This window comes from Perca flavescens, chromosome 9, assembly GCF_004354835.1.
Source record: "Perca flavescens isolate YP-PL-M2 chromosome 9, PFLA_1.0, whole genome shotgun sequence".
Taxonomy (NCBI): domain Eukaryota; kingdom Metazoa; phylum Chordata; class Actinopteri; order Perciformes; family Percidae; genus Perca; species Perca flavescens.
The window spans coordinates 34,622,470-34,910,827 of NC_041339.1; the positions used below are offsets into that span (position 1 = coordinate 34,622,470).

At 41.7% G+C, this 288,358-nt stretch overlaps 2 protein-coding genes across 5 annotated transcripts in view; one reads left to right on the plus strand and one right to left on the minus strand.

Annotated features, from left to right (window-relative positions):
- The first annotated feature begins 35,428 nt into the window (after positions 1-35,428).
- Positions 35,429-169,262, plus strand: pik3r3b (phosphoinositide-3-kinase, regulatory subunit 3b (gamma)). Of its 3 annotated transcripts, XM_028586891.1 has the most exons (11): positions 35,429-35,486; positions 46,929-47,121; positions 51,963-52,048; positions 163,515-163,650; positions 165,100-165,198; positions 165,600-165,780; positions 167,006-167,131; positions 167,252-167,571; positions 168,098-168,172; positions 168,327-168,497; positions 168,963-169,262. In XM_028586891.1, the coding sequence occupies exons 3-11, from the start codon at positions 52,027-52,029 to the stop codon at positions 169,159-169,161; spliced, it is 1,329 nt and encodes a 442-aa protein (XP_028442692.1). In that variant the 5' UTR covers positions 35,429-35,486; positions 46,929-47,121; positions 51,963-52,026; the 3' UTR covers positions 169,162-169,262. The 3 variants fall into 3 exon arrangements, with proteins under 3 accessions (XP_028442692.1, XP_028442690.1, XP_028442691.1); XM_028586889.1 differs by lacking the exons at positions 35,429-35,486; positions 46,929-47,121; positions 51,963-52,048 and adding an exon at positions 153,981-154,436; XM_028586890.1 differs by lacking the exons at positions 35,429-35,486; positions 46,929-47,121; positions 51,963-52,048 and adding an exon at positions 158,817-158,902.
- Positions 169,263-280,497: 111,235 nt separating this feature from the next.
- mast2 (microtubule associated serine/threonine kinase 2) overlaps positions 280,498-288,358 on the minus strand; it is a 252,925-nt gene continuing 245,064 nt past the window's right edge. For both annotated transcript variants that reach the window (XM_028588485.1, XM_028588484.1), the window contains 2 exons: positions 286,795-287,327; positions 280,498-285,307 (listed from right to left, as the gene is read on the minus strand). In XM_028588485.1, the coding sequence (XP_028444286.1) occupies positions 283,598-285,307; positions 286,795-287,327 (2,243 nt within the window). In that variant the 3' untranslated portion in view covers positions 280,498-283,597. The remainder of the gene's footprint in view (positions 285,308-286,794; positions 287,328-288,358) is intronic.

Consider the following 288,358-nt stretch of genomic DNA (forward strand, 5'->3'; position numbering starts at 1 on the left):
GACTTGATAAACAGTGAGGATGCCTGATCTTAAAAACCGAAGTTGATAAGAATGATTTTTATGCACACATTAGATGATTGGTAAGGCCCTTTTCTGAAGACGAAAACAAGGGACAAGTTTAGTGGGATGAATACCTCCCCATGCAGATTTACAATAGTATATGTAAGGTTAACCATAGAATAATGTAAAAGCATGGCAACCTCAGCATGGAACAGACTTTTCCCAAGATCCCAAAACTTTTTGCACAATTTTAGTTATGACTGTACTAATTTGCTTTTTCAAAGAAAGAGACTCATCAAGTTGCACACCAGGAAATCTTGAAGACAGAGCTCTATCTATAATAGTAGTGTTTATATGTATAAATGAAAACTGATCAGCATTTCTTGGTTAAACACTAATGAAAAGAACATGATTTCTTAATATTAAGAGATAATTTGTTACAGTTAAACCAAACATTATCTTGATGAATTCTTAATTTAATACTTTCACTATTTCATCAGGTTCTTTATGGGAATAAAAAACAGTTATCATCAGCAAATAATACCTTATACAGTTTGTTCGATACGTTACATAGATCATTAATATATATTCAAAATAATGATGGCCCAAGACCTGATCCTTGTGGTACACCACAAGTGACATTGCAAAGAGAAGAATTGATATCATTGATAGAGATAAACTGTTTCCTGTCTTCCAGATAACTTGTGGATTGTTTAACTCCCAGATGGGAAAGTTTAAGGAGAAGATTAGAATGACTTACTGTATAAAAAGCTTTAGATATATCTAAGAAAATTCCACCAGTGCTTTCTTTTCTATCTCAAGCTCTATAGATCTCATTAACAAGATAAGAGACAGCCATGAAAGTAGAGGGATTTTATCTAAACCCATATTGGTGAGTTAATAGAATAGTATGCCTATCTAGATGATTCAACAAGTTTTTCCAACACTTTTGCCATTACTGATGAATAATACCGGCATATCACACAGGTCTCAATTGGAAAATGCTACATTTGGAAATAGTCTTTCTTCTGAATATCCAAACGGAATATACTGTTTACATGACCTGTATCAAATTCTGAATATTGTCATATTTGTGATAATAGTGGAATATTGGTGTGCATGTAAACGTACTCAGTGTCTGCCCAGCTTAATTCTGATCCGTGCCAGCTGCTGACTGAATGAATATCAAACAGTTAACGTCTTATTTAACTGTGCTTAGATGCTGTCAGACTTCATAAATTAGGCAGAATAATTCTATATTCTATCTAATAATGATGACAAAATGAATGAGAGGATCCACCAGTGAAATGTGGGACAAGTGTCACTCACTCACACTTATTCTTAAAGTCGTTTAGCATCAAAACAAGTTTTAAAATCCATCACTAATGCACACTCCTCTCCCTTCATATCATGTCAATATTATGACTCAATGCCATTGCTTCTTCGTATGTACCGGGTGCTAGAGATATCATGCAGTTATTGTGAGTTCATGTGAATTGTCCTGTCATGTTTGAATAGAGCCGTTTTGTTTTTGTGATATTTCAACCGTTTGGTCAAATATTCAGATTTTTCCCCTGTAATATTTCTTATTTTTTTCTCAAATAGTTCAACTTTTTTCCTGTAATATTTCAACGGACATTTGCGTATGTGTCTGAATGACAAAAAGCCTTTATTGTAACCAATATATAAAGCAAGCGATCTAACAGATTCCATGTCTAAAAAAGTGTCAAAAACTGAAAGTAAAATAGACCTTAAAGATGTGTAGTGGTGTGTTTAGATTCTCTTCTGTAGTAAAGGGCACCGACACTTGGTTCTATTATTCTCTGCACAGTAACCCACTGTATAAGCAACATGTGGATCAACACCAACAGCGAAAGCTCCCAAATTTAATCTCTGCCACTTTTCTTTGTATTCAAACCAATTAAAACTCCTGCAGGGACCATACCGGGTCGTATTAGGCTGAATGGAGACAAAGTAACTCAAACACAAAAAAAAGTTGGCCAAGTTTGAGTCACTGAAGTTCAGTTTTGGCACCACCAGGGAGTGCTCTGACTCCGCACTTTATTTTGGGAGCAAGCGGGGAACTCACAAAATCAAACTCTAGACTCCACTCAGAGGAGGAGAGAGGAGAGAAAGCAGGGAGGGAGGACAAAAACATGTATTATCACCTAGAGTATGATGTGACACGTATGAAATACAGACCTTTGCTCTCATTCATGCTGACTCACCATCATTAGCCTTACAGTTATTCCTGTGATTTTCCTGCCGTGACAAATCCATTGTCTCCATTTTCACTCAGAATTTGGGAGTCCATAACCACTTTTATATTACTGTTCAATAAGACCTTAAAGTAACTTTTCTGTCATTCAAGTAATTTTTCAACGTCATTTTCACACCTGTAGTTCGTCCCAGGAAAAAAGAAATCTCTAATTACAGTCTATTCTTACACTCTTAGTACAACCAAACCAACAGGAGTACACATGCAGTCATACGGACTATAAGGTAACTTGTTTTGGACAGTTTTGGCGGTGGAGTGGTCTACTGCATTATCAGTTCTACAGGGACCCTAACGCCAGAATCACACCGCACGCTGAAGCGCCGTAGTAGCCGCGAAGCGTAGATTTGTGCCTGGTCGCGCGCCTGTTCATACCAGACGCTCAGTTCTCCGCGCCGGCCACAAAGTGATCCTTCTCGTTTCCACTCTATAAAACGGCTGAGTGAGTGACTGAGTGAGCGTGTCTGCATGTGTGTATACACAGCTGAGAAATCAAGACAGACAAAATCACCATAAACCTGGGTGTTTTATTTTGAAATGTGGTTTATTTTGTAAAGATATAGGAGACGCAGAAACAATCGCTGCGGGACGTGGGCTGGCGCAGCCACCGGTGTGCCCGGACAGATTGAAAAACATGGACGCTGTGTGTTTCTGGTGTAAGAGGGAATCAAGCAAACTGGGAGCGCTATTTTCCGGTGTTCTCTAACTGGTTGTTTGGTTCGCACCAGAGTTTAATTGACAGCTTTCACACCAGCCTAACTGAACCAAGCTAAACGGGTTAGATGTGGTCTCGGTCTGCATGAAATTGAACCATGGTCTGGTAAATTTCTATTGTGAAAGCATTTTTTTTTTTTTTTTTTTGGGATGGTTTGGGTCTCAGTGAGTGGCAAGTGTGTCCCATGTTTGCAACTTTCCAAAAACAGTTTAAAGATAATCCTGAACAGCATACCATTAACACACATTAGCTGCATCAAGTCATGCAGGCAGAAACAAAGCAGTTTGTCCTTGGTGAGGGCGTAACATAAGTAATAGCGCAGCTGTTCAGACACCGATTTCGCTGTTAAAAAAGGTATTACAATACCGGAAATAATGAGCAAATCTGCAGATGTTGCCTGTTGGCAGCTGTGAGAGATTTCAACACTGTTGGGATAGCACAACACATCAGTAAAATGCACAAAGCACCAACCCTGTCAATCAGTCGTCTCTTTAAGAGATCCAAAGAGATGAGTGCAGGGAGGGGTATCCAAACTTTTGTTGAAGCTTTATCTGCGCAAATATACCTTGAACTTCTGGGATGTCTACTGCTTTTTACTGAACCTTCACATCATCGTTAGAGAGGAGACGGCTGGCTTTCTACTAAAAGTATTTCCTTAAGCAGCTTTAAACTCCTGACTCAATCTTTACGTTATTTATTTAGGTTTAACAAAAATCAGACTCGGGTCGTATTAAAATCTCCCTCTAAATGATTTAATCAGAAGATCAGGATCATAAGACTTGTTGTGAGGGATATTTTTCTCAGTGCACACAATTTTCTCCAGAAAACATCAACAGCGGTGCAAATCCAATACAGTATATTGAGCGTAAAGAAAATATATAGTGTTGAAGAAGACACGCACAGACATAAATGCACGCACCTGGCCTCCTTGGGCAGTGGTGGGAGGTCAGCATGGGGCCGAATATATGCACATACTCAAAGTAATTGACTGAAAGGAGCTGACATGTAGGCACTCAGAGGAATTTAGCATGCGGGCTTGACACGCACATCCACATATATGTTGAGACAGAAAGGGGGCTGCATGAGAGAAATCCTACGCATGTTATGATGGAAAATGCAGGGAAATGCAGCCGCAGTCACACCAGCTTTATGTGCAGTACAGTGGTCTAATAGACACGGAAAGATCCTATGGAATATACATGAAAAACTGTAGCTTTTGTGTAGATTTGTGCTGACATGTTTCTGTGATGTTGCCACAATGCACATAAAGGAAAAGTTTGGCTTGAGTGTTGGAGGGCGGAGAGGGATGGTCTGTTGGCAACGAGTTGGGAAAAGACATGTCTCTTTATCTTTGCCTTGTTGTTGCATGTAGAAATAGATCTGTCCAATTTCTTAGAGTTTAAGTTGCACGGACAGATGAGATGAAAGGTATAGATAGGTATGATCTCTACTGACTCCTAATACTCAGTTGTTGCAACCTCCTTCCTTGAAACCCGTGCTGTTTTTGGTGAAAGTGCTTTTAAAGTTTTTGCACCCTCATCTTTGGGTGAGCTACAGAGTCACCTTGAACTAGAATATTTTCATTAGTCTGAACGATTATCAAAACAGGACTATATTACCACTCAATGTACATGTTCTTTTACGTGAAATTTTTAAAGGTCCCATGGCATGAACATTTCACTTTATGAGGTTTTTTAACATTAATATGAGTTCCTCCAGCCTGCCTATGGTCCCCCAGTGGCTAGAAATGGTGATAGGTGTAAACCGAGCCCTGGGTATCCTGCTCTGCCTTTGAGAAAATGAAAGCTCAGATGGGCCAATCAGGAATCTTCTCCTTATGAGGTCATAAGGAGCAAGGTTATCTCCCCTTTCTCTAATTTGCCCGCCCAGAGAATTTGGCCCACCCATGAGAGAGACATCATGGCTTTCAAACGAGCAAAGTGGCAGTTGGTCAAGGCTACACCCCCACCCTCCACCTTGCCCCCCCTCTCTCCTCCTCAATAGCTACAGACACAGAAATGGTACATCCTAAGGAAAGCTCATTGTGGGACTGGCTCTAGTGGCTGTAATTCTGCACCAAGGCTGAATTTCGGGAAAGAGACTTCAGATACAGTATTAGGGGACCACTAAGGTCTATATAAAAGACTTCAGATACAGTATTAGGGGACCACTAAGGTCCATATAAAAGAGACTTCAGATACAGTATTAGGGGACCACTAAGGCCTATATAAAAGAGACTTCAGATACAGTATTAGGGGACCACTAAGGTCTACATAAAAGAGACTTCAGATACAGTATTAGGGGACCACTAAGGTCTACATAAAAGAGACTTCAGATACAGTATTAGGGGACCACTAAGGCCTACATGAAAGAGACTTCAGATACAGTATTAGGGGACCACTAAGGCCTATATAAAAGAGACTTCAGATACAGTATTAGGGGACCACTAAGGCCTATATAAAAGAGACTTCAGATACAGTATTAGGGGACCACTAAGGCCTATATAAAAGAGACTTCAGATACAGTATTAGGGGACCACTAAGGTCTACATAAAAGAGACTTCAGATACAGTATTAGGGGACCACTAAGGTCTACATAAAAGAGACTTCAGATACAGTATTAGGGGACCACTAAGGCCTACATGAAAGAGACTTCAGATACAGTATTAGGGGACCACTAAGGCCTATATAAAAGAGACTTCAGATACAGTATTAGGGGACCATTAAGGTCTATATAAAAGAGACTTCAGATACAGTATTAGGGGACCACTAAGGTCTATATAAAAGCATCCAAAGAGCACCATGTCTTGGGACCTTTAATGCTGCTGTCTTGGCCAGCACAGACTTGTAAAAGAGATTCTGAATCTCAGTGGGAATATTCCTGGTCAAATAATGGTTAAATAGAAAAATTGAAAACAAAACAAAATAGAGAAAAAAATGTCTGGCTGTGTGTACAGCCTCCCTTTATCCTGTTTTTTAACGCAGTCAAACCTACAGTAATGGCTGCTTCAGCAGAAACACCCCACTCTGGACGCTTGGGGATCGGATCGTGCTCGCATTGGGATCCCATCAGCCAGACCACATGCCGAGGTGGCCTGGCTCACATTGAGTTGAGTTTGAATCCCAGTGAAGTGTGGCCAGCATGCGGGCACAATCCTGGCAATTTATCAAACGTAGGTGGGAGGCGTCATCTCCCCGCCACATGGGAGTACCTCTCCCGAACGAGAGCAAAGGGAAAAGTCAAAGAGTCAAAGATGAAGGAAAACCGGGGTTGCAGCACAGCTGAGACCCGCTCTGTCTTATAGCACTGTGGTAGCTGCGTTCTCCTCAACAAAGCGCGTCTCGTAAGGGCCCTGCCACCATTACAAAAATACAAAGAATACAGAGAAAAGAAGAAGGCTTTTTCTTGCACAAAGTGCCATTTTGGATGCAGCTATTGTGTAGAAATATATCCGATTAGCCAGGTTGCATTGAAGCGCCAAGTGTGAACACATGCAGACATTTTTTTTTATTTAATAATTTTCCATGTGACATAAATCACATACATACATATTAAATACATAATATTAAATCAAACAAACACTACACCAAATTACAATTCAAAACCAAACCGCTATTACCTGTGCACCCCTCCATACAAAATCAGTTGCAGTCTCCCAATTTTCATAATTTTTCCAATTTCTTTTATCTTTTCCTCTTAATATTGACTTTAAGAATGCTTTCACAGGTGCCGAGGTTTCAGCTTATTCCATCCCATTCTCCTGCAGTTCAACTTAAACCTTTTCAATTCAGTGATCCATGCCTTCTGTGTGGGTGTATTAAAGGCAGTCCAGTTGTTCATAATTACCTTCTTTGTGACCATGCATAGTGAGAGAAATATACATTTACTCGTAGATGATATTCTACTGAAGTTATGCATATGCGGACACAGCTGAGCTCCGATCTGTCACATGGTTAGTGATGGTGTTGTACTGGACTGTATTGTATTGAGAGGTGTTTCTAATAGTCTGCAAGCGACAGGGAAAGAGAACAACATTTACAACCGCCTCATTATAATGTAGTACCACACCACCTTTAACTATGACCTCAGTAATAAACATATCATTGAGTTTACACATCTCCGACAATAGCCCTATTCATTTAGAAATTACCCCCCACTTCTGTATTTCACAAGGTGCGTTCGCTCCAGATAAGCAAATTCTGTATTTTTACTCACATTTACTGACATTATCCCTCACATATGATGTCAAGGCTCTGTGAAGACTTTCATTTATAATTGCCAACCCAGGCAATACGCAGGGCTGTAGTCCACCTTTGTTGAGTCCAAGACAAGTCCAAGACCAGGACTAGTCGAGAACAAGTCCAAAAAGGTTCAAGTCCAAGTCAAGACCAAGTCCAAAGAAGTTCAGGTCCAAGTCAAGACCGAGTCTAAAAAAGTTTGGTGAGGTGCCTTTGGTGTGGGAGACTTGTGTTCAAATCCCACTGTGATACATCAACCAGTGTGTCCCTGACCTAGACACTTAACCCCTAGTTGCTCCAGAGGCGTGCGACCTCAGACATATATATGGCAATTGTAAGTCGCTTTGGATAAGAGCGTCAGCTAAATGACATGTAATGTAATGTAATAATGTAAAAGACCGAGTCCCAATGAGAGACAGTCAAGACCGAGTCAGAAAAAAAAGAATCCTCTTCAAGGCCACTCACTTACCTGTTCATAATTTATAATAAGGTAGAATAAGGTTACAAAATGAACATCATCAACCTCATAAAGGCAGAATTCATGGCAGAGCTGTTGTATTGATTGCACACGTGTACCTAATAAGGTGGCCACTGAGCGTAAACCATCCTGAGCCTTAGTTCTGTCTAAACATGTACAGCTAGTTTCCATTTTTCTTTTGAAATCCATTGATTGCCAAGTGCAGTGTTGCCATGGAGCCAGCCTCTTAGCTACATTGTGGTGAATATGCACCCTGAACAATCATGCTGCCATAGCTATAAGCAGCAGGGATGTGCAGACAATAAGCACTGGACTACTTAGAAGAAAACCTTTTTAAATTTGATGATTTTCAGGCATGATCTTTGATCAGAAAAAAAGCATTGCTGTACAAACATACATACATGCCATCTGAGTGTGTTATGACTCTGAGACGAAGGGGGTTAATAGATAACCATGAAGCATTTCTCTTAAAGGAACACGCCGACGTATTGGGAATTTAGCTTAGTCGATACATACCCTTCTCATCTCCGTGCGTGCTGTAATGCTGTCTGACGGCTCCAGCGGCATCAGGCCAGCACAGAACATGCAGGTGAATGGTTCCAGTAATCCTACTGCTCCCAATAAGTGACAAAATAACGCCAACATGTTAGAGTCACAGCGGGTACAAAAAACAACGAGACACAGCCGTCTTCTAACTGTAAACAAACTGGGAACTATATTCTCAGGCGGAAGAATATAGTACTTGGGCGGAGTGATATGCTCGCAGCAAGCCTGTCTGAGAATATAGTTCCCGGTTTGTTTACAGTTAGAAGATGGCTGTGTCTCATGTTATGTTGTTTTTTGTACACGCTGTTACTCTACAAATCACAACATGTAAATAGGAACATGTTGGTGTTATTTTGTCACTTTTGTCACAATTCGGAGCAGTAGGCTAGTTGGAACCAGTTACCTGCAGGATCTGTGCTAGGCTAAGCTAATGCTGGAGCCGTCAGACAGCATTACAGCACGCACGGAGATGAGAAGGGTATGTATGGACTTGTCTAACTCTGGGGGTTACGGTGAATAAGCTAAATTCCCAATAAGTCGGCGTGTTCCTTTAAAGAGAAGAGGTACTACATTTAGCTAGTTTCCATCTGCAGTCCCTTAAATCAGGTAAACAGGTGGATCAGATTTGAGCAAATGCAAGTGTAAAAAAAAAGTCATTTGAGTCAAAGTTATTTTCATAGTTTTCCCCGTCATACTTATCGGTTACGACGGACAAAGTTTAACCCACAGGATCTGCACATCTGGACGTGTATTGAGCAGTTTTGGATCCTCTCAGCATCATTGTCAAATGGCCAAAACAAAACAGAAGAAATGGTATTTTGTTAACATGTAGCTATGAAGTGAGATGGTTAATGACCTATATGTGTGTTTAGCAGAACTGGTCTGGGAGGTTTCCACGGATCATTATTAGAGCATGATGCACCATCAATCACTCTGCAGGAAGAGTGCCGGGCTGCTGCAGTGCTCCACCTCTCTTTGTTGTGTGTTCTTGCTGCATGAGTTATGGAACAGTGTTATGTAACAGCGAGTTGTTGCGTTGTACAGGAACTCTCAGGCTCTTCCACCCATCATTGATCTGTGTGTGTTTGTTAGTTGGTTAGCTGCATAATGTATGTACAGTATTTTCCTACTAAAGTGTGTGTGTGTGTGCGTGTGTGCGTGTGCGTGCGCGCGGGCAAGCTCACAAAGCTTTCGAGAACATTACCTCATCTTGTTGACCTCCGATTGGTACACGGCCCGGACGTTGCCATAGTAATAGCTAGCCTTTTTTTAGCTGGTTGGTTCTGCCGTGCCCACACATCCCTCAGTGTGTTGGCTCAGTAACTCTGTGTGTGTGTGTGTGTGTGTGTGTGTGTGTGTGTGTGTGTGTGTGTGTGTGTGTGTGTGTGTGTGTGTGTGTGTGTGTGTGTTTGTGTCTGTGTTGTTCTTCTATCTTTGTGAGGACCAGATTGAGTTTCAGATCTTGAGGATGACGACATTTGTGGAAAGTGACATTTTGGGCAGGGGGGGATATTTTTCACACATTTCTTTTAAAACAACAGAGTGAAAACATTGTTATATTGTAATAAAGTATAAATTATTATTATTATTATTATTATTATTATTATTATTATTATTATTACTGTCACAGAGGAATGAAGGAACAAGAAAATATTCACATTTAACAACCTGCAATCTGAGACTTTTTACCTTTTTTTCATAAGAAAATGACAAACCGATTTAATAATTTATCAAAAGAGTTGACGATTAATTCCATAGTCAACAACTTATCGATTTATCTTGGCGGCTCTAGGTGGAGACATTTTTCCCTCCCCATCCTCCCATCAAATCTGTTAACCGCTCACCGCTAACAACCAATCAACCCATCCGCAGCCCTGGAACCATTTAACAATCTTTTATTTTCACTGCACCTCCTTTATGTACTCTTCAATCTCTCCCTCTCTCTTCCTTTCTCATCTTCTATCTCTTTCTCTCCCCTTTTTTTATTCACTCAGTCATCACCATTCCTTGCCCCCCCCCACCCTCCCTGCTGCTGTGACAGGAGCTGCTGAGTTCAACACAAATTAAAAGAGCTCCTTTTGCTCCATCTCTCCATCATTTCCTTCCATCCCCAATCTCTCCATCATCTGCGTCCGTCCTTCCCTACCGTCTGTCAGTCCCGGAGCCCTGCTATTGGTCTGAGGTGATGTCATCATCTTCCTCTGGCGCCCGTCAATAACCTATTAGAAGCCGGCGTTTTTACAGTCAGCTGGGGAGCGAAGAAGTGCCACCACACACACACACACACACACACACACACACACACACACACTCACTCGCACACTAACACACTCATGCACAATGGTTGTGAGTTGGAAACATAAAAGCTTCTGGCTGTCTTGGCGGTATTTGGCAAAATTGATGAGTGGTTCTTAGTCACCGAATGCAGCCAGTTCCATGTTGTGCAGTTTGAAGGCAGTGTGAAACCAGGGGGCTTTTCTGCTGTGAGCAGCCCGTTATGCTTCTTCCGTGCACTTTCATTTTTGCATTTCTCTTCACATCTCTTTTTCTGTAGAGTTGAACTGCAGATGCAAATATGCAGCTCTATCCCCAAAGAATTACATTCATATTTGATGATTTGGAACCTCACGATTTACGCCCAGTGCCACTGTTTGGTGCAAATGCAGGAATTAGTGTGTTCTTTATGTAGGCGAGACATAAAGTAAGGGTGTGGAGGCTGTTACTGTTTTGCAGAGTTGTACAATTTTGACGTTTGTGTTTTAGACTGTGGATGAAGGTTCTACATCTGTCTTTTCATGACATATACGTAACCTCTGTAGTGAAGCTTGTCTTTCTCACTGAGTAAGAAAACCTATCAGACACCACAACAGCAGTAGAACTAAGAATTCACGTTCCATTTCCTTTTCCCAGTGTTGTGACCAAGTCATCTTTGCTCAAATCCCAAGTAAGTCTCAAGAAAGTCTCGAGGTATTTATTTACATATTCTTTTGGGCAAACCAAGTCGAGTCCTTACTTAAGGCAAGTCAAGTCCCAAATCAAGTCACTTTTTTCTGGCGTGACATTTTTAAATCCAAAAGTGATGACTCATCATGGCACATTGTAGTTTTGGTCCGACTAATGAGGCTTCATCAGGGGTCGTTGATGTTATCTGTTGCCATAGCGAGGAGTTTGACTGACATCCAGTCATGACAATCACATACCGGGGAGCTTTTTGAGTCCTCCAATCATGATTCACGGTTTGCGCTGCTGCCGCTGCATAGCATACTTGATAGTTAGACAGAAACGTGACGTTACATTATATTATTTTGTAGTTAACAGCTTAGATTCAAACTTATGAATACACACAAGTCATCCGAGTCATCATGCCTCAAGTCAAGTCTTGAGTCATTAACTTACAAGTCCAAGTTGAGTCTCAAACCATTTATTTTTTTGTCAAGTCGCAAGTCATCAAAACGGCGACTCGAGTCGACTCGAGTCCAAGTGACAGAGACTCAAGTCCACATCTCTTTGCCTTTTCCTTTCAGGAATATGAGCTGGTACAATGTTGCCTGACCACAGCTGCACCTTGCTGGATGATGTTGCCTAGTGTTGCAGCAAACGTTAAGCCAGGTTCAACAATTTTTGTTTTTCGTCAGATTCGTCGTGTCTATTGTCACATCTGCTCATTGTAATGGGGGTCTGTGTTTTCTTCCACACAGTGCTAATGAACATGTGAAATTAATTGCAATAACATCCAACTTCAGATCTGTGAGTGTTAAGATTAAAGTCAGAATGTCAGATATTTGATCAACCTAATGACGTCTGCACAAACCAGAGCTGAGTCATTGTTACTCTGTGAAAAACAAATCACAACCTCATCTTTTCACAACCTCATCTTAAACATTGACAGTTTTGACAAATCCGATTTTTAATGAACGAATGGGTGCAGCAGTCCAAGTCGACAACATTCGGAAATGTTCACTGCAGTCACGGAAAAATTCTCTCGAGCTCTGTCCTCCTCCTCCTCCTCCTCCTCCTCCTCACTGAACAAGCTCTCAGCATCCCATTCAATGATGTCATCTTTCAAACAGTGCTGGTGAACACACAACCTGACACACTGTCTGCAAAGATGGTGTTTGGATTTATTTCCTGTACTGTATGTAAATGCCTCGATAACCTGCATATATACCTTCCCCCTGTCTTTTCTCCTTCTCGCCGTCTCTGTGTGCTCCCTTTCTGTCTCAGATTCTTATCTCTGCCATATGCCGCCCTGTAACATGAACGACTAAAGCGATACCTGTGGCTTCACCGTCTGTTAGAAACACACACACACTGTTCAGCGTCTTTTGTTCTCTTTTCCTTCTCACGCTGCAACTGGAAGCTAACATTTTATTTTGTCACGTCTGTCACAGTGAGAGGATGCAATTTGCTAAATGTTTAACCTGAGTACTCTAAGCCATATAAATCGGACTCCTCAGCTAGGATTGGTGGTCTGATGCTGCATAAACACTGAAATATGCTCCCCCATAGAAATAAAATGGATAGAAAGGCCATTGGACTGTTTGCACAACAAAATGGCAGTTGTGGTTAGTTGTCACGGTGACAGTACGCGTCGACGGTCCGTAAACTGTAAACGAGAGCCGCCCGACGCTAGCCTGGTCCTACCAGACTCTGGTCCATTAGCCTAGTCCTACCAGACTCTGGTCCATTTCATGTGTCCAGAGAGTCTGGCCACTCTCCATTGACAAGTGTTAACTTCCTTGGAGGCGGGTACTCTGTTGAAGTTTAAAACTATTGGATCTGCCCAGAGCCACTCTGGATCTGCCGTAACCAATCGCTAACGTTTGGTCGTGACGTATGTCATGCGCATGTGCAAAAAGAGGGGAGAGGACAACAACTATCGGCTTAGCATCGCTAGTGTTCGCCTTTAGCCAACTCCTTCACCACTAGCGGAGCGAGCTGGAAAATCAAACTGTTACTGAACCCCGTGGGGAGGAAGGCCATGGCATCATGGCCGCCAACACAACTCAGCGAAGATTGTTCTTGCTCGGGCTTTAACTTCTGGATATTCGGCAGCGTTGCCACAACGGACCGAATGGCTTCGCTCGCTTCTTTCTCCGCCGCCATCACGGAACTACAACTCAAACTAGCGTTCTCGTTCATCGTTCTCAGCCACTGTCTCTGTTCGCTGATTGGACCGGTAAGATTGAAGGAGGGCGGAGCCAGGCTAGCCCGATGCAGCTCGAGAGATGTTCTCGGAGTTGCAGGGAGTGAGGAGGGACAGTTGGACCCAGCAGCAGTGGGTCAGCAGACCACTAACATTAGACCCAGCAGCAGTGGGTCAGCAGACCACTAACGTTAGACCCAGCAGCAGTGGGTCAGCAGACCACTAACATTAGACCCAGCAGCAGTGGGTCAGCAGACCACTAACATTAGACCCAGCAGCAGTGGGTCAGCAGACCACTAACATTAGACCCAGCAGCAGTGGGTCAGCAGACCACTAACATTAGACAGCAGCAGTGGGTCAGCAGACCACTAACATTAGACCCAGCAGCAGTGGGTCAGCAGACCACTAACGTTAGACCCAGCAGCAGTGGGTCAGCAGACCACTAACGTTAGACCCAGCAGCAGTGGGTCAGAGGACCACTAACATTAGACCCAGCCGCAGTGGGTCAGCAGACCACTAACGTTAGACCCAGCAGCAGTGGGTCAGCAGACCACTAACATTAGACCCAGCAGCAGTGGGTCAGCAGACCACTAACGTTAGACCCAGCAGCAGTGGGTCAGAGGACCACTAACATTAGACCCAGCCGCAGTGGGTCAGCAGACCACTAACGTTAGACCCAGCAGCAGTGGGTCAGCAGACCACTAACATTAGACCCAGCAGCAGTGGGTCAGCAGACCACTAACATTAGACCCAGCAGCAGTGGGTCAGCAGACCACTAACATTAGACAGCAGCAGTGGGTCAGCAGACCACTAACATTAGACCCAGCAGCAGTGGGTCAGCAGACCACTAACGTTAGACCCAGCAGCAGTGGGTCAGCAGACCACTAACATTAGACCCAGCAGCAGTGGGTCAGAGGACCACTAACATTAGACCCAGCCGCAGTGGGTCAGCAGACCACTAACGTTAGACCCAGCAGCAGTGGGTCAGCAGACCACTAACATTAGACCCAGCAGCAGTGGGTCAGCAGACCACTAACATTAGACCCAGCAGCAGTGGGTCAGCAGACCACTAACATTAGACAGCAGCAGTGGGTCAGCAGACCACTAACATTAGACCCAGCAGCAGTGGGTCAGCAGACCACTAACGTTAGACCCAGCAGCAGTGGGTCAGCAGACCACTAACGTTAGACCCAGCAGCAGTGGGTCAGAGGACCACTAACATTAGACCCAGCCGCAGTGGGTCAGCAGACCACTAACGTTAGACCCAGCAGCAGTGGGTCAGCAGACCACTAACATTAGACCCAGCAGCAGTGGGTCAGCAGACCACTAACATTAGACAGCAGCAGTGGGTCAGCAGACCACTAACATTAGACCCAGCCGCAGTGGGTCAGCAGACCACTAACGTTAGACCCAGCAGCAGTGGGTCAGCAGACCACTAACATTAGACCCAGCAGCAGTGGGTCAGCAGACCACTAACATTAGACCCAGCAGCAGTGGGTCAGCAGACCACTAACATTAGACCCAGCAGCAGTGGGTCAGCAGACCACTAACGTTAGACCCAGCAGCAGTGGGTCAGAGGACCACTAACATTAGACCCAGCCGCAGTGGGTCAGCAGACCACTAACGTTAGACCCAGCAGCAGTGGGTCAGCAGACCACTAACATTAGACCCAGCAGCAGTGGGTCAGCAGACCACTAACATTAGACAGCAGCAGTGGGTCAGCAGACTTCTAACGTTAGACCCAGCAGCAGTGGGTCAGCAGACCACTAACGTTAGACCCAGCCCGCTGTTCATCTCATTCTCTGTAACCGATGCAGCATGACAGAACCAGAAAGCCGGTGAACAACTTGTTAGTTGGCTAATGTTAGCTTGCTAACTCCGTTGTACCCCCCACATTGTACACAGAAAACAAGCCGAATAAAGCTGTTGCCATCGCATGGCGAAAGCAATGTCCTTTTGTGGATGTAGCATTAAAGCAACACCAAAGCACTTTTCCGCTTCGATCCCCCTACAGGTTGGAGTTAGCTGTTAAGTTAACTCATCTCGGGGAGGCTTTCACGTACCAAAACTAATCTCAATACTTGGACTCATGACCCAATTAGGAGGAGGCTCAAGAAATTTGGTGACTTTTGACCACTATGGGGGTGCTATAATCAGAGGAAGTAGGCTCATATTTCAGAAATGCTTTCACGTATCAACACCAAATTTGGTACATGGACTTGAGACCCCATCCTGAAGACGCACAATCAATTTGGAGTCTTTTGACCACTAGGGGGAGCGCTATAATCACAGGACGAAGGCTCATATCTCAGCAATGCTTTCACGTATCAACACCAAATTTGGTACATGGACTTGGGACCCTATCCTGAGGAAGCACAATCAATTTGGTGACCTTCGACCACTAGGGGGCGCTAGAGTTACAGGAAATAAGCTCATATCTCAGCAATGCTTTCACGTATCGAAACCAAACTTGGTACATGGACTTGGGACCACATCCGGAGGATGCACAATCAATTTGGAGTCTTTTGACCACTAGGTGAGTGCTGTAATCACAGGAAATAGGCTCATATCTCACCAACGCTTTCATTTATTGAAACCGAACTTTGTACATGGACTCAAGACCCAATCCCAAGACCCAATCCCAAGGTCACCAAATGCCTCGGGATTGGGTCATTTCTTCCTGCTTTACCACTATGGGGGCGCTATTATCACAGGAAGTGAGCTCATGTCTGAACACCGTTTTGATGTATGAAGTCCAAACTTGGTACAGGGACATGGTAGCTGATTGTGAGCAAAGCCCGATCCGGCAGGGGAGAGTTCAAAGCCCGAACAGGCTACCTCTCCCTGTTATAGTTTTAGACTGCCGGGGGACTTCCTTCCTTCCTTTGACACACTGAGCTGCTCTCTCCTCTCCCTTTCTATTACCATTTGTGTGCATCCCATCCCAGAAATGCTTGTTATTAATCCTAGCTTCTGGGAAGTTTACTCCCCGGAGTCCTTATGTTTTTTCCCCCAGGGTATTTCCTTGGAGAACGTTGGCACCAAGATCCTGGTTGCAGCTGTCGCCGTGGTCCTGCTGCACTCCCTGCTGAGCTCAGCGGTGCCCTGCAATGTCATGCTGCGTCCTGCTGAACCCTGCTGCTTTGAAGTCACTGTTCCATTATTAATTTGACTATTATCGCCACTGTTCATCATATCCCCAACCGGCCCGTCAGACACCGCCTACCAAGAGCCTGGCTCGGTCCGAGGTTTCTTCCCAAGAGGGAGTTTTTCCTCGCCACTGTCGCACTGCTTGCTCTTGAGGGAATTACTGGAATTGTTGGAATTGTTGGGGCTTTGTAAATTATAAAGTGTGGTCTAGACCTACTCTATCTGTAAAGTGTCTCGAGATAACTCTTGTTATGATTTGATACTATGAATAAAATTGAATTGAAATTGAATTGAATTGTGAGGATGTGCAAGGAAAGTGGTGTCATTTGGCCTCTACGGGCCATTTTTTTTTAAATATTCTTTGATCAGCCATTATAAATTCAATGTTAACAGTATGATAATTCAATTCAATTAAATTTTATTTATAGTATCAAATCATAACAAGAGTTATCTTGAGACACTTTACAGCTGGAGTAGGTCTCGACCACACTCTATAATTTACAAAGACTCCAACAATTCCAGTAATTCCCCCAAGAGCAAGCATTAGCAGTGGCTATTGCGACAGTGGCGAGGAGAAACTCCCTTTTAGGAAGAAACCTCAGCAGACCCAGACACTAACCGTCATACTGCAACATCAAATAATGTTAAATATAATTTCCTTTCAAGGCATCGGTTCAGACTGCAGTTTTTCACGAGTACAAAAGCGCTTAATGTGATTTGTTTTTGTAAATCTGAAATCCTGACTCAGCAACTTGAGGTTTTTGCACTTTGACCAAACTCTCACACTCTGCGTCAAATCAAATCTGACGAGGCTTCTGGCACATCAGATTGATGGCTTTTCAAATGTCATATAACCGTATTTCAAATGAAAAATGAAACCCAAGGTTTTTTGGCTGGATGCTGTGTATTGAGTCTGTGAGACTGACAAATGAAAACCAGATCTGTGAGAGAAATGTGCTTTTTTTCAGAGGAACTAATTTATCTTTTAAAGCCGATTCTCTTTCAACTATTATTAAATGTTGGCCTTTGGATGAACTTCCTCTCTCTGCAATCTTAAGGGTTTCACTTTTTTCTCTTCTCTTTGTTCCGTCTGCCAGTCTGCGTTTCTTTCTTTATTTCTTTCTTTCTTCCTTTTTTTTCTGTCCTTTCCTTCTGTCTCTTTCTCTCTTTTTTTCTTCTCTCTTTTTCTTTTTTTCTCTTTGTCCCTGTCTCTCTCACTCTTTCTCTGTCTTTCTCTGTCTGTCTGTCTATCTCTCTGTCTCTCTTTCTCTCTTTCTCTCTGTCTCACTTTCTCTATGTCTCTCTGTCTATCTCTCTCTCTCTCTGTCTGTCTGTCTCTTTCTCTCTCTCTCTTTCTCTCTGTCTCTATCTCTATTTCTCTCTCTTTCTCTCTCTCTCTCTCTCTCTCTGTATGTCATTGTTTTCTTTCTGTCTGCTGCATTTCTCTGAGTCCATGTTGTGTTATCTGTGTGTGTGTGTGTGTGTGTGTGTGTGTGTGAGAAGAGAATGCCAAGGATAGATAGGTAGAGGAGAGGTGAGTGGGTTCACACACACACACACACACACACACACCAGACCTTAGAAATATCCCTAAATGACCCCAAAAAGACATAACACATAGACCAGTTCATGCAGATACAAACGACAAGGCCACATTACTGTAGAGGGTAAATTCTGGTAGAAGCATTTCAAAGCACCTCTCAAAGTCTTTAATACCCCCTGAGCATCGTACTGCACACCTGTATTATCAGTATGTGTGAACGCAGCAGTATTCCTGATATCGGCCTTTAATTTACTGAAACTGCCATTAAACTGGTCACAAAAATAAAGATTGAACTTACAGAAAGTGATAGTCCCTAATCGGCCGCTCAAACATGCACGCTGTCTGAAACAAGACCTACAGACTGACAACATTATGGTGTTTTAAAAAGAACGCTTATAGGCAAAGTCACCCGAATACTAGCATTGTAAGCTAATCAGCGATCCGTGCTAGCTTGTTTCAAGCTACAAACACATTCGATTAGCATGAAAACATCGAGAACGATCGAGTGGTTACACATCTGTTATTAACCCCTAGGTTCATTTTGCGGCGGAATTGTCCTTTAAGTGCGTGTGGATAGAGACTTTAACGTAGTAAGACACTTTATTTTAAGTGTTAAATGTGTACATTTTGAACAGATAAAAAACCACGAGTTAACAATGGACAATCGAGCGATTGTTTTAATCGATTGGCAGCCCTGCTTTTTATAGATTGTATTTAATGCTCTTATTATGGTATTTTAATTATGCATATCTTTTTTGCAATGTTTTTCTTGCAGTGTGATTTAGTATTTTTGTGTATCTGAATCAAAGAACAACTTTTGCAATTCCCCAACTTATCTCTTCATGCAGATTTATTCATGAAATTCAAAACATATTCTTGATCTTGGAGACAGCAGATGAGAAATAGTCTCACCACACGGTCCATGTAGTAGTTGCCATGGAATTGGAGATACTCAAGTTTTTTTCTAAGCACTTTCACTTTTAACCCAGAAGATGGCTTTTATTTTTTTTTATCAGTGAGAGATTAAAGATAAAGATTAATAAATGCAATAAGAGACACAGTCTCCACTTTGAGAGTTTAGGCATTGTGGGCATGATCATCTCTAAAAGGTCAGATTAGAACATCAGGCCACACAAAGCGGTCGAGAGATGTGAAAACTCCTGCCGACCATACTGTACGTTTCTTTTCTTTTTTCACCTGTTGGTCCTGATATTCAGCTTCTCACTGTGGTCAACACTTTCCACAACAGGAACATTTAGACTTTTCATTTAGAGGTTGTCTCGAAGGTTGCTTTCACACCTGAGCAGTTTGGTCCGGTTTTCTTCCAAGTGAACTAAAGTTCAGTTCGCTTTAGGTGAGAACGGGATCCGACCCAAATACAGGAAGGGAACCACATAACAGGAACAACAAATCCTAATCTCTCTCTCTCTCTCTATCTCATCAGGGCTCGCCTTCTCCTTCGGTACCGTCTCGCTCTTCTCATTCAAAGAATGAAATACTCGTCAGCTCAGCGTCTTGTTAGCTGTTCATATTGTTCGCCTTTTTCTAAAATATGTAATTGATAGAAACACGAGGGAAAACCCAAGCCCGCACAAATTTGGTGTTGATCCATCTGAGACCAGGAAGGGTTACTCACATGGCTTTCAATTTGACACCCGCCAACCTGCCAAATGCGGGCAAAAATGGCCCATTTGGCAGGTAACATTTTAAAGCTACTAGCCAATTTGGCTGGTGATGAATGAAGCGAAGCGTCTGTTTGAATCGGCAGGCTGCAGAAACGGTGCGACAAGATTGGTCTGTTCTCTGCCTGGAAATTTGAGAAGTTTTGCGTGTCTTTGGCTTGGAAACGTATCTTTATCTGGGACCACTGCTTGTAGTACTAATCCTACATTTCCCATGAACACGAAGTCGAGACGGGTCAGACAACCGTTAGTTACGTGCCAAGCAATTTCAAGCTACGCTGAAATGGACAGAAGCCGAAGACGAACGGAACGAAGCCAAACAAACCAGAGGAGCTGAAATTACAGTAGAGTTAGGAAATAAACAAACGTGGCTAGTGGAAAATCTGATTGGCTAGTAACCTTAAAAATCTACTAGCCATGTTGGCGGGTTAAAGCCCATGTTCTGTCCAATAGACGAGCCACTGTTTAGACGCTGTGACATTTCTTTACATTACTTTATGTTTGGTGTGCTCCACAAAGTGCAGCGTAAATGCTAACCAAACCCACTTTTACTGCCAAATTGCACTGAGTCTACCAAACTAGGTGTGAAAATGCCCTAGGAGACAAAAAATAAGGGAGTCATAGTTCAACATCAAGCGGTAGTTCAAGTCTTTGAATGATATGTTCTCAGTGTTGCTTATCGGTGGCTCATTTCTGCCTATACTGTTTGATTTTTACACCATTTTGTCTGTCCGATCTTGTCAAGGTTTGACATGTAAAATAACCTGTCAAAAAAATCTGATGGCAATTGACTTTATAGTCACCAGGACATTCAATTGAATTAATTACAAAACCGTCTCCCTTGATGATCTTTTCTCGTTTTTTAATTAATAAAATTGCGGGACCAGTGATCCGTTTCCCCCCCCCTGGAGCTTCACATGTCATACCACAGTAGATATAACAAAGATATCATATTCAGATTAATATTTCTCTGCTGTTGTACATCCGAAAGTACTTCTGCTTCATGCAAACAGAACATTAATATTAGTTGACAGATGGAACAGAGGGAACAGAGAAAATGTATAATTTCAGCTGCATTTTGTCAGATTAATGTCATTCTGTAAAACCCACGTTTCACTTTCAGTAAATACTGTAATCCACTGCAGTGATTCTGAGTTATGCAGATCATTATTTCTGGTGTGAGCAAAACTGCTGGCTGCTGCCATGGCAATGCTGAGTCTATCAATACTTCAATACACCGCCATTCTCAAAAAGCTTAATGTCTTTTTAGAGCTGCTATTTATTTTTATATTTTGTTAAGTGACAGCTCTCCTCTCAAACAGCAGCGATTTAAATGATACGTTTAATTCTTTCACAGCCAATTGTGCCTCTATCAATCCCTAAGTCTCTCTGCTTTAGTTTAATCGCCGCTTATTGGATTATCCGGGAGCAACTTTTCCACGAATCCGCTGGATTGTGATCCATTATTTTTCGCCCGAGGATTGCTTGTTCCAACTGAATTGGAGCGCTGTAATGCCGGCGAGAGCAGATGATCGCACAGCTTCTGTAGTGTAATGAGATTCTTATTGGAATGCTGTCACCGCGAGACGCACGTACGCACACACGCACACACACACACATCACTAACAGGCAAACACACAATGCACAGGGATGAACACAGGGGTTTTGTGTATTACATTAAAGTTCAGCTTTATCTGATTAAACCATACTGCCGTCATTGTGTATGAACAGGGGATGGATTTTCTCCTTCAAATTTCCTGTGGCTCAAGTTCAAGTTCAGTCAGAGTGCGTCTTTGTTCTGCGTCGGTTCTGCACGTGATGGCCTTGGACGCCGCGCAGAGCGAGCCAGCGTTTAGGTCAAAAGAGACAGGGTCCTTCCCTCGGCCTCTTTCACGTCTACGATAAGACCTCTATTACATCTGCTCTCCCTGTACATTCTGAATCCAGATAACAGACGCACTCAGTGCGGCAACCTCGACAATAATGTGAAGAAGATCAAACGGGCCAGTCTCAGTTGCTGGAGAGCTCTCAGTAGCACTGAGCCTGTCTCTGATTTGATATCCTTCACCAACTTCAATATAAACGTTTGTCACAACCATCAATGTTGCCTCCTGCCTACTTCTGTGAGCAGGAAATTGTTCAGGTGCTAGTGATTAGCGAAAATAAACCAACAGATCTTTTTGAAAGATTTCTTTTAAGTGTCTGGTATGCACAGGGTCAGCCCATATCGAACCATTCGAGGGCTCTTTCACTAGCCTGGGCGCCAGCCGAACTTAGCCCCGCCCACAACATTTGAGGTCGGGAAGTTTGGTCTGGACTTTATCCGTTGTGGAGCAACTATGCTCCAACCAGAGCTGTTCGGACCAATCAAATTGTCAGGGCGGGCTTTATACGACAATGGACAGATGATCAACAGTAACCACGTCACCAAAGAGCGTTTGGGTTAAATTCTTTTACGACAAAGATGGCCGCCATGGCGTCTGTTGTAGAAGACATCAACAGCGCATTCATTTTAAAAGAGGAACAGAGAACCGATCAAGGCATTTGTCGATCGGAAAGATGTTTTTGCTGTCCTTCATACAGGATTTGGCAAAAGTTTAATTTATCAGCTGGCCCCAACATACGTCACATACTCCGTTGCTCTAAATGGCTGTAGGTCGATCCGTTGCTCTGATTGGTTGTAGGTCTATCCAACTGAGTGCAGAGGCATTTTCTTTCCTGGTTCGGTTGAAACACGCCCCATAATCACAGCCCAACGGAGCAGCATCAGACTCATATTCTGACTAGAATCTGGGTATGACCACGCCAGGCTACTCTTTCACACTTAGTTCGGTAGACTCGGTGCCATTCGGGGGTGAAGTTGGAACATTGTTGCATTTTTCATTTGGTCTGTCTGTTTGTTTTTTTTTAAAAGATAATTTTTTGGGGGGATTTTAGGCCTTTATTTCTATAGGACAGCTGTAGACATGAAAGGGGAGAGAGAGGGGGAATGACATGCAGCAAAGGGCCGCAGGTTGGAGTCGAACCTGCGGCCGCTGCGTTGAGGAGTAAACCTCTATATACGGGCGCCTGTTCTACCAGGTGAGCTACCCAGGTGCCCCATTTTGTCTGGTTTGCGTTCACACTGCTCTTTCTCAAAAGCACACGGTCGCTCGTCTATTGGACAGAATATCCGAGTAAAACTTGCCGACACTTCTGGTCTCAGAAATAATGGAGCAACACCAAGTTTATGACGTCTTGGGTTTTCTGGTTTTGCTTCAGTGCAGGGTTTCTTTTGGGTCTTAAAAAGTCTAAAATTACAAAATCTAAATTTTAGGCCTTGAAAAATATAATATTGTGTTCTAGGTCTTAAATCATTTTAAACACGACTAATTTTCTTACATCCATGCTACGCTACCTCTGATGCTCTTATTTTTTTTTTCAGTGTTTTTTTCGCTAGACCAAGTATAATTTCCCTGTATTACAACTACAAATGAGACCAACATGTAACTTAAATTAGAGCCAATCAGCTTTCATGTTATTGGAGTCTCGTTGGGATTGTACCACAGACAAAAAAAATGAATTTAGGGCTTAGTTGATGTTGTGATAAAGGTCTTAAATTTCATTCAAAATGGTATTTAAAAGGTCGTTAAAAGTCTCAAATTTGACTTGGTGAAAGCTGCAGAAACCCTTTAGTGTTTCTGATATTTTAAAAAAAGACAAACAATGTGAGCTGCTGACAGACGGCGAATAACGGAGAGAGTGGCCCTGATGAGAGAGAGAGGATGATGTGTTGTCACACAAATGACCAGCGATGTTTGGTCGTAATAGGTTATGGATTTGAATGTAATCATCCCTTGTAATTCTGTAAAGTGTGTGCAAGGTTGCAGTTGCAGGCTCGTAAATGATCTTCTTTCGGTCCACTTTCCTCTCTTAATTGAAGACGTACTGAGTAACCTCGGGTCTGACTGTGTACACCAAATGAAAATGACTTCACTTAACCTTCAAACAGGAAATGCAGATTAATTATTATCCACGTACATCTAACCCAATCTCTTCGAAGCCAATTAACCATTCCTGCCAAATGCATCCTGTGTAAAATGCGGCAATCCAATAACTAATCCTGCTCTTGACTATTGACTGCATTCATTTATCTGCCCATCTGTCGACTGATCCATAGCCGGTGTCAGACAAAGACTTGATGAGCGGACTGACGGATCAAGTATACATGGAGACGGCCTCATGGAAATGTGTGTGTGTGTGTGTGTGTGTGTGTGTGTGTGTGTGTGTGTGTGTGTGTGTGTGTGTGTGAGCTTACAGTCCGCGATATGATGCAAGAAGAAAGAGGCAGAGGAAAGAGTTTAAAAGAAAAAGAAGACAAGTAAGAAGGCAGTTACAGATCACAGGCGAAGTGGCTGGTCGAAGTTGTTCCTTTGGGAGGAAGATCAGAAAAATCTGTCTGAGCCCGTCGATGCACAGACATGTACAGGAAGTGATAATCAATGATGACCTACTGTATGTGGGTACGAGCGCACGCGTAGCCTCGTCTGTAGGTCGGTGTGTTTTTACACGTCTGTGTTGAAGTCACGTTGGTTAAATGCAAAGATGAGCACACAAATGTGATCTGAAAGGTCCAAAGCTTATAACTTATTAAAAGACTTAAAAGAACCAATTAAAAAAAAAAAACAAGTGACAGGCAAAGGGATGTTTTCTAGGAAGATTGCAGAGGGACCAAAAGGTCAGAGCGAGGCAGATAATTAAGACTTTTGGATAGGGCGGACAAGAGAGAGGAAGATAGAGGACTGAATTGATCTGGGGATTTCTCATTCCCATTCCCCGAGTGAGCAGTGTAATGAGGCTGCGTTGGCTGCGGCCCCAGAGTACGATTCTGTTTCATCAGATGTCATTAAAGCTGCCCTGCTGACTTAGGCTGTTCTGCCCGCCATCCCTCACCATACCTCTCAACCCAGCAGAGCCACTGTCCAACAGGAAGCTATTCAATAAGGTGGTTACGACAGGCACGCTAGTTACTAGTTATCAAACACACGCAAAGGGAATTGAATTTTCTTGACTCCGTCGCAGTAATCTTCTGTTTTTTTGTCTTATTTTGATGTCTCATTCAGTCTTCAACACTTAAAGTGCTCATATTATGCTCATTTTCAGGTTCATAATTGTATTTAGAGGTTGTACCAGAATAGGTTTATATGGTTTGTTGCACTGCACATTGCTGCAGCTCATCTTTTCACCCTGTGTGTTGAGCTCTCTGTTTTAGCTACAGAGTGAGACATCTCACTTCTGTTCCATCTTTGTTTGGAGTCGCACATGTGCAGTACCTAGGTAAGGACTACTAGCCAGTCAGAAGCAGAGTATGAGGGCGTGCCCTGACAGTACCTAGGTAAGGACTACTAGCCAGTCAGAAGCAGAGTATGAGGGCGTGCCCTGACAGTACCTAGGTAAGGACTACTAGCCAGTCAGAAGCAGAGTATGAGGGCGTGTCCTGACAGTACCTAGGTAAGGACTACTAGCCAGTCAGAAGCAGAGTATGAGGGCGTGCCATTCGAGCAGCTAGGCGAGCATTATAACATGTGTTACAAAGTGACCACGTTTGTCTCTGAAGTAAAGGCTGGACTACAACAGAGCTGTTTGGAGCAGTTGGTGAACAGTGTTTTCTGTTGGAGATGGTAAGTCCCATCGGGGGGGACTTTGGGCTTTTTCACTTTGTAAACCTATAACATGCACAAAAAAAATATATAACACAAAGTTTTTGTTTTGTTTACGTGTTGATACCGACAAACGATGTGTTCTGCCGTCAAGACTTTTCCTTCAAAATTAAAATACCAGATAAAAACATCTTAGTACCTGCTCCGAAATATTGACGCTCATTTCTAGAAAACCACCTGAAACTTGGAACATAATTATTATTTAATTCAACTTTTAAAGTTAAATCTCTAACCAAAATTGCCACTGTTGTGTTTCTTGCGGCCTTTTTGGCTTTGTTGTGTGTTTGGCTGAGTCGCGTTGTTTGCACATTGCATTATGGGTGATTTATGACGTACGTGTGTTTTCGTCAGCGTGTCGGCCGGACTAACGAGGTTGGCACTGATGTGTTTTAATTGAAATCTGCCCATTGTCTGCTGGTATTACATGTACACGCACATACACACCGGCCCTCATTTATCAACACATGTTCATGCACACGCAGAGCGTAAGAATGGTCGTACATTGATAAATGCAGCGGCTGGAAACGATCGTAATTTAAACGTCACGCCCCAATATATTCTGGGTTTTGAGGCCTCGCCCCTACAATTTACGACATGGCAAGATGTAATCCGGCTGAGAAGCGTCTCTTTTCAGAGGTAGAGATTGAAACCCTGATGTCTCCGGTTCATTTGCACTAACGTGTGTACTATTTGGCAGCCTGAAAACTGTTATTAAAGGCTGTAGAAAGAATGCGGAACGGAAAGAGATCACTGATGCGGTCAACAGTGTTGCCGTAGTAAATCGGACTCCAGCTGAAGTTTATTTAATTTATACATCCTTGACACATGCATGCTATAGTCCTAATAGTAATATACAGGCTTCTATTGCAATCTCTTAGGCCTACATGTAGGTGTACTTATATTTAAATAAACACTACACAAGGTAGCAGAGTGTATGCAGTGTCTTTTATTTTACTTGTGTTTTTTTCATGAGTCAGCCAGGCAACAGCTGAGGGAGAGTGCGTGTCCTCCGCCCCCCGTGCTGGACCACCACCCTGACCCTGTCTCCTGACAACAGGGGGGCTGGAAAAACAAGCCGAAATAACTTGGTCAATGGCAAAAATAAATCTTTCACTTGTGGCCATTAACAACACTTTAAAAGAGAAACGAAAACCTGAAGAATAAATAAAAATGTTGTACATCATCATGTTTCCTGAGTATCATTGCCAAACATAACACTATACCTTTTAAAAGCGAGGAATAATATCCTGTCTCCTTGGTATAGCTCCCAGTTGGGGCTGTGCTGAACAATGCTATCTGGGCATCGGGTGATCTGGCTCCATCACTACATTTATGGCACCCTGGCTAAAACAATGTTGCTGACTTTTTCTGCCGTGTAGCCTATAGTAGGGTCCCCCCCGCTTAATCAATCCAATGGAGCGATCCACCGTGGCCTGTGCACGTACGTGTGCACTGTTGTACCGGTGCATAGAGGTCTTCTAAAAGAGCCAGATCTGCCATTGCTGATAAGTGATCACTGATTATATGCTGCACCGCAAGTCCACACTGACTCGAAAACCAGGAACAGGGGTTGCAAATTAGTCATGGCTATAAACCTGTATGCATGGCATCTACTTTGTATTCTTTATAAAGCAATGTTCTATGCATTTGTCCCTGTCAAATAAACATTAAATAAATAAATAAAAGAGAAAGCTATCAGAACCACTGGTAGCACTCTCACGGTCGACGTACTGAAACGTGAAAACAAGCACAGTTTTTTTTTCTAGTTTATATAAAATAAGCATATAATTTTGTTATAAATTACGCTGACTCTTTTACACAAACAAAAGTAAAACTATGATAAAGATGGGTTTGCTTTTTGAGGGCATATGTACTAAATGCCACAAGTTCTTCTTTAAACTAAACAACAAGCTTTAACATTACTTGTCACATACATACATACATACATACAATGTAGAGAAATTCTATATCTGCATTTTAACCCATCCTGAGTATTAGGAGCAGTGGACACATGTCTGTGGTTATGAGCCCCCCTCATTGTGGGAGGGCCTGTGCTCTCTCTACGGGCCCCAACAAGACTAGTTCTGTTAGGGTCTTGTTTGTGCCCACCTGATGAATATAAGACCAATGTTCCCTCTTCCTTTAGCTCTGGTTTGGTCCCCACCAACTCCTGGGAAACACAGCTGGCTCTTTGGCTGCCAGATGTTACACTTTCCTTACCAGCTAGCCTCTAACGTGCTAGGCAGTACAGGTAGTGTACAGTGATATTTTTTGCCTAAAACAGCTGCTGCTACGGCTGAAAACAAGGTTGACAAAAGCGTTGAGATTTTATTAAACAGTACATGTGCCGTAAGACCAAAAGAATGAGCTCATAAGAGGCTTAAAAAAGATCCATAGAGTTGAGAGTAATTGTCGAGTTGAGTGATGATTCTCTGTGACTTCGTAACCACAAGCTATACGCTTTAAAAAACACACAGTTATTTGGTCCACTCTTAGTATTACAAGGTGGATTAGTGCAGCTTTAAGATCACCAGCAGAAAAAGGACAGCAAATTTGTTTTTCCTCGACATCTGAAACCATTTCTGGGAACCTCTGGTTGTAATGCTGGCTACATCTGGCTACAACAGTTGTCTGGTCCTAATCTGCATTAACCAATCAGCAGACACTTGTCTTTCTTTACAAAGGGATTTACTGTCCTTCTTAGCAGAAAAGCACATAACACTGGCCTCTAGATTCCTCATCTCCTCTGGGCTAAGGCACTTTTCAGGCTGATATGTTAAAGCCGAAACTGATTCTTTGTTTTTGTGATTATAGAAATATGTGAATATCATTTGATTATATTGTATGCAGGCAAATACATTACAGTGGTTGAATTATTGAAGTATCGTTTATTTCGTTTTTTAACTGAATGGTATAGCGCTATGGATAGGGAAAGTCTTAGAAATGCATACATGTGTGTGCCAGTTGTCTGACTTATAAGAAAATATCTTTTTTGAAAGGTTAAACGCTGAGAAATGTAATTTCAAACATCTTTAAAGATTTAGCTGGAAACATGCTAGCTAGCTGGCCATGATAGCCCATCAGGCTAGTTGGTCCAGTGGATAGGAGAAGAAAACACCCTGGGTTGTTTGCATTTCTTTAAACTAGGGGTGTCAAACTCAATTTCACTAAGGGCCACATTGAAAAATTAGAATCACATGGTGGAACATTTGCACCCCACAAAAGAAAACACCACATACAATATTAAATGACATGGTGTGATTCACACAACACAGTAACGTGAGCCCAATGGTCCCACAGCCCTATGTTCCCACATGTCTAAGATTATTTCTATATTAGGGTTAGGGTTACATTCCATCTGTAGTCCATTGCTACTGGATAATAAATTGGGTTTAATTGGCTACCAAATTGGGAGAAAGAGGTATAAAATCTGATAAAAATGTATGAAAAAGGAAATGTGGGAGCATAGGGCCTAATTTTGGAAAAGAAATGTGGGAACAGTGGGAACATAGGGCCTAATTTTGAAAAAAGTCTTAGAAATGTGGGAACATAGGCACACTCCCATTTAAATGAGCTGATACATGGTTAAACCTCATTTGCTCTTACCAGTTACTTTACAATCATTCTCCTGAACAACCAAGTAGGCCTGTCTTGTTGCACAATTCAAGTTTCATGAAAACTTGCCATTTTCAGCTTTTTGCTTGCTGGCTCAAAGGTTGTTTTCTGTATCGAAGGGATTTTGAGAACGGCAACAGACAGAGAGTGGAAGGTGAGGGGCACAGTGTCAATGTTCTTATGCTAAACAGCTATTTTGTATATATTTGTTTCTGTTTCTGTATATATTGTTTATTTCTTATTTATGTTTAATATGTTTGTTTGTGTTCACCAAGGCAAATTCCATGTAGGTGTAACTACTGTGGCAATAAACAACACATTCTCACTCCCATTTTGTCAAAAAGCAAGTCTTGGTCAGGTGCCTTTGGCATTTGTTATAAGACGCAAAAAGTCTCCTTCAGCGTCATATTTTGACGCGCTTGGTCAGAACGCTTGGCGTCACTATTTGACGCTCTGGGTCGGACGTACGTTTAACTGACATGAAGCATCAAGAACGGGACAGTTAGGGTTAGGAAAAGGTCGTGGGGTGGGGTTACAAAATGTACGTTTTAGTGACACGCAGGACAAGAACGGGACATGAACTCCGGTCTCCTGGGTGAAAGTCCTGTGTTGTTTGACCCATCCACCCCCCCACCCCCCCCCAACCAACCTCCTTACGCAGATTTTTGGTCTTTCATACTACTCTCTACAGTTGTCTCTCTTAATACTACATCATCTTAAAGCACCGCGGAGCTGCTACCGTCCCCGGTGCGTTCCATACAGAAGCTAAAGGTTGATTATTGCGTCGGTGTCAGAGCCACTGACCAAGCGTCCGTATTTGATGAGTCGGGAGTGAGAACGGCTTGGAATGAACCCCTTTTCTGATTCTGATTTCTGATTGCATTCTACAATAACGTTTCTGCTCTTCCTGTTTGGCTGTTGCCCTGAAGACCAACCAGACAGTAAACTGGGTCAGTTACATACAGAGAGCTCTAAAGAGTCGGGGCAAAAAGAAAGCATGACTTATTCCCACTAGGGCACAGACAGATCTTGGACAACCAATTTATCTGGTGGTTTCCGATATCAGACACCAATTTTCATGGTGTCTGATACAAACAAATAGCTGCTTTCTGCATTTCCCATCATGGAATAAAAATAGGAATTCTGAATTTAAGACAGTTCAGTCTGTGAAAGGCCTACTGTAAATTATTGTAAAGTCTTATTCATTTGTGTCCAGATTATGTCTGTCTAATTGTTCAAAGCACTAAATAATGAACCTAGTGACTTCAATGAAATCATGTGCGTCTCTTCGAAACAATCGTGCCATTTTGCTGGTAGCGTGGGAAAGTCAGACTGTCATGTCTCAGCAAAATGTGTCCCAAACAAGCAGTTTTTTGTCAAAGCTGCCTCCTTCCACTCTTTGAAGTCATAACTAACTCATGACCAGCCAACACATTGTCTGGATTCATACACACACTATCTGCAAGGTAGTTACACAGAGCCCTCTTGTACGGAATGACTAAGGTTTAAATCTAAAAACCAAATCAAACAAGGGAACCGGTTTGATTTCACGCTAAAGTCTGGGGTTGTTCAACCTGGAAAAGATTATAATCAAAATGAAACAAACTGATGAATAAATGAATTTGTTTTACACTATTCTTTTCTTTTCTTAGTCTCAAAATATCATATCAACATGTTCTTATACCTCGCAACATGGACTGTTTCCCATACCTATTCATATACTGTCATATCTGGGAGGTGATGGCGCAGTGGATTTGACACGTGCCTTTGGTGCGCGAGATGAGGGTTTGAATCCCACTGAGATACAACAACCAATGTGTCCCTGAGCAAGACACTTAACCCCTAGTTGCTCCAGAGGCGTGCGACCTCTGAAATATATAGCAATTGTAAGTCGCTTTGGATAAAAGCGTCAGCTAAATGACATGTAATGTAATGTAATATCTAACTGATCCAGTGGAACAAACACTGGCTGTTGGCATGCAAGTTGAGACCCATAGGACACACATTTGATGTGTCAAACAAACAGAAGAAGGAAGCAGTTTTCTTCCATGAAGTCTGGACAATACTCTGAAGTTTCCTGTAGCACCCAACAGATTGTCTGCGTCAGACACATTCTCACCTACTGGAAATTCTCAGTTTGGTTTAGGCGAGGGGTGGCGCCTAGGTGACTGAGATTACACCACAGTCACGTAGCCTGTTCGTACTTTGGCAATAAACAACTGAGTCTCTTGTTGTTCCTTGAATTTGTCTGCCGATTTCTGTCGGCCCGTACCGACAAAAGTTCCCGAATCTCGTCGTCTCTCCAGTTGGACATTTTCGTTGGCATAGTCGCGTTAATCCACCTTCTTCTTCACCCTCGGATGTTTGTTTTCTTCCTGTTAGGCGCCAGCCGCATGATAGAAGCGCTATCAACACGCCCGTTGGTTCGCTGTGAATTCTCCGGTCAATGAGCTCGGACATTACACAGACTTTAAGATGGTCAAACAGACAGTTTAATGCCCGGTCCAACTATTTCAAACATTTGCGTTCTCGCAAACAGCTCCTCAGGGGACTTTCTAGATAAGTTCAGGGTTGCAGTGCATGTGTGAAAGGGACAGTGGTCAAAGTGACCTAGAGGAGTGCATTAATATCAACTCAGTATTTCCCCTCTTGAAATTTAAACAGCTGTTTAAGAGAGATTTTAAGGAGTCAACATAAAAGATTAATAATAATAGTTAATTAAAATGAATAATTTTGTTATGTGACGCACAAAAAAAAGTATGCCCAGCCCAAACGGGCTGACGAGACACTATTATTTATAGCAAGGGACCAGATACCAGAATAGCAACATAAATTAAACAAAAAAAACTTTTTCTATTCTGCCATTCTTTAGAGACAACAACAAAAAAATTGAAATTAAATCTAGCCGCTCCATTTGGCCATCATCAGTACACCAGAACACTTTAGGAGTTTGAACAGACATTTCATGTAAGATGGGCGTTCTTATATAAATACAAAAGTAAGTGTATGTAAGTGGTCGTATGTAAGTTCCAACATATTATAACACCATCACCATTGTCGTTATCACAGGCACAAATCCCAAGCTAATAACAAAAACAGCATTCTCAAATAAACCAATTACAGTCTGCTCTTGAGGAATCAAATTGTTTTATGCTCTAATACCCCTACACCCACACACACACACACACAAGAAAAGTGTATTAATATCTTTTCATGGGTCCCATGGCAACACCAATTTTGCTCCGTCTGGGTGTTGGGATGATCAAATCCCCCAGACAAATCACTGCACGATAACACAGGCCTCAGCACTGCGATGTGAAGAGGTCATCCGTTGATATTAATGGCCTGGTGGGTTACTGGCCTGTGGTGATTGCTTAAGTTTATTCAGGCATTAGTTAGAGGGGCAAATCAATGAGAGTTAACCGCCGCTTTGACTCCAGAGGGTCAGGTGCATATGGGGCGGGGGCGGGAGATGGAGGATGGGATGAGGAAGACGAAAGATTAAGTTTTGGTTTAGTTTTTTTTTTATTTACCTCGAACAATCAACATACTTTAAAAGAGAACATTTAAAAAAAAAAACACCATCGCATACAAATCGATCCCATTCCATCAAAGAACCAAAAGGATGAGTTCGAGAAGGAGCATGCAGAAGCACTTGTAACATCCTGCCCCTACTTTACAGTATCATATTATTACAGAAAAAAACAAATAGCAATGCAAATACAGCATACAAAAATTGGAAGTTATACAATAACTTGCAATAATACAACAACATACAACCACACACTGTGTGTACATTCCCATTAAAGCTATAGTGCTAGTGTAGTAGTTTCTGTCACCCCCATGAGGTATTCTAAGTACTGACAACAACACTGTTGGCGCGTCCACATGATACAAGTCTTCTGTGACAGCGCACCGCGACCCCCACCCCTCCTCCACGCAGTTGCTAGTAGCCATGGATAACACGGAGGATTAAAAAAAACGTGATGGACTCTTCAGAAGAGGTCATTATCTTCACTTGAGTTTCTGCGCTCGAAAGTCGCCGGACACCACAATCTTCTGAACATAGTCCTACTGAGAAATCCAGAGAGAGTTGTGTGGAGCTGAGAGTCTTAATTAGCTTTGTAGTAATTCATTTGACAACGGCTTGAATGTAACGGACGTTCATTAATATCAAAAAGTTACGCACTAAAGCTTAAATATATTAGTATTGTTTCCTTTGGCAGGTTTGAATCCGACATGCTGCCCTTTGCTGCGTGTCATCCCCCATCACTCTCCCCATTTCATATCTATCAACCAAAAAAATAATTTAATAAGTATTGTTTCCTTGAATAATTTTTTTAACTGTATAATATTATGGCTCTGTTTGATTTCAGTGTTTAGACCATTCCACAAGGTGAAGAGAAAAGAAAGAGAAAGAAGGAAAAGAAAGCAAAAATAGGAGCAAGTGGAGCTGGTGTAGAACGATGAAAGATAAAATGCAAAACAGGCAAAATGTCAAGGAGGGGGTGGAAGGTTACGAGCAGATATGGGGAAGGACAAGTGGAGGTAGAGTAGAGAGGAAGGTTGAGGTGAAAGATGGAGAAAGGAAAAAACGTGTGGCACCATTTGGTTTGTCCTTTGCTAATCTGCTTGAGCATGCTCACGCTGACACACGCAGGATTCTTTTCAGTTGTTTTGTCTACCGGTGGATAGATTTGTAAATTATCTTTGTGTTGGACATCTCAGCATTTTTTTTTTTTTTTATCTATGGCTAAGTGACGGTATTACTTTTTCCCAGAGACAACTGTCCGTGAGACTTGACACACTCTGAGCAGTTAGATTAGCACTGACCCAATGCAACAATTATTATTGTAATATAGAGTTTCTGGCCAAAGCTAGAACCCCATTAGTTAACTTAACAGTACATTTACTTTCTGAGCTAGCAAATTGTGTACAGTCACACTTTGGTTGATTTAAGTCTTTGTTATGGTTATTTACCCGTTTCCAGAGAAATTCAGATAATTCTGTACACTCCAAAAAAATCTGTAAAAAAACTACAATACAATATTAACTTGTACTCCACTCCCACAAAACTACAAGGGTTCATCCTCTGAAGAGCAGGAAAGAAGCTCAATAAAGGTCACGACAATCTGTCTGAATCATTTGTGTTGGAAGCGAAATTAAAATGATTAATATTCATTCAATTGGGATTATAAATATCCACAGCACTATTTTAAGGGAGGTATAGTACGTATATTTCAGGATAACATAACTATGATCCAATAGTCAGTAGACATTTTCTTAGCAGGGTTCCAGATCTCTTAACTAATGACTATGTTTATTTTTACTTTAGTGAAACATGAACACACTGGCCCTCATTTATGAAACGTGCGTACGACCTTAAACAGGCGTACGACGGGCGTACGCCGATTCCTACGCAAAGCTCGGCATTTATCAATTTGGACGTGAGCGTAGGCTGCGATCAAATCTCACGTCTGGTCTGAACTCGTGTACGCAAGTTTCTGAGTCAGCGTGGCCTTGCGGTGCAGCATATACTCAGTTTATCAGGAGAAGGAGAAGTCATCAGTTGATCACTTATCAGCAATGGCAGATCTGGCTCTTTTAGAAGACCTCTATGAGTCCTTGATAGTCTCCAACATTCTGTTCTACATCATCGACGTTCCACTTCTGGGATAGCTCCGGTGCCGCTGGAAAGTCAGCCGGATGTACATTTTGCATGCCAGATTTCCATTACCTTTTCCAAACTCCGGTGGATTTGTGAGGACTATGGTTAACTGCTCCTCAGATCTCTGCAGGGTAAATCCAGACAGCTAGCTAGACTATCTGTCCAATCTGAGTTTTCTGTTGCACGACTAAAACTACTTTTGAATGTTTCACCAAAACAGTGAAAAGTTCCTTCCCCGATACTATTTTGCAGAGGCACCGTGGCTCTGTCTTTGCACTTAGCACTGCCTGAGACAATTGTGATTGGTTTAAAGAAATGCCAATAAACCAGAGCACGTTTTTCTGCCATCCCAGAATGCTGTGCGGACTCGCCAGACCCTTCTCCGCAGCGCTGTGGAGGAAGGTCTTGCAATGCCAGACAACCAACATTACATTTTTTTCACAGGCTCTGTTTAAGGGCCAGCTCAACATCTGGGTCCCTGTGCTTGTCCCCTTAGTAGGCCTGTGTTCTCAATAACTCATTAATGCTTAGGCCTCCGATCATATACATCATTGCTAACACTTCCCCTTTGTCCCCCTCTCTTTCTTTTGTCCTTTTAGATCCAGTCTCAGTGGACCTGGACCAGTATGATGTGGTTTCTCTGACTGATGCTCTTAGAGGTTTCCTTCAGGACCTGACCGCCCCCATCATCCCCGCCACAGTCTACAGCGAGCTGGTCTACACCGCTCAAGGTACACTGGTACACCGCAACACACACACACACACACACACACACACACACAGTTGTGATCTGCTGTTAGCCCTGGCAACATTAAAGAGTCACTCAAACCACAAAAATCACAACATTTTACTTACTGTACCTCTCGTGGTATATATGCATATGGAGGCAAACCTAGAAAAATAAAAGCAGAACTAATATATCTGCATGGAAGTCTTTCTTAACATGTATTTATTTATTTTATTTGAGTAAATCGACCCTTGCTTTTGCAATGAAAAGTGATTATAAATAAAATTCAGTCAAACCAGGAAAGGCTCAAAGTTAGAATGATTTCTAAAAGGCTTTGGAAGCAAAACTAACAACACAATTATGACAGTCTTCCATGTAGCTAAAGGTAGCATTTTAATAGCTGGTGCATGATGCAAGTTTAGACCTTCAGCTGCATCCTCAGTCACACGCTCTCCATTCTCATGCACTGCATTTTTTTATCCCGCCCATCATGAGCGCCAACACTCTTCACACCTGACAGATTTCTGCCACATCTGGATGTAAAGACGACAAGGCCGTTCCCTCTCGTCAGCATCAAATTTCTGCTAACCCCCCCGACAGCTTCAGGGTTCAATAAAATGAACTCCGAGCAGAAACGTGGCCGGTTGCCAAGTTCTTTCTCTCTCTCTCTCTCTCTGTTCTGACTTTCTGTACAGCTGACCTGCCTGTTCACCCTTTCACCTGCAGTGCACCTTGCCCAGCCGGCCCTCCTCTCTCAGGCTTTTAGGGACTCTCGACTCTTATGTATTTTTAATTAATTCTACCTTGACTTTTGGACTTTCCGTGCCTTGCATGGGTGGTGTGCGTGCCAGTGTGTGGAAATATAAAAGTAAGTCAAAGACCAGTGTGTATTAGCGTCGTGCGTGTTAGCGTGTGTTCGTCGGCACAGAGGCATCGTTCGCACCAGCTTCCCTGCAACCTCTCCCCAAAATATTACTCGACTAAGCTCCTCGACATGATCTCTGGCTGAAAACCCCCTCAATAATGAAAGTGATTTTCTCTTCCTCGTGGTCCTCGCCCCGTTAAGTGAAGTAGCAACCCTTTTTTTTATTTTACTTATTCATGGAAACATTTTAAGTCAAGATAAACCACTTTGGAAGGATGCAGCAAGTGTTTCACCGCAGGTCGGCCAAGGTTAAGCCCATTGAAATTCAACTTCTTATTTAGGAAGGGGTCACCTGAGGAGCACACAGGGATTTCTTCTGTGAAATCTGAGGGTATTATACAGTAAGGATAAGTCACGCACTAATATTAAGAGGACATTAAAAAATAAACTATTTGCTCGAGGGGCGTGTGGTGAGAATTCTTTGTGTCCGTTCCTGCTTCTTCTTGTTTCAGAGCTGCCATTTAAGTCAACAGTTCACTCAGCCTTCAGGTCTACATACCAGATGGTCTACTGCATATATTCATCCGTCAACATATAGCTGCACATATTCAGCGGCAACATACAAGCCTGCTTTTTCACTTGCCATCACCTGATGATGGTCACCTGTAGCCTGATAATAAGGCTAAATTACCAATTCATTTTCTCTCTATTATTCATTGTGTTCATTGTAGCAGGTTATTTTTGCCTAAGCAGTCAGCCTTTAAAAAGCAATTTATTGATTTCTATTAATCTGACTTAAAACAACCAACACAGCTTTGTAGATCTCATCCATACTTGTCTCCATTTTTCTTGGCTCGAGCACAGAAAGATGGCATCCACATTCTAAATCCTTCCTACAAAGCTTGGATTGGCTCAGATGTTTTTTTCAGCTGCCATTGAGCAAAAAAAAAAGACCTCTGAATTGCTGAACAAATCAGAGATTGGGGCATTAAGTCAGAGGTTTGGAGGTGCCTTGATCATTATAATATCCCCAAACATACAGTTACAAAAATGAATAAACTTTGTCTTAACTTGGGCTGCAACACATTATCTGTATTATTTATTAATAATTAGTTATTTCTTCCATTATTTGAATAATCTTTTACTATTGGAATGAAATGATAATGATTTTTTTTCTACCTACAGTCCAAAACCCAAAGAAATGTAAGCATGCAGCATTGGCATGAGTGCATCAACAGAGTAATGATGAGAAGTCAGGTTATAATGGCTTGTGAAATATCCATATGGATGGAATCAAGTTTACCGCGTATGAAGACAGTTACTGCCTCTCCCATCTTGGTCTAATCATTGAGAAATCCCCGTCTCATTCCTTTTTAATTGTTACCTCTCCTGCGGCTGTCCTGTTCTCTGGGAGACGAGTCGTTTCCCAACACATTGTTAGAAAGAAAGATATAAAATGTCCAGAGTTGGAAGGAATAATCAGATACCTTTTCAACCCCACTGACCCACCAGTGGGACATTCATTACACACGTTTGTTCAACTGCCCCCAAAAAATACGAGATCTTGAGATCAGATACCATGGGTGATATGTGTGTAAAAAGATTCAAAATCAATTTGAACATGGCTTCACAATGTGTTGGTTGAAGCTAAATTCAATCTAGAAATACAAGTTAATGTGCGTCACCACAGATTCAAACTCCATTAAATCCTCAATTTGGTCCAATCATGTTCTATTTCAGAGTAATATTTATGCCTTTTTGGGGTTTTTTAGCGACAGAATAATTACATTATGTTATCATCCTCCCATAATCTTCCTCCCATGTGTTCCTGCAACATCATGACCACAATCGGCCTTTTGTTATCATTCAATTAAGTTTTATGTAAAGTGTCAAATCCTAACAGAAGTTATCTCAGGACACTTTACAGATAAAGTATGTCTAGACCACACTCTGTAAAGAACAATGAACCAACCATTCCCCCCCAAGAGCAAGAATTTGGTGCGACAGTGGCGAGTAAAAACTTCCTTTAAATAGGAAGAATCCTCGGATGCAACCAGGCTCTTGGTTGGCAGCCATCTGACGCTGCCGGTTGGGACACAGAGACGCTGATACAGCTCTATGGAAATATGATTCATAATAATTAAATCAGTTGGTATGATGAACAGTGGCAATTATAGTAACAATCAAGATATAGAACTATGACTAGTACTAATAGTAGCAGTACAGGGCGAAACAAGGCGTCGGGCAGGACCACGGCAGCGGCTGCAACCACAATCCAGGTGCCACCACAATCCGAGGAAATCTGCCAGGCAAGAAAACATTCAGACTCCATGGGAAGAAGCTCAGTTATAGTTAGCAAAATGCATGAATGGGATAATAATAATAATAATAATAATAATAATAATAATAATAATAATAATAATAATAATAATGGCATTATATTTGCTCTAATATTTACAAAGAAAGACATGAGGATCGTGTTGCCTAAGTGTCTAAACCTAATTGAAAGAGAGGAGAATATATGGGATGTTTTGGGATTACAGGTCAGCAGGACGTTTCAGTCTGAAACATGTTGCTTTTTAGGTTTCAGGTGGAAGATATACAGTATATATTTTTTTTTCAACGTTTTAATTTCCTAAATCTTGAAGTCTCAGTTTACGCCTCCCTAACACAGATTTTCTTCTGGGGTTGCGTTCATGCTGCGTTCATGCTGCGCAGCGTTTTTTTTCCATCCTCCGTCACGCGCCATACCACACCTTCTTGGTGTCTTGCCTGCCAGACTAGCAGATCAATATTGTCTCTACAAGTGCTTTATAGAACAATCACATGTTTATTAAACTACTATCTACCTTCCACTTCAAGCACTTCTGTAGTTAAACTCCATGCCTTCTCTTTTCTGGTGCCGGACTTATGAAAAGGATCTGTGATGTCTATTATGTTTTTCCATCTGCATGATGAATCTCTCGTTGTCCGTGGTGTTGTAGAGGAGACGTATACGATATTGGGGGGTGGGGGGGTGTCTTTTGGTAAACTGATTGGATGCTTTTCTTTTTCAAAATCCGTCTGTCTTTCGTCTCTGAATCACTTATCTTAATCATTTCATCTCAAACCTTCTACACTTCCTCCCCTCTGTCATTTTTCTTTTTTATTCATTATTTTCGTCACTCCCTGCCTCCCCCATGCCTATTTTAATGCTCTTCTCTCATTCATTGGATTTGCGAGTGTTCGTTAACCTTAATGGCCTGACCGGGGTCATGGCCTGTGAGGATAGAGGCCAGCTGGCTAAGTCTGACTGACCACTGTCCATCTGGACGTCCAGAGACAGACTGTTGACTCCTTTAAAAATGAGATTGAAGACGGTTGTGTTTAATAGGACTACAAGGATCCCATCAACTCACAATCTTATTATTCTGCCGTTTTTTTATATTATTATATATTTCTATTTGGATATTTGGTTATAGTATTCAGACAAAACACATGGTTGCACTGGTTGCCCCTCAAATCCTGTAACAGAATTTGGCTTACAAGATACCAAGACACTAGCAGACCTGTAATGATGATTAGCAGTTATAATGTTTACCTCAGTGTTAGCTTGCTAACATTTGCTAATGAAACTGTGATCCGATGCGTTCTGGGTTTAGTTCCATCCTCCGCCACGCGCCATACCACACCGGGAGCGTCTGCCCCGACTCGCAGATTATGTCGTCTCTACAAGTACTTTACAGAACAATCCTGTGTTTATTAAGCTAGTGTCTACCTTCCACTCCAAGCACACCTGCAATAAAACTCCATGTCTTCTCTTTTCTGGTGTTGTCCTTAAAAAAAAAGATCCGTGATGTCTGTTATGATTTTCAACCTCCAAGATCGTCGTCGTCGTGGTGTTGTCGATGGAAATCCATTTTTGATTGAATTATCTGGATTGCTATCCTGTTTCCCCGAGCTGTTTCAGGCAGCAACTGACCTCATTCCTGGAACTATCTGATTGGATAATCTGTTTAGCATCTAAATGGAATTTGTGTAATGCAATTAAATGTATTTTATTAGGGGGACACCTTTATCCAGAGCAACTTGGAATAAGTACCTTTAACGTCTGCACGTACACGAGCGAGATGGAATAGGGAGAAAAAAACTTTTTTTATTTAAGGAAATGGGATCAGGGTGCTTGTTCATATATCACCCCAAAATTCTTCAGGCCATCGTATGAAATGTCATATGAAATAACTGTAGAATAAACCAAGGTTAAGCGTTGAGGTGGGGGTGTTTTTTACTTTTATTCTTACAGTTTGCAAAAATATTTTTCAAAATAGTCCACTTTTGGACGCCCGGATAACTCAGTTGGTAGAGCGGGCGCCCATATATTGAGGTTTACTCCTCGACGCAGCGGGCCCAGGATTGACTCCGACCTGTGGCCCTTTGCTGCATGTTGATCCCCCACCCTCCCTTTCCCCTTTCATGTCTTCAGCTGTCCTGTAAAAATAAAAGGCCAAAATACCCCAAAAAATAAGCTTAAAAAATTGTCCAGTCTCCCAGAGTCCCGCGGGGCCAGATGGACATGCCAAGTTCTCTCTCCAGCCTTGACCTGTATTGACCAGCAGGGTCAACCGCAATCCATTATTGTGTGTCTGTGTGTGTGTGTGTGAGTGTGTGTGTGTGTTTTGATTTTTTTTTATTAGGATCCCCATTAGCTGATGCAAAACATCAGCTACTCTTCCTGTGGTCCACACAGAACATAAAACTCCATTTTCAGACAAAACAAACAAACTACAAATAAAAAGATAAACAAAACAAAACATGATATTTTCAATCTAAAACAGTCACAAACAGTCATAAAAATATAAAAGCAAGATAACTAATATTTGTCTCCTTGCAGATATACACATTTCTTTCCATGTATACAAATAGTAATATAAGATCTCATAATGAATACACAAATACAGAACATAAAAATTTCAATTTTATAACATCTTTGTTTACATTTCAATCTTCCTATACATAAACTAAATACAAAAATATGGTTACAGTCTTCTGGCCCTTAAATGATCCTTTACTTGTTTTTTAAAACTTGATATATTAGACACTTTGGCAATCTCTACTGGAAGGGAGTTCCAAGCAACCATTCCTCAATACAATACTGTATGTTGCATTGATTTTGTTCGGGCTGTTGGAACTTTAAAAAGACCTCGAGTGGCATGTCTAGTGGAGTAATTATGTGTGTTAGAGCTAAATGAAAGTTTTCTATAAAAACAATCAGGTATTTTTAATTCATTCATATTTCTAACAAAAACCAGGAGTGAAGCTAAAAGTCTCTCCTCAACTTTCAACCAAGAGAATTTAACATGCATGTTGTTTACATTAGACTTAATTGGACATTGAAGGGCAAGACGAGCTGCTCTGTTCTGAACCAGCTGCAACTTTCCTAGATCTTTCTTTGCAGCAGTTGACCATATCATTGGGCAGTAGTCAAGATGTGATAACACTAGAGTGTGCAGGACTTGTTTGGTTAGGCGTGGTGTTAAGAAAGCAGAGCATCTTTTTATAACAGAAATATTCCTCCCCATCTTTGCAACAAGAGAATCTATATGTCTTGTCCACAATAGTTTACAATCTAAGAGAACACCAAGAAGTTTTGTTTCCTCTACTTGTTCAACAACTACATTATTTAACATCAAATTCAACTGAGGCCTAGAGCTCAAGGAATGATTTGTACCAAATACAATGCTTTTAGTCTTTGACATATTTAGGAATAGTCTATTGTTAATTACCCATTCTAGTGCTATCTGTGTGTGTGTTTGTGTGTGTGTGTGTGTGTGTGTGTTTGTGTGTGTGTGTGTGATCAGTAATGGTCAGACAGAGAGAGGTGACTTCCATGACCCCATCAGTCTGCAGCAGATTGTCATCCCTCCATCACCGCCCACCTCCCCACCCAAAACACACATACACACACACACACACATACAAACACTCACACACACTTCAAGTGTCCCTGTACTTCCTTCGGTCTTGTATGCTCCTTATATTTTATAATCATTATGATATTCATTACATCAAACCCCATTTCTTACACTATGTATGGCTGCAATTTTTCATCAGTAGCCATTAAATGTCTTTCCATTCTGTAATTATGTCTCGATAAAGTAGTTTCAGTCTGCAGACGTGCTTACAATGGACTCACAGGAAATTATGCATGGATGTACCGGACAAAAGCAGGTGCATAAAGAATTCACATGATGTGTTATTGTTGACTGACTTTGAATCCTCTCAGTCTACAGTTTGTTTGGCTGCACTGTAAACAGATACAGCCATTGCTCCTCTTCTTTTGCATGTCTGATTGAGAAGCTCAAGGCATATTTTTACATAGTCTATATTGAAAGACCAGAATATATAGTAAAGATGCAGAGAAATATCACGCTATTCAGACATTTGGTTTAGTAAATATTAACGAGAGAGCAAAAAACAACCAAACAGGCTCGAGAGTTGAACTCGTTTTAGAGGCGGTTTTTCATGATGTATTTTTTCTTTTAAAGCCCCCATCCCTATCTAGACAAATGGAGTAAAATGGACGTCATAATGTCATGTAGGGTTATGTTTTAGGGCTGGATCTTTAGACGTTTGTGTTATTATGAATGTGATTCTGAATGAGGCTGTCTTTCTCCTGAAACAGAACCCGTCTGTGGGAATATATGGAGCCCTTATTCTCTCTTTCCCTCTCCAGCTATTTAATCACTCAGCTGTCAAGTATACAAAATATATTGTTAATCTGTCAGTTCTCTCAGCTCTCTGTGTTATTGGGATCGATTTGAACTCAGTTCCTGCACAAAGGGCCAAATACAGCAATACCTGACATGGTCAGTCAATACATATCAGCATTCTAACATCAGCATACATACAGCTTGTACACATGCAGAACACTGCATCACATAAATCACTGTACAATATATATATATATATATATATATATTTATATATTTTGTCTATATAGTATATTTATGTCAAGCAGCGGTCCAGTTAAGCTCTTTCTGCCAACACTGCTCCTGCTTGTCGAGACAGCACGACCACTTTTGAGCAGTTTATGTTCGCTACAGGTCAAGGTCCATTTCTTTATCCACAAAAAAATACACTTCCAGTTTCAACCTTGTATGACATTTGCATAGTACAAGTAGCTGTGTGCATTTTCTTTTGACTTTTTATTTTTTGTTCACTTTAGCTTATATGTGATTCACACATTTAGTTGTTCGGTTCAGTTTTGAACATTTGATTCAGTCATTCTTCTATTGAAACCTTCATTATGGTTCATCATACGGCCTATGTCATGCATCTTTGCAATGATTAAATAAAGTACATGATTCTGTAGTTGTTGTACAATTGTTTAGAAATAAGAGGTTATTATTTGGGGCCATTCATGTTTCGTCTCGATCAGGCTAAAGTCTGATTTATGGTCGTGCCGAGGCCCCACGCAGAGCTTTCGCCGTAGCCTACGCAAGTGGCCTGAAGTTTATACTTGTGCGTTGGTGTGTGCGTCGATCTCTTTAAGAGAATAGCAGGGCCAGCGTGTGTGTGTGTGTGTGTGTGTGTGTGTGTGTGTGTGTGTGTGTGTGGTAGAGCGAGTGAGAGAGTGACGGTGATTAGCTTCGGAGTGAGTAGCGACTCTAGAGGTACAGTGAGAGAAACAAAGTGTCTCCCCTGTGCTTTCTGACCATGGTGGGAAATGTGTAGCAGGAAAAGTTAACTCTCTCCTTGATTTCATGTTGTTTATGGAGAAGGAGAACCAGGAAATGAGTCGAGGGAAATTCAACGCTACCAGGCCGCGTCGCCGCGTCAGGCTACGGCGTAGGGTCCGGCATAGGTTTGTGTCTCCATGTATCTACGTATGTAGCCACAGCTGAGACCTGTTTCTGTCTCAGGACCAAACTCTCGTGAAATCTGGCAACGCAGAGAGGCTAACGTAAGCTAACGTTCGTGAGGCTACGCCCCTTTGGGAGACAGGAAGTGTGTACCCTTTCATACCATTGGAGCTGCTTGAAATGCGCTATCTTTAGTAGAGAGGATATTTGATGTTTTCAAATAAATTAGACTTTTACTATAAAAAAAAAACTGGACCTAGAGAGTTGTAGTCTGTGAGCTGACAGCAGTTTCAGAAAAAAATGGCTGATAATTTTGGTGTTCAGTGGAAGATCTGAGCTCTCCCACTGAGTCTCACCCGTCATAAACCCAGCACCCAGCAGGCTCAGGCACAGATGTTCACTACTTGTTCGCAGCTTGTTTGGCGTGGTAAAGTGCCTGTGGTGAGAGCGCCGCTCAATAAGTCTGGTCCTCTTCAAACACGGCCCATTGTCTGCACCCCCGGCTAATACAAGAAAAGGACTCGTATTATCCCAGGCCTCGCCGCCTCCCGCTGGCTCAATTTTTACAAGCATCCCTATACGAAGCCCCTGAGATTTTCCCCATGGTGTGTCAGGCTTGCTGGCTTATCAGCTGGCTGTTGGACTGGGTCTCAAATTCAAATCAGTGATATCTTGCCAAGGCCATACATCTCCTCAAAGTCAGCAAGCAGTTGGCTGTATGCTTGGATGGATATTGATGGAGCACAGCAGGGGACGTCTGCTCTGTGTTCAACATGTATAAGTGAAGTGGTATAGTGTTTCCTAAACTGATAGATGATTATGCATGCAGGCGGCATCCAGGGTGTTCACTAAGCACTATGAGACACAGATGCATGTACTTTGATCTTATCTTGTTTGATCGCATAATAGATACACCAAGGTTTTTTTTTAACTTCTGTAAAACGTTAAACAATTGATCCGAACATAATTTAATGTTTGAGCCAGTAGAGAAAACCTAAAAATACACCTTCCATCAGCTTCCAAGCTTATGCCAAGCTGCAAAGATTAATCGATTAGTTGTCAACTATTGAATTAATCAGCAACTATTTTGACAATCGATTAATTGGATTTGAGTCAACTTCTCAGATTGCTGCTAGTTAAATGTTAATATTTTCTAGGGAAACTGATACACCTTTCAACAGCTCCCAAGCTGATGCCGACTACTGTAGACTGCAATGATTAATGTTTAGTTGTCAGCTATGGAATTAATCGGCAACTGTTTTGATAATTTATTAATCGGTTTGAAATTCCCAGATTGCAGCTTATTAATGTGAATATAATATGTTTATTCTCTTCTCTGTGACAGTAAACTGAATATCTTTGAGTTTTGGGCAAAACAAGACATTTGAGGATGTCATCTTGGTCAACACTGATCCACATTTTTTCACCATTTTCTGACATTTTATAGAACAAACAACTAATTGATTAATGGAGGAAATAATCAACAGATTAATGTACTGTGAAAATAATCGTTACTGTAGATGCATCTCTGATGCTAACCATATTTGAAGGTATCAGAAAAACAAGTGTGACACATCACATTGATAACCATCCACTTGTCATTTGTGTCTTTTAATTTTTTGATACCTTATCTTAAAAATCTTGTGGTTTATAGGTTAGATTCAGATTTCTTTTTAAATCTATTCTCTCATATGTACATTAAGAGAATTATTGGTCACTGGCCATGAAGCAATCAGTTCCTAGCTTTAGCTGAACTTCAGAATGCATTTTTTGCATTTAATTTTGCATGCAATAAATACTAAAGGATGTAAACGCAATGCTGATGGACAAAAATTACAGATTACTTAGAGGTGAATTAGCGCTGTCCTGTTAAACATGAAATTTAGTTTTTTTTATCTCGTAAGAATATTTGTATAGGCTAGTTCTCACAAAGAGAATTAATATTTTCTTTGGTCGGTTAGAAAAATAAAATCTCAGCATGTGGAAAAACATACACTATACAGCCAAAAGAAAATGGTGATCAAATACTTTTGTATACTTTTATTCTGCACCCACAGTATGTTGTGTCAGTTTTATTGGCAGACATGATTGGGCATTCAAAGGCTTTAAAAAGAACATTTGATGAAACATGAATTAACCTGGTTTAATGCTTTAAAGCAGGGATCTTCAACAGGGGGTCCGGGACCCCTAGGGGGTCCTCAGAGTCAATGCAAGGGGGCCACCAAATTATTGTACATTTTTGAAAAAAAAATGTCAAACTTAAAAAGTCTTAAAATGAATCCAACATATTATTAGCCAATATAAATCCCCACTGCTTAATTTGAATATAATTAAAGTAGTCATGAAAGACATCTACAGATTACAGTTTTTTAAAGATTATTTTTGGGGCATTTTAGGCATTTATTTTTATAGGTCAGCTGCGTCGAGGAGTAATCCTCTATATATGGGTGCCTGCTCTACCAGGTGAGCTACCCAGGCACCCCCACTTAACATTAAAACATCATGCCAACAATTATTAGGCTAGTTTAATAGTTTAGAATTCTATACTTAAAAGGTATGTATAAAGGCTTTAGGCCGCCCTACATGTTATTATACACCCAGTTTAATATGCAACTTCTTTTTATACAATACATGTAGTAGGGGGTCCCTGCTCACTTTTACTTAAGGAGTCCTTGGCTTACCAAAACGTTGAAGACCCCTGCTCTAAAGAAACCACTCTGGTGTTGCTTTTGTCTTGCAGAGAGTCAGAGTGTGGAGGAGTGCGGAGAGAGGCTGAAGAGGATCCTGGAGTCTCCCAGCATCCCTCAGGCCAACCACCAGCTCCTGGTCCATCTGAGCAGACACCTGGCCCAGGTCAGCCTGCAGAGCCAGACCAGCCCCCGGCCGCTGGGACAGGCCTTCGCTGAGTCCGTCTTCAAGCACTCTCCTCTCAGGTACACAGGCTTCACCCGTCATTCACTCCCGCAGTCATACACACAGTCTGGATTCCAAGGGTGTAACTTTGGGTTCAACGTAGAGGGGAGGCGGGGGAGGGGGGGTTGATATCTCCACTTTTGAACAAAGTTGAAACACTTCAAACACTTCATTTTTGTGCATTCTGGTGAACAATTTGTGCCTTTTCTCCATCAACTTATGGTGAAAATGTCTTTCTTTTATCCATGTACAGGAGATTATAATGTTTGATTTGATTATAATGATTATAATATGTTTTTTGAACTTTGGGATGACACAAAACAACAACATATTGTCCTTATTACGATGAGTTAAGGTCACCCATCTTAAATTAAATGTCTGTTCAAAATTCTGAAATGTCCTGGTGTACTGATGATGACCAATGGAGTGGTTGTTTAGATTTAATGTACATACAAGTTGGCGACTTTTGTCTCTAAAGCATGGCAAAAAATACTATGAGGTTTATTTGTTTAATCTATGTTGCTATTCTGCTATCTGGTCCCTTGCTATAACAAATTGTGTCTTGTAAGCCCATTTGGGCTGGGCATACCCGTTTGTAAGGATGAGACATTAATAAAATTATTCATTGATTCATTTTCAGATGTTCATATAAAGAAAACAGTGCAACCCAGGAGGAAATAATACTTCACCTTGCAGCATTTTTTGCCTCCACTCCATACATAATTTTCTTTTATGAGGACTTTATGTTGTGTGTCATTGCTCACTAAATGGCTTTTTCATTTGCTTTTTTATCTATTTAAATTCAAGTCAGGTGTATATGCATGGTTGTTAATCACAGTATCAGTCTCTGAGGGACAGAAGAAGTAATCCCCCTTTCTTTTAACTGCTGGTGGTGGAAGTAATACTACTAATAATACCTGTATTTGTATAGCACCTTTAAAAACAATAGTTTACGAAGTGCTTTGACAGATGAAACCAAAGCACATACAAATCAATACACATAGGGCTTTAGATCATTGTAATAGTGAAAACGGAAGATGGGACAGGTTTAAAGGACAGAAAAAAAAATGTATACTATTTAATTGATTTAAAAGAAGTCACTGATTCAGCAAGCCTTATATCCTCGGTCAGGTCGTTCCAAAACGGAGTTGTCCCTAATGGAGAAGGCACAGTTTCTAGCCTCGACTTTGGAACGGTTGGAAGGGTCCCCGCAGTAGCGGAGTTAGCGTGGGTGCTTGGGTGCGGCCGCCCCAGGGCCCCGTGCCAATTAGGGGCCCCTCAAACACCGCCGATCTTGCGTCACTTGACGAGAACAGGGGCCCTCGCCAAGTGACACATTGCAGATTATTATCTGAAAGGAGCTAATTACTGAATATGATCTCACATTGTGATAATCCAGCTCTTCTTATCAAACGTAACAGTCACTTAACTCATGGTTACAATGGTAAACCAGCACAACAATGACAATTACCAGGCGACAAAAAACTACATTCTAAGCAGACACATTAAAAAAACGAAATTCATGGAGTTAAATTTGTATTTCGAACAAACGGCAAACTTATCAGCAAATTTTAAAACATGTTCGGCACCATTGCTGTCAATCAGCTGTCGCTGTCCGTGGTGCTGAAACATTTTTACTTGACTGGCAAACAGTTTCCTTTTTCGTCAATACAAACGTATTTGACATATAGGCTTACTTAGCTCTACAAGTGACACATTATAATGCATTCATCAGATATTTTACCGTTTATAATTTTAAAATTAATTGGTAGCAGAGGGCCCCATGATGAAGCTCCGCCCCCACTGTACTGAGAGTCTAGCTCCGCCCTGTCCCGCCAAGGATCTAAAGCTCAAACAGGCTTGTATGGGGTTAGCATTTCTAGGATCTTGTGGCACTGTATCTTCCTGTTTTAATTCTAAATGTTCCTCATCATTGAAACACAAAAGTCTCTCAGATAATGTACCGACAAAATGGGTTTGTTATGTCATGGCTGCCAGTTTAAACTAACTCAACCTTGTTTTTGAGAATTGTAATTGTAATTTATTTATTTGTACAGGCACAGTGCACAAAAAACATTAATAGATGTCTTTAATAGATGTCTTGAGCCAAGCTGTAGCAAATTGCTAGTTTCCGCCCGTAGTCCCTGGGCAGGTAGATGGCGTAATAAAATACTATAAAAAGTATTTACAGTATACAATACAGATACATAAAGTCATAAAAATCTACAGACATTCTTGTCCTCCTATCCCACCCCCATAAACACACAGTAATTTAGCACATCAATTCACTGGTGGGAGCAAGTCTGCTTTGTTTACAGCCAATGCTTTACTAAGCGTGAGAATGAGTGTCAATTTATGTTTGGTATGGCAGTTGGCTCTAAACACTGCGACTTTGTGACTTTATTTCCAGAACCCATATTATATAATATATATGTATACATAGCTACAGGGTCGCGAGTTCCGAGTTACGGAATACAAGTAACAGGATTAGGTTGTTAAAATACAAAATGAGCTACTGTATTCCGTTACAGTTGCAGATTAAATTGTTGGTATTCTGAATACAGTTACTTCTTCTGAATTCAGTCTTTAAATATAGATTACTTGAAGTGATTCCTTTTTTACCTCCACAAAAGACAGGTATATTTTCAGTTTTGGTTTGTTTGTCTGTCAGCAGGATTACTGAAAAGCTACCGTCCAAATTTTCATGAAACTTGGGGGAAGGCTGTAGCATGGGCCAAGGAAGATCCCATAACCTTTTTTGAGCAGATATACTAATGTTTTTTTGCTTTGTCTTGTGTTTTATGGTGTTTTAAGAATGATCTAAAATCTGAGTTAAAATCAAAACAGGTCAACTTCTCTTGCGAAAGTCCCACAGTGTTTGGGTGGAGAGAGTACTCCCGTTTAATACTCCATTTGTGAATCAGCCACCCAAAGAACTAAACAAACTTTTTGGCAGAACGTGACAGTCCACAAATAAACCACTGTGGATTTCCACGACAACATTTGTATCAGTTGAGCGAGTTTGTGTTGATCCGGACCAAAGACCTGATATTTTTCTAGTGAAAGATCTGCGCTTGCTAACAGGAAAACCCAAACATGATATTTGGCTCAGCTGTAACATCAACATCCTGCAGTTTCGAGAGCTGGATGTTTGAACGCTGAGAGAACGGCATTAACGAGGCCGATGCTATTGTTTTGTTTGCCTGCACAAGCTCGCCTGCGTATGTTTTTCCAGAAATTACTGAGGAATTTCTCCTCACGGCGCTGTGGGCGGTGGAGATGTAGTGGATTTGGGAAGCCAGTCAGTGAGTCAGAAGCACTGATTGTTTGCATAGCCTGGTCAAGTAATTCACCTCTGACGTGCACAATGGGTGGATAAAGAGCGCAGCAGCGTCTCATAGCATGCCATGCTATTTCGACCTGATCCCATGTTAGCTTATTTCGTGTGTGTGGAAATGTTAATTACTGCTAAATGGTTCTGGAGCATACATTGCAGTCTGCAAGTATTTAGACAGTCACACATATTCTACCGTTTGGGCTTTACTGCAGCATGCTGTGGGGAAATTAAATCACACACTGTAGTTTAATTTGAGTTAATCCCACGTCCTGCTACCATCCTGCTGTTTACAACTAAACACAAAGGAAAAGTACTTGCTTAAATGGAATATTAAAAAAGGTCAATGCTTGTTTTTCTGTCTATCTGGCTTTTAATTTGGAGTAATGTTATAGCATTAGTTTATAAGTGTTAAAGGAACATGCCGACTTATTGAGAATTTAGCTTATTCACCGTAACCCCCAGAGTTAGACAAGTCCATACATACCCTTCTCATCTCCGTGCGTGCTGTAACACTGTCTGACGGCTCCAGCATTAGCTTAGCCCAGCACAGATCCTGCAGGTAACTGGTTCCAACTAGCCTACTGCTCCCAATTGTGACAAAAGTGACAAAATAACACCAACATGTTCCTATTTACATGTTGTGATTTGTAGAGTCACAGCGTGTACAAAAAACAACGTAACATGAGACACAGCCATCTTCTAACCGTAAACAAACCGGGAACTATATTCTCAGACAGGCTTGCTGCGAGCATATCACTCCGCCCAAGTACTATATTCTTCCGCTTGAGAATATAGTTCCCGGTTTGTTTACAGTTAGAAGACGGCTGTGTCTCATGTTACGTTGTTTTTTGTACACGCTGTGACTCTATAAATCACAACATGTAAATGGGAACATGTTGGCGTTATTTTGTCACTTATTCGGAGCAGTAGGATTACTGGAACCATTCACCTGCATGTTCTGTGCTGGCCTGATGCCGCTGGAGCCGTCAGACAGCGTTACAGCACGCACGGAGATGAGAAGGGTATGTATCGACTTGTCTAACTCTGGGGGTTACTGTGAATAAGCAAAATTCCCCATAAGTCGGCGTGTTCCTTTAATCATTGGTTTTTATATCGTTTCGTATTCTGTTTGATTTACTTTAGGGATATCAAAATGAAAGCCAAAATAACGAGTTAACGCAAATTCCTTTTCATGGCACGAATTTCTTTTTAACGGGATTGACGCACGCGTGTTGTGAGATTTGGTCCGTGGGCCGCTCCTCAGTTTGGGAAATCAGGAAGTGGTGCAGCAGAAACGTTAGTAGAAACCGTAAAGTTCTCCGTGAGAACATCCAGGGGATCACCAAACCCGCCATTCACCGTCTGGCTCGCCGCGTTGGAATGAAGCCAATCTGATCTACGAAGAGACATGAATAACTTGAAAAGTATGCCTTTTAAAGTATATTTAGAACAGATATTCAATGCAACTTTATTTCAGACACACAGGTACATATCATTGTATTTGCTTGTGTATTTGTTCAACAGTTGCGACGTAAACCCGGAGCATCACGTCAGAATCTTGGAGGCTCTAATCGCAACCGGAGGTCTCATGGAGATGCAGGCTGCACCAGGTAGGATACAGACGTTCTCCATCTATACACACCGTATGCATTCACTCTTTCATTCTGAATATGTGGTTGTAGGTGTGTAACAGTATGTTGTTGGTATGATTTTGCTTGGTCTGGACTTGTTTGGGACACTGTAAAATCACAGCAAAGCTGCTCTGTCTCTCAACACACACACGTGCAGGTCATTTTCAAATGTTTCTGTTCTGTGACAAAGTGCCTGAAGTTTGTTTCTCAAGCGTATCACCGTACATTTCTGGCACTTTAAACATGACATTCCCTTTCCATTTTTACCGCTAAACCACAAAACTGCAGCGGAAAACACACATGGTTTATGAAATATGTGGAAAACACAAACTTTTTTGCCCAAGCTGCTGTGATAAATTGGGCATGAAATTACAGCTTTAACTTTGCCCTCCATCAGTTCAATTTACAGTCCGGATGTACAGAGTTTATGGTAACAAAACACAGCGGCTTCATGCTGTTTTTCTTGTTGCATTCCTGCTTTGCTTGATTACCGTTACAGTTGAGTGCAAAGGGGGTGTAAGCGTGGCAGCTTTGGTTTAGTGTATATGGAGTGCTCAGTTTGCACGTATTCTTAGACCTCAGCAGTATTTCCCCAAAAGCATAGAAAAACAACATGCTTTCTTGGAATAAAAAGTTTCTGATGGAGGAGAAACATTGTCATCTGCTCTGATTAAAGTTAGAATGGCTGTATTTAGCCAAAAAAGTAGCCTGACCTGACCCTTGTTATGCCCGTCACAGTGGCATAAGAGTAAACAAGATATATTCGGTCTTTCTGGTTAAAGCTTCCCCCAAAACAAAAGGTAAGAACTTGATGATCAGCTGTTTTTATTATAGACCAGGCCACAAATGTGTAGAGACTGTTTTAGCCAGTTTTTTAAGCAAGATATTTAAAAAAAGAATACGCAGGGGGGAGCTTTAACGTGCTTGTGAGTCTTTGGTGTATGTCTTCAGAGATAAAGTGCTGTGGAGAGATCAGTCAGACTCTATCTATGGACGAAAGAAAAGGTCAGACAGCAGGTGTGTGGCTGATTGTAGGGGCCGAGTCAGTCTGCTGAGGTCGTTTTCTTTGGGTCAGTGCGTGTTTGTGTGTGTATAAATGTCAGTAGGTCTGTGTGTGTGTGTGTGTGTGTGTGTGTGTGTGTGTGTGTGTGTGTGTGTGTGTGTGTGTGTGTGTGTGTGTGTGTGTGTGTGTGTGTGTGTGTGTGTGTGTGTGTAAGGGTGTACTGGTCTGTTGAAGGCCAGGGTCAACATATTTGTTGTAGCAGGGATCATAGTGGCTGCTCAGGGGTTATGTTTCCTTTGTATGGACCATTGGCTCATTCAGAGGTGATGTTAGAAAGGTTGATGGACTAGTGAGCAGATAAGAATCTGATTTATGGTTAAAACCGGACCAGGCTTGACCTGGACAAAATCAGCTCCATCCAACACCGGATAGATCGGCGGGCCGGAACATTACCTCAGACTTTTCTTTGACCTCACACTGTGGATTATGACATTTTAAATAAACGCCTTTGTTACATGACTATTATTAATGCCACATTCCTGGGCTGGTTATTTTTTCTTAACCCTTGTGTTGTCCTTTGGGTCACCGGGGCCCAAAGGACAAGACACGGGTTACTTCATCTTACAGCCAGGACCTTTTCACAGTTCAATTGCTTAATTTTCCATCTGGCTTAGCTACCATATTCTGTGGCGTCCCACAAGGTACGATCTTAGGTCTTTTCTTTTTTTTCCATTCATGCTACTTCTTGGTCAGAAAAGTGTTCAAAATAAAAAGCAATATTTACCTTTGTTGTTATGCTGATTATACTTGGATTAATCTCCCTCCCAAATTCTTTATATAAATTAACCTACTGACCGTTGTTTTGTCTTGTGTTTTCGGTTCGGCTTGTTTGTTTTTTTGTCTATCAGCAGGATAACAGAAAAACCTTATTTAAGGAAAATATCTAAAATCATACTCAAATCTTATTTATAATCACGCTAAGACATCTTAATGGAATAATCATTCACAAAATTGCCACTTGACAGAGCAATAGAGCAGACAAACACAGACCACACATACACACACTCACACACACACACACACACACACACACACACACACACACACACACACACACACACACACACACACAACTACCGCATAGAGCCACAAATCAGATTCATCCATAGGTGGGACTCCAGTGTCATTTGTTCGATTTTCATTTTTTGTGGGTGACACACAAAAGACCAGGATGATGTCTGAAGGACAATCAATAATTCATGGAATAAACCTCCACCGCCCTGAAGCCACTGGAGATTTCTGATTTTTTTCCCCCCTTTTGATTCACAGTGTCTTTAAAATGCAAGTGTTGAAATGTAGCCTGATGAGAAGCACACACACACACACACACACACACACACACACACACACACACACACACACACACACAAGGACATTCAACATGCTCAGGTGGATTGTCTTTCACAGTCATCATTTCACAGGGCTTCTCAGCAGGGTGTCCTGGAGTGTTTCCTCATTTGGCTTTTTTGAGTGTTTCATCATATTTCTCTTGAATGTGGAGCATTTATGTATTGAACATACATAAATGCACACTTTTTGCGCGTTCAGAGTTCAACGTCAAGGGCAACCCTTATTGTTGAACCCCGACATTTATAAAATGTCAAATCAAGTGAGTATGCTGCATTCAAAATATGCAGAATTTGTGTTTCTTGTGTGTGTGTGTGTGTGTGTGTGTGTGTGAGTGTGTGAGTGAGGCTTATACATCACAGCAACAAAAGGAGCAGAGGGAGCTGTTTTGTGCTGTCTTTGAAGCGTGTCTTTTGTAAATTATCTTACACAACCCTCTCTCTCCCTCTCTCTCTCGCTCTCTCTCTATCTATCTCTCTGTGTGGGGTGTCTGAATAAAGCCTCAGAACCCTCTCTGTGCTTTGTAATCAGGGGAATGATGTGGGAAATTGTACTGATGTAACACCCTCACCTTGTTCTCTATCTCACATTAGTTCTGCATTTTAGCAGGCCTGGGTAACTCAATAACTAACCCTGAAGTCATTTAATATGACTGACATATTTGAATATAAAAACAGCAAAAGGTAAGAAGAGTTCTATGTTAATGAAATCTAGGATGTATAATTTTGCCCACAGTCCTCACTGGCCTGTAGTTGTAGCCTTTTCAGTCAGCTTGATGCACCGCAGCAAAGACCATGGTTCAGATTCATGCACACTGAACTCTAGAGCTGCAAAGATTAAATGAATTGCCAACTATTTTGACAATCGATTCATCAGTTTGAGTAATTTGTTTATGAAAAAATTTAAAATATTTCTAATTCCAGCTTGTTAAATGTGAATATGTTGTAGTTTCTCCTCTCCTCTGTGACAGTAAACTGAGTATCTTTGAGTTGTGGACAAAACAAGACATTTGAGGAGGTCATCTTGGGCTTTTGGGAAACACTGATCCACATTTTCTGACATTTTATAGACCAAACAACTAATCAATTCATCCAGAAAATAATCAATAGATGAATCAACAATGAAGATAATCGTTATGCACTCTGAGTAGTGCAATAGTTTTCCCTAAACTACAATAATTCTGGAGTTGCTGTAGTATTATTCAATTTTCAGGACCTGCTGGTCAGCATAAACATCGAGATGTCATTTAATGGCATTAGTTTGTGTGTGTGTGTGTGTGTGTGTGTGTGTGTGTGTGTCTGTCACTGAGCTTTCCTTTGTTTGATCAGCGGATTTAGAGTTAGAGACAGAGAGAGGCTAAAACAGGGAGGTCAGGTTCATGTGTGAGCATTTTTCTCACCCATTACCTCCCCTGCCACCCCTCCAGACAGCATTAGTGGAGGTCAAGGGTTAGCACAGTGCCTGTTGGCGGTATGTTAACCCCTTAACAGAGCTGTGTGTGTGTGTGTGTCTGTGTGTGTGTGTGTTTCTGTGTGTGTGGATGCCCATTGACCTCTTAGGAGAGCTTCCCTCCAAGCCATGTTCTCCAGATGGAGTCGGAATATACTACCAGTCCTGCTCCACCTGAGTGCCCTGGCTAAGCATCTCTGCGCTCTGTGTGTGTGTGTGTGTGTGTGTGTGTGTGTGCGCAGTGTTTTCCCCAGCTTTGTGAAAGACTTAGGTGCGCGTATTGCGTAGGGGGTTTAGGCGTCCTTACATTTTGAGTCTCTTTTTGGTCATTTTTTGTTTTCTTTGGGGTTGTTTTGGGTCTCTGTGGTCATTTGGCATCTCTTTGTAGTTGTGTTTTTTTCCCTTTGTGCTAGTTTTGAGTTTCTTTTTCACATCATTTTGGACCATTATCATCTCCAAATCTGTGTCTAAAATGTTAAAAAAAAGCTAGAGCAGATAGTAAGTTACACTCAAAAAGTTTAAAGACAAAACTTTCTGAAGAAATCCACTGAGGACCAACTTTAATCATTAGATCTGAGAAAAGTCTTTTAGGTACATTCATTCGGCTTAGGTGCTGCCCCAAAATGGCTCGGATGCTGCACCTAAACCTTAGAATGGCAGGGAAACCCCCAGTGTGTGTGTGTGTGTGTGTGTGTGTGTGTGTGTGTGTGTGTGTGTGTGTGTGTGTGTGTGTGTGTGTGTGTGTGTGTGTGTGTGTTTACATCACTTGGATGTGAAGTCCTGAGTCTCGTCCTGCTCATCTGTCAGCCAGCACGTTAGAATCAGGAAAAAAAGAAGGGAGAATTGTAAACTCCCAAACATTCACTTTCTGGCCCTCTCGCTCTGCTTTTGTTATGAGCTGTTTTCCTTCCCAGGCACGCAAGCCGTGCCCGCAGCTTGGCAAGAATATGACCTACACTAACACACACACACACACACACACACACACACACTGGTTGTCTCTCAGGCCATTTCTTTGGCTGGTAACGAAGCCGAGGAGGGTTCGGTGGTGAAATCTACTGCTCAGAGACTTCATCAGAAAACTGGCTGCTGTTACTGCTGACAGTGGCTCCCTATGTTCAATTTCTTCCTTCGCTGTCTCTCTGTCTCTGTCCAAAGTTGCAAAATACACCCTAAAGCACCTCTAGAGCTCACCATGTATTTTGTTTGTTAAACTTACATATAAATGAGAAAACTTTGTCTCTGCACAAACACAGTGCAACCTTATCAGCAAGAGATACTGCAAACATAAAATGTTGTTCCCCAAATAATACACTTAGTTCCAGCATATAAATCCCCCTAACACCACAAAATATTTTTTTCTGTTTGTGTCCAGGTTAAACAAATGAGTCAAGTCAACTTTATATAATATTCATATTCAGATAATATTTGTGCATCAATTAATCATTTCAACAGTTTTTTTTGTTGCAAGAATTTACTATTTCCAGATTCTCAAAAATTTCATGTTTTTTTTGGTTGTCCTGTTTTTATTTTATGATAGTAACCTGAATATTTTTGGGGTTTGGTTGGACCAAACAAGACGTTTGCAAATGTCAGACATTGCATTCATATCCATCTTTTCATCATTTTTCAATTTGTAGGCCAATTTCATATAATAACAAATGGAGGGGAATCGGAAATCTACAGCCTATCAGATGCTAATGTTTGAACCTGCACCTTGTCCAGAACTAATGATACACACGCACACACACACACACACACACACACACACACACACACACACTACTTTGCCAAGATCAAAGCTAAGAGCACCGATACGTGTGTGAGGGCATGTTTGTATGTGTCAGATTAGAATGAGAGTGTGTATGCATGTCAGCCAGATACATACATATATTACCAGTGTGTATGGGTGTATATATATAAACTGTATGTGTGAGTGTGAAAAGTTCACAGTTAAGTCATGTCCTGCCTCGATCCCATTGGAAGGAAAAGTGCCAGCTTAACATTCAGTGTAATCCTACTGTACGGGGTCAGCAACAGGGCACACACACACACACACACACACACACACATACGCACACACACACACCAGAGTGTGTAGGGCATCATGGTTGTATAATGTGATTAAGGTCAAGCGAGTGCTGAGCTTTTAGCGTGTGTATTTATTAGTATTTGCCATTTTTGTGGGTCACCATCCAGTCCTGTGCTCTTTCAGCTGCACACAATTACATGGCTCAGTGTACCAGCTAATAACACACACACACACACACACACACACACACACACACACACACACACACACATACACAGCCAACTATCCATTCTCCCAGTTTTTGATTTTTCATAAAATTCCCATGAGTGAGTCGTCATTTTGAGAGGCTGTGATGGCAGTGAACCATGTAAATACTTGTTTTCCTGTGGACCTACTCTATGTAGGTTCAGGCTGTTCTCATGAACTATTGATACATATTGCTACGAAAAGTAATACACTGTAATTCTTATGTATTCAACGTAATGGCTGGGTTGGCTTTCAAGCCGGGGAGCGGAGTTTGATTAGCATGAAAACATGTTATTAACCCCTAGGTTCATTTTGCACCGGATTTGTCCTTTGAGACCCTCTTGAGCAACGTGCGCTCTTGTGCGTCAGCTAGCTGCAACTGTAATAAGAACGCAACTCATGCAGATCTACTTGCCACTTCAGTTCAAAACAGTGTCCTGTTAAAGGCGAGAAATCAAATAATCACAAAAGATTTAGACACAGACAGATCACGACAAGTTCAAGCTCCCCAGCACAACATGTAGCTGTTCTGTGGCTCGTTAGCTGGAAAACCACTGTGTTTTGATATTATAATAGATTATGAACTTATGTTAAAATCCAAACCTTCTGCGTTACAATTGAAAGCTCTCTTTCTCTGTTCTCAGAAAAAAATAATATGTGCCTGGTTTTTATATATAATGGTTTATTAACATCAACTTTGGATCTTTGAACAATCTCCAAGCAGATGTTTTCTTTCTTTTTTTCTTTTTTTCGTTCTTTCTTTCTCTCGTTCTTTCTTTCACCATATCATGAGGTCAGGGGTCACAGTACAGCGTGAGATGCAGGTAATGGCCTTTGAAATGAATTTGTTGGCTGGATGCAGAGAGACGTGTGGCCCATTCGGTCCCAATAGGAGGTCAGGAGGTGAGCGTCATAACACACACACACACACTCACACACATACACACAGAGTCAAGGCCACGTCTGTCAATCTAAGGAGGCCATAAATTCGTGAAAGCCCTGAAATGAACAAGTACCTCCTAAAAAAATTTCCTGATGAGGTTAATCATGTCAGCAATTTTTTCCCAATTTGTTCATCAATGTCATATTTTCTGTTGGTTTCACCAACTACACTATATTTAGTATGGGGACCCTCTGTCCAGATACTGTAAAGTCGGTTTGTTATCGGCCCCTTATAGTCCCAATGAAGGAAAATCTTAAACGCACAGTATGTCATTTTCTGACATCGAGATGTCTCTCAACCAAAACTTTAACCAAAGTGGTGATGTTGTGATTTAGTGTGGGATGATGAAAGTTGTTCTTCACCATCATTACCATCATTGCAGATTTGTCTTGGTTTTTTTGCTTGCTGTCTTTATTTTATATTTATTACTCGTTGTTGTGCATTGTGCCTGTCTGAATGTTGGTCTGTGTATGTTGCTTGTACGTGCTGACTGTATCAAGTCACTTTATTGTATTTTATTTTATTAGGTTGCCATTTTAGAACTGGCCATACTAATGACAAATGTACGTTCGTTTGTGTGGAAAGCCCGCTTTTATTAAGCAACTGTAGGGAGGCATTCGTAAATGTCAACAGATGAGTGCATCAGCGCCAACGCGGCAACAAGCGCACGTTAACACAGGCGCGCACAAGAGGCCCAATCATATAGCTAATTGAAATTAAATTAATATAGGCCTACCAAAAAATGGTCCAAGCTAACAGAACAAAATTCACACAAGAGGTTCTGTCTATGCACGTGTTTCGTTGTCAAAGCTACATAAACAGATTTCCACACATAGGTAGACTGATGTTAGGGTCATATTTTAAATGTATTTTAATCACAGAAAAGAAGCTTTGCATCAAAAGTCGGGCTCGGGTATCCATCCTCTAGTTGGTTGGGGTGGTGGATGGGTCAAACAACAAAGGACTTTCACCCAGGAGACCAGGGTTCCTGTCCCGTTCTTGTCCCGCGTGTCACTGAAACGTACATTTTGTAACCACCACCAACCATCTTTTCCTAAATCTAACTTTCCCGTTCTTGTGCCGCATGTCAGTTAAACGTACATCCCGACCCAGAGCGTCAAAAAGTGAAGCCAAGAGTCCTGACCAAGCGTGTCTAAATATGACTCGAAAGGGCTAGACGGGAGTCCCAAGAGCGTCAAATAGTAACGCCAATAGTCCCGACCAAGAGTGTCTAAATGTGATGCTAAAGGAAACTTTTTTCAATAACAAACTCCAAAAGCACCTGACCAAGCGTCACTTTTTGACGCGATGGGAGTGAGAATGTGTTGGTGGTACAGAAGTGCCACATTTAAAAGGTTCAACATGTCCTCATTCCCACAATGAGCAGCATCCCTTAGCCCTCCACAGCCTTATCCATCAGCTCAGTCTCTATCAGAAGATTATCTTATAATGCCCATCATCCCGCACACTGCTCTCTGGTTGAGTCGTTTTATGATGTATTCTGGGAAGAAACTCTCCCCTGGTTAATGTCCAAATTCTGTTGTAATGTGCTCATGTAAAGCTTGAATTAACATCAAACAGCCCCTGGCTCCCATGTTTATCCCTTTGTATGTAATTATAAGGATCATAAGGTCACAGAAGCTACACTTCCTTCCCTGTCTCGCTCCATCCTTTCCTCACTCCATCTCTCTTTTTCCACTTTGTCCAAGTGCGTGTTTTCTTACCATTCTCCAAAAAAAAGTCAGTTTAGCGGAGCGGAGATCTCTCGTTGCTACACACCCTACGGAGGAAACAAATTTTGGCCGCATGTACCCGTGATCTTATTCTTTCGGACACTACCCAAAGGTCATGACCAAAGGTGAGGGTCAGAACCTAGATGGACTGATAGTCTCGCATTGCCAAACATATCTCCATAGCGCTACGGAGGAAGGTCTGGCTAGTCCACACAACATTCCTGGATCGGAGAAAAAAGGTCTCTGGTTCAGTGGCATTTCTTTAAATCAATCACAATCATCTTGTGCGGCGCTAAGCGTCAGGCGCAGGTGCGGCGCTAAGCGTCGGGCGCAGGTACGGCGCCTCTGCAAAATAGCCCTGGGGAAGGAACTTGTTTCAGTGGAACATGTACACGTAAGGGGGCGAGCGCTGGAATTAAAATAGCTGTCGAGCGTGTGATGAGAATTTTACTAAAAAATAAAAGTCAATATGAAGTCAGTTCTAGCTCGGAAGATTTCGGGGTTACACTTTACTTGAAGGTATCTACATAAGAGTGACATGACACTGTCGTGAACGTGTCATAACATTATAAACAAGTCATAAACGTTTATGACATAATGCTTCTGTCAGACAGTGTCATCCGGTTTTTGTCATGACAAGTTTGGATTAGGGTTAGAGTTAGAGTTAGAGTTAGGGTTAGGGTTCATGTGTCATGACAGTGACATGTCACTCTTATGTAGATACCTTCAAGTAAAGTGTTACCGATTTTGGTTTCCCAAATTGATCGTCTGTCCATCTCACTCTTTTTCACCCTCGCTCAATTACATAGGCTCGGAGACACTCTTTCGCTTGGAGCAGTAACTCACTCCCAACCCAGAGGGAACAAAGTTGGACTCACACTTCACGTTCAATTTTCTGTTCAATACCAAAATTCCAAAGCTTATCTTGGGATGCAGCCTCATTAAAACAGAGCACTGCTCACATTGCAGACTTTTTAGCATCTGTACGCTCAGAAGTCGCAGCAATGTACCACTGAGAGGAGAATCAATTAGAGAATCGTAAACATATGGAAATGCTGCTAGAACTTCCAAGAAGCGAGCAGCAATTATTTCACTGGGAGTTTATGGTTCGATGATTTATTTTTCTCCATGCAAGCCATCAATAATGCATTGAACTTACCACCCAAAGTTATCATGATGCACATAACTGTGTGATAAAATGAAATTGGACCATCTGATCAACCCATGTAGCAATTAAAAAAAAGCTTGTTTTTGCGTCAGCTTGGTGCGTGAGCGTACACGCGCGCCATTCTTGGGAGTGTGAGCGTGATCGACTGTTCGGCCTCTCTTGGGAACGGACGTGTCGTTTCCACCAGCTGTGCGCGAGACATTTGCTGCACTGAAGGGCAAAAGTGATGTAAAGAATATGAGGCAGGGACGGATGGGTGAGCTGAAACCAGCCGTGAATACCAATGCGCTGCTTCCTGTCTGTCTGTCTCTGTCCGCCACCACCTCTCTCTCTCTCTCTCTCTCTCTCTCTCTCTCTCTCTTCCTGTCTCACTCTTTCTCTTACTCGTTCTCTTTCTCTGACACCTGAAGGGGCCAGAGGCAGACACAGCAGCGGTGTTCCCAAAACATGTACAGTATGTGTTCTATCCGCTCCAGAGTAAGACAGGACTCACAAATTGACACAACACATTCTCATGAATGGTTTTTATGATATTGTACGAAAACGCATGCACAACAATGGCCTGTCACGTGACGGCCCATATCATGCTCAATTTCAGATTTATAGTTGTTTTTGGGTTTCTGCTAGAACAGTGGTTCCCAACCTTTTTTCCTTGGCGCCCCCCCTACTCATGTCTAAGAAAAGCTGAGCCCCCGCGCCCGAAACCAAAGTTGAGGTAACTCTCGAGATAGAGCCTTACTTTCTTTTTTGATACAGAGCAGTTATCAGCACTGTTATGTTTCTCCTCCATGTTTCATTCATAAAATAGTGATGCCGTGGCGGCAGGAAAAATGAAGATACAACAAAATATATAGTTTTCATACAGACTTTTGTATACATTAGATATTCTAGTGTATTATCATTTGTTTAACATGTGCAAAACAATTTTTTTTACCTCAACCTCAAACCAGATAAAGACTCGCGCCCCCCTGTGATCTTTGCCGCCCCCCCTGGGGGTGCCCGGACCCCAGGTTGGGAACCACTGTGCTAGAACATGTTTATATGCTTTAAAGCTAGATTGTGTAATTTTTTTAGTTGATACTTAACAAAATAAACCTTTGTTCTTTCACAAATATGTGCTCATTCATGTGTAATTACTTCCACCAACTAATCAAAGTATTCTCCTAAGCGTAGAATCTGACATTCAGAATCATTCGGAATACATAGGAGCGAGTCGCTCGAATGACGGCAGCCATGTAGTGCCTCCATCTTTAAAATACATTAGCCAAAGAGGGACATACCTCCGCATTTCGCCCTCTTACACCTATTGGCACCGTGATGAATGCCACGGGGAGATTACTCGCCAGGGAAGCGAAAAAGAGAATTAAAAACGACAACAACGCGACAGGCAAAGCAAAAAGACCGAAGTTAATATTGGAGTGGCTAGAACAGCTTCGTGTAAACGATGGAGAGAGCTAATTTTGGGTTCGGCCACCGTAGGAGGAAGGGCTAGAAAGTAATATTCAGTTGGTTGTCATATACAATTTCAACGCTAGATGGGAGAAATTCTTACACAATGTAGCTTTAATGTTCATAAAATATCATTTTTCTTATAATGTCTGTTTGAATATACCTGTATTCACCCTTAGTTTGAAACACTCTGCTCTGATTGGTCAGCATTGCAGCCTGAGAATGACTGTAACGGAACTGTAGCGGCATTGTTTACCTATATATAGTATAGTTGTGACATCACAACTGTACGGAAGTCCTGATGGCTTGTTTAAAGGTACTGGTTTTCAATACGGGCTGTTTGCATTTTCTCTTCTTTCACAGTATTACTATAGCACCTCGACCTGCTTTATAATGAAAAAGACATGGAAATCTCACGATTCTCAGCGATTATTTTGCAGATAACATTTTGCCAGTAAGCTCTTGTTTTTGCCGCGTGTTCGCTATTCAAAAAGTTCAACGGGAAAATTATGAAGGAAAATTTCACAGTTCAAGTTGTTTTCACTGTCGATTTGTTTAACTGTTTCAAAGATCCTCTCTACTAAAGATAGCGCCTTTCAAGTAGCGTCAGTGGTATGAAACGGTACACACTTCCTGTCTCCTAAAGGGGCGTGGCCTCGTTTGAACGTGTAGTGTACGTTGTGTGGATGGATAAAACGTTATATTTAAATAATTTATTATGTTCTTTTGCTAACGTTAGATATATACACAGCTAATAGACATATTTAGCATCACGGAGATTAGTTTTGTTGGGGCGTTCCCAAACATTTGCTGACGTTAGCCTCTCTCGCGAGAGTTTCTTCCTGAGACAGAAACATGTCTCAAACTAAGTTAATTTTTCCCCTGATGTGTCCGTCTGAAAAATGCAATTTTAGTTTCAAAATGTTCTGGAGATATGTGGCTTGTGAAAAATGGGTCCAATTTATACTTTGGTGACTACGGGGTGAAAGAAGTGTGTTCACGTTCACTTCTCCCGTTGGAATCAATACACTCAGGACAGACTGATCTCATGAAGTGCCGTATGTGTGACACGCCAATTCGTATGCCGTTATTGGCGTGTTATCAAGACGCATACTCGCTTTTTAGCATGTTTATCAACGCCGTTGCCTTGTGATTGCGTGTGAATTGATGCGCGATTGGGGTGGTGGATGGGTAAAACAGGACTTTCACCCAGGAGAGCAGAGTTTGTGTCCCGTGTGGCATTTAATAAAGCCAACCCTGTTCTTCTTTTCCTAAAGCCAACCTGGTTTTCTTTTCCAAATCCAAACCGTTTGTCCATTTCTTGTTTTCTTAAAACCCGCGTGTGACGTAGTCTCGCGATAACAAACACGCCACGTGGCACTTTCTAAAGCCACGTAGCAGTATGTTTACGCTGTGACGTTGCAGACTGCCGTCCGCTGTATACAGCTTAGACATAGATAGGTCAAAATGCGTACAGATAACACCCCACATGTTGCTCAGGACCTGCAGCTAGTCTCCTAAAGAGGCGTGGCCATGGCGGAGCCCACGTACACAGATACAGGAAACTACTCTGAGTTGGGGCGTCTCGATTCTAAACCGTCTGACTGACTCTTTCTCTTTTTTAAGTTCAATAACTGCAACATTTTTCCAACAGTCGACAAGTGATTTCAATATTGTCCAAAATAACTGTGATTATGATTTTTTTTTTCTTCATATTTCAGCAGCCCTACCATCCTGCAGTGATGAGAGTTAAGTTTAGACACCAAAACAAATAGTTAAGATTAGAAAAAGACATTGTTGTTTGGGTTAAAACACCGATCCCGAGGGAAAGTCTTGTGTTTTCTCCCTAACTTCTTCCGGACACAAACTCCCCTCCGCGTTGTATTTTGGGACCCAAACATGTTCTCTCTCTTCACATCCGTTCATCTGTTTTTTGCCTCACAAAAGCTTATCTTCTCTCCCTCCACCTTTCACTGGGGATCTATCATTTTCCAGCAGATAATAATTCTGTCTTTAAATCCGAGCTACTGTGTTCTCCTCCTGACTCAGCCCAATTTGAATTTCTAATGAGTTTTCTTTTACCTCTGGGCAGCTCTGGGAACAGCTGAACACAGAGTGGGCTGATCAGTATGCACAAAGCCCTTTATTTTGTTGGGTTTTACTGCTAAATTGGAGCAGCGATTTCAGCCTTTGGGGTTTCACGACTCCAGATAATGTGAATTAGGCCTCTTGTTAGCTAACCTAGGTGATGAATTGTTTTTGCTAAGTTTAGGAAAACACTGATGGAGGAGCATCTAGGGACACGTAGGTGTTTGTAAGGTCTTCTTTTTTTCCCCTCCCTCTATATCCGTCCTCCGTTTTTCTTTCTCTCACATCATCCTTTACAGCCAGCTACACTGAAAATAAAAAAGCAATGATAACCACCAACGATAAAATAAATCTGTCCAAATCAGTCCACCCACCCGCTCTGGACTGGGCATCTCGGGATGTATGATTCCAAACCGTAGGGAGCGAACATGCTCAGTTCAAAGGGAACAGTGAACTGTGTAAGGAAGAACTGAACATTGGTTCATCACTTTGCCGGAAATTGACAAGCAAGATTACCCATCAGTCATTGTGCCTCACTGGAGTGACATTTTACATCTGGTACTTTCCTCAAATCACATGTATTCACACGTTAGATACATTTTAATGTATTACGTTTCGTAAGGTAATGTAAGTAAGTAAAATGTATTCATAGAGCGCTCATCGCAGATACAAAAGTGCTTTACATAAAACATACAAGACGATACATGTTACAAACGCAGTACACTTTTAAAATCACAAAGTAGTACATCAAGAATAAAGTGCACACAGGTCAACAAAAAGTCTGTTAGAAACGGTCAGTCTTTAACTGATTTTTAAAAGAGTCCGCAGAATCAGCAGACCGTAAGGGTGGAGGCAGAGTGTTCCAAAGTCTCGGTGCTACGGACTTAAAAGATCGATCGGCACGGGTCTTAAGCAGGGTTTGTGGAACAGAAAAGAATTACAAAAATGTTGAAAAAAGGGCCAAGAAATTTGAAGAAAAAAAAAAAGGCAAACATTTCGATCATTGGCATCAATTTAAGTTTTTAATTTTAGTTGAGTAGTGTAAAGTTTCCACAGTAGAACCAGCTTATCAAAGGTGTTTATGTAACCTGGTTAATTCATGGAGGAAGTGATGTATTCTCCACCCGTTGCTGGTAGTTGCCATGGTAACGTTAGTAGCTTAGTCTCAGAGAACGAGACGTCATGGGCCCAGTCAGGCGGCGAGACGTTGGGGTCAGTGTGAACCCCGCAGATTCCAAACCAAAACGGGTCAGAAGTGTTTTCAAATGTCTCCGGTTTATAGGCTCAGAAACGCCAGAGCAGGGGGAATGAGAGGGGGAAACACCAGAGCAGGGGGAATGAGAGGGTGAAACATAGCAAAAGATATTTGTTTTTAAACCAAAGAGTAGCCATGAGCCTGAGCCAAGAGCTCAATTGTTGTCCAAAAGCTATTCATCAGTGAGCCACACTCTTGCTCTGGCTGACATGTTCCTTCATCACCATGAACCACGGTGATGAACTGTAATTTATTTTAATTCAATCCCACACACACCGTCCCACTGCCACAAGTACTCGCTGGAGCACCAAATGTGGATTAATCGTGCTGAAAATAGTCCCCAACAAATGCACTATTTCCTGACCTTTGAGGATGTGTTTTCTTAAAACTACTAGAGCTGCAAAGATGAATCGATTAATTGGTTGGTTGTCAACTTTTAAAGTATTAAGTGCATACTTTCATACTCTTCTCTGATGTCAGCTTGTTAAAGGTGAATATTGTTCTAGTTTCTTCTCTCCTCTGGGACAGTAAACTGAATATCTTTGAGTTGTGGACAAAACGAGACATTTGAGGACGTCATCTTGGGCTTTTGGGAAACACTGATCCACATTTGTCACCATTTTCTGACATCTTTTCTACCAAAACAACTAATCCATTAATCACAACAATAATCGACAAATCAATCAAACAACGAAAAGATGTGTTAGTTGCGGCCCTAAACCACGTTGATGGTTTGGGTCTTTACATGTGATTTCTAGACAATAACATCAACATTATCCTTTAAAATCTTTTATATTCAAGAAGACAAGACCCCCCCCCCCACCCCAGCATCCTGACTTCACAGCCTTCAGCCAGCCAGCACCTGACCTGCTGTGTTTTTATGTTTTACGGGCTCGACGAGTTATGGCAACACACTTTAACACCTAATCCGTAGCAAGCTGTCCTGCTAGCCCGCAGTGCTCGGCTTGCTCAACCACATGGAAAGTATAGAGCCCCATTATGATTCTCTATTAAGCCCCTCTCATATAGCTGGAAGGTCAAGGGCACTTTATATGAAAGATGGTGAATCTGCCTGATAGTATAAGGACTGAGATGGATAAGAGAGAGAGAGAGAGAGAGAGAGAGAGGGGAGCCATTTCGCTCCATAGGTTTCTATAAAGAGACCTACCTCTCATGCTTGGAGCTTTACGGGCGGCCGGGGAGCTGTAATTGGTGGCTGAGAGGCTGAGCTTCGAGGCAGCAGAACCAGCTGACGGTGACTGCTGGATCTCATGGTACACGTACTGTACATGTAGCCATAGGCCTAGATTTTGGGGGGATGGTAAAAAAGGTAAAAAAATATGTGTGTAGATAGGTGGGGTCTCCTCTAGCTGTAGATAGGTGGGGTCTCCTCTAGCTGTCGATAGGTGGGGTCTCCTCTAGCTGTAGATAGGTGGGGTCTCCTCTAGCTGTAGATAGGTGGGGTCTCCTCTAGCTGTAGATAGGTGGGGTCTCCTCTAGCTGTAGATAGGTGGGGTCTCCTCTAGCTGTCGATAGGTGGGGTCTCCTCTAGCTGTAGATAGGTGGGGTCTCCTCTAGCTGTAGATAGGTGGGCCAACGCATTTTTTGTGCATGCATCGTTTTAGTCTGGTGCAACACCGGCAGCGCCGCAGCTAGTTAGCTTAGCGTAGTGAATGGAATCCTATGTTGCCGGTTAGCATGTTGTGAGTAAAAGTGAGCCAACAAAAGACAAAAAAACAACCTAATTACTTGCACTGAGACAAAAAATGCGTTGGCCCACTTATCTACAGCCAGGGTAGACCGTGATAAGAACCATTTCAACATTCGTATTCCTTTAAACTTTGCAGCTTCTGGCTTTAACAAGGTCTCATTCCCCAACAGAGAGAGAGATATACATGATTCCTAAAATATAAAAAAAAAAAAAAACACGTGATGATTTGAATATGCCGAATAATAATTTCCTTTACATAATTCAACACATTTGCACCATACATTGTTGCATAAAAATTCACTAGACAGCAGGAAATAGTAAAGTATTTTGAGGTCCACAATTTTCTGGGAGAGGACCACCGAACATGTCTGCCCCAATGTTGAAACAAAACCTGGCGCCCTGGCATGTGTCTGCATATGAACTGTAGCTACACACACACACACACACACACACACACACACACACACAAACACACACAAACACATGACACAAAACCAGGCCATCCGATGTGTTTGTGGTTCCTTTGAGGGATCAAGAGTAATGAGTTTTGTATTCTCAGTAGAATAATGTAAATCTCTCTCCTTGTCTTTGTCTCAGACAAAGAGACATATTTATTATAATTTAAGTATGTGGAGAGTTTTATTCGCTCAATTAACATTTGCAGGCAGACAGTAGTTCATGTTTGGTGAAAAATATCCACCATACGCCACAGGCTCTCCCACATTTTGTCAGATACTGAATGAAACCCTTGCCTCTTTTTAATGAACTACAGTGTGGGGATTTCACGGAGAAACAGGGCTTTATGAGTGCGCCCAGTTATATAATAATCATAATCACAATTATTTTGGTCAATATCCCGATTATTAACACAATTACGCATTGACTTTTGGAAAAATGTTGCATTTATTGAACAGATTGTAATCAGAATATGTAAGTTGTGGGCAAAACAAGACATTTGAGGACGTCATCTTGGCCTTTCGGGAAACACTGATTGACCTTTTGTTACCATTTTATGGAAGAATAAGAACTTTTGGAAGAGATGAAAACAACAAACAAATTAACACTGAACACACCTTCAACTGTGAAATTCCCCTTCATACTTTTGAATTCCCCTTCAGAACACGAGACAACATAAGAGTTTACTTGCGAAATGGGACGTGCAAAATAATCAATTTTCTTGATTACGTTGTTTTTGTGATCGTTAGGAGCCAAAATTGGGATTCAAATTTGATTAATAGCACAGCCCTAATATATAGATATAGATATACATGATTCGTTGTTTAATCCCAAAGAGTTTTATTCACTAAATTAACATTTGCATGCAGACAGTGGCTCATTTTTAAAGCTATAGTGTCCCCCATGAGGTATTCTGAGTAATGACTGTCGGCGCGTCCACATGATACAAGCCTTCCGTGATCACAACAAAAAGCTACGCACTAAATATAGACCGCACCACAGACTCTCCCATATTTTGTTAGAGAAAAACTTTGCTATTCATAGATTTCAACCACTTTAACAGCTGTAATCATGGTCATTAGAGGCAGTTCTGATTTATTACAACAGTTCTGATTTATTTGCGGTTATGCAAATATTGTGCTCATCAAGTTAACCCTTGTGTTGTCCTCGGGTCACACAAATATGCGTTTCTTTGAAGCAAATGTTCCCAAAATAACATGGATGTACATTGTATGGAACACATACAACATTTAAACAAAAATAATGATTATTTCTGGGTGTTTTATTCAATTTTATACCATTTAAAACATTTTTTAAATGGTTTCAAAACCGTATCCTGACTAAACTGTGACAGTGTGTGATCCACCTCAACATCCTCTGATCTTAACTAATAGTAAAAATAATTGATGTCTGCTTTTTTTTCACCATAGGAGCGTTTATTGACCATACATTTATGAGGACTATAGTTAACTTAGATTTTCTCTTCTCTGCTTCCACTAACAGACTCACACATCAGAACATATCACTGCATCTCCTATCTCTCTCCAGATCTACAGCCAAACCTTTAGAAGGACAAGACTATGTGAACAGTCCCATGTTTCATACTGCATCATTTTATAGTGAGGAAGGTTAATATATGTCACGGCATCATATGATGTGTTTTCATTCAAGCTGTGGGACATTTCAAACAGGTTTAACATGTCCGTGCATCTGGACGGCTTAAAAGAGAACAATTGACAAAGCGGGAAGAAAAGATGATGTGCTCCTTGCGTGGCTCAAAGGGTTGATGGACAGCTGAGGCGGAGGTAATGCTCGCTGAAATGGGGCGAGATGTATAATGCGTCATTAACACAGGTCATAACGCCAGGGAGGGAGGGAGGGAGGGAGAGAGATGAGGGATGCAGTGCTACGTTCTGATGTGTGAGTCTGTTAGTGGAAGCAGAGAAGAGAAAATCTCAGTTAATCATAGTCCTCATAACTCCACTGGAGTTTAAAATTACAACACAAAGAAAGAGGAAGGGTACGGACATTTCCAGACATTTCCGGCGGCACCTGAACCATCCCGGAAGTGGAACGTCGTGGATATAGACTACTCTAAAATGAGTCTTGTGTGCGTTTGGGCATGGTGGTCAGTGTCTGTGGTCAGCAGCAGGCTGCTCTGACCTCATCTCTGGCGTGGACTCAGAGCCTGCAGCTAGCAGCAGATGTCCTTTCCTTCTCCTTTCTCCTCATTTCATCTTTTCTATTTTCTCTCCACCCATCCATCCTTCCTTCCCTGCCCTTTTTTCCCCCCCTCTTCTTCTCTGTCCTCCTCCTTTGTCTTCCTTGCTGATTTCCTCCTGCTGCACCTTCCATCCTCCTCTCTGTGCTCACCCCCCCGGCCTCATCTCTCCTTTCTTTTCTCTCCTTTTTCACTGTCTCAGTTGGAGCGTTGGCTGATCTGCCACCTCTCTGTTTGAGGTTTGACTGAGTCTAGGCGGCAGCCTTATAGCACCAACGTCTGGCTTCTGTGCACTCGTAGTCTCAGTAGCAGCGTTGGAATGTGACTGAGTGCATTTACTCAAGTACTGTACACATTTGAGGTATTTGTACTTTACTTCTTTTCTTTTCATGCCACTTTCTACTTCTACTCCGCTACATTTCAGAGAGAAATTAAGACAGCTTTAGTTACTTTACAAACTAAGATTTTTGCACACTAAACACATGTAGTTTATAAAATACAATGTTTTATCATAAATTCAACTAGCCAACAATATAACGGCCTACAAGTCCAGCTGAAATGATCAGCCGATTTTTCTCTACATTGAGTACTTTTAAATACTTTAAGTACACTGCCTGATGATACTTACATACTTTTACTCAACTAAAGTAAAGGATCTGAATACTTCTGCCACTGTCGTCTCCTTGTTCTCTTAAGGCGAGACACTACAGGTGAATAGGGTAACATTTTAAAATAATAGATATCACCATGAAACCATGAATTTAGGAAATGTTTTTGCCTGCCATGTCTCGCCTTAAAGGAGTGATGGCACGCGTTTTTTAGGCTACAATATTTTTTGTCACATACAGCAAACTTCTCCTCACTATCTGCTAGCTGCCTGTCCCCTAAACACACTGTAAAAAACATCTCCTCACTATCTGCTAGTTGCCTGTCCCCTAAACACACTGTAAAAAACATCTCCTCACTATCTGCTAGTTGCCTGTCCCCTAAACACACTGTAAAAAACATCTCCTCACTATCTGCTAGCTGCCTGTCCCCCTGTCACAAATGTACAGACAACTGAATCGACCCTAAAAAGATCTTCGATCAAATCTGAAATCTACGAATATGTCAGCCCTTGTTTCTTCAACCGTAACTCTTGCCAAAATGCAACCTAGAGTCTTTTTGTGAATGTACCCGAGTCAAACTTTCATTTAAAAGCATAATTAGGACGGAAATGCCACTTTTAAGATTGACCGTATTTTTGTTTTTTGGTCAAATGACCTTTTGAATGGGAGTGCTAGGGCCACTACCATGACAGCATCAAAATCACTATTTTTAAACACATGGACTCCAGCATTGAGAACATTGTTTGTGTACCCAGAGTTTACTAAAAAGAAAGGTTTTGAGCATCTCACGTTAGCAGTTGTTGTTTACGCTATGCGCCATTTTCTCAGTCAAAATAGTCGATCTCCGAATGCGAATGAACGGACTCCATAGGAGGAAATGTCATTCTTATAAGTGGCTCCTTTTTCAACTACAAGGTCAATATTGTTTTTCACTAACGACAAAACAACAAATTATCCGTGCATTTATACGGAACTAAGCTTTAGGAGCTTTCCGTCTTTACTTTCCTCCCTGTTACGTTGCATAACACAAGACTTTCACACTGATCAGGAAACGGGTGTTCATGTCCCAAGAGTACTATAAGGAGACTTTTTGTTTTCATTTCGTTGCATAAAATGAACTCACTTTTTTGTCGGCTAAACTTAACGGCTGCCTCACAGTGCTCTCTGTACCCGGCTCACAATCATCTTTTCTCTTTTAAATTTAACTGTAAAGACTGCTCAACTTAACTGTCATGGGATGTGACCGGTAGTCACGTGACTGGCCAGCAGTCGCCGTCATTTGGTAGGATATCCTACGAATTGCTGTGCGTAGGTTTTCGTCCGATATCATACAAACCCGTTCATATGAATCAATCATCAGTGACCATATGAAGGCGTTGCTCTATGACAATGTTATAATACTTCCTGCTTTGCTACTGAGGGACAAGAGTCACTACAAACATTATTTCTTGTCAGGAAAGCGTGACCGGAGATAAGGAATAGGAAAGGGATCACGGTGGCATTTCCACATTAAGCGACCGAAACCGTAGATACACGTCAATCAGTGACGAACTCCGTCAACAGCTCTGTGACGTGTGAACCAATCAGAGCACGTCCCTCGCCTGGCCCTGAGTCAATGATCTAATCGGGCTACGACTTGTAATCAGGCGGCTCGGAGCGGCTGATCTGTCCCGGGCCCATCGCTGCGTTCAAGGACCTCTGATTAAATTAGCTTCCCAATGAGCTCAGTGTGCACACTTTAAATCCCGACTTTCTGACTAATCTCATTAGCTTCTGGCTCGACCTACTCGCTCGACCTAAAGGGATTCCCCCCCGACATACACACACATATCGACAAACGGTGGACTAAAGTAGTTTTTTATTCAATTAGTAAAAAATTGGAAGAGGTTCCTGCTGCTGTGGATCGAATCAAACGAGTGGAGGTTTTTTTTGTGTGTGTGTGTGTGTGTGTGTGAGATAATGCCTCCGATCTGTAACCTTGGGGTTACTCAACTCTGTGACTCAGCGTCACTTAAGGCTTTAGTTTACAACAGTGCTGAGCCGACTCTTAAACTGAAGAATTAAAGTCTCAGTGGGAATCTGGTAGATTATTTCACAAGACACTGTGGAGCATCTCTGTGCACCGAACATTAAGGCTGTAAACCAAATCTTTGCCAGACAAGAACAATGAAAATGGATTTTTCGTTTTGCAAAACCTCATGATTCATCAGATATCAGATTTGGGTTTCCGTCTTAAAGACAAACGTGGCAACAGTGTTTTTTTCAGAGCTAACTTTTACTTAAATAGATAATTCATAAACTGCAGTAACGCCGTGATTCAGATTAAGTAATCTTATTTGATGTGATCGTTTTTTACTGTGCAGGCTGTCAAGGTGATGAAATGATGATGAGCATTAGCTTCAGATGTGCTAAAGTATTCTGTAAGCGTGTGTGTGTGCGTTCTGTAGATGCCCTAGTGCCAGTTTGTACAGGTATACACAAAGAAAAAGAATAACTGTTAACTTTATTTGAACATTTCCATTCATTAGAGAAATGCAGCTCAAAGTGCTTAAGAATTAAAATGTATACACGTACATGCTTGAGAAAATGAAAAAGAGTTAAAGTTCAGTTTTAAAGTTCAATACATATTGCAATTTAGCACAACTGAAACAAGAGATTCCGGTTAAAAATGATTGTAAAATGTTTTAAAGAGCTTTCAGTCTGAGCTTTAAAGCCCCAGTTAAAGGTGCAGTAGGTAAGACTTATAAAACTACCTTTCTGTCATATTTGCTGAAACTGACCCTATGTTCCAGTAGAACTACATGAAGCAGGTCATTGAAAAAGAAATGTGGCACCACCTACAGCCTGTAGTGCGATTTGCAGAAATCCACAGCTCCCTGTTCAGATGCACCAATCAGGGCTGGGGGGGGGACTGCATGTCAATCACTGCTCATGCACATGCATTCATTCTCCCTTGTGGGGGGAGGGGCTTAGGAGACCGGTTTGGGCTTTAGCGGAAAGGGGGGAGGGACTGAGAAGTTGTCGATGTTCAAATTTTTGGGCTAAGTCCTGAATCTTTGCAATCCTACCTACAGCACCTTCAATGTTTTTGTCATCAGATCTATAGGAAGAATGTTTCACTTTCAGTTCTGCTCCAAAGCTTCAGAAATGATCCGCCGGTGCCTACATTGGTATTTTTGCTTATTGTAATGTCATTTCTTAGAGTATCTTCACATGGGTCATTTCACTAAAATCAGTACAACCTAGGCTAAAAGTTTATTTAAGTCAATAAACCATAATAATTAATAAACGTATTGAAATTGTGTCATAAACACAACACAAAGCAAAAAGGGGACGTGTTTTCATCGCATTTTATTAAACAAACTCATAAAAACATGATGAGCCAAATATTTTCTAAAGGTAGAAACATAAACAAAACATTTCTTAACGCTCCAGAAGTTATTTGAACTATATACGATTTTTTAGTTTTTCAGATATGCTCGAGTGTAAAGGCGTTTTGGTAGTGGTGTCAAGCAGTTTTGCACCAGACGTCACGTCAGGTAAAGGCCGGGACACACAGGGCCGATAATCGGCCGTTGGACAGTCTGGCGAAGTCAGTGACTCACCTGGAAATGACGAGCGGGATGAGCGGGACTAGAGTCTCTCAAAATCGGACGAAAATCTTTTAAACTGACCTCTGAAATGAAGACAGATTCAGCAACTGCACGGCCTATTTCTTGCTTAAAATGTTTTCAGAAACACGTTTCGGTGAACTATTTTAGTACAATGTGAGATCGTAGTCTGAACGGCCACCATGACTGTCTGGCTGGCTTTGAATTTCCGGAGAAACCAAACCCATGTGACGCGTTCGTCCAATCAGCTGCCGGTTTTCATTTTTTGGGCAACAATACAGATTAGCGCCGTCTGCTGTTATGGAGACGTATTACGTCTCGTCTCTTCGGTGTGTTCTGTGGCACTTTTTGGACCAACACAGGGAGACTGATCATTTCGACTGGCTTTTCTGTTGACGGTCGGCCGTCTGGCTGGTGTGTCCTGGCTGTAATAATAATCACGAGTGTACAACGTAATGTCGTGAGAGACAGAAGCCTTAGTTATCTGCTGCAAAAAGAATGAACGCTCTAGCTGTCATGGTTTATATTTTAGATCAATTTAAACAGAATCATGTATACAACAATCATTTACACTTGAAGGTATCCACACAAGAGTGACATGGCACTGTCATGAACGTGTCATAATCATTATCAACAAGTCATAAGCGTTCATGACATAACGGTTCTTTTAGTAAGTGTCATTCGGTTTTTGTCATGACAAGTTATGGTTAGGGTTAGGGTTAGTGTCATGACAGTGTCATGTGTTCATGACGGTGTTATGTCACTGTTATGTAGATACCTTCAAGTGAAGTGTTACCCAACTATCTCCTCCGGCTACAGGCAGCACATCCGTTTTCTAAGGAATAAGCCAAATTTGTGATATCGGTCCATACAAATAGTTATTCATTAACTTGACTTGACTAACTCTCTCAAGTCATGGTTGGTCGGCAGCAGTGGTGGAACAAGTATTCAGATCCTTTACTTAAGTAAAAATACTAATACCACACTGTAAAAAAAAAATATATATATATATATATATACACTCTGGTACAAGTAAAAGTATGTAAGTTTCATCAGAAAAATTAATTAAAGTATTTAAAGTAAATAACTTCGATCCAAACAGTTGTGTGTTTAGGGTCTTATCATTTCAGTTGGACTTGTAGGTCTATATATTGTTGGGTATTTCAATTTATGATAAAACATCAGATTTTATGAACTACAGTTGTTGTTGTTGTACAGTGTTTCGTGCGCAAAAATCTTAATTTGTAAAGTAACTAAAGCTGTCAGATTAATGTTGTGTAGTAAAATGTACAATATATCCCTCTGAAATGTAGCGGAGTAGAAGTAGAAAGTGGCATGAAAAGAAAAGACAGAGATTAAAACATTTAAACAGACTTAGTTATATTCCACCGCTGCTTGGCAGTCATTTCTTCAGCGCCATCACAAGATGCTGTTTCTGGCAATGGAAGCTGCATCATGTCAGCCAGTAAAACCAGTTTGTCCAAATCTCTGCGGGTGTCACAGTGTCCCGGCCCTGCCACTAATACATTTAAAGGTGTCCCTGTTGGTCCAGATCCCAGCGGGACGATCACCACGGGTCAAAGCAACGAGATCAATTTAAAGAGGAGAAGTTGGCAGGGAGCTAAGGCTTTTGGATGTCAGCGAAAGTTCGTAGGTGTTGGTGCTTTTTAGCCAAGAGGCATCTTTCTGGAGTCAATAAAAATGCGGAGGTGACGGGGTCACTGTTCAAAGGAAGCTCTGTTCATCCCGTTTTCAGACAAGCCGTGTCCTTTGGGCGCCAGTAACGATTCAAAGAGGGACTGTTTTAGTTTCAATCTGCAGACAGCATCAATGTTTTATGTAAAGAAGGAGCTGGCAGCCCACACTATTTCTGTATCTATTCATTATTCAAGAAGAGCAGTGAAGGAAGGAGTAAGGAGTGAGGAGTGTGAAAGGGAAGCACGGGCCAGTTTTCACCCCAGGACACGAACAACGGGGGCTCCTCCTTGGAGCAAAAATGTTCTGTTGTCTTATCGTGCATTTTTTTTACCTTTGGTGTCAATAGTTTGTATTGAATTATGCTTGAGTCAAAAGTTGAAGAACTTTTCCATTGATTGAGTCTGAAAATTGACTGAGCCGGCTGCCACGGAGTCCCTGAGGTAGTCGGCTTTCATCTCAGAGATCCATAGCGAGGCTTTTTAATAAGTGATAAGGCAGCTGACGACTGTGGCCAGGCCTCCTTATAGAGATGATCAATATCTGATATCATATTCACACGCGCACGCACATACTTTGACACACTACTCAGAACAGCATACTGAATGAAGAGGTTCCTGCTGCTGTAGATCAAATCAAACGAGTGGAGGTTTTATTTGTGTGTGTGTGTGTGTGTGTGAGATAATGCCTCCGATCTGTAACCTTGGGGTTACTCAACTCTGTGACTCAGCGTCACTTAAGGCTTTAAGTTGGCCAATGTGCTTACTTTGTTGCACTCTGTTATTCAAACTCAGACACCATCATTTATTTTTGATAGCATAACTTACAGTTCAGATATCCATACTTATTTAACAACAGGAGCCAGAAGGGGGCAGATGACTTTACCTTTGCCAAAATCCAATAACTTGAAAAAAACTTTAATTTATAGAGCAAGTTCTTTGTAGAATAAAATCCCAAGTAACATTCGTTTTATTACAGGAAAGGTATATTTTTAAAAGAAAGTCAAATCTTACCTTCATTTAAATTATATAGCATGAGCTTTCTCATTGTGTGGGGAAAAAATATCAGATTTCCGTCTATTTCAATGTGAGCTACATTAATGTTAGCCATGTAACATACTGTAATATATAACTTCGTTTTCAAGATATTTCTCTATTTGCTTGGTTTGTTAACCTCCGTTTGTCTCAGTTTACGTGCAAACAAAGTTTTCCAAAATCTCCACTTCGGAGTTTTTAGAAATAATCGTTTTCTGTGATAAAAACAGGGTTTTCGTGTAAATGAGAGGCCAAACCGAAGGAAAATATCTGCGTCTTCCCTTCGTGTAAACGGGGCTTAAGGCTGAAATGTCCGGACTGATGCATATCCAACCGTAATATGCTGTTTACATGACCTGTATCAAATTCGAAATATTGTCATATTCGGAATAATAGCGGAATATTGGTGTTGATGTTGTGGATGATGATGATGATGATGATGATGATGATGATGATGATGATGATGATGATGAGATGAAGAGAGAAAGGATGGAAGAGAATAATGTTGATGACGAAGACCTAAGTTTAAATGATGGTCTCTGTTTTATGAATGCATAATGAGCTCTGATTATGTGTCATAATTGGCAGCGGCTCTGTGTTCACATATGATTAATTACTTTAAATTAGGATTAGAAGTCTGCAATTACTCAGTGATAACGCAAGGACCGGCTTCTGATTATAAGGGTTAATTATTGTGACCCCGCTGTGCTTTGTTGGGACTTTTCTCATTAGGGGTCTACTTCCCCTTCCCCCCATGTCAATTAGGTGCCTTCACATTCTTTTTAAATGCCATTTGTAAATGTCATATCTTAAAATAATCAAATGAACACACGGAGGTCTTCGCCAGTGGTATGAAACGGTACACACTTCCTGTCTCCTAAAGGGGCGTGGCCTCGTTTGAACGTGTAGTGAACGTCATGTGGATGGATGAAAAGTTATATTTAAATAATGTATTAATATGTTCTTTTGCTAACATTAGATATTTACACAGCTAAAAGATATATGTAGCACCACTGAGATTAGTTTTGTTGGGGCGTTCACGAACGTTAGCTGACGTTAGCGTCTCTGTGTCGCCAGATCTTGCGAGAGTTTGGTCCTGAGACAGAAACAGGTTAATTCTGTGTCCATTTGAGGTAGTTTTGCATCTCATTTTGGACCGTTATTGCCATATCTGTGTCTAAAACGTTGAAAAATGCAATTTTAGTTTCAGAATGTTCTGGAGATATGTAGCTTGTGAAAAATGGGTCCAATATTGACTTTGGTGACTACAGGGCGAAAGAATCGCTCATAATCTGTGTTCACGTTCACTTCTCCCGTTAGAATCAATACACACGGACCTGCCACTAGTCTCCTAAAGAGGCGTGGCCGTGGCCGAGCCCACTGGACACAGAGACAGGAAACTACTCCTGAGTCGGGGCGTATCAGTTCTAAACCGTCTTTGCCTAAACATAAGCAAACTGCAACCATTTTCACAACTTTAACGATGGATTCAAAAACGTGATCCGATGTTTAGATATGAGGAAATATTTCTACCACCGTTAGTGGCACTATTTTATGAAACGCTCCTGTGGGTCATATCAGAGGCCAAGGAAGAAATGAATCATATCGTCGCATGGTTTGTAGGACTTGTTGAAATCTGTAGCTATTAACATTTTACTGGGCAAGGTCCGTGTTTTGGAGATAAAATACTTAAATAATATCTTGGCTGAAGTCCTGCACTCTCCCACGTCAGCTTTTGTTGTATTAGCTTTCTGCTTTGAGTTCAGTTTCAGTCTCTTTTTTGTGATTATGACAGAAAATGACAGAAAAAATCATTCAAGACAATTCAACAAAATAGCAACAAAATAGACAATAAACCATAAACCAAATAAAATTTAAAAATAAAAAAATAAAATCTCTCCCCAGCACAACGCTTCTAAGGAACCTTCCAGAAAGCTCAGGTACTTTCCCCATTTTCTATTATATACATCCAATCTGGCACACGTTTATATGACTTTTATTTTTCTAATGCTGCCACAGTTTCAGTCTCTTTGAAAAATGTTTTGTTCTTTTTCAAAAGTAGAAGAAGTTAACAAGATTCAACAGCAATGTATACACTTCTGGACAGTGACATTTGAGTCTTTAACAAAGAGAAAAGACCATATAGTTTTGTTAGAATTCAACAACTACAGCTCCCAAGATGCACTTCGGTGTTATACTACTTGGCCATCCCCGCAGCAGGTTCAACATCTGTTGGACAGACTACCAGAAAACAGGCTTTTAGAGCGGCAAATTAATGCCCATGGTTTGGAATAAGATGTGTAATTATCACATAGTCTCCACATACTTTTGTCCTTAATATCTTCCCACATCTGTTGAATATTTAGCCTTCTTGTACGAGAAAGAAAAATAACATGTACCTTCTGCAAATTAGTCTTGTTTGCATTAGTTAAATTGAAGCGATACTGTTACATGTTTTCTTTTCGTGCAGTGAGCTGCATTGTGTTTTCATGTGTTGTACAGCGCTATAAATCTGGCACCTAATCTATTATACTTAATATATACTGTATACTGTATACTTCTGCTCATTAAGGTTTGCATATTGTGTGTGTGTGTGTGTGTGTGTGTGTGTGTGTGTGCGTGGATGGATGTGCGTGCGTGCGTGCATGTGCTGCCCAGCCTGTCCCTCCCTCAACCTAGCTGCAAATGATGTTGTCAAAGAGGAATGTGGAGCAAAAGGATCTTTCTGCTTCTTTGCACGCATATGGACACACACACACACACACACACACACACACACACACACACACACAAACACTAGTTTATTCCTAACAGGACAAAGACTCAGAACAGAGCTTGAACTACACAAAATCTGAAGTAAACATCATTGTACAAACTGCACAGATGCTGTTTTTGAAGCAGTTTCTGCAGCTTTCTTTGAGTTTCTGTTTGTTCCCATCAGCTGACTGAAGGTCACATTTTCTTTTTATGTAACCTAGCTTAGCGTTGGACAAATTACTTGGAACGTGTAATCCATTACTCATTGTGGGATTTACTGGAAGGTGTATTTCGCCTGCCCGGCAGAACCAGAAAGCAAACAAGCCCACCTCCCTGAGAGTTATGCCAAGGACACATTTATAACGGCAAAATCTCTGGAATCAATTCCTTTTAGTGGATTTGCTGGAATAAGTGGATGGCAAAGTAAATCTGCACAGAGTTGTCACTTGACTGATGCACTCTGTCCTAAAAAAATGCCGACAATTGAGGGAACAAAGACTCAGGAAGTACAAACTGGACTGAACTATTACATATGGTTTACATCCGAAATCTCATACTATGCACTACATTCTCAATATGTATACTATCGTTCAACTTACTTTTGTGTAAATGAACAGTTCTTTGTATCTTTTCGGACGCACTAAGCTGTAATTTTCAATGTCTCTTCCTGAGAGCCTCCTTGCCGTTGGAGACGCGTAACCATGGTGACCCCTGCCGACCTCCGCTCTAGCGGCACTGCCAGATAACGCTTAAAGGTCCAATGTGTGGGAATTTCTCCCATCCAGCGCTGAGATCATATATCGCAATCAACTCTCTCGCGCCACGCAATTCAGAGTGCAATTCACATACTATTGGTTTCATACTAAGATTTTGGACGTACGAAAAAAAAAATCTCTCGTACTGTTTTGGCCTGCAAAATAGCATCTTAGTACGGAATTTCAGACGCAACCAGTTCACTACGGATGACCCTGCTCTGCTATAAAGAGATGCAGCATGGTCAGCAGTCATCAGACAGGTATCGATGCTGCAAATATATGTTTCTTGAATAATTAGTGTTTGTTTATTGTCGGGTTAGCTGTCTTGTTGACTGGCACTTGCTTGGCTCAGCGAGCTATTGTTGCTGGCCAGCGTGAAAATATGCTCAAACCCTGCAAGCATACACCAGGGTTTTCCCTCGGTTTGTGGAAGACTTCCCCATACATGTTTTGTATTAGAGAACGTCCGATACTGATACCAGTATTGGTATCGGCTCCGATACTGCCTAAAACGCTAAAGTACTGGAGATTATGCACCAATCCGATACCACGTAATAAAGCCCTAAACGTTAAAGTAGTTTACTTACGTTCTTTTTCCGTTAAAACTCACGTTCAAACTGGAGAATAAAAGAAAGTTCTGTGGCATTCATTGTTTGTGTTTGTTCATGTTTTACAAAGAGTTTAACGTGAGCCAGACCGACAACAAAGATAGAAATCATATCACATCCATACAGCTGTTATACATCATATCACATCCATACAGGGATAGTAGTATACAGCTGTTATACACCATATCACATCCATACAGGGATAGTAGTATACAGCTGTTATACATCATATCACATCCATACAGGGATAGTAGTATACAGCTGTTATACACCATATCACATCCATACAGGGATAGTAGTATACAGCTGTTATACATCATATCACATCCATACAGAGATAGTAGTATACAGCTGTTATAAATCATATCACATCCATACAGGGATAGTAGTATACAGCTGTTATACACCATATCACATCCATACAGAGATAGTAGTATACAGCTGTTATACATCATATCACATCCATACAGGGATAGTAGTATACAGCTGTTATACATCATATCACATCCATACAGGGATAGTAGTATACAGCTGTTATAAATCATATCACATCCATACAGGGATAGTAGTATACAGCTGTTATACATCATATCACATCCATACAGGGATAGTAGTATACAGCTGTTATACATCATATCACATCCATACAGGGATAGTAGTATACAGCTGTTATACATCATATCACATCCATACAGGGATAGTAGTATACAGCTGTTATACATCATATCACATCCATACAGGGATAGTAGTATACAGCATATCATATCACATCCATACAGAGATAGTAGTAGACAGCTGTTATAAATCATATCACATCCATACAGGGATAGTTGTATACAGCTGTTATACATCATATCACATCCATACAGGGATAGTAGTATACAGCTATTATACATCATATCACATCCATACAGGGATAGTAGTATACAGCTGTTATACATCATATCACATCCATACAGAGATAGTAGTATACAGCTGTTATACATCATATCACATCCATACAGGGATAGTAGTATACAGCATATCATATCACATCCATACAGAGATAGTAGTAGACAGCTGTTATAAATCATATCACATCCATACAGGGATAGTTGTATACAGCTGTTATACATCATATCACATCCATACAGGGATAGTAGTATACAGCTGTTAAAACATAATAAAATATATGACACACTGGTATCGGCCGATACGCAAGATCAGGTATCGGAATCGGTATCGGGAAGCAAAAAATGGTATCGGACCATCTCTATTATGTATCTTAGTGGGATTTTGCCACTTGTGGGTTTTTGTGTCTCTCTTTTTGGTCATTTTTCTTTTCTTTTGAATTGTTTAGGGTCTCTGTGGTCATTTGGCATCTCTTTGTAGTCGGTTTGTCCATTTGTGGTAGTTTTGCGTCTCATTTTGGACCGTTATTACCATATCTGTGTCTAAAACGTTGAAAAGCTAGAGCAGATCTTAAATAAATAACACTCAAAAAACTTAAAGACAAAACTTGCTAAAGAAGTTCGACTACAATCATTAGATCTGAGAAAAGTCTTTTAGTTGCATTCAATCGGCTTAGGTGGTGCCCAAAATGGCTCGGAGCCTAAACAGAGGCAGCTCGTAGTTGATGTTCTGCGAGGTAAAACAACAGTTTTTTTTAAAGGAGCTTGGTGGCTTTGAAGGGAGCAGAGATAACGGCTTGAGCTCCCCCATCGTAAAGGGCCGTCTGACAGCACGGTAAAGCGCTGGAAACTAGAGCTGTAACGATGAATGTGTAGTGGGACTGTGTAGTGCTGCAAAGTTTAATCGATTAGTTGTTAGCTGTTATTTTAATCGCACACTATTTTAATAATCAGTAGTTTGAGTCATTTTTTAAAGTGCCCATGTTATTAAAAAAAAAAAACACTTTTTCTGGGATTTGGGGTGTTATTTTGTGTCTCTGGTGCTTCCACACGCATACAAACTTGAAAAAAATCCATCCATGCTGTTTTGAGCAAGATACGGTTTCTGTATGTGTTCAGTCTCCATGTGAGCTGGTCAAAATCTGCACGGCTTTCTTCGTCACTAGCCGAAATGAGGTGGCTAACCGTAGCATGCTAGCGCTAGCATGCTAGCTTGTTCTGAATGGCAAAACACTGCTACAAAAGAACTACTTCCGTGTCCCTGTTCTGCAGGTATTCCTTCTCATTTAGAAGAAGTCTCCCGGCTAATCCTGCCTTGTACTGACTGAAGCTGTAGAAACAAACAGCTATCTGGTGTGATCCTTACCTAGCTGCTGAGCATGTGCGCCTCCCAACAAAGATGGGATAGGAGCGCGATGCCTCACTCTGTAGCTAAAACAGAGAGCTCAACACATAGGGTGAAAAGAGGAGCTGCAGCAATGTGCAGTACAACACAAATCTGGTGTTTTTTGAAAATTGAACCATGTAAACCTATTCTGGTACAACCTCAAAATACAATTATGAACCTGAAAATGAGCATAATATGGGCACTTTAAAGAAAAAGGTCAAACTTCTTTGATTGCAGCCTGTTAAATGTGAATATTGTTCTTGTGTCTTCTCTCCTCTGGGACAGTAAACTGAATATCTTTGAGTTGGGGACAAAACGAGACATTTGAGGACGTCATCTGGGGCTTTTGGGAAACACTGATACACATTTTTCACCATTTTTTGACATTTTACAGACCAAATTATCGATTAATCGAAAAAATGATCGACAGATTAATCAACAATGGCAATAATCGTTAGTGGCAGCCCGAGTTAAAATATTCTAAATGTAGCCTCCACTTAAACTTGATATAGATGTTTTTAGGTGTCTAAAATGTGTTTAGCTGCTGCCCCCATCCACAGCAAGACGTTGCTTAGCATCCGTGTCTGTACTCCGGCCTGCTTCTCCTAACTGGGGTGCGAGCAAACCGGCGTCTACTATAATACTAGGGATGCACAATATGAGGATACTATATCTGATTGCGATTATTTTGACCGATATTGCGATTGTGATAGAATAATGATCATTTTTGTATCATTATTCTCATTTTCATGGAAAAAATATAAAATATATCAAAATTCAAACGGTTATAGCGTGATTTTGTAAGGATCTGTGGCAAACAAAGATCATTTTTTTGTTTTGTCTGTAAGATACGATTCGTAGGCCGGGACGTTTCTGCAGCAACACAGTTAACTCAGAATGGTTTAACGCAAACACTTAAATTTGCACCCAAACGCGAACCCTCCCCCCACCCCATTCACCACCATCGCACAAGTCCATATCGCGATTTCGATAAAAAATGGAATTAATTGTGCAGCCCTAGCTAACACGCTGACTATGGAGAAGTACGTCATACAGCCGCACCACAAAAAATCCTAACTATCCCTTTAAAGGACGACCTGGTCTACCTTCTGAGACCTAGCCGCTGTAATGCGTCACTCTTACAGCCTGAGGATGCTTGTTTTTACTGGCTGGTTGTCTGATTGCCTGTGTTCTTTTGTCTGTTTCAAAACTCCGGTTGGGCTCCAGATTTGTGAATAACAAGTGCCAACACTGTGAAAGTAACACCTACTAAATCTAAAACTCAACAAGAAATGGGAGAGAAGAAACTGAACATTTGCAGCTCCCTGGCTACACAGCCAAACAAACAAACAGATATTCTCATGCACACTCACACACACACACACACACACACACACACACACAGAGACACGCTGTTTGTCTCGCTCTACCCACATGTTCATGTTTTCACAGGAGCTGCTGACAAACTGACACGATCCTGGGAATTTTCCCCACATGGAAACCTACATTTTTTGTCTTATTTCGGAGCCCTCAGCAGGGCGAGGTCACACCAGGAAAAAGAGAGCGCACGCTGTCCCTGTCAGCCGCGCTCATTCTTTGTGGTAGCAGCTTTTTCCCAGGCATGGCCTTACTGACGTATTGGCAACATTTAACACACACACAGAAGAAATAACACATGAGGAAAAACTGCGTGTGTGCGAGATGGAGTTCAGGCACATGAATGCAGTGACGTTACCCCAAACGGTCCCAACAGTTTGCAGATGTTCTCTTCCTCACTGGAGAATTTACTGATCTTTTTTCTAATTGCCTGAGCCGCCTTGTCTCACTTTCTCTCTTGCTCAAATCCTGCTCTTCCAATCTCTCTGTGTAAGTGCGTAGGCCTTATTCAGCCCTCCATCCTCATCCAAATTCCTCTCAGTTACAGTATTAACATGTTCATGCTCTTCCATCTCTGCTTTAAACAGCTTTAAAGGGGAATTATGCTGTTTTTTTAAGCTTAATTTACCTTAACTGAACAGCTCGGAGTAATTGGAATGGTTATACGACTTTTTTTCGGGTTGAATGGTGGTGGTCTCGCTTCCCCCTAGCGCCTGTGAACGTAAAAACCACCCTTGCAACTTTGCGTCAGGAAGTATGGCGTGATATCAGGTCCCGCGATGTAACGAATTGCTTCGCGGCACTGCACACATACGCACCATTCAGGAACCGGCTAACAAGGTAGCGATGGAGTTTTTCACACAGAAAGCTAGGAAAGCGTTGTTGGAGGAACAGAGAAAGAGAAAACGGCAGACTGACCGAGAGAGGAGTCAGACACAACTAAACATAGGAACTGCTAAATATCTATTCCGAAGCTGTAGAAGGAGCTCTATGGCGAAACCTGCCAGCAAAAAGTGAGAAAACAGCGAAGAAATGTCCAAAACTGCAGGGCCCCTTTAAGAGCAGCAGATGTGACCCAGGGACTCTGGGTCTTGTGCTGGGTCATCACTGCCCTACATGACACAGCATGCTTTGCTAATACACCGGCGAACACATATCACTGCCAGTAATCTCATACCTGTATCCTCAACACACTGGCCATAAAGGAGAGCATAGGTCAGAAGCATCAAAGACATTGAATAAAGCGATAAAAAACTATTTTTCTTAAAGCAAAAAAACCCGCCAGCGTTAAAAAAAGCCACAAAAATGTCGACGTCAACCCTCAATGAACTTCACATTGAAAAATATGAGTTGTTGAGCAGTGGTCAATCCTGTAAATGGGATGGGACTATGCCAAAATGTCATCTTTTGCCATTTTTTTCGAAATTTTTGCCGCTTTTTTGGCATTTGTTGCTTTTTTTGTCGCTTTTGTCACTTTTTCCAATGTTTTTGGGGCGTTTTTTGACGTTTTTGTCACTTTTTTCAATGCATGTCACCCCTGAGCTCTGAGCTGCCTGGTATGTCAGTGTGTAAGCGAGCGAGAGCTGCAGCCGCTTGATATGCAGCAGGTAACCGCGTGCTCTGTGTAGCAGCTAAGACTGCCAGATCAGATCAGAATGTGTGACGGTCTGGATTCTGGCTGCGCTGCTTTGTTGTGTGGATCCGAAGCAGAAGACATTCAGAGTTTGGTGACTAAACAGCCTCGTTACACGATAAGACAACAACATTGTTATCTTTGGGTTAAAGGTCAGCTCTTTTACCCGCCTATTTTCCCCGGTTAAAACAGAGTTGATGAATGTATAGTGGGACTCGTGTAGCGATGCAAAGATAAATCAATTAGTTGTTAGCTATTAAATTAATTAACGTTTAATATGTTTAAGTTAATTTGTTTATGTATGCACCAAGGCAAATTCCTTGTAAGTGTATCTTACTGTAGCAATAAACCTGATTCTGGCTCGGATATTCACTTTCATTAGCCATTAAAACATCTTAGTCAGAATATTGTCTTTTTCAGAATAAGGGCTAAAACCGGAATATTATGGGCATGTCAGTCTATATCCTCAATGTTCCACTTCGGGGATTGCTCCGTTACGGACGGAAATTCCACGGATTTCACTCATTAAGACCAGCTATCCGTTGCCTTGGGCTCTTACCATTTAAGTGAGCCTAATTAATTTCATTTTTCATTATTGCTCCAACTGTGTGTGAACGTGGTCTCTGTGAGAGCTGTTTGGGTCGGGACCAATGGAAACCCTCATGACTCAGGCACACGGGTAGAAAAGATCCTTTCAGAGACGCCGTATTGTTGATGGCAAACTCTTTCAGGCTGCCCTCTGGCTGACACCCACGCACCAGCATGTCCTCTTTCACTCTGCAGCCATGAATATGCAACATTTGTATTATTGGGTGCAATGATTGGTTTCTCTTAGTCATTCAGTTCCTTCTCTGACAGTTTTTTTCTCTCTTAGCCCTGGTGTTGTCCTGTTTTCAAAAGTTTTTTATATCAGAAATATGGGTTTCTTTCAACCAAATTGCCCCAAAAAAACAGCGATGCATGATTGTACGTTGTATGGGTTCCATACGAGGTTCATCGCAGGTAAAATAAATTATTACTTTAATTGTAGGTTGGGGGTTTTATTCAAATCCGTAGCAATTTAAGAAAAATGTTTAAATGGTTGTTAAAACACTATACTTGCTAAACATTGACATGAACCATGTGATCCACTCAACATCCTCTGATCTTAACTATTAGTCAAAATCATTTCTAATGTCTTTTTTATAACTCAAAAATTAGGTTTAATGTCATGTAAATTAGGTTTATTGATCATGACTTTAAAAAAAGAGTTGAAAAAAGTGACAAGTGTCAATAGCATCGGAAAAAAACGATGTTGGAAAAGGCACCTAAAACAGTTTATTTTCAATTTGCTCAAAAGCACCTTGGCAGTGCCCAGGAGGTGAACTGGCAACTCTCCAGCTACCAGTCCAAACTTTGTCCTTCGGTCCGTACGGGGACTTGAACCAGCAATTCCCTTCGGTTCCCAACCCAACTCCCTACAGACTGAGCTACTGCCAACACGCACTCCCAAGAAAGTGAATGTGAGAGACAGGAGAAGCTCTGGCTGTCTGGCACTGGTCTGGTCTTGGTCTTGACTTGGTCTCAACCCCTCAAAGTCTTGGTCTTGACTTGGTCTCAACCCCTCAATGTCTTGGTCTTGACTCGGTCTCAACCCCTCAAAGTCTTGGTCTTGACTTCATCTCAACCCCTCAAAGTCTTGATACACTCTGGTCTTGGTGATGTCTCGGTTTAGGTGGTCTTGACTACAACACTGGTCCCCACTCTCTCTCTCACACACACACACACACACACACACACACACACAGTGTGCCCTGTCCTGTTGATGGGTTTGTTGTGAGGGCTTATGCCGGTGTGTGATTATCCCCAAACATTGTCCTCCTCTTCTCTTAAATCCACTTTACTTGCGTCACCTGGGGATTTCCTGGAAAAACAGCCCACCTGTCAGTAAGCACACACTATGCACGCACACATAGACACACACATACACACACATCAAATAATCTCACTCTCGTAGTCACATATTCTAACCTCATCATCGCACACAAACATTTTGACAGGTCATGTCTGAGTCTGTTATGTCACCACACAATGTTTGACTCCGGCACGCAGAGGAGCTTTTCTGTTTCACAGCTGCTGTTCCGGCTGGTTCACAATCGCAGAGTCTGCACTCTCTAACACTGATTTTTCCTTTCAAATGTTCCCCTTCAGTGTTACATCAGGTTATTGTATCGGTATGGTTTTGGATCGCGTACATTCTGCTGATTATTCTCTCGTCGTCTTTTGGTCCAGGAAACATAAGAAAATAGATTTTTTTTAAATGCCATCACAATTTTCCATAGCTCAAGTTCAAATAATCTAATAGAAAGAAAGAATAGGATAGAAAATACCTTTATTTTCTACTTTTTGTGTGCAAAACAAGACAGAAATGTGTCGTTGTCTTGTCTGGTTTGCATGTGCAAAATCTGCTTTTAAAAATGGTACATTGAAACACATTATATTACATCCAGACATAACACATTTCCATAGAAACGTAATACACATAGAATCTCCTTTAGAAAGGGCACCAGGTATTTGATGGTGAGGACTGAATCAAGGTTAAATTAAAATTATTAGAAATAAAGAGCTTGTTTTGTCCAATCAGCAGTCTAATACACGGCAAGTATTTACATTTAGGAAGCTGAAATCAGGGAATTTTGGCATTTTGTTTATAACAAATTACATACTGGAACAACATTATAGATGCTCAATGTTTTTTTTATTTTTTATTGATCGACTAATTTGTTAATTGACTAAAATAAGCGTTACTCGGCAACGGTAAATCAACATGTTTCCCAAAATCAGCCAGCTGGTCTCACACAACTACCTGCACATAAGCACACATTAAACACACACACACACACACACAGGTTTGTTGCACTATCTTTGTGGGGACCCGTCATTGACATAATGCATTCCCTAGCCCCTTACCCTAACCTTAACCATCACAACTAAATGCCTAACCTTAACCCTTACCCTAACCTTAACCATCACCACTAAATGCCTAACCTTAACCCTTACCCTCACCCTAACCATAACCTAATTCTAACCCTAATCCTAAAACCAAGGCTTAACCCTCAAACAGCACTTTAAACTTGTGGAGTCCAGCATTTTGGCCCCACAAAGCTGTCGGGACCCCACAAGTATACTGGACCCCACGAATATAGTTAAACAAGCCCACACACACACACACACACACACACACTGTCTGTCTACAGTCGTAGACCCATGTGGAAGTTTATTTAAACACCGTGTGAAATCCTTTTCCTCACTCGTCAGAATTTTCACGCTGTTCACATTTTCTGACCTAAATACATAAACCAGTTATGAGGCGGTAATCTCTCCTCGGTGTCGTCAGCTCATAAAATAACTCTCACAAAATAACTCTGCACATTCATAAAGGGCTCCGAGGCCTCGTCACAGCTGAGTGAAACAGACACCTGAAACCAGATTATTAACTAGAATATTGGACTAAATGTAAGATCCAAGAAGCTGTACAAGGGAGGTTACAAGGATGTTCCAGACCTAAATTAGAATGATTATTTGAGCATTTTCTCTATGGTTAAGGTCTGGCCAAATTTAGGCCAAAAATACTTGGTTAAGTCCAAATGTTTAACTTTAAGTACATTTTCCTGTTGATACTTACAGACTTTTACTTAAGTAACGTTTTCAATGCAGGATTTTTACTGTAACAGAGTATTTTTACAGTGTGATATTAGTACTGTTACTGAAGGAAAGGATCTGTGGGTACCCGATCTGTGCTGCCTGCACGATCCGACACGCACAGATGATAATCCTGAAATGGTCACTGCACGATCTGTAAGTTAAGTAGGCTTCGTAACATATAGCAATGAATCGCAAAGGGGAGTGTGGAGGAAACTGAAGGTTTGCAGTGACAGAAAGACTCAGACTTCATTCCACCACGTAACCAAAATGGTGTATGTTCATGTAACATGTAACAACTCCTTTATTATTTTGGATTGGCAACCACGTAAACACCACAAAGATGACAATGTCGCCAAGGCGTAGTACACGGATGTTGATATGCGGTTTTGGATCAGTGACAATAAGTACTTAATTTAAATATCTTTATAAAACAGACCTGCCGCGAACTGCATAATGAATAACATAAAATGTAGCCCACAAAAATATGCCGCCAGTTGTGCCGCCTGGTGGTCAAGTGCTTCAACACACGCGTGATACGAATAGTGTAAAAACCGTCATGTTTTCTGCTACGAATGCGCATATCGGATCATGCGGGCAGCACAGATCGCATCCCGACAGGATCTGTACTTCGTCCACCACTGTTTGCCACTAGGCTGCGCTGTGTTTTGTGCTTAGGCTTGCAGTCTCAGTCCCGGATTGGCTGAATTTTCATCACCTGGCCATGCCTAACAGGAAACAAAGCTTTGTATCTTTTTTGTAGGGTACAACACGTAAAATGTTCTGCATTTTACAGCTTCTTGATCATGCAAATGTTTTTTGATGGGGAGCTCTTTTTTTTGTTGTTCTATGTGAGTTTTTTAATCCTCTTAGTAGTTTTTTGACCTAACTTTGGAGCTCTTTTTATATAATGTCGGCTAATTTTGCCGAGACGCATTCATTCGTGACAGTCGGAATTTTGACAATCCGACAGACAATTCAGCTTCTTTCCAGGGTAAGTGGTTTTTCTTTGGAAACCTTATAAACACAACGTGTTTTTTCAAACCCAGCGGCGAGTTTTGGGAATAGGAGGGTTAAAGTTCCAAAGAAACCAAAATACGGCTCTGAGTCACAGTCCCGAGACTATGAGTCACAGTCTCTGGTGTGAAACTCTTTCCTGAGAGGGTTTTTCTAGCGTAACGTCCCACTACTCCTAACTTTTGCTGCTGGCTCTATGTCTAGACTGCAAGTGTGTCAGATGTGTCTTTTTTTACAGGCACGTCTCACGCAACAGATACACTCTCATTTGAATCTATGCAGCTGTCTGCAGCGGCTCCGTGCATGTCGAGTCCCAGCTGCGTCTCACGAGTGTAACCCCGACCTCAAGCGTCTATTTTCTGACAATACGCACGTAAACACCAATGTAATGCTTGGTAAAAACCCTACTACATAACTACATGTATTAAGGTTTTATTTTTATTTTATCGTTTCATTTTCATAATAAACTACATGCGAAAAGTAAGGACATTTGTGTTTGGTAGATCATTTCTTTGTTCTTTGACAAATTTGTCATAGCCGCAACCCACATACTCCGCTCTGCTCATCCCCACAAATGCATGTTCCTTACAAATGTGGGACAATTTAGAAAGGAAATAATCAGGCTTTCCAATGGTATAAGATGTATTGCCAAGACGCATTGTTACAACAAAGAAATAATCTACCATACGCAAATTTCCTTAGCTTTTGTGCGTAGTTTATTTTTAAATGCTGACTTTGTTCTTTGATTTTATTGTTTCTGATGGTATCTTTTCCCCTTTTATTGCTTCCTATTTATCGATTCTGCATTGTGTTATCCTTATCTTAATGTGTAAAGCATTTTGAAAAGAGGTAGTCTATACCAGTGATTCCCAGCTAGGGGTATGTGTACCCCAGGGGGTACTTCTGCAGTTGCCAGGGGGTAGATGGAAAGATTGTATCCAACTACTGCAATTTGAACATTTTGAAATTATGATTTGATAAAAATCACTATATCAACATATTAACATTAAGTCAACTGTAACATCTCAACTTTAAATGTTGCAGTTATGTAAGAGAAAACTAGATAGCAAGCGAGCACAGAAGTTTTAAAGGTAACTAAAAGTAATTAGCCTGGTCCTACCAGACTCTGGTCCATTTCATTTGTCCAGAGAGTCTGGCCACTCTCCATTGACAAGTGTTAACTTCCTAGGAGGCGGGTACTCTGTTGAAGTTTAAAACTATTGGATCTTCCCAGAGCCGCTCTGGATCTGCCATAACCAATCACTGACGTTTGGTCGTGACGTATTGTAGCATCGCTAGCGTTAGCCTTAGCGAACTCCTTCACCACTAACGGAGCGAGATGGAAAATCTAACTTTTCCCGAACCCCGTGGGGAGGAGGGCCACAACGTCATGGCCACCAACACAACTCAGCAAATACTGATAGTTCAGTTATATGAGAAACAATATTCACTTTTATATGAATAGTGTTATACATTTGAAAAACACATTGGGAATCGATGAAGGGGCACGTGAGTTCATCTGGCGGGGCTGTGGGGGGACCTCAGATCCAAAAGGTTGGGAACCACTGGTCCATACACATAACATTTTCTTTAACACTGTTTTCATCCTCTCTCCTTTTGGCTCGTCTCTGCTCTTTGATTCTTTGAGATGCTTGGACCAGACAGAAAAACCCCGTCCTGGAACATATATAGTGCGATGCACTGACATGTCAACTAATAAACATAAACATAAACATATCCTGAAAAAAAGCCAATGCACTTCTAGACATGTAGTGACAAAGGGCAGAGGTACAGGTACAGTGGATGTTCTTCAGCTTCAGGAGGAGAAATGTTGTACCGCGAGGTAAAGGTGATGCAGTTTCATTGAGTGTGTAAAAACCATGTCCAGGAGCGACTGACTGCAAACACTGACCCCGAGTGATGACATACACACACACACACAAACATGCACACACCACAGGGAACATGCTCTGCAGAGTGATGAACTGAAGCACGCAAACAGTCACTGATGTGCCAGCTTCTATCTCTGAAAAATGTTTGGTCTGTCACATAGTCCCTCTGAGCACACGGACGCACACATGCGCACACACACACACACACACACACACACACACACACACACACACACACACACACACTGTTGGCTCTCGTAGTGTTGTTGCGTGACAGAGCCTGACATGTGTCAGCTCTCTCACAACTGCAGTTCACTCAGTCCAGGAAAAGCGTGTGTGTGTGTGTGTGTGTGTGTGTGTGTGTGTGTGTGTGTGTGTGTGTGTGTGTGTGTGTGTGTGTGTGCGTGTGTGTGTGTGAGAGAGAGAGAAGCTGGAAGCTTGTTGGAGAAAATAAGTCGCAAGAGCACTTCATCACATGTGTTTTTCCTTCTCTGGAGTTTTATCCCCAGCAGAGAGAGAGTGGGCTTGACATAACGTGTGTGTGTGTGTGTGTGTGTGTGTGTGTGTGTGTGTGTGTGTGTGTGTGTGTGTGTGTGTGTGTGTGTGTGCGTGACACACACACACACACACACACACACACAGGGTGGGATTGCGTGTCCTCTCCATCTCCCTCTCACGCTACCTCTCCCTCTCGTCCTGCTCTCACTGGGTCAGGTGGAGGGAGCGCCGGGCGGAGGGATAGCTCTTGACATTGCTCTTCGCGTGACACAGGATGTAGATTGATCGGGGTCCGCCTGCGTGCACAGCGGCGTAAACAGCAAGTAGCTAAACAACGGGACCAGAGGACGGGTCGATGAATCTGGGCTGAGCTTTTTTCCTGGAAGCTCTTTCTTTCGTCTTCTATACTTCTTCTCTTGAAACTGCAGCAGGCATGATGTTTTTGTGCGTTTCACAGAACAGACACAAAGTGTAACACCTAATCACATGAGCTTTTTCAACATCAAGTGGGCCGCGGCCGGCAGGTTAATTCTTTTTTTTTTCTTTTCACATTGCTGTTGGTGGTCTTGCAGCCCAACCTGTCATTTGCTAGAATTGCCAGATTGCCAGTCCGAGCCTGCCAGCAACAATAACTGTCCGTAGTGTAATAATGGACCTCTGTTTGTGCAATATTTAGTAGTGCATCATTTCTTATCACGTTTACTTCAGATATTTCTTTGCTCAGAAATGATGCTCTGTATTTACTTGATGATAAAGTTTTGTAGTCATCCCTTGCCTTTACTCGGTTTTTCACAGTAGAATAAAACTGGATTTCTTAAGCACTGGCTGGCAGAAATGCTTCAGCCCACGGGCCTACTTTTCTATATGAACCCATCCACGTCAGTGACTACGTTTACAAGCTGTCAATTTCTGGGTTATCCTCGGGTTAAGGTCACTATTTGGGTTTCTGAAACATTCAGAATAACCCGTTTACATGCGTGAGCAGAGAGAGTTACTCCTGTATACATGGAATTTGTAATCAATTGGCAATATCCCGATGTAAACGGCGCCGCACGATTAGCATCTGGACGTATGGACAAAGACTGCTTTCCATAACTTTTCGGTCACCTCCTTTATAAATCTCACTATCTCGGTACTTTCTGCCGTCAACAAAAGACATTATATTCATGGTTTTCACCACACTAATAAAGAAATTGGTTTCCTCCTCGCTCCAAAAGTGTGGTGCTGTGCTGCGTCTCGCCATGTTTACCTCTACTTCTTGTTTACTTCCGGTATACTGCGCGCAGGTTTTCTGGCGCATACAAGAAGTTCCAGAACACAAATCAATGTTCCTTTTGATGGGGATATGCCGATACGCGTTTAAATTTTTTTTTTGGGTTAGAAAAGGGGTAACCCAGGGACCATTTTTGGGTTTCTAAAAATTTTTGCCGGTGTTTACATGGCCGTGCGCGACCGGGTTATTGCTAATATTCCGGTTTTGAACGGGTTATTGGCTGCTTGTAAACGTTGTGAGTATTTCAGTTTGGTCAATTGTCAATTTCCTAAAACATTTATGAAATACAACCATAGACTGTATAATATTAATGGACAAAGCATCCATTTCGGTGAAGTGCCTTAAACCTGCATTATATCTGAATTCCTGCAGGGGGCGACACGTGCGGTTGCAAAAGGAGGTCGGTTAAAATTGGCGATAAAGCAGACATAAATACACACACATAAATCTTACCTCGAATTATGTCGGCTAGCTTTCAGCAGCAGTTGCATCCAGATTGCCGGTGAAAGGGTGTAACGTAACGTAGAGTGTAAGCAGCGTTGGCAACTCTCAGCTAACCTCACAGTCAGATAGTGCCCAAAAGTCTACGGCTCCTCCCTCGCTCCTCCCTCTCGTCTAAAATCGTCACATCCGGAACCAGGATGGCTGCGCCCGTAACGGCAAACTGGACGACTCATAGCAGATCTCCACCAACCAATTGGTGACGTCACACATGCTCTATCTGTTCATATCATCGTAGTAATATTCCCATTGTTGATGTTTTCACAGTCCACCAAAGGAGACAGGCATTCTGTGTCTGACCTAAAATCCTGGAAAATTAGTTAAAAGCAGGCTATCATTGTTTTATTTCTACGGAGAAATGAAGGTAGAAGGTATCATTGACGCACAATAGTTCACATATTAATACATCAGTTGGCCGACTTTGTCGGAGGTTCGAACGTCACTGGATTAAAGGGCAAACCAGAAACCAAAGCAATAAGCTGCTGAGCTGTCTATACTGTACAACCTGCTAGAAATATCCTCTGTTCTGTCAACGTGACATCATGACTTAGCGTGAACATACACGCCCCCTTTCTTAAGCCAAGTGGCGTGTTATATGTACGCATTTTGAGCGCCATATATAGCGGACCAGTTGGGTTTAGGAGAAGAAGAACTGGGTTGGGTTTAGGAGAAGAAGAACGGGGTTGGGTTTAGGAGAAGAACGGGGTTGGGTTTAGGGTTAGGGTTAGGGGGGGGGGTTAGGGGGTTAGGGTTAGGATTAGGAGAAGAACGGGGTTGGGTTTAGGAGAAGAAGAACTGGGTTTGGGTTTAGGAGAAGAAGAACGGGGTTGGGTTTAGGAGAAGAAGAACGGGGTTGGGTTTAGGAGAAGAACGGGGTTGGGTTTAGGAGAAGAACGGGGCTGGGTTTAGGAGAAGAAGAAAGCGACGGTTGAGTTTAGGAAATGTGACACATGGGACACAAAGGAAACGTGACATGTCAGCCCGTTCTCATTCCAAACTTGTAAAATAAGGACGTTTGGACAGTGGCTGTCAGCGTCTGATGCAACGAAAAAAAGGCGCCCTTCAGCGTTTTTGGGTAACACACCGGGGAAAGCCACAGTTAAATAAGATGTGGCGAGTAGTATGTAAGGGAAAATTGCCGCATAAGGAGGTTGGTTGGGGTGGTGGATGGGTCAAACACAGGACTTTTACGCAGGAGACCCGGGTTTGCGTCCCGCTTGTAACGCTTGCTAGAGTCGCTTTTTAGAGTCGCCTTTTTCTTTCCTCCCGCGTGTCACGGAACCGTACGCCCACCCACGACCCTTTCCTAAACCCAACCGTCCCGTTGTTCCCGCGTGTCACAAACCAAGCGCGTCAAAAGGGACGGCAATAGTGCCGACCAAGCGCGTGCCGACCAAGCACGTTTAATTGTAGAGCTAAAGGAGACTTTTAGCGTCAATAAGAATGAGAAAGGCTCCTGACCAAACGTCTTTATTTTACGAGTTTGATGTGAGAATCTGTTGGACATGTGGGACGCGATCCCCGGTCTCCTGGGTGAATGTCCTGTGTTTGACCCATCCTCCACCCCAACCAACCTCCCTACGCAATTTATCGCCCTTTCATACTACTCGCTACGGCGTAAATTCACACGCAATCCCACAGTTCCCTCTCCGGGGAATTTTTTCACTTTTACCGCACCTTCTCTCCCTCTCTTTACCTCTCTTGTACACACACACAGATACATCCTACATGTAAAGGTTAGCAAACACGCACGCACACATGCAACACACACACACAATTACTTGAAATGATAAACCTTCCTCTCTTGTTGTGAACTTGTGTTCTCTCTGCCTCGCTCCCCTCTGATGCACTTTAGCTTGGTTTCATAACGTCGACCGGAGCTAGTGCTGCGCTACACATACCCCTGCTTTTACGTGCACTCTCATGCACTTTACATTACTAAAAGCATGGGCTAAATAGGATTCGGCATGTCTGCTGTGTTTTCTGCCCCTGTAAGCTCTGCGGGCTTTCAGCTGTGTCAGCTGTCTGTGTGTGTGTGTGTGTGTGTGGTTGTGCATAGATACATTATATGCAGTATGTTATGAGTGCATCGTTGTGTGTGTGAGTGTAAACGGAGGGCGAGTGGGAGGCAGAGATCAGTGGGGGGGGGCAGAGGGTATGGTTTTAGATGCAGCAAAGGGCTGCAGGGATGTTATGCTAAGCTGATTAAATGTTCACACTTGGGGTCAAGTCAAGCAGCCACTCAGCGTCCCCAACTGACCCGCTGCCAGCACTTAGAGCTTTTTTGTGGTGCGAGGAAAGAGCATGACAGCTGCCAGTTAACATAAAGTGTCTCCGTAAGATGTTGGGCCAACAAAAAAAACCTTGAGAACAGCTTCAGTGCTCCTATTTTCAAGACTGCCGGCCCCCGAAAAAATGCTCCTAGGAAGTAAGGTGACAAAATATAAGAGCGCCAAATTGGACTTTTACCCGGGAGAGCGGGTTTTGAGTCCTGTTTGAAATAAAAGTAAACGTCAGTTGTTTTTGAACTTAACGCGCACATTCAGCGTCACATGCGCAACCTGCAGGAAGTGAAGTAACCCAAAATGACTATCTTTTTCTTAACTTAACTTAGTAGTTTTTGTACCTAAACATAACCAAACTGTGACCAGTTGTCCTCGGGTCTAATTTGACCCATTTAAAAAAAAAAAAAAGTTTTTGTATCAGAAATATGGGTTTGTTTCAACCAAATTGTCAACGAAAATAACGTGGATGGTTCCATACAGCGCTCTTTAGAAGTAAAATAAATGATCAGTTCACTACTATTATTGAATTTGGGTGAAATTGCTGAAAAAATTGCCAAAAACGTCAAATAGTGACAGTAATAGTGGTTAAGATTCTGCCGAATCCGGAACCGAATAGCGAATCCTCGTCCCATCCTCAGTCCATTAACACAGTCAACACATTAAAGAAGTAAACAATGTCCACAGCAGTGTATTTTTCATTTTATTTTATTTTAACTGTAAAAAAAAAAAAAAAAAGAATAGGCAGCATTATGCGTCTGGTTAACACAAGTTTTTAGCTGTGACTGTCCTTCCTTTGCCGTACCTGAAGTTGCTGCATTTTTGGCTGCTGTCTGGAGATTCCTTCGTGCACAACTCGTATTCTTTCGGATGTTTCATACCAGATGTTGTAACAGCGGCCATGTTGTGTATAGTTTAGGGTCCTCGCCACCACCAGACAAATCGGCATTGCAGATTGACCATGTAGCTGGACTTGAATGGCCTTCTTTTGACTGAAAGTACTGCCAAACAACAAGTTTTTCTGCTCACCAGTTCCATGTCCACTTTCTCACAGCCTACTGCATTGAACGCTCCACCTACGTAAACACCTTCTTGTAATCAACGGCGCCGTCATTACATCGACAAGCGTAGCGCGCCTAGTGTAAGCGTAGGGTTCGGGGTAGGGGAAAAAACTTCGAACATTCGACAGAAACCGAACCCCGTAAAAAAGTCCAATATTCGGCCGAATCCTGGATTCGGTGCATCCCAATCTTTAACATGAGAGTCCGTTCTATAAATAGACGATTATGAAGAAAAGTGTTTTTGTTTTTCCATTTTAAAGTACATTTTGAACAGATGAAAAATGTGTGATTAATTTGTTGTCATGCGATAAATCACGGTCAAATATTTATTTTATCTTAGTATTTCTAAGTTGTTGCTGAAGGTCATGAAAACAAAAGCCAGTTTTCAGAATTGTTCATTCTGCTGTGGATCAGCTAATCGATCGACTCCAGCAAGGGTCTCACTCCACACATCATCCCTGTCTTTAGACCCCTTGAACCACTCAAGCGTGAAATAAAACCTCACTCCCATGACAGAGATCCCGGGCTTTAATGGCAGCCATCTGTAGCAAAGCAGATTACCGTGATGAAGCAGGAAGTGTGTTCTCTATACGTCTTAATTCTGCGGGTCAGTGGAGCTCGCCGCCGCAGATCAGCCCGTGATGAAAGTGCTGCTGGGTTTATTTCTAAGAAGGTAATGTCGGGACACGACACACGGCTGTGAGAGAGCGAGTCTGAGTGTTTACTCCAAGAAAAGGCATCCGCACGTATGTCTGCAGATAAAATAGAGTGGATGTGACCTCAAAAGGGGAAATGTCTGGATGCTATTTAGAAGTATTTGTGACTAATTTAGACTCAATGTTTTAGGTGTAGTTTAACCAGTGTTTGCACTTTGATTTCCATCAAAAAAAATTCAAATGAACCTTTATGGAAAAAAATACCTTGTGTTAAAGGTGCTCTAAGTGATGTCACGCGTTTTTCAGGCTACAACATTTTTTGTCACATACAGCAAACATCTCCTCACTATCTGCTAGTTGCCTGTCCCCTGAACACACTGTAAAAAACATCTCCTCACTATCTGCTAGCTGCCTGTCCCCTGAACACACTGTAAAAAACATCTCCTCACTATCTGCTAGCTGTCTGTCCCCTGAACACACTGTAAAAAAACATCTCCTCACTATCTGCTAGCTGCCTGTCCCCTGAACACAGTGTAAAAAACATCTCCTCACTATCTGCTAGCTGCCTGTCCCCTAAACACACTGTAAAAAACATCTCCTCACTATCTGCTAGCTGCCTGTCCCCTGAACACACTGTAAAAAAACATCTCCTCACTATCTGCTAGCTGCCTGTCCCCTGAACACACTGTAAAAAAACACTTCTCCTCACTATCTGCTAGCTGCCTGTCCCCTCAGGGTAGAGAATCTTATTATTATGATGTTATTTTTCCACGATTTTGAAACCAAACTTTTAAGAGACCTACTTGGCCCCTTTTTTTTAATCATTAAGATTCAGCTTGGTGGTTAATAACACAACTTTCTGTGGTGTGACAGACTCAGAAAACACCTTTGGGAATAAAAAGAGGCCAAAATGGCTACTTCAGAACGGGTTTGTGACCTTAATTATCATTGTTAATTTCTAGAAAGCGATTATTTTAATACTTATATGCAGACCTTTTTCATCTTCTGTATCTGCATCGAAGAACGTTTTCAATTGCCATCAGCCAAAAATAATAAGGGAAAAGTTAAAAGGTCTGAATTTGACGAGATCAGCTGCGCTCCGAGGCGTCTGAAGAAGTCTGGAAAATATCCACTGAGCGCTCTGTTTGGTTTGCAGCTCTGCTCAAACGCTGACCCATTCTCCTGTAACGTAACCTGGCAACACCCTCTAACAAAAAGGAAACACATGTTGGGCCTCGTCAAAACCACAATGAGATCCAATCGTACCTTTGGCTGTGCTTTGCCAGGGCGGAGACCTAACAGCTGACGGAGGAACCAGACGGACCGGTTTTACGTTAGCGCGATGAAGGCAGAAGAATGCAGTAATTGCCGTGATGCATAAAGGCAGAATGTGTGAGTGACGGGGGGGCAGCAGCCTCTTACAGGATTAAAGTTTATTGATGGTCTTTCATCACAACTCATCGACCCATTCTCTCATCTTCCGCATCATAACCAGCAGGTTGTGACTGTGTGTGTGTGTGTGTGTGTGTGTGTGTGTGTGTGTGTGTGTGTGTGTGTGTGTGTGTGTGTGTGCGCGTGCGTGCGTGCGTGCATTTCATAGGTGTAATCTGCAGGGGGGATGGGAGTGTGTGTGTGTGTGTGTTTGTTGCTTCATCGCGTTTTCAATATTTGCCACGTTTGTCGCCTTTAAAAAAAAATAATAATAATTGACAAATCATGACCGAAAGAACGAGATCCAGGGTACAAGCGGCTGAAATGGGTTTCCTCAGGAGGGTGGCTGGCGTCTCCCTTAGAGATAGGGTGAGAAGCTCACTCATCCGTGAGGAGCTCGGAGTAGAGCCGCTGCTCCTTTGCGTCGAAAGGAGCCAGTTGAGGTGGTTCGGGCATCTGGTAAGGATGCCCCCTGGGCGCCTCCCTAGGGAGGTGTTCCAGGCACGTCCAGCTGGGAGGAGGCCTCGGGGAAGACCCAGGACTAGGTGGAGGGATTATATCTCCAACCTGGCCTGGGAACGCCTCGATCCCCAGTCGGAGCTGGTTAATGTTGCTCGGGAAAGGGAAGTTTGGGGTCCCCTGCTGGAGCTGCTCCCCCCGCGACCCGACACCGGATAAGCGGACGAAGATGGATGGATGGATGGAATAATTGACAAATGTTTTCACCTTTTTCAGTTTTTTTTTTTTGACAATTAATTTCAACGTTGTGGTTGCCTGTTTCAGTTTGGGGGGGTTTTGTCGCCTTTCTGGAGTTTTTTTTTTTTTTTTTTTTTTTTTTTTTTTTTCTTTTTTGCTTCTTCCAGTCCAACCCGTTCTCACTCCCAACTCGTAAAATACTGAGGCTTGGTCCGTGTCTCTGAGCGGTGGATGCCTGAAATCGCCCTCCAGCATCTGTACGGGACGCACCGGGCAGAGCAGCAGCTCAACCGCGCTGCTGTGAGATGACGTAGTATTAAGATTGAAGGTAGCGAGTAGTATTAAAGACCAGTGGTGTAGTCTAATGTATCGTATACTTAACTGTATATTCATATTTACCAGAATCTGCCTTTAGGGGAGAGGGGGGGCATATCATAGTGGGGGGTCTGGGTGTTCTCCCCAAGGGAAGTTTTGAGCATCAGCGACTTCTTTTTCTGTTTTCGGATACACTTTCAAACACCAATTTACGGTGGAAATCCCTTTATTTAGCCTATGTGAAGAAGAAAAACCCAGATGACAATTCAAAATATATTAAAAATATAATGGAAAGTATGTTGTTGCGTGTCATTGGGTATTTTTAAGTGGGTATATGGAAATCCTGGAGCTTTCTTAGTGGGTATACTGGGTATATACCTCCGTATCACTAGCCTCGTGAGACCGTCCTGATCTGGCGAGCTCCAGTTCTCCACTCCCAGATCAGTCTGGCATCTTGAGATAGAGAAAATTTGGAGCCGTTCGCCAAACGACCGGGCCAATCAGCGTTGGTTTTGAGGTGGGTTAGGTGGTGATAGACAGATGGTTTATCCAATCTGCTAACCAGGATTTTCAGACAGCGGTAGCCCTAATTCTGTTAGCCACTCGCTAATGCTTTTTTTTCTCTTGGATCCTTCTTTTGGAATATGGTCCGGGAACCTGAAATGGTGTCTTTTATTCCTAAATTCTCGTTACACAAAGTGAAAATATCCTTTACATGGATGCTTGCTTGCAGGAGCTAACGAGCTATGCTTTGCCTGCAGCAGCAGGGGCGGGCTTGTGGTTGTATTTTCATACAACCACATAAATTAGCCTTTGGGCTATAATCTGGCACTTTTACGTGTACTGCTGTACATGTTCATTAAATGTGCATTGTCCTTAAATAAATAAATAAATACGCTTTGTGGATCTGATTGGTTGATTTGGCCCGTCTATCACCAACATAGGTGATAGACAGATGGTTCATCCAATCAGCTAACCAGTATTTTCGCACCTTCCCAAAAGTTCTCCAACGGAAAGTTCCCAGATGGATATGCCGAGCAAATGCGAAGCAATCCATCTGGCGGAGTCAGGTTAGCATATCACGTTGACTACACCACTGCTAAAGACTGAAAATCCGCGTAAGGAGGTTGGTTGGGGTGGTGGATGGGTCAGACAGCACAGGACTTTCCCCCAGGAGACCGGGGTTCGTGTACCAGTTGTGTCACTGAAACGCACATTTTGTAACCCCACCCATAGTTTCGCTTTGCCAGACCTTCCTCCACAGCGCTGCGGAGGAAGGTCTGGCAAGTCCACACAGCATTCCGCGATGGGAGAAAAACGTGCTTTTGTTTATTGGCATTTCTTTGAACCAATCACAATGGTCTTACTATGCGCCGAGCGGAGCAACAGTGCCTCTGCAAAATAGCCTCAGGAAGGAACTTGTTTTGGTGGAACATGTGTACGTTCAAAAGTAGTTTTAGTCGTGCAGCAGAAAACTCAGACTGGACAGATAGTCTAGCTAGCTGTCTGGATTTACCCTGCAGAGATCTGAGGAGCAGTTAACCATAGTCCTCACATAAGAAAGCGGAAGGTAACGGAAATTTCGTCCTAAATGAGGGACATTACCAGCAGCACTGGAGCGATCCCAGAAGTGGATCGTTGTGTATATAGACTACCTCACCCCCGATCTTTTCCGAACCCTAACTGTCCCGTTCTTGTGCCCAATGTCAGTTAAACGTACATCCCGACCCAAAGCGTCAAATAGTGACTCCAAGGGTCCCGACCAAGCGCGTCTAAATAAGACGCTGAAGTAGACTTTTTGCGTCAGTCGTAAACGCCAAGGGCACCTGACCAAGTGTCGCTTTTTGACGCGTTGGGTGCGAGAATGTGTTGTTCAGTCAGGCTGTCATCCTTCCTTTCCGTCCTTCTCTCCTTTCCTCCTTCCACTTTTCCTTCCTCCCTTCCATCAAACCTTCCTTTCGACCTTGCTTCCTTCCTCGCTTATTCCTTCCTTTCTCGTCTTGTTGAAATTTACTTTTTAAAAGTGTAAATATATCTCCTTTCTCTGTGTCTGCACGAAGAAATTGTCGGAGTCAAGTTTGGACTCATTGAGCTTTTTTTTTTCTTCTTCTTTTTTATTTTACAGATAATGTGGTCTGTGTCTGTGCGTGCAGGCCAAGACAGACGGGGTAATGACTCTCTCTAATAGGGCTTAGTTCAGCTGGCCGCGTAATGCCGTCTGGCCTTTGTTTAATCTGAGCTCTGTTGTCTGACTCAACACACTCGGCCCCCGGTCAGCAAGGGGTTAACCCACAAAGAGAAAAACTGGGAGGAAACGAGATGGGGGGGAGGACAAGAAGGAAAGGAGATGTCCTGAAAATAGAGAGGCAAGTAAAGAGTCGTGGCAGTCATCCAGACAGACGGATAGATAGCATCACGGCGCAGATGAGTGATCTGGATGAAGAGGCTGCAGTTAATGATCGTTCAGCATTGACCCTGAGCAGAAGTAATGATCCTCGGATACAGGCGCAGCAAATTAGCTGTAGAGGGAGGGAAGGAAGGAAGGAAAGAAGCACAGCAGCAGAGGAGGAAGAGGTTTAAAAAAGATATGAGAGAAGAGGAAACTAATAGACTAAAGACAAATGCACAGCGTGTACAGAAGAGTGTGACAATGATGTTGAACTTTAACCCCGCGGAGGGAATGATGCTGCTAGTTGGGCCTCAGCTACAAATGCGGAGAAAGTAAAGGACAGTAAATAGAGGAGGGAGGAGGGGAGGGGAGGGGAGGAGAGGAAAGGAAACAACAGGAAAGGAAAGGTAATAAGGAGAAAAGGCAGGAAAGGAAGCAAGTGTAAGAAAAGATATGAGAAGGAAATAAAATATGGAGAGAAATCGGAGGAAATAGAAGGAAAGGAATGTAAAGGACTGGGTAGCAGAGAACAAAGGAAAGAAAAATAAAGAGGGAGGAGGGGAAGAGAGGAGAGGAGGAAAGGAAACAAAGAGATAAGAAAAGAAATGAAAAGAAACGGAAAAAAAGGAAACTAAAGAAAATGAGAAAAGAAATTGGAGGAAATGGAAGGAAAGGAAACTAGAGGATAAGAAAGGAAGTAAAAAGGAAAAGGAAGCTAAAGAAAAGGAAATAAGAAAGTAGGTGAAGTGGAAGGAAAGGAATAAAAAGAATAAGGAGAAAGGAAATAAGACAAGTAGGGAAGGAAACAAAAAAGGCAGTAAAGGGAAAAATGAACAAGAAAGAAAAGGATGTGAAAGGTAAGGCAAGGAAATAGAAAAGTAGAAGGGAAGGAAATAAGGAGAAAATACTGAACTGAGGGAGGGAAAGGAAAGGAAACGCAGAGGGAGGAAAGGAAGCAAAAATATAGGAAAGGAGATGGGATTAAAGGACAAAGAATAGAAAGAAATATAGGAGGGGAAAGATAAACAAAGGAAACCAAAAATTGCAAGAATAGGGAGAGACAAGAGGATAAAAGGAGAAAAGAAGAATAAAGATGAGAGGGAAGGATACAAAACATAAGGAAATAAAAAATGTTGAGCTTATCTTCCAAATGTGGGGCAGCATCCTTAGTTGGTGTTGTTGACCTTTAACCCCTGCTGCGATGCTAACTTAAGCCTAGCTCAGACACGGACAGACAGACAGACAGAAAGAGACGAGTGGATGAAATGAAAGAAAAAAAGACACATGATGATACAGATGATGAGCGAGTGTGCGTTTGCCGCGAAGATGAGGCTGAACCGTAACCTCTGCGAAGGCAGCGACACCGCACGGCCCTCGGCTAAGGGATTAGCCACAGTGCTAACTAGCGCAGTGTTAGCCACGGGGGAGCCATCTGCTCTGGAAGACGTAAATCTCCTGTGTGTGTGTGGAGAGAGAGAGAGATGTTAGATGTATGGACCCTTATCTCAGACGTGGTAGACCTCTAGTCCCAAACTAAACGGTCAAGGCCTCATCCTAATGATAATGCCCATGGAAGTGTGTGTGTGTGTGAATTGTTTCCTTAAAAATTCTGAGCATCACAGGAGAGAAATCAAAGAGGCCCGTGAGTCCCGAACCGTCCAATGTTGGGTCTGTGTGCATAAAGCCCAGTTGAGATCAAAAACGTGCGCCGAGGCCAGCTGAAACTTCCGACTACTTGCATCACGCCGGTCTCACACCAACGCGACGAGACGATGTATCAATCAATCAATCAATCAAAATTTATTTAAATAGCACTTTACAAAACCAGCATGTATCCAAAGTGCTTAACATCAGAAACACATGTCATACAATAGAAAGAATGAACATGTCTTTTTCTTTCTCGCAGCCTATTCTTCTCCTCTCCTCTTGACCATTTAAGCGAACCTCATGCTGTGCTCGGATGTTGTTGCGTGCCGGGTCGCCCTGTGTGTGTGTGTGTGTGTGTGTGTGTTTTTGTGTGTGTGTGTTCCTTGTTGGAAATGATGCAGTCTTTCTGTCACTTACAGCCATTCAGATGGGTATATTGAAGAAGGTATATTGCTGTGTCATCCTCCATTATTCCTCAGGACTGAAGAATAAACTCTGCTGCTCTTTCTTTTGACCGCACCTGCACTCATTTAGAGAATCCGTTCCTGTGTTAGTGGCCAATCACGGTTCAGTTTCACAACGTCGACGGCGAGCCGGGCAGCAGAATGATGGGATTTTAGGTTGAGGGTTGAGGGTTGCGGTTGCGTTCAGCTGACAAAAGGTGACTATCACACGACGATCTGTGTCTGTCACCTTGAGAAAATGAAAACGAGCAGGACTTTAATATCCCTGGACATATGAAATAATTAGATTAGATTCAATGTTATTGTCACTGCACATGTCACAAGTACAGAGCAACAATAATCCCTTCACTTTTTAAAATTTGATTTAAATGCAGAACATTTTCATTCCTCTTAAAGACAATGGATTTAATACCGGCTCTGCTGCACATTGCTTTCCTTCACTTAACCCACTTCCGCGGCTTATTTTAGACCTGTGATCTTTTGGATCGGGCTAGCTTCCTCTAAACTGGGCATTATTTATGCTAAAATGGTGCTTTTGACCCTTTCTATTTGTATAGAGCAGCTTGACTGCAAACAATAGAAAGACAACCCAGATCCTCCTCCAACTCGGGCTCAGTCTGTGCCTCCCTCCATCCCTTTTCTTCCTCTAATAGGATTTCCATCCATTAGATCTTTTATCATGACCTCCATGCATGTTAAGGAGGGAGAGATGAGCTGAGGTGTATTGATGCAGGGAGCTGATAGGGAATCAATAGGCCTATAAAATGGACAATCAGGCAGTGAGGCAGTCAGCTTTAAGCCCCCCAAACTGCCTGCTAGGGGTCCTGAGGGGGAACATTAACTCTGTCAGTGTGTCTGTCTGTAGCTGTGTTTGAAACCGCTCCCTCATTCACTCACTACTCCATATATAGTGTTTATTAACCCTCCTGTTGTCTTCGGGTCCAATTTGACCCATATTCAAATTGTTTCTATATCAGAAATTTGGGTTTCTTTCAACCAAATTGTCAAAAAAATAACGTGGATGGTTCCATACAACCATTACATAACCATCAGCTCAGTACTTTCATTGAATTTGAGTGTTTTCTTCAATTTTATAGCATGTGGAGAAAAAAAAATGATAAAAGAAGGTTGAAAAGAGTCGGAAATAGCTTCAAAAACGTGGGGAAAAAACAAGTTTAGTTTGTAGTGCGTTCCATTTGTACTCGGAAGTCAGATTTTTGGAGGTCAAGGTCGGAAACACGCTCATGACCTCGAGCTCAGAATTTGGAATTGGAAATCCAACATGACTGCCCCGTGCATCAACAGCTCTGAAAGATGTATTAACATGCAGTTTATTAGCACTTGTGTCTCACTAAATCAGTCGTACACACAGTCCTGTCCAACTTCTATCTGTGGACATGTTGTTACTCTGTTTGTATCCCCAAAAAAACAGCGTAATGCGTTGTTATTGTCGACTGGTATTGCTAACAATGGCTAACCGGGCTAGAGCTAACCCCACAATGAAAAATACGACTTGTAAATGGAACGCATTCAACTCGAGTGTGACGTCATTCCCAGCTCCAGCTTCCGAGCATCCGAGGATCCGAGGTAAATGGAACGCACTATGAGAGAGCAAAATAATTTAAACATATGGGATACTCGGGACATAAGACTTTTCATATTGAAATGGTAAATTACGATAGTGTGAAGTCATGGGCAAGAAGAAAACGCATAGTGAGAAGTCAACGTTGACTCATTTGAACTTACATTGTGGACGTAACCTACATTAGTTGAGTTGAGTGGGTGTGTGTGTGTGTGTGTGTGTGTGTGTGTGTATACATGTGCTGTCTCAGCTGCTTTTTTCCCTCCAATGTAAGAAATCCTACCTCAGGTGCCATTCATTTTCCTGTCTGTGCTGCTCTTCCTCTCGTTCTATTTATTTACTCGCTACCACACGTGTGCAAAAGAAACACACACACACACTTGAATAATTGAGTCCACATAATACTGTACATTAGAGGTAGACCGATTAATCGGTTTTGCCGATTAATCGGCACCAATAGTTGATTGGTGGAACTATCGTTATCGGCAAAACTCCATACCGATAGTTTTTGATGGTGCCTTTGTTTATGTTTTCAACCAATGGGAAGGCAGGTCCGTAACACATTACGCCTTATATCCAAGCGAGAACAACGAGTATAGTGGGAAAGATAGATCCCTCCAGGTCAGAGATCGTCTGTTACCGTTCTAAACCGACAGTTTAACTGTTTTTATTTGTTATTTATTACTTTTTGTTTCAGTTTGAATGAATGTCTTTTATTGACTTCAATATTTATATTTATTTCATTTAGCATGTTTTCATGGTTCACTACAGTTTTTTTATTTTTATAATAAAGTTCAGCACTGTTTTACTTGGAGTGTCATGTTTGTTTTTATCCAGCATCAATTCTGAATACTATCGGTCGATTAATCGGTTATCGGCAAATCGGTCGACCTCTACTGTACATTTGCATTTTAGTCGAGTTCAGCAGTGAGACATTTTAACAGGCTCTTTGGCGTGGCTGTGTCACACAGATTAGAAAACTTAGAATTTTTTCTCATTAAATACTGGATCCTTTTACTTTTGTGGCCCCTAAAGATCCTTGAAATTAAACAATCTGAAAAGTAAACCTGAAACATCTTCTTTTTTTTTGGTTGAACTAGTCCAAAATCCTTACATTGCACGGCAGCTAGATCTTTGCTATGCATTCCACAAACATACAGCTCGTCAGGCTTCAAGATGTATCTTTGCACATTCTACCTCGATAACGATAAATGAACGATAAAGTTCTAATTTGTCTTTTCTGAAGCCAAAATGTTTCCAGACGACGGTCCCTGCGTTTTTTGGGGTGCACAAGTTGCTCAGTTGACTCGGTCTCAGTGTTTGAGTCATCCTCCATTATGCTTTCCATGTGGCTGACTGGTCCAGGCGAAGTCACGTGACTACACACGCGGTAGAATGTTTTTAAGGTGAAAGTAGGCCTATCAAGAGGAATAAATTATTATCGATCGATAACAGCTTCAGAATTTCAATTCAGTTTTATTTATAGTATCAAATCATAACAAGAATTATCTCAATACACTTTACTGATAGAGTAGGTCTAGACCACACTCTGTAATTTACAAAGACCCAACAATTTCCAGTAATTTCGATGTCGAAACATTTTCGATTAATCGTCCAGCCCCAGTGTGACGGCCGCGACTGTTCGTTGATGGACAGACGGTTTATCCAATCACCTGCCAGCTATTTGAAGTGCCTGCCCTTTCCCAAACAGTTTCCAATGACAGCTTCTCGGATGGTGTTAACAAACCATCTGGCGTCAGGCATCACGAGCCAAATATGTTGGTAATCACTGGAGCAAAAAAAAACTAATCAACATCAGACCAAGCTGTTAACATATGAAGCCTTACATTTCAGGACTCTTTTTTTAGTGTATCTACCTTCATTCCTCCATCCCTTCATCCTCTCATTCACGGATAAATATAAATGATTCCAGACTGAGTTTGTCTCCTTCCTCCAGGCTCTCCTCTGCAGAGCATTTTCTTTCACATTCCTCCTCTTCTTTCCATTTCCCCTCCGTGCTCCCAAATCAAAATTGCATTTGTTATTGAGGGCAGGGATTGTGTAACCCTAATCTGTGTAATCGAATTGCAACGCTCAACACAACAAGCAACTGCAGCCCACAGATCTCTCTAAACGTGTTTGCTCGCATGCAGAGTAAAGTGTTCAGAATAACATTATTGACCTCGGGTCTCGGGGTGGGAGAGAGAGAAACGGAGAAAGAGAAAATGAGAGAGGGAGAGAGATAGACAGACATGGGGGAAATAACAGAGGCTGTTACGGTCAGAATGGGGTTGTCCATCAGAGCAGCCATGGCCACTGCTCACAGGGAGGCAGACAGACACGTAAACATTCAGCAGACAAGGAGGACTGTACAGACTTGGATTTGGCTTCTTAAGACTCTTAGAACTAGAATTGTCTTGGGCGGCGCTAAGCGCCAGACGGAGCCACAGCGCCTCTGCAAAATAGCCTCTGGAAGGAATTTGTTTTGGTGGAACATGTGTACATTCAAAGGTTGTTTTAGTCGTGCAACAGAAAAGTCAGATTGGACAGATAGTCTAGCTAGCTGTCTGGATTTACCCTGCAGAGATCTGAGGAGCAGTTAACCCTAGTCCTCACAAATCCACCGGAAAAAATAAGAAGAGTCTAACACATATCTTGCAAAGATGCTGCAAACCCATACCCTAGAAATCTAGACGCCCCCTAGCGGCAGCAAATGTCATTTGCAGCCAGGGTCAGTCTAGCAACTCTCCGTTGGCTTGCGAGCTGGAAAAACCAAACTCTAGTCAGGCCAGTCGGTGTGTATAGAGTCGGTGGGCGGAGCTCAACATAAGGACAGCAGAGTTGCGATGGTTCCGCGTGAATTCCCCGCTACTTGAAAACAAAGAAGATGGCTGCTGCTGCTGCTGGCGAACAGTGGTCTTTGGAATCGGCTTTGGCTGCGACTCTGGAAGACTTGGAGTTCAGCTTTTCTTTGAGAAAAGAACAAAGAATGGAACTGAAGTGACCGGATACAGCAAAAGTTTAGTCTATCAACTAGCGTTGCTCTGCCTGGTTGTAGCGCTATCCTATTGCGTGCAGAGGGAATTTGAAAGACAACCGTTTATCCCGCCCCTCGGATTGAGCCCTGCCAATGGCGAGTTCCCAGACCCACCATCTTGATGTGGATCTGGCTTGTCAGGCTCACAGTCGTCTATTCGGTAACGAGAGAAAGAAAACCTTCCCATCGTCGCTCTTTACTACAAAGTGAATCTAAGACTGTAAACAGTTTAGGTCTGCAACGATTATTGGCATTGGTGATTTTGTTTCGATTAATCAATTTGTTTGGTCTATAAAATGACATAAAATGGTGACCCTCAAATGTGGATCAGTGTTTCCCAAAAAGCCCAAGACGACGTCCTCAAAAGGTCTTGTTTTGTCCACAACTCAAAAATATTCAGTTTACTGTCCCAGAGGAGAGAAAACACTAGAACAATATTCACATTTAACAAGCTGACATCAGAGAAGTTTTAGCTTTTTTTTACTTAAAATCAGAATAGTTGGCGATTGATTTAATAGTTGACAACTCATTTTTCAAACTCATCTTTTCATTCAAAAGTTTCTGTTGGAAATTAAGCTTTTTAAACATGATCAAATCATGATATCATAGGGATCAAATAGGGTGGATTTAGGCATTTCAGTGTGCACGGAAATCTGCCCCAGAAAACGCCACTGTGAGCACATGGCATTTTCACATATAATGAATAACTTAAGCCAAAGTAAAGACAAACTGATGAAATCTCTGAAGTTTGGATTTTAAACCCCAGTAGGACAGATAGTGTGTTCCGTGATGTGTGTGTGTTTTTTGCATGTGTGTGTATCAGTCTCTGTACATATGTGAGAGGACTTGATACAGCAAGCTGCCATCAGGAGACAGTTGTGGGATTTTCCCAGAGTCCTCAGCTCGTCTCAGATCTGCCTGATAACCCCTTCACTCTCTCTCCAACATTTATTTTGCACATGTGGACTTGGTTTGTGCATGGGCAGATAAGGGACTCCCACATTTGATTGGCAGGGTCCTCTAGGGGCCTTTGTTATCCATAAATCATTGAGCCATTCGAAGCATAAGAGCATAGCTGCAGGGCGAGATTTGAATGCAGCGACTTTTTCTTCTCCTTCAGTCACACTGAAGATATTTGATTGATGCGTTTCTACTTGAATCTATTGGACATTTTAATATCCCCTGTGTGGGAAATCATATACATATATCTCAGGGTTTTTTGATGTCTCATGATGTCCTCCATGCTGATAAATATACTATACGTAGGATGAAAATGAATATACTTGGGTTTTTCTGTAAAATCTTTTTATTAGACGAAAGAAGCTCAGATGTTAAATTACAAAAACTTTGCATATTTGATCGCATGGAAATTCGCAACATTTTTAACCGAAACAAGTATTGTATGAATCTGAGAAATCATTTTATGAAGCATTAGGTATTCTTAGGTAAGCACCAAAATATGTTAAAGGTCCCATGGCATGAAAATGTCAATTTGTGAGTTTTTTTTAACATTAATATGTGTTCCCCCAGCCTGCCTATCGTCCCTCAGTGGCTAGAAATGGTGATGGGTGTAAACCGAGCCCTGGGTATCCTGTTCTGCCTTTGAGAAAATGAAAGCTCAGATGGACCGATCTGGAATCTTCTCCTTATGAGGTCATAAGGAGGAGACTTCAGATACAGTATTAGGGGACCACTTAGGCCTATATAAAAGCATCCAAAGATCACCATGTCATGGGAACTTCAGTACAGTACTCCTATATCTCCATATCTATTATATAGTATATATAGTATATTCATACTCGTATTTTGTGTTTGTACTACAACATGTTTACATGCTTTAGGGCCCTGTTTTAACGCTTGAAGCGCCTGGCGCAGGTGTGTTTAGAGTGTACTACACTTTTGCTAGTTTAATGGTGAAATGAAAGGGTCCGTGCACCGGGCACATGGTTCAAAAGAGTTGTTCTTAGTGTCTTTATTAATTCATAGGTGTGTTTTGGGCGTAACATGCAATCAACCAATCAGAGATCATCTCCCATTCCCTTTAAAAGCCAGGCGCGTTTGGACCTTGGTTCATTGCTGTTATGATGGAGGATTTTTAATCTTCTGCATGGGTGTGTGCTGCTGCGCTTCCCTGTGTGTGTAACAAGCATAGTGTGTGCGCGCGCTGTGCACGAACCCAGGCACATGTTACTAATTTGCTGTTAAAATAACAATGAAATGCTGCGTTATTGACTTTAGACCAGGTTTTGTTGGTCAATGGCGCCATCACTTCCCGCTGCCTCAACATAGAAATACGCCCAGAATGCACCTGAACACACCTCCCTGTAAGACCAGCATGCCCAGAATGCCCCTGTACACACCTCCCTGTAAGACATTGACAACTGTGTCGGTCTTAAACTAGCGGGCTTTGCTAAAACAGTTAGAAACGTGAACGTTTGAGCTCACAGGGATTTCTCTGAAATACATTTACCTCGTTATTGTACCCCCCCTCCTCACTACGTGGATCTCCACACTTTTATACAGCAGCTGTCAATGTGATTCATACGGTAATAATTACATGAATGCATATGAATTACAGTGCATTACTTTTCATAGCTATATGTATTAATGGGCCATGAGAAGAGCCTGGTGGGATGACTCACACCTGCCTCCGACTGGCCCTAATGGCAACCAGGCTTTACTATCAGACGGTTCTTCTGTCTAAGAACCCGGGGAGCAGACTGTAGCGCTGAGGTCAGAACGCTAATTGAAAACGCCAAACGCTGATCCTTCAATTACTTTGAACAGGGACTCTCTCTGCCCGCCTGCCCTGCACCCCAACCTTAAACCCCACCTCACACCCCCGCCCCGAGCCTCCATGTGTGATCCCCAGACCCCTCTCTCTCTCTCTCTCTCTCTCTCTCTCACTGTCCGGCCCCATTGTTAGCGGTGGCGCCCGCCATGCAGACACCCCCCTCAGAGACCTGAGGAGGCTTCCCATGGACGCCGGTGGGGGGGGCACGAGGTCAAGACATGGGTGCACATAAATCTGTGGCCTCGCCATACATCCCTGAACCCTCCCACCATCCGCTCACCCCCCCTATCTACAAAACACACACACACACATATGGGTCCACTAACAATAGGCCCTCTCCATCTGGGTGTAAATAATGATGATATTGTGGTGGTGAATGGTGCCCTGTGTCCAGGCGATAAGCCCAATATAGTTATAGCAATATGAGGAGGAAGGGAAAGGGGGTGCATTATCCTTTATCTGTGTCATGGCTTACCCACTCTGTGTGTGTGTGTGTGTGTGTGTGTGTGTGTGTGTGTGTGTGTGTGTGTGTGTGTGTGTGTGTGTGTGTGTGTGTGTGTGCGTGTGTGCGTGTGTGTGCGTGTCACAGTCACACTCTTAATTATTAATGCACGAGCCCTCACCATTTTTCTTCATTCGCATCTTCTTAGCCAATTTGCCTGTCCCCCTCCCTAACACACACACTCTCACACTCCAGCCCCCCCCCCCCCAATCCCACCAGGCCATTGCCTCACCTCGTTCTCTATATATTATTGCTTTTGTTCTCTCTCCTCTCTCGCCCGGTGTTGTGTACTGTTTGGGAACATTTCCATTGTTCTCTAATATCGTCATTAATTATCCCCGCGGCACCACAATGGGCCGTTTAGTTTCATTTTCATTGCTTTTGTACGCTGGTGACAATTAATTAGCCAGTGATGATGATGATGATGATAAAATCGGAGACGGAACGGGCAGGAAGAGGCTGTGACTGGACACAGTTGGAGCGGGAGGACTCAGCAGCTGGACGGGGCAGCATCGGCCTTCATCAAATCTGTGTCACGTCTCAGGAATTGAGTCCGAGCAAACTTATCTGATATAGTTTCGTCACGTTTTTTGGAGTCGCCTTCGGAATTTAAGCTTCTAAAAAGAGAACTTTGGTGGATTGTGGTGAAGGAAGTATTCAGATCCTTCACTTAAATAAAAATACTAATAACAAAACAAACAAACTCTATTCCTTAATTGTCACATACAATGTAGTGAAATTCTATTTCTGCATTTTAACCCATCCTGAGTATTAGGAGCAGTGGACAGCTATATATACAGCAACACTTTACTTGAAGGAATCTACATAAGTGTGACATGACACTGTCATGAACACATGACACAGTCATGACACATGAACCCTAACCCTAACTTGTCATGACAAAACAGAATGGCACTTACTAAAAGAAGCGTTATGTCATAAACGTTTATGACTTGTTTATAATGTTTATGACACGTTCATGACAGTGTCATGTCACTCTTATGTAGACACCTTCAAGTTAAGTGTAACCACATGTTCTTTAAGTAGAACTATGTCAGTAACCTCAGGAAAATGTACTAAAAGTTTTAAAACTAAAAGTAGTCAATGCGGAAAAATCGTCATATTTTTATATTTTAGAAAGTGGAAACCATAGGCCTAATTTACAGGGGGAGGGGGGGGGTCATAATCAAAACTGGCCAGTGCAACCCACCCCAAAATCTTATTATAATTTCCTAATAACACGGAACATAAATAAAGACATTTGCACCATAACTTGATGCAGAAAATGCACAAATTGCTGCAGGAAAATTCACCAGAATGGAGACAATGAAGTGCTTGACATTCAAAATTCCCCCACCCCAAATGTTGAACCCAATGTTATGCCCTTGCTAATAACGATCCAAACTGTTCTGTCAATCAACTAAGTGTATAGTCAGCTCATCATTTCAGCTGTACTTGTAGATCTATATATTGTTAGATAGTTTAATTTGTAATAAAACATCATATTTTGTAACCTACGTTTGTTTTGTGCCCAAAAATCTTGTAGAGATAACTAAAGTAACTAAAGCTGTAACAGATGAATGTAGTGGAGTAACTAAAGTAACTAGTAACTAAAGCTGTAACAGATGAATGTAGTGGAGTAACTAAAGTAACTAGTAACTAAAGCTGTAACAGATGAATGTAGCGGAGTAACTAAAGTAACTAGTAACTAAAGCTGGAACAGATGAATGTAGCGGAGTAACTAAAGTAACTAAAGCTGTAACAGATGAATGTAGTGGAACTAACTAAAGCTAACTGAATGTAGTGGAGTAACTAATTAAAGCTGCAACAGATGAATGTAACAGATGAATGTAGTGGAGTAACTTAACTAGTAACTAAAGCTGCAACAGATGAATGTAGTGGAGTAACTAAAGTAACTAGTAACTAAAGCTGTAACATGAATGTAGCGGAGTAACTAAAGTAACTAGTAACTAAAGCTGTAACAGATGAATGTAGTGGAGTAACTAAAGTAACTAGTAACTAAAGCTGTAACAGATGAATATAACTAAAGTAACTAAAAGGATGAATGTAGTGGAGTAACTAAAGTAACTAGTAACTAAAGCTGTAACAGATGAATGTAGCGGAGTAACTAAAGTAACTAGTAACTAAAGCTGTAACATGAATGTAGCGGAGTAACTAAAGTAACTAGTAACTAAAGCTGTAACAGATGAATGTAGTGGAGTAACTAAAGTAACTAAAGCTGTAACAGATGAATATAGTGGAGTAACTAAAGTAACTAGTAACTAAAGCTGTAACAGATGAATGTAGCGGAGTAACTAAAGTAACTAGTAACTAAAGCTGGAACAGATGAATGTAGCAGAACTGAACTAGTAACTAAAGCTGGAACAGATGAATGTAGCGGAGTAACTAAAGTAACTAGTAACTAAAGCTGGAACAGATGAATGTAGTGGAGTTAAAAGTCCAATATTTCTCTCTGAAATGTAGCGGAGTAGAAGTAGAAAGTGGCATGAAAAGAAAAGACTCAAGTAAAGTACAAGTGCCTCAACATTTGTACTTAAGTACAGTACTTGAGTAAATGTACTTAGTTACATTCCACCCCTGGGGGTTCAGTCACTTAAGGCCTTATTATGCTTCAAACTAACTAGGTTGTACAACGTGTCATCCAACCATTCGTCTAAAGGCGAAATACTTTCTACTTAGTTTGATGTCAACCCTTGAGAACGGGTTGAAAAGCCGGCTGTCATCACCTCCTCCTGGCTGCTTTCTCCATCACCAGCTCTGTCTTTTCCGTTGTCTTTGTAGTCGCGACACAATGAATTGTACAAATGGCGATAACGGCTTTCTGTCTCTCTCCTCGAAGACATTCATAGTGCAGCACTCCGTAGTTCACATTAAAAGAGAGTTGAGTAGTTGTGTGAAGAATGAAAGAACTACTTTCATGCTCATGAAAGTCGGAAAGGGTGTTTCAACGGCCGTAATACGTCCCGACAAGCGGTTCCTTTGAAGCGTACCAAGGCCTTAACTCCCCCGTGTTACAAGACGCTCTCAACATTTACACACTAATAGAAGCCCACAACAGAAAGACCAACTTGTTTTTTTCTTGTGTTTTTCAAAGAAGAAACAAAGTTAGTAGTTAGTAGTTAATAGCCATGGTGTGATTTTTTTTGATGTCTTTTGATCAGGCACAACAACAAAAAACATGCAAGAATTAAATCCCCCTTTTTTTTTTTTTTTTTTTTTTCACATTATTCTTCTTACCATAAACATAGAAAAACAAAAGAGCAGGAAAAAAAGAAAAAAAAAAATCCCCTTTTAATACCGTGGATATAGAGCCACTTGTCCAGCCATGCCAAAACACTTATTTATGAACTTTAATATCCAATGGAAAATAATGTGTGGTGTCAACATAAAAATCACAGCGCTTTCAAGAATCTTAGAAATGTGGGAACATAGGTCTGTGGGAACATCTATTCACCATGCTCCCAGTATATTCACGACGTTCCACGAATGCTCCGGTGCTGCAAGAAATTCCGCCGGATGCATGTCTTTTCAGCCGATGTCTGTTACCTTCCGCTTTCTTTGTGTTGGCGATCTAACCTCCGGTGGATTTGTGAGGACTATGGTTAACTGCTCCTCAGATCTCTGCAGGGTAAATCCAGACAGCTAGCTAGACTATCTGTCCAATCTGAGGTTTCTGTTGCACGACTAAAACTACTTTTGAACGTACACATGTTCCACCAAAACAAGTTCCTTCCAGAGGCTATTTTGCAGAGACACCGTGGCTCTGTCTGTCACTTTGTGCCACCCAAGACGATTGTGATTGGTTTACAAAAATGCCAATAAACCAGAGCACATTTTTCTCCCATCCCAGAATGCTGTGTGGACTAGCCAGACCCTCCTCCGCAGCGCTGCAAAGCGAGACTACCTCAAACTTGAATAAGGAAGAGGACTATATAATATATAATAAGAACAAAATCAACAAGAATTCTCTGAAACAAAGTTACAAAGGAACCAGAACTACTTATGAGACAAACAGTCATTAGAATAATGTTTGATAAAGAGTCCAGAGCTTGGGATTCTGGGAGTGGATTTTGGTTGAGCAGCGCTGACAGTGTTTGTTTAACATGCGCGGAGCACTTGGGCGCCACTGAGGAGAATCCTATTAGTTTAATAAATTCAGGCAGCCGGGCAGACCTTCTCCCTCATGTGTCACATCGGTTTGAAGGGAGCCGGAGCAGATGCTGCTCTCTTTTTCTTTTTCTCTTCCCTTTTTTTTCCCCTCTGTTGTCAATGGCCAATCTCCATATCATCATTTTCTTTTTGTTAACCCTCACCCCTCCTCCTCTTCCTATCGGTATCTCTTGTGTTTCTCCGTCACCCCTCTCATTAGGAGATCGGAGACTCACACACACACACACACACACACACACACACACACACACACACACAGTTGTCATTCATTTATTTGTGCATCTGGCTGGTGTCAGAGTAAGAAATGTCACCGGCGCGTCATTGTCATTAATGTTCCCAAAGTGAAGCTTGTGACTTGCTGACAGAGAGATGAGCTGACATAGAACACACACACAGACACACACACAGACACACACACACACACACAAACACACACAAACACACAAAAACATACAAACACAGACACACACACACACACACAAACAAAACACACACACACACACACACACACACATACAAACACAAACACAGAAACACATAAACAGATGTATATAGAGAGACAATAAATGGGTGAATTCATCCTAAACTGTTTTTTTTTTTTAACATGTCCAAAATGTGAACCGCATGACTCAACCAGTCCATTTTTTTAACATCACAATCAAAGTCCAATTTGGTCAGGAGCATCACTGAGTTTAACCCCAAAAACATAACAAACCCAACAAATATTCACATTCCCATTTACTTAAAATCAGCAGATTTTGGGGCATATTTTTACCAATCACTTTTCCGCCAACAAACTTTCTATTCGATTCAATGGGGAATTACGGGAATTGTTGGGTCTCTGTAAATTATAGACCAAATCTCTCTGTAAAGTGTCTTGAGATAAGTTCAGTTATGATTTGATACTATGAATAAAATTGAATTTAAATTGAATTGAATGTAGTTGACGCTAATTGACGCTGGGAAAATGAGACGCTCACTGAGGAAACAAAGGCAGAGGTGTTTTTTAACAAGCGTCATGTGAAGATGATGTGTGTTGCTAATGCACTTAGATGAAGTGGTTTAATTATTAATGTGAAGATAAACTGAGAAGCATAATCATTTCAGATGGGGGGGAGGCGGGTGAGCGGGGAGGGGCTTAGTTGCTTTGGAGAGGCTTAAATAACAATCAGCATTTCTAATGAAGCAATTAATGATACATGAAATACATAACATGTAGATATAACACATAATGTGAAGCTGACTGGTTCGTGCCGTGTTGGATACCGGAGCAAAGCCTTCAGCTCGGCAGCGTCTCGCTCATCATCTCCCCCATCTGTCTGTCAGCACACAGTAAAGACTTTACCGCACTACACATTCACACACCTTTTGTAAAGCAGGTCTCTCATAATGCGTCTCAATGACAATACAGTTGAATCTAAAATAATCTAATCTAATACGTCTGATGCGGGCCACATTTAAAAAATAATAATAATAATAATGTACAGTCAGTCAAAAAAATCTGATCTTGCAATAATTCGGAATTGAGCATTAAAGTCCCAGTGTGTAACGTGTTTAGTTGGTCATTATCAAAATCTGTGTTGCCCGTTCACTAACTTGTCCTTTTTCATGATTATTTACCTCCACCATTAATTCCAAGTATTTCTGTTGGCTTGAGATTTTACATTTGCGTTTGCATGAACTGGGGTAGACGCTTCATATTCATGCTCCATCTTGAAATACATTAGCCGGTAAGGGACATACAGGACATACTGCTCCGCCTTTCGCGTTTTCTCTGTCACATGATAAACTCACAGCTGCTGCTAATGCTGCTAATGTGTTTCTTAGCTTCCCGGCCCCGGCAAGTTTGAAGAAGGAAACATGGAGGACCACATGTATCAAAATCCAAATTTCAGGAACGGGAGTCTTCTTCTTCTTTGCCCAGAAAAAGGAAAAGGAGATTGAAAAGACCAAGGGACCGGCGTCATCATAAAAAGAGATGGAAAGATGGAAAGACCTGATGAAGGAAAAGGGGATTGAAAGAGACGCTTAACGGCTACCGTAGCTGTAATACGTACTTTGAACTGCGTGGCACGAGAGAGAGTTGATTGCCATATATGATCTCAAAGCTAGATGGGAGAGATTCCCACACACTGGACCTTTAAGCACTGCAGTCTGAATGTGGCCTTGGAGGTGTCAAAAACCTCTTCAAAGTCTAAGTAAAAATGACATGGACAATACACAGACACATGTTTTGGTTGAGCGTGTCATGTCAAAAGCATGAGAGAAGTCCACAATACACGCTTACGTAATGATGGACGGATTCCACAATTACACATCATTACACATAATCATTTTCAGTTTTCAAAGAGACATTTTAGCTCTGAAGCTCTGTAACATCTGCACTCTGCATTCCCCAGTGCTAATCTAATTAGACTGAGTTTTGACTGCGTTTGGAGTTTTGACTCTTTTTTTTTTTTTTTTTTTTTTTTCGCGGCTCATGTCTGATCTCTTCACGGCTGTCTGGACGGAGAAAGATCAGATTCCGTGTGGTTGCTTCCAGTTAAGACAGCCATGAAAAGATCAGATATGTGCCACGATGAGACCTGCCACACTGGGCCGAAACCCATGAAGCATGCAAAGACCTGAAACCATCATAATTTCAATTTCAAAAAAGTTAGACCGGATGGTATGCCCAATCATCATACGCGAACTCCTCCCTGCTGCGTCTTTAGGCAGATCTAAATGGAACCGTCTACAGCCCCAGGGTTAGTAGAATAAATCATGACCAACTACAGTTTCCCCTCATAAATCCTTTTTGAAAGATTTACACAAAGATGCATTTTGCGACTGAGACAACTTAAAGAGAGTAACAAGAGGACGCAAGGCAGCTTATTCCGAGTGTGTGTGTATTGCAGCCTTTTTGTGACTCAGCTCTTCAGATTAGTGTGTTGACTATTTTGTGTGTAGAGGGCTTGAAGAGAAGGTGCACGTTCGATTGCGAGCACAATCAAAACAAGTTCCTTACTTCCTTCTGCCTTTCTGTTTTATCAAATGTTCCACAGAATTGTTTCTCAAGAAGAGTTATCAATAACGTAAGTAGAACTGGTTCTAAGTCTGTGAATAAGAACTGACGACATGCACAGCAAAAGTTGGGTAACACTTTACTTGAAGGTATCTGCATAAGAGTGACATGACACTGTCATGAACACATGACACAGCCATGACACATGAACCCTAACCATAAACATAACTTGTCATGACAAAAACTGAATGACACTTAGGTAAAAGAAGCGTTATGTCATAAATGTTTACGACACGTTCATGACAGTGTCATGTCACTCTTATGTAGATACCTTCAAGTAACCAAAAGTTGTCATTTGTCTAACATGCGTGGGATCACTTGTTCACAACGACTAATGATCAATACCACCAATTCTACATTCATCTGCTAATGCAAAAATAAGCTTATTTCCCAAAAGAAAATGTCTTTGATGATCACACATACAGCATTTATATTCTAAATTTGTCTGTCAACAAATCTCATGCGCACAACCAAACCAACAGTGAATGCAACGAGTATTGTGTGGATCGCAGCCTAATGTATCACTGTAGTTCATTCAATTCAATTTTATTCATAGTATCAAATTATAACAAGAGTTATGTCAAGACACTTTACAGATAGAGTAGGTCTAGACCAGTGGTTCCCAACCTGGGGTCCGGGCACCCCCAGGGGGGGCGGCAAAGATCACAAGGGGGGCGCGAGTCTTTATCTGGTTTGAGGTTGAGGTAAAAAAAAATGTTTTGCACATGTTAAACAAATTATAATACACTAGAATATATAATGTATACAAAAGTCTGTATGAAAACTATATATTTTGTTGTATCCTCAATTTTCCTGCCCCACGGCATCAGTATTTTATGAATGAAACATGCCGGAGAAACAGTGCTGATAACTCCTCTGTATCAAAAAAGAAAGAGAGGCTCTATCTCGAGAGTTACCTCAACTTCGGTTTTGGGTGGGGGGGGGCTCAGCTTTTCTTAGACATGAGTAGGGGGGGCGCCAAGGAAAAAAGGTTGGGAACCACTGGTCTAGACCACGCTCTGTAATTTACAAAGACCCAACAATTCCAGTAAGCATTTAATGCGACAGTGGCGAGGAAAAACTCCCTTTTAGGGAGAAACCTCGGGTGTTGAGAAAAAAAAAAACTTCATTCTGGCTCAATCCCACACACAGCGTCCTGCTGCCACAAATACTCCCTAGAGCGCCGAAATGTGGATTAATCCGCCGCTGAAAATAGTCGCCATCAAATGCACGTTTTCCCTCTTTTTTTGTTTGATAAAAACTACAGTGAGCAGCTGTTTGAGGAAATTACTGGTGAAACTCTGTGTTGTACAGTACGTCATCAGTAGGAACCAATGGGCTTGAAGTCCTAAAGTATGGACAGACGGACTAACGCGTTGTTGCTTTGAGTCTCTTCATGGGATTTGCGGACAGAAACAAACATAGAATGATGCCAGCTTTATCTTTTAAGTGTGTGTGAGAGTGTGTCCAGGTTTTTCAAGGCCATTTGTAGCTGATCGTCTGGATGCACAGATGATGCCTCAGTGAGCACACGCACACACACACACACACACACACACACACACACACACACACACACACAGACATAGACATAGACACACACCATTGGTCACCAGTTGTCAGTAGCGTCTCTGCCCCAGGGCAGAGCTTTCATGCTACATTTCCACCAATCCTCCAAACCTCATCCACTAATCCATCATTTTGGACACACACACACACACACACACACACACACACACACACACACACACACACACACACCTATACAGTCACTTTAGGACATTTGCATTCAAAGCTACAAACCTTCCCAATGTCCTACACACACACAAACGGACATATGATCTATTTTTTACTTCACACACACACACAAACACATGATGTATCTGCCCTGTGGCCAGTCAGCAGTGTTGCGTTGCTGCCCACTGGGCTTGAGCAGGAAACAGCTGCTTGACCTGATAAGATTCCCTGGACACACAATCACACAGTCCATTTCAAAGCATGTGTCTAGATTAACACATCTCCTCGTCCTGAGCTGCGAGTCAGTTCTCTGGCAGGCGTCACAATGTGAAACAGAGCTTCAGGCGAGAAGAAAAGAAAAGGAAAAGAAAAGCACCTGATAGCTCACTTAGCCTGTGGTGTTCACACTGTACGTTATAGGAACACTAACATTTAAGGACATCATCAGGTTAGCCGTATAATCCAGAGTCAAATTAGAAGGATATATGGATATATATGGATATTAGTCTCTGTGTGTTTAGTAGGGCTGCACAATATATTGTTTTCTGTTTTTTATCATACAGCGTTCAACATTAAGGTTTTTTTTACTTGTCCAGTCAGGAAAATGATTTTAAAATCAAATGTATTCTTTTTCAAAAAAAAAAAAAAAAAAACTTTTAGAAAATGGAAAAAGCGTGGAAAACACAAATGTCTTCAAAATAAAACTGAGATATCCAGAAAAAAGCACCAAATGTCATGCGTGATAAACACATCGCAAAAGACTGTGATGTTTCACTTTGAATATAGTAACAACGTATTAAAGTGCTCATATTATGCTCATTCTCAGGCTCATAATTATGTTTAGAGGTTGTACCAGAATAGGTTTACATGGTTTAATTTTCAAAAAACACCATATTTTTGTTGTACTGCACATTGCTGCAGCTCCTCTTTTCACCCTGTGTGTTGATCTCTCTGTTTTAGCTACAGAGTGAGACATCACACTTCTGTTTCATCTTCGTTGGGAGTCACACATGTACAGTAGCTAGGCAAGGACTACTAACCAGTCAGAAGCAGAGTATTAGAGCGTGCCCTGACAATACCTAGGTAAGGACTACTAGCCAGTCAGAAGCAGAGTATGAGGGTGTGCCACGCTAGCAACTAGGCGAGCATTATAACGTGTGTTACAAAGTGACCACGTTTGTCTCTGAAGTAAAGGCTGGACTACTATAGAGCTGTTTGGAGCAGTTGGTGAACAGTGTTTTCTGTTGGAGATGGTAAGTCTGGACTTTGGGCTTTTTCACTTTGTAAACCTATAACATGCACAAAAAAGATATCTTACACAATAAAGGAAAGGGAAAACGCCAAAAAGCATAATATGAGCCCTTTAAATTACAATCTGTCTTTAGGCATTATTTAGTCTGATTCACGCCATGCTGGTAACTCTCTGGCCAATCACACAACGTTAATATCTAGATGAAAGAGAGCATCAGCAAAACACAGCACTTTAAAATGTCATTATTTCTTCTATTGGTGCCTTTTGTGTTCAGTTCAATGTTTAATTTGTTCGATAAAAGAATGTTTGGAAATAATTTACTCTCATTTTGTTTAATTCAACAAGCAATTTGTTGTATTTTAGCAATATGCTGAAAGCAGCAGAAAGGCAAAACTGAGTACATTTTGTTATCTGTTTATTTACAGTATCACAAGTAATATCCTTATCACGATATTCAACAACCTTATATCGCATATTTTCCTCATGCCATGCAATGTCAGTACAGAGACGTTAGTATGTGTTGAAATCAAAATAAATAGCATTAAACAAGAAAAAGGCAGAACAAACTGATCATCAACGTCAGAAAAAGGTGAACTATTTTACCAAATGAAAGGCTAAAGAATAGAAACCATACAAGGACAACGAAAGCAAATGAAAAACTTCCCATGAAGCAAATTAAAAGCTGTGTGAGCTTGTGTTTGTGTATTTGATTATGCACATGACAGTATGGCGGTGTACAAAAGGACACAGAGACACACACTGTGCATGGCGTCGCTCTCTCTCTCTCTCTCTCTCTCTCTCCCTCTCTCTCTCTCTCTCTCTCTTTGTAAAGCCTGATTAATACATGTTACAGCTGACCTCGCTAATCTTATTACACAATCTGCTCATAGAGGAGAAGCTAAACCAGCACATTCAGCATCAACACACACACACACACACACACACACACACACACACACACAACCATGATGTGAAAAGTTTAGATGTGAACCCTTGAACACACACATGTTTAATTAATGAATTAAATAACTGTAGCAGGTTTAAGTTCATAATGACCAACATTTATTTCTGCATGCAGCAAAAACTGCAACTCAATGTCTCAATTAGGGTCACTTATGACTTTATACAACACGACAATGGTAATGTTGCTCCCTTTTCTTTTTCTATTTGCAGTTGGGAATCCTGCAAACACATTAAAATACAGGATGCTTTCAAAAAAAATGGCTGCTAGTAAATTATAAAAATAAGTTAAAACATGTCAGAAACGGTCGAATGGTCCTTTAAGGTTGTTGCAGTCATGAAAGATTAATGGATAGAAGTGAGCAGATGAAGCAGTCCTACCCCTGTGTCCCTGCCTGGTCCGTGCTCTGGTTTACATTTATCTTTTTTAATTTGTGCTCAGGATTTGTGGATGTCACTGTCAGCTCACGTCCCGGCCATAATTATTTAGCAGCAGACAACATGTGGGTGACAGCGTGGCCTAGATTGGAGTGAAGTATGCCGCCTGCCTGGTTCCCGTGTACTGTAGACAACGAGCGAGAAGAGACACATGAAAAGAGAGACATAATGTATGTCAGGGAGAGGGGGAGGAAGAGAAAGAGAAAAAACAAAAATGAAACAAAGACTGAGGGGAGTTTCCAAGCAGACAGGTCTGTATTTTCTGATATTTACTGTATCCGCTCCGTCTCCTTAGTGACATGTAGCCTCTTGTAGTCTGATTGGCTTCGGGGCACAGTAAATGACCGGGGCTAAAGTAACAGCTGGGCAACGGTTAAAGAAGGATGAGATGCTGACCCCATGTCACCTCTGTGGCTTTGTGAGATGCACACATAGAAACTGTTTTTTTGTCTTCTAATTTGAAGCCAGAGCAGCCAGCGGGAGAATCAGGTCACTGAAACAAATTCACAAAAAAGAGGCACAGACTTTATCTACATTTTGTTACCAGAAAATTGTTTTTAAGCCCATGAAAAAAACTAACATTATGTGAAGAGATTCAGTTACAACATTTTGTTAAATGATCTGCCTTCCATGGATTTTAATCATTGTTCTTCAGACTGTGGAGATGGTGTCAAACCAAATCCCCAAATTGTTGATAAAGGTGTCCCACAAGGATATATATTTGGTCACCTGTTGTTTAATCCATACCTATGGATTTTGTTTTCAACTGAGCACTGCAATATGCTTTTATGCTGATGATATCATTGTCTATGCCAATCAGCTCCAGTAAACAAGGGTTTCCCAGGTTCCACTCTGCTTTTGACAACCTCCAGATCTTTTTGTTTAGACCCAATATATTTAAAGCTTGTTCTAAACATCAAGAGGAAAAATATGTTAATTTCACAAGAGTACAAACCTTTGATTTTCCCACACCTATCCATTCCTTTAATGGGTTTATTAAACCGTACAGCATTATAAATGCTTAGGAATCTGGTTAGAAAGGTCAACTGGAATGTGAAACAAGTTGAACAACTCTGAAAAACTACAGTTGGGTTAGCTGCTCTGTGAGGAGTACTTAGGCTTCGACTTAGTGTTGCTCTAAGTTTAATAAGTTCAGAGTCATGACATGCTAATGTTAAGCAGATATAACTTTCACCATGTTCACTGTTCACTGTTCAACACACAAAGGAAAGCTGAGAGAAATAGTCAGATGACACCAAGGTTTTGAGAATTCATCCTGGTAATCCACCCATTAGCTGTTTGACAACATATTCTCAACACAGTGTACCTTTGCTTGCTTTTCCCCCTGAGCTTTCACTCACATAGCACAGTATCCATGAGTGGACAGATAATACAACAGATTTAGAGATTTCAAAAGTGATGGCCATCCAATTGACCAACACTGACGTACCTAAAGCCTCTCCGCTAGCATGGCTAATGATTCAAATTGGATTCATGGCTTTAACAGAGCTGGTTTCTCCTTTTGAATGCATTATACAATCTACTATATGTACCTTAGATTTTGGAGATATCTGTTGCCACTACCGTACCCTTTTTGTAAATGCTTTTCTGAGAGGTTTTTACATCAAAATATCATGCTAATGAAATTTCACCAAATTTAAAATTGAGTTCAGGGAGGGATAGAATAGGTAGACCCTGCCGACAGACCAACAGCTCTCCACCAAAAGGTCTTAATCAGACTAAGTGGGGAGACACTTAAAATCCCATTAGAATTAAATGCCTACTGAAGCAGCTCGCAGTATCAGTGTGTTTGTGAATAGCTTGTGGAGTGTATCTGTGCCTCTGTGTCACATTCATTACTTATAGACAAGATGCACTATTACATTTCCATTAAACTGAACCAATCTCACCTGGATTACCTGTGCTGTCGTCCTATGAGTAAACTGTCCTCCATCTCAGCTGTCCCGATCTGAACCAGGGTGGAAATCCAGGCCACATCGGGTGCAAAGGGCTTTCTTTTTCATACACCACTTGGTGGAATAAAACATTGGTACTGTAGTCTTTTCATAGACGGCTCTGACGTTGCTCTGTTAACTTTTATGCAGAGTTTATGTAACCGGGCTCCCTGGTTGAGTGAACGGTGCATTTGGCCGTTAGCTAAACCATCCATTTACTGCTCCACAGCTCTCACCTCTTTTCTTACAGTCATTTGAGTTTTTGCCCATATACTCTGAACTAACAAGGGAAAATATTCGCAAGAAATTAAAAAGGATTAATCCAGTATGTACTAGCATTATCTTGTCATCTTGTTGAATTGCGTACATTTCAACAGGGTAGTGTTGTCTCAAATCGCACATGGCATGCGCTTACCGGAAATGACGGAATGATGACTTAGCCATTTCTTCTTTTTAATGGTGAATTGCAACCTGGCGGAGCATTACCTCCACCCATTGTCGCCCACCAAAATTGTCTGCCGGCTTGATTTCTCACTATTCCACTCCAGTATAGTGAGAAAAATGCATAACTGACATTTTATATACAGTACAGGCCAAAAGTTTGGACACACCTTCTCATTCAATGCGTTTCCTTTTTATTTTCATGACTATTTACATTGTAGATTCTCACTGAAGACATCAAAACTATGAATGAATACATGTGGAATTATGTACTTAACAAAAAAGTGTGAAATAACTGAAAACATGTCTTATATTTTAGATTGTTCAAAGTAGCCACCCTTTGCTTTTTTATTAATAACGGAAAAAATTCCACTAATTAACCCTGACAAGGCACACCTGTGAAGGTAAAACCATTTCAGGTGACTACCTCATGAAGCTCATTGAGAAAACACCAAGGGTTTGCAGAGTTATCAAAAAAGCAAAGGGTGGCTACTTTGAAGAATCTAAAATATAAGACATGTTTTCAGTTATTTCACACTTTTTTGTTGAAGTAAAGTCGGTGTTAAAAAGAACAAAAAAGAGAGGTATTGTGCTGTTTAGCTATTTCCACATTACTAAGCATTTCTTTTTGAACATGTTCCTTCCCATGCTCCCACCCTGCTTCACCTCTAATCTAATATGTAGTGGATCACAAGCTGGTCACACTCCTGACTCCAACAAGCAGCCTCAGTTTTGCGGCCAACACCAAAGGCCCTTTTTATGTCAGGCTGAAAGTCATTTCAGGTCATTTACTGTCAGCGTCTCGCAGTGCAACTGTTCTGCTTTAACCAAGGGGCCCTTGTGACATTTGATGAGTAACGAGGTAACAAAGTTTAAAGTCTAAAACCAACATCAAGGGCTTTCATTAAAAAGCAGCACCTCCGATCAGCGCAGCAGGAGACAGGAGATTTTTGTTTCGAGGTGATGGTAGGAGGGGGGCAGCAGGCTTGCTGCTGTTTTATCTCGGCCTTTGGCTGTCACAATGATATTCAGCTGCTCAGTTAGACATTCTCTTCACCCTCTGTTTGGCATGCCAGAGTTAACTCCTCGCAGGTTTGGAGACTACAGAGAAGACTGAGGCTACATTTACATCGCTACGTTTTGGTTTTTAAGCGAGAGTTTTGAGCCAAAAGCAAACTCCGTGCACACAAGTGTTTTTAGCTCCAGTAGAAGAACTAATGTCCGTTTAAACTAACACGCCCAAACCAAAATATCTCATCAACATTCTCGTATATTGGGCATGCTCGTGCCGGGCTAACTCACGGAGGAAGCATTTATTCTCCGCACATTGCTGGTAGTTGCCACGGTAACATTAGTAACTTAGTCCCAGAAAACGAGACGTCATGACCCAATCAGGCGGCCAAAGGTCTCCGTTTGCGGCTGTTGAGACTGCAACACAACCCCGCAGATTCCAAACCAAAACGGGGTCAGAAGTGTTTTCACATTTCTCCGGTTTAGAGGCTCGGAAACGCCAGAGCAGTGTAAAAGCGAGGTGTAAACGTAGAATAAGATATTTGTTTTTAAACCAAAACGTAGCAATGTAAATGTAGCCTGAGTCACTGATTATTAACATAAAGGAGCTTCTAATAGCCAGGACACACCAGCCAGACGACAGAAAAGCCAGTCGAAATGATCAGTCTCCCTGTGTTGGTCCAAAAAGTGCCACAGAACACACCAAAGAGACGAAACCTAATACGCCTCCGGCGCTAATCTGTATTGTTGCCCAAAAAATGAAAACCGGCAGCCAATTGGACGAACGCGTCACATGGGTTTGTTTTCTCCAAAATTCAAAGCCAGACTGTCATGGCGGCCGTTCAGAATACGATCTCATATTGTACTAAAATAGTTCACCGAAACATGTTTCAGAAAACATTTTAAGCGAGAAATAGGCTGTGCAGTTGCTGAATCTGTCTTCATTTCAGATCAACAAAGGTCAGTTTAAAAGATTTTCGTCAGATTTTGAGAGACTCTAGTCACCTCATTCCGCTCGCATTTTCTGGGTGAGTCCAGACTGCCCTGCTGCCGACTGAACACGTCAGGTCGGCCAAAATGAACGCCGACAGCCCCTCGGCTGCCCTCAGACTGACAACTGCACGGGACACACCGAACAGACTCGAGTCACTGACCTCGCCAGACTGTCCAACGGCCGATTATCGGCCTGGTGTGTCCAGGCCTTTAGGGGACAGTGCAGAAGGCCAGTCTCCACCTTTGATGGTCAAAAGTCATAACTGGGAGTCATTCGTTCAGTTATTTATGGTTGCATGTCAGATTCCACGGTTTACGTTTACAGATCTACATATAAATTAGGGCTGCCCCCTCTTAGTTGGTTAGTCAACTATTCGGTCATTTTGGTCTTAGACAACTAAGATTTCTTTAGTCAGTTAGTCATTTTTTTATGCTTCTTTATACTGAATGATTTATTTCCAAGAACCGTATGAGCACATATCTAGTAAACACAAGATTTAAAGTTGTGCTTTTGCACAATTTTTTGTGGAGAAACTCATTGTTACAGATTGAGTGAGTATTAGTTGACTAAGGATTTCTCCAGTCGAGAACAGCCCTAATTTAAACCCACCCACTCTCTATGCCTATTTAAAGAAAAACTCTAGCAAAATGGAAAAAAGGCAAGGACAGAGCTAACTAGAGGAAGACTATTTCTATCTTTCTGTCCTTCTTTCTTTACGTCTGTCTGTCAACCTTTGCCAGGTTGTCTCAAGGACTGACACACAGGTCAGCACAGCCAATTCTGACCTCATACCTTAAAACCTTCAATGTTGCGTTTCTTATCACTGGAGTTTTGATGAATTCAACTGGTTTATGTTTACATGTGTCAAAATGTTTCCTTTACCACTGCCACAGTAATAAGAGGAATTATAATACATTTTATTTGTATATCACCTTTCAAAAAAATGACCATAACATTAAAGCAAACAAATACATAAACATACTAATACATACAAAGTAAGAACAAACTGATATAGAAGTGTAAGATGTTAAAATAATCCAAGAATATAATTGATTATTAGAACTACACAGGAAGGAATTCATTAAGTAAAAGCACATTTTAAAAAGTGTGTTCAAAAAGATTTACAAGAAGGCAAAGATGAGGCTAGCCTGATTTTCCTTTGGTTTTCAATCTAGGTCTTGGAATCTCTGAAAGGGACCCACTGGAGGATTTCGGGCTACACTTAGGCTCATATGGGATTAAACATTCATTGGTATACTCAGGGGCCAGTCCCATGAATGTATTCATGAGGTAAATATCTATTGGAAAACAGGCAGGGACATTTTGAATTTTTAATATCGGACTTGTGATGGGATGGAGAGGGTGCTGCCATGGCACTGACTGAACCGCAGTGTTCGGCGCTCCCATGTTAAAAAAAATTACAAAAAAACTTAGATGTGTCACTTGGGCTCCGCAACAGCCACGCCTCTTTAGGAGACTAGCAGCAGGTCTAGCAGAGTGTGTTTATTCCAACGGGAGAAGTAAACGGGAACACAGGTTATGAGCGATTATTTTGCCCCGTGGTCGCCAAAGTATAAATTGGACCCATTTTTCACAAGCCACATATCTCCAGAACATTCTGACACTAAAATGGCATTTTTCAGACGGACACATCAGGGGATAATTTACTTAGTTTAAGACTTGTTTCTGTCTCAGGACCGAACTCTCGCGAGATCTGGCGACACAGAGACGCTAACGTCAGCTAACGTTCGTGAACGCCCCAACAAAACTAATCTCTGTGATGCTAATTATTTCTTTTAGCTGTTTAAATATCTAACGTTAGCCAAAGAAAATATTAACAAATTATAAAAATATAACTTTTCATCCATCCACACAACGTTCATTACACGTTCAAACGAGGCCACGCCCCTTTAGGAAATAGGAAGTGTGTACCGTTTCATACCATTTGGCGCTGCTTGAAATGCGCTATCTTTAGTAGAGAGGCTCTTTGGCTGCGCGTTTAAATGAACTTAAACATGTGGGCGGGTCTCTCCCACAATGCACTGTTTCTTAATGCTGGAAAAAAAGTTAAATCAGTCTCAGAAAGCAAAGAAATAAGTTCAAAATCTTTACAAAAAGTATGTTTTTTGTACCTTTTTTTAAAAAGACACGTACGACATGACTTCCCTCAGTGTATTGGGTATCAGCTCAGTTGATGACTACACTCAAGAGGAGTCTGCTCTTGATCTCAAACGCCCACACTTCAGTAGCCCCCGCTTCGGACCTGTTGGCAGCATTGCCGCATTCTTTTATCCAGCGCAAGACCCTCTTGTTTACCCCACAAGCTCCTGTCCTCCTCTTCTCCTCTTAACTTTAACTTTCTGTCGGCTGCAAATCCTCCATTTCCGCCCGGGGGGGAGGGGAGGGGGTTGGATTCCCTCTCATGTCAGGCGGCGTCGGTGTCTGCTTGGCTCGCTCGAACGTGTTTCATTTAGTTTAGTGTAAACTGTACTGTGTGTGTGTGTGTGTGTGTGTGCGTGTGGGGTTGCCATGGTCCTGCATGCTTGGCGACCCTCCACCTTTGTCCCCACAGCAGGGGGTGTGTGAGTGTGACAAACACAAGCTCTGTCCTCCCTTTTGGCTCTCAGGGTGAATCTGTTTGTACACCTGCCACAGATTTACCTCAACACCCCAACACACACACACACACACACACACACACACACGCACACATCCTGTAAATGCTGCTGGGGGGGGGTTGGGGGAGGGGGGGTTGTTGCTGCTGCTGCCCTCACTGTCCATTCAAATGACCTGCTGTTTTGCTTTTGCATCCTCTTCTCTGGAGCCGTTCCTACCAAGCTGGGAGCCGATGCCTGAGCAATGACACAGCTTTGACACATCATGTGCAATTTCTTTTCTTGTCACGCCCTAAGAGTTTTTATGTCTTAAAATATTCTTCTTTTTTTCAGCTATTCATTGTCTACCTCATAGGTCTTCAATGTTTTTTTAAGTCAAGGAGCCCTTAACTGAAAGAGCGACCCCATATATATGTTGTATTTAAAATTAAGTTGCATATTAAACTTGACCTGTCTACATTTTTCCAAGGGCCAGAATTTTTCTAAGCAGACACTCTGGGGGCCGGACTTTCAAATAAAGAAAATAAAATGAATTTATATCTAATACGCCTATTGTTGTTCAAAATGTTCACTTTCTTGCTGAATTAATGCTATATATAGGCTATATATATATATATATATATATATATATAATTTTTTTTACATGTATTAGTGTGAGCAAACTCCTAAAAAACATGGAAACTCCCTAATGATAACTGGCTCTTTAACTAGAAAAAGATCTCAGACTAGGAGGCAGTTCACTGAGGAGTGATGGTTCAAGTCTGTGATTATGGAAACATTATTGTAGTATGCAGCATCCTGATTGGTGGAAAATGCTCGCAGAATGAAAGGCCGTTGTCAGGTAAACATGTCACTGTCAAAGAGGCTGAAGGGAAAAGTTGATGTGGAAAAGCCAAAAGCCCAGCTTTAATGATGAAGGACTGATAAGCAGGCTACGCACTCGTCATGTATGCCTCATTTGCAATGAAACGATGATGTTGCAAAATAATACAACCAGAATCATCATCATCAAGAATGAAGAACGCAAACATAACGATCGCGTCATTCACGTGCATATTAAGTTGCCACAAGCATCTGTTTTGGTCTTAATACATCCATAGATTTACCGCTCCAGCGGAGAGGATGGTTCACTCAGCCAACAGTTAAGTTCATAAGAATTTGTCAAAATTTCCATATTCCCAGCAAACTAAGAAACAGTTAGACTACAAACCGACAGCTTTTGTTTTAGCTTGTTTGTAGAAATTCACTATTTGCAGAGTAGAGCTGTGTTTGCATAAAACAGCACGGTGGACTGAGCAGATTGAAATATCGTTTTCTACATGTTTATGCCGGTCTACAGGTGAGTGCATTGATAAGTATTGACTTCTTACTCATTGTAGGTTTCATTGTAGCCTATTTACAGTAGCGTGAGTTCATCTGCCCCAGCGGCCGTTGGTAACCCTCTCTGTATCGTTCCCAGTCAGGTGTTGCGTGTTTTAACGCACACACATCTCGGCTCAGCTGTGTGTGTGGAGCGCAGGCAATCGCTGTACAGAATCCCGGCATGTGAATAGAGATGCAATTACAGGGGGCTGGGTTTGTGCTCTACCTGTGTAATGTTACCTGCTGTAAAATGCTTGAAATGCTAAATAACAGAACACATTTTTTCCTCTTTACATTTTCTGAATTCGTGATTATTCTGCGGGCCAGACTAAAAGCTTTGGTGGGCCGGATCTGGCCCGCGGGCCGCCAGTTGACGATCCATGGCCTACAATAACGTTGGCGGCCTAAAGCCTTTATACACACCTTTTTTTTTTTTCGAATTTACTACAATGTTGTCAAATTGCTTACCAAGATCATGTACCACTTTTTTTAGTCCAAACACACACACACACACACACACGCACGCGTCAAACATTTTGCTATGAGTTCATGAAGTTAGTTGCGTGGATATAGAATAGGGCTTAGGTTTGGTTGAGGAAAACTAATCCAACATTATTCATTATGCATCAACATTAATTATTATTAGTTCATTATTAATTATTAGATAGCCCTGTTTGTTGTGTGTGTGCCAGGGGTTGCATGCATAGAAATATATTAAATTCCCCTCCATCCAAGACAGCCCTACTTCTCTGGGCTTAATAATAATGGGGGTACAGGGTAAACAAAGTAGCACCCACAACCTTTCAGATATCTTTGAATCAATTTGACAGCAGCCAATCACGTTCCGCGTGCGGTGCAGGAGACGGACGGCAGCTGATGCCTCGGATTATCACATATGGGTATAAAGATAACAAAACGGAGACGGTAACGTGCCAAACCTTCGTCTCAGAAACTACAAGTGATTGTAATTGTGTCACAATTGTGTTTCAGTGAATTTGCTACATTCATTTGAAATGGAATCTAATTTTGAAGGAGAAATTAGCTGTGTTGGAAACCGTTCCCCATCATGGAAATAGTGCACTATATAGTGTGTTTTTTGTGGTGGTGTTCGAATTCTCCGCGATTCCCCCCCACACTTATTTCCTGGTTCTCCTTCTCCGTAAACAACATGAAATCAAGGAGAGGGTTAACCTTTCCTTCTACACATTTCCTACCGTGGTCAGAAAGAACAGGGGAGACATTATTTTTTCTCTCACTATGACTCGAGTTGCTAATTGCCGTCGCTCTCTTGCTTCTCCTTCGCTCTACCACACACTCCCCACACACACACACACACACACACACACACACACACACACACACACACACACACACATGCCGGCTCGACGCACACACCAGCGCACAAGTATAAACACAAGGCCACTTATGTAGGCTACGGCGAAAGCTCGTGGAGCCTCTGCACAACCATAAATCAGCCTTTAGGGTTAGAGTTAGGGTTAGTGTTCATATGTCATGACAGTGTCATGTGTTCATGACTGTGTCATGTCACTCTTTTGTAGATACCTTCAAGTAAAGGGTTACCCAAACTTTTACTCTCCTGAGTGCTCGCTTTGTTACAGGGACGTATTGGAAGTATTTTTTTTTTATAAATGTTTTATTTATTTTTTTACAAGATGCTGGGCTCCGAGCGCCTCCATCACACTAATAACCGGCGCGTCTACTGACGCAACAATGTTTTCAGTGTAGTGTCCCACATCTGGTCCAGTCGTTCCCTATTATAGTTCACTTTTTAATAAACACTACTGTGTATAGGGAATAGTGAGGGAGTGAATGAGGAAACCGTTTCGAACACGGCTCTAGTCAGAGAAACAAAACAGATAGAATGAGAGAGTCAGAGGAGAGGTCTGGGTGGAGCGGGGGGGAAGATGGGAGGTCATCCTCCTGACTGATGTGGATAAGGAGTGTTTGTTCTCTGCTGTAATCTCATTCAGGGCTGCTGGGCCTCAGTGCCGCTGTCTCTCTGAGAGCTTGATCATTGTTCGCTAGCTGTTGACAAAACAAGGCCTCAAAGGACTGAATGGGAAGTAGACCCACGCACGCACACACACACACACACACACACACACACACACACACACACACACACACACACAGTTCTTTTGAAGCTCAAATGGACTTGTGTGCATGTTTTGCATTCTGTAGGCTTTTATTCCTGTACGCTGTCAAAAAAGGTTTTTCATTTTTTTTTGTCAGTGGTAGATGTTATTTCATGTTGTGTCAACCAAATATTTCCGTCCAAGGGACTTGATACATTGCATTGTTCTGACTATTATAATTGCAAGGTGCCAGTTGATATTAGTTATAAAAACTTGGGAATTAGTTGAAAAGACTCAGCATAGTTGTTAGGAAAACATGATGTTAGTTGTAATAAAATCTTGTGAATTAGTTGGAATTATTTTATCGTTAAGTTGGCAGCACAATCCAGAAAGAGTTGTTAAAACTCAAAATAATTCATTCAACTAGTTCAACTCATTATTTTAACGCTACAGTGCGTACTTGAGGAATTCTAAGTAATGACAACAACACTGTCGGCGCGTCCACGTGATACAAGCCTTCCGTGATGAGAAATAAAATGGATAGAATGAGAAATGACGCCCCCCCCCACATTCATTAATATCCAAAAGTTACGCACTAAAGTTGATACAACTCTTTTTCGCCCCATATCGTATTCTGTTCCGTATTCTTTACATTACTGTGTAAAAGCGTTGAGTAGTGTCGAGGGTTTTTCAAATGTGCTTTTCCTTCCCTCCGTTCAGCCGTTGGTTTCAGTGTATGTCTGTACACTATACTATACTACAAGTCAACTTGTATAGACTTAGAACTATAATTCTGTAAAAGCTAAAATAGGAAACCATTGCAGCCTGGTTTTATTTCAGTCAGACGTACATTTCTGTAGAGCGGTAATCCGATGCAGACTTTTCAAATCTATCTGCGCTTAAAACCGCATTACCGTGCAAGATAACATAACTGCTGCAACAACAGAAGGAGACTGTTGGCTGTTGCATGGTCTATCAGACATCTTCTTAGTGATTTCACCATGCTCCAAGATATTAGCGATTACCGGTAACTCAGTGAGCACACTGTTATTGTTGCCATTATCGGAATAATGACCTATGAAACTATGAAAGTAAGATACAAGTTGTAATAAACTGGAATTATCATTTTCAGACCGAGAGAGGAAAGAGTTAAATGTTTCTCCGAAGCAGCTCTGCCTGACTCTGCTGGACCGGTTGAAGGCCTTGCAGCCTGTCTACTTGGCTCTCTGCCCATTCGGCTGCCTGTCTGTCTGACTGTCTGTCTGTCTGTCTAAGCGGCAGGCTGACTTTGCTACTGCATGAATAATGCTGAGCCATGGTGCCCTGCTGCCTTGACAACCAGTGGAAAGGGAGGGGGGGGTCTGTGTGGTTAGAGAGCAAATATAGAAAAGAGAAAAGGAGGAGAGGAGGAGCAGGACAGGAAGGATGGTGCTGGGGGGGTCTGATCAAGTGAAAACACTGAAACAATGGAAATGTAGGGCAGAGAAAAAGAGAGAGGGAGTAATAAGGGGATACTTTATTTAGGGCAGAGAAATGGAGACGAGATGCAACGCATCGGGAGGCATCCGAGGAAAAAAGAAAACGAGAAAACGATCAAGAAACAGAAACGAGAGAGAGGGAAAAAAGAAGGAGGAGATGCAGCTCAGCAGTTTTGGATGCAGCAGCAGCAGCAACCTGTTTCACAGTGTCACCAGAGTGTTGCATCATGGGATCACGACCATGGGGACGCTCACATTGCAGGATGACATCACCCGTTACCGAGTCAGCTCTTGTCTGCTTGGCTCTGTCTGCCTGCCTAGGAAAGGAGAAAGAGATGGTTATACTCTGTCTGCCTGTCTGTCTGTCTGTATCTCTCTCTCTCTGCTCTTTCTGTCTGTCTGTCTGTCTCTCTGCTAAGTGTCTGTCTGTCTGTCTGTCCGGCTCTTTTTGTCTGTCTGCTTAGTCTGTCTGTCATCATGTCTCTCTGTCTGTCGGTCTCTCTCTCTGTCTGTCTGTCTGTCTGTCTGTCTGTATCTCTCTCTCTCTCTGCTCTTTCTGTCTGTCTGTCTTTCTGCTTTCTCTCTCTGTCTGTCTACCTCTCTGCTTTGTCTGTCTATCTGCTTTGTCTCTGCTTAGTCTCTCTGTCAGCATGTCTCTCTGTCTGTCTGTGTGTCTGGCTGTCTGGCTCATTTTGTCTGTCTATCTGTCTGTCTCTGTCTGTCTGCCCGTCTGCTCGTCTCGAAGCGTGCGAAACAAAGAGCCAGATCAACAGACGCACCGACCGACATAAACAGAGAGAGGAAAAAAGACGCCAATGCTCGTGGAGACTTTCAGCCTTGTGTGCCAGCGTGATATTGCAATCTGAAAAAAAGAAAGGAGGGAGGAGGAAGTGGAGGGGAATGGAGATTTGGGTTTGGTTCAGTTGGAAAGTGCGTATTAGTGTGTGTGTCATCTATCTCCTGCCCTCCAGCTGTATCCCTGTTTAGCTCTTTGACTGTCCACTGCACCCAAAAACAGAGAGAGAGAGAGAGCAGGTTGAGAGGCATCCGTCGTTTTGACTGCAACAGCAAAAACCCATTTCACTGCAACAGCACGAATCGTATTTTTAGTCCTTTTAACGCCAGAAAAAAAAAATGCACACAAGAGGTTAAAATGGGAATTACATTTTCTTCCTTTCTCTCGCTCGGTTTACTTCTTCCCGTCCGGCTAAATTCGGCATTTGTCATTTTCAATCTTGCCTTCACCCAATCCTGTTAATATAGCCTATATCATTATTTCCCATGTGGATATTCCAGAGCTTCTGTCCAAAGTCCCTTACAGTATATATAACGTACAGTATAAATATGATTTTCTGAATTTAAATTGAGCAAATAATTGCACATCATGGCTCCGTGCTCAAATGGCTTTTGTCATTTACATTCTTGCTTTACCCGATCCCGTAACTCTTAGTCCCAATGCTGTAATTATGTCCCACATGACTATTCCAGAGCCTGTCTCTGGATATGTGTGAATACCATTTTCTTAATTTAAGCTGAGCAAATAAGTCTTGGCCCGGTACTTAAATGGCATTTTCAATTTTGCCTTCACCCAATAACTATTTTCCATGTGAATATTTCTATCTGTAGGTATTAGGTCATTCACGACTGCTGCATTTTAGTAGTCATCAACCACTCCCATAAAGTAGTCAAGTAGACCAGTGGTTCCCAACCTTTTTGGTCCGAGGTCCCCCCACAGGCCTGACAGATGAACTTACGTACCCCTTCATCGATTCCCAATGTGTGTTCCAAATGAATAACGCTATTCATTATATAAAACAAGTTTTCATAAAATCTAACTGTCAATAATAAGGTTGGTTTGGTCAGCAACACTACTAACAGCCTACTAGGCTACTACTACTTAGAGTAAAGCTGAATATTTCAACCAATTATCCACTAACGTTTCTTTTAGCTAACTATTTCAAACATGTATCCAGTACATTACTTATAACTAATCATTTGAACTATTTAGCCATTACTTTTAGCTATCTGTTTTAACTTCTGTGCTTGCCTGCTAGCTAGTTTTCTCTTACCTAATTGCAACATGTTCCAATTACAGCAGTAGAGCTCCACAATCTTTCCACATACCCCCTGGCAACAGCAGAAGTACCCCCTGGGGTACACATACCCCTAGTTGGGAATCACTGCAGTAGTGTATAAATAGCGGGAGATATACCATTTAATTTTTTCACCCAACAACTGATTAATTCTCGTCAAACACAACAAGTAAGTTTTAAGTAGGTCTGCGGTGAGCGAAACACTCTTAATCTTATGATCTTTAACATCGGATGCTAACTGCGCTCGCAGTTCCTCGTACTGGTGTGTGATGGTGTTCCACAGGGTAGTATGTCGGGATAAAAGCAGCTTCCAAAAATATTATGTCCCTAAAGCCGTCTTCAGACACTGCAGCAAGCGGTTGAATATCTTTCACAATGAAATTTACTAACAGACCTGTTATTTACTTTTTTCTGGGGTCAGTGATTGGACGTTTGGAGAATTCTCCGATTTTTGTCTGCCTACTTTGTTCACTCTGTTGGAACTTCTTGCTAACATTGCCACAGCTAGCACTAGCCCAAATTTCAAAATGTCTCTATTCCAGAGCTTATTTCTAAAAAAAAACATTGGTATATCCTAAATATTGGTGCATCTCATAGCCCTTAAATTGCTATCAGATAAGCGACGTGAGATGCAGCCTATGATTTTCTGAATGTAGGCTAAGCAAATAATAACTCATTATGACCCCATGTTAAAATTGCCTTTTTTTTATTTCGAACCTTGCCTTCACAAAACCGTGTTGCTTTTACTCCTGATCTTGTAATTATTGCCCACGTGACTATTCCAGCTGAGCAAATAATCACACATCATAATCATAGCTATAGCATGTGAATTCCTTAGCTTTCCCATCGAAGCCCAATGACTTGATGTACTAGCACTTCCATATTACAAAAATATTGTAGGTCTGAAGGATCCTGCATGGTTCCTGATCTGAAGTCAGCCTTTATTGAAGAAAACTGCACTTTTAAAAGCATTATGGTTATATATTCATGCGTAGTAACACTTAAATCAGCTGCTTTACAGTAGACAGCAACAGTAGACTGCAAAGACACAAACACAAGTTTCTCAGCAGGGTGTTTTCAATAATTAATACAAATCCTTTTAGTTACTGTGAGACTTTACTTCTGCCTGTCTGCCTGCACTGTGACTGAGACAGCCTGAGTTTGCACAGGTGGACGGGATCAGTCAGGGCCAGGAGAGGAATGAATCCACTCAATGCATTCTCATGAACGGGTTTGTATGATATTGGACAAAAATGTACGATATCCTACAAAATTAGGCGCCTGCCGGCTGGTCACGTGACACCGGCTACAGAGCTCTGTGTGTTGGGAGTCGCACATGCGCAGTACCTAGGTAAGGACTACTAGTCACTCCAAAGCAGAGTATGAGGCGTGTCCTGACAGTACCTAGGTAAGGACTACTAGCCAGTCAGAAGCAGAGTATGAGGCGTGTCCTGACAGTAGCTAGGTAAGGACTACTAGCCAGTCAGAAGCAGAGTATGAAGGCGTGCCCTGACAGTACCTAGGTAAGGACTACTAGCCAGTCAGAAGCAGAGTATGAGGGCGTGTCCTGACAGTACCTAGGTAAGGACTACTAGCCAGTCAGAAGCAGAGTATGAGGGCGTGCCCTGACAGTACCTAGGTAAGGACTACTAGTCAGTCAGAAGCAGAGTATGAGGGCGTGTCCTGACAGTACCTAGGTAAGGACTACTAGCCAGTCAGAAGCAGAGTATGAGGGCGTGCCCTGACAGTACCTAGGTAAGGACTACTAGTCAGTCAGAAGCAGAGTATGAGGGCGTGCCCTGACAGTACCTAGGTAAGGACTACTAGCCAGTCAGAAGCAGAGTATGAGGGCGTGCCCTGACAGTACCTAGGTAAGGACTACTAGCCAGTAGAGTATGAGAGCGTGCCACGCTAGCAGCTAGGCGAGCATTATAACATGTGTTACAAAGTGACCACGTTTGTCTCTGAAGTAAAGGCTGGACTACTATAGAGCTGTTTGGAGCAGTTGGTGAACAGTGTTTTCTGGTGGAGATGGTAAGTCCCTTTCAATTTGTAAACCTATTACATGCACAAAAAAGGTTACTTTGTTGTCAACATAATTGCCTACCTAATCTTAAAGGTCCAATATGTAATATTTGTACTGTAATAAATCCAAAAATGACACCAATGCCTCATCAGATATTAAGGAAACATGTTAAACTGAAATACTATCTTTTCTGACAACAATGCTAATGTCAGTATTTTTTCTTTTTGAAATTTACATTCCGTGATGGAATTTCTGTTTATGTTTTGATCTGTGTGTTGTTATCAATGGCCCAGTTTGACAGCCAGGCCGGGTTGCCAGATATACCTGTAAAAACGTAAACCCAGCGCGCTACAGCTGTAACGGTAGTACAGCCATGAAAGCAGCAAACAAACGATCAACGGAGATAGATTCTACATGACATAAAAAAAGAAAACAGCATGTTTCTAACAGTTGCATGACCAGAGACGTAACAACCCCCTGGTAAATATTGGAGATGTATTTGAAAGATGGAGACCTTAGAGCCCAAAAGGACGCAGAGTTGGCTTATTTTCTCCTGAACAGGTAAGCATTAGCTTCAGGCTAATTTATCACAGCTACTAAGGATGGGCATTTTTTGTCATTTCAACATTTGTGTACTCACATTGAATTATATAGCTAGAGTACCCGAGTTGGTTACTCGCAAAAACAATTGAGGCAGCCAGTAAAGTGATCCCGACTGGTCCTGGCTAACGCCGCCATGCTAACCCTGCTAACGTTACCGGGAGGACCAGGCAAGCAGCCCATGGCTGTTTACAACGTGTAGTTCAGCAGCTGGAGCCGACAACGGTGAGTTATTTTAAGCCACGAGAGGGGGGCTGTAAATCGGAAAGAGAGGACTGTGAGTTTGCAGTGTGTTTAGCGATTGTTGCCGTAATTCTAAGCCAATGAAGTGTGTTCCGTCGGCAAGGTAGTGGTATTTTTAGCGTTTCGTATTGTAATTCTAAGCCGAGGAAGTGTGCCTGACTGGCGTGTGGAGAGGACAGTGAGGTTGTTGTGTTTTTAGCGGTTCATACTGTAATTTTAAGCCGAAAAAGTGTGTCTGTCTGTTGGTTACAGAGCTCCACGTGAGCACAGGCTTTTATGACTGTCAATATAGCCAGCATCTACCGTTAGCTACTCCGCTGTGCTGTGGAGTAATGTCTGGCTATGTTAGACTAGCATCTAACGTTAGCTACTCCGCTGTGCTGTGGAGTAATGTCTGGCTATGTGAGACTAGCATCTAACGTTAGCTACTCCGCTGTGCTGTGGAGTAATGTCTGGCTATGTGAGACTAGCATCTACCGTTAGCTACTCCGCTGTGCTGTGGAGTAATGTCTGGCTATGTGAGACTAGCATCTACCGTTAGCTACTCTGCTGTGCTGTGGAGTAATGTCTGGCTATGTGAGAAAAGTGTCTAACAACATTGTTGTGAATGCTGCGGTCTCAGCCTGGCAACACCCGTGAACTTCGAGTCTGGGCAGGAGGGGGCGGGGGAGACGACTCTCCAGTATTTTGGATTGGTAGTGCAGTAACTATTTTAACCGCTAGCTGCCAGTATTACATAAAATATTACATATTGCACCTTTAACAAGTAATTATTTTTGCCATCATGAGGAAGGGTTCTTTATTACAGTGCAATGTGAACATCACAAGACGTGCAATGCCAGACGTTCAAGAAAGGATCACCACACACAAGAAAACAACATTATTATTATATATTATTATTAACAACCAAGCGCATGTCCCTATTTCACTGATGCTGCAAGTCCAAAAAGGCCCAACTTTTAGTTTGGATTCAAATCAAATTAAATTTGTATGGTCCAATTTCTGTTCAATTCCTGGTTTATTCCATTTATTAAGCAATGACCATCAGTAAGTACACCGGACTGGACATTTGTATCCTTCACATATCAGCAGCAGCAGTTCTGGTTGTTTGTGTCATCCACAGTGTTTCAGTGGCCATATGTGCAGTAACAGAAAATATGGCCTCTCTGCATGGCTCACTGCAGTGGCTCGATCCCACTGACACCATGACTGCATGTCCCCCCCACACACACACACACACACACACACACACACATACAATTCTATACCTGCGAGGACCCTCTGTGACAGAAGATATTTCGTTATCTCATCCTAATTCTTAACCCTGGTACAGCCCTTTGCAGAACAATGCACCTTGAAACTTAAAGTCCTACGAAGGTAGAGATACAAGAGCACACACAACTGTCATTAACTGCTCATGCATGCACCGTCGGATCAAATATAAATATTCCATATATTATGTGCATCACTTTCTACAAATTTCCCCCAAACTTGAGTCGGATGTGTTTGGTTTTTTGGGAACTGTGCGATCTTGATCCGTGATCGCGCACTCGTCCCTCCCTCCTTCAGGCAGTTGCTAGTAGCCAAGGAGGACACAGAGGATTAAAAAAATATGGTGGACTCTTCAGAAGAGGTCATTATCTTCACTCTGGTTTCTGCGCAGGAAAGTCATCGGACGCCACAATCTTCTGAACATAGTCCTACTGAGAAATCCAGAGAGAGTTGTGTGGAGCTGATAGTCTTAATTAGCTTTGTAGCAACTCATTTGGCAATGGCTTGAATGTAACGGACGTTCATTAATATCAAAAAGTTTAAGTAGTGTTGGTACTTTAACATAACTAAGTAGTTTTTGTGACTAAACCTAACCAAACTGTGACAGTTTCACAACATTAAGGGCCATGACCATGACGTTCTCTGGTTTAGATATATGGTTGATTTCCTGCCACCGATAAAGGGGCTAATTAGCGCTTCTGTGGATTGTATTAGAGGGTAGGAATTAAATACCAACATCGTTGTAATGGTTTGGAGGACTAGTTGAAAATTTCTAGATATTTTTTGCATCATTTTTCACACATTTCCAGCAAAATTGAGTCCGATATGTTTGGTATCTTTGAGAACTTTGGGATCTTGACCAAATACAGACTGTCTGCAGAACAAGAGTCGGTAGAGATGGTGTCTCTTGCGTTGTGAATGTCACCATATTAACAGCAACAGAAAAATTGAATGTTGCAAACAACAAGAGAACACAAAGGTGACCGTTCAGTCACATCGTGCATTTCGACTATAATTGTAGCAGGGATGTGGGCGGGTGCCACACTGTGTTCGCCACTGCACCTTCCAAAAAACGCTTATTCATAATATATGTGAATGTGTTCCATATTATGCAACCGTGTGTGTGTGCTCTCCCCGACCCCACTCCATCGATGTCTATGTTTAGCAGCTTATTTGTGTCTCCAGTTAAATTGTACTTTCCACTCTAGTTATTACAGCAGCAGACGAAATATGAAAAGCGCTGAGGGCCATGGATAATAAGCCCAGAAATGGAGCAGGCAGTGAGCAAAGCGCAGCCTCATCATCACTTTACAGTCAAACATCCTCCCACACACACTCATGTATTTATGGACTGTTATTTCCACGAGACAAACATGTCCCGACGAAAACTTCGGGACAAATGGAACTCCGTCTCCCTTCCTCTCTTCCTCTGGCGTCCTCTTTCTGTCTCTCCGGGACCGTTTGCTTCGGTCTAGCACTGTAGCCAAGCAGACGAGGATCTCTCCTCCTCCCCCCTCCTTCCATCCATTTTTCTCTCAGTCTACTGTTTCGGTTTCTCCCATGACAGCACATGCTCAATCTGTGGGTTGTTTCCTTTTGAAAGAAAAAGAAAAAAAGCAGGTTTAACCACATGCTCAGTGGCTGATAGATTGTACTGTAGTGACTCCCTGACACCGGGGAACGCGTCAGGGAGATATACAACACTATTGTGTCGCTTTCTGAATCATCGCTTTATTACAACACACACACATACAGTCACACAGACAGATGCCCCCTCAGGGCACCAAATAAACGTATAGAACCCAGGAGTGAAAAGTGCACATGGGCCCATTTGTTGATACAATGCAGTGGAAGAAAAACTCAATTTCAAATGGAAATTCACAAGTAAAATGTTAGTGCTCCATTTCCGAATGCCACTTCAAACGCTGTTCTTTTAACCCTCCTGTTGTCCTCTGGTGAAATTTGATCCGTTTTCAAAGTTTCAAAAAATTGAGTTTTCTTTCAACCACATTTTCCAAAAATAACTGAATGAAGTTGGCTTGAAGCCTAGATGTGACACATAATTAGGTAATCATTTATACTTTATGTATGTACTTTACAAACCGGCAAACCAGAGGAGGACAGCAGGTGAGTACGTATAGGAAAGTGCATCGAAAGTGTCAAAGAATGCCTCCAAAGCGTTAAAAAGAAGAAGAAAGTTGCAACAAAATAACGTCAACAAAGTGTAGAAATTGGCAAAAGATAGTCGACGGAGCAGACTGATTTCATACAATTCGTATGCCATTTTTGTGTGTTATCAAGACGCATAATCGCTTTTTAGGCATAGCGAGTAGTATGAAAGGACTTAAGTCCGCAGAAGTTGGTTGGTTTGGGTGGTGGATGGGTAAAACACAGGACTTTCACCCAGGAGAACCGGGATCGCCATCTTTTTAATAAACTGTCTGTACACTTACAAAGTTTTCAATGCTTCAGTTTACATGTAGGGACCCTCATTATGTTACCGCAGAAGTGTGGTGCTATTTTGAGCCTTGTTAGTGGTGTAGAAGATTTGTTTTTACTTTCCCAGTCCCCCGAATTCTAGCGTTGTAAGCTAATCAGCGGTTCGCGCTAGCTCGTTTCAAGCTACAAACACATTTGATTACCATCAAAACATGTCCCACAGAACGGTCGACTCGGTACACATTTGTTATTAAACCCTAGGTTTTTGAGCCGGAATTGTCCTTTAAATGGAGATTCATTCTTCTACTGGAACTAAAAAAACTTGCACGGAGATTGCTTTTGGCTGAAAACTCTGCTTGAAAACCAAAACGTAGCGATATAAATGTAGCCTTAGACTCAAACGGACAGAGCCCCACCAATACTGGCAAACTCAAGACCCATACCCGGCCTGAGACCCATGTGCGTACATTTAGTCTTTATTTCTGATTGTTAGCCCGCCAGGCTAATGGAATACATCAGTTACATTCTTTCTTTTCCCCTCTCCCCACTTGGCATTGTGTAAACATGCAACACATGGGACACATGGACGCAGATGACAAAAAAAAAAAAAATTCTAAATTTCCAACATTGGTAAATAACCAAGCTGGAACTGTCTGCAACGGTCGGAGTGGCTGCTCTTCATATCTCCGGACTTGGGACAGCTTCTGTGTTGCTGCTGGCTTTGTGCCCTAGCCTAGAGCATCCATCATGTTGAAACAGAAAAGAGATGAACAGAATCTGCTGGGAGAACACTTTTGTCTCAAATCATCATTGTTTACTGTAGCATTTGGTTTTCCCCTTCATTCACACAAACATTAATGTAGATAAGCTGGTGTTCCACAGGTGTTGGAGGGTCACGATAGCTCCATTCTGCCCTCACGGCATCTGGCTTTCTATCTCATTTCTCAAAGTACAATGGCTGCTAAAAAAGAAAAAAAAGTGTTTGAGTCAAATGATTTCATTCTGTGGTTGTGGAAAATGATATGATGTGGGTTTTGGAAGCGGTTGCTTGGGGCGCAGGTGGCCTGAATGTCCTTCACACATGCACAAATAGACAATGCCCAACCTAACAGGCACAAACCTCTTTGTACACACACACACACACATACACAGACATTGAAACACAGATTACATCTAGTTTACTGAACTGCTTGTTCTTATGGACCAACAGCAGCAGTGGAAGTTTTTGGACTCAGACGAACTCCAGGGACACATTTAGACATCGGTTATCTCTGAAACTGTGTCTGTTTTTTTACAATCTAAATATAATCTGCCAGGCTGAGGCACGGTAGACAAAACCCTGATAGACAAACAGGTGGGTCCATGAATTCAAATATGAGCTTCATGGCCAAAAAGTTGTTCAGCCTCAAACAATTTTATGTTCAATTCTGGGAAAGATGCTTGAATTTGCAAAGATATCTACAATTTTAAGATGGATTTGGGGGACTTGTGTATGAAATGGATCACAGAGGCAGGATACGTGTGTTATCACAGAATGCGTAAAAAACATATTTATTTAGATTAAGGTGACATTTGTGTAATAAATCAAAGTTTTAGAAGTTAAAGAGTGCGTAACTTTCGGTTTGACGTGCCTCCATGATTAAAAATGTGCGTGCGCGTGGATTTGTGTTTCCTGGTGCATTAAATCGGTAGGTGGTATATGATATGAGCTTCCAGGCAGCGCCTTTGTCTGTGCTTAGAGTCCCTTTAAAAGGCCGTTTTGGTCTCTATGGCGACAGAAATGGCAAACTCAACACCTGATTCCCAGAAGATCACCTGAGCTTCTCTCTCTCATGCAGTACTCACACGCAAATCCTCTTCCCGAATTCTCGCCTGCAAACACAAACAGGAAGATGTATTTAGAAGTGAAAACCACAGTGTAAAAATATGCAAAAACTACATTCAATGTTTTTTCCAGTAAAAGTACAGCCGTTTTATCAGTAAAATGTATTAAGGTAGAAGTACTGAACAATTGTGCCTTCCTGAGTGCTAAATTATTGATGTGTGACCCTTTTGTGCTGGGTAGTTCCCAAGGTATTGTTAAACATTTTGTAAAAAAAATATGCTTATTTGCTTTGAAAGTGAGATGAGAAGATGGAAATCAATCTCATGGCTGTGTTAAGTACAGAGCTAGAGTCAGGCCCTGCCCAAGGGTGCTCTTTCACTTTCCCCACCCAGATTTTATCCTGTCAGTCTGGGGGGGGAGGGGTCACACTCTTGCTTCTCTAACCTTTAGGCCACCACTGCCCCATTGGATTGGACAGATAGTCTAGCTAGCTGTCTGGAGTTTAAAATGCCAACACAAAGAAAGCCCAAGGTAATGGATATCCGGCCTAAATTAGGGACATCCGGCAATCCCGGAAGTGGAACTTTGTGTGTATAGACTACTCGGGACCCCAGTGTGAAGTTGTTTGGATGAACGCTTCTCCAGAAAGCTGCAAGCAGCAATACCAGAGGCCAAAGCAAGTTCCCAACAGGCAAGTTTTAAACGGCCACTGCACTAGTGTTATTTCAATTAGTAAACATGTGGTACCGCCTGGCACACCTTCCCTTTGTAATTTTAGTCTTTTTGGAAGGGTGGAGGCACATAAAAGTGACAGCAGTAGGAAAATGAAGAGAAGCAGGTTCCACAACATCATCATTTATTCCAATTCTTTTCTGCCGGCCACTTTGTCAAGATTTCCAAACTTGTTGAAATGTTGGCGTTTTCTGTGTATTTCTTCATTCTGTTTTTTTTTTTTTACACTGATATTCAAAAAGCACCAAAAACCAATGGATGGAAACATACATACGTCATTTGATTTTGAAGTTTTATCTGGAGTCATGGGAGGAGTTGATTCATATTTGACAATGCATCATATGTGATTATACGTACGCTATGCAAATAGGCCACTTGATGCCAATCGGCTCTATTGTTAAGAAGGTTAAATGGTAAGCAGTGTGCTGATTGCCGGGGACAGCGCAGATTAATACTGCTGTTCCCATCGCCCTCCTCCTCCCTCCGTCTGCCCCTCCTTCTTCCTCTCTCTTTCTCTATTGTATGACGACAGGCAGTCAGTTCCTGTGTCATTGTTAGGGATCCATCTGCCTGGCCACACACACACACACACACACACACACACACACAAACACGCACAAACGCACAGAGCGACAGCAGCAATTAAACCTGATTGACACACTTGCAGAGAGGAGCTTTGGGCTGTGTGTCCGGCACGAGCCATCTGTGAAACAACCACACACTCTCGCGCACACACACACACACACACACACACACACATTGACATTCCTGCCAGCCCCCCCTATATTTTATTTTATTTTAATATTTAGGCAAAAGGAACCTCCATCCTGCTCCTCGTCTTCTCTTGTAATGGATAGAAGAAACTGACAAGTTTAGGGAGTGGTTGGTTGGATGGATGGATAGATGGGTGGGTGGATGAGTGGGTTGTCTGCATGGATGGATGGCAGATTGGGGGGCAGACCTTTTATTTATTGTCGCTCCCTGAAGTAGGACACCAGGCAGACAAATAGATAGACAGAGCAGCTGTAATTACTGGTGGCAGCAGCCCCCATCTAAAGATATTGTATTGATATTAGGCTGTTAACAGGAGATTACCATGTGGATGATCGGGAGTCTGGGCCAGTCTGGGTCTCCACTGTATGCTTTGGGGGCAGCTGATTATGATGATGCCATTGTTCTTTTTTATGTAAATCTCAAAAGTGCTCCACTTTTTTTTTTATTAAAAAAATGCCCATATTTTTTGGAAAATAGTTAATCATTTTAAGCAGACTGTAATCCCAATTTTGTTTGCGCACACAGAACACCCCAGAATACGCTTCAGCAGATAGAAAATCACGTTTTGAACTCAACCAAAACAAGAAAAGGGAAAAAAAGTAATTTTAAAATCCCAAAAGACCCATCCAAAAAGTCAGGATCTAAAATGCATACAACCCAAGTAGACCCAAACAGAGAGAGAACACCAACACTGGCAGCAGCATAATCCGCCATCAACTAACAAGCAGGTGCACTGTCGAAAAAAAGCCACACTACTTCCTAATGTCCTAAGAATCAATGAAAAAACACACATACTGTATTATCATAATTTAACTTGAATACGCAAACAGACATTTTGGCAATCATGGCACACACATCTGGCTCTTTAGTTGCTACTGTATATGTTTCACCTTCTTTAACAGCTAGTCGCTAACTGTGTCCCTCTGCCTTTTGGTGCTGAGCAGGTGTAGACTCAGGTTTTACAGCTTTTTTGCTGCCTGCTGTGGCCGAAAACAACGTGATGAGAGCGGTGAGAGTCAACCTCAACAGTAAAGCTGTGGGCTGTAAAAACCAAAACAATGAGCTGAAAGACGCTAAAAAACTCTGTAGAGATGTGGGGAACTGGGGAGTCGGGTGATAGTTCTCTGTGCGTGATAGTTCTCTGTGCGTTTCTCACTAAGAGGGACCCCTTTCCCATAAAACATCATTTGATCCATTGTTAATATAAAAATATTGATTATACCAGCTTTAAAAATATATAATATAATAATACAATATATGTATATATATATATATATATATCTTAAAATAACCAGCCATACACACAAGTCCTGAAACACCTAAACCCACAATCCTGTAAATCCATAATATCCATTTTAGTGTGTGTGCGTGTGCGTGTGTGTGCAGTAATCCCTGTGTTATAGGCTTCCTAAATACATGTTTGCACCTCTCTTGCATCCCTAAGCTTATGTTTAAGCTTTCATATCATTTCCTGTAACTGTACTTACCTCACTGTAGGCGGTTTGGTTTACGAGGTAAATGGCACCTTTTCCTCCATTGGAGTTATGTATACGAGCCCACTGAACAAACAGACTTTAGCTCTGAAAACGCATCGCTGTAGCGGAAAAGGGGTTATGTTCAAACAGGGTATGTTTAATCCCCACTGTTTTTGGGAACCAAAGGTCTTGTACATTTATGATGAGATAGTTTACTAAGTGTGTCATGGTGTAGGATCAGCTCGGAAGCAGGCAAGGGTTCAGAGACACTACAGCTCACACAAAACTCAAGGTACACCTAATCTGTAATCTCAGAGACATTTGTAGGCCAGTCTCTGTCTCATTGCGTGGGTTTTTTCTTTACATTGCTGAGGACCATTTCCCAAACCACATTGTAGCGATTTGGGTTTTTGAATGTTTGTCCTACCTCTCAGTCGGCCATGGTTTGAGTTCATTTCACTGTGGTACGAAAATCAACTTGAAACTTGCTTGATTTGTGTGTTCCACCTTTGTTGTCACATTGTCACATTTGGGGAGTCCCTCTGCTGTGTTACCATGCAATGGTAGGTTTAAAATAAATGAGGTTAGCATCATTTTATCTGTTCCTATTGTCAAAAAAATCCCATTGATTCCTATTGAACAATACAATACAAATGTATAGTTTCATTTTCTTTTTAAAGGCTGTGTTATTTCCTAAAACTGCCGGGCACTGTCATTTTAGAATATGCTACTCAAACAGAAGGAAATAGTGCATTTTGTTTGAGACTATTTTCAGCTGCAGATTAATACACATTTGGTCTAGTGAGTATTTGTGGCAGCTGGACGGTGCGTGGGGGATTGAGTCAAAAGTGTGTGTCTGTTCATGATAATGAAGGAACATGTCCCCCAGTGCAACAACGAGCTTTAATGGCACATAGGAATAAGATATAGGCTATCACAAGCTTTGATACACACAGTAGGATACATGTAATGTTGGTTTGTTTGCATGGTAGAAAATGCCACGTTCATAAATGTAAAATCATTCAGGTCTGCTTTGGGAAAACGTGAAGCATGTGTGATTTGTAATAAACGGTGATCCTTTAAGAATGTTTGGTAGCTACTTATTCATGGATGCCTGTTATGTCATATCCCAAAGTGGCTGCAGCAGCAGTAGCGAGAGCCAGTAGTTTGTAGCGACATAGTCAGTCAGTAGGAAGGTAAGGATTTGACTGGAAAACCACCGAATTTGTAAGTTGTTCTTCAGAGGCTGAAGTTATTTCCCTATTGGCTTTCAAATTCAGCTTCTGAGCTTGCGCACAGAGGCTCGATCAGAGGCGGGACTGGGGAAGAAAGGGGCTAAACAGAGGGGGGGGGACGTAGCATTAAAATAACACAGGCAGAATGGGTGAGTGTAATAATTTTCTTCCTTATGTTAGATAAGTTGTAACTGATTGTAGGTTAATATGTTTTACGCCAAGGATATATTTGTATTTACTTTAAGTGTGTCACCAGGGAAGTTAAATTGCCACACCCCTGTAATGCTCGGCGCAGTGGTTTGTCCCAGCCGTTGTCAGCCCTTGCCAGCCTCCTCTTGTCAGAGTTCTTCTTAAAATGAAGCAAGAAAGCCGGCGGCATCAGCGGAGGAGAAGGAAGGGGACTGAAATGTAGAGCTGGCATCTACTTTCCCATCGTTTAAGGACGCTTTTATGTACATATAGAGGGCATCCAATGAAGAGCCCTAAGTTATTAACTTTATTATTATGTCGGAGGGAGCAGTCGCAGCCCGGTGCTTGCTGTACACAGTTCGTCTATTTATTCCAGTCTGAAGCAGGAATTCAGATAGAAGTCTCAAGTAGATAGATTAGCATTAACGTCGGTTAGTTTTTTGACACCCGTTCGCTTTTTATAAGCTTTTTCCCCCCCCTTTTTGTGGAGAAAGATTGTCAGGTTAAGCCACACGGAAGCAATGTATAATACAGTCTGGACAACGGAAAAAGCCGGCGAGGAAGAGGACTGGAGGGACGTGATGATGCCCTACTCCACAGAGCTGATATTTTATCTGGAAATGGACCAACCGCCAGGTAGGGAGGCCTGGGACGCTAATATTCGAACATGTTAGTTGGGCTCGAGCTAGCTGGAGAGGAGGTGTAGTGTTTGGTTTGGTTTCTGTTCGAATTGGTGGAAAGTTTTTTAAAAGCGTAATGTTACATCCTGCTGCTCCTCATACCCGCCCCCTCCCCGGCTGGCTTAGCGACATTTGGGTCGTTTTTTTTCTCTAGGGATTTCACAGTGTCTGCTCATTTTTAAGGTGACATTTTTTTATTAGTTTTTGGCAGTGCATCATTAACATTACTGCCATAGCTAGTTTCGACATCAACCTATCGCTATTCTGCTTTTGCTATAACGTAACTGTGGAGCTTGTAACTTGAGCTTTTAATAAGAAAGACGTTTTATCTTTACATTCGGCTGTAATGACAGTTATCGGCACCAATGACAGTGCTTTAAACGTAATGTACAGTTGTGCATCCGGTTTTAGCAGAAATGCTATGATCCTTTGTACATTTCCGTGCTTATTTGTGCTGGGACACAGTAACGTTAGCTGCAGCTCTCCAAACCTGCACTCACAGACCCATTTGGAGACAATAGTCCCATGTAGTATGTGTTTAGAGGCAGCCGAAATCCTCCTCCTGCATATAATGTGATATGATAAATAAATAGCAAAGGTGACCGAAATCGCAGCCCAAATCGTTTTGGACTAAAATGCAATAAACACCAACGCAGTTCTTTTTTGTAGCCGAATTTGCTCCTTTAACCAAAACCACATTGGTGCAACTACCTGCGCACTTCCACTGTTTTTACTCCACATTCAAAGTCTAAAAATCAACCAGCTCCATCCGGATCATCCCGAAATTTTGCTCTGCCCGGTGCCGACAACGGGAAAGGGGGGGATGGGACACGGAGAACAGAGAGGGGGGTGGGGGGTGTCCCGAACATTGAACGAAACCGGGAATAAAAGGTCCCGAAAATTTCATAAGCATAAAACCGTTCGCTGACGCGCATTTATACGACTTTGTGCCTCTATTTAGCAAACTGTCATCCAGATTTGAATACGTTTCATTCAGTCTTTCATTCATTCATTCCTTCCTCGGCAATTGTGCCAGTGTCATTTGACTCCCAGCCCCCCCTCTCTTTTCTCCCCTCGGTGCGTTGAATGGATCATGGCGCAGATGTGGGACGTTGTGTTGTTTCCAGGAGGCGCTGTTGAATGCAGTTTGCCCGGTAGCTCTGTCCCCTTTTTCCCTCCTTTCTCTAGCCCGCATTTATCTATTGACATGTAATGCATATTCTGCAGCCGCCACAAAGTGCAGCATTATGTCATATCTTCGGCATGTTGGAGAGATAATGCAACATCAACAACAAAAAAACCCTCAGGTTAAGATGCTTTATCAAAGAAAGTATTTCAACCATTAGATCAGTCACTCAAACTGTATTCAGGGTGAATACTCTGAAGTCTGTACCAGCAAGTAGGATGAAAAATATGCTTCATGCACAGTTACATTTTCTAGTCAGTTCAGTTCTAATTTGAGGTACTGATGCAATATCTCCAGCCTGCTTTTGCTCATTTAAATTGAACTCCTCCGTTTTTGTTCCTTTTTGGCTGAACAAGAGAGGAATTGATTCTTTCTCTGTGTCCATTTGACAGCCATTGTGTTGGAGCTACAGTAGAGTGAATGGGCAGTGCTCCTCAACTCAACGCGTTGGGGATGTGAATGCAGCACACTGGCTCTTTACTGGTGATTCACATATTTAAGTGCCGCTGGACCTGGTTTTATATAGCACCTGGAGCCATTCATTTATTCATTCATGCTTATATTTATATATATATATACACATTGTCATGGCTGAGAAGCGTGTGCGTGTGTGATTTTATAGCCGACTCAGGCTTTCTGTGCCTTATATGCTGAGTGTCTTTGTCTTGACATAGCCTAACTGTCATGGAATTGGAAGAGGCAAAGAGGGTGACTGAGAGGCAGAAAAGTGGAAGGAGGGATGATTGAAGGGTTGAGGAGAGAAGTGAAGAAAACGTCGGGAGAAGACAAGTGTCTTACGGTCATTCATTATAGTATTTATTATTACACTGGAATTGAAACTCGAGTGACATTTAGGGGGGTGTGTGGGGTCTTTAGCACAGGTGGAGTGCCACTGCCACCCCTGGGGGAGGGCAAAGCCTACCTTTCCACTTGCACGTGTGTGTGTATGAACGTGAATGTGGGGAGCACACTGAGTCTCGTCTTAACTTTCTTTGCATTTCTTCCCTCATTTACAGCAAATCCCATAATACTGCACATTACTTCCCCAGTTCTCCTACCATCCAGGTAGTGTCTATTCACACCTACCCAGCATGAAAATCAACTTGCACAGGCTTTAAGTAAGATACAGTTCTATAACCGTTTAAACATCATGTTTGCATTTGATTTTGTGAAATTGTGCTAATGTAGGGCAGATTTAACAAAGCTATCTGCACTTTAGACCACCTTGTTATGCAACAGTTATGTCACTTTGACAACAATGAAAGCAGCAGAGCTGCCTTTTCTTAAGTGAGTAATCAACTAATTGCTCATTAAGGTCCGTAGTCAATCATGTTCAACAATGACGTGATCATATTGTTTTTTTTCAAAATTCTGTTTTCCAAATTAATAATTTAGTGCAAAAAGAAATGAGTTGCAAGTAATTTTGTCACTGCACTGAACATCAATGTAAATATCTGTAAATGCAATTTGCCCAAATGTGCGACATTGGGATATATATTGGAAAAATGTTATTGTTAATATTGTGTGTGTGTGTGTGTGTGTGTGTGTGTGTGTGTGTGTGTGTGTGTGTGTGTGTGTGTGTGTGTGTGTGTGTGTGTGTGTGTGTGTGTGTGTGTGTGTGTGTGTGTGTGTGTGTGTGTGTGTGTGTGTGTGTGTGTGTGTGTGTGTGTGTGTGTCCTATTGAAATCACCATTATTTAACTTGAACAGTTTACACAATAAATACATTTTTTACTCTCCTTTTTTCCTGATTAATCTGTTTTTGTGACGGTTAGGGGCCGAAAACGTAATTGCAATTTAAAATTTTGATTAATTGCACAGCCCAACTATTACTTTGTTATTTTTTACACGGGCTAATTTATGCGACCGCAGCAGTGTAGAGCTGCTGCTGTTGATATCAGTGACATGCACAGTGGAGATGTCAAAGCCTGTTTACATCCAGACATAATCATCATCTGCAAGGTCGGTCTGACATGAGGAGAGCCTTTCTATCAGCATCATAATCGGGAACAAAACTAAACAATCATATCCAAAAGTATAACGGAATCCGAATTCAGTCTTAGGTCCACTTACTTGAGCTTCTTCTGGAGCTTTCAAACGTATCGGCACAAGCTTTTTATCCGAGGATACCGTTTGCTCAGTGAGTTGTCATGATGGAGATGGATTTAGTTGACATGATGCATCCACTCATAGCTCCTTCACATTTAGTTTTTATAAAGCCAAAAAGAGGTTATTGCCTCAAATATTTAATATTTCAGATCGGATTGCGAGGATCATAAAAGAAACCTGATGGTCTGTATGAAGGTACAACGTAAAAGCAGACTTTTATTACAGTATGTTGAGTCAAATTGTGACATTCTTATGGGAAAACGTTGGAAGTATTTTGCAATTTTAGATAAACGTAAACCTAATAAGTGATATTTATATTAGCGGACTGGCAGTTGGTTGAATTTGTTTGGCTGTGTATTCATATTTAAAGGGTTTTTGAAGGCAAAAATACCAAATATTGTTTGTTTTGCAGCTCGTCAGCTGGGAGGATTGTCTGTTTTTTTCTCGGTTTTATATCATTTTAAATGAATTATCCTTTTAGTTTGATTGGACAAAACAATAGAAGGTATCATCTTGGACTTCGATGAGCATTTTTCTAACAATAACACATAATTATTGAATATATTAGCAGACCTAACTATGTGTGGGATTACATTGTATGTTTATTGCCTGAAATAAGCTATGAATAAGTGAATAAGTGAGTCTCTTAAACACCCATTCAGCTGCCAGTCTCGCTGTGTTCAATAGGAGACGACCTGTTGATTTAGCGCTCGCTGCTGCGCGGTTGTCTCGGAGTGTGTGTGGTGTCCCAGAAGGAATTGATATACCACTGGATAACTCCACCTCCCTTCCTTCCTTCCTTTCTTTCTCTCTTGTGAGGCACGCCCCCATTGCTGCCTTCCGATTGGCCAAAGGGGCGGGCCTCTGTGCAGGGATTAGTTCGCGCGTCGCCTGTCTTTTAGGTTCAGCCTCGCTCGCTCTTTTCTTCAGTCGGACTGAGCAAGAGGCAGAGGTGGAGGAGGAGGTAGAGGAGGAGAGACCCAGATCAACAGAGAGAGAGGGAGGGAGAGAGAGAGAGAGAGAGAGAGAGAGAGAGGGAGTGAGTGAGAGTGAGTAGGCGGGAGGAGGGAAACAGCTGAGAGACGAGTGACAGCATGCAGCTAACGGGGAGTACGATGGTAGAGGACGGTAAGAGAAGGATTTTGTCTTTTGTGTATTTGCTTTTTGGTCTCTTTTGTTGCTGCCTTGGTTTGTCGTTGGTTGCTTTCTCAGACTTGACTTTTCCTGTTCCAATCTGTGCATTTATTTACTAGTTTCACACCTTTTTTTTTCCCTTTCTATTTTGCTTTAATGTTGTTGCAACCCCCTCTTCTTTGATTCTTCTTTCAGCACACGACCTAAAGCTTTCAGAGTGTGTGTCTGTGTGTGTGCACATTTGTCTTTATTCTTTCCCCTGTTGGTAGTTTGCTTTTGAACCCTACAATTTGGGGAACTAGTGCAGTTGATCCCCAGAAAGTTACTTACCAAGCAAAAAAATGCCAAACACTCTCTGGTTCCAGCCTCTCAAATGAGAGGATTTTCTGCTTTTCTCTGTTTTTATGTTGTCATTTTAATATATTTTTTTTTAATTTTTAGTCCGACAAAGATGTTGCATTAGACCTAGACGTACATTTTATCGACAAAATGTACGTCTACAGTTGCAGCAATCTGGACTCGGACTGGAAAACTAAAGTCGTACGCTGTTAAGCATCACCATGTGTGAGAGTTGAGTGTGTGTGCTTCCACAGCCGTGATGCTGAAACACACCCCCTTACTGTAGATGCACACACACACACACACACACATACAACACCTGCAACTCCTTACTTTGTCCAGATGTAAAGTTGTGGAAATAGAACAGATTGAGGAGCAGATTAATTGTGTGTGTGTGTGTGTGTGTGTGTGTGTGTGTGTGTGTGTGTGTGTGTGTGTGTGTGTGTGTGTGTGTGTGTGTGTGTGTGTGTGTGTGTGTGTGTGTGTGTGTGTGTGTGTGTGTGTGTGTGTGTGTGTGTGTGTGTGTGTGTGGTGGTGTGTGTGTGTGTGAGGTGGTGTGTGTGTGTGTTTCGAGGTGTGTGTGTGTGGCTGAGCGCTGCTCCTTTGTCTGTTGAGGGGGAGGGAGGCTGCGCTGACGGTTGCCTTTGTTCACCGTCCCCCTTGCGCTCTCTCAGAATATGATGCAGTGGTTGTGACCGATTTTTGTGTTTTTTATTTTTTTACTGATTTTAAAACGATGCATTTGTGTAAAACAAATGGCTTTAATATTTTACGACATTTTTCCATTCTGTCCTCTTTGGTAGGACGGTTGTCATGAGTCAGTTTGACTTGTTTTATGCAGGACAGATGTTGAAAAGTATGGAGCAGTGTGCAGGAGGTGTGTCCAGTGGACTTTTGCAACAAAGGATGGGACTGTTGCTCCTGTTTACTGTCCTGTTGTTGTCTTTCATAGTAGTGCTGAAACGAGACGGAATGATTTATTTTTATGATGATGACAATTTAAACTTCAGATCAATTCATCTTTTAGTCATTCGTTAGTAAGTCCAGTTCTTAGTTTTGTGGATTTGCTGCTTTTTATACATATCAATTGAAATTAAATATTTTGTTTTTTAAAAATAGAAGGTTGAAATGTTGCTCAAACAACTTGTGTGTGTGTGTGTGTGTGTGTGTGTGTGTGTGTGTGTGTGTGTGTGTGTGTGTGTGTGTGTGTGTGTGTGTGTGTGTGTGTGTGTGTGTGTGTGTGTGTGTGTGTGTGTGTGTGTGTGTGTGTGTGTGTGTGTGTGTGTGTGTGTGTGTGTGTGTGTGTGTGTGTGTGTGTGTCGTGGGAGGAGTCAAAGAGAGGGGAAAAAAGTGAGAAGGATGGGGAGAAGGAGAACAAAGGGAACAGGAGAGAGAGTTTGTGTGTTTTTTTATTATTATTTGACATGTCATACAAAAGAAATATACATTGCTTTACATTAATGTCCAAACCAGAGTTTAAAGTAGATTGAATATAATCTGTGTTAAGGTTGGTTAAGAAGATAACATTTTGGCCATAACTACAACTTGTCATGACTTTAGAGCTGCAAAGATTAATCGATTAGTTGACACCTAATAAATCACCCGGGAAATATTTTGATAATTGGTTTAAGTTTTTTTTTTTTTATGACCAAAAGTCAAACTTCTCTGATGTTAGCTTGTTAAATGTGAATATTGTTCTAGTGTCTTCTCTCCTCTGTGACAGTAAACTGAATATCTTTGCGTTGGAGACAAAACAAAGACAGTTGGGGACAAAACAAAGACAGTTGGGGACAAAACAAAGACAGTTGGGGACGTCATCTTGGACGAAAGCTAAGATCGTAATTTTTCACTTTTTTTTTTTTGGGACATTTTATAGAGAAAATATTCTACAGCTGCAGCCATAAACTACTAATGACTCAATCCTATCAAGTTTGTATTACATGTCAGTGTTTTTAGCTAGCTCTGCTGCCCCAAGTGGCCAAACAGTTAAAACAGCTTTAATTACTACTTTAGTTACTAATTAGATTGACAGCAGTAGAATGCAAACAAAGGAACCACAAATCCAACCGTATGTAACGGTGAACGGTAGAGTCGTGAGTGATCACAGAGATCATGTTGGGTGTCATTTCCCCAGCCTTATATTCTCTCCCTGTGCATTGTGGGAATTCCCCTGTCGGTTTTTCTGTCATCCATGTGTGCGTGTCCTCCGGTAATTGGTGAGGCCTGAATGTTTCAGGACACTCCAGCTGAAGGAAAACGCTCCTCCGGTGGCATTTCAGGGTACATTCATCAGCGGACTTTCCCTCTTTTTAAAGGGCGCTGTCCACATCAGGCCTGCGTGTGTGTGAGAACTGATTTATGATGTCGAAGCGCTCCAGTAATTGCATTGCTGTTCCTTAAACTGTATCCAGGTGTGTGTGTGTGTGTGTGTGTGTGTGTGTGTGTGTGTGTGTGTGTGTGTGTGTGTGTGTGTGTGTGTGTGTGTGTGTGTGTGTGTGTGTGTGTGTGTGTGTGTGTGTGTGTGTGTGTGTGTGTGTGTGTGTGTGTGTGTGTGTGTGTGTGTGTGTGTGTGTGTGTGTGTGTGTGTGTGTGTGTGTGTGTGTGTGTGTGTGTGTGTGATGCTAGCTCTGTTTGGCACACATCATGGCAACAAACACAAGAGCTTCTGTTTGTTAGGCTGTTGGCATGCTCAGGCTGGATTGAACTTTAGCTCAGGTTTTGTTATTATTTTCCAAACTTAAAGGCAGAGGCTGTTAGTTAAGGGTCTCCCCACATTCCTAAAACCAAAAGGTTTAAAGCTGCCGTCAGTCCAAAGTTGACGGACTATGTATGGTTTGAGATTTTGTTATAGTGCCTGTAGTTTTGGTTCTGATTTTTTTTTTTTAAACACAAGAACCTTAACTTTTCAAATGTTTAACGAGGTCTAAACACAAGCAACTGTACAAGAACTTTGCCTAAATCAAATAAAGTTAAAAACTGGCACAATTAGAATTTTTCATTTCTGTTCCACGAATACATAAACAAGATTACAAATAGGCCTATAATCGTTATAAAAAAATTTTTTTGTGGGGAGGGCATTTTGATAGGACAGCTGAAGACCTTGAAGGCAAGCAGTTAAAGAGTTTTTGATACTGTACTTTAAATTGGCAATTGACAAACTCCCATTTCTCTAGAGACTGTAGCTGCAGCTGCAGCATGTTGATTGACATGTTTTAATTATGTAAAGATATGTTCAGGGAGTTCAGATAGAGCCTATCAGGGCCATACTTAATTCAGTGTGTTATGTCACTATTTTTGATAGCCTACTGTACTTAAATGGCCAGTATGTATTTTCTTTATTCATTGAAGCCTCTATGTTTACAGGCTTGTGGTGATGCGCAATGTGCTATAGGTGGCAAAAAATATCTGTTTGGTGCTGCCAATTTGTTTTGTCAGTTATTTTGTGCAATAAACATTACACTCGTGAGTAAAGAAATCATGGCAGAGAATCGTGATATCAATTCTAAGCTAAAAAAACAATATTTGAAATAACGCAACTCTTTAAGTGTGCCGTTTTTTTTAAATGTCATGGCATCACTCCTAGATATATGATGCAGAGTGCAAACCAAAAGGTAACCAGTCAAGTTTCTGTTGGACTTCCAACATTGTCTGCTGTGATGAGAACTACAGAAGATTCCCTACGTCCTCCCCTGCAGCAGCTCAGTGGGAGGATGAGTTCAAAGGCAGGAGAAACCGTATGAAAACAAGAGCGTTGGCAGTTGTAACAAACTTCCCTCTCCCTCCTCAGGACCTGAAATGTCTTTTAAAGGCAGCAGCTAACTTTTACCCTGCATTAAGGCTCTTAAGTATGTGTGTGTTGCATGACAGAGAGAATAATTACTAGGAATGATGTATGGGCTGTATTTGCCATGCTACTGTTTGCCTGTGTAATTAATAACACGGTCACCAACTGCACCGCTGCTGCATTTGTGTGGAGCTATAAGGAGGCTATAGGAGTCTCTAGCCTTTATGGTGTCATTTGTGTGCGTATATATGGTCGAACGAAGCAAAAAAAATAATAATCCTAAGTGATGAAATTTGCGGAGAGTTTTAACTTTGTGTAACAATGCTTTGCTTGCTCTCCATCTGCAGTCATGGGTGGATGGCTGAACTTTTGCCGCAGAGCTGTAGAGAAAACACACACACGCACTCTCACACACAAAAAAAAAAAAAAAAAAAAAACAGGTCAGGCTACAATGATAACGTGTTGTCTCGTTCTCTCCTCCAGCTCTTCCTCCGAAGCCAGCGAAGCCACAGCCGCCCTCGTCGGTCGGGGTGGGAGGGGGCAGCAGCAATGGCACCAAGGATGGAGGAGCAGGGGGCTCACTGCAAGAGGCCGAGTGGTACTGGGGGGACATATCCAGGTAACAACGCACTCCACGCACATGCTGGGTCTTAAGATGAGAGGGATCTTTCACTCTCAAATTGCAGCGATGCTGATGGCATTTTCCTCAAACGTCATTTGTATCGTTTGTGCTCTACATAAGATACTCGTTGTGTGAAAAAGTATGTAAAGTTGGTGTATGATGTGGATGAGTACAAATTGAATGGAAATCTAGTCCCTTAAAGGTCCAGTGTGTAACGTGTTTAGTTGTTCATTATCAAAATCTGTGTTGCCCGTTCACTAACTTGTCCTTTTTCATGAATATTTACCTCCACCATCAATTCAAAGTATTCCTTTTGGCTTGAAATTTTACATTTGCGTTCACATGAACTGGGGTAGACGCTCCATATTCATGCTCCATCTTGAAATACGTTAGCCGGTAAGGGACATACAGGACATACTGCTCCGCCTTTGGCATTTTCGCTGTCACATGATAAACTCACAGGTGCTGCTAATGCTGCTAATGGGTATCGTAGCTTCCTGGCCCCAGCAAGTTTGAAGAAGGACACATGGAGGACCATACATATTCAAAATCTTCTTCTTCGCCCACAAAATTAAAAAGGAGATTGAAAAGAGCAAGAGATCGTCTTTTTGAAGCGTAAAGGCTACCGTAGCTGTAATATGTACTTTGAACTGCGTGGCGCAAGAGAGTTGATTGCGATGTATGATCTCAACGCTAGATGGGAGAAATTCCTACACATTGGACCTTTTTTTTATTTTTATTTATTTTTTAAAGCACCAAAACTATTTTTAGGATATTAATCTTTGTTTTAAAGTAGCGATTGACGAGACATGGGCGTGAAAATACCCTTTGACATGGTTTGTGTCTGTAGTAAGGACACTTCAAAGGACAAAACTGCCCAAAAATTCTTTTTATGTTTTGATTTTATAGCAGTAACCTGGTCAGAAACTGAAGGGGAAAAAAATATATCAATTTAAAACTAAATGTTGTGAGTTGATGAGTTTAAATTCAATGCTTTTCTGCTGTTAGGGTCACAAAGGGTCATCTCTGCACTTTTTTATGTGTAAATCTGTTAAAAATAAAAAAAACTGTTTAGGCTGTTGTGACTCCCTTACCTTACTAAGTGCAGGTTAGCTCTCAGACACAATTCACACATACTCAGAGGGTAACCACACCTACCTACGATGCAGACAGCCAGTCTGCCACCTTTAACACACACACACACACACACACACACACACACATCTCAAGCAGAGACGCTGTTGGCTGGGATCAGTCTGTCCAGCTAGTCACTCCCTACATCATTTAATTGATGGACTGTTTACTTTGAGGTGTGTGGTTGCGGGGAAAGTCCTCATCGCCTGCCACTGATAATTGAAGGCAGACTTTTCAAATAAAAACCATCTGTACACAAATTACTCAACCGACTCAAACTCTTATTTACAATTATTTTTTTTTTGTCTTCAGGGAGGAGGTGAACGACAAGCTCAGAGACATGCCTGATGGGACCTTCCTGGTTCGGGATGCTTCCACCAAGATGCAGGGCGACTACACGCTCACACTGAGGTAAAGTCCTAGTTTAGTTGATATCCGAGTCACGAATGGAGTGTTTAAAATCACCGGGCGGGGGGTGGTTAATGGAGGCTGGAAGGAGTGGGTGATTACTACTTTTCCACTTTTTATGAAGCCATCCCTCTAGTTAAGTACAGATTGAGGGAAATCATGTGTTGAGAAGCATTCTTGCCTACACAGCATCCTGGTAAATTGGAGCAAATCGCCCACTTCCCTGGAAGTAAAATGCTTGAGGGGGAACTAAGCCCGAATGAGAAGCTTCTGAAGTGTGAATATTAAGGAGAATAATCTGTTGGGGGATGCATTTTCAGCATTTTTTCCCCCCCTAAAAAAAGGGTTTGACTATGGTGATATGTACTAATCCCGTCTCCTCTTTTTCTTGTTTTCGTGTTCAGGAAGGGAGGCAACAACAAGCTGATAAAGATCTACCATCGGGACGGGAAGTACGGCTTCTCCGACCCCTTGACGTTCAGCTCGGTGGTGGAGCTCATCAGTCACTACAGACACGAGTCCCTGGCTCAGTACAACACCAAGCTCGACGTCAAGCTCATGTACCCCATCTCCCGCTTCCAGCAGGTCTGCATACACATTATTCACACACACACACACACATCCATCCATCCAACAAGATACACGTTTTGCTGTTAGGACTTTATTTAAAAGGAAAGTCTTTACAACCTAGGTCTTATTTTGATCTCAGTTGAGGTGTAGCATTTTAGCACTTGGCTTTGTTGTAGAAAAACATTTGATGTGGACTCATTGACGTGAGCAAATCCCTGCAGCAGGTCCACTGTCTCGTGGAAAGCTTGAAACCAGAGTGGAGGCTGTTAGAGGAGCAGATTAATGCCCTTGGGTTTTAAATGACACGTTCACCCTTCACATGTGGTGTAACGTGTAGGTGTTTACATACTTTTTGACCGTCAACTGTAGTTATGTGCACAGGCAGTTTGACAACGCAGTGGACGATTTTAAAAGACAGTTCCGGTTGTTTTCTGTGGTTGGGAATATTTGATTAAACCATATTTGTTTGAAACCTGTCTGGTAACTCATATTGGACTCCTTTGTAAGGCCGTGTCCTCTAGTGTCGGCATATATTTTCAGGTCTCCGGTCATACCAATGTGATCATAACCGATGGTACGAAAATAAGACTTTGCAAAGAATACAAATTCATCTTTTAATAGTTTTGTCTTTTCTTGATCTTGGGGACAGAACTCCCTCTCACTAACAGTTTCTACTACATTTGAAACCCATTTCCAACCAGTGTCCTGTGTAGACCCCCACCTACACCTCCTCCCAACCCGGCGGCCTGTGCTGGGTGTTTCCACTCCAAACTGCAGCGGCAGCAAGATCTCTGCTCGCTGAAATATTCCCCCATTTGCCGGCCTCCCACCCCCCCCCACACCTCCAACCCATGCCACGCTCCTTAAATAATTGCACACATCCGCGGTGTCAAAGGGCCGTTGTTGCATTTATTCCCTTCCTCCCCCGCTGCACTCGTTTTGCCAGGCGAGTCATTACTCAGAGCGGTGCAGTGTCTCCAAGCGTGCACACCTTTGCCGTGCACCCGGGGCATTGTGGGTGGTTAATTAACGAGCCTGTTCAGGAGTCACTCTCGCTAAGCAGAATCGGGAGGTGAAGGGAGCAAACGCGCACATGCACTTTTTTCCCTCTGTCCCTAATTACAAAAAGCTCTTCATTCTTTCACGTCCAACACTTATGCATGCCGCCTTTTCCCTTTTGGCTGTCTGTGCGCCGCCCGCTCTCTAATGCTTTTTCCTTTTCTTGTCCTCAATCCCTCAGGACCAGCTGGTAAAGGAGGATAATATTGACGCCGTGGGGAAGAAGCTGCAGGAATACCACAATCAGTACCAGGAGAAGAGCAAAGAGTACGACCGACTGTACGAAGAATACACCAAGACCTCGCAGGTACACCTATACTTCTGTGTAGTGACTGGAGTTTTTACGGTTTTAACAGAAAACCAAAAAAAAGTGGATTGCGTTTTCTGTCCTGTCCACTCACTCGCCACCTCTTCTCTCCTCCCCCAGGAGATCCAGATGAAGCGGACGGCCATCGAAGCTTTCAACGAGACCATCAAGATCTTCGAGGAGCAGTGCCACACGCAGGAGCGCTACAGCAAGGACTACATCGAGCGCTTCCGCCGCGAGGGCAACGACAAGGAGATCGAGAGGATCATGATGAACTACGAGAAGCTCAAGTCCCGGCTCGGAGAGATCCACGACAGCAAGGTGCGGCTGGAGCAGGACCTGAAGACACAAGCCATGGACAACCGGGAGACGGACAAAAAGATGAACAGCCTGAAGCCCGACCTCATACAGCTCCGCAAGATCAGGGACCAATATCTAGTGTAAGTGCAGAAGACCTCATTAAATATTAGTCCAGCGGGCCATGGAGCTCAAGTGTGAAATATATTGATGAACCTCGTAGGGCTGCTCCCTCTCAGTCGATTAGTCGTCTTAGTCAACTTAGATTTTTTTAGTCCATTAGTCATGTTTGATGCTTTTTTTTTGAATGACTTATTTCCAAGAAACGTACGAGCACATCTCTGGTAAACACAAGAATTAAAGTGGTGCTTTTGCGTGACTTTTTGCAGAGAAACTCAGATTTACAGATCTGTCGATTAAATCAACAAATCAATTAGTCGATTCAATTGAATGAGTGTTAGTCGACTAAGAATTTCTTTAATCGAGCACATCCCTAGAACCGCAGTCCTGGAAATGCAGCATCTCACATGAGCTTGGTTTCGATGCTGTCAGACGTGCCGTTTGTCACTTCATTCAATTTCTGTTCACTGCATCGTAAACCACGTTGTCGCCTTTTAAACGGATTTCTAGTACTGTAGTAGTTACGGTTCTTTCTTTCTTTCTCTTTAGCTGGCTCAATCACAAAGGAGTTCGTCAGAAACGAATCAACGACTGGCTGGGAATCAAGAACGAAAACACGGACGAGTGAGTCTCTACTTTTTTTTTTGTTTGTTTTTTTTAAGAGTTTTTCCACCCTGTCCTCTGCCAATAACCTGCCACTGTGCATCTGTGTTGTTACTTCATCCCGTCCTCCGTGTTCACCATGTGTCTCTCTCGTTGTGCAACTGTGCGGGTGCAGAGGCTACTTTGTGACCGAGGAGGACGAGAACTTGCCCCACTACGACGAGAAGAGCTGGTTCGTCGGGGACCTGAACCGGACGCAGGCCGAGGAGCTGCTCATCGGGAAGCCCGACGGAGCGTTTCTCATCCGAGAGAGCAGCAAAAAGGGCTGCTACGCCTGCTCCGTGATGTGAGTACACACCGGACGAGACTTTGGTGATCTTTCAGGCGAAAACCAGTTGCACATTGTGAGCGCGCAAAGCGCCGTTAGCATTGCCATTAGCCTTGGTTAGCAGGTAGCATTTATCCCCTCGAATCAAATGACTATTTTACAGATAACAGCTGCTTTACTGTTCAATTAAAGACCCAATACTAGACGTGTACCAATTAACAGTCTCCATATTCCATGTGATTATTACTAAATGACAATCTTTTCCAGGAACCCTCCTAAGGCCATAGCAGTTTCTTTGTAAGAATTACAGAACAAAAAGTTTGAGGAAATAATCTAAAAATGTGGACAGAAAACATTTAAACAGAAATTATTTTTTTTTTTTTTAAATGTGGTCTGACCGGAGGCCAAAAGGTCAGCTTTTAACATCCACGTTCCTGACGAGCCGGCCTAACCAAACCTGTCTTCTTGTGTCCCCCCCCCCAGTGTCGAAGGCGAGGTGAAGCACTGCGTCATCTACAGCACGCCGCGCGGCTTCGGCTTCGCCGAGCCCTACAACCTGTACAGCAGCCTGAAGGACCTGGTGCTCCACTACCACCAGACCTCCCTGGTGCAGCACAACGACTCGCTCAACGTGCGCCTGGCGTACCCCGTCTACACACCGATGCCCTCCGGACGCAGATGAACCGCACCCCAAAACCACCCAGCCACGACCCCACAGAGACAACGTACCCAACCCCCCTATCGGGGAAGGAAGAACGGGGAGAGGGAAGGAAGCAAGCAAGCAAGGAGGGAGGAGGAGGAGGAGGAGGAGGAGGAGGAGGAGGAGGAGGGGGGGGGGGATCAGTTGACCTACAAAGCAACCCCAACACCAGACCCCGATACCGATAGAAATGAAAACACTTGCTGCCACACACACGTCAGCCACCTTGGAGTTATATATATTTTTACAAGAACAATTTCGGAGGGCATTCTTTCTAAAGACTGCTTGATTTGCACAAGGAAGTTTTAAATGTTTGTGAATGTGAAGAAGAAGAAAAAAAACAAACAATAAGTGACTGAAGGAAAGGAAGGAAGGAAACGGAGTTAGGAGACTTCAGAGTTTCAGGTTGACCCCGCTGCTACCTAAACTCCAGCTCAGACTTTTTAACCAGAAGCTCAAACAACACACGAACGACGAAGACGACAAAACATTCCCAAATCTCCTTCTTTCTTTCTTTTTGGGCCGTTCTTTTCCTTTTGCACCTCAGATGATTATATTGCGACCTTTTTTTTTTTTTTTTTTTGATTTGTTTTCGTGTTTCAGATGTTATTGTTTTTTATTTTCTTTTTTGCTTCTTGTAGCTTAGTTTGTGGTAACTGCGAGAGGCGATGATGTCACGTGTCTGTCCCTCTCCGTACGAGAAGCGAAAATTAATGTAGCATAACGAGACAACGGGCACTTGTTTCATGAAGTGTTCCTCCATGTAGACTGCTGCTGAAGGGTTTGGGGGGGGTGGATAGGGGCACAGCGACACAAAACAGTTGTGTAGTATTAAAAGAAGGACAAAAGGCTTGCTTTTATACTAACTGTAGAGGGGGGGGGGGTATTTGTATTTTTGCTTTGCTGGAACATAGTTTTTTTTTTTGCCAATGTGTATAAGGCAATGTCCCGGATCAGAACCAGAGACCAAAGTTGGTGTGGCGAGGGAGGGCAAAGAGTCAGCGTGGGTGTGTGTTTGTGTGTGTGTGTGTGTGTGTGGTTGTGTGTGTCTTTTTGTGAATGGGAGAAAGCGTGACGAAAAGAAAAAAAAAAAGGCGAAAGAATGGTGTGTTTTGAAACCACACATAAAACCGAGTGCTTGTCCACCAAAATAGCCTTTTTTGTGGAAAAACCCAAATGGTACGTAAACGGAACTGCCAGGACCTTCTGGTAAACCCAGCTGGTCGAGTAAGAAGCACTTAAACTTAAACCAGTCCCGTGTGTCCCCCCGGCCCTCTGTACTTTCCGCCCAGCGTTCGAAGGCGAAAAAGTCCAAACTAAATTCCGACCAAAACGATTAGTCGAGCAATACAAATCAGTCGACAAAAGTGTACAAAAAAAACAAAAAGACTAATTATAGTGTAAAGTAATTTTTTCTGTTGTAATGGATTAGAAAAATCAAGCAATTTTCTGACATCACATTGGGCTTTTCTGCATTTTTAATCATTTTTCTGACATTTCATGGACCAAATGGATAACTTGATCATTGAGAAAATAATAATAATTTTTTTTTTTTTTTCTTATCGCTCACGCTGTCTGCTTTTCTGTTCGAGAACGACCAAAACGTTTTGAAGCCGCTGCTTCCGCAGACTCGGCCGCTCCGCTACCGCTGGATGTGCGTGAAGTCTGCCGGCAGGCTGACGCAACTGGGAGCGGCCTGACGTATAGTACAGGGCGCTGAGGTCACACGGGTTGCGCCACTCGAACCAGACGAGGGGGGAAAAAAAGGTTACAAGTGGTCAGTTTTTCACCAAAATGATCCTTTTTTTTTTTTAAAAAGCATAAAAAGATGTCTGACCAGGGAACCAGAAACCCATTTCAGCACCACTTTACTTGAAGGTATCTTGGCAAGATACCTTCAAGTAAAGTGTAACCCTCATTTTATGTGTGGTTTAAAAAAATAATAATAAAAATAGTGAGATGATGTGAATATATGCTAATGACTGTGGGTTGAATAACTGGGACTGTTTGTGTGTTTGGTTTTTTTTAACAAAACCTTCAGAAATAATAAGCTTTGATTTAAAAAACAAAACAAAAGAGAGAGCAGGTAGACGAAAGACGACGTACCCGAGCTGAAGACCACGAGCTTTAGAAGAGAAATACTGAAAACTTGAAAGAACGTGCAATCTAGCGTTGTGTTAACGTAGTTCAGCAGCCGAGCAGAGAGACGCACTAACAAGGTCCGAGAGATAATCAAAGTGCACGGTGAAGCTTTTGGAGTGAAATTCACTTTGTTTTGTATGAATGCTTTGTTTCCTCTTTTTTTTTTTTTTTTTTTTTTTTTTTTATGTTCCAATTTAAAAAACTCCGAACTTCTTGCCGGTGCTTGACTTTATAACCAGTGGAAGCATTTTTCTCTCTCTTTCAGACTTAAAAACAAAAAAGCATTACACAATAAAAAATATCTTCACAAACCTGAAGAGAAAAACACAATAAAGTTGCATTTTCTTTTTTTTTTTTCTAGAAATTCTGTATTATTGATTGGCACCGAAATAAAGCTCACCCATTGGCTGTTCCTTTGGAGAGAGCCGTGTCTGCGAGGATTAACGGGGTCAGCGCTGTCTGTCTGATAATCTGCAGCTATTTTAAGAATGAAAAGCAAAAAGTGCAAGGATGGGGGGGGTGGGTGGGTGGGTATCTTGGCCCTGGTTTATGGCAAACAAGGCAGCTGTTCTTTATTCATTCCACCCCCGCCCTTCGCTAAAACTGCGATACACACTTTTTTTACGCAGGTTAACATTTGTGAGGGCGTCTACCAAAAGGCTTTTTTTTTTTTTTTTTTTTTTTTTTATTATTAAGACGCTGGTTACAAAGTCAGACAAAGCACCCTCCCCTCTCTGTCGTCTACAGTGTTTTTTACAGTACGATAAGCCAGCATCCGAGCATATGGGACACACACACACACACACACACACGTACGTCTGAAGGAGTGTATCAGGTTGTAGGAAGAGGGCCATTGTTTGAGAAGCTGCAGAGGAGTCATTGTTAGTGAATGAAACAACTTTGGTTGTACCCACCACGTGTTTATCTAAACCCCCGTCTCAATGTCCTCCTCACCGCCCGACAGTGTAGTAACCCCCGACGGTATCCCCGTTATTTACCCCCCCCCACCACACACACCCTCCAGGCGAGGTTTGTGGACCCAAAAGCCATTTTTTTTTTTATATATTTTTAAACTGGAGACTGAATCGGTTTGGGTGTCCTAAAGCCGGCAGTACCTAATCCAATTTGGCCTGTTTTCACACTGCTGTCCAGTCGCCCCAAAATCATGTAAAACTACTTCAGTAAATTGATGTAAATGTGACGGAAAGATTACACAAATATTCACGAGAAGGCGTAACCGGATCATGTAATTAAAAGAGCACCAGTAGGACAGGTGACATTTCATTATCCTACATTTTTGTGCATGTAGAGACACAAAATTGGCAACATCAGTCTTTTGAAAAAACAAATAATCTGTTGGCATATTGCGAGGACGGGCCAAATTCATTTAGCTTGAAGCGTACTGCTGGCCCCCTGGTAGTCCCTCTCGAACGTCCCAGTTCAGCTGAAGCTAAAAGCAGGTGTGGAGGACAAAAGACTGTGCCGGCACAGCTGGACTCAACAGCTGCAGCACATAAGATGCGGTGAGATGTCGGCCGTGTCCTATTTCAGGGGCCACTTTCAAATTCAGGGTAAAGAAGCTTTTAGCTTATCCACACACACACACACACACACACACACATATATTCAATCCAGTGTTGTTTTTTTGCTGAAGTATCAGCCCCATACGGATACAGATACCAGAGTCCACTGCGGTTACAGGCATTAATATTGTTTGATTAGCGATGACACTGGTTAATAGTCTTTGCGGAGGAGGTCCACCTTTAGGCTTTTTCTCACCTAACGGCGTTCTTTAAAGCCCTCTGCCTCTGAATTGGGACACAGCCATTTTACGTTTTGTATCTGTCGCGGTCCACCTGTGACAACTGTCTTTTGCTCTCTCTTTTGGACTAACACGGGACAGCAAGGCGGGGTTTGTTGATATAATCTTGAATGTACAAAAAGGATCAGTCCGGGTCCAAAGCGGTTATTTTATTTTTTATTTTTTTTTTTTAATTCTTTTTTAAGCACCGCTAGTCATGTTCGTCCGTAAAGGAAACAAAGATAATCCTAACTCTCAAGGTGCTATCGGAAATGCAGGCCCGTACGATTTTGGCCAACTTCTAACGTCTCCTTCACAACGTTTCCGGTCATTAACCCTCAGGAGTTTTTAGTTCACCATAGAAACGACCACACAACAAAGCCAGCAGAAAAAAATAAATAAAATAAAAATAAATCAGGGTTTTTTCTGCATTGATACCTAAATCACAATCAGTCAGTTAAGCTAGATCCCCACGACTTTGACTTTTGTAGGGTCCTCCCTTCAAGAGGCTTGTCTCTCATGGCTTCCCGTAGCTTAGACACAGCATCATCACCAAAAGGATGTCCTAGTCTTTCCCTCCATCACCACCACCACCACTGTCGGAAGGTTTTATTTCTGTTTTGTTTTTTTATTAGCTGACTTGCTTTTCGAAACGGGGAACTCAAAAAAAAACAACTTTATTACTTGAACTATATTGCATTGCTCACTGTTGAATGTCTTTATATGAAAATATACATTTATTAAAGAAAACGTACAAAAAAAAAACACCCCGAAGAGTTTCCTTTTGTTTAATGGTGAGCAGGGCCAAGGTTTTTAGAGTTTTATGACAGATGTACAGTATTCGTTACATGCAAACGTAGAGCTACTTTAGGAGGGACGGAGGCGCTTTTTGAAACTTCTCAGAGATATGTTCAGATCTTTTCCTTCACAGAGGGTTTGTCTGAAATTGCACACATTATCATCTACAAGAGACTTGTGTTAATATTAACCTGTGATGTCTGCATCATGAGTCACATTACACATTACACGGAGAGATGTCATATCTATCATAAAGCTAAAAGATATTGCCGTTTGAAGGGTTGTTTTGAGTCGCTGTTCTTTGACTTTTTCATTTTCCCCTAAAACATTAAGACCAAAGATTTCAGTTCTTGTTAATCCTTCTGTTGATTATTATTGGAAATGGATGTTTCACAGTTATTTTTTTTCTGTTTTTTTATCTCCATTGCCTTGATATGATCACAACTCAGAAGATAAAACCATGTTGTTTGAATGAGTGTCCCGTACAGCTAGCTAGGATTGTTGGTCGTTCATTTGTGTTAAGAGTTTAAACAGGTACTTTTGTGACCGGTCAGGAAGGATCCATCTTTAAAATCTTTGTTCAATGATGTCCCAATGTAAAAATCAATCAGAACTTGATCTGCACTCTCTAGTGTGTGTGCGGTTGGTATAAACTGACTTCTGTTGAGGATTTAAAAGACAACTACCAAAAGTCACAGCTTTCTCACTCATGCTACTTACATATATTTGCACATGATGACCGTAGCTGGAGTTAAGTTTGGTTTGCAATTTTAAACTTTTCTATTTCTGTGTTGAAAATGTCCTGCAGAAATCTCAAAAAACAACTTATAATAAAAAACTTATAATTTATAATAATTATACGCAAGATTTGGATCTTGTTTTTTTTGGAACTTTTGGGGCTCCGTACATTTTTACAGTTTAATTTGAAACCTGATTGGATTAGATTTAGCTTCTTTCTGTATTTGGTGTGTTTAAAAAGAAACTCGCCCTGTCTATGATTTAAATCGAGTCAGTATGTTTGATTTTGATACTTATAAAAGAAGTTCCATAATCAAATTCAAAAGATTGATATGTAACGTAAAGGGAAACCAACCCAATCAGACAACAGCAGCTTGCTGCAAGATATACGGAAGGTCAACAGGGCCAAAAGTGTTTGAAGGTAATATTTTGTGGTTGTCTTTTTTTTTTTTTTTTTTTTTTTTTTTTTTTACACCCTTGATAGAATGTCAGCATTTACAGTCCTGAGGTTTCTGCAGGATGATTTCCCTTTGTGTCTCTCCACGACAACATGCAATATTCCCTTTTCTGTCAGCCAGGGGTTCGTGATGGAGGGGCGCATGTTTTCCCTCAGGTGCATCGGCCCCCACAGGAAAGGGGTTTCCGAATGGGCAGGGTTTCGCTCGTAATAGTACTTAGAACAGGCAGAAAGAAAAGAAGTTTAGGAGAGTTATAGGGACAAACCAAAATATCTGTTTTGACAAGTTTACTTTTACAGACTGTTTAGTTGAGTTTTCACTTTTGAAAACTCAGCTCTAACTCAAATAACTCCAGGAAACAGGCTTAGGTTCACCTCTCAGAAAATAAAAGGTACATTTTGATTCAAACAAAGGTGCAGTCTCTGTAACAATAAAGGTACTACTGTTACCTTTTGTTTTTATACTCACTACTACCCCAGGACTGTTAAAATAGAAACTGTCTGTTCTACTACCATTATTACTACAAATACTGCTACTCGCCCTCAAGCATTTCTGCAAAGTTTTATTTGCAGCCAGGTTTGAATATCTTTGTGATTCTCAGCGAGGAGTTGTGTTCTTATCACTGCTTATCTGATCACAGTACCCAGCACAGCTTTGAGGAGTAACAGCTTCTTATATATATATATATATATATATATATATATATATAAAAGAACTTTTGAAAAACTTAACTAAAAAATGTGTATATGACATCCACCCTTCCCCTGCCCCCTTTTACCCCTTTTTGACATACGTACAGATCCAGCATGCATTTGGTACTCTTGACTGTTGTTTTTTGTGTATAAAAGAAAAATGGTAAAAAAGATGTCTTTAAAAAAACAACTGTTATTTGTCTGTTTATGGTGTATTCCGATCTGAATTTGATATAGCAAATGTAACATCACTGCTTACAGCTGAAACAAGTTCCAGTTCTTTTTGTGTAATTTGCCTAATGCTATTACAACGTAATACTGAGAGAGAGGACCTTTACCTTATGGAAATGTATGTCTACTGTTGGCACATCAGATTAATACGTAAATGTTTAAGAACAATGGGCGAATGTCTTATTGCAACAATGTGGTAAACATTGCAGAAGACCTCGACGACACTGATCAGCAAAAAATAATACTTTTGGACTTTTAGGTATGATCACCACCTCAAAGGTCAAGTGTCAAGATAGTTTGCTATTGGCAAACAGCACAAATTTGTGTCAAGTTCACCAAATTTGAGCTTGATGTGAAACCTACATTCAAAATTACTGGCCTCATTCAAATGATTTGAACTTTACTTTAACGTTGGTGTGAACAAACACCCAAACTGTTCAAAATTCAAAAGACCTAATTCAGAGAGAGAGTGGTGATCATTTCCTCTCGTACAAATGTCATCGGCCCCTTTCTCAGTATTACCCTCTGCCATACCTGCTGCCGCCTTCTCTTGGTATTCTATCTTTGAAATGGTTTTGGCCAATCACAGTTCACTTTACTTTCTTGTATCGGTTTGCAATAGTTTGTTGGTTGTAGATTCTCCATTTGTTTATGAGCTGAACTCATGTACGTTTATCAGTGGAGCTCCACCATATTCAGTTCTCTTGCAGAATAAAGAAAATATTTTGTCCAAATACAAACATTCGAGTGTCTGTATTATTTTTGTAAGTTTGATTAAGAGTTTATAGTAGCTATGATTATACTCACACTTCTGAAAATTGTGCATAATAAATAAAAAAACTAAAAATGTCACAATATAAAGTCACAGTATAGTATCTCATAAAAAGTCATAGTATAGTATGTCAAAAAAGTGATAAAAAAGTATAGTAAGTAGAAAAAGGTGATGAAAAACACATACTATAGTATGTTGAAAAAAGTTATAGTATGTCCAGTAAAGTAATAGTATAGTATGTCAAAAAAGTGATAAAAAGTCATAGTATAGTATGTCGTAAAAAGAGATAAAAAAAAGTTACAGTATATAATGTCGAAAAAAGTCATAAGAGTATATCAAAAAAAGTATAGTATGTCGAAAAAAGTGATAAAAAAATCATAGTATAGTATGTCAAAAAAGTCATAGTATAGTATGTCGAAAAAAGTGATTAAAAAAAGTCAGTTTATTATGTTGAAAATAGGTATTGTTTAGTCAGAGATGTAATAACGAAGTAGAACTACTTCACTACTGTACGTAAGTATTAAAAGGCTGTATCTGTACTCTACTGGAGTATTATTATTATAGTTATTTTTCTCCTACTTCCACTTTTACTTCAGTAGATATTTTTGATGAGTTCAATACTTTTACTCAGATACATTTTTTATGTGCTGCATCGTTACAATTCTAAAAATGTTCTAAATCATTATAAACCCACATTATCACTGCCAGAGCGGTCCCCAGGTTTGATGAAGCTGGCTCATCATTGAGTGAATCGAGCGATCAAGCTGTCTTATAAGAACACCGCGCATGCTCCCGTTCTGCCTTTGGCTCTGCTGCCTGCCTGCACTGAGAACACTTGAGCTTTGTTAGTTTGTTTCGAGATGGAAGAACCAGAAACAACCACCTTCAACTTTGAGTGATGGCGGTGAGGGTGAGGAAGGAGACCACCCCTGGCCCTACTTAGAGTCCATGTTTTCATTTGTCAGAGTGAAAGACAATTCATAGAGAATGAAGTGCCTACTCTGCCTCCCGAAAGATTGCAAAGTAAAGATCTTCAAAAATTCACTATCGAGTTTGAAGAAACATATCATATATATATATATATATATATATATATATATATATATATATATATATATATATATATTAGAGCCAGGACGTTAACACGTTAATTATTTAATTTAATTAATTAATTACGTTAGGGTTAATTACGCGGGACGTTTCTCACTGGATGAGTTTTGGCGGACCGATTATACTGGAGCACCAACTAGCGTTCATGACTTCAGACCTTTTATATATGTCAATGCTTCAGACAACAACAAACCAAAGTGAACATGAACGAAGAAGCTGACGAGACCGCTTTGGTTGGCTCCGTGGATGGGAAATTTTGTTATAAAAAACGAACGGATGGAAGCGTCGATTAGAGCATGGTTGTGTGCAAGCTATGCAACAAGGAATTCGCATATCACCGCAGCACATCGAGCCTCAAGTATCACCTCAACGCAAAACATTTAGCAGCTAGCGTGGACGATAGCCCGACTCCGATTACAAGGACCCACACCCAACCTACACTCCACCAGATGACTGGTTTAAGGACCAGGGTAACTAAGTCTGAATGTACTTGAAAGTATTGTGTTTTACTTAAAAAAACATAGTTTACAGAAGGTCTACCTACTTATAGGCTACCTGAATTTCTGAAATGTACTATATTTCTAAATATGCTATTGCTACACTTAATGGCAAAAATTGCACTGGTCTGCTGGACTTGGTTGAACAAAAATAAACAATATTGTGTTGCTTAAGCTTATGTATTCAGTCATTATTCAATGGTATACTAAAAATCCATGTGAAAAAAATTACTTCTCACTGTTCTCAGGTCAAATATTTATGGAATTAAAATGCGATTAATTTCGATTAATTAATTACAAAGCCTGTAATTAATTAGATTAATTTTTTTAATCGATATATATATATATATATATATATATATATATATATATATATATATATATATATATAGCATTTCAAAAAAGTAATAAAAGTCATAGTATAGTATGTTGAAAAATTTAGAATAAAGTCATAGTATAGTGTGACGTAAAAAGTGATAAAAAGTCATAGTATAGTATGTCAAAAAAAGTAAATAGTCATAGTATAGTACGTTGAAAAATGTAGAATAAAGTCATAATATAGTATGTTGAAAGAGTGATAAAACGTCACAGGAGAGTATGTCGAAAAAGTCATAGTATAGCATGTCGAAAAAAGTGATAAAAAGTCATAGTACAGTATGTCAAAAAATGTAGAATAAAGTCATAGTACAGTATGTCAAATTTTTTTGAATAAAGTCATAGTATAGTATGTTGAATAAACTCATAGTATTGTGTGTCAAAAAAGTGATAAAAAGTCATAGTATAGTATGTTGCAAAAAAGTCATAGAAAAAGTCTTATTATAAAAAAAGCGATGAAAAAGTCCTATTATAGTATGCCCGAAAAAAGTGATGGAAAATTCAGAGTATAGCATTTCGAAAAAAGTGATAAAAAGTCATAGTATAGGGGTGGCCTCTGGCTCACCCAGTGGGAGTGTTCGCCCCATGTTGTCTGAGTCCTGCAGCGGCCCGGTTTGAATCAGACCTGCTGCCCTTTGCTGCATGTCATCCCCCCATCTCTCTCCCCCTTTCATGTCTATCCACTGTCACTATATTAAAGGGAAAATCCCCAAAAAATAATAATAAAAAAAAGTCATAGTATAGTATGTCGAAAAAAGGGTCATATTATAGTATGCCGATAAAAGTCTAAGTATATTATGTCGAAAGATTTAGAGTTTTAGAGAGTTTAGAAAAAAAAGTAAAAAAGTAATACAAAAGTCATAGTATTGTATGTCAAAAAAGTCAATAGTCATAGTATAGTATGTTGAAAAATTTAGAATAAAGTTATAGTATAGTATGTCGAAAAAAAGTAATTAAAAGTCATAGAATAGTATGTTGAAAAAGTGATAAAACGTCACAGGAGAGTGTCGAAAAAGTCATAGTATAGTATGACGTAAAAAGTGATAAAAAGTCAGAGTATAGCATGTTGAAAAAAGTTATAGTATATGTCGAAAAAAGTAATAAAAAGACATAGTAGTATGTCGAAAAATTTAGAATAAAGTCATAGTATTGTATGTTGAAAAAAGTAATAAAAAGTCATAGTATAGTATGTCGAAAAATTTAGAATAAAGTCATAGTATAGCATGTGGAAAAAAGTGATAAAAAGTCATAGTATAGTGTGTTGAAAAAAGTTATAGTATAACATGTCCACAAAAGTTATAAAAAGTCATATTATAGTATGTCGAAAAAAGTGATAAAAAAGTCATAGTATAGTACAGTACAGTATATCGAAAAATTTAGAATAAAGTCATAGTATTGTATGTTGAATAAAGTCATAGAAAAAGTCATATTATAAAAACAAGTGATGAAAAAGTCATATTATAGTATACCGAAAAAAGTCCAAGTATATAATGTCGAAAAATTTAGAAAAAAGTCATAGTATAGTATGTTGAAAAAAGTGATAAAAAGTCATAGTATAGTATGTTGAAAAAAGTGATAAAAAGTCATAGTATAGGGGTGGCCTCTGGCTCACCCAGTGGGAGTGTTCGCCCCATGTTGTCTGAGTCCTGCAGCGGCCCGGGTTCGAATCAGACCTGCTGCCCTTTGCTGCATGTCATCCCCCCATCTCTCTTCCCCTTTCATGTCTATCCAGTGTCACTATATTAAAGGGAAAATCTCCAAAAAATAATAATAAAAAAAAGTCATAGTATAGTATGTCGAAAAAAGGGTCATATTATAGTATGCCGATAAAAGTCTAAGTATATTATGTCGAAAGATTTAGAGTTTTAGAGTTTAGAGTATAGAGTATAAATTCAGAGTATAGCATGTAGAAAAAAGTAATAAATAGTCAAAGTATAGTATGTCGAAAAAGTGATAAAAAGCCATAGTATAGTATGTTGAAAAAAGTAAATAGTCATAGTATAGTATGTTGAAAAATTTAGAATAAAGTCATAGTATAGTATGTTGACAAAAGTGATACAAAAGTCATAGTATTGTATGTCGAAAAAAGTCATAGTATAGTATGTTAAAAAAGTAATACAAAAGTCATAGTATTGTATGTCAAAAAAGTCAATAGTCATAGTATAGTATGTTGAAAAATTTAGAATAAAGTTATAGTATAGTATGTCGAAAAAAAGTAATTAAAAGTCATAGAATAGTATGTTGAAAAAGTGATAAAACGTCACAGGAGAGTGTCGAAAAAGTCATAGTATAGTATGACGTAAAAAGTGATAAAAAGTCAGAGTATAGCATGTTGAAAAAAGTTATAGTATAACATGTCCACAAAAGTGATAAAAAAAATCATAGTATGTCGAAAGAAGTGATAAAAAAGTCATAGCATAATATGTCGAAAAAAGTTATAAAAAGTCATATTATAGTATGTCGAAAAAAGTGATAAAAAAGTCATAGTATAGTACAGTACAGTATGTCGAAAAATTTAGAATAAAGTTATAGTATTGTATGTCGAATAAAGTCATAGAAAAAGTCATATTATAAAAAAAAGTGATGAAAAAGTCATATTATAGTATGCCGAAAAAAGTCTAAATATATAAGGTCGAAAAATTTAGAAAAAAGTCATAGTATAGTATGTTGAAAAAAGTGATAAAAAGTCATAGTATAGTATGTTGAAAAAAGTGATAAAAAGTCATAGTATAGGGGTGGCCTCTGGCTCACCCAGTGGGAGTGTTCGCCCCATGTTGTCTGAGTCCTGCAGCGGCCCGGGTTCGAATCAGACCTGCTGCCCTTTGCTGCATGTCATCCCCCCATCTCTCTTCCCCTTTCATGTCTATCCAGTGTCACTATATTAAAGGGAAAATCCCCAAAAAATAATAATAAAAAAAAGTCATAGTATAGTATGTCGAAAAAAGGGTCATATTATAGTATGCCGATAAAAGTCTAAGTATATTATGTCGAAAAATTTAGAGTTTTAGAGAGTTTAGAGTATAAATTCAGAGTATAGCATGTAGAAAAAAGTAATAAATAGTCAAAGTATAGTATGTCGAAAAAGTGATAAAAAGCCATAGTATAGTATGTTGAAAAAAGTGATACAAAAGTCATAGTATTGTATGTCGAAAAAATGAAAAGAACAAACATACGGTCGCTTCGGTGGTTTCTTCAAATTTAAAGCTCAGGCGAAGGGATTCCTCAGGCGAAGGGATTCCTCATTCTTCGGCGGCAGGTAAAGGTCGAAGGGCGCATCGCATCCACATTAGAAAAAAGTCTTAGTATTGTATGTTGAAAAAAGTGATGAAAAAATAAAAGTATAGTATGTCGAAAAATTTAGAAAAAAATCATAGTATAGTATGTCGAAATAAGTGATAAAAAAATCATAGTATAGTATGTCCAAAACAGTGATGGAAAAGTCAGAGTATAGCATGTCGAAAACAGTGATAAAAAGTCATAGTATAGTATGTTAAAAAAAGTGATAAAAAGTCATAGTATAGTATGTCAAAAAAAGTTATAAAAAGTCATAGTATAGTATGTTGAAAAATTGAGAAGACCGTCAGACGCCGCCTACCAAGAGTCTGGGTCTGCCAAGGTTTCTTCCTAAAAGGGAGTTTTTCCTCGCCGCTGTCGCAGTAGCCACTGCTAATACTTGCTCTTGGGGGAATTACTGGAATTATTGGGGCTTTGTAAATTATAGAGTGTGGTCTAGACCTACTCTATCTGTAAAGTGTCTCAAGATAACTCTTGTTATGATTTGATACTATAAATAAAATGTAATTGAATTGAATAAAGTCATAGTATAGTATGTTGAAAAAAGTGATAAAAAGTCATAGTACAGTATGTCAAAAAATTGAGAATAAAGTCATAGTATAGTATGTCGAAAAAAGTGATGAAAAAGTCATATTATAGTATGCCAAAAAAAGTCTAAGTATATTATGTTGAAAAATTTAGAAGAAAGTTATAGTATAGTGTGTCGAAAAAAGTGATACAGTATGTCGAAAAATTTAGAATAAAGTCATGGTATTGTATGTTGAAAAAAGTGATGAAAAAGTCAAATTATAGTATGTTGAAAAAAGAGATAAAAAAAGTAAAAGTATAGTAATATTAAAGGTACTTTATTGTCACATACATATACATGTAGTGAAATTCATTCTCTACATTTAAGCCATCCCTCTAGGGAGCAGTGGGCAGCCAATCACAGCGCCCGGGGACCAACTCCAGATCTGAGCCAGTGCCTTGATCAAGAGCCCTGACTAGAGAACCTAGTACATGTTTTTGATGGTGGGGGAAACCGGAGCACCCGGAGGAAACCCACGCAAAGAGAACATACACACTCCACACAGAAAGGCCCGGAACGACCTGGATTCAAACCCAGAACTTTCTTGCTGTGAGTCATCATGCTGCTAATGCTTGCTCTTGGGGGAATTACTGGAATCGTTGGGGCTTTGTAAATTATAGAGTGTGGTCTAGACCTACTCTATCTGTAAAGTGTCTCGAGATAACTCTTGTTATGATTTGATCTATAAATAAAATTGAATTGAATAGAATAAAGTCCTAGTATAGTTTGTTGAAAAAGTGATAAAAAGTCAAATTATAGTATGTTGAAAAAAAAGAGATAAAAAAGTGTTAAAGTATTAATAAGTAACTGTATTCTGTCTTTCTCCCTATTGAAAAACAAACTTTCTTTGTAAACACAAGTAGAATGGAGTATAGTATGTTGAAAAAAGTGATACAAAAGTCATAGTATTGTATGTCGAAAAAAGTGATGGAAAAGTCAGAGTATAATATGTTGAAAAAAGTAATAAAAAGTCATAGTATAGTATGTCGAAAGTGATAAAAAGTCATACTATAGTATGTTGAAAAAAGTAATAAATAGTCATAGTATAGTATGTTGAAAAATTGAGAAAAAAGTCATAGTATAGTATGTTGAAAAAGTGATAAAAAGTCATAGTACAGTATGTCGAAAAATTTTGAATAAAGTCATAGTATAGTATGTTGAAAAAAGTCATAGTATGACGTAAAAAGTGATAAAAAGTCATAGTATAGTGTGTCGAAAAATTTAGAAAAAAAGACATAGTATAGTATGTCAAATAAAGTGATAAAAAGTCATAGTATAGTGTGTCGAAAAAAGTTATAGTATAATATGTCGAAAAAAGTAAAAAAAGACATAGTACATTATGTCGAAAAATTTAGAATAAAGTTATCGTATAGTATGTTGAAAAAAGTGATACAAAAGTCATAGTATAGTATGTTGAAAAAAGGGATAAAAAGTCATAGTATAATGTCGAAAAAAGGAATAAAAAGTCATAGTATAGTATGTCGAAAAATTTAGAATAAAGTCATAGTATTGTATGTCGAAAAAGTAATTGTATAATATGTCGAATAAAGTGATAAAAAGTCATAGTATAGTGTGTCGAAAAATGTAGAATAAAGTCATAGTATTGTATGTTGAAAAAAGTAATAAAAAGTCATAGTATAGTTTTTCCTCGCCACTGTCGCAGTAGCCACTGCTAATGCTTGCTCTTGGGGGAATTACTGGAATTATTGGGGCTTTGTAAATTATAGTGTGGTCTAGACCTACTCTATCTGTAAAGTGTCTCGAAATAACTCTTGTTATGATTAGATCTATAAATAAAATTGAATTGAATTGAATAAAGTCCTAGTATAGTATGTTGAAAAAGTGATAAAAAGTCAAATTATAGTATGTTGAAAAAAAAGAGATAAAAAAGTGTTAAAGTATTAATAAGTAACTGTATTCTGTCTTTCTCCCTATTGAAAAACAAACTCTTTGTAAACACAAGTAGAATGGAACTTGTGCGTGCGTGTGTTACTGAACCCATCGGGTGAAATCAATAGAGTGAGAGCTTGAGTAATTCCTCTATAAATGATTCCTGCCTGCTGCATTAATCCCCGGCTCTGCAGCCTTGAGAGGGGCCCTCTCTGCCAGCCCTCACTTATTAAAGGCTATTTCTCCCAGCAAGAATCCACATCATTATTCTGCTCTACATACAGCTTAATTCTGATGCCTCTTTTTGAAAATGGAGGCCGTGGCCCCTCTGTGGACTCACAACACACAAACCTTGAAACACAGGGTGGGAAACCCCAGGGGAGCCCACTCTTAAAAGCACAGACTCGTATTTGATCTCCTCTCCCTCTTTCACTTTCGCACTTTGAATTACAAATTCCATTCAATTAATTTTACATTTTTGCTCCATTTCCCTTTTTTTGGGGCGTGTTAATTAAAAGCGGGGAGCGAGATTCAGAGCGGCTGTAATTAGATCTGGGCGAGACATTAAACAGAGCAGCAGGGCATGAATCACTGCACTTTAAAGCTTCCTTTTTCCCTTTTCCTCGCTGACGGACGTGCGTGACATGTGCCAATCAAATCGCAGGAGCACACATACAGACACACGCACATAATACCGTGGCTGTCGTATTATAGATCTACTTTAATATAATCACGAACACACTGACACACAATACATAACGAAATACTGAACAAGAATTCATCAAACCCACCCTCCCTAATGGCTGTCAATTATCTTTGCAGACTCACACACACACACGGTATAGTACATGCTGTAACCTTCACTGGCTCAATGACACACACACACACACACACACACACAAACACACACACACACACACACACACAAAACTTATCTACTTATCATGGTGAATGGCCTCCCCTCAGTGTGTGTTTTGGATTATTATTACGGTTTAACATGAAGACATTTTAATGTTATCTGTTGGAGTTGCAGGTAACTAACTACTTTATATAATTGTATAGTTTAATTAATATTAATATGGCTTCATAAGTTAGTATCAACAGATGTAGTGTTATAAAGGTAGTAAGGAATATTAAATGTAAATCAATCACCCAGTCAAATTTTATTTGAAGTGTATCGGAAGTCTCCGGAATACAGTGAGTCTACGTTACTCTTTATCATTTTAATATGCATAGCCCTACTTCTGAACCATTGGGGCAACTGAGTCATTACTTCCACAGCAGCGCTGAGAAAAGGTGTTTACACACTATATACACAGTGTGACTATAGTTTTCAAATACATTTGTTCTGTTGACATGAATACTAATAAACTGAGAAGTAGTTGTACGGTGAGCAGCAGGAAATAACCAAGCTGCCGTGTGAATGCAAACAGGGACAAAGTCAACTCAGATGCTGCATCGCATCCCGTCAGTGATTCTGAATTCATAAGCTCATAAATGCGTCAACACATAGCTCGGGAAAAGTTTGTATCTTATTTATGACTTCAACTTTTATAGATCTGTCTCATAGTGCAAAACAAAGTCAAATATATTACGTCTACCAGTCAGCTAGTTGTGTGCTTTAGGGTAAATATAAAGAATCAATAATTTTAGGTGGAACACTTAAAGGAAAATTCCGGCGCAAAATGAACCTAGGGGTTAATAACACATGTGTACTGAGTCGACCGTTCTCTGGGATATGTTTTCTAATTAGCTTGTAACACTAGTCGTCTGGGCAGAGGGTAAAGTAAAAACAAATCGCTATTTTTACAACACTAACAAGGCTCAAAATAGCACCACACTTCCATGGTAGCATTATAACTGGTCGTGACTGTTTTCCCAAGGTGGCGCCTGCCTGTATATATGAACACTACTGTCTTTATAAACTATCTTTTTAATAAACTGTCTCTACACTTACAAAGTTCTCAATGCTTCAGTTTACATGTAGGGACCCTCATTATGCTACCGTGGAAGTGTGGTGCTATTTTGAGCCTTGTTAGTGGTGTAGAAATAGTAATTTATTTTTACTTTACCAGTGCCCCGATGACCAGCTAATTAGCGGTTTGCGCTAAAACTGGTTACATTCGATTAGCATGAACACATATCCCAGAGAACGGTTGACTCGGTACCCATATGTTATTAACCCCTAGGTTCATTTTGCGTCAGAATTGTCCTTTAAAGATAACTTTAAACCCTTGGTTATACCTGTGAGGCCCTGTGGAAAAACTGAACCATTATAAAGAGTCAAAAGTGAGACAGAGGATTAAGAACCCTGACAAGTATTCTCACCACGACTGACTGCTCTGAACCACAGGACTTAAAGTTTGGAAGAGACCTGTCATGGTCTGCAGCTCTGGGCCCCATTAACCATCCCCATCGTTCCTTTGCACTCTGCTGTGATACTGCCAACACATTTTGAACACTTAATCCTAGAAATCTTCCAGGAAAGTGTTGCTTATAAACAGTTTGTGGTACACAGAACAACGGAAGTATTCGCGGTGGCTGACATTTCAGCGGAAGCACGTCACAACAGCCGTTGGCATTGAGCCTATTTGCATTCAAATTCATTCAGAATATGAACTCTACTCCAGCATAGTTGAACAAAAATAGGTTCCAATACCTACCTACCTATATATATATATATATATATATATATATATATATATATATATATATATATATATACACACACACACACACACACACACACACACACGCACACCATACCTAGAGATTGGCATGGGGTACTTTCCATAAAATCATCTCTCAATGCAAATCAAACCAGCTATTAGGCTAACTGAAATAAAACCATGCCGGTCTCTAGGTATGGTGAAGGGTATGTGATGATGTGGGGGTATGGTGAAGGGTATGTGATGATGTGGGGGTATGGTGAAGGGTATTTGATAATGTGGAGGTATGGTGAAGGGTATGTGATGATGTGGGGGTATGGTGAAGGGTATTTGATGATGTGGAGGTATCGTGAAGGGTATGTGATGATGTGGGGGGTATGGTGAAGGGTATGTGATGATGTGGGGGTATGGTGAAGGGTATGTGATGATGTGGGGGCTATTTTAATTCCAAAGGCCAAGGGAACTTTATCAGGATGCATATTATCCTGGATCCATGAAATAACTGGCCTTTAATAATAATAATCTGCCTGCCTCTATGGGAATTTAACATAGGGGTGGACTGACTTACGCCCCTGTAGTTTAAGGAAGAACATTTATTTATTCACGATAAATTATTCATTCACAAAGAAAATTGGTGTCCTTAAAGGTTGGATTTTTCCCATTTTTTTTAATTAAGGCATTAAGATCAATTTCCAAAACATGATTTTTTTATTCCTCTTCATAGTCAACTTTAGCATCGGTTCATAAACTTATGAGTGCCACTGTGTGTATGTGTGTGTATATATATATATATATATATATATATATATATATATATATATATATGAGCCTATTTTTGGCTTAGTTACAATTACATTTCTTTGTTACTAATGCTCCATTTTTCTTCTTGTGAAGGAATCGTTTTCAGTCTAGTGCTCTTCCTGTAACCCGTGATCTCTAAAGGCCGTGGCCAGAAGTCGAACAAAGAGCCAGATACTTTTCCCTTTGTCTGTATGACCGCTTCCGCCACAACCACACAGTGCACACATGTGACTCCATACACACAAAGGCCCAACACAGTCTTTTGTTCTCTGCACCATCACAGAAGTTAATTGCCTCGTACGTGCCCATCCTGCATTGATCATACAGAAACCATGATACACATGCAATTAGCATGTCAATTAACAGAGCTTTATCAGGGCTTAGGAGGGAGCCAGATCCCGTTGCAGGCACTTCATCTGCAACATCAGGAGAATGAGATATATCTGCAGGTATGATGTTTGACAAGATTAATGACTTTGATCTACAGATCTGGACCGGGACAGCTGGCGGAGAACAAAAGAGCTTCATAAAGGAGACTCCAGCTCAACGTATGGATGAGCAGACCGAGATATACAGGCTTTGGTTCCACTCCCCGTCTGTTTGCTCATGATCTCTGTCATATGTGTCAAAATGAAAACACAGACACACTGCAGCATTGAATCATTTGAAATCAACATTATATTTATAGCTATGTTCAAGCACTTCATAATGTCTTTTCCATTATTTCCCAAATTCAAGGGAGGCAACAGCAGCAGCTTAGAACTGCAGACCAACCCCATAGGAACAGCTGATTTTGGCCACACTGTATTTCAGGATCATGCGATCACCCATTGACCCAAAAATACTTTTTCCCATACACAACAGTTACCGATATCGCAAAGCCACGTAAGATACGTACGGAGGCAGAGAACAGCCATGCTTGCAATTCTTTTTTGAAGCCATTATCCGGATATCACAAGTTCATTATTTTGTATATCTCGAAACGTGTTGCTTGCGTCCCATATAAATTCAAGCTTTGCTGAAGTGGATGTTGACTCTCAGAAGGCTGAGCGCAGCAGGAGGAGAGGAGAGGCTGAACATTACTTACAGAAAACCCTTTATGAACTGTTTTGATTCTGCTGTTGATCTCAGGCTATTTTTTTTTTTTTTTTTTTAATCAGACTTTTGAGATGCTTTGATAGCGTCAGCCGCAGCGCTCACAGACAGTTTTGTGTCATTCATTCCTCACAGCTATGACAGCTCGCCTTTGTCTCATGACTGCTTAGTGTCTGAGAGTGTTGAATGTTTGTGTTTAGGAGCTTCTAATTAGCACACTCTCACATCCTAATGGGACTTTTAAGTGGTGCTTTTCATTTTCCACATGAAAGTCAGTTAATATATAATGTATAGACAAACCATTAAAAGCACTGGCTTGGTTTCAGAAGTGGGGGAACATAAAAGAATTGTCATTGGTCAATTTTAAATGCTCTACATTACTGTATTATTAATGGCCAAACTGCACATGAAAACTAGTGCTGGCGAGATTAAGTCTCATGAAGCGTTGAAGCGTTCTTGAGGCTTCATGTCAGCGTAAATCAGGCAGATGCAAGGGCGCAGCGGACACGGGGTACGAGGGGGACATGACACCCACACTTTCCAAGACAGTGCCCTCCGTCACCCACACTAACACACTGACTTGCTGAGTTAAAGGGGAACTATGCAGTTTTGCTTTTTTAGCTTAATTTACCTTAACCGAACCGCTTCGGAGTCATTGGAATGGTTATATGACTTTTTTCGGATTGAATGGTGGTCGTCTCTACAAAATGTATAATTCCCTCCAATATCGTGAATCATTTCGCAATCGCAATATCGGTCAAAATAATCATGGCAGCGTAATAAAACCGGTGTAGATCTGAACTACTTCTGTGGTACGGATGGACAGGGAGGCATCGGAAGTCATCGATGACATCATTGGTCTATAACGATACAAGCCTCGACGCCTGATATTTTATGTTAGATTTGCATCTTTAAAAAATAAGCACAGTTCTTTCCTGCCTTATGTTTTGAACAATGCTCAGGTCAAGCATTTGTAGGAGAATATTAACTAAAAATAATTTGGCTTCAGGCATGCATTTAGCTCCAAAAACCTCCACCAATCAGAGGGTAGGGCAGTCGTAGCTTGAGGGGGTGAAACGTGCAGTTAAAAAGTTAATAAAGAACTGTAATAATTGAAGATAAGGGTATCAACATTGTATCAACTCAGAGCTTCTGTGTTCTGGATTTGGCCAGCTAGAGTTAGAGGACACCGTTAAGAGAGATTTTAATAAGTAAATAAAACTGAGACTCTGAGCCGATGCCAGGATTTTAGAAATGCTAAAGCCAAGAGTTGAAATCCCCAAACAAGTACATAATAATGAGTTTTATTTGAGCGCAGCAGTAACATCAACTAATGCTCATAAACTAAAACAACAAAACTTTATTCCCTTGGATCAGAAAATAACGAGTCCAGATTTACTCTTATTTCCCCACATGAGGTCTAAATCTTGTTCCACAGCCCCTCCACACTGCCAGGAATGATATTCTACTGCGTCCTGGTAAAAAGATACCATGACTAAATATATTGGAAGCCTTAAAATGTGTTTTATTGTCAAATCTTAAATCCCACATGGTGGCTTAAACCGCCAAAATTCCCAGAACAAAACACTGAAGGCATGACCTCAGTGTCCTCACTGTAACTGCGCAAACTGCAGTTTCCTTTCATCCCCCGGGGGGCAAATTACATCCTTGAATACCGCTTAGTTTTCCATCACACTTAAGGTGTTTTCACACCTAGAGTTTGGCAGACCTGGGAGGTAAAAAACTGAACTTTGTGAAGTTTGCCTGATGATACGGTTATTGTCAGCTTACTGAAAAACGAGGAAACTTCACACGGTCCGGTCATTGACCACTTTGTAACATGGCGTCAGGATGCCTTTCTTGAACTGAATGCCTCAAAGACTAAGGACATGTGTCTTGACTTTAGGCATGATGTCACTAACACTGTAAAAACTAGTATAAATGGTCAGGAAATAGAGGTTATTAAAGAGTACTAGTATTTAGGATCCATTATTGTATAAGTTGTGTTTTGAGCCAAATACTAGTTTGCTTTGCAAAAAGGGCCAGCAGCACCTGTATTGCCTTGGGAAGCTGGCCAAGTTTAATGTGGACAAGACCCTGATGACCCTTTTCTATAAGTCCTTTGTTGAGTCAGTTGTCACCTTCTCCTTAATCTGCTGGTATGGGTCCATTACTGTAAAACAAAAAAAAACTCCCTTTCCAGGTTAGTTAAGGTGAGCAGCTGCATCACAGGTTCTAAGCAGAAAGGTCCGGAGGAACTTTATCAGAAGCGGATGCTAAGAAGGGTTGAATCTATCCTGTCAGATAGTTCTCATTAGCCTAGAAATCTAGACGCACCCTAGCGGCAGCAAATGTAATTTGCAGCCAGGGGGGTCTAGCAACTCTCTGTTGGCTTGCGAGCTGGAAAAAGCAAACTCCAGTCAGGCCAATCACATTGTGTATAGAGTCGGTGGGCGGGCTTATGGCTGCTGCTGCTGGCGAACAGTGGTCTTTCGAATCTGCTTTGGCCGCGACTCTGGAAGACTTGAAGTTAAGCTTTTCTTTGAGAAAAAAACAAAGAACGGCACTGAAGTCATTCTTAAAAAAGGAAGATGTGTTCAGAGTTTTGCCGACCGGATACGGCAAAAGTTGAATCTATCAACTAGCATTGATAGCATCTGCTACCTTCTATGTTGCTCTGGTTGATTGTAGCGCTATCAGAGAGAGAATTTGAAAGACAACTTTTTATCCCGCCCCTTGGATTGAGCCCTGCCAATGGTAAGTTCCCAGACCCAACATCGCGAATTCAGGTAGAATAGAACCACAAAACCAACAACAGTTAGTTTCCATCCAGAGGAATAGAGGGGAAACCACTCTGTGCTGTATAGTGCAGGGAAATATGATCCGCCGTGAGCACGGTGTATTTTATTTTTGAAAATTAACCGGATGTCTTATTTTGCTTCTGTGCTCGACTTCCTGTCCCGCACTATCTGAATTGTGCTGAATTGCTGCGGAGCTCTCCGGCGTCCGGCAAAAATAGAAGCTCTGCGTATCTGCTGCGGAGGACTGCGGACCGCCAGAGGCGGGACGAAGTCGGAACGCAGCCGTTCCGCAGTCAGTGGAAATACACACAATAGCTAAGTTTCCATCCACTTGTCAATCGAATTATCTGAAGTTCGACTTTAAAGCGAATTAAAACCTATGCGTAATGACGTCACATGCTGTTTTGCGGTCAAATTGGTATATTGAATTGATTTGAGAAATTTGTAGGTGTTTCCTTTCATTTTCGCACTGAATCGCACAACATTTTGCAAACAAAGTTTTGCTAGACAAAATGGATCGTGCCATCTATAACTTATTGACTTACTATTTATCAGTGTTGCCACAGTTACTTTGAATAAGTAACTTAGTTACTTTACAGATTACTTGATTTTAAAAGTAGTTTAGTTACTTTACAGATTACCTGATTTTAAAAGTAACGACGTTAGATTACAAGTTACTTTATTAGTTACATTCAGCAACTGCCAACAACAAAATGACAACCGGTTTACTGTGAGGCAGCTCAGCGTTGCCAGTAGTAAGGATCTGGTTTATTATGGCACGAAAGAGAGCGAGTCAACCGTGTTTAAGGGCAGCATCTCCACATAGGCCTACTGCCTGACCAACTTCTTCAACTCTCCCCCACTTACTGATTTTGCACCAAAGTCCAGCTTTTGTTGTTTGGGTGGTGGGGGGGCCTCCTCTCTGCTTCTCACCACCTGCTGGGACTTGCTCTGTAAGTTTGACTGCAGCGCTGCGACTCCAAATGGTTCTTCAGATTTGACGTAGTGTTTTTGTAGCTAGATAGCACTTTGTCGCCACCAGCACAGAGTGTACAACCAACCTTAATATTGCCGTCTTTAGCTGACATAAACTCAAAATAGTGACTGTATTTCCAGCTAGAAGCGCGCATCTCTCTCTCGTCCCTCCATTGTTGTTTACGTTTGTGTCGCTGCGTGGTAAACGTCAACTGTCCACATGCTGAAAACGTGACTTGTTGCATACGTGACTTCACTCCCCGAGACGCAAGAAGAAAGCAAAAATATACATTTTTACTAAGGAAAATGACAAATAGTAACGCACAGTGACTTGGATAAGTAACTTTAATCTGATTACTGGTTTGGAAATAGTAACTCGTTAGATTACTCGTTACTGAACAAAGTGGTCAGATTAGAGTAACGCGTTACTAGTAACCCGTTACGTGGCATCACTGCTATTTATTGATTTGTTTTTAATTATTTTTAACTATGCCTGCAAGGTAGGCAATCTCTGTATTGTGTGTATGATTGTGTGTGATTTGTACTATAATAAAAATAAAAATTGCCCCATTGGGCGACAAATAAAGCAACTTTAGATTTTCAGGAGAAGAAACTGATCTGATTGTGCGTGAAGTGAAGCGCGCAAGCAGATGATATATGGCACGAGCAGTGCGCCACCAAAACAACATTTTACTAATGCTCTGTTAAACTAACAATGAAATGTTAGACCAGGTTTTTGTTGGTCAACGGCGCGATCACTTCCCGCTGCCTCAAGATAGCAATACGCCCAGAATGCACCTGAACACACCTCCCTGTAAGACCAGCACACCCATGGGCTCACAGATGGGAAGTGCATTTGCTATTTAAACAATGTGGGTGCTGGACGGGAAATTGACAACTGCGTCGGTCTTAAACTAGCAAAGAGACTTGCTTCTGGCTTTGCACTGCACTGTGCCGGGTGCAGGATAGGGTCCTAGGACACGTAAGGACTGAACACACACAAAAAAACATTTTCTTTTGTGTGAAACCGGTGGTAGGAATGTGAACCAGCAGACACAATGTGTTGTCTCACCGGTAGCTATCAGAGAGCCACACACTGATAGTCTTATTATTTATTTTTTCAAAACTGAACCTCTGTGGTTTGGAGTTTAGTTTCAGTTATAGTGTTCATTAATACCTTTCCCTGGTGTTTATTTTATTCTGTTCATTTTCTGTAACTTTTTGTCTAATTTTTTTGTCTTCCGTTTGCTTTTATCTATTTTTAATGTTGTTCCAAGAAGCACTTTGGGCTGCATGCTTGCACTTTATAAATAAAGTTGAGTTGAAGTCATGCATTATTTAAATGGATACAATTACCCTCTCTGTTACTGTATCTCTGGTAGTGCGCCTCTATTCCTGCAGTACAACTTGTAGCCATTATACTAGAACGTATCATCATCCCTGGAGGAGGACGTGGAAACAGATGTACCTGTTGATTGACAGCTGTACTGTATAAGGGAGTCATAGAAACTATATTTCAGTGTGCATTCTCCAGCAGAGGCCCTACAGTCCAAAAACAGCTAGACTGCTGACTTTTCAGCTTTCAGGGTCACTGCCTGCAGCAGGTTGACTCCCTTCTCCCAAATCAGCATCACTGTAATGAGCTTCTGCTCTGGATACCACCTCTCCATCCATCTTTCCCCAATAACAACTGCTTTCTCTTCATCCCCACCTCAATCTTTCCCACCCACCCCATCTCATCTTCCCACAGCCTTTAAGCACAGGGGGGAATTAGGGGGGGGGGAGAGCATGCTCTCGAGGCACAGCGGGCCGCAGCAGAGCACGGCGGTGGCAACAGGGGAATAAATTAGAGGCAGACTCCGAGAATAATAAAGTGATAATGAGTTGTAGCTGGCCACCGTGCAAACCCCGGGCACAGCCCAGCAAATATTTACCACCCTGCTAATAAGTCGTGATGAGGAGCGAGGCAGCGGGCACGCCAGGGAGGGCACGGGGGCCGTCTCTACGAGACAGAAGAAAGATGGAGCAGATGAATGAGAAAATGAGAAGGAGGAGGAGGAGGTGGTTGCAGAATTGCACACTAAGCAGAATAGACACACAGGTATTCAACAGAAATACACACAACTACGCTCAGGGGAATTCTTATATGCAGGTACATACACTTTTACACACATACACACTCACTGACACTAAAATATTGTGTACTGCAGGGTAGTAGACTGTATGTGTGTGTCTGATTCGCATACTGTGCATTTCTGTTGCATGCATATAATGTATATTTGCATTGCATTTGCATATATGTATTGTCCCCTGCTCATCTGACTACCTAAACCGCATCTACGTACTGTATCTGCATACGTCTGAATCATGATGATTTATGTCTTATGACTCTGCGTACCTCTTCCATATGTATCAAGGCTTATTTATGTACCGTATATATATCCATGTTAACATACATTAAACAAGTTGTTGACAACATACAAATAAATATTCACCTGGTCACAACCGCTAAGTTGAAGAGGATTAGGGCCAATGTGAAAAATGTATTTGAGTTTAAAGAGCATTTCACAGAGAATTTTAACTTTTAACTTTAAAGTCAGAATTTTGAGGGGGGGAAAAAAAAGTCTGAATAAAGAGACTAAAGTCAGAATTCTGACTTAAACTATATCGGGTATCAGATCTTTCCGACCAAGAAGTTACAGGAAAGCAGTTCTAGGAACAGTACAATTCTAAGCAGTTCTACTAACTACTCTCCCCCAAAACCGTTTTTTTGGCGTTTGCATTCGCACTAGCCAACGGCAACGGTCTTTATAGCGTCTTTATAGGATCCTCATAACAGAGTTCGAACGGCAGATGATGCCGTTGCATGATCCTAATTAATATGATGGATGAAGATACAAGAGCAGAGTGCAACAGGCTAACGAAACGCCGGGTACGTTTAACTAGCATTAACAATTCGCTGGTGGAATGCGGGATGTTTGTCATAAGGCCGGGTCACACCAGCCAGACGGCCAACCGTCGACAGAAAAGCCAGTCAAGATGTTCAATCGGGTCCCCGAGGCCCAAATAAACTGCCCCGGGACACACTGAGGCGACACTGAGAAACGTAATACGTCTCCATAGCAGCAGGCGGCGCTACTCTGTATTGTTGCCCAAGAAATGAAAACCGGCAGTTGATTGGACGAGCGCGTCACATGGGTTTGTTTTCTCCAGAAATTCAAAGCCAGACTGTCATGGCGGCTCGTTCAGAATACGATCTCATATTGTACTAAAATAGTTCACTGAAACATGTTTCTGAAAGCATTTTAAGAGAGAAATAGAAATATGCAGTTGTCGTCATTTCAGATCTACAAAAGTCAGTTTAAAAGATTTTCCTCAGATTTTCAGAGACTCTAGTCACGCTCATCCTTCTCCCCATTTCCGGGTGAGTCCCGACTGCCCTGCCGCCGACTGAACATGTCAGGTCGGCCAAAATGAAGGCAGACAGCCCCCCAGACTGACGACGGCTCGGGACACACCGAACAGACTCGAGTCACTGACCTCGCCAGACTGTCCGACGGCCGATTATCGGCCAGGTGTGTCCCGGCCTTTATGTAGGCCAATTGCAACAGACAGTGAAGAATATGTACTGTTTGTGTTTCAGATGTTGCTAGGTCACTAAGGGTTCCTATGCGTAAAAAGGGAAAAGAGAAAAGACTCTGCCCTGAAGTAGGAGCTGAAAAAGCTACAGGAACTGCGGCCAGAGGAACTTAAAAGTCGTGACTTGAAGTCGGAACTTACGGCCTGTACGTGTCTGGAACGCGGCACTAAATACATTTTTCACAAAGTGGCCCTAATCTTCTTCCGTACAATGACCTTCACTTTCAGAGGTGTACATTAACATTACTTTTCATTACAAGTCAAAGGGATCTGAACAGAGTTTCCAGCACTGAGTGAAACTCTCTCCGCGGTGACGCGTCTCATGTGGACAGCACGTGCGGAGCAGTGAAGGCGCCTCTGTCTCCGCTCCCTCTGAGGTGGGCTCCGCCGAAGCTCCGGCACTTTAAAAGCTTTAGTCACAGGTGTTCCTCGTCACATGCCAGCCGCTCGCTCCAGACGAAGGCCAGTCTTTCTACTCTGCTTCCAACACGTTCTAACACACACACACACACACACACACACACACACACACACACACACACACGCATAATGTACGGACACACCGCCCATCGCTGCACTATAACAGCTCCATTCACAGCTCCCAAAAATAACAACGGTACGCTGGCAGGGCCGAGCCCACCTCCACCCACCTCCGCCTCCCTCATCCTTTACTTCTTTCCTTTCATATTCGGTTTTCTTTAACGCTCAATAAATGTTGACTTTATTTTGGTTCTGCTGAATTCCTTAATGAGGCCCTCGGATTCCTCGGACCAGAGCGGCCGATTCCAGCAGCCTTATAGGGACACGTGTGGCAGAAGGAAAGAAAACACTCTGCTGTTTGACATACCTTCAACACTACCTTCCTCTGTCTCTTTTCCACTCTTTATCCTTCTGCCTTCTCTCACTTTTGCTACGCATGTTTTTTTCTTATAAACGTCTTTATGATCTTTTCTATAAATCTTTCATTTTCACACCCTATCGGGGATAAAGGAATTTATTTTTCTTATCATACTCTCAAACTTGTGCTGATCACAAAGACTGTAGAATAAAAAAAAAAAAAAAAGAAGGAAAAGTTTGAGAATTCAAAGTGGACAGGGTAGTCTACATGCTTCTGTGTACATTTTCTAGGCCTCTTGGTTCTAATGAAGGGAAATCTTAACACCATAGCATACAATGATATTGTAGACAGTCCCAACTCTGGGTCAACAATGCCATCAGTGCAGAAAGTCCATAAAGAAATGGTTTTCCCAAAGAACTGGAACACTGACAGAGCCAGACCTTATTACTAACATCAGGGCTAAAGCAATACTACAATTTCTTTTCTTTTTTCTTTTTTAAGGATGAATGTTTCCATTCAGCCCACACTTAAATACAAAATAGTTTCACGTGGTATTACGAGTGCAGTGCCTGTTAAAAAAATTGGATTTTGGGAGCGGGACGGTGGCTTGGCCTCCTGTATTGCTGCTTGCAGCTTTTTTTGAGAATCGCTCATCCAAACTTTACGTCCGACACTGCGCTCTCTTGTCAATGTCAATTTTATTTATAGAGCACCTTTCATTACATGTAAACCCCAAGTGGTTTACATTAAAAACAGCATACACATTAAAACAAAGCATGAATAAGAAATAAGAATGCAATAAACACAACAGGATAATCAACAAAAACAAACTGAACATACAAAGTCTCCAGGCCCGGCTCTTGGAAAGTCAGACTCGTGAACATTTTCAATCACCTGGTAATTTTATATTATTGTCGTTATCACTGCTGACCTGCTGCTAACATGTTTTTTTAAAGATTACTTTTTTGGGCTTTTCCACCTTTCATTTATGACAGGACAGCTCAGTGAGAGAAAGGGGGAGGACATGGAGGACATTTGTCACAGGTCGGATTCGAACCCTGGACCTCTGCGTCGAGGAATATACCTCTCAGTATATGTGCGCCTGCTCTACCATTGATCCAACCCGGCCACCGCTGCTACCATGTTTGATGTTTGAAGTCTTGCCCAGTGTCAATTACAGCCCGCTCTGCATTTCTTGGGTATGTATGTAAAATGAATTTGTATTTTAACTATTTTACCATATTACCATTAACCTGTGTTGTATTAACGCCTCCCTCATGAGTGATGTAGCCTATTTCATCTTTTTATTACTGCTTTACATGGGTGGACAGTGCAAGAAGATGGCTCGGCTCTGTGTTGCTTGGCTGTGTTCTGATGCTCGCATGGCTTCTTATACTGAATGGGGGATACCGTTGATGTGTAACCATGCTAATGTCTTGCTGCTACCTGTAGCTCTGCACGGCTTACTGAGAAAGCTAATTTGTTGCTCTAGCTGTCTGTGTGGTGTCTTGTTGACTTCTGTCGGTATAGTTTAACCTGTACTAATGTCTTGTTGACTTCTGTCTATATAGTTTAACTTGTAATAATGTCTTGTTGACTTCTGTCTATATAGTTTAACCTGTACCAATGTCTCGCTGTTTCCTGTTGCTCTGGTCTAAAATCATCTGGCCAAAGGACTACAGTTGAAAATTTGCCGGCTGGCTAACACTGGCACATTTACAGAAATGTTGGTTAATGTGTGTTGTCCTTTATAAAATAACTAATAAGAATAAAATTCTCTCTCACATACACACACACACACACACAAATTGAAAAAGTGCCTGAGAAAATAAGCTAGACAATATACAGTTGTGATGGACCTTAGGTCATCATGCAGTTTGTTCCAGAGAGCAGGACCATCCTGAGCAATACACCTGCCTTGACATAGGTCCCCTAGCAATGCTAGAGTATACTCGTCATTTGCTATCAGCTAGCTTTTTGGTACCAGGATATTTTCGGGATGCATGAATTGTTTTGCTACAATGTAACATCTCTGGTCTCGCTTTCTTCATCTGTCCTTCGATGTACTGTAGCGAGGAACGAAAAAGTGTGTGGTTTAAAGAAATGCCACTAAACCAGAGCACGATTTTTTTTTTCCCATCCCAGAATGCTGTGTGGACTAGCCGGACCGTCCTCCGCGGCGCCGCGGAGGACGGTCCGGCAATGCGAGATCAGCAATACACCTGCCAAGGGTAAAGTCGATCAGATGAACGGTTGTTGAGAAAATTACAGGAGAGACAGACAGACAGACAGACAGACAGACAGAAACTCCCGCCAGGACTGAAGTCATGAATATTCACTCTACATTTCAAGTCAATCTGGCCAGTTGATGTCTGGAATAAAGTGTTCAACAGATGGACAGACTGTTGACAATCCTTTAACTATGATGGTCAAAAAGGTGTCAAAATATAACCATGAGGGTTTTTCTGCAGGGAGGACAGACAGTTGAAATGTTCACGTGCAGCCCAGACAAAAGTGCTGACTCAGCTCGGACTCACATGTGACCATGCAGCGATGCCACCGGCCGCCCACTCGCCCCCACTGTAACCTGATCTGTCTCAAGGTTCGCCGCTTACTAGGATAACACTAACCACCCGTACTATCTTGAGCATGTGAATATCTGTGTGTTGTTTGAGTGTCCTATCTTGCCAAGGTCTTTTGCCGCGGGCGCTCACACGGACAGCCTTCAGACGGAGGTCCTGACGGAGTGGAGGCAGAAGGCAGGGATGTGTCAACCAGTCGCTGATTAAGAAGTGGGAACCAAAGGGCAGAGACATCATGCTGACTGAGTGCTAAAAATGTTATTTACTCAGTATGAGTCAGTGTGACTGGCTGAACTTACAGCAAAGCAACCGACATAACCTTCGTTTAATCACATTTAATCAGTTGCTTTGAAACTGGAATCTAATCGTTTTTGCTCGTCATGATGATGCATTTGGAAACATAAAAATAATGTATCTATTTGCTCTGTGTAATTACAGATGTGAGCTGTATTAATGGATTATAACCAGGGCTTTAAATTCACTTTTTTGATCACCAGCCAACACGGCTAGCACATTTTTAAATTTACCAGCCAATCAGATTTTCCACTGGCCACATTTTTACTAATTTCAACAAATTTTAATAACTTAATTACTTCATTTCATCGACACCGCATGCTAGACACGTAGCCAACGGTTGTACGACACATCACGACATGGTGTTCATGGGAAATGTAGGATCAGTATTATGAGTAGTGTTGCCAGATAAAGATTACATTTCTATGGGATTATTTTTGTGCCTTTAATTCCAAGCAAAACTTCTCAAGTAGCAAACAAAAATCACAAACTCGAGCAAAAAAATTGTCATCTCAAAAGTGTAACTTAAAACCTGCAAACAAAACATCTGTGCAGTGGTAAACTATTGGTCTTTAATTCGTTTGATATGTCCTTTTGCTCACAGTTCCCTCCCGTCTGTTGCTCTCTCCATCACGTTTGCGCTTCCAAACTCTTTGTTTGCGATTCTGGCACAAACCTCTCATGTGGGCGGGTCTTACAGGGGTGCGTCCCCATTGGCTAATGAGTTTTCGGAGTATGTTTGAGTGACAGCTCAGTGCCTGCCTGCCCTGATGTTTCAGTGCAGCTAACGTTAGAGACTTTGGAGGACACACAAACCACTCGTTTTCTAGGCCCGGTAGTCCCAATGAATGGAAATATTAATGCTATAGCATGAAATAATTTAGATCAGGGCTGTCAAACTTAAACGGCCAGAGGTGTAGTTTACGGACACTTTTATTTTATCGAAAAAGTCAAATATTTTTGACTGTATTGTTGCATGTCTCATATTGCTTCCTCACTTAGTGTGGTCGACATAAAGCCCTGAAAAAGTCAGCGAAAAAGTTCCTCAGCCATCACAGAAAAAGAAAACTTTGAAAAAAAACAAATGCTGTCAAATACAACGGAAAAAGCAACAAAAATTTTGCAAACTACGCCGACAAAAAGTAGGCGGGCCAAAATGAATTTTGAACCTAAGCTTGACACATGTAACTTAGACAATAATGTGTTTTAACTAGGAAAGAAAGCATATACAAATGTTCCCAAATTATGGAACTTCTCCTTTAATTGTGTAAGAATTTCTCCCATCTAGCGGTGAAATTGTATATGACAACCACCTGAATATTACTTTCTAGCCCCTCCCGTTCCGAGCGCGTTATAACTCCTACGGTGGCCATATTATTCCAAGAAGTACCCACTTCGTCCATGAATGCATGGATGTATTAAGAGAATGCGTGAGTGTTCCTTCCAGTGTAATAATAGTTTTACGTTTTCGTTATTTTGGTACCATTTCATTGCTAACATCAGCTATCAGGTTCCCAAACACATGCAAGCTAATGTTGGTAAAGTATCAGCGTGATCCTCCATCTTCAACAGGCTTTCAAATCTGCCAGCAGATCGAGTAATCTCCGCCTGGCAATCGTCACGGTGCCACTGAGTGTAAAAGCGCGAAACGCGGAGGTATGTCCCTCTTTGGCTAATAATGTATTTTAACGATGGAGGCGCAACATGGCAGAATACATTCGAGCGACTCGCCTGTATGTATTCTGAATGATTCTGAATATCAGATTCTACGCTTACGAGAATACTTTGATTAGTTGGTGGAAATAATTACACATGAATGAGCACATATTTGTGAAAGAACAAAGTTTTTTTTTTTGCTAAGAATCAACTCAGAACATACAGAATGGAGCTTTAACATTTGTGATTGTTTCAGTTTTCAGTCTTACTGTCCAGCCTGTACTTAATGTCGCAGCTCCCAAAATCAAATCGCTTCCATTTGCCTTTTGGCATCCCCTCTACCAGTTAAACATGGCAATGAGTTATTAAAATGGTACATTTCACTGATCTTTGTACACAGACTTGAATAAATGAAAGCCGGTCTGGGACACACTGCTGATCCAAACTGTAAGAGGATTTATGTATTTTATGACTGGGGCCGCAGATAAAAGTAGAACTGAATACAGACATGGTTCATTTACTTCAACAAATGGTGCTACTATGTAGAAACCAAAAAGGAAACTCCAAGGCACTCTCTTAAAGAGAGTGCCTTGGAGTTTCCTTTTTGGTTTCTACATTATGATTATCCCTTCCAAAGAGCACCTCAAGCTAATTTTTTGAGTCCGGGAAGCGCTCCGCTACAGACATTTGATAAATGGTGCTACTATATTTAATTAGCAGTTAGAATGTATCTTAAAATCAAATCGACTTCCTGCCAGCCGGACATTCTGCGGCTCCACCAGTGACTGACCTTCGTCTGAACTCAAAGTGTTCCAGGAAGAAAAGTAGAAAAAAAAAACAACAACACAGAACTGAAACTTGAAAAAGTAGATAATTGCCAAAATAAGGAAACACTTGTGCAACACAAGGATGTAGAGAGCATTAAACCTGTGAGGTAAGACTTTCCTGGCAGGGGCCGCGGTTCCTCTGAGGGCAAAATGAACACGAATAAATACAACATAATTCTCAATAATCATCCTTCATCCTGCGGCGAAGGATTTCAGGCCTGATTGGAGCGCGCTCAGTGACAACATGGGCCTCGATTGGTCGCTGAGATTAACGAGTATGAGAACTGCATGAGCCATTAGTCATGACCCGGCTGAGCAGGCCTCACATTGCATTTTTCCATTTTCAATAAAACCCCAGAGGATGGGATTTCTCATGGCAGAACAGAGTCACACTCTCCGTCTGCGTTTCTGGATTTCTTTTTGAGTTTTGACATGTTATGTTATTTCATTTTGGCCCTTCTGTACATGTATTCCACATTTAATCCAATTTTTTTTTTCAGTGTGCTTTTAAGTGACACTCAGCCCAAGATCTGTTAGGCATCAAATCATCCGCTGTAAGCTTGACGGCTGGCTGTTAAAAGTTTAAACATTGTCAAAACATCTCTAGAAACTTCTCAAACCACTTTTTCAGCTCAAAACGCATCTTCCATCCGTATGCTCGATATGTCCAAAAATCATTATTTCAATTGAATTCATTTGAATACGTGAGGCGTGCGGGGGATCCGATTCGGGGCCAATGTGAAGAGCGGTTCAATTCTATTCAACCTCATTTATTTATAGTGTCAGAAAAGAAGTTAAATCAGGACACTTTACAGATTCAGGTTCATGTGAATTCGAGTAACTGATAAATATTGAAAGAAAGGGTTAAATTGAGAACGGCATTTGGTGTGTTGGTATAGCACCACAGTTGGTCTATATCCACGACGTTCCACTATATCCAAATTTTGCCGGATGTCCGTCCCCTTACTCTGTCTTTGTGTTGGGGTTCTAACCTCCGGTGGATTTGTGAGGATTATGGTTAACTGCTCCTCAGATCTCTGCAGGGTAAATCCAGACAGCTAGCTAGACCATCTGTCCAATCTGAGTTTTCTGAAGCACGACTAAAACTACTTTTGAACGTACACATGTTCCACCAAAACAAGTTCCTTCCGGAGGCTATTTTGCTGCAACACAGTGGCTCCATCCGGCGTCCAAGACGATTGTGATTGGTTTAAAAAATAAAAAATGCAAATAAACCAGAGCGCGTTTTTCTCCCATCCCGGAATGCTGTGTGGACTAGCCAGACCTTCCTCTGCAGCGCTGTGGAGGAAGGTCTGGCAGTGCGATACTACACCACAGTTAACTTCGGGGAAACACAGGTCAGGGTCTACTTAAAAATATATATAATCTACAGCTTCAGTAATCTTCTAAAACCTTCATGCTTGAGTTGGATCTTTTACTTAGCTGTGTATTATATAATATACATTGCAAGAGTTCTGAGAAGTCCAATAGCCTCCTCTGAGCATTCTCCAAAAAAAATACATTCAACTTAATATTTCCTGGAAATAATATTAAACAATATTGATCTGGACTGTGAAGCGGTTGGCTGGCTCTACACTCTCTCTCTCTCTCTCTCTCTCTCTCTCTCTCTCTCTCTGCAGAAATGCTATTCTTTCTCTGGCTGGTTCAACAGTTCAGAGTTATGAAACGGTCAGTCTATACTGGTGCTGGCAGGCCAGCAGGCAGCCTGCCGGTGGGTTTGCCGCTGGTTAACGACTGCAGAGGAACCTGCAGACTCTGCAAACATTAACGACAGACATGTTTATGCAGTTGGGACTTGTCAAATATGGGGGAGCTGCACTTTAAGAAACCCAGAAACTTTGAATGTTGTTGACACAGAGCGGGGGGAGTCTGAGAGAAGGAGGGGAGGGGGAGGCAGAGGTGAAGATGTTGGTTTTGGACTTCTACAGAGGTGAGAGCAGCTGCTGTTAACCTGACCTACCGGGGTGTGTTTGTGTCATACAGTGGTGGAAGGTAACTTAAAGTGCTTATATTATGCTTTTTGGCTTTTTCTCCTTTCCTTTATAGTGTTATATATGTTTTTTGTGAAAGTTATAGGTTTACAAAGTGAAAAAGCCCAAAGTCCCCCCCTCCCCCAAAAGGGACTTACCATCTCCAACAGAAAACACTGTTCACCAACTGCTCCAAACAGCTCTATAGTAGTCCAGCCTTTACTTCAGAGACAAACGTGGTCACTTTGTAACACATGTTATAATGCTCGCCTAGCTGCTAGCGTGGCACGCTGTCATACTCTGCTTCTGACTGGCTAGTAGTCCTTACCTAGGTACTGTCAGGGCACGCCCTCATACTCTGCTTCTGACTGGCTAGTAGTCTTTACTTAGGTACTGTCAGGGCACGCCCTCATACTCTGATTCTGACTGGCTAGTAGTCTTTACCTAGGTACTGCCAGGGCATGCCCTCATACTCTGCTTCTGACTGGCTAGTAGTCCTTACCTAGGTACTGTCAGGGCACGCCCTCATACTCTGCTTCTGACTGGCTAGTAGTCCTTACCTAGGTACTGTCAGGGCACGCCCTCATACTCTGCTTCTGACTGGCTAGTAGTCCTTACCTAGGTACTGTCAGGGCACGCCCTCATACTCTGCTTCTGACTGGCTAGTAGTCCTTACCTAGCTACTGAGCTTGTGCGACTCCCAAGAGAGATGGAACTGAAGTGAGATGTCTCACTCTGTAGCTAAAACAGAGAGCTCAACACAGGGTGAAAAGAGGAGCTGCAGCAATGTGCAGTACAACAAAAATAATTGTTGAAAATTAAACCATGTATTCTGGTAAAACCTCTAAATACAATCATGAACCTGAAAATGAGCATAATATGAGCACTTTAAAGTGAATCAATTAAGTTTTGTTTGAATCAAGCTGTTGTAACCAACAGTGGAAAAGTTTGGGCTGTCACATGACCTAATGGTACTGTTAAATCATAAAGCCGTGTTTGTGAGTCGGCAGTCGTGTGTTAAGCAAAGGCGATTTTTACTTTTTCCTGTCTGCATCACGCTCTGAAAAAACTACCGTGAACGCTTTGAGCACAGACACTTCGCTGTCATGAGAAACGTCAGCGACAATAGTTCTGTTAAACAGCCTTTATTTAGCGACATATAAAGTATGTCAGCAGGTACCAGAAGAGTAAAATTAGAGCTTCAAGTTATGAACGACCTGTAATTATAGTCACAATATAAAACCTGAGCAAAACAGAAAGTTCAGATCTCGTTTTTATAGGAATAACACTGCGACTCTTTAAAAAGAACCATGGTCAGTTATTATGTCATGGCTTATAATAGTCTATGGTGTTTCAGCTGGGACTATTTTTAACATGGCAGCATGTGGCCTATTAGTGAGTGTGGGTGTGTGTGTGTGTGTGTGTGTGTGTGAGTGTGTTTATATTTGACTAAGGCGAGTGGTGGTTGAGAGGTAGGTCAGGGGTGTGTGAGCAAATGACAGGATGTGCGGTCAGGCTGGTTCAAAAAATCTGCTTAGTAATGTTGGTAAAGATAGAGCTGACCTCTTCGTCGCCGTCAATGGCCCCCCTGTTAACCAAAGCCTGTCACACACACACACACACACACACACACACACACACACACACAAACACACACGTGCACACCTGAATGAAGGCCAGTGTATTACAGGGTGGGGACGTCCACTGTTATACCAACAGAGAGAGAGAGTGCAGGATGAGAGAAAAAGACAGAATAAGTTCTTTTATATCTGCTGCGGTTTGGGTTGATGAAAACACACACACACCCACACACAGGGCTTAATATCATAAATAAAAGGCGCTAATACTCTGAGTCAGCAGCTGTACGATTGTGGCTTTAATCTTGTTTACCCTATCCTGTATGACTGCTGTACATCCCATGTGAAATCTGTTTCTGTATGACAAGACGCACACTCCTAACACAATGTCCTCGTCTGTAACCGAACATAATCTAAAAATCTAACCGGACATTGCATATTCCATATCTGTATTTTCATGATGGCATACAGAAAAATATATGGAAACTTCTTGCAGTTGAAGTAAATTGCTGCTTCAAAGTGAAAAGTACAGCTCTGTCTCTGCTTCTCTTCTGTTACTAAGTGACAGGAGAGGAAGAGGAGATGTCAGCTGAGGGAACGACAGAAAAAACGAGGAAGAAATGACGTCATGTGATCGCATGCGCAAATGTCAAATCACGCCTCGCAACCTGGACTTGCCACACACATACACACACATGCACACGCACACACAGGGCTTAATATCATATATAAAAGGCGCTAATACTCTGAGTCAGCAGCTGTACGATTGTGGTTTTAATCTTGTTTACCCTATCCTGTATGTCTGCTGTACATCCCATGTGAAATCTATTTCTGGATGAAATCACACGTTCCTTCACAGTTGGAACTTTCTTTTAATATACTGTACAGTTAGCTCTTTATGCAGCCGTTCAATGTACAGAAATATTTATAGAACAAAAACCTAGCCTGATACTTAGACTAAATTGCCATTTAGTTTCACATAAATCTTCCAGCTTAATGTTAAACATGTTCATGTAAGCTATTTTCTGTGAGAAGGTAGAAAAAATATGCTGCATGTTTGTGTAAGTCGACTTTCAACGACCTGCAAAGCTGCCACAATTCAACTTGCGTTTGTCACCTGTTTTTGTGGACATTTTTCTGCTGCTGTTTTCCGTCTGACAGAAAAGATCAGAAAGGCGGTATTATCATTTTTATATTAACTGGGGGAACAGCTGTCAATGAACGCAGCACTAGATTTGAATCACTGAACAAATAGGGGATTGAGTGGCGATTCATGGGTCTGGAACCAGCCTGAAAAGTTATTACAATAAGAAAGACTAAATGCAAGCCCATAATGTTTTGTAGATGACTTCTTTCCAACAGTGAAGGCAATATAAAATGTCGCCTCGAAGCTATAGCAACAAAGAAATGACAGAAGCTGCCGAGTCCATCGACTTCATTTGGTGATGGAGTTTCCTCTGAGTCCGAGTCTTCGGGCCCTATTTTAACGATCTAAGGTGCGTTTAGGGCATGTTTACGAATTCACTTTTGCTAGTTTGATGGCGGAAAAAAAGGGTCAAAAGGGTTGTACTTAGTGTCTTCATTAATCAGAGGTGTGTTTTGGGTGTAACATGCAATCAGCCAATCAGAGATCATCTCCCATTCCCTTTAAAAGCCAGGCGCGTTTGGACCTTGGAGCATTGCTGTTATGATGGAGGATTTGCTGAGCAGGAAGGAGAGATTTTCAGGAGAAGAAAGTGATCTGATCATGTGTGAAGTGAAAGCGCAAGAGCAGATCATATAATACGATTTCCTATTTTTATTTGCAATCTTCTGCGTGTGTGTGTGCTGCTGTGCGTCCCTGTGTGTGTATCAGGCATAGTGTGTGCGTGCTGTGCACGAGCCTAGGAGCATTTTACTAATGTTCTGTTAAAATAACAATGAAATGCTGAGTTATTGACTTTAGACCAGGTTTTTGTTGGTCAATGGCGCGATCGCTTCCCGCTGCCTCAAGATAGCAATACGCCCTGAATGCACCTGTACACACCTCCCTGTAAGACCAGCACACCCATGGGCGCACAGATGGGCGCAGGTGCATTTGCTGTTTGGGCACTGGACGGGAAATTGACAACCGCATCGGTCTTAAACTAGAAAAGACACTTGCGTCTGGCTTTGCGCTGCGCTGGGTGCAAGATAGGGCCCTAAAGTGTATCCAAATTCATCATGCCCAAAAGAAGAAGACCACATTCCTGGTCAAAAGTGGAGAAACACACGTACTTTTAAACATGAAAGATTTAGATCAGGTTTTTGGACATGCACAAACATCACAACGCCAACCTTTTCAAGAAGGTGGTCAGAGGAATAAAATAGCGAAGGCTGTGTTTGAACAGTCCAACAAGTGCTCCACCGGCGATAAACTCAAATAAAAAAAAAATCCTTTTTTGCACGGCTGCATGTAAACAAGAATATTGGTGGAATATCACTTTTCATTAGCCATGTCATCAGCTTAGTCTGAAAATTGTTTTTTTTCGAATAAGGGTAGAAACGGGAATGATCAGTGCATGTAAAAGTAATTACTGACAGCATTTGAACCTACAGCAGGGTATTTATCCTCCATTTCCACAGGGTATCATAATAACTTGAATGTCACGCCGCCCTCGGTGGCTGTCACCTTCAAAGTCAAGAGAAATGTCTCGGAATCCGGAGACGCAGCGACTTTTCTCCCGGCTTAACCTTTGAAGTTGACAAGCGCCGAAGGCAGCGCGACATCCAGTTCACGCTTTCTGCATTCTGCGGAAGTTGGTTGCAGCAGTTTGGAGTCCTGAAGTTTCAGCTCAAAAACCAGAAACTACAAACTCTACTCCTAGGGGCTCCTCAGAGTTAGTGCAGCGGGGCCTGCAAATTATCATTTGCTGCCATATAACAAATTGGCAACTATTTAGGTCACCCTTACATAATTTTGTAAATGTGTGCGTTATCAGTAAATCAGTGTGTTACAGTAAGTTTTTATATTTAAGGCAATATTGGTGTCTGTGGTGGTGATGGCTCAGTGGATTTGACACGTCTTTGGTGTGGGAGATTTGGGTTCGATTCCTGCTGCGATACATGAACCAATGTGTCCCTGAGCAAGACGACCACTAGTTGCTCCAGAGGTGTGCGACCTCTGACATATACAGCAATTGTAAGTGGCTTTGGATAAAAGCGTCAGCTAAATGACATGTAATGTATTATGTGTCTGACTAACCCCCCAAAAATTCCCCAAGTCTATTTGATTTGCAGATTAAAGACTTTGGATCCTAAAAGGGAGTCATAGTGAGCTGGGATGAGCTGCTGAATAGTAAACTTCCACTCTTGTTCTGGGAGTTTAATCACTCTGCTAAAAATGTACTTTACTCCAGCTCGGAGTAGCCGTGAGCAACAGAGAGAGAGAGAAAATGTTCACTCCATCCGTATGGCCTTCAGAGAGAATGCAGAAATAAACAGAGATATCCCGCTGAGAAAGTCTGAGCCCACTTAAAATTCAGAACAAGAATATCCAGCGGATTAAAGGGAAAGAGAGAAAGAAAGAAAGTAGCTATGGGGAAGTAAGATTGGATTTCGGAAAGTGCTTGAGTTAAATTAGAGGTGACAGCAATTGCATTTCGAAGACATTTGCCTCGAGTACCTCCTAGTGCCTGAGAGGAGAAGGAGAGGAGGGGAAGAAAAGAAATGGGAAGGTTAGACGAAGAGGAGGGGAGAAATTAGGGGACTAGAGGAAGAGGTTTTGGGGGTTTTAAAGTCCCTTTATTGGACCATTCTCAAAAGAATAAACACAATCACAAAAATATAAAACACGAAAAAATAAACCTAAATTAAAATATTAAAAAAACACACAACAATACAACTGTACTTTCTTCATCAAAAATGTAACCACCAACTCTCCATCCGCCCCCACAGAGGAGGACGAGAGGAGAAAAGGAAAGAGGAGGGGGATAGCAAAGGAGAGGAAGAGGAGAAAAGAAGAGAGGAGAAAGTAGAAGGAGCAAGATCAGAGGAAGGGGAGAGGAGAGGGAAAACAAACGAGAGGGAGAGCAGCAGGGGAGGAGAGATTAGAGGAAGAGGGAGAGGAGGAGGAGGTGAGGAAGAGGAAAGAGGAAAAAGGAGAGGAGAAAAAAGGAGGGGGAGAGCAAAGGAGAGGAAAGGAAGAGGAGAGATTAAAGGAGCCCCTTTTCAAATACCCTTTATTATATAATCCAAAACAAGTCAAAAAAAAGAAAATCCTAAACACAACAAAACCGGTCAAGCAAATAAAAACATGCTTTCTTGATCAATAATTAAGAGACAAGAGGAGAGAAGAAATAAGAGCAGATGAGGAAGAGGGAGAGGAGAGAGACTAGAGGAAGGGGAGGAGAAGAGGAAAGAACAGGAGAGCAGAGGAGAAAGAAGAGAGAAGAAATGAGAGCGGAGGAGGAAGACTGAGAGGAAGAAATTAAGAGGCGGGGGAGAGGAGAGGTTGAAATGAGCAAATGGAATACTAAAAACAGAAAAGTCACACAAACAGACGAGGGTGGAAATGTACTGGAAATAAAACACCCGTTGCACCGGGTGGGAGAAGTGAGTACGTCATGTCAACTGCCTCCATCCTAAACTTCACCTTTTTTCCTCCGTCCTTCCTTCTCTTTCCTCCCTGACCTTTCCTCGAGGTGAGGCCTCGGAGGCTCCGGTGATGGATTAAAAAGAAACCAGAGGGTAAACACGGCACGAGAAACAGCTGGCTGCTCGAGGAGCTCCTCAGCCAAACGACGCCGGCTCACTTTGTCTCCACATTCATCAAGTCCTCGCTCCTTGGCCGCTCCCTTTCCTCCCTCCGTTTGTCTTTCTCAATCTCTCTCTCTTTGCCCTCCGCACTCCCTGAGGCCATGTCCACACTCGTGTGGATACGTGTCCGAATGCTTCGTGTCGTTTTGCAAAAAGTCTTCGGTTCACGCTGCAAACCCAAAGCAATAGAAACCAAACCAACACTAGCAGCCCACATGAGGCTTTAAAGTGCTCATATTATGCTCGTTTTCATGTTCATGATTGTATTTAGAGGTTATTTCATAATAGGTTTACATGGTTTAATGTTCTAAAATCACCATATTTTTGTTGTACTGCACATTGCTGCAGCTCCTCTTTTCCCCCTGTGTGTTGAGCTCTCTGTTTTAGCTGCAGAGTGAGACATCTCACTTCTGTTCCATCTTTGTTGGGAGTCGCACGTGCTCAGTACCTAGGTAAGGACTACTAGCCAGTCAGAAGCAGAGTATGAGGGCGTGCCTTGACAGTACCTAGGTAAGGACTACTAGCCAGTCAGAAGCAGAGGATGAGGTTTAGGTGTGTGTGTGTGTGTGTGTGTGTGTGTGTGTGTGTGTGTGTGTGTGTGTGTGTGTGTGTGTGTGTGTGACGGCCACGACTCTTGGCACAAAACAACAATGGCGGACGTGATCGACAGGTTGTTCAGCCAATCACCGGTCGTTTTTATTTTTTTTTTCTAAGTGCCTGCCATTGGGGCGCCTGGACAGCTTATGTAGTTGACCGTGCACCCCAGGTTCAATTCCGACCTGTGGCCTTTTGCTGCATATCATCCCCCCCCCTCTCTCTCTCTCTTTCACTTCAAGTCTCCAGCTGTCCTATGTAATAGGGCCTAAAATGTCCCAAAAATACAGCAAAACTGCACATTTCAAAGTGGCCTTTTCTTGTGGCCAGCCTAAATCACACCTGTGCAATAATCCTGCTGTCTAATCAGCATCTTGATATACCACACCTGTGAGGTGGATGGATTATCTCGGCTCACTAACACAGATTTAGACACATTTATGAACAATATTTGAGAGAAATAGGCCTTTTGTGTACGTCGAAAAAGTCTTAGATCTTTGAGTTCAGCTCATGAAAAATGGGGGCAAAAACAAAAGTGTTGCGTTTATAATTTTGTTCAGTGTTTATTTTTACAAAAACCTTGGTGGCTAAAGGTCATTGGCCAGAAGCCCTGCCAGGATGATTTTTCCCAGAATCTAAACTTACAGTAAGCATTCTATGTGAATTCTTTTTTTTTTTTTTTTTTTGTTCGTTTAACATCCTAATAACATGAGCTTAAAAAAACCCAACTAACAACTAATCAGGTTCGTCACATTTTGGCGCTCTTTCTGGGGAGATTGAAAAGAAGTTGACTTCTTGACTGTAAATCCTGGCTCATCTGCTTCGCCACATACTGTACTTGCGTCCCCTCTCCGTTTTCCCATCAGCCATCAGGCTGGAAAATCAGTCGAAATAGTAAGAGGGTCGCCAGCTGCCCATTTAGTTTTTTCCTTTTTAAAACTCGCAGCTCAGCCCGAGCTGGCTTCAGCTGAGACTCACATGGTCCCAAACACAAAGGACAGTCACTCGGCTCATTGTCCACTGAATACAAATGCCTGTGTCTGTCTGTGTACAGAAAAGAATCGGTCAGCTGATAGCCATTAGTCGTACTGGCAGTCCGACTTCTCCTACTGGGACTCTGTGCCTGGCCGCTCATGTGAACAATCAGACTTTGAATGGCAGGAGAGTGTGCACAGAGGGGGTCACACAGCGAGAGTTCACAGCTCATGACGGGGCGCTGTCCTAGAAAACAGAGCAACGTTGGTATAGTTTCACAGTTTTTCTCAATTGTTTTTGACACAACCGTCGGATGTTAAACTTTGTCAAACTATGCAGCCATTTATAAGAACATTAGGTCAGTTTGGAGCATATTTTCTTTTTTCTTGCACACGTTTTACACTAGTTCCTCGGGTCTCATTTACATATATACATAAACGTGGCTGAAAACGCCACTTCCCACGCAAAGGTTGTGATTTATAAAAAAAACAAATTTGACTGGAGAAGGTGCGATTCTCCACGCAAACTCCCATACTCCCGTGCGTATGCACATTTTGGAGACAATGGGAATTGGCGACGCAGATGGTGAGGTGGTGAACTGAAGTCAGACTGCAGAAAGTAAACGTGGGAATAACAATTACTCCTAATATTTTCAAGTATTGATGTCTCATGCGCATTTCTTCACTCCATATCATCCACGTTATCATGAAGATTAAATCCAGCAGTGCTATTTGCACTTGTACTGAATGATATTTGTTCTATAAACACCGTAAAACCCAACTCAAATCTAAAATAAAAATTTGTTCTTAATGTTTAATCGGCGCTGTCACGGCGTCCGCTACGGAGCGCAGGAGGAGGAGATGACCCGACTGCATGGAATACAGGATAGCATCAAATACTCTAGCATTAATGCAGAACACAGTGTAAATAACTAAATATCTGTCTTTAATATGGTGCATATATCATCAAATGTCAAAGTCTGGAAGTACAGCCGTTAAGCTTTCGCGCAATCGTTACACTTAATGTCCTTGTTATCGGTAGGGTTGGGTACCAAAACGGTTCCAACGCAACTGGTAGGAATCGGACCTGATTAGAACGCAAATTTTGGTTCCTCATTTCGGTTCCATTTAATGTGTCGACTGAAGTATTTTTCCTCTGCTGCTCCAAAACGGACATAAAAATATCCCACTTTCTCTGTAGTCTACCGTTAGCTAGCTACCGTATATGTAGGCTACTTTTAAAATGCCATATTTTCCCTCTGGGTTCACCAAAACGGACGTAAAAGCATATTAACCATTCACTGCACGTGATCGCTAGTAAACATATTACATCTTTGATGTAATTTTTCAGTTTTTCAAGAATCGGTTTAGGAATTGGAATCATTTTACCCAACCCTAGTTATCAGTCCTAACTTTAACACTGTTCGTGACAAAACCTGCATGAAGAAAAGTGTGTTTACCTATTAGACTTTCGTCTTCAGATTGTATCTTGGGTTGGGGGATACCACTAGTTGATGCTGTGATTCTGGCAAGGTGTCTACAATTAAAACTGTTGTAAACATATACATTGTGGTGACCCCTGTGCGTAATGCTGCATGATGGCACTGCATGAGTACTAACCCCCAATGGAAAAATCAGGAGAGAAAGAGGCTTCAGGGACCATGACGATGACTGGCTAATATGCCGATTTAGATTCCCTAAAGCTGAGCTCTTGGATCTATGTACTGAATTGGGTCCAGTAGAGAGAGCAACGCGCCGGAACCGTGCCATCCCGGTCCAAATACAGGTCCTCGCCACTCTGGGGGCAACCGGCTGTTTCCAGAGGGAAATGGCAGACAGCTAAGTGTTTTATATATATATATATATATATATATATATATATATATATATATATATAAAATTTTCAACTTCATCGCTAAGGCTTGTTTGGTTATAATATATAGTTCTGTTAAATCTTATTATATCTTATATATCGGGTCTGGTATATCGAAGCTGTCCCCGAGTGCTGTAATGCCTGCCGTTTTGGAAGGTATTATTAACATAGGTAGTCTAAAGTACATCAGGTTTACCTACGCTGTGCGAGAACAGGCCGAAATTATAATTCAATTTGCAGCAATTCCCGAGCGTCTGAGAAGTATTTTTGCTTATTCCCAGTTGTCATGATTAGGCGTAAAGAACAACTGCCAGGGCCATTAACATACTGATCAGCATTCATGAGGTGCTTTGCATTGACTATTTATGGTTAAAATTGGGCGTCTACAGGGCGAGATAAGAGGCTGATCCACATACGCACACTTGTGGGTAATCTGTGATTTATAAAGGGAACATTGCTTACAGGTGTGCGTACGCACGGTTTTATAAATCTGATTATTTATTTTGGCGTACGTACACTTTTAGTAAACATCCTACACACAGCTTTATAAAGGAGACCCCTGATGATTTTGTTGTTGAATATCTTTTTCCCCCGCTGTGTATCGTATGTATGTATTTGCCCTGAAATCTATGAATGAGTCCGGGGTCACGCTTAGAATTAATACCATATGAATAATTATTAAATTAAATAACAACTTAAAGCACAACTGACCTATAGTCTGCAGATAACCCAGCAGACTATCTGAGCCCACAGCAGTTCACAGCTAAATACACAGGCAGGAAACCAGCGTGCTGCTGGGAGATGGATGCATTTAACGTCCTCCTCACTGACATGTTTGTAATACCTGAACGTGTGTGTGTGTGTGTGTGTGTGTGTGTGTGTGTGTGGTCATACTAACCAGACTCTCTGACGTGTGAAACAGACATGAGCCAGAGAGACAGAATCCTCTTTGTTTATAAGAGAAGTGTAGAGAAAGAAAGATATGGGCTGAGAAGAAAAGAAAAGAGAGCAACAAAGTGTAGGCTAGATGATGTGAAATGAAAATAAATTTGTAAAAAAAAAAAAAAAAAAAAAGAAAGAAAAAAAGAGAGAAAGGAAGACAAGTTAGAAGCCAAAAGAGATAAAACAGAGGATGGTGAGGAGAAAATGCAGAAATGTCTTTTGGGAAGGTTGAAACTATTTTCCACTGAGCAAGCTGCCAAGATCTCTTCCGTGCGTGTGTGTGTGTGTGTGTGTGTGTGTGTGTGTGTGTGTGTGTGTGAGAGACACATGGATTGACTTCTGCCTGTGTTATTTTTGGCCCTGCAAATCGTTCATACATTTTAAATAAAGTCAAAACATGTCATTCATTCACAGCATTCCATGCTGGCACACTACATTCTTTTCTTTTTTTTTGAACCAACCAAACCAAGCATTTTGACATTATTTAAAAGGGATACTTCACCGATTAGCATTAAGCTTTGTATCAGTAGAAACACGGTAGTATTTTCGAATGACCGTGCTTCCCTCCCTCATGTCCCCCTGAGACCGGCTTTCACTGTATTGTGGGTCTGGAAAAAAGCCTCCAATGATGCAAAATTTGCATTTTGCCCAGAGTCTGTGGACTACAGCCAGCTAGTTCTGCATGTTTTCAACCCGCCCATAGGGGGTTGGACTGTCTTTACCCAAGGTGGTAAGCTTCTCCTCGGAACGCGTAGCTCCTATGGCGCCATTTGATGCTAACAAGCCATCACCTCCTGTTAGCATCCCATTGACTCCCATTTATTTTGACGTCACTTTGACAGCAAATAACTTTCCATCTGAAGCGTTTAAAGACTATTTGTCCATTGTTTATTTCTAAAGAAACACGACAATGTATAAAAGGCTCCGTTACCTTGTACCTCACGTTATGGCTCCATAGCAGACGTTTTAAAAAAAATAGGCTAACGATTGTGTCTTAACCACACGACTTACTGTCACACAGTAGAGGAATTACCGTACAGTACAGGAGAAGCTCGCAGCCAGTTTCGACTCACATTAGCTGTTTAGGTTTAATTACTAATATTAACTAGCATGTTGGTGATCAATAATTTGCCTGCGCCTATGTTATCTCCTTACATATACCTATGCTCTCCGTCTCTGCAAGATTTGGGAATGATTGAGATTTCTCTTGGCACAGCTACCATCGTGTATATCGTGTATATGGTTGAAATGACAATAAAACACACTACAGTTGAGTTCAATGCCTCACTGTCTATTAAACGGTAGGCATGGCTTGGGAGTGGACTGTAAAGCAGCAAAGCAAGTGCATTCTGGGATTTGGTGTCTTTTATCCACATGAGCCAAAAATACATTTTCTGGCTTTTCTCAGCCTAGAAGGCACCAATCAAAAAAAATCAAAAAACATTTCTACTACATAAGTGACCCAATTTAAAGATAGATTCATCTATCCAACGGTGAAATATCCCTTTAAATGTATCTAATTCAACCAAGACGATTGTGATTGGTTTAAAGAAATGCCAATAAACCAGAGCACGTCGGTATTCATGTTCTGGGCTGCAAAATCTCCCCAGTGTTTGTTCTAGCACAATGTCTTGGTCTTCTTAACCATTTCGAATGCATCATACAGTACGTGTAGATAACATAATGCGTTTTGATCTAGCACAGCTACACAACATGGTATGGAGCATGCACCGGGGCTCAATGGACGCCGTACCTGCACTGACCTCATTGGCATGGCAGGTATTGGTGAATCAGTGTCAGAACGGAGGACAGAGGCCTGCTGAATCCCCTCAGTTATTGATATTCCGGTGGCTCTGCTCTGAGAGGATCTGTGGCAAAAAGTCAGGAACTGCAGCCAGAATGGGAGGATTACTGGGTTGAACCAGGCCACTGACAGGGATTCAACATAATTATTCTACGTTATTGTGTTGCACCTCTGGGAAAGTTGTGGGTTTCTGTGTGTGTGTGTGTGTGTGTGTGTGTGTGTGTGTGCGTGCGCGTGAAAAATAGAGGGGAAGTGATAGAGTCTCGCCAGATTCTGTGTCTGCGGCTGACGGCAGGATTTAAGACCAGAGCTTCTAGTAAAAATGAGCTCCTGCATGGGATTTGTGTTCCCATCTGGATCATAACATTAAAGCTGCAAAGATCTGTGTTTTTTTTTCAAAAAGACACGGACAGCAAGCTATACCTGTTTTTATATTTTCTCTTCTGTAGTTTTTTTGTTTTATTCTTAAGTTTAAAACTGTGAAGAGTGGTTTTACGGTGTGCAGTATATAACCACAACACATGTCAGTGGGATTCTGGCTGGGGATGTTTGTCTCACATCGTCACTCCTCTCCAACTAAAAGTAACACAGTCAGTGCGTTTACATTCACAGCAGTAAGGTGGGGGGGCATTTTTGCCGCTGCTGGTTCCTGGAATAAAGTGACATTATTTTTTTCCCAAATATATTATATGGATATCACATCTGCATCTGAACTATAAAGCTGACTATGAAGCTCAAAAAAACAGACCATATGTTTTTTTGTTACTGCCAATTGTTCCGGACCTTTGACCTGGAATAAAAATCAGATGAGAACATTTGAGTGATGTGTTTGAGAACCCCTGTTATATACCTAGAAGTATTTTAAACTAAGTAAAGCGCTGTAACGTGAACAGTCTATAGTGCCATAGAACGATAAAATCAGAGCGGCGGTTGCTGGTCCACCGCTACTCTCAGTTCTTTTAAATCAAGGCTGAAGACCTTTCTTTTTGATGTTGCCTCTCTTTAAATAATTGTTCATTTCTTATACTGAAGTTCCATTGTTGAAACTGTATGACAATCTTTATAACAGTCCTTCCAGAGTTTTTTTGTGATTGTTGCGGGCAAAAATCCTTGATTATGCGGCACGTTTTCTTAAAAAATGCGATGGAATATGCGGGATATTTATGCAATTTTATGCGATAAAATTGCAAAAATTGCGGGAACTTGCAAAAACTGCGGTTTGATGAAAAAGAGAAAAAAAAAGTGATTCCCCCAACAACCTGCTTTTCGATGATGTTCATGTCACTTCATAATGTTCCCATGGCAACAGGGGAAAATGGCTGCTTTTGTGTGAGGTAAACGCAACATTTTTCAACTTTCTGCTAAGATATTAGACTTTTTTTGCAATGATAATGCAGGGATTATGAAATCATGCAAGCTCCGCGTATTTTGCGCGGAAATTGGCAATTTACGTGACGAAAGTGCAGCGTATTTGAAAAAAAGACTTTGGCTGATTATGCGTTGAATTATGGGATCGCATAATTGCGTTTTTCTGGAGGTACTGATATAAGCATATAAAGAGAAATTACCGGTGGGACCGGCCCGTTCTGGAAACGGCAAGGATTGCGGGTGGATTACGTGTATAGAGCAACGGCTTATATATTGTCCCATACTAGCACCATAAAATCTTGTATTTTATCTGCTTTTATATTTTTAACTGTTTTTAACTGCTCTTTAATGTTTAATTTCTTATACAAAACTGTAACTTTTATTCTTGTATTTTAATCATTTATATGTAAAGCACTTTGAATTGCCCTGTTGCTGAAATGTGCTATACAAATTAAGTTGCCTTGCCTTAGCTGCTACAGAGCTCCGGGACGCCGGCTAACAGCGGCTGTTGTTTAGCCGCCAATAGGTGACTGCGAGCCGGCTACAGGCACCGCCAGATGAGGGTCCTTTCAGGGGCCGTGGTGGTGGAGTTTAGCAGTGGTGTATTCTAGTTTTTTGTAGTTGAGTTTGAGTATACTGTGATTTTTTTCCCTCCCAGCCTCATTCTCGCCTATGTGCCAGAGCAACAACCCCCATACATTTTTTGTAACGTTACCGTGTAAAGCATCAGCCTCATCTGGCTCATTTTCTGTAGTTTCTGTAATGTCACCATCTGCTGCAGTTTTACCTGAAGCTGCAGTAGCTTCAGGGGAAGGCTTACGAAAATGATGAGAGTGTAGTTTGAGTTGGCTTTCATTTCATATCTACTTTAGTGATTCACATTAGTTAATCTCATGTTTTCACGGAGAACGACAGTCAAGTAACTGTGTTGTTGTTCCTAGGTCACTCGCGATACAGACAGGGTTAATTTATGGCCAAAATATTACGTATCCTCGCCCTTTTGCAAGTGGGTATATGGAAATTCTGGTATATGGACACTGGAGTTTAGCCAGAAAAAGTGAGCGTCATGCGGCGATGACAGTTAAGTTTAGGCACCAAAACAACTAGTTAAGTTTAGGAAAAAGATTGTGGTTTGGATTAAAACACTCCTGAGGAACTAACAATTGTTTCTCCCACTGCTTGAAAGCGCTGCATTTGTTGTTGATACCATGTTGTTCATTTTGAGATTATTTTCCATTGGATATTGAAGCTCATAAATAAGTGGTTTGGCATGGCAGGCCGAGTGGCACTATATCCGTGGTATTGGAAGGGGGATTTAATTCTTGCATGTTTTGTTTTGCATTATCAACCCCACCCCCCTACTGCTTTTTTCACAAATCGCACCCTGAGTGGGACGTTTCCCTACACTAACTAGGACACTAACTGGCACGTGCTTTGAATTTACAAGGACAATGGGATTCATCATTATAAGAACACACATGCGAACAATTCTGCAGTTTAACAACACGTCGTCAATCTGACGTGGACTGTTCCTAGGATTTAGGAACAAGAAAAAAACGTTATGGATATTGGAGAATGAGGCCCGAAGCCCTTTCCTCATAGACTTGAACACTACTTTCTCAGAAACTGCCTGTCCTTTCCGTGGCCTTTTGTATCAAAGAGCGGATCTGGATTGAACAGATGGATGCTTACAATGCTGACATTTTGTTGCTGGAGTGAAGCCGTGGTTGGAGTGGAGGCAGAAACCTCAGACAGAGATATCTTTAAACCTGGACAAACAAAACCAAAACTATCTGCATGTAGAAATACCACAAGAGGGAAGTGAGAAAATGTGTTGGTTTTTTTTGTGTGTGTCACAGAAATGACAAAAATACTATGTGCCCTCTTTTTTCACTGTGGGAGCTGCATATAAGGCTGTCAATCACCCAGTTACAGTGTGTTTAAATTAGATAGTGTCCAACTGATGTTTGCATTTATAGATGCAGCTTGAGGCTCACACAGCGCAGTCAACATTATATAACTTCAGACCTGCGTCCTCGCCGACATCATTTTCGCCTCACTTTTAGCTCTGAACTCACTGACACCGAACACTCACGCACTCCCACCGCCTGGCTTAGACTCACACAAACATATACACACACACACACACACACACACACACACACACACACACAAACAGCGACGCATTCAAAAACATCTTCTCACAGAAATTGATGCACATGAACAGTATTTCGCACCCTGCCCACGGATTGACACTTTCAAATGTTACCAGGAATCACGGCATAAATAGACTGAGACGCAAAGTTGCTGCAAACATCCAATAACACGCTGACATCTACAGCTTTCTTGGCCAAGAGTTACCCAGTTGAGACATCTTAAAGAATAATTTGGGTTTATTATTTTTTTTTCAATCATTTTATTGAGTTTTTTCAGGACAAGTATCATATATATTGCACCAGTAGCACCTTATGTAAAACAAGGTGGCAATATAAGAAATGTCCAGATATGCAAGTACAAAGATATATGTAATATATGTATATATACAGTACAGGCCAAAAGTTTGGACACACCTTCTCATTCAATGAGTTTCTTTTTTATTTTCATGACTATTTACATTGTAGATTCTCACTGAAGGCATCATCAAAAGTGAAAACCATTTCAGATGACTACCTCATGAAGCTCATTGAGAGAACACCAAGGGTTTGCAGAGTTATCAAAAAAAGCAAAGGGTGGCTACTTTGAAGAATCTAAAATATAAGACATGTTTTCAGTTATTTCACACTTTTTTGTTAAGTACATAACTCCATATGTGTTCATTCATAGTTTTGATGCCTTGATAGATACATACATACATATATATATATATATATATATATATATATATATATATATATATATATATATATATACACATATATATATATACACATATATATATATATATATATATATATATATACTCCACAAGACGAGACACATCACGAGATTGGGTTCACGAGAACGAGACGAGACTTTAAAATTTTTTTTAAAGAAATCCTCAATGATGAAATATATGAATGGAAAATAGTTTTTTTATTCAACTGAAAAATCACAAAATGCAAAACAATTTAGGTGCCTTTTGAAATCAACTATTAATGATGAATGTTATTTAACTTTTCATATGCAGTAAAGGACATGCAAACACTGCAAAATGTTTTGTATAAAATCTACCAACTGGCTTCTGCCCTGTGAAATCTAACTCCTTTCCACAAATCGAACATAAAAAAATAAACAGTATAAATAAAATAAATGTGTAAACAACAGAAAATATTTAAATGCAAACAGTAAGTGTATCAATAACCAAAGTACTGCTCTCTCAAAACTAGAAGTGCAAACAGAAACAATTTATTTCTTTAAGATAAACTACACAGAACAGCCTAAGATATGGTCATGTTATTTTTCAAGAATATAAGCATGTCGACTATTTCTGGCAGCAGTTGAGACCTTTGGGCAGTAACTATGTCTCCTGCAGTAGAAAAAACACACTCACTTGGAACCGAGGTAGCAGGGATGGAAAGGTATGCTTTGGCAAGTGGAGACAGCAAAGGATATTTAGGAGTTGCCAAAATCCGACATTTTCCACCACAGAAAATGGCCTCATATCAGCTGCAATGAAAACGCCTATGTCCCTCGTTATTGCCGTGGCTCTTGCACTTACCGGTGGCAGAGATGCAAAGGCTTTTAGAGTTGTTTGGCCTTTTAATGTTTTCGTCGCGGGTGCTGTAGTTGGTAGAGAGCTGTGGTGGTGCTGCAAGTGTTTTTGCATAGTGCTCGTGTTAGCCGCGATATACGGCATTTTTTTCTTACAATATTTACATATTGCGTTTGTCTTGTCTGTCACTCTTTCGCCGTTTATTATTTCCGCAGGAAAACCAAAATGTTTGCACACCAATGATTTAAAAGTGGCAGGGGGATCTTCAATAGTAATTTCACGCTCCATCACGCTGACATCACATCGCCTCACGAGACAACTTTTCACCTCGACGAGAAGTCTCGTCAGGTTTTAATCGTCACACCCCTTAATATATATATATATATATATATATAGTCAAAAGAGTACTAGTAATGGAATAGGCAGCAACTAAAACCATAAGGGAGTAGTTAAATTGTGACAGGAAGGCCCCAAAATAAATGTATATATACATACAGTATACATATACATACACAACTAACAGATGTTATACTGGGCATGAGAGAAAAAGGCAGGAAAGGGGGGGCAACAACAGTGATTCCGGAAAAAGAAAAAGTAGGGATACACTATGGATAACAACTTGTCATGTCTACTCAGGCACATGAGGTGTGTAAATCAATTCACGACTGCTGGGTCATCGACCATTTGTCATATTTTTAGAATGACTCTCTCTTGATTGGCAAGCTTATGTATCGAAGGCCTTGATGGCCTGTTGGAGCAGTCAGACGATCAGGTTGTAAAAATCCTCAATTTTTGCAAAACTGTGCGTTAATAAACATTATCACATCTCACAGAACAACTCAGCCTGGACCTACTGTACCAACCAGTTTTCCTGTGCAATGATTACTATTAACATTTTAGATACCATTACCAGTATCAGAAAAGCCTCAGATACTGCCTAAAATGCTGGTATTGGTTAGTACGTGAGTCTACGCACCCATCCGATTCATTCGTGTTTCATTCGGGATAAAAACAACGTTAACTAACATTAGTTCTTGGCTAGCTTGTTAACAGGGGAGCATGCCTATGTTCCCACAGCCCTATGTTCCCACATTTCTAAGATGTTTTTCAAAATTAGGCCCTATGTTCCCACAGTTTTTTTCAAAATCCCATTTCCTTTTTCATAAATTTGTATCAGCTTTTATTCCCCTTTCTCCCAATTTGGTAGCCAATTACACCCAAACTATTATCCAGTAGCAATGGACTACAGATGGAATGTAACCTTAACCCTAACATAGGGCCTAATTTTAAGAAAAATCTTAGAAATGTGGGACTATAGGGCTGTGGGAACATAGGGCCTAATTTTCAGTGAAAACAAAAAAAATCCTTAGAAATGTAGGACTATAGGGCTGTGGGAACATAGAACCTAATTTTCAGTGAAAACAAAAAAAATCCTTAGAAATGTAGGAATATAGGGCTGTGGGAACATAGAACCTAATTTTCAGTGGAAAAAAAAATAAATCCTTAGAAATGTGGGAACATAGTGCTGACCCCGTTAACAGACCAAACTGGTAATCAATTCTTCTGAAGAATTGATTGCTGGTTTGGTCTGCTCGCGGAGAGTGTAACTGAGTGAAGTCTCTTATTGTCAGTCTATCTCCACAGCGCTGTGTCAGTGTGATCCATAGAGTATAGAATGTACATGTAAATGACGTGTGCATGTTTTACAAAGGGTTTAATCCGAGCCAGGCCATACAAAAATATGATAGCAATCATATCACACCCATACAGGGTTTAGTAGTATACAGTTGTTGCATTTGTTAATGATTGACCACTCGGTATGATGCATCACTTTATTTGCAGGTACGCACAATGCTTCAGTAATGGTAAATACTGGTTAGGTAATCATTTGTTAAGAAGTAGCAGCTAACTATGGATAAATCCTTCATGGTCTTTAACTACCGCTCAACAGCGCACAAAACCCAGGGTGGCAGGATTAAAGCATGCCTTGCAGCAGCATACAATTGCTTTTAAGCCTTCAACAATGACAGTGCTACAGAATATACCTTGTTTTTCTTGTATTACTATAAATCCCATGGACAGATTTCCTAATACAGTAACACACACACAGTCTGTTTATCAGTAACTCATTAGTGCTTGAATCACAGTCAATCAGTAACTACTCATTAACTAACCATTCGTTCACAGACTGTTAATATGAATGGACAGAGCGTGTGTGACGTCACCCATTGGTTGGTGGAGATCTGCTATGAGTCGTCCAGTTTGCCGTTACGGGCGCAGCCATCCTGGTTGCGGATGTGACGATTTTAGACAAGAGGGAGGAGTGAGGGAGGAGCTGCTTACACTCTACGTTAGGTTACACACTTTCACTGGCAATCACATCATAGCCACGCCTGCTTTATCGCTGACTTTAAAATCAACGAGACCATGATTAAAAAAATGATCATTCTGTATTGCAGAAGACTTAAAACTAGCGATTGAGACATAAACGCATTATGAAAATGTTTACTGAGGTAATAAATCAAGTGAGAAGTGGGTCACTTTCTCATAGACTTCTACAGAAACCAACCTCCTTTTGCAAACAAACGTGTCTCCCCCTGCTGGAGTTCAGATAGAACGCAGGTTTAAGGCACTTCCGCATTTGCAGCACTTCGCCGAATCAGATGCTTTGTCCATTCATATTAACAGTCTATGGTTAATCATTAACTACCTACTTTTTAGTGTACCTTATTGTAAAGTGTTACCTTTTTTTCAGCAGATATCTTCGTTATAACAGGATAGAGCTAGCAAAGCAGTTTGGTGTTTATATTTGCGGTAATTACTAGTTTGGGAAATCCCACGAACTCTACACAACTACCGTTAGCTTAATTTGACTGGCTGACCAAACAGGGAGGGACTAGAAATCATCTTGGTTGCTTTTTTTATTTATTTTGAGAGCGAATTGCCCCACAATATGAGTACAGTTTGATTATAACTGTTATTTTGATGGTAACCGTTGTTGTATAACCACAATATTACACTTGAGGGATTGATTTAACTTCATATTTTGGCACAACTGTGATGCGGCTAGGACCGAAGCGCTTGAACTGCAACTAAACAATTTCCCTGAGGGGATCAATAAAGTATTCTGATTTTGATGACACCTGAGCAAAATATTAGCTGAGAAAAAGAAAAAAAAGCTAATAAGTGGACCTTGAGTTGGGGTTATTACTAGGGATGCACCAAACCCAGAGTTTGGTTCGGAATTCGGCCGAACTTTGGGCTTTTTGACGGAGTTCGGGTACTGCCGAACGTTAGAATTTTTTTCGACCGAACTGAACGGTACCAAAGAGAAGTAACAAGAGGCGAAACTCGAGAAAAAGAGGCGAACGTTGTGTTGAGTTTCTGCTCTTGCCAAAGAGTATAGAAGTAACAAGAGGAGAAACTCAATAGAACGTTCCATTGCAAACAAACGCACCCATGACAGAGCTGCAGCTCCACCATCTTGGACTGAACTATCTTGTTACTTCACTACTCTTTGTAGAGTTACGTGGTCGACGTAATGACGTAGTTGTAGCTAGACGGAATGCAGTAGCAACCTAGCAACGGCAGTAGGCTGTGAGAAAGTGAAAATGGAACTTGTGAGCGGAAAAAGTGTTGTTTGGCAGTACTTTCAGTCAAAAGAAGGCCATTCAAGTCGAGCTACATGTTCAGTTTGCAATGCCGATTGGTCTCATGGTGACGAAGACCCTAAACTATACACAACATCGCCGCTGTTAAGACATTTGCATATGAAACATCCGAAAGAATACGAGTTGTGCATGAAAGAATCTCCAGACAGCAACTTCAGGTACGGCAAAGGAAGGACAGTCACAGCTAAAAACTGGTGTTAACCAGAACGTGCCTCTTCCAGGCTGTCAGCTGTTCTCTCTGGAAATGAGTCTTCCTAGTGGGAGTGGAGCGACCGAACGGCCGGCTGCTGCTCTTTAGCTAACGGTAGCTTTCTAATTCCCCCAACATGCCTTCATCATACACTGGTTAGCAAAAGTTTGCAAACCAAAATTGACACTCATCTGGCGATAGCGATGTACTTTCCTACGATGTGAAAAGAGCGTGGGGGTAGCCTACTTTATGGGATTATAAATCTAAAAGGCTAATATTTTGGATATTGGTTGGATCTTGAGATAGGGTAAACAGAGGCCTTGTCAAAAATAGTTTTTCCCACTTGTGTGCCAGGCATAATGTTGCCTATTCTTTTTTATTTTTTACAGTTAAAATACAATGAAAAATGCACTGCTGTGGACGTTGTTTACTTCATTAATGTGTTTACTGTGTTAAGAATGGGAGTAGGGTTTGGTTCGGGGTTCGGGCAGAATCTTAACCAGTGGGTTCGGTATTCCGCAGAACCCCAAAAATCTGGGTTTGGTGCATCCATAGTTATTACATCAAATGATAATGTTGCTCTGTGTCTGCTGGGTGTAGAAAGAGACAAAAGTCTGCTTTATCAGCCATAACAACATTAAAAGGTGATGAGGGCTGTGTGTCTGCCAGCTTGTTACAGAGTTTGTCTGCCCCTAAGTGACCAAAACAATCTATTAATGAAGCGTTGAACGCAACCTTGCTTGCATTCAGGAGCGAACTGATTCAAAGCCAGACTACGAATGGGAAAATCCTCCTTCACAAACTGCTGACAAGTCCTCCTTTAGCAAGGCTTTTTAACAGCAGCAACAGATGAATGTGGTTTGGCTGTTCGGCTGTATGAATATAAAACAGCAACAACAAAAAAAAAAGTCTTGAAGGAATGAAAGTTTTTAAAAAGTCCTTGTGGAGTTAATGAGCAGAGTTAAAGTGAACAGCCTCGTTCTGCTGAAGACGTGACCTGTGATCCACCTTTATCCTCAGCAGCACGTATGAACCAGTGTAAAGCAGACGCATGAGTCACTGACAGACTTTTTCCACACTTCTCTGTACATCACATTCTCCCCAAGGCCGAGTCGAAAAAGCAGCGGCGAAAATAAACTTTTACAGGCGGAGAAAAGAGGACTTTTTAATCGGACGTGCTGTACGAGCGTCATGTCCTTAGCTGATCTGCTTGTTTTCTTTATGTTATTTTATTTTATGTCTTACAGTACATTATGCTAATGTCAGAGCTCTGTGTTTACGCTAATCATGCTCAATTGGGATTCGCAATTATTCGGGGAGAAATATAAACGTACAGGGGGAATAAATAAAAAGAAATGAATAAAAACTAATAATACAAAAGAGCCAAACACAGCTTTAAAAGCATGACACACACACACACACAAAGCTGCTGTTGTGTCCTGGATTCAGTGTCCTCAACTCCCCTCGTTGCTATAACCAATGTACAAAGCCGTACATGTGGGCCATTTTCTCCTCTTTGTATCAATCTTTCCAACAGTCGGCGTCTCCATTCCTCCCAGAGTTCATTGCTCTGCGGGGAGCTACAGGTGTCCGCCCGGTGCCCCAGTATCACACTGTGTGTGTGTGTGTGTGTGTGTGTGTGTGTGTGTGTGTGTGTGTGTGTGTGTGTGTGTGTGTGTGTGTGTGTATATGCTGCGGGATGAAACATGGCATCATGGAGGGATTCATCTGATGTGTCTTTCATGCTGCACTCCCCCACCCATCATGCACCTCCACCGAATCATTCCCTCACTTTCTCGGGGGTTGGGAGGGAGGCGAGGGTGTTCTGCCTGACTCCCGCTCACAATGGGTGTTGACAAACGCACACCGCAGGAAGCAACAGCAGAGGAGGCAACAAGGGAGAAACTCAGACTGATCTATTGGAGCAGCAAGTTTATATGTGAAAACAGAGGACCCGGGGGAATTCTATTTTTTATAGACATCCAAAGTGAAAGTGGAACGTGTGTACATTTGGCATTTGTGATGAAGCAAGTCACAACATATCCAGACTGAAAATATGTCCTTTGGTTCACCTCATTTGTCAGATCATAGACTGTATAAAAAGATGGACGATGCGTCTCCACTACGGGTGGGGTAAAATCAGTACAGCATAGTTTCGCAATATTTTCTGTGGCAATACTGCATCGGTACACCGACGGCCAAGTATTGATCTTTTGTTATATGAATTAAACATGAGAATTAAACTTTTTGGTACTAGAATATTACAATCAATTGCTTTTTCAGTTTGATCTTTTTGATTAAACAGATGGTGATAAAGTCTTTTCCTTGGGGGACATAATTTAAAGTTGGAATAAAGGTAATCATTTGCAGAGTATTACATTGTGTTCCTCCACAGCGCTGCGGAGGAAGGTCTGGCTAGTCCACACAGCATTCCTGGATGGGAGAAAAACGTGCTCAGGTTTATTGGCATTTCTTTAAACCAATCACAATCGGTGCAACAGAGCCTCTGCAAAATAGCCTCGGGAAGGAACTTGTTTTGGTGGAACGTGTACGTTCAAAAGTAGTTTTAGTCGTGCAACAGAAAACTCAGATTGGACAGATAGTCTAGCTAGCTGTCTGGATTTACCCTGCAGAGATCTGAGGAGCAGTTAACCATATTCCTCACAAATCCACCGGAGGTTAGAACCCCAACACAAAGAAAGAGGAAGGGGACGGACATTCGGCTGAAATGAGGGACATCCGGCGGAATTTTCGGCGGCACCTGAACAATCCCGGAAGTGAAATGTTGTCAATATAGAGTAGCGTAGTAATGATCGGGCAGTGAAGCTACGTTATCGAAGTGCCGCCCATATAGCTGCCACGCATCAAAAACATGTATTAGGTTCTCCAGTCAGTGCCCTTGATGAAGGCACTGGCTCAGATCTGGAGTTGCTCCCCAGGCGCTGTGATTGGCTGCCCACTGCTCCCTTGAGGGATGGGTTAAATGCAGAGAATGAATTTTGCTACATGTATGTCTATGTGACAATAAAGTACCTTTACCTTTACACCAACTGCGAGTCAGTCCCAGCTGCTGTCAGTGATGACGTTTCAGCCCAGTTTTATGGCATCAAGTAACTAATAAAGCCCAAACTTATCAAAAAAATCAACACTTGGTCAAACCTTCAGAGTGATCAGAACTACACAGTGACTGAACCCATCTTTGGGAAAAATTTATTTGAAAGCTGATGCAATGTTATATTAAATTTGTCTGTTGTTAGCAGTCTTTAAACCTACATTGTGTAATGTTTTGAGTTGATTCTTAGCAAAAAAAAAACTTTGTTCTTTCACAAATATGTGCTCATTCATTTGTAATTACTTCCACCAACTAATCAAAGTATTGAATTTGACATTCAGAATACGTAGGAGAGAGTCACTCGAATGACGACAGCCATGTAGCGCCTCCATCTTTAAAATACACTAGCCAAAGAGGGCCATACCTCCGCATTTCGCCCTCTTACACCTATTGGTACCGTGACCAATGCCAGGGGGAGATTACTCACCAGGGAAGCGAAAAAGAGAATTAAAATGACAACGTGACAGGCAAAGCAACAAGACCGAAGTTAATATTGGAGTGGCTAGAACAGCTGTGTGTAAACGATGGAGATACTAAGAGATCATTTCGGGTTCTGCCACCGTAGGAGGAAGGGCTAGAAAGTAATATTTAGTTGGTTGTCATATACAATTTCACCGCTAGATGGGAGAAATTCTTACGCAATGTAGCTTTAAACAAGGTGGATTACTTGTGCTGCTGTATAGTACTACACAGCAGCTTTTATTTGAAAAAGAATTAACTTCAGTCAAGAAATTGACCATTTACCGAAATCAGTCTTACATTCTCAAGGCATCGGAGCAGCAATGGTGATTCTCAGAAACCAAGCAATTAAGTGAAGTTCCTCTTCATCATGACACTCTGTTGATCGTACACAAAAGTCCAGTCATGAGCCGCTCTTCTTGTCTCGACTCAGCAGAGACGCTCTTTCAACTTCCGATCTCATTCAGCCGGCAGCAGGGAAAAGACAGCGAACCCACAATGCTTTACATCTGCTCAATTGTTCCCCAACGGTCTCTTCATTTGTCCTCTGGCACGTCGCCAACAAACAAAGGCGCTTCTGTTGGGCCCGTGTCTGGGTGTAAACCGGCCTCCGGGATTATATCATCGAAACACCCGAACCACACGCCGTAAATTGCACGCCGCGTAAAAAACTTCATTACGGCCTTTCCAAGTCATTGCACGGTTTTTACTGTTAATTAAAATTCGTTTTTTACGGGAGTCGGGTAGGAAGAAAAAAAAAATCTGCCGTTTCAGCGGTCTGGGACACATAATGGATGCTTTATGAATTGTCAGTGAAATGAAGAAAGGAAAAAAGAGAGAGCATTGAAAGACTGCTGGGACAGAAATGGCAGCCATTGTGAAATTCAAACAAGGGTTGGCTCTGGTAGCACAGTGTGGTTTGTGAGGTGGGCTGGTTCATATAGCGCTGACAACAGCTCACAGTCCCATGTTTCACACTAAAAGGCATCTCAGCCTCCCCTCATGCATTAACAACACATTACGGTCGGATGAGAAGCAGGCATGTGAGAAATCTTGAGGGCCCAGGCAGAAATCGATGCACTGGGGAATCGATTTGTAAAGGCCATCAGATGCATAGTCGCCTCCTGGGCCAGCTTCACAAGGCTCCGGGAGGCAGAGCCCCGTTGGCGTGTCTCTCTCCAGTTCACGGAACTATAAACACGCTGGACACTGAATGTCTCATTTGTGGATTTTGAGCCCGGGGTCGTCTTGCATGGTGAGGTTTACCACGGTCATTTTGTCTTTGTCTGCAGCCGTGCCTTTACCACTGCTCCGTGTCGTGTCATTTCATGCCTCAGCTACGTTAAGCCTCACGTGTTCCCAGTTAAAACCCGGGCCCTGGTCTCGGCTGCTCTGAATGTGGGATTGTGCTGCAGTTGAATAATTAGTCTGAGGTGACAGAAACGCAAAACAGTGCCTCCAGCAGCAGTAACACACAGTCATAAAGATGTGGTTTGGGTTGTGCTTCAGTACCAGGCCTACATCTTTAACCCTCAATTTACCACAGAGAAATACTGTATGTACTGTAAAGAGTCCACAAATAGAGGTGGAAGAATTAGCACTCAGACATCAGACTGTGTGTAAAAGAAGACGACAGCTTGTCCAGATTGTCTTAACCATTGGTTTTCAAAGTTGGGGTCCTTTAGAGGGTTCCAGGGGGCCCCCAGCACTAAGAGGAATCGTTTTTTTCCAATATACAGTACAGGCCAAAAGTTTGGACACACCTTCTCATTCAATGCGTTTCCTTTTTATTTTCATGACTACTTACATTGTAGATTCTCACTGAAGACATCAAAACTATGAATGAACACATATGGAATTATGTACTTAACAAAAAAGTGTGAAATAACTGAAAACATGTCTTATATTTTAGATTCTTCAAAGTAGCCACCCTTTGCTTTGTTATTAATAAGGGAAAAAATGTCACTAATGAACCCTGACAAGGCACACCTGTGAAGTGAAAACCATTTCAGGTGACTACCTCATGAAGCTCATTGAGAGAACACCAAGGGTTTGCAGAGTTATCAAAAAAAGCAAAGGGTGGCTACTTTGAAGAATCTAAAATATAAGACATGTTTTCAGTTATTTCACACTTTTTTGTTAAGTACATAATTCCACATGTGTTCATTCATAGTTTTGATGCCTTCAGTGAGAATATACAATGTAAATAGTCATGAAAATAAAGAAACACATTGAATGAGGTGTGTCCAAACTTTTGGCCTGTACTGTAATTCCATCCATTAGACAGTCCTCCACCCAAAAATGCCCAGATAAGTCGTTTGAACAGCCTTAACGACCTATTTTTACAATATTGACAGCTGGTGGCTGTAATAGTTTTGACGGAAGCAGAGCACAAAGTAAGGTGACAAAGTATTAGTGCGCCATATAAAGGTAGGTTGGGGTGGTGGATGGGTCAAACAAACAGAGGAGACCAGTTCCATTTGAAAATAAAAGTAGAATTTTTGTTTAACTTTACGGAACAAACGGAGCTACGTCGCATTCTGCCTCCAGGCGTAACCAAAGAACCATCTGATTTTAACCCACGCCACAATCTTTTTCTAAACTTAATTAAGCAGTTTTGGTGCCCTAACATAACCAAACTACGACCGTTGCAGCGTTAACGACGTGTTTGAAACTGCAACTGTTACGTTCTCTGGTTTAGATATGAGGAAGTATTTCCTGCCACTGCTAGGGGCGATAATTTATGAAACACTAATGTGGGTCGCATTAGAGGGTAGAAATAAACAACTGATATCGTTGTAAGGTTTGGGGGACTTGTTGGAAAGTATGACTATTTTGGTCTTGACTTTCATACACTTTCTGTAATAAAACATCTGAAAGCAAAAATCAAATCAGATAGGGGACCCATAGCCTAGAAATCTAGATGCCCCCTAGCGGCAGCAAATGTCATTTGCAGCCATGGTCAGTCTAGCAACTCTTCGTTGGCTTGCGAGCTGGACAAACCAAACTCTAGTCAGGCCAATCACATCGTGTATAGAGTCGGTGGGCGGGGCTTAACATAATGACGGCAGAGTTGCAACGGTTCCGCGCAAATTCCCCGCTACTTGAAAACAACAAAGAAGATGGCTGCTGCTGCTGGCGAACAGTGGTCTTTGGAATCGGCTTTGCGACTTTGGGAGACTTGGAGTAAAAGAACAAAGAACGGCACTGAAGTCATTCTTAAAAAAAAGGAAGATGTGTTCAGAGTTTTTCCGACCGGATACAGCAAAAGTTTAATCTATCAACCAGCGTTGCTCTGCCTTGTTGTAGCGCTATCCTATTGCGTGCAGAGGGAATTTGAAAGACAACCGTTTATCCCGCCCCTCGGATTGAGCCCTGCCAATGGTGAGTTCCCAGACCCGACATCTTGATGTGGGTCTGGCATGTCAAGCTAGTGGACCCTGGGACAAAATCTTATCAGATGGGAGACAAAGTCTTATCAGATGGGGTCCGTGGTCTAATTTGTGTCAGTTTAGGGGTTGTTGATGTGAAAATGTTCAGGAACCACTGATCTAAACCACTTTATTTAGAAGGTGTAACTGAAAGCTATCACCTGAAATGTTGCTAATAATCTCAATGCACAGGCATGTTAAACCAACTGCATGCACACACACACACACACACACACACACACACACACACACACACACACACACACACATACGTGTGTGGAATAAAAATGCGATGGAATATGCGGGATATTTCTGCAATTTTATGCAATGAAATTGCGGGAACTTGCGGTTTTTGGTTTGATGAAAAAAAAAAAAAAAGTGATTCCCCCCAACACCCTGCTTTTCGATGAAGTTCACGTCGCGTAATTACGTCACTTTGTAACATTCCCATGGCAATGGGAAAATGGCTGCTCTTGTGTTAATTAAACGCAACATTTTTCAACTTTCTGCTAAGATATATGTGACTTTTTTGCAACGAAAATGTGGGGATTATGAAATCATGCAAGCCGCGCATATTTTGCGCGGAAATTGGCAATTTATGCGGCGAAAGTGTGGCGTATTTAAAAAAATGCATCTCCCGCATAAATATGCGGACTTTGGTTGATTATGCATTGAATTATGCGATCGGTATAATTGCGTTTTTCTGGAGGGACTGCCTTATAGGCAGGCTTGGTAACTATTTCCAATATGCACTTTTTATATATTGTTTGAATGTTTTTTTAACACCCCGACAGCAATAAATAAATGATGGGCTCTGAAAAAGGAGCGGGAAAAAAAGATTGGTCATCTGTACCACCAATCACTGCCTCTCAATGAAATGCCTCGAAGCCCCCAGTAATTATGTTCAATAACTATATTCTCTATCGTATAATAAGTTCCTTCTTAAACTTCCCACATGTAGCTCACAGTTGTGTGAAACCAAACAGAACTTTGACACTGAACGAGACACAGTTCACATTCAGGTCAGCGCTGACACACGCAAACACACACAAACAGAAAACTTTACATGTCAATCATCAGGTCTGTGATCTGTTGCTGCCAGTGTGTAAAGCTCTAAATATTGTATTCTCTTTGCCATCAGAGTTTTTAAAAAACAGCCCCAGTGGGAGAGTATCAACCCAAGAGAGACAGACAGAGTCTGATTAGAGCTGCTCACCTTTCACACCCCACAGGAGGTATCCCGCATACATCCCCGGGCCCTCTCACATGATGTTACAACAACCCAACAGTCACCCTCATTATCCAGGAGCCCTGCCAGCCAACCACCCACCCACCCACCCACCCCCACACACACAAACACTCACACACAAACACTGACAGACAAAGAGAGCCGCCACCTCTGGTATCATTGCTGCCACCAAGTGTTTACAACTGCTGTCCCACCCTGACGGGGTACCGAGACATCACAAAAGATTTTTGTTGCAGCGAGCGGTGCGTCACGGAGCGTCCCCCCCACACACTGTTCTGTGAATCTTTCAGACTTCCCTCATATAGGGACGGGTTGAACGGCAGGTCAGAGCGTCTAGCAGTTTTCACAGCGTTTTCTCAGAGGATCCTAATCAGTGTCTGGGCCTTTTTTTTGGGAAGCAGAAGAAGAAGAAGAAGAAGTAGAATAAGAGAGGGTTGGTTGTGGGGAGGGAGGGAAGTAAAGGAGCCAGTGGGGCAGTAGGTAGTGACAGCCAGTCTGCTGCAGGGAGCCCACAGGCTGCAGTCGGGCCGTCTGTCTGCAAACGGTTTCTTATCAAAGAGACGAGGCCCCTTCACGTCTCCATCCATCCATCCATCCGACCAACTCCGGCTCCAGCTCCGGCTCTGGCTCTGGCTCTGGCTCCAGCCGCGGCATCGCTCCAGTTTTAATCATCTCTTGTGTGTGTGTGTGCTTCATTTTGTTGTTTTTTTTAAAATGTGCATTTTTGTGCCACTGAAATATGTGTTTAGATATTTCCCCAGGATCAATAAGGACATTCTGTCTTCCTTCAAGACATTGATATTCATTTCTAGAAAAGTATTGTTACCAGAGGACTTGTGTTAAAAACTTGTTCAGCTAGTTCCCCAACACTGGCCCTTTCCCCCCCTATTTTAACAACAAGAAGCATAAAGAAATATGAACATCAAGAGGGAAGAAGTACTTTTTGTAGTGCGCTGTCTCGTTTTACTGCTTACTATGATCCGATCCCCCTCTCCCCCTCCCGTCTCTCTCATCTCCATCTCCTTGTAAAATTGGTTATTTTGGGGGATTTGACAAACGCAGGAGTCAAACTCCGGTCACTAGTTCTACAGCAGAGTGGGTGGGGGGGAGGGGGATGCTGGGAGCGCTGCGAGAGACGAATCCGATATGCTGCATTTCATTTCATCTTCCGCACACACACACACAGAAAATTTTGACACTCAGCGAGGAGAAAGGGAAAAAAACATCTTTCTTGGAGGATGCTGCAATCGCGGGTTCACATGGAGGCCGGCGAGATAACGAGAGAGAGAGAGAGAGAGAGAGAGAGAGAGAGAGAGAGAGAGGCAGGAACTTGTTGACGACAAGCTCCCTCTGCCTCCCTCTCTCCGTTTCTGTCTGATCTTCTTCTTCTTAAGTCTGGGTGAAGTCCAACATGGGGGGGAGAGCCAGAAGTAGCAATTACCGAGGAATGATTGCTACCTGTTGTTGACAATGATTCGCCATAAAAAATACAATTTCTCAGGTTATTAAATAGGCCTTCACATATGAGATGCATTTTATTGTTAAACCTGCCGGAGCCAATCAATGCAGAGCGCCCCAGGCTCCATCTCCATCATTTAATTACTCCTCTGTCAATCAATGGAAAACACATTTTTAGGGAAAGACGATCAATACGGAGAGGTGACGCAACTGATGAAAGGGATTGTTACCTTACTGACACACTGAACGGAAGACACACGTTATATACAAACACACACACACACACACACACACACAAATGGCTATAATGAAACTGGGTGTATTGATTGTGATACAGTTGAAAGTGCCTCCAATGTGCCTCTGTAGGGCATTGTTAACAACCGCAGCTCTTTTGTGTTTTCATATGGGTCTGCTGATTGGAATTTTTAAGAGCACACAAAACACAAACGTGCATACATTGACATGCTTGCCCTTGCAGTACAAATACCTAAAGTGAAATGACAACTATTATTTATGCCTCTTTGCAAAGCAAAATTCATGGTAAAGTGATTTTTAAATGTGTAGTTAATATTTCTTATGATTAAAAGGAACAAAAGAAGGTCTCAGGACAAACATCAGATATGTGTGTGTGCATGTTTGATTGACAGCTCAGCCGACGGGGACCCAGAGACGCAATGGAAACAAAGTTCGGGGGCACCCTGGGGGCCGGAGGTTAAAGTGCCGAGTCGACCAGGAACTGAAACCCTGGTTGGCGTCTGACTGGGGACCTCTAATCAAGTTGCACTGCTATCATTTGTATGTATTCCACGTCAAGGCATTCTCATGAACAGGTTTGTATGATATCATACCAAAACAACAATTCGTACGATATCCTACGAAATTACGGCGGCCGCCTGCTAGTCACGTGATCACCAGTCACATGACTGTTAAGTTGAGCGGTCTTTGCAGTTAATTTTAGCCGAGAAAAGGTGACTGTGAGCTGCGTACAGATCACTGTGAAGTTACGGTTGTATCAGAGGACACAATAGTTAAGTTTAGACACCAAAACGACTAGTTAAGTTTAGAAAAAAAAGATTGTGTTTTGGGTTAAACCACCGTCCTCTTATGTAGTAGGCTACTCCTGGGACACATACACCTGTTTCCTGGGTGAAAGTCTTGTGTTTTCTCCTTATGCCTACTATACATTAGAAGATTTTGAACAGACTCTGAAAAGACTAAAGTCTGACACCATCTCACATCTAACATTAAAGACTGTCATAATATATAAAGAGTGGGGCTCTTGCAGGGTCACACATTGCAAGGCTACAACTATAATTGTTTAAATAAATTAAACCAAGCTAGCTAGCTGCCGCTAGCTCCAGTACCCGGAGGTCTGCGTTTATCTGCCGGTAAAACTCCCGTTGGATGACGCGCTTCATACAGTAAGGGTTGAAAATCGGCAATTTTCCCTCTTTAGCGTTTAGCTTAGCGCGGCACCATACAACCATAAACAACACCGGCTTTAGCTGCTTCTTGTTTGGTGCTGGAGGGAGAGCACCATAGAGAGCCAAAGTCACGCCCTTCTACTTCCGGTCCATGGGACCTATCTTTCGAAAAAATATGAACGAGGTTTAATGGAGAGATAATAATTATTTTTTGATCCAGTTTGAATTGAGCCACGGATTACAAATATGATGTTCGTCAATTTAAAACATTATTTTTCAACCGAAGAAAGTCTCCGTTTATTGTTAAACTGTTGAAAATACGTAATTAGAAAGACTACAAACTTCATGGATGACGTCTCTCTGAAGCTACGATGTCTCTGTGTATCGTACCGGGGATGTAACGTTACACAAATGAGCAGAAGATCTTGCTCGTTCTTTTGCTTCTCTGCTGAAAACACTTGACTGGATAAAACACAGCAGTTAAGATAACGTTACATATGTTGTGGAACAGAGCTAAGCTAGCTAGCTAGCTAGCGAGCAAACCAAGCATCAAGCTAGGTGACGTAGATTGTGTGAAACAGGAGATGTAGTCCACTGAGCGGTTTCACACAAAACTAAGTGGTACTATAACAAACCTACGGGTAACTGAGACTTTCTTTGGTTGAAAAATTATCTTTTAAATTGACAAACATATTTGTAATCCATGGCTCAGTTCAAACAGGATCAAAAAATAATTTGCTTCTCCCCATTCACTACCGTTCATATTTTTTCTGACTTAAAGTCCCATGAGGTCCACCGGAAGGGGAGGGACTTTGGCTCTCTATTGGTTGTTGACAACGTTCACGTGAGTAAACTTCACTACCAAGACTTCAAACTTACGATAATATCAAACAAGTTTGATTTTGTCGGAACAGGAACGGTAAAAAGAGTTTTAGGACCACCTTACACCAGACGATGGAGACCACGGGAGCGCCCCGACTCTAGCAAGACTCTCAGGGTTTCATTACAATATTGGAAAGTAGTCTGCAACAGTGGAATCGCTTGAAAAATTGTTTAGTGTAAGGTCTTAAAAAAGGAAGATGTGTTTGGAGCTTTGCCGACCAGATACGACAAACGTTTAATCTATCAGCTAGCTCTGCTACCTTCTTCGTTGCTCTGGTTGGTTTTAGCGCTATCCTATTGCGTGCAGAGGGAAATTGAAAGACCCCGCCCCTCGGATTGAGCCCTGCCAATGGTGAGTTCCCAGACCCAACATCTTGATGTGGGTCTGGCTTGTCAGGCTAGGGAACCCTGGTACAAAGTAATCAGATGGGAGACAAAGTCTTATCAGATGGTGGTTCGTGGTCTAATTTGTGTCAGTTTAGGGGTCGTTGATGTGATAAAGTTCGGGAATCACTGATCTAAACCACTTTATTTAGAAGGTTAAACTGAAAGCTATCACCTGAAATGTTATGCTAATAATCTCTCTCTCCAATAGTGATAATCTCTCCAATGGTGAGTGCCCAAACCCAACATCTTGATGTGGGACTGGCTTGTCAGGCTAATGAACCAGTTGATGAGATACCATATTCTTTGATAAGGACCACAGCGTTTAACATCCAAACCGACTGATGGTTTCCACAGCTGATGAGCTAATTAGTTATGCAGCAGGCTCATGTCAGTTTGCACTAATTAGCTCAGAAGTGTTTTTTTTAAATAAATGAAACGTATTATGTAACGTTTAGCCAAGTTTTTTCCATCCATGGTGTCAAATCCATAATGTTTCCACACTAGTTTGGTGCAATATTCTAGGATAAATCAACACTGAAATAAAAAATAGCCAAACTAACTGACTTCATGACGACTTAAGGGGTTAAGGGTTAAGAGATTGGTTGGAGTGGTTGGTCTCAGTTCTTGCGCTGAGCTTTGCTTACGCTCTGGTGCGGGGTTTGGACCCATGTGGGACTGTATGACAGTGATACATTACAGTTACACAGCTTAATTAAACTGGCACATACTGCTCAGACACAAAGAAGAGAGGGATGAAATGAGGGAAAGGTTAAAAGATAATGAAAACTCTCTGACACACAAGACCACTCCAATCTCTCTCTCTCTCTCTCTCTCTCTCTCTCTCTCTCTCTCTCTCTCTCTCTCTCTCTCGACTCTGGGGATAACTCGTCTTTGGCTGGAGATATGAAAAGTGTGTAATAGTTCTGTGACCATCATGAAAGATGTAGAGTAATTCACCTCTGTTTGGCGATTGATCCCATGATGACAGATTGTGTGTGTGTGTGTAAGTAATTTAACCTGTTCTCATAGTACTGTTACAGTGCGATCAGCTGAAGGTTGAGTTGACTTTATCTCTGGCTGCTTCCCAAGTCTCTTCTTTGATCTTTTGATCTCCTCGCTTGACCCGGAAGTCCTTCTGGTCCGCCTTTGTGAAGGCCGTCTCAAAGCCCTTATTGCTGCCCCGAGGATGGAGGATGGATCCCTGGGGAGCTATGAGACGAGGATTCACGAGAGCAGCCTTCCCGGAAGCCGTGCAGCTGAAACCTGTTGCTAACTCCGCCCATACAGCTGACAAATTCGGGTGACACTTCAAAAGCAAAGGACGTTTCATCCCTCTAAAAACTCATTTCCTCTCTCCTCGCATGATTGCCGCGCGTCTCTCCCAAGGGGGTAAGCCTCTCCTCACAACGCATAGCTCATATGGCGCCATTTTGATGCTACCAAACACCCACCTGCCGTTAGCATTCCATTGACTGCCATTAATTTTGACGTCACTTTGACAGCGAATAACTTTCCATCTGAAGCGTTTAAAGACTATTTGTCCGTTGTTTATTTCTAAAGAAACACGACAATGTATAAAAGGCTCCATTACCTTGTACCTCACGTTATGGCTCCGTAGCAGACGCTTTTATAAAAATAGGCTAACGATTGTGTCATAACCACAAGACTTACTGTCGCACAGTTGAGAAATTACCGTATTGTACAGGAGAAGCTCACAGCCAGTTTCGACTTACATAAGCTGTTTAAGTTTAATTACTAATGTTAACTAGCATTTTAGTTAGCAATAATTAGCCTGTGTCTATGTTATCTCCTTACATATACCTACGCTCTGGGTCTCTGTAAGACTGGAAATGATTGAGATTTCAGTTTATATATACTGTCTATGGTCTCTCCCACGATTCCTCGGTGGGATGGACTAACACACGAGGAAGGGAAGCAAGTGAAGGAAGCGTGGGTGCAATTCAATAAACTGACGCGCCCTCCGTCTTCCCCCGCTCGACGCCCGTTACCGTCTCTTAAGCAAGGCGGTAAACGCTAGGGTTGCCGTGTCGACGCATCATCTGCAGTTTCTCAGCCTGTATAAACATCCTCCTGCAGTTCATTCAGAATACAAACTCTGAGCCAGGGTACGGCCCCGTCATGATGACACACTGCAGACAGGCAAGCATGACACACACACACACGAAGCAAGAATTAAACAGAATGTTATTAGCCCCTAGAAACAAGGACCATGAATACTTTATATGTTTCTAATTTTTTTTATTCACTGCAGGTTCAGAGCCAAAGTTTTTTAGGTACATGACATGAGTTATAACAAGCCTGGGGGCCTTAAAAGAAGTCTTAAAATCTTGTTCAAGTCCTGGGCTAAAGAAGTTTGAGAACTCTGAGCCATCACCCCTTGAATTTTTGCATATTGATTTCATTACTTGTACTATCCACATCTCCGGAATTAACAAAAGTTGAGTCACTCTTTGAATCTTCCAGCATAAATAAGCTAGATCCACTTGACAGGTTCTCCTTAGAGGAACCAATTACTCTGAATTCATTATGGAGGCAGAAAATTATCCAGAATATTTTATCACAACTTGCTCCGAGGGACAAGAGTCGCTCAGGCTCGACACGAGCAAGCAGAGTCATGACGGTGTTTTTTAGAAAGCTGTTTAAATTTTAAATCATTTAAATCATTCTTTTTTTTTTTTTAAATCAGTGAATTTTAAGACGTGTAATTACCTTCTACATTAATTCAGCAGACATGTATTATTGGGAGAATTCATTGGTGTTCAGAAGAGGTTATTTGTGATCAGACTGCGGAGAGAAATCAGGAGGACTCGTGGAAGCACCCGACATGTTTCTTCAAAGTACTCCACTGTCAGCTCATCCTTCATTGTACACATGACTCCATAAAAAAGGTCAGCGGTTCACACGGTGATACATTGATTATGTGATAGGGGACCTGATCAATTGACTGATCGGCTGGCCAATCAAAAGCCTGACTAAGTGGATTTGTGGCAAATCAAATACCCATGAGGACCTCTGCGCAGTGAAGGTGGCCTTGGTTCAGCACTCAAGGTGAACGTTCACTCACTCCTGCAAACTGCCAAAGTCACAGATGACCGAGCGTACTAAGGCAGATTTAGAGTAGTACGTAGGCTAACCCTAACCCTACATTAGTGGCCTCGGCTGCTGTGAGGATTTACAGCAGAAACACACTGCATGCAGAAGCGCTGCGAACATTTCTCCGCGCCACGCCGGTCACAAAGCGATTATTCTCCTCTCGGCTCGCTCTCTGTGTTTGTGTTTGTGTGTGTGTGTTCTTGTTTAACTACATTCGTGGGGTCCAAAAACCGGGAATACACTATACTTGTGGGGTCCGGACAGCTTTGTGGGGCCAAAATGTTGGACTTTAAAGGGCTGTTTGAGGGTTAAGACTTGGTTTTAGGGTTAGGGTTAGGTTAAGGTTAGGGTAAGGGGGCTAGGGAATGCATTATGTCAATGGAAGGTCCCAACAAAGATATTGAAATGCACTGTGTGTGTGTGTGTGTGTGTGAGTGTGTGTGTGTGTGTGTGTGTGCCTGCGTGTGTGCCTGCGTGTGTGTGTGAGAGAGAGAGACGGTCTCGCTCGCCTGTTTGCATGTCTCGCTGAGAATTCAAGACAGCCAAAATCACCATGAACCTGGGTGTTTTGCTTTGAAATGTATTTTTATAAAGTGTCCGGCTGCACTGTGGCCTGCCTGCATGCGATTACCTGCCTCGCTTGACACATTCGCTCGCGGCACGCTGAAGAAATAGAGGAGACGCCGAAATGATTGCTGTAGCTCTGGGACCGGCGGGCCCCTCCATTGTTTCAACATTGTGGGGGGGGTGGGGACATACATTATAACCCAGCCCGGTCTCATGGCAGTTCGTGTAAATGTGACGTTATTGTAATCTATTGATACGTGTTCACAGAGACGTTTTTGTCGTTTTTTACATGGCGGACAACACGAAAATGTGAAGTAATGTATTTCAATGGGAAGCATATTTTGTGGCCACAGCACGAAAATGGTAGGGAGTAATATAAAAAGCCAAAAATCCGGATGGGTCAAACAACACAGGACTTTCACCCGGGCGAGCACAAATTGTGCCTCTTCTGCACGAATCACATTCTGGTTTCTTTAACTCTGCAATGTAGCACAAGTAGACATATTTCACAATTAGTGTTTTCCGTCAGATCGTTTATAGATCTTTACATTTCCATCCTCAAGGCAACTTCATTTCACGGAGATAGAGAAAAAGAAATGGTACGGTCCACTTCAGTGGTTTCTGAAATCGTTGGGAAACATATATTTAACAGGTAAGAAGGATAAATAAATACATTTTTTAGCCACCTGAACGATTACCTCTTTTGGGAAGTGGATTGTCAAATCTTTTGAGGGGGACAAATCTACCTCTTCTAAATATTGGGGGGATACATATCCCCTGCATCCCCCCGAAATCTATGCCTATCATGGGGAGTGTATGGGAGAGTGAGTGAGAGAGTGACGGGGGTTAGCTTCGGAGCGAGATGAGACGGAGAAACAAAGTGTCTCCTCTGAGCTTTCTGACGGTGGTAAATCTGTAGCAGGAAAAGTTAACCCTCTCCTTGATTTCATGTTGTTTATGGAGAAGGAGAACCAGGAAATGAGTCGGAGGAAATGCGACGCTACCAATCCACCATTTCAGTTGTTGCGGTCACCGCGAATACTTACATTTCTGGGGGGGTGGTTGCGCGACAGGCTACGCCAAAGGGTCTGTATATACACGTACGCACCTACCTACTGCGTATATTCAACGCAGAGCTATAAATCAGGTACTTCAATTTTTAAAGTGGACTGTATGTGCTGCACTTCATGACCAACTTCATGGAGCATTCACAAACACTAAGGCCCCGTTCACACGACCGTCAACTTCAAGGCACCTAACCCTAACCCTAGTGCCTTGCATGCAGCGCTACCTGGAAGACGATGTTGGGGGCTTAAAACACCAACAACATCATCCTGATGCAATAAAATACAGTATGTTCTTTAAATAACGTTTCTGGACCGAACTACAGTTTACTCTAGCCATCAATAGCAACTGTCTAAATAACAGAAATGTCTTTCTGTATGTGGACTATATGGAAATACATGAACATTTCTGTAATTCTTGGTGTTTTGTTGTTGTTCTAGCATAAAACACTGAATAAAATTAAGTGAGAACAAGCACAGTTTAATTTCGAGAAACGTATAAACATGCCATACTTTAGCACACAGTATTTCATGCATTAGGAAAACCACACACACACACACACACACACACACACACACACACAAACTTTCTATAGACTAATCACAGTAAGGAGTTAGTAAGGTGTGACTAGCATGGTAAGAGGAAGTATTGATCAGTGGACTGTGGTCATGATTGTTAAATCTAACTGCAGAGCTGCTCTCACAGACAGACACACACAAACACAAACACACAGACACACACAAGTGCACGATACACCATTTACAAATAAGCACAAAAACCTCCCATGTGCAAATCTGTAACTCATATCCTCTAAAAACACAAACACTCATGCTCTGAATGTTAATCGTGAAACCCTGGGATAATTAAACAGTAGTAAATGTAATTAAACACACACACGCGCATACACACACTTGAGATCAGCTTGGGTTATTTATGATTCTGAATGCCACGCACACACACACATTCATGGATCTTAACACTCGTGGTCGTGCGTCCACTCTGCCACCCACACAGTCTCACTTAATAATGATTAATCTCAGAAAAAGCCCCGGCATGCTGAATAATGGATGCCTGTCTCCATTCCTGCAGTTTAAATATATACATATTACCCCATGAATAATTAACACCTTCATTTCACAGCTGTCTCTTCAACACAGGACGGAAAGGGAAAAAAAAGGATTAAGTTCACCATTGTCCTTCCTTGCCCGCCTCTGCAAGGCCAACAGGGCATGTAACAATATTTCAACAAAATTTAGTCGGACAGGCCAATTTTTCACAGCCAACATTGGCGTTCAGGTCCCTTACTGGCACGCCCCAATGTCTAATAATACCAATAATTCACAGCTTATATTCTTCTCATTTTGGTTTGTAAAGAAATTGTATTTCTGAACTTGTTTGAATCCAACTACAATCACAAGACGGTCCTCAAAAAAACGTAAATGCCTAAAACAACAGATGATTACGAAAGAATAGGATCTTGTATGAGTATAAACCTCACAGCAGACATTTTGACTTATAATAATAGTAGCAGGAACTATAAAAAGAATAGCAGGAAAAACACTTACTAATAACACAAACAACGGCTGTGATCTATTCAAGTGTTCCAGTGACGGTGGGCCAGCATGCACATTACCTGGATCACTAGTCTGGCATTGCCAGACCTTACTCCACAGCGCTGTGGAGTAAGGTCTGGCTACACCACAGCTGATACATGGTTAAACCTCATTAGCTCTTACCAGCCGTGTGTATTTCCTCCACATCAATCCCACCAATCGGTCCCAAAACGACCCAGTTAGAGAGGAAATGCCCTAAACGTATTCTTTGTAAATCTTTACAAATCATTCCCTGAAAGAACCAAGCAGGCCTGCCTTGCTGCACAATCCAATTAGTTCTTCAATACCTGCCATTTTCAGTGTGTAGCTTGCTAGCTCAAAATTTGTTGTTGTTTCCCAAACAGAGTTTCAGAAACAGCAACTCGTACCCCTTTTCCACCAACAAGAATCAGGTCTCATCTTTCCCAGCCACGTTAGCGCTGCGGCAGCGCCAAACACAAACACAACATCAACAATGGCGGACGTTGCTTTGCTAGTGATGTTCGTGGCTTTGCGGACCTACATCGGCATCCAAACTCGGCAGATTCAACGTGTTCGCGCGGCTCGCCTTTATAGTGCAAGAAAGCAGCTTGTTTCCTACTCGCGTCCATCGTGTTTATCTGCTAATTCAAAAATGGCGGTCACAAGTTTCTGTTCGTCTTGTTGGTCACGGTAACCCCGCCCCCAGCCGCTGACGTAAGCAGTTCTTACTTCTGGCCCAGCAATGATTTTTTCCTACTTAAGAACCACTTTTACTGGTTCGGAGCTGGTGCTTTGGTGGTCAAAAAATAAAGAACCGATTTGAAACTAGGCTCTGGCTCCGAACCAGCACCAGCTCTGCCTCGGTGGAAAAAGGGGTAACCGAGAAGGTGAGGGACCAACCCTGAGCGGCGTGCCGAATGTCACACAATAGCAAGGTAACAGTGTTGAAATGCAGCCAAACCTCCTGAAGCTAAATTATGTAACTATTTGACTTTAAAATAACAGCTTCCAAATCATTTTGATGCTACTCTGAATGTAATAAGGAGAATGGTACTCCCACTCTGCACCCCAAACGCCTGCTCTCGCATGCGGGTCACATCTCCCGGGAGAAGTGTGTAGCGTTTTACGGCAGTGTGTCACACACACCATCAAACCAAGCAGCCTAATCATCAGTATGCACAGACGTTTAATGGCAATCTTTGCTGTGTTTGTGCCTGTGGAATACACCCAATAACTGAAGGATGCACAGCAGCATGAGCAATGAGACAAAGTTGAAGTTATTTTAAAACCCTAAAATATTCTGTGCTTTTGAGAAAACTTTTGGGGCTGGAGCCCCTGAAGACACGCCCCCCTCCCACTCCGTCCCTGAGCAGCACAATTTATACAAGTAGTTTAGTTTTACACAAAGTGTATAAATTACTTGTATTCACAATGGCATGCAAAAGAACATGTGAAAACATGCCTCATGGCTTTATGATGTAACAGAATTAATTGGTAAACCACTGTTACAAAATGCTGCGCAGCACAATCTCGGTTGATGCTTTTGAGTTTACCGCACGGCGTGTGTGGGCCATGTAATAAATAAAAAAAAAAAATCTTTTTAATCTGTGCCGTGTTTTCGGTGGAGAACTTCAAAGAAGTGAAGTACAAGGACGGTAAAACTCACATCACAGACCGGCCGACCGGAGCGCAAACAAACACTTGTGAACTCATAGATGGAGTTCAGTCCATCGACAGAGCAGTCTCCACAGCCGAGCACCTAGCAGAACAACACACACACACACACGACTCTGGGGATCATCCGTCTTTGGCTGGAGATATGAAAAGTGTGTATCGACGAGCGCCTCAATCTTACTGCCTCCACGCTGCCGCTGCAGAGATCCAGCCTCCCCCGCATGCCCTCTATCTACAGATTAACTGCGTTAAGCGTGTGTGAGAGCATATATTGATCAGTCTTCAGAACAGTTGAAAAATTTACAAAGATTTCACAACAAAAATATGACTTTTTTTTTAGGTGGAGAAAACAGTCTCTTATGTAAAACTAAAGCTAAATTGTGGTGGTGCTCAAATATCTGCACAGTTGATGATAAAAATTCAGTGGCCATAAAAGTAATAATAATATAGTAATAATTTTATTTGATATAGCACATTTTACATTCAGAGTCACAAAGTGTTGCACACAATAAACGTTTGATAAAATACAGTAGGATCCAAAACAGAAAATAAACGGTTACACTTTACTTGAAGGTATCTACATAAGAGTGACATGACACAGTCATGAACGTTATAAACAAGTCATAAACGTTTATGACATAACGCTTCTTTTAGTAAGTGCTTTTTTGTTTTTGTCATGACAAGTTAGGGTAGATACCGTCAAGTAAAGTGTTACCCAATGAACAAGCAAAAACAAATACAATACCAATGAAGGTAAAAGATTAAAAGACTAAAAACCCCAAATTACAAACATGAGACAAAAGCGTGTCTTCAGCTGCTTTCTAAACGCATCAACCGAGACTGCAGAACATAAGGGCCGTTCCACAGAGTCGGAGCTACCGCTTCAAAAGGAACGGTCCCCTTTAGTTTTCAAACGAGTGCGTGGGAACACCGGTAGTCCCTGGTTAGAAGACCTGAGGGACCTGTTAGTAGTGTACGGATGGAGAAGGTCACGGATATTTTACATTAACATTACATGTCATTTAGCTGACGCTTTTATCCAAAGCGACTTACAATTAAGTGTGTTCAGCCTTGAAGGTGCAAACTCCAGACAACAAGTAGTAAGTGCAAGTACATTAGCTTTAAAATAGGTAATGCTACAAAGAGACATTTGTTTTTTCTTCCCTTCTTTAGGTGTAGTCGGAAGAGATCTGTTTTTAGCCTTTGAAGGAAGGTGCATAGGTTTTTGGCCATCCTGATGTCAATAGGGAGCTCATTCCACAATTAATGAGCCAGGACAGCAAACAGTCGGGATTTCGTTGAGCGATTAGTTCTCCCTTCGCCGTGAGGGGGGAGCAAGTAGGTTGGCTGATGCAGAGCAGAGTGGGCGGGTTGGGGTATATGGTTTGACCATGTCCTGGATGTATGCTGGGACTGATCCGTTCAATTCAATTCAATTTTATTTATAGTATCAAATCATAACAGAGTTATCTCGAGACACTTTTTTTTAATTTATTTTTTATTTTACCTTTATTTAACCAGGAAAGTCCCATTGAGATTAAAAACCTCTTTTTCAAGGGAGTCCTGGCCAAGAAGCAGCAAAAGAGTTTCAAACATACAATACAATTACATACACATTATGAAAAACAGTTACAAAGGATCGACTCAAGTGTTCTCAATCTGGACTTAAAAGCGTTCAATGAAAGTAATTCAGTCCATTTCCAGTCTTTTTGCAACATGTTCCATGTGTGGGGGGCTGAATAAACAAAAGCCCTTTTTCCCAGTTCTGTACGAGCAAGTGGAACAGCGAGCAACAAAAGATCATTCGAAAGCAAACAATGAGAGCCAAACCTCCTCCGTGAGATTAAGTTACAGATGTAGGATGGCAAAAGACCAAGCATGGCCTTATAAATGAAAGTATACCAGTGACCCAGCCTCCTGGAGGACAAAGAAGGCCATCCCACTCAAGAATACAGTTCAGATAGAGTAGGTCTAGACCACACTCTATAAATTCCAAAACCCCAACAATTACAGTAATTCCCTCAAGAGCAAGCATTAGCAAAGGATAATGCGACAGTGGCAAGGAAAAACTCCCTTTTAGGAAGAAACCTCGGCAGACCCAGACTCTTGGTAGGCGGTGTCTGACAGGGCCGGTTCGTGGGGCCGTTCGTGGGCCTGTATGTAAGTACTAGTGTCTTGAAGCGGATGCGGGCAGCAACTGGTAACCAGTGAAGAGAGCGGAGGAGTGGTGTAGTGTGAGAGAACTTGGGGAGGTTGAAGACAAGTCGAGCTGTTGCGTTCATAAAACACGGCCGTAGGGCAGCTCTTCACAGGACGCCGATTGGTTTCGGTCCGCTGCAAGTCGGACACAAACGCGGTACTTGAAGCCTGACAAGATAGATTTTCGTGTGAAATGTGATCCCGCGATTCTCGCGTGATCTCGTAAAAATCCAGCTGCTGTTCAAGGTTAGAACATACATTATATGCGTATAAAAAAAACGGGGAAAAAAAAAAATCATTCATGCGGAGCATGTTCCAGGCCAAAGTTGTATTATTGTAATGTTGAGACTAGGCAATATTTACAGTTTGGAAAGTGATCACGGTAACTCCCGTTACCAACAGGAACACGGTATAGATATATATAGTCAGTGTTGTGCCTGAACGCATTCATTGAACGATAGTTCATGAACTCCTTCATATTTTGGGCGAACGTGAACTGAACGTACCGTACTACTGCCTGATGAACGTTACTGTGAACTCCTTCATTCTGGTGTCTGTGAATGCCACGCTCTCTCAGTTTAACTTCGTCCAATAGGGTGCCAGATTTCTATAGAGCCTTCCAGGCCAAAACCACGGCTAAAATACACCGTAAATAGGCCTTCATATGTAGCGGAAAAAAACACCCAATCTGGCAACACCAGCCACCAGTGTCTCACCACCGCATGGGTCATCAAAACAGAAAGCAGCGTGGAGGCTTCGTATGATCATTTAAACCAGTTTTATGATGAGGTCGGTGAGGATGGAAAAATCGTACATTTCTGTGCAAACTTTGCCCGCCAGCTTTCAAAAAGAAAATCCGCACTTCAGTCCCATCCACAGCAGACCTGAAACGGCACGTTGAACTGAAGCAACATATGGAAAATAAGATATGAACTAGTTCATTTATAGAACTGTGAACTTAGTTCAGAATTTTGAAGTATGAACTATGAACTGACATTTTAAAATTGGTGAACTGAACTTTGAACTAGTTCATGTAGAAAGTGAACATTCCCCAACACTGTATATAGCATATAGTATAGTATAGTATAGACGTTTGACAAAGCGTGTGTAGCAGCATGTTGTGTGTCCAAAGCTGTGGTCGAGGGTGCTCTGGAGACTGTAGGCGAGAGGAAGAGGAAGAAACTGTTTCACCTCTAATTTAGTCCAAATATCTCCTGTAACCTCCGAGTGAACCGTAATGTTGGAGTTAGCCGTCCGGATCCCGAAGCTCATCATCAAAGAGGGCACTCTACACCAATCCGATGACAGCCTAATGGCTGATGGCCCGGCCTGGCTCACAGCATATAGGGGGATGAGTGTTTCCCTGCCAATCCAGTCCCATGAGGCTCTCATAACACTGCAGTCTGTGAAACCCAAAGTATGTGATAGCACTTGGAAAAAAAAGGTTTCCAGCTGAGAAGGCTGGATTGCTCAGCTGCACAGGATTTTCTTAAAAAAAAAAAACTTTGAGCCATGTAGTCCATCTTCATCCATGTGTGAGCCAAAGAGTTTGGAGTTGTAAGAAAGACAAAAGAGGAAGAGACAAAAGCCCGGAGTTAAAAGCAGAGTCCATAACTGGGGATCTGCATTTATGGAGCGGTTAGTTTGAGAGTCAGCGCATTCTTGTGAACGGGTTTGTATAGCGTATATCTTACGAAAACGTAAGAACAGCAATTCATGTGATATCCTACAAAATGATGGCGACCGCTGGCCAGTCAGGATGACAGTTAGGTTCAGCTGTTAAATTAAGCCAAGAAAAGGTGACAGGGCGCCGCGTGGTTACGTCACTTCAGTGGCCTTTGCCGTTAAGTTTAGCCGACACAACTGACAAAATGACTGTGAGCCAGGTACAGAGCATCGTGAAGTAGTACTTCCTGGATGAAAACTTTGCGTTTTCCCCTCAACTTCTTCCGGTACACAATCTCCGCTCCCCTGTTTGAAAGCCCCGTGTTTCAGTTGAGTTTAGCCAACAAAAGGTGAGCGTCACACGGCGCTCAGGCACCAAAATAACTAGTTAGGATTCGAAAAAGAGATCATGGTTTGGGTTAAAAACACCGGTCCCCCTAAGTTGACGGAATCGTTTGGCGGATGGATTGTGCGACCTCCTTTTGCAGCCAGGAGCTCACGAGCTTCGTCCCACGCTGTAGTCGAGATTATAGGCGATTCCCGAAGTACAGGACAACACGCCACAGACGTCTGCAAAATGGACCGAATTCAGACAGAATGCCGCCAGTTACCTACAGCTCCGAGGTAGCGGCGGCGGCAGACAGACGCTTCACGGTGCTCTAGGATGTTGGGCTTCTCGTGAGTTTGGCCATTTGTTGTGTGGGCAGATTTCCTACGCTTTATTGTACATAGTTGTGTTTGTGTTAGTAAAGCTCTTTCTTTGAATAAACTGCACAGTCCTGGCAAATAATTTTCCTTAGGATAACAATAGCATGGATATACAACATAGCATATCATATGAATAAATATATATACACATACAGTATACAGTATATTAGTGTTAATTTCGTCAGACGAGACTAAATATGTTCGTCAACAACCGTAGTAATTTTCCATGACTAAAGACGAGACGATGACGAGACTGCACCAATGTCCAAAAAAGCTGACTAAGACTAAATTAACATGCATTATTGCTGACGAAAAAAGACGAGACTAAAATGTTTTGCATAAAATAAAAACTAAGATAAAATCTCACTTCATTGTCGTCTACAATTGTCTCTACTTTTTCATCATGAGATAGAATATTCAGCTGTTACCGAGACCCGGTGCTACAGCACCGACAGGTGCCCTAACGACCATTATCTACCGGACCGAATAGCCTGCGTTTCTCTCTGATGCTCCTAAACGGACATTAGAGTCAACCGAAACATTGCTGCACGGGGCGCTAGTTAACACTACACTTGGCAGCAGGTAACGTTAGCATACCTTTAGCTAGTTAACACTACACTTGGCAGTAGGTAACGTTAGCATACCGTTAGCTAGTTAACACTACACTTGGTAGCAGGTAACGTTAGCATACCGTTAGCTAGCAGTTGGAGTAAACATGGTTACAATGCTGACAGCTAAACGGTGTAAATGTTTGTCTCTATTTCACAGTGTAGGATTCCAACACGAGACGTATGACAGTCTGCAGCTGCTGTTGTCTGTCTGAAAAACAACACATATATATTATATTATATAGATATATATATTTTTATACTGTATTGTGTGTTATATGGACCTGGGTCTGCAATAAAGTTTTATTATTATTATTATTATGTTGCGTTCACTTGAACTACGCCTCGCCTGTTCGTGCTGCATTTATTTTAGTGTAACATATCCCTTTCCCATGCAGTGGTTGTTTTTGAAGTTTACTGGTAAAATAAGGAAGAGGCTCAAAATTTATTAGGGGTGTCCCCGACTAAGGATTTACTTACTTTACAATATAAAAAAGACTAACATATTTTAAGTCCTAACATATGATATTGCCATTCGTAAATAAAAGCGCCATTATATATGAAAAAGTGAAACGTCTTTATTGGTAATAAACTTACCCGTTTTAAGTGGAAAGCCATGTTTGTTGTTGACGAGTGGTAGGACATGAGCTGTTGGCACAACTTGCATTTTACTTTTTTTGGATCATCTTTTACCATTTGAAAGTGCATCCACACTTTAGATTTTCTTTTTCCAGACATTGTTAAGTAAGGTTAATCTCCTCGTCTGATGCTCCTCGTCTGTTGCACGGATCAGGGAAAGTGAAACTTAAATCTTTCACAGGGGTGGTTGGATTTACACACACACGTAAAAAATATTTATTGAACGTTTTTTTTTACAGCATTATCATAATTAAAGGCTGTATATAACTTAATATAACCGTACAAAACCACTAGTTCTGTGTGAAATTAGACATTGAGCACCCCCACATTGCCAAAATGGTATGATCCTCGTTTCATAATAACACCCACGAAGATCCGACTGTGAGATTGGTGGTCGAATCAGGCTCCGCATATCGATGCATCAAATCTTCGACTATTCGGGGTCACCCCTAATATTTATATAACTTTATATAATTTATTTATTTTTATAACTATTTGACTGAAATGGTTATCAGAAATAATTTATTTAAAAAAAAGACTATAATGTTTTGACTAAAACTTGACTAAAATGGCGAGACTTTTAGTCGACTAAAACTTGACTAACAAATTTTTTTTTAAAAAGACTAAGACTAAATTAAAAATAGGTGACACAATTAACACTACAGTATATTATAATTACCCAGAGTGACCAATAGTGACAGATCTGCCAACCAATCACAAGTGATTTTTCTTGTTTAAAAAGGAGTGGTTTCATCCAATACTGAGTGAGAAAATTCCAGCCAGGCCAGACATTCTCTGGCCGACATTCTCTGGCCAAGCAGGCCGCTGCTGTTCGTATGCTAATTAGAGCCATTCGCACCTCCGCGGGAGCTCTCCACATATGTCATGGTTCGTTTCCGTCGATATGTGGCACAGACCAACGCAACGTTCACAGGCTGTAAATTGTCGTTAACTTCCGAAAATTAGGGAGACTTAGGGCGTTTACAGGGACGGAAATCGCAGTTTTCATGCAGTGAGTACTCCCGGAACATGAACACCCATTTCCTGGGTGAAAGTCTTGTGTTTTCTCCTTAACTTCTTCCGGGACATGAACTCCGCTCCCTCAGCCGTGTTTTAGGACCCAAACATCCACCCCGACGGATCTCCACACTCTTATCAGTTTTTTTTGTGATTGTTGCGGGCAAAAATCCTTGATTATACGGCACGTTTTCTTAAAAAATGCGATGGTATATGCGGGATATTTATGCAATTTTAATGCAATGAAATTGCGGGAACTTGCAAAAATTGCAGGAACTTGCAAAAACTGCGGTTTGATAAAAAAAGAGAAAAAAAAAGTGATTCCCCCAACACCCTGCTTTCGATGATGTTCACGTCGCGTAATTACGTCACTTCATAACGTTCCCATGGCAACAGGGGAAAATGGCTGCTCTTGTGTGAAGTAAACCCAACTTTTTTTTTTTACTTTCTGTTAAGATATGTGACTTTTTTGCAACGAAAATGCGGGGATTTTGAAATCATGCAAGCCCCGCATATTTTGCGCGGAAATTGGCAATTTTGCGCGGAAATTGGCAATTTTGCACGGAAATTGGCAATTTATGTGGCGAAAGTGCGGCGTATTTGAAAAAAATGCGCCCCCCCGCATCAATATGCGGACTTTGGCTGATTATGCATTGAATTATGCGATCGCATAATCACATTTTTCTGGAGGTACTGCCTTATAGCCTACAGCAATAAATATGTGGAATTCATATGGATTACAGTACTTTTTGTAACCGATACGTTTGAATGCTTCATGATAGCAGCATGTGAGAGTAAAGGACAAATTCAAGGACAATGAAAACAGGAAGAGACGGAGAGAGAGAGAGAGCGAGAGAGAGAGAGAGAGAGTGTTTCAGGAGAGCGAGCGTTGGCTGCCAAAGAGCCAGTGAGATCTCCTGTTGATCAAAGGCCGTCTCTCTCTTGCTATCTCTCTCCATCTCTCCTCAACTTCTCCTCAAATCTTTTGTGACAGTATTACCAAATCCCCACGAGTGCCAGCTGGAGAAGCAAATCAAATATTCTGTATAATCTGCTCATGGCAAGAGTTTCAAAACTTCTCTCTAACTGACATCCAAACACACATTTCTGACATCCCGGAATATGTATCTTCATAGTCATTAAATACAAGCCAGCAAAGAGCCGCCCAAAACCTTGTGCACACATATACAGTGCACAGGTCCATACATATATTTATATACTGGAAAGCTCTGAAAGCAAGTGATGTAAGAGTAAATCCGGGGGAAGCTGGGAGACAAAAAGTCCAACTAAACTGATTTCAGCATCTTTAAAAAGGATGATTTGTGTTGCAACATGTAGTCAACGAAAACAAAAAAAGGAAAGATATTTGTATACTAAGATATTTGTGACTAAATGCATTCACAAACCAAGTGGAAATTAGACAAGAAAACAGCTGGAACAAGCCGTGAAAACATGCAGGCTCGCATGGCAACATTTCTAAAGAGTTCAGTCAAAATAGATTCATCATTCATCGGCAATTTGTATTTGGCGTTATGGCTCTGTCCTGGGGCCTGCCCGCACTTCCACATGCATAAGGGAGAGCCCACCTCCCTGCCATGTGCATGTATGGAAAGCCTTCAGGGGAAGAGAGAGAGAGAGAGAGAGAGAGAGAGAGAGAGAGAGAGAGAGATAGAAAGCGTTGGGAGGGAGACAGAGAGAGCGAGAGAGAGAGAGAGAGAGAGAGAGAGAGAGAGAGAGGGATGGGGAGAGAGAGGGAGAGAGACAGAGAGAAACAGAGACAGACAGACAGACAGACAGATAGATAGACAGACAGACAGAGAGAGACAGAGAGAGAGACAGACGGACAGACAGACAGAGAGAGAAACAGAGAGAGAGACAGAGACAGACAAATAGAGAGAGACAGAGACACAGAGAGAGAGAGAGACAGACAGAGAGAGAGAGACAGACAGAGAGAGATGGAGACACAGAGAGAGAGAGAGGCTATATTGAAACAACCAGAGTGTGTGATGACAGCTGTTCACTGACGAGAGTCAAACGGAGAGATCCTAACCTGACAACACCACCCGTAAACAAGGTGACCCTCCACCTCAAAGTCACAGGAGTAGCCACAGGGAGCGTCAAGGACATCAAAACTAAAAACACACAATGAGAAGATTGCAACTCACAATCATCTTCACTATCGATTAATCTATTGATTCTTTTATAATTAATTGTTAAGACTATAGTTTGTAAAACGTTCTACAGACCAAGGTGACGCCAACAGTCCAAGGCCCAAAGATATTTAATGTACAGTGATGGAAGTCAACCAGAGAAGGTTTCTCATCTTTTCTTTCACAAAAAATTCATTGTTGATCAAAACTATTGCAGATTTTTTATAGATTAACTAATCGGCATGGCCACACAAACTCTGGAAAGCAGGACTAAAATGTCTTTACTTTTTGTCCAAAAAAACATAATGTACATAAAAAAAATAAAAATCTGCAGTAGTCTTCCAACCCAAGTTGGAACATTACATTCTATTATTGGGCCTAAAGTCTGATTTATGGTTGTGCGGAGGCTCCACGCAGAGCTTTTGACGGCGCCTACGTAAATGGCCCAAAGTTTACACTTATGCATTGGCGTTTGCGTCGAGCCGGCGTGTGTGTGTGTGTGTGTGTGTGTGTGTGTGTGTGGTAAAGCGAGAGAGAGAGAGTGACGGTGATTAGCTTCGGAGCGAGTAGCGACTCTAGAGTCATAGTGAGAGAAACAAACAAAGTTCTTCTTTCTGACCACGGTGGGAAATGTGGAGCAGGAGAAGTTAACCCTCTCCTTGATTTCATGTTATTTATGGAGAAGGAGAAGCAGGAAACGAGTCGGAAATGCAACGCTACCAAGCAACACTACCAAGCCGCGGCATTTTTTGAGAGGTGCACATCAGGCTACGGCGTAGGTTTGTGTCTCCACGTACGATTTTACACAGCAGTATAAGATTATGATATTTGAACTGCCAAACGAATACAATTTTCTAAGTAGGCTACCACCCAGCTGACTCACAACAACCTGTTTCACAGCCCGAATATGCAAACTCTCTGCTTCTGGGGGAAATTCTGAGTCTCAAAGTCGGCAAATTTGCCAAATTCTGCTTTGAGTGTCGCGTAAAAGTTGAAAAACAGTTTCCCATGTTTTTGGTTTGGCACACGACCAGGCGGGCCAAAATGTATTGTGAACCTAAATTGATATGCGGGCCGGATCACAATGTGCGAGGGGCACAAGGTTTAACTTACTTAACCTTTAAAAAGGTGCAGACTTATAAAACTAACTTTCTGTCATATTTGCTGAATCTGACAATGTTCCAGTAGAACTACATGAAGCAGGTCATTTAACTGTTGTGTCAATCACTGCTCAGGCACACACATTCATTCTCCCTTGTGGGGGGAAGGGCTTAGGAGACCCTTTTGGGCTTTAGCAGAAAGGGTGGGGGAGGGACTGAGAAGTTGTCGATGTTCACATTTTTTGGCTAAGTCCTGGATCTTCACAATCCTACCTACAGCACCTTTAATGCAGGCTTACATGACCGTATCATCAGGCTAAAACTAAATTAAAATCAGGAGTCTAGATCAGCACTTAGCAGAAAAAAAGCAGACTTCAAATCAATACAACATGAACTATACGGTGCAGTGGGCTCCGTTTAAACTGGGCAAACAGTGGCGAACAACAGACTTTAACATACAAACGCAACTCCTTCAATAAAAAAACCCATTCCTGTACACAATAGATCTGAAACCTTCACTGTGGGTCTGTGATGTGGCTCCATACAGACTGTAATACTGAGCGGCGCTGCATGATCAATTCATCATCTACTGTATGAAATGAGGCCACACAGAATCTAATCTGCATACAGACTGCAGCTAATAAAGCTTTTTCAAGTGCGTTTTTTGTGCCGGGGAGGCTTTTTCCCGGGCTTCTCCTGAGAGCCGTGGCCTCCTTTAGATGAAGCATGGCATTACCAAAGAGCTTCACTTGGTGACAGCAAATCTCAACATGCCACTACAGTACGTTAATTATTCTCTTTACTTAGGGGAAGATGAGATTTAAAGAAGAAAAAAACCTTTTTTGTTATGCGTATGTCTTTGCCATGAGCACTTGGGGAAAACAAAGCAAAAAAAAAAAAAAAAAAAAAAACCTCAAAGAAATATGAAACAACTTCTTACTTTTTGAGTGTGTGTGTACGTCTCGCTGGTTAGTTGTTCCATTCATTCTAGCAGGTGGATCACGGAAGAATCCAAAAAATGGGCTCCGAAATCATCCAAGAAAATGAAGCATGACTGTATCCAGATGATGGCTTGTTTCCTTCTCGGTTTAAACTACATTAAACTGTGAGATTTCCGAGTTAATCAGGCTGAAAGATGTCAAACTGGGACACATCAAACACGTGTGGAGGGAGATTTTGGACTACTTCTTGGTGCCAGGTGTTTGTGGTTTACCATCAATCAGTGAGGATCAGAGGGTGCGCTTGGTGTTAGTCCCCCAATGTCCACCAGGGAGGGAACAACGGCTGGAGTACTGTATGTGGAAAGAGTATTTATTAGAAGGATGAACCCCTTGAGATGAATTAACAATTTTTTACGAGAGGGTCCTTAACCTTCGTGTTGTCTTCCATTCGGCCCTGTCCTTGTCGTCCTGAAAATTGACACTTTTTCTGACGTTTTCGTCTCTTTCATCGACACTTTTGTCTCTTTTTTCAATGTTTTTTGCTCTTTTTTTTTACGTTTAGCGCTTCTTTTCACTACCATTTATAAACACCACCAACACCAACTTATTACCAGTTTTAAATTTATTACATTTTTAGAATTCATGGTCAATAAATCTCATATATAGGAAATTATACCTAATCCTTGAGTTAAAAAAGCAGAAATTATGAATTATTTAGACTCATATTAAATGAATGGAATCAACTGCCAGGCAGTCTAAAGTTGTCTGTAGATTTGAATAATTTCTCTCAAAACTTAAAGAAATACATCCTTGATAACCAGCTATGTGAGCATCAGCACACTTAAAAGTTTACAAATGTAATATTGAGGAAAATGTTTTTGACTATGTTGTATATATTTTAGGTTGTGATGGTTTTTTGATTAGTTTTTTATTTAAACATCTGATTAGTGTAATCTTGCATGTATTTCTTATTATTATTGACAGTTATTTGTAATATGTTTTAATATTGTGTGCACCTGCCCGGGGACTGCAGATGGAAACTAGCATTAGCTAACTCTGGTACAAAACATATTTTCGTAAGATTAATGTATTTTGTACATTGTCCCTGACAAATAAACTAATAAACTAAACTTAAGAAGAAGAAAAGTAAGAAACTAAGACTAAAAAGAAAGAAGGATTAAAAAAAATCAACATGAATGAACATGTATGTGGACATCCAAACATTACAACCATATAAGGTGTTCACATGTTCATTAATGTGCTGCTCTAACACCCTCCACTTTTCAGGTAACAGTCAGTTTCCCCCAGATGTTCAAGCATTCAGACACAAGAGCATCAGTCCCACGCTGATGTTAGATGCTGGCTCACCAACGTGATCTCATGTGAATGCGTATAAAAAGCACGCCACTTTTAAAAAAATGTTTTTATTAATTTCTGTGGGTCATCATGATTAGGTACTAGGCAGTACATCAAATAAGGGTGAAACAACAACAATAAAAAAGAAAAATTTACTTTTACATACTATGCTTCCCTCAATACTTATTATTGATTATACCGAGCCACCCATACCAACCCACCTCCCTTCACCTAACCCACCCTACCATCCGCCCACCTCTCCCAACCCCGCCCCCATTTACCTGCCCACCGCGCACATTGCTGGTCCTCAATTAAGGCAGGTCCCACAAACACAAACACACACACACACACACACACACACACACACACGACAAACATTGCATGTCATTTAACGCCTCGTTCTCATTCTCAGTTTTAAACACATGGGCTGTGTCTCAAACCGCCTACTTGCACACTTCAAACATTTAGGTGTAAGTATATAGTGTAGATAATGCAAAAAGTCCTGGATGACCCCCTAAAAACGGTCAAAAAGTTCAGCGTGGAACGATGGACCCTACGCGCACTAAATGGGCGCCATCTTGACTACAAAGCGGAAAGGGGAGGGACCAGGGACGTCGACCGGCAGCTGATTGGACGAACGCATCACGTGGGTCTGGCTTCTCCCGGATTGGCGGAATGAATGGCAAATGGCGGCTCGTTCAGAATACGATCTCGTATTTTTTTTACAAAAATAGTTCACCGAAACGTGTTTCTGAAAACACTTTAAGAGAGAAAGAGGCCATGCAGTTGCTGAATCTTCAATTTTTTTGATCGACAAAGGTCAGCTTAATAGATTTTCGTCAGATTTTGAACCATCAAAAGTGGGCACTACGGCAGTAAGTGGTCAGTCTGCTGACGGAAGTATGCGGAATGAGACACAACGATGGTTAAAGTGATGGTTCGGAGTAATTTCACCCTAGGGTCCTTTGCACCTTGACCTCGAGCCAAAAAAAAAACCAGAAGCTTTTTTCACCTGGGTCTAACATTGGGCGAGTTAGCGTAGAGTAGCGTTATCAGCTGAATAGCTTAGCGCAGGGGCTAATGGACCCACGTTTGTATTTCGTACGTTACCCCACTAATAATGCCCGAAATGATACCAAACTTCTACACTTGTACAAATAGGTTATGTACTCATAAAACGATGGATTGTAAAGTTTGTAAGTACACCAGAAGTTTATGTAAATAACACTTGCCTGCTGGCTTCTGCTCTCTGCTGCTGCTGCTGTTGCTGTTACTATCGGGCAGTAAGAGTGCTTAGGGCCGTCTACAAATTACTAAAATATTTTTGTTGCATCTCTTTTCGGTGTTGTAAGTTGTAGACGGTCCCTAAGCACTCATCTCACAGCAGCAACAACAACAGCAGAGAGCAGAAGCCAGCAGGCAAGTGTTATTTACATACACTTCTGGTGTACTTACAAACTTTACAATCCATCGTTTTATGAGTACATAACCTATTTGTGTTTAGGAAAAGATCATGGTTTGGGGTGAAAATAAGTAGGCCTAAGATTGTTACGTAATTTTAAGTTAAGTAGTGAACGTTAATATGTCAGCGTTGATGGTGGTGTCACACAGGACACCAACAGCGGTCTGCTGTGTTTGTTTTCCAACACGCTTGCGTGTGGTGTGAAAAATAGGCGTTTGGTTCTATTTCTAGCATGCATGTGTTTTCATTATTCAAAGGGAGTTTCTCCTCGCCACTGTCGCAATAGCCACTGCTAATGCTTGCTCTTGGGGGAATTATTGGAATTATTGGGGCTTTGTAAATTATAGAGTGTGGTCTAGACCTACTCTATCTGTAAAGTGTCTCGAGATAACTCTAGTTATGATTTGATACTATAAATAAAATGTAATTGAATTGAAAATTACATTTACATCATAATTTCCCAGCTACACAGTTGTAAGGGTTATCCCTTTCTTATTCACCCATATACCTGTGCAGTCTTCTCATTTTACGTTGTATTTTATGCTATTTTATGTACAGTATGCCCTAATGTATTTTATCTGCTAGGCCTCCTTCCAATCCCCAAAGGGGTTTTTGTCCCTCGTCAGGCCGCCATTGTAAAATAAGAACTTTTTCTTAATGACTTGCCTGTAAAAGTAAAAGTGAAGTAAGAATACAAAATAAAAAAAAGATTTCATCTGAGCTACTGTAAAGGCCTCAAACCAGGAGAAACTGCTCAAGACCAAACTACAGTGTGTGTACGTGGATGTCTACATACTTTTGGTCTCTATGAATTTACAGCCTGTAGTTCCTTATGTCAACACACACATGTTGTTCCAGGAGATAATTGAATTCCCTTCGTAATGAACCCGAATCTCCGCACACCCTTTTTTAGTTACTGCAGCCCACAATTGGATAATTGAGTAAACTGAAATATATTTCCAAAGATGGACTAATTAAGGGTATGTAGCTAACAAAATATTGAAAAAAAATAACCTGTTTGAGTGCTGCACAGCAGTTTGTAAATGCACCTTTTTTTTGTAATTATTTTTGAAAAGCATCATCTTTTATAAAGATCTGTGTGTCTCTTAATCTAATCAAACAGTGCCCTCCTATGGCTTAATTGGGTCATCTACATTTTAATGCTCACAACGCCACCAAACCCCTGCTGGTAATTGAATATCTACTTGTTCTCCGGCTCAGTGAGTGACATTGATGAAGCACAGTGGGCGAGAGTTCGTCGCCATAACACCATTAGTGTTACAGTTAGAGAACAGCGGCGAGCGCCGAGGTAATGATCGGACTGCCAGCTCAGCTGCGCCGAAGAGAAAAACACATCTGAGACGGGTGGGGGGGGAGGAAACACAGAACAAAGATGCTGATCTGCCGTTCTGATCTGGATGTGTGTGCCTCTCTGTTTATCTCCAGAGACTGATTTAGATCCAGAGCAGGACGGAGGAAACGACAGAGGAAGAAAAAAACGAAGATGTTGATCTGACAGAAGAAGGAAAACACAAACAGAAGTGTTCAGGGAGGACAAAAGTTTGGAGAAGAAACATTCAAGGTATAGGCGTAGATGGAATGCAGGAGATATGTCCCCCCCCCATATGTATCTTTCTCGGTGAAATGAGGCTGCCTTTACACAACACAACAGTGTGAAAAACAAAGATGTGATTTCCTGTGGTTTTATATGTTATGTCTTTTATGTCGATATAAACTTGGGGCTTATACCTTTAACAAGGTCTTATTCTCTAAAAGATGTGTTGTTGAGATGTGACGTTATGAATATGCATACAGTTTTGAACAACACAGGAGAATAATTATTAATAATAATACTTTCCTTTTACATAAACACATTTGCACCATAGAATTGATGCAGAAAATGAAAGGCACAAATTGTTGCATACAGAAATTCATCTGAATGCAGGAAATGAAAAAACAACATGCACACACACACACACACACACACACACACACACACACACACAGCATTAGTGGTAAAGTGCTTGTAAACCATAGCAGTGAAATGTTTGTGGGGGTAAACTCTAAAATGTACGGAAGTCCATAAAGACAAAAATGTTAGCCAAGCACGAAACGTCTCACAAAATCAGTCCGCATCAGACCTGGCCCTCGGAGTAACATCAGGCTAGTTCCCAGTGTGATCCGTCACTTACAAAATGTGCAAACGTGTAAGACACTTCATGTGAAAAATCTGAATTAAGCACCCTTATATGGAGCATTCTGGAGTGTGTGAGGGTTTACATGACTGAGTGCTTGCTAGGTGTGTGTGTGTGTGTGTGTGTGTGTGTGTGTGTGTGTGTTTCAACCGATCAATATTTTGTGTGGAAACCGATCCTGTTTAAGAGTTGAGACTTTATTTTTTTTATAGGTATGCTTCCATGTTGAATAAATGAACACAAAGTGTTGTCAGTTCTCGCCTAAAAAGCCCAAAGTGTTTGTACCCCTTCCAAATGGCCACTCTTAAAGGTTATGTGAAAAGCCTGCTGTCATAGAGAGGGTGATACACAATGAATCAAACACATTGGGATAATAGAGCACACTTTCTCCACAAGTCCTCTAAATCATATATCAACGATATAGGTTCTTTATGTTTGACTTTGTCTAGTGTTGCATTTAAATGTCTCTTTCTTGTTCTATTGTTGTTTTATTCTATGTAATATTATTTGACTTTACCTTTGCCTAATTATATTCATGGAGTCTTGCACACTTGATTATGGATCTTCAAGGCATACTGTTTCTGCCTTCCCTGCTCTACCTGTAAAGCACTTTGGGTCAATTAAATGTGCTATACAAATTAAATGGCTTGACTTGACTTATTCCTACCCTTTAAAACAACCCATGGGATCATTTTCTGTCCTCATATATATAAACCAGAGAACTTGTCATGGTTTCAAACACGTCATTAATGTTTTTTTTGCGGTCACAGTTCGGTAATGTTTAGGCACAAAAAATACTTTAGGTTAGATCTATATAGCTACATAGCTTTGTTTGCTCTAAAACTCTGTGTTAATTTTCAAACAGGACTCAAATCCCGGTCTCCTGGGTGAAAGTCCTGCCTCCTAATGCGGAAATTATGGCACTCTTATACTTTGTCACATTACTTTCTGCTTTAAACTTTAATTTGATTCGTAATTGCTTCTACATATGGGTAAAATGTGCCTTGGCTTATGCACAGCGCGCGCACATTATGCTTGTTACACACACAGGGATGCACAGCAGCACACACACATGCAGAAGATTACAAATAAAAATATTACGGTGCAAATCCGCCATCATAACAGCAATGCTCCAAGGTGCAAACACGCCTGGCTTTTAAAGATAACGGGAGATGATTTAAACATGTAGATGTGACGATGATGAAGATTTTAATTGCCAACATCTGCTTCTCTGTAATTGTTGTGCATAGGAAATTAAAGTACTTGAAACATGAAATAAAGTACACATAAACAAGTAACGTAGCAGAAGTTTCTGTTTCTGTGTATATAAAGCATTTCATTCTCCACAAAAACAATACACCTCTTTAACACTTTGCTGTGAGTTAACACAGGATGCAGATAAACACAGGTAGAGAAGGTCAAAATGTGTGTATATGTATAATTCATAACCAGCAGTGTTGTTGTACCAGTGATGGACGACTCTGTAGGCTCTGTGAATTCTGGGATATTCGCATGTTATGTAGGCACTTAAATATGTGTGAAAGTTCCTCATATATATATATATATATATATATATATATATATATGTGGGTGTGTGAGTGTGTGTGTGTGTGTGTTTCAGGTTATTTCTCCCTGCAGACGAACTGCTCGCTGCTCTCTGATAGAGATGTCAGACACATCAAACAGCTTCTCCAATGCATGATCAGAGAGGAGCGAGGGAGGGAGGGAGGGAGGGGGGTTAAAAATGAACGGAGGCATGAACAGAAGTCAGAACGGTCAGAACGGCCGGGAGGGGAGAGGAGGAAGAGAGAGAGAGAGAGAGAGAGATGAGGGTAGGGGTCTGGTGCGAGTCTACTGCTCCAAAAGAACACCGAGCGAGATAAAGAGAATGATAGAGTGCCTTCTGAAAAGCAGAATGAGATGTCTGGACTTTTTACAAAAAATGAATGAGGAGAAAAATGAGAGACAAAACAAAAGGAAATGTGCTGCAGCAGCAGCAGCCCCTGCAGGTCACACACTGAACTGATCAGTCTGTGTTTACACTGCCTCCTAAAGGTGACACAAGTCACGTTTCACTAGCTTCTACAGTTTATTGATGTGTTTGTACTCCTGCAGGGTAAAAAACATGGGAATCCAATATGGCTCTTTTTAAAAGATATAAAGAGGTGAGTGAAAAGATCACTCAGATATGGATCAGATTTGGATGAGCCAGACCTGGGGCCCTTATGTCCAAACACTCATTATGTTTCTACTCCAAAACAGGTATAAAAATCATCAGGACATGCTGTAAGGGTGAGCATGTTATGCACACTGACTGATCTGGGGATCTACTGACCGATATATCTAATCATAAAACATGAATTTGTCATTGCAGTCATAAGCAAACAATGTGACGTTGATGTTGAAGTTATGACGGAATATTAGGGCCATTTTAGGTTAAAAAAAGAGAAAGTTCATTGAGATTAAAGTCACATATTTATGAGAAAACTGGATGCTGCAGTGGATGATAAAATTATACTTTGCTATCAGATTCAGAAATAAGGGATACTTATATTTTTAGCCCAGAATCACAATATTATGAAAAGCATCCGGACTTTGAAGAGACATTGCCGTGAATTGTGCCGATTCAGAAGAAAACAACATACCGATTTACAAAGGTGATAGTCTTTGTGCATTAGGAACTATAACGCAGTGGACAGAAAAACTTAAATTTCTTAAGAGCAATTATTGAAGGGGACACAAATAATACAGCCAAAATGAATGAAAACATATCCCAGAGAACGGTCGACACGGTACACATGTGTTATTAACCCCTAAGTTCATTTTGCGCCGGAATTGTCCTTTAATCATCAGATGAAGTGATTATTTTCCCTAATACAGATGACGCTGAACTGAGAACTGAGCCTCCTAGCAAGCAAGCTAGCTAGCTAACAAGCCAGCCAGCCAGCCACTAAATTAGTAAAATGTAACAGCTTAATGTTTCAGTCACATACTCTTGTCACAGCGTAGAAAAGCACAACGCTCTCGCCAGATGAATGTGTTCGGCTCATTTTCTATAACCAGTGTGTAAAACACGGTGGGTGTAATTAGTAAGCTAGCTAACTAACTGTCCATCAAGCTACCAAACATGCTAAGTAATGTTATAACTGCTAACATAGCAGACTCGTGGAAAAATACATCATTTTTTGTCATGACTAATTTATTAATGACTTAGCATCATCTGTATTAGAGATTATAATAACTTTATCCGACCTCCCTGCGATTTCCGCCTATGGTTACATCATTCTCTGTTTACCGATGCTGAATTTGTGTTTGCTAGGATTGGCTTACCCTGGTCTTCTTACCCTGACCCTAACCAATCTCACTGATCATGCCTAAAGCTAACACATCCAACCAACGAAGGCAACGAATACGAGCCAATCAGAGGCAGATTGGGGCGCGACATCCCTTCGCCATCCTAGGAAATGCATATTCGTCCAGCAGCGGCGTCTGTCAAGACACAATGTGAGTCGCGCATGTGCACAACGGCCGCCATCTTTGACAGCTAGCTACGGCTGCACCACTTGGACAAACCACACGCGATGTGAGAGATGGATGATTACTCCTTTAGCCAGTAGTTTCATCTTGAAAGGTAACGTAGCTAGCTAATGCATGCCGAAATTAGCGGGTTGTCACCTCTTTTATATACAGTCTATGGTCGTCACGTTTTGTTAAACACAACTATTGCACATAGAAATATATATATATATATATATATATATATATATATATATATATAATTTTATATATATGCGTGTGTTTATAGTCCAACAAGTAACCAGTAACATGTCCAATTTTTTTACGTTCATAGCAACGTTCATTTTTTTAAGCTTGGTTATCAGAGACATTAGCCGATGATAGTTTGGTCATTTATATTCTCACATGTGAAATAGGATGCTTCGTGTATGACATGTCCGAAAACCACAGGTGCCCATACAGTATATACATTAATCCCTTGTTAAATGCTGCATTACATATGATAAACCACATGTGCATGTTTGTAATTTATAACACACAAATAGTGCTTCAAATGTTGATTTTTTTCATGTGATTTACAATTCCATATGCAAAATGTCCATACCAAATGTGGTTATATGTGAATTTAACATGTAATCTAGTGTGGTTACATAAAATAAGTGATTGATTATTTATAAAATGCCTCATAATGTCAAAATGTTTTTTTGTTAATTCTGATGGAAGGAATGCACATGAATATCTGTGTCTTGAATATTTAGTCATGCACCGACTGCAGTGGCCCCAAGAAGGTAAACACAGTCAGGAGAGCGGGAGGCAGATCTGTATTCAGTACAGGTATCCAAGTGCATGCCTCTGTGTGTGTCAGCGTGTGTGTGTGTGTGTGTGTGTGTGTGTGTGTGTGTGTGTGTGTGTGTGTGTGTGTGTGTGTGTGTGTGTGTGTGTGTGTGTGTGTGTGTGTGTGTGTGTGTGTGTGTGTGTGTGTGTGTGTGTGTGTGTGTCTCTCTCCCCGGGGCGTTGCATGGCCGCGCTGTGAGGACGGGATCTTTTATCTTGGCTGACGTCCCAATCAATCAGGCAGACACTGATGGAGACCCAGGGTGCCCACACACTTCTCTCTCTCTCTCACACACACACATGCACGCACGCACACACACACACACACACACACACACACACACATCTGGAGCTTTTAACCTCTTCCTATCTGCCCTTTGTTGAACAGAAGTGTCTTTGTTCACAGAGCCAAGAGGAAGGTCTTTGTTGAGTACTGATTGTGTGGCTGTGGCCTCACCTTAAACACACACACACACACACACACACACACACACACACACACACACACACACACACACATATGCCTGGGCTCTGCGGGACACTTCTCTGATGAGGGGCATCCAGGTAAAATCCTTAATGATGTCCTTTGTTAAGTCTGCAGGGGGGATGAAATAACGAACAGCTCCTAGAAAAGAGGTCACATCAGATGAACAATAACAGCGTTTTTCAGATATAAAATGCTCTGAATTGGATGTTTTGAACATCTCAACCTGCAGGATGATGGGTGGAAAACAATAAAATGATTTGTACAAATTGGACAACATGAGAACAGAATTGCTACTGCATCTCTTTCTTCCAACAATAAAACCCCTGTTAAAGCATTTCGGAAATGCACTTGTTGATATTTTTTTTTCTTTCTGTCCGAGCATGAGTTGAGATCAATATAAATCTCATGTTTAGACGTGGTTAGCCTAGCTTAGCATAAAGACAGTAAGCAAATGAAACAGCTAGTCTGGTTTTGTCCAAAGTTAGAAATTACACCTACCGACAGCTCTAAAGCTCACTGATTAACATGTTAATCTCATATGTTTAACCTGTACATTTACAGAAAGGTAAAACTTACTAAAATAATTGGTTTCGGTGGTTACGTGATGCAGTTTCCCTAATGACCACTAGAGGCTGCACCTCAAAAACTTTAAGCAAATGAAAAAATATTTAAAATTCTCTGCTCGACTGTGGTGCTATAAGATGACGTAGTATGAAGATCAATAAAGTAGCTGTCATTAAAGGGCAACTACCGTTTTTTTCAACCTGGACCCTATTTTCCTCTGTTTTTGTGTCTAAGTGACTGATAGAAACAACAATCTTTGAAATTGGTCCAGTATTAACGCTGTAACTGGCAGCCACAGGCAATGTAATCCTATGGGACAAATGTGCATCAGTCCACTAAAAGTGCTGTTTTCTTTTCACTAAAAGGGTCAGATTAATATTCTAAGTGTCTGACAACATTATGGAAAGGATCCCTACAGAGACAGACCTTTAAAACCTCTGTGAGACCTGTGAAGTTGATAGCGCTAAACCCATCACTTTTAGCGTGTATAGAGCCACCATATTTTCATATGTAAATCGGTAAACTATGTGTTTATTTCAACCAAAACTAGAGTTGTGATGGTTGGAAAAGTGGAAAAACGACCCAAAACGTCTTTAATTGTTTTATTTTGTTTCTGTCAACTTTGAATGAAGTGTATTTTACAATGCTAAAATTACTGTTTATTTACATGGAGTCTGTTTTTATGTTTAAAAAAAGGATCTTACTCTGTCACAGAAATTATGACCTCCTTAGAAATCCTTTCCAGAATGTTGTCAGAATAATAATCTGAGCCTGTCAGCGGCAAAATGGGCATTTTTGTGAAGGTAAATACAAGCTGGACAATCGTCCCATTAACTTACATTGTAGCTTGTTTCTCCGCTGCCGACTGCAGCGATCTCGCTTCATACTGGACCAATGTCAGAGATTGTTGTTCCCATCAGTCACTTAGACACAAAAACATAGGAAAATAGATCCAAGTTAGAAAAAAAAACAGTAGTTAACCTTTAAAGACCGAAAATACGGGTAAGGAAACAGGTTGGGGTGGGGGGATGGGTCAAACAACACAGGACTTTCACCCAGGAGACCGGGGGTTGGTGTCCCGTGTGTCATTCAAACACATCTTTAAACCCCACCCACAATATTTCCCTAACCCTGTGACGGCCCTGAGCTCGTTGGCGTGCATGCATACTGTGGTCTGTCTCGTGAACTTGCAGGTTTGTGGCTGAGGTCATAAGGAGATGACTGACCTCAGGCTATTTAACCCCGCCTACCCCGACACCAGGGTTCAGCATTCCTTTGACCGAGCACCATCATGAGTTCATTCTGTTTGGTTATTTCCTTTGTTAGCTACCGACAACATGCGCCTTACACTCTTCATTGCATCCATACACTCTCATACATCACTGATAATGACAACCACACCTCATCGCCGTCCTGTTTGCATTATCATTTAATAAATGTTACTTTATTATTGTTAAGTCGACTGTGCATCTCCCTATTTTGTTGTGGCCTGTGAGCTGGTTGTAACACCCTAATTAAGTGTTTTTACCCTGCACATTGTAAAATGACGCCAAAGGAATACCCACAGGGTCCTAACCAAGCGTTATTGCCAAAGTAAGTTCCACTTACGTGGAATTTCCATTGCATTCATAAACAAACAAACAAACAAACACATTGAACATAAATATGAAATAAACAATAAATACAGACACAAATATACAAAATAGCTGTTTGACATTTCAAGATGACAGTTCCTTGTGAGAGAAGCGAGCTTCTAACTTTTGTTAGTCACCTTTCAGGCCATCACACAATGAGCATTTGACACCACCGATGTGTTGCCCTTTTGATGTATACCCTCCTGTTTTTACCTCTTATGAGTTTCTCCTTTTAATTTTTTTATTCCAAATCACTTTAATCCTTCTCTTCAGATGTCTAATGATTCAGATGCATACATTCATGTCACGTGACATCCCTGCAGCAAATATCCTGCTGTCCTGAAAAAAACATTTAATAAACACTCGCTCCTTAAAAACAAAATGGGATAATGTCACAGCTGCTGTGTCCACGTGTGTATTCTCTATTTAGTAACATTATTTAATTTTCTTGTCTCCTACTCAAGACAATGAAATGTACTGGTGCATCACTGGTACTCTAAATTAAAACAGAATTTATCAAAGAAGAGGTGAGTGGCCTATTGTGAATCTCACGACTGTTCAAGGTCTCCGTCAAATTGAGCAAGATTGGTCTAAGATCGGCTGCCGAATCTTGTAGAACTTTTTAAGATTGTCCGTCACGCCATATCGGATTTTCTCCATATGTAAGAGAGGTACGTTCTGTTAGCCACGTCTTGAAGAGTGGCACTGCTTCTTCTGACTTCCTTAAAATCAGTCTCTTTGCAATTAACATTCCATACATAATGGTGTGCTGTACAGAGGGACTATGAGTCAATAGAGAGAGGGAGTAGCCAAACGGTGCCACATGTGACTCAGGCTTGAACACACGGTTGTACATTTCAGAAAACCATTGGAATGCTCCACACCAGAAGACATACAATTTTGGACATGTCCAGAAAAGGTGGGTTAAGGAACCGTCAGCTGACGTACGTCGATCACCCAAAGGGGAAACGGTCATTTTCTTGTCTCCTTAAAAACCAAAACTCCCCTATGTCTCCTCCTGGCCCGTTCATTATAAGCCACAGGGGAGAACAAAGAACAAAGTTACTTCTGTTTTCACCTCGACTTCCTCATCCTCATCATCCCTAATGAGCGGACTGAAGTGATTAAAGCTGGCTCCTGATTGGCCGGCACCTGGCAGAGAGAGATTACATCCCATTACTCCCAGTGCTCTAATTGGTCTCTGTAGGTAGCAGGTGCCAGGTACTTAATGAGGCCTGTTGTGGCTGATGTATGGCTACCGTAACGTCCCGAGCCGCGCCCGAGATGATGACGCCTAGGAGACTAATAGCACATGAAATAGCTGCCATTGTGCAGAGGAGCAGAGAGGGATTGTTTGTGGACGCAGAGGAGCCGTTGATGTTCAAATCGATGTAAAAAAGAAAGGAAGGAGGTCAAAGTTTTCTTTGTTGAAGCTGTGAAAAATGATGAGACGCAGAGACGGCATTCCAGGACAGAGACAGTTATTGTTGACGTTATCTTACATTTTCCATCACGTCATTATCACACTTCCAACCTCCAACCCTTCACCCCTTTCCTTGGACTCCTTTTCATTCACTTACTTCCCAGGACTGTTCCCGTACAGGCTCTGATACATTTACTCTATGTTTCTCTAAGTTGGTCAGTTTTTTTCTTCTCTTTTCTACACTCTAATCTTGAGTCATGTGTGGAGGCAAGAGAAAGAAGAGACATACAGGAGGAAAATAACAGCAAGAAACAGAGCAAATCTATCAGTCTATAAGGACTAAGTCCTGGGAAGTAGGGCCGCACGATATATCGACTCAATATCGACTCAATATCGTTTTTGCAATATCAATATTCAAAAATGTCCTGAAGAGCATGCAATGCTGTGTGTTGTGATCAATTCAGAGCCTGCATTTTTCATCGGCCAGTTGCCCTGTCACACGTGCACACTTGGACGTGCGTGAGTGAAGAGGAAAGGAGAGACAGCGAAAGAAGCGAGAAGCGTAAGGGCAGAAAGAGGGAGCGCGAACTGCGAAGCAAGCGTGTGGAGCGAAAGGAAAGAAGAGAGAGAAAAGGAAGAACGTGAGCGTGGCTCAGGGGAGACGACCAAACGGAGACTGAAGAGAAAAAGTAACGCCTCCTCGCCAGCGTGGAAGCACTTTGGCTCTAAGCCAACAGACGTTGCTCAAGTAAACGCACTGAAACGTGCCGTATGGTGGTACAGCGTATGTGTAAAACCTGTTGTTTTGTTGTTCTGTAAATCTATTTTGATGCGTTTTCCCATTACTATTGTGTTTTTATATATGTTTAGGAATATCAAAATGAATATCGACATTGCAATATTCATGCCCATTATCGCAATATCGCATTTTGTCAATATCGTGCAAACCTACTGGAAAGTCAGCCAATCAGAGTCGTAAAGAGTGGAAGTAAAATCTGACTCAATCCAATCTCTCGTTGACCGATTCCTTCGCTGGTCTTCCTCGACATGTAGAACCTGCTCCTCAGTTTTACGCCCCATATTCTGAGATAAATACATATCAACTACAGCACAGACTTCCAAGCATTTGTGATTTTTTTTATTCAACTAAAACAATAGATAATTAGTAAGCACTTGAAAACCGGCAGCTCTCTATACCATTTTTTTCTACGTTCATGTCCCTTTTATCGCTCCGTGATAAAGGAGATATTTCCCTGCGATGGTTTTGGGCTTATGGGAAATGCAACAAGTCCTCCAAAACCGTATGACGATATGAGTCTAATACGACCCACGGGAGCGTTTTTGTAAGATGTGGAACGTAAAGGATTCCAAACAGGTCTTTTAAGTTGTGAAATGGTTACAGTTTGGTGAAGTTTAAAAAAAAAACCCAGCGTTTACTTTTAGTTTCAGACTCAGACTCAGACTACAGGACTCAAACCCTGCTCTCCAATTATTAAATTAAATTTTAAAAAAAATTCCAACTTTTCCCAGCAGGGTTTTAAAGAAGATTAATAGGCCAGACTGAACAAAAAACAGTAAACACACACACACACACACACACACACACACACACACACACACTTCATGTTCAAAGATGCTATCCAATTTAATGAATTAATCAAAGAAACTCCTGCACACTGTCTAACTTACAAAGACAGTTTCCCTAGAAAATGCCTTAAAACTTAAACTAAACTTGGAAAAAAATTGTATAATTAGAACTATAATAGGAATATACAATTCAAGGAAGTACAGAGTAAGTAATATCTATCTATATATATATATATATATATATATATATATATATATATATATATATATATATATATATATATATATATATATATATATATATATATACCAGCAACTGATGGAGAGGAAAGGAAATACAACTTCATACTGTATGTCAAGCAGAAGTGGGAAGACTGGTTGCATATATGGAATACACAACAATCTCCCACATGGAGGGAATTCTGTTGGAAAAATGTAATAAGATTTTTCATTTGACCTAAAATTAAAAGTCCCATCTCCCATGGCATGAAAATTTGAGTTTTTTTTAGCTCAGATGGACCAATCAGGAATCTTCTCCTTATGAGGTCATAAGGGGAAAGGTTACCTCCCCTTTCTCTGATTTGCCCGCCCAGAGAATTTGGCCCACCCATGAGAGAGAGAGAGAGAGAGAGAGAGAGAGAGAGAGAGAGAGAGAGAGAGAGAGAGAGACATCATGGCTTTCAAACGAGCAAAGTGGCAGTTGGTCAAGGCTACACCTACACCCTCCACCTTGCCCCCCCCCTTCAGATACAGTATTCAGATTTCAGATACAGTATTAGGGGACCACTAAGGCCTATATAAAAGAGACTTCAGATACAGTATTAGGGGACCACTAAGGCCTATATAAAAGAGACTTCAGATACAGTATTAGGGGACCACTAAGGTCTATATAAAAGAGACTTCAGATACAGTATTAGGGGACCACTAAGGTCTATATAAAAGAGACTTCAGATACAGTATTAGGGGACCACTAAGGTCTATATAAAAGAGACTTCAGATACAGTATTAGGGGACCACTAAGGTCTATATAAAAGAGACTTCAGATACAGTATTAGGGGACCACTAAGGTCTATATAAAAGAGACTTCAGATACAGTATTAGGGGACCACTAAGGTCTATATAAAAGCATCCAAAGAGCACCATGTCATGGGACCTTTAAGAGCAAATTTCTGTCAGTGCCCCAACCATGTTGGAGACATTGTGGAGCGGTAAATGTAAACCATTCGCATGTCTTTTAATCAGTTTGGGCAGGGTGTTCACTTGGTTATTGTTAAAATCCTGGGTTATGATATACCTATGTCATGTATTTTGGTCATATGGAAGGAAACATTGCGTCAAGAGAAGACCGATACCTGTTTAAAATTCAGTTAGCAACTTATAAAAAGGCCATTACAAAAAGATGGTACAAACCGGACCCACCAACAAGAGACGAATGGCTGAAACTAGTGACTGAAATAAGTGTAACAGAATGGTTGACTCATAAGAGAAGAGTTCAACAGGATGAATGTGCAAATAAATGTGGAAAATGGACTGTATTTACAGGTCTGAGGTACTGATATCAACAAATTGTAACGTAAAGGCAATCTAGATTGCTCATGGGTTTTTGTATCTTGTTTGTTTTATTATTTATGCCTTTTGTATGTATGTGATAAAACTATAAAAAAGAAAGGGAAAAAAAAGAAAATGCCTGTCTGAAAAGAGAAATCATTTTTTCATACTCGTTGGTGGTAAAACCATGGAACGAGCTTCCAGAAGAAGTTGTGCGTTCCCCTTCTATTAATTCTTTTAAGAATAGGTTGGATGCATTTTGCCTGTCACAAGGTGTAATGGATCATTATAAAGCTTGTCAGTAATTTATGTAACTTATTTATGAATTGTTAGAAAATTTGAATCATGAAATTGTGTTTTATGAAAACAAGTTAACATGTGAATGAATGAATGAATATACAGTACAGGCCAAAAGTTTGGACACACCTTCTCATTCAATGCGTTTCCTTTTTATTTTCATGACTATTTACATTGTAGATTCTCACTGAAGGCATCAAAACTATGAATAAACACATATGGAATTATGTACTTAACAAAAAAGTGTGAAATAAGTTAAAACATGTCTTATATTTTAGATTCTTCAAAGTAGCCACCCTTTGCTTTTTTTGATAACTCTGCAAACCCTTGGTGTTCTCTCAATGAGCTTCATGAGGTAGTCACCTGAAATGGTTTTACCTTCACAGGTGTGCTTTGTCAGGGTTCATTAGTGGCAGTAGAGGGAGGGGGGGGGGGCGGCAAGCAGGTCAACATTTGCAAAGAAACAGCTTCACACTGTGCACACAATATATATATATATATATATATATATATATATATATATATAGTACAGGCCAAAAGTTTGGACACACCTTCTCATTCAATGTGTTTCCTTTTTATTTTCATGACTATTTACATTGTAGATTCTCACTGAAGACATCAAAACTATGAATGAACACATATGGAATTATGTACTTAACAAAAAAAGTGTGAAATAACTGAAAACATGTCTTATATTTTAGATTCTTCAAAGTAGCCACCCTTTGCTTTTTTATTAATAAGGGAAATAATTCCACTAATGAACCCTGACAAAGCACACCTGTGAAGGTAAAACCATTTCAGGTGACTACCTCATGAAGCTCATTGAGAGAACACCAAGGGTTTGCAGAGTTATCAAAAAAAGCAAAGGGTGGCTACTTTGAAGAATCTAAAATATAAGACATGTTTTCAGTTATTTCACACTTTTTTTGTTAAGTACATAATTCCATATGTGTTCATTCATAGTTTTGATGCCTTCAGTGAGAATCTACAATGTAAATAGTCATGAAAATAAAAAGGAAACGCATTGAATGAGAAGGTGTGTCCAAACTTTTGGCCTGTACTATATATATATATATATATATATATATATATATATATATATATATATATATGTATATTGTGTGCACAGTGTGAAGCTGTTTCTTTGCAAATGTTGACCTGCTTGCCCCCCCCCTCCCACCACACAGAAAATGTAAAGGCAACTCTGCATCCTGATGGCTTCAGCTGACTTGTTTAACTGATGGCAGGAGGTCCAAACACCGGTCAAGTCCATATCTTTGGGTCTTGTTTCCTCCCTTTCCATTCCCCTGTCCACCCTTCTCCCCTCCCTCCCTCCCTTCCTGGCAGCCTGGAATGAATTTGCCCGGTCATATGGAGCCGTGTCAGAGCGAGGCGATGCTGGCAATTCATCACCCTGCGCTGCCTGCCTGTCACTGCTACTCCATGGTTTTTCTTGTGTGTGTGTAGGACGGCTGTTCGCCTGCTGTCGGAGCTCCTCACCACCACCACCACCACATGTACCTCCGTCTCCCCCCGCCCCCAAAGACCGCCAGTAAAGACTGAGAGGGGCCCTTCACTTTGACAGCTCCCTGCGGACGCCTGGATGGATGGAGAGAATCGAGACGGGGAAGTAGGCCGAGGCAGAAGGGATGGAAAAGGACCCAATTATCCCAGAATGCAGCGGTAAGGCGCTGTTAAATCAGGCGCTGCAACCCCTGACCTCAGCAGTCCATCGGCGGGAGAGCGAGGCGCTTCAGCACGAGGCTGCACGAGCGGTGAGAAAGGGCTAATGGAGCTCCATTTTACCGCCATTTCTGCCTCGAAATCCCGGTGGCCCTGCGGCGCTGCACAGATTTGCCATTACAACCCCCCACCCACCCCCCATAGTAAATGCACAGTAAATGCAGCGAAGCTATCTCTCAGGACCATTAAGACGCCCGAGATCTCCCGCGGAGACACAGACAGCGGACGCCCATCCAGCAGCCCCATTACAGCGCTGCTAAAATCCACAGCTTTACTGTCGGGATGAAGCCAGGAAGGGAAAATCAGTTTACAGATAATTTAATGCCACTTTTCCCACTCACACTCTCCGAACGGACACCGGTACGTGATGAGAACTAATGACCGGGAATCCAACGTGTGGCATGAACCAGGGAGAGAGAGAGAGAGAGAGAGAGAGAGAGAGAGAGAGAGAGAGAGAGAGAGAGAGAGAGAGAGAGAGAGAGAGAGAGCATTTTAACTTCACATTTACGAGATAAAAGAACAGTTTATGATAAGAGAGCAGCTTCTCATAATGCTCCTGTTCCCTCCTGAGAACAAAAAGGTGTAATACGCCGAGAAACCTCGGGTCATTACAGTTGGAGTCCCAGGTGCCTGATTTTTCTCAAAGGCTCATTTCAGTCAAGTTATTTATGAACGTATTTTCTCTCATACCTCTAATGGTATCTATCTATCTATTCAGCTTTTATTTGTCCAAGTCTTGGAATTTCTGCCTTCAATTCAGAGGACACGCTAGAGACATTTTCCACTGGAACTACCTTATGTTTTTACAATGTGAACATGTAAATGAAGCATTTGGGCGCACCGAGAAATCTTTTTTTATTGCCTATTATCTTTATTTAAGCTGCTGTGTGTACCTTGAAAGAGTTCAATAAAACATTAGTCTCACATAGCCAGACAGTGCACACACAACGCTGTGGAGAGATAGGTGCGTCTCAGTCAGTTTGGTGCATAAGGAATATGTTCAATACATACAAATTACAGTGCATTTCTTCTCGTAGCTATATGTAGGCCTATGTATGTCATTTCTTGACTTGATTCAACAGAGATGTTTCTGCAGTGTAGCAGCAGCCTGAGGCATGGTTTAAACCTCATTTATCGGTTCAGACTTTATGTGAGTTCAGTGGCAGAAATCTCTCTCAAAACAAAAAATGCCGCCTTAATGTTAAAAGCATGATGCACCACATAAAAAGGTGACGATAAAGCAGAGTGCAAGAAAATAAAACATCATAAAACACAATCAAGACGCTGCAGAAACCAAAGCGTACATAAAAAAAACTTTATTATTGTTGTAAGGTAAGATTGACAACAACATGCTTTTACCACATTAAAAAATAAAAAGATATTGCACTGGTTTTACTCTAGCAATGTTTTTTCTCTCTCTCTCTTAACGTCTTCCTCAAGCTTTTACGGTGCACAGCTGAATCACCTTCCTCCTCTTCTTCATCACTCTTTAAAGACAAAACACACAACACACGGCTTGGAAATACTGCCCTTGTCTGCAAGACTCCAGTCCATGAAAGTCCTCAGACAGATACGAGCTTCACTGACTGCACATTAAAACACTGAATCTCAACGGTGGTTCAGAACGTATGTGTGTGTGTGTGTGTGTGTGTGTGTGTGTGTGTGTGCGTGTGTGTGTGTGTATGTGCGTAGTAGTGGTAATAAGGCTTCATCATGTTTAAATCATCTATGTGCCTCACAGACAGACAGACAGAGCTGGCTACTCTACAAGCTCAGAGATGTACGGAAGCTCATTAGTGACAAAAACCCAACTCGCGCTTCAATCTGTATGTCACGATTTGATATTTGCGGGCAGGGACATCTGCACACGTTTTAAATGCTTGACATCCTGGTTTGGTCCAAGTGATTTCCTGACCAAACTGCTGCTTGAATCTATCTAAATATCAATCTAAAAAAAATAATGACAGATTTCGAACATCTCCAAAGTTTCCTGCTGCTGTTTCAGCAAATTTTGACCTTTTGAAAACATGACGAGCCAATCAGTTAGAAGGATGAGATCAATAAAGGATTCGACAGGAATCACTGATATGTTTGGAAGTTAATCAAAACTGTCAAAACTAAAAATAGATTAGCGATAAGATCTGTCTGCGAATTCTGAGCTCCTGATTGGGTGAAATGTGTCCGTGGTATCATTAACTATCACGTACTGGAATCTGGAATTGAATAATAATCTTGAAAACTTATTCTTTAATCAAATGGTTCCTGATTTAAGTCAGTTTCAAAGTAAAGATTTAAAAAAGATGTTTGTGTTTGTACAACATTTAACATTTGAGAAGTTTTGCATCTTTGTTGAAAAATGCTTTTACTTTTCATAATAACATATTAAAATGTGCCATTTGGTATCCCTAACAAAAGCAGGTTTTGTATTGGCACAAACGGCCCTAACGAGCACCGAGCTCTGACTTTCAGACCGACTACAGTTTCAATTTGACTTCTGCGCCTTGCGTAGCGGAGGGTCTGGTCTGTGGGCGTCGTGCATGATGGGTAAACAACACAGGCCGCAGGTCGAACAAACCGCTAAGCGTGTTACCTGCTGAAGCGAGCGGACCGGGCCGGGGGGGCCGGAGGGAAGCCGGAGATTAACGACTCCAGGGGGGAACCTGACAGCTGCTTTACTCTCCGGCAGAAGCCTGGACCGTCAACTTGTGTTTGTAATGTCAGCGGAGACGGTAAAACAGGCACCGCTACATTAGATGGCACAAGTATTGATCTGTGTGTGTGTGTGTGTGTGTGTGTGTGTGTGTGAGAGGCAGCTGTCCGTGTTAGGACGACCAGCTGAGAGCAGATGCACCGGAGGGTGCGTGATTACACACAAACAATTACACACAGAAATATCCCAACTGCAGCCGCCGGCGTGGACAGCTGTGCTCCATCACAACGCCGAACTGGAACTGTGACGAGATGAACGCGCCGATCACAACTCCACTACTGCACTGAGAGATTTGTTTTTTAGCGCCAAAACTAGTGAGCAGGAACCAAATTTCAGAATTTCATAAATCTGTAATGAATTAGTCAGGATTCGAGAGCAAACAGACAAATCATAAAGCAACAAACGCGTCGTTTAGTGGATTTCAAGACAACGGAACAGATATTTGATTTGATTGATATATCGGCCAATATTTAGTTTAACAACTACGTCATGGTAACACAGTTTCTACATCACCTAAAACACATCTTTGGCAGGTCTGTACTGACATTTCTCTTCGTAACTCATCGCCCAACATATAGCTACAGTGATCATTTTATTATCTAAATCCTGATTTTTATGTGCCACCAGTTTGAAATCTGCTCCGATTTTGAGCGCTTAAGCACAAAGGATCATAATCTCTTTCAAAGCATAACCTCATTAACTCACTGATGTTACTTAGAAGTGAAGTGAAAACACGTATTTTGCTCGGCTTCAGGTCCGATAACGTTTCATCGAATCTGAATCCACGACCGACACAAGATTCGTCTGCCTCAGAGAATGGAACATCCAGGTATTTCATCTCCCTGGAGCCCGATCCAGACCCCAAAATAAGTCCAATCCGACTTGTTGCTCACTTAAATCCACAGACGAAACTTGTCTTTCGGGCTCGAAACTTTACAGACACGCACAGCTCTGTCTTCGCTTGCTTTAAAACGTCTTCAGTGCTCGCAAATCTGTCCTAGTCGCTGAGAAATCATCAGCTTATTTGCCCAGGTGATACCGCGGTAAGAGGCCAGGCGTTTGTGTTGTGTGCTGTATGTGAAAAAAGCCTCCAACGGTGTCGGTTAATCCGACAAAACTATTTGAGTCGGACGCCACCGAAAGACAGGAGCAGCTTTTGACAGTGCGTTCCATTTGTACTCGGAAGTCGGATTATCCGAGGTCAAAGTCGGAAACACGTGGATATGTTGTTTTCGCTGTTTGCATGCGCTCAAAAAAACACATAATGCGTTGTTATCAAGTGGCATTGCTAACTATGGCTAACCTGGCTAACCTGGAGCAAACCCCACAATGCAAGGGCATAACTTTGGGTTCAACATGGGGGGCGGGTTGAGATCGTGTATCACAAAAAACAAAACAGAAATCACTAAAAGCACCAAAAACACATAAAACAGCTACAAAAACATCAAAAAAGGCAGCAAAAATGTTGTTAAAAGGATCAAAGACTTCCAAAAGACAAAGCCCAGTTTTGATTATTTGAGGGGGTGGGGTTAGTCCCGACCCCCCATAAATTCGGCCTATGCCACAATGAAAAATCTGACTTGTAAATGGAACGCATTTCGCTCCGGTGTGACGTCATTCCCACCTCCAGCTCCCCAGTCCCGAGGTAAACGGAACGCACTCTGAAACCCATCAGCTTCCTGACCGTCTGATTGGCCGAAGCAACACACTGCACATAAATCAGCTCAACGGGGAGCTGTGCTTCCTCCCCCAAGAGTCTCAACGCCTCTGATCGGTTCCACAGACACACCTGTTAACGCACTTCTGCGCCGTTGTGAGAAGATTTCGACACGTGTGCGCTGAAACCTTCCTCCGCTTCTACACGTCGTCCGTCACGGGAGAGCCCTTCGTCGCACAGCGCTACGATCAGGAGTCGGTAATTATCCCACAGCCTTGTCAGAGGAGGTCTGATTGCTACAGGCAACACGTTCCATTGACAAAAAAAAACAAAACAACAACCCAGAACACATAAAGATACAAAACAGGAACATGTAAACACATTACAGAGATCGCCACCGTCAGTGTTGACGTCAGTTCAACGGTGTCTTTTTAACTGAGCTCTCAGTCAGTCGGCTCTACGCCAGCTCAGCAAAGACACCAAACACCGAAGGAGGTCCAGTTCATCTTAACATCCCGCTTCCTCGGGGAAAACGCTCAAATGTACGACGAAAGGTGATTTTCTCAGAAAAATTTCAAACAAACCAAAACAAACAAACAATCCGCTTCTCGCATTTGAATGTACGGGGAAAAGATCAGGACGACACGGATGAAATAAAAGGTGGTATATCCAAGAAAAAGAACACACACACACACACACACACACACACACACACACACACACACACACACACACACACACACACACAAAACCATAAGGGATTGATTTTAACAGGCTAACTGTGTTTTAAGGTTGAAGCAACCACGGCGGTCAGCAGTCAAAAAGACTCGAACAGCTTTCCTTTTTAGTGATTTTTTTTTTGTCGTTTTCATTTGACAAATGAGATAAAGGTTTTGTGCAAAGCCTGTCGCCCGACACAGGGAGAGCTCGGCCACATACACAGGTAGCAGGGTGTCGAATCCTAAAACACACACTCTCACACACACACACACACACGGTATAAAACATATGCACAACAGAACTTTAAATATTCTTATATATATATATATATGTATGTATATGTACACAGATAACCATGCACAAATGAACACACACACGCACACACACCCACACACTAAAATATGATGACTTTACAGGATTAGCGGCAAAAAAAACACAGCAAGTTGGTCCAGATACCAAATAAAAGTACGGAAGCCTTCAGAGGCTGATGGGGCTAGGAATAAAAAGAGGGTGGTCCAACAGAACTGGGTTTCTAAAAGAACCAGTCAGTCTGAGCATGCTCAGTTTGAATTCGTCAGCTGGATGTTAGTGTGGTGAGTGTTGTAAAGAGTCTGAAAACGTTCGGAGTTGACACACGTCTGATAAAGAGAAAAGAACAATGCGTCTATCGGGCTTATGCTAATATGTAGGGTTCGGCTTTTGATAGGATTTTTGAAAGTTTTTCAAATCCCCTTAACATTTTTTGGTTTCAACTTTCAGCATTTGTAAGAAACCAATTAGCTGCAACGGTAATAGACCTTTTCTATGGAATTCAATTGCCCTGCAACAGCCTGGCGCCTTGTTGACTTCCCGTGAGTTGATGCCATCCACAACCACTGCAACAGGAAATCAACTTGGCTCCGTTTAGAACGTTTATGTTTACATCTGTGAAAAGGTCTATAATAGGCGACCGGCAACATATGCAAGTGGCGGTTAGCAATGCTCTTTGCCAATAAAGTAGAGTAGAAATAAAACACAGCGTCAGAGCTCAGCAAATCTGGCTATTTTACAACCTGGAACAGGGTCCAATAATTAAAACACAACCCTACGGCGACTTCGCTAACAGCGGCAGGTCAAATATTTCTACTTTCTAAACAATCAATGCTTTGCAAATGTTTCAACTTGGAAATAATTGAACTTGAAACTATCTTGGAAAGTTTGCCTCAAACCAGTCAAATAACTTATTCATTATTATTATTATTATTATATTAATATTAATTAATTTCTAAAAAAGGCATTCAAAAATCTAGGAAAAAAAGTATGGTGCTGCAGTACAATCAAGACCAATATGCTTCTTTACTATTCAGCCAGGTGAGGAGTGAGGAAAGTCGTTCAGTCGAGTTTACGGGTCAAACTGTAGATTCAGTTCTTCGCCCAAGCGCGGACTCGATGAATTGACACAATCTCTAATCTACTTCAGCACTTATATATCCTCCCCCCCAGGAATCTCTTCAAATTTGCCGAACCACGCCTGGGATCTGTGCTCCGGGAACGCCTCCTCTGCTGCAGGCCTGCAGCGTGGGATCACCGGGGATTACGGCGAGAGGACAATTTAATTTGGCCTAGGTGGCTGGGTGCTGAGTGCACTTTGACAGTGCAGATTTAGTCCCATTAAAATGTCTGTAATGCATTTACACAGACTGCTAAACATACGCTGCACTTTACTGCTGAGATTGTGTGTTCAGTTAGGGACGTCCTGATATGTTTGAGGAACGTGCGCGTTGACTCTGCCAAACATCAAGGTGAAAAGTAATGAGGCAGCACAAGAAGACAGCGAGCAAGAAAAGGTGCGTGTGATGTGGCATTGTATGTGCACGGACCACCGAGCTCTTTATTTCTAGCCTCGTACATGTTTGCAGAAAGAGAGAAAGAAAGAAAAAAAAAAAAAAAAGACCGCGCCAACCCATCGAGGCATTTAGTCTGAAAGCGGGAACCAGAGAGTCATGGACACCGAAATAACTCCCAGGAACATTAAGGAGCACAGAACAGCTGGAATGGAACTAGGACTACCACATGTGTCTCTGCTTCTGACAGCTCTTCGTCTCTCTCTACACACATCTGTCTTTCGCTTTGAAAGTCAAACTCTCTTAGATAAGTGCGAAGTTACTAATTGTGTTTTCTCCCAAACATGCAGATTGTGTGAGTTCTAAAAAAAAAAAAAAAAAAAAAAAAAAAAAAACCTCAGCGAAGCCAGCAATGATTTTACACATGTCGTTGGGCTTCTCGCTGCTACGTCTTCTTGCTGGTTGCTTTGTCTTGTTGCGAGGAGGCGTTCGCGGCGTTGCCGGCAGTGGCCGTCTGCGGTTTGGGCCTCTTGCGCTGTGGCTCAGATGCTGCGGAGGCGATGGGGTTGTTGGGGGGGGCTGCTGCAGCCGTCAGCTGTGCCGATGCGTTCTCCCTGCCTGCGGGCCCCGGCGCGGGCCTTTCTGCAGAGTCTGTCTGGGTCGAGGGTTTGGCCGAGGTGATCGGTGAGGCAACTTGATCACTTTTCGGTCTGTTTTGGGGCTCCGAAAGGTGAGGCGACGGAGGAGCCGGGAGCTGTTTAGAGAGAAACGAGAGAGGGGCAGTTGGTGGGACATCCGGGGCGCCGCCTCTGGAGGGTTTCTGGTCCTTTTGGCTCCGCTCTGCAGCGGTGCTCAGTTTGACGGGACCCAGAACGCTCTTAGCCACCGTCGTAAGCTGGGACACAACTTTGTCCACGGCGCTCTCGGGGGCCGCAACCGGGGAGCTGAAACTAAAGCCGGAGCCAGAAGTGGACGAGCAGGGCGACGCGTTAAGACTCGCGGCGGCCACGGCGCACAGTCTCCGGTTGTCAGCCTCCTTCTTCTCCTTGGGGATGCTAGGAGAGGAGCAGGAGGCGCCGGGCGTCTCTTGGCTGTCAGCGATCCGGCAGTCGGTAGTACTGGTGGAGGTCCGGCAATCTGTAGTACTGGTGGAGGTCCGGCAGTCTGTAGTACTGGTGGAGGCTCTGCAGTCTGTAGTACTGGTGGAGGCTCTGCAGTCTGTAGTACTGGTGGAGGTCCGGCAGTCTGTAGTACTGGTGGAGGCTCTGCAGTCTGTAGTACTGGTGGAGGTCCGGCAGTCTGTAGTACTGGTGGAGGCTCTGCAGTCTGTAGTACTGGTGGAGGCTCTGCAGTCTGAAGTATTTGTGGTGATCGTGGAAGAGCGGCCTGTGGATCTAGGTCTGTCCAGGGTTTGGTCCTCTGGCCTGGGCGCCGACGGTGCAGTCTTCCCCATGAGACTCTTTGAGTCTGGTGGAGGATTTGGCTTCAGGAAAGTGTCCTTGCTGACTGAGATGAATGCACTGCCTGGGGTGGGGAAGAGAAGGGGGCCCTGAGTGGGTTTTGTGGCACTGCTCGGGCCCAGAACCTTCCTCTCTTGTCTGGCACCGTCTTCTGCGGATGCCGCGGACCTCGTATCTTTTACCCCCAGCGGGGGGGCTCCCAGCCCGGGCTTCGTCTCTGTGACAGAGGAGAGGGTGTGCGAGGGAGTGGGCCTCCCTACCTGCGAGGGCCCCGCGTGGGTGAAGGTGGCGTGAGGCGTGCAGGGGGAGAGGCAGAGGGACGGCAGCGTGCCCCCGGGGCCCGTTCTCACGGTGGTGGGCCTCAGCAGCGGGGGAGGGGTGAAGGTGGCGGCCCTGCGGCCGTCCTGGCTGTCCTCGGAGCCCTCGTCCGTCTCGTCCTCGGACGAATCGACCTCGTGGATGGCGTCCTGCTTCTGCAGCGATTCCCTCCGCTCGGCTCGGTCCTGCCGGATGGCCGACAGTTTGTCCTTCAGCTTGCTCTTCCCGGGGGCCAGGCCCAGGGAGCCGGGTACCGAGCCGAGGGCGCCGTCACCTTCCTGACGCCCCAACTTCCTGTTTGAGGAGGAGTGTTTCTGCAGGCTGCCCGTCTCCACGCCGCGCCCTGCCGATGACAGCAGAACCTCGCTGGCGGACTCCTGAAAGCGAGGGAGGGACAAGACACAGGATACGTTTGACACAACATATAGTGATGTAGAAATCTTACAATGTGCACAGATAACTGAGCAGCTACACACACGATAGGTTGGCTTTCATACAGAGATTTTCCATCTGGCAAAATAACAACTGAGTTTGTGTGGTTGTGGACTTCTCTGTTGTTGAATCCTGCTTTAAGATATCAAAGTATAAGACAAATGTTCTTTCAGGTGTAAATTTAATTGGGTTTAATTTGGCGAGTTCAGAGTTGCGTGTTTGAAAATGTGCTTTTGTTTTCCTTCTTCTTCCCTGTAGAAAATACGCTACAGTTTAATTTACCTGTCTGAAAAATTCTCGTTAAACCGAATCTCGAAAGCCCCGTTTACATGACTGCACGCTTGTTTAAACATCGTTTCCAAATGAAACAGAGCTTTGTAGTAGAGGACTGCATTGGGATTAGGATCCAAAACTAGACAGCGGGTCTCGGGATTTAGGTGCGTTGCTCCTGATCAGTGCTGTAACCGACCGTTAGAATCAAAATCAGTAATGCACACGCAGCATCCAGATAAACACCAACGCTATCACTTCTCTACTCCCCCTCTCTCTCTCTCTCTCTCTCACACTTCTTTCCCAGGCCCCTTTCTCCTACAGCAACCTGAGGGATCCAATCCAACCACAGCCAACAACACGTTCTAAAATAAGTGAAATAAATAAATGAGTACAAGGTCCCTTTGCCCTTATTGCACTAGAATTGCTAATCACTGCACTTGAATGTAATTCTGCACTAGAACGTAATTGTGCTACTTATTACCGACAGGTATGCATATTTATTAATACTACACACAGTAAAACAACTAGTTTGTATTATCATCGATATGCTGTTCAAACTTTGAGAAAGGACCTCCGATGGCGTCTGCGAGAGAGCCTGGTTTCCATGAAGCTGTTTAAATCGATCTAAAATAAAAACCATACAAGCTAGAGCATTCATTCTTTGTGCAACAGATAGCTAAGGATTCTAAGGCTTTCCCGACATGATGTTGTACATTCATGATGACTATTACGTGACGTCCGGTGCAAAACCCCGTGTCTATTGTAGATGAAACTATCCAAACGCCTCAGTATTTACAGTATATATCTCAAAAACTAAAAATAAATGTAGAGAGTTCAAATAACTTGTAGAGTGTTCAAAAATAGTATGTTCACAATTTCTACATTTAGAAATCTTTTGGATCAATATGGTTTGTGTGTTTATTCAGTAAAATGTGATGAAAGCACAGATTTTGTATTTTCTTTAATTTATTACACAATTTCGATACTTTCATTCATTATTATGGTTTAGTGACGTACATGACGTTTTAGCGAGGGTTATACTGATTTTTTTAAGAGATCCATTTGAAGATATTTCAAGATATGACATCACAAGAAGCAGGTCAAAGACACTATTATGGAATCATGTGGTCAGCGTGCGTGCCGCGTGATGAGCTCATACCTGAAGGCTCTGTAGGCTCGGCTCTCTCTGCAGAATCTCCTTCTTGAACTCTGAATGCGAGATGTCCAGACTGTGTTTGCGGCTCCCGACCGCCGCCGCTGCCGCCGCCGCCACCCCGGAGGGCGACGAGGGGGGGTTGGAGAGGGACGAGGCCAGCTTCTCGGCCGACTGCACCCTCTTGAGGAGCGGAGAGCGCGGGGGCTCCGCGCTCTTGGGCCGGGATATCTGCCTGACCAGGGGCGGGGAGGAGTGCAGCTTCACGGGGAAGGACTGTCCCGCCGCAGACTGGCCCAGAGCGTGGGAAAGAGGGGACGGGGAGCGCTGGGGGGAGCTGCTCTGAGGGGTGGGCGAAGGCGTTCGGGCCAGAGGGGAGAGCGGGATGTTGCCGGCGGACTTGCGCCGGGGCGAGCGGTACTGGCGCTGGAGCTTGGGGGCGAGGCCGTGCAGGGAGCTGGGCCGGATGTGGCCGGAGCTCGCCGGCGAGTTCGGGACGCTGGAGCTGGGAGAGCTGCTCTGAGAGGAGTTTCCGCCAACTGAGGGGAGGGGGAAGAGGAAGTACATTAACAGTTTTAGGGATCAACCGGTACAAGTATATACACAGTAAAAATGAAAATTTAATGACATCAAGTCAGACTCAGTGGGGATTGAAACCGGAGCAGAGGGACAGACACAGAGCTGGAGCCGAGCCAAAGTAGAACACTTTTTAATTCGTTAACTTTATCGGATATCAGGCAAATGAAACACTGATACAGATCATCTGCAAACTGCCAAAAAACGGGCCGATAATAGGTCTATCCCTTAATACTTTAGTTTATTTGTTTCACAGAACATACAAAACAAATATAATTGAAGAAATACAAAATACATGTGAGGGTATGGTAGAAGCCTGTAACGGCTTATATAAAAAACACAACCAATGTAGATGTACAACATCAAAAATGTGTTTTTAGTGTGCAAAAAAATCTTAAAAATGTAATGAAATTAAATACATGTAGACAAACAGAAATAATTGTCATGTTTACAGTAAAAACAACAGCTTTCTAAGAGTTATTTTACTTTCCAAAATCACAGTTTAGACAGCAGGGCATATATCGGTTAATATTAGGGGTGGAAGAAAAAAAATCTATTGAAGTATGTATCGGGATTTTTTACAATCACAACTTTTAACGAGAATCGCTCTTTTTTTTTTTACCAATGATTCACCTAAATATTTTTTGTTCATACAGTACCGCCGACGGCGACTAGGATTGGGAACCGAAACCAGTGCAACCGGTAGGAATTGGACCGGATTAGAGCGCAAATTTTGGTTGCACTTAATGTGTCGACTGAAATATTTTCCCTTTGTTGCTCCAAAACAGACGTAAAAATATCTCCCTGTCTGTAGTCTACCGTAAATGTAGGCTACTTTTAAAATGCCATATTTTCCCTCTGGGCTCACCAAAATGGACGTAAAAGCATATTAACCATTCACTGCACGTGATCGCTAGTTGTGTGTTTGGTGACTTAGGTTTACTTATTATATATTTAAGTACTTTCAAACGTTAATATATTGTTACATTTAAAT

Bases quoted from the DNA above. Each gene is read 5' to 3' on its own strand.
- pik3r3b (XM_028586889.1), top strand. From the start codon at position 154,322: ATGTATAATACAGTCTGGACAACGGAAAAAGCCGGCGAGGAAGAGGAC. The intron at 163,651-165,099 runs GTAACAACGCAC...TTTTGTCTTCAG, and splicing joins TACTGGGGGGACATATCCAG to GGAGGAGGTGAACGACAAGC. The intron at 168,498-168,962 runs GTGAGTACACAC...CCCCCCCCCCAG, and splicing joins TGCTACGCCTGCTCCGTGAT to TGTCGAAGGCGAGGTGAAGC.